The sequence below is a fragment of the Lepisosteus oculatus genome, chromosome 13, assembly GCF_040954835.1.
Source record: "Lepisosteus oculatus isolate fLepOcu1 chromosome 13, fLepOcu1.hap2, whole genome shotgun sequence".
NCBI classification, from domain to species: Eukaryota; Metazoa; Chordata; class Actinopteri; order Semionotiformes; family Lepisosteidae; genus Lepisosteus; species Lepisosteus oculatus.
Genome location: NC_090708.1, coordinates 9,472,231 through 9,712,793, shown reverse-complemented (window position 1 = coordinate 9,712,793; position 240,563 = coordinate 9,472,231). Strand labels below are relative to the sequence as shown.

General features: G+C 36.9%; 5 protein-coding genes across 10 annotated transcripts; 3 read left to right on the top strand and 2 right to left on the bottom strand.

The window, feature by feature from the left end:
- The first annotated feature begins 8,366 nt into the window (after positions 1-8,366).
- tprg1 (tumor protein p63 regulated 1) lies at positions 8,367-43,345 on the top strand. Of its 2 annotated transcripts, none has more exons than XM_069197822.1 (6): positions 8,367-8,525; positions 9,576-9,779; positions 12,164-12,255; positions 18,056-18,232; positions 27,993-28,146; positions 40,810-43,345. In XM_069197822.1, the coding sequence occupies exons 2-6, from the start codon at positions 9,582-9,584 to the stop codon at positions 40,810-40,812; spliced, it is 624 nt and encodes a 207-aa protein (XP_069053923.1). In that variant the 5' UTR covers positions 8,367-8,525; positions 9,576-9,581; the 3' UTR covers positions 40,813-43,345. The 2 variants fall into 2 exon arrangements, with proteins under 2 accessions (XP_069053923.1, XP_069053922.1); XM_069197821.1 differs by lacking the exon at positions 40,810-43,345 and adding an exon at positions 30,604-31,775 and having other exon boundaries at positions 8,369-8,525.
- A 15,790-nt stretch (positions 43,346-59,135) lies between these two features.
- tp63 (tumor protein p63) lies at positions 59,136-129,131 on the top strand. Of its 5 annotated transcripts, none has more exons than XM_015361316.2 (14): positions 59,136-59,329; positions 71,080-71,214; positions 72,674-72,809; positions 102,883-103,140; positions 116,818-117,004; positions 117,493-117,608; positions 118,677-118,786; positions 118,980-119,104; positions 119,268-119,350; positions 119,478-119,602; positions 125,310-125,464; positions 125,838-125,985; positions 126,282-126,375; positions 126,483-129,131. In XM_015361316.2, the coding sequence occupies exons 1-14, from the start codon at positions 59,268-59,270 to the stop codon at positions 126,777-126,779; spliced, it is 2,031 nt and encodes a 676-aa protein (XP_015216802.1). In that variant the 5' UTR covers positions 59,136-59,267; the 3' UTR covers positions 126,780-129,131. The 5 variants fall into 5 exon arrangements, with proteins under 5 accessions (XP_015216802.1, XP_006637710.2, XP_015216799.1 ...); XM_006637647.3 differs by having other exon boundaries at positions 118,980-119,116; XM_015361313.2 differs by having other exon boundaries at positions 118,980-119,116; positions 125,256-125,464.
- A 409-nt stretch (positions 129,132-129,540) lies between these two features.
- p3h2 (prolyl 3-hydroxylase 2) lies at positions 129,541-199,261 on the bottom strand. The gene is made up of 15 exons (XM_006637731.3): positions 198,449-199,261; positions 151,747-151,899; positions 150,042-150,231; positions 143,929-144,060; positions 141,684-141,811; positions 140,063-140,152; positions 138,846-138,886; positions 137,248-137,339; positions 136,976-137,103; positions 136,176-136,271; positions 134,478-134,628; positions 133,967-134,084; positions 132,356-132,431; positions 131,874-132,014; positions 129,541-131,262 (listed from the first exon to the last, which is right to left on the bottom strand). Exons 1-15 carry the CDS (start codon positions 198,872-198,874, stop codon positions 131,173-131,175), a joined length of 2,052 nt encoding a protein of 683 aa, XP_006637794.2. The 5' UTR covers positions 198,875-199,261; the 3' UTR covers positions 129,541-131,172.
- Positions 199,262-211,035: 11,774 nt separating this feature from the next.
- LOC102698502 (claudin-1-like) lies at positions 211,036-217,329 on the bottom strand. Its single transcript, XM_006637646.3, has 4 exons — positions 216,848-217,329; positions 214,580-214,744; positions 213,685-213,769; positions 211,036-212,987 (listed from the first exon to the last, which is right to left on the bottom strand). The coding sequence occupies exons 1-4, from the start codon at positions 217,068-217,070 to the stop codon at positions 212,825-212,827; spliced, it is 636 nt and encodes a 211-aa protein (XP_006637709.1). The 5' UTR covers positions 217,071-217,329; the 3' UTR covers positions 211,036-212,824.
- Positions 217,330-223,446: 6,117 nt separating this feature from the next.
- On the top strand, positions 223,447-230,252 carry LOC102698301 (claudin-16). The gene is made up of 5 exons (XM_006637645.3): positions 223,447-223,733; positions 225,919-226,021; positions 226,698-226,862; positions 227,092-227,283; positions 228,706-230,252. Exons 1-5 carry the CDS (start codon positions 223,620-223,622, stop codon positions 228,855-228,857), a joined length of 726 nt encoding a protein of 241 aa, XP_006637708.2. The 5' UTR covers positions 223,447-223,619; the 3' UTR covers positions 228,858-230,252.
- The last annotated feature ends 10,311 nt before the right edge of the window (positions 230,253-240,563 follow it).

Genomic DNA, 240,563 nt, shown 5'->3' with positions numbered 1-240,563 from the left:
GTGAGTGTTCTGGCGCACTATGGCTGCCGTCGCATCATCCAGGTGGGGCTGCACACTGGTGGTGGTGGAGGGGAGTCCCCATTACCTGTAAAGCGCTTTGAGTGGAGTGTCCAGAAAAGCGCTATATACTGTAAGTGTAAGCAATTATTATTATTACCTCTCTTCAGAATTGATGACTCATTGCATGAACTGTGATGCTTTGTTTCCATCTGTCCAGTTTCAGAACAATTAGTAATGCTTCATAAACAGGCCTCCTGAATGCTTACTTTTTACATTTTAAAGAAAATGCAAAAGACTATAAGAGCATTTTAGTGACGTAAAATGTGTAAATTCACCTGTGACCCATTTTTGGGCTCAAAAAGCTTATTGAATCTTCAGAAATAACTCAGAGATGAGCTTTATAATGAGTGCGTAAGGATGTGGCCTATAAGGAAAGGCTGAACAGAACAAAATGGATTAAGGGAGAACTAATAAAGTTTTTAAAATCTTTAAAGAGATACGAAAGGACATTACCATTTAACAATGATATCAGAGAATAAGACTTCATTTTCAGGATAGCATTGAAAAAAATCTTAAATTGGTATGTGGAACAAAAGTACTGTAAATCTTTTCAGGTTTGATGGATGGAATGTGTTCAGTAATACAGTATCATTAGAATAGAACTAATGGCTAGTTATAATTTACTTCAACTGACTAGCCCATGAAAAGCTCTTGATTATCAGATGTAATTCATAACCATTTCAACCGTGATAAGGTAATAGTTCATGTGAAAGCAAATTACAACAAGGCTGAATTTGAAATTGAGTAATGTACAATAGCAGCATAGAGTAAAGGAGTACTCAGGATATCCAGGTGTTATTCCTGTGTTTTTACTTTGACATGCATCATTACGTGAGTGCATGTAAATTAATTTGATTAAGTATAGTGCAAAATGATGTTTGACTAACATTTGTTTTTCAGATGTTGTCAGAAATCTTGCGCTGCACACGTAATTCTTGGTATTCTCTTCAGATTATCATTGCAGTTCCCTGCCAATTTTCTTGTGTATTTTGAAATGTTAACATACAGACAGATTTAAAGATTAACCTGAAATGTTTAGCCCTTGTGAAGGATGTTTGTGATGAGTGTAACAGACTAAAAAAACAAGCTTATAAAAGTGGATAATGATATGTATAATTTTGGAAAGCCTTCTGTACTGTATTTATCCCTAAAAGGAGAAAAACTCATGAGAAAGAAAAATTGTATTTCTGGTATAGTGTAAATGAGATCCTTCACTGTATCACTGGAAAATTTAGGGGTGATTTCCTTTAGTACAATGAAATAGTAACCCAGACATTTTCCTTGTTTAAATTTAATCTGTGGCTATTTTCATGCACAAACTATGGGTAAACACTGCCATCTGGTGATAAAAAATATAATCCTACTGACACCATGACTTTCTTCTTGTTTTAAATTGTTCTTAAATGTCAACTTCAGGCTGTCACACTACACAATTTGCTACGGCCTCTTACTTTTGTTTCACACTTTAGTGAGTAGCAAATATTAAGATGAAGGTTCCCTACTAAACATTAAATTAGGATTTGACCATTGAACTTTCTTTCCTTACGTGCGCTTAACAAATATGGGATCTAACATGTAGTAGTCAGAACTATTAGCGGTTTTTCAAACAGCAAGTCTTTGTTGTACTCTAAGTATCGTAGAAAGAGTGACCTGAACAAGCAGTGACTGATGTTGTTGTTGTTGTTGTTGTTGTTAACTCTAGCTCTCTCTGCCAATCTGTCTATTTAATTAGATCTTTGGCTCTATATAATATAGTTGTTTTATTATAGTGGCACCTTTTCAATATACATGATACATTTTAAGGGCTACATGGTGGTACAGTGGTTAGCAATGCTTAAAAGTTAACTTAAAACTTAAAATCACCCTATATGACTGAGTCCATATTTTCTTTTTGAATAGTCTTCCATAGTTTTAGGGTTTAGCAACAAAAGGCTGTGTCCCCCAAAGAGTGTAAGATCACATAATAAACCATAAAAAGCTAAGCATAGTTTGCAAAGATGAAAGTGCATTAACAAGACATAAGCTAGTTATTTGGGGGACCAAGCCATGTGCAGCCTTGAATGTAATCATGAATTTAAAATCAACTCTATACCTGAGAAGAAACCAGTGCATAGACTATAAGACAGGAGTGATGTGATGAATATATAGATATAAGATCACTTTATATACAATTTTGTGCATTAGAATTTGTCTTTTCCCATATCCCAGCTTGCTCTCCATGAGACACACAGGCACACAGACGGGGAGAGAAAAGCTTGGGTTTTAGAGCACAGGGTCAGCCATTAATACGGCTCCCCTGGAGCAGATATGAATTCAAAGTCTATAGCATCAGCATGCCACAGTGGCAATCACTGTAAAATCCTGTCTCAGAAGAATGAGTGCTAGAAAACATATACTGTACTCAGAGTTCTCAGAACTGTCTTTTTAAATAGACCTTCAAGCCAGCAGGCTGTCTGCATTGAAGGTTCAACAATAAATGCAGCACATCAGCCAAGAGATCTACAGTATGGCAAAGATTTGACCTATGTATATCCAAGAGCAAAATAGGGAAAATCTTTTAAGGTGAATTTACCTCAGTCAGCTAGAAAAAATACTCAAATAGAGATCAAACCCGAGCAAAACAACATCTGCTGGTCAGGTGCTTCATGTTAAGCAGAGGATTGGAATAAGCCCAAAATAATTCTCTGGGTTAGCTGCTAAAATACAATATGGAATTTTCTTTACAATTTTTTTAATATCAGGAGGTAACCGAATCCTTGATGATCAAATGAATTCCTTTATTTTTCCTAAGGAATATTTTAATGTCTTATTGTGCTGCATGTCAAAATACTAATATGAAGCAAATATAAACAAAGGTTTACTGATGACTTAAGCTGTATTCTGTGTTTAGTTATTCTGATGGATTCCTAGAATGATAATTTGTGCTTCCAATGCTTTCATTAGGCATGTAATAAACTGCCGTAATTGCAGTTATCTGAATACACCATGATTTAAATACAGTTCTATGGTATTACATAAGCAGTCATTGTTGCTTTAACTGTCAAGTGTATATGTTTTTTTACAAACACTGCTTTATTACCGTTACCTGAAGTTTAAAAATATTATAAATAAAATTAAATTGTAAAATAATATTTGTAAATAAATCTCCAATAAACAGTATATATTCAATGTCTCATTTAGTAAAATTATCCTCTCAGTGTATGACAAAGGTATTTATAACCTGGATGTTACCAGCTTAAAATCATGCTATGTTACTTGATCACAACGTCTACAGTATGTGGGCTCCCAGTACACACACATGTGGCAGGGGCTGACAGGCTGGGTAAAACACATACTGTATCGGAGTATCAATGAGAGTGCAGGCATCAGGCACAGGATTTGCTGCAGTGAAATCACAATTTTCATTTTTCCGAGTTGGTGTCTATCCATGGTGTTAGAAAGCTTGAGATCTCCAAGCAGACCACACTTTTGTGGAAAGTAGCAACAGGAGCGTTACCAGAGCATAAAGGCACAAACCTCCAGATTCAGAGACAGTTTGTTCCCACAAGCTGTCAGATTACTGAACTCTGCATCTACTGTACCACTGGCTCACACTGGTGTTTTTTTTCTAAGATGTATGTTATTTAACTTGTTGTTGTTGCTGCCACTGTTCTGTGTTTATGTTTTTGGTGTTTCCTTAATGTCTTTGTATTGGAGCATACATGCAAATAAGGCATTTTATTGCACTTGTGCATATCACAATAAACTGAACTAAACTATATATCAATTACACAGAAAGGAACATTATGTGTCTAATTTGCTGTTGCTGTTCTAACATAAGGCTTTGTGCTTGTGCTAAGTTCAGAAATAGCATTCTGCAACATGCTTAATGTAAATACTGTATGTGCTAAGCCTAAGGTGACCAGCCATAGCTATTTGATTTAATGTACTTAGCTTTAAGTTCATATGTACAGTATCTGAACTGAAAAAAATAAAGTGGTGACACGTTGTAATGCAATAGACACATGATCTACAGTAAGTTTATTGTACAAGAATGATAGAGCTTTCTAGTACTTTGTTTGATGTTTCATTAAATAAACTATACAGTGCATGAACGCTCATACATTTGTGTTTACTATAATAATTGTTACATTTGAGAACACAGTCAGCCTATTTTCGACACCAAATACTGTGGTAGGTTCATTTTTGTTTTGGTTTCTGAGAGACTGTATTTACATGGTAGCCAAATTATTTGCAGCTTCCTTATGCTATAAACATGACACATTGTAATGAGAGGAGACATTACTGGAAATTTCCACTGTGGCAGCACCACAGTTACAAACTTACATTAGGCACAACATGCGGATGTTGGAAACGGTGAAATCTAGACAGGGGTGATGCAATGGTGTAATTATGGAGCTTTTGTGTATTTTGAGTATTTGTGTATTTGAGAAAAGACCTTCTCAAATGCTTTTTTTTCTGCCTTTAGGTTAAAAACCCTTAGTAGATTAACTGTATGTACTCTTTCTCGTTTGGTCACCAAGGTTTCCTGTAGTTACGGAAAGGCATATTGTTATGAATGTTTGAGACTGTATTTGCTAAAGGCTAAAGCCAAGCTATAAAAAACTCCTAACTTCTTTAATGTGAACTTGCCGTTTGGCAGAACGATAGGGGCCAGTGCAATGAGGGTGTATCAAAAAAAGACATTCTTAGGAAAGCCATCAGCAAACATATTCTGCTGACATTAAGTGTGTTGCTGTTTGAAGACGTCCCTGTCACAATTAAGCATAATTAATGTAGCTTCACACCTGACATCGTCATAATGATAGGCTGCTAGAAGTGATTCAAACGTTCAGCATTCGTTGGTGTATCTACTGATTAATGCATTTGTTAAACCAAGACTTTTCTTTTGAAATTGTGAAATGGTTTTACAATGTGTAGGAGAAATATGAAGGGCCTGGTTGTGGTTTGAAGCTTGGTTTTATAGCACAATTAAACTTTCTTTGAGGGAATAGGATTATATGTGGATTTACCTTTTACATCCTTGTGCTTTGTCAACACCATCCCTTCTTATAAAATCAGACACAGGCCTGTGCATCACATTCAAAGAGATTAGTTCAAATGGGCAGTTGTTTTCTATGGTTTCAACAGCTTTTTGGAAATACCTCAAATCTACTTTGACTTCCTGTTCAAGAATAACTCTCTTAAAGGATATTTTTTCTAAGACGGCTAAGGCATGCAATGATACTTCAATGAAAACAGTGTGGCATTAAACATCTTTTTTAAAGTATTAACACAATAAAACACTGACAGAGAAAGATTTTATGTTGCACTGTGCTGAAGTCATTCACAGAAGTATAATATGTAATATGCAAGTACTGTATGTGTCATACACAGAGATTCTGTATATAATGAGGCAAGTTGGCATATCTGAAATACAATCACTGTGAGAGGAAAGATACTTTTTTAGTGGGAACATGTAGTCTATAAAAGCCTGAAGGAATAAACCAGACCTATTCAGGGAGTGCAACATTCTGCAATACAGGCAGTTTAGTACAGCTGAATTGTTCCCCACCCTGGTCTTGAAGTACCCCAGTGTATTATGATTTTAATTTTAATTGAGCTTTTTGGACTTTTTAACAGTTTTTAACTGTGTTTCAGAGCCACCCAATTATTTAAACTTACCCATTTATTTAAACTTCATGTTTAGTATTGAAAGCAATTTGGCTTTCATAAATTTTGGGTGTGTATTATAGGAACATTAATTACAATGTGTTGCCCATAATTAACAATGAGGAGCAATTCAGGTTTACTGGACAGGGCAAACTGAGGATTATTCTTTTTACTAATTTTCCTGGCAATAATATATCAAAATATATCCTGGCACAATATTTGTAAGACCAAAGACTAAGGGTAGACCAGATTCGAAGGTCTAATCAAACTTATAATTCAATTAATGAATTTAAGAAACCCAAATATTTTAAATTTCAGTTGGAATGAAAAACTGAAAAGTCCATACCAGAGTTGGGAAACAGCGACATACTGTAAAAACTGATGTCTACTGGTTTCAGGGTTTTTTTTAGGAAGTAAGGAATCAACAGCTCTCAGTCTCAGTGGACATTGTCTGAAGAAAAGAGGCATTCAAGTACAATTTACCCAGCAAAACACTATAAGTGTTGTCCTGTCAATTTGATTAAAGAAAGCCAAAATCTTCTCTCACCGTGGTTTGAATAAAGCTATTCACACCATAATCAAACACAAACTAAATAATTTTTAAGGTACAATTGTGGTCAGCTTACTGGTACTTATTTGGCAAGATGAGGGTGTTACCATGACAACACTCTCTATTATCGAATTCTCTGGCTATTGGCTATGTGTCTGGGAGTAGGGGGATACCTGAGAGACAGCAATCAAATCCTGGATAAGGAGTATAGCCTGGGCCTGCTTAGTTGGCAAAGCTGTAGAGTCTACTGTCCAACTTTTAATACCTGATCTAAACTGTCCACCCTTTCAGCATTATATCATACAAGAGTCAATGACTGTGCTGGGTTAAGACAGAATCACAGCTGTATTACAATGTAATTTTTTGTGTGCAGATTTTTTTTTCTGATTGAAATGCATATTTACCAAGTGGCTTCTAGCAGAACAAAAAACAGTTCAAAATCTGCAAGGTCAACAAACTGCTCAAATCCAATTATACCATTTTAAATCTTTTATACTACTTCCTATACAATGTAAAATAATTTTAAAGAATACACCACTACAAGACATGGGTTAAAATATAAGGAATGATTTTGAGGAAATAGGTTTTGAAAGCTGAACTGTGACATTATCTTGTTTACAGTAAATAACTGACTTGCACTTTCATGTCAAATCATCTTGCTCAAAATAGATTACAATACTGTATGTCTTAATTATAAGATTATTTTATAAATTAATATAAGTGTGGTTTCCCATTTCAGGAAAAATAAGAAACACACATTTCAAGAAAAATAAGATCTGAGATAAATTAAATAAGACAAGTATTGTACAGACAAAATATCCAGTTTGGTAGTCATCCACCTAAATGTACAGTATAATTAATACATTCTATAGAAAAGCAATGCCAATATTTAAGTAGTCATAGACAGTTTTACCCTAAGACATGTAATGATTCTTTTCCCCAGACAAATATTATTGATCTAATTCATGCTATGCATCTTCATTGAAATTTAATCCCAATAAAATGAACTCATGTCTGATTTTTTTATGTATTCGACAGAAGTATCACCTGGGTCACATTGACTCATCATCCTTTCTGACCATCCCCTCAGACAGAATTTCACCTAGAACATGATGGTTCAGCACATCATCCCTAAATGACCATACTGTATAACAATAAGGTTCCCTTATTGCTCTTGCAACTGTCTAGGATGAACCTAAGGCAAAAAAAATGTGTTGCTTACATTTCACACTGAAATCAAATTATTTGATCAACAGAGACAAGAAGAGGAAGTTCGGGTCACATGCAGTATCTAGAGCTGGATCATAAACAAGATGCAAATTATTCTAACTGTAAGCTTTTAGCAGGCGTTAAGGCAAAGCTTGCACTAGAAATATAAAAATGACAAGTAGAGGCTAAGTGCGTGCTGAACAGCAGAAAGAATGAAAATACATTCAGCAGTTTTTCAGCATGAACTTAACCTCGACCTTTGCAGCTCCCAATTCAAACCTCAAAGAAAAATTACTCTTTCTTAATAAATACTGTATAAGCCATATGAGTATGATACTACACAATTTTCAAATGTCATTATATAATGAAATACTGTATATTGGTAATGGAAATGTTTTCCCAGTGTAATAAAAACATTATAATTTAAAAGACAGCCTTAAGAAACTATTGCAATATCAGTTCCTGTTTGTATTTTGCTAGGAAGAGAATGATTCATTACACCTTTTGTAGTCGTGACCACACCAGCCCTCAAGAATGTTCCGAAGGCCTAATTTATTGGTGGTCTTGTTTGTGTGTGCAGAGATGTCAGCACTGCACGCTGTGTTACTTTATTATTAGATCCTCTTCCTATCTGTCATGGGGCTCAAATCCATTTTAATGTCAGCTCTCTGGAGCTCCTGTATCTTTTAAATCTGTTTGTATTATTTATTAATTTCTGCAGACGTTTGATAAAAATACGTAGTCTATCAATAAATGGGTGGGGAAATGAAGAGAACAGTATCTGAAAAACGAATCCATCAATATCTCAACAGCTGCGAAGCACAGGCTGCTTTTGTATCCAAAAGCTTTGCTTCCGTGGTTTATGTAACACACCTCTCACTAAAACACTTCTATTGTCATTGCGAAGTATAGTACAGTATCCAGGCAAGGTACCTGCTACATAAAAAACAAGGAAATCACGTGATAAAGCACACTTGTCAGTTAAGGATTTTATGTAGTGCATTTCTTTGCTTTACTTGCTAATTAAAATTATTTTTAATTATTTATTGTAGTGGTAAGTATGATGTTTCATTTAAAAGTGTAAATATAATTCGCAAGAGGTGGTTTTTACTGTCTGTTTGCAATTTTACTGTTTGTTCTCCTTCCGCGTTTGAGAAAGTGACTGTACAATTGATTGTTTTTAACGGTTGAGCTTCTTTTTACAAAACCGTAGTTTAAGAGCAGTGTTATTTAAAGCAATATTGCAACGAACGCGTTCATGTAGTTTCGATTTACACTGTCGTATAATTAAGGGGCAGGTTTCCTCAAAGTTGCTTACTGATACGTGGAAGCGAGTGGATGCTATTCCTCTTTTCGTTTTCTCACAGTTAAAAGTATTATTAACATTATACTTCTCGTTGTTGCTATTATTTATTAAACGACTTTTAACTGAGATCATATGATTACAATGTGATATAATTCACGGATTTTAATGATATTTTGATATGCGTATGTTTATTTGACTATCCACAACTGAAATCTACTGTAATTGTTTTAATGTATTTGGAATAAGTATCAGTATATTCCGAATTGCCAAGGGCTGTCATGGTGTGCTGTCAGTGTTTCCTGATTAAATGTACATTTAATTGAGACAGTAGCAGCTATACAGTATGTCTCACACAAGCTTTTTTTTCATTCTGTGTTGGCCCTTTCTGTCTGAATTAATTTACTTAAAAAGTCTTTCGTAAATGAAATCATATTTTCTCACAGCTCTGAAGCCTCTGTTTTCGGTAGTTCATTTTGTTAACATAGTGTTCGATGAAGTTGTTAGGTGCCATAAATTCAGGCCCTTGTCATTAAGTAGCAACATTAGAATTGCAATTTTAATATATATGTTGAACAGGTATTCTTTTGTGCATGTTTTATTGCACCACATCAGTAGTTTTCTTTTTTGTTCTATGTACTTTATCTCTGATGGCAGAAGTCTGCTTCCCTATTTGTTACACTTCCTTCTATGTTTTACTAGACAAACAGATTTAAGGGTGACTAAAAAATGTAACAATATTGACAGGCAAATGTAAAGTATATGAATCCATCTCCACTTAGTATTGTTTTTCTACTTTAGGGCATAATGTCTGTTGAGGCGGAGGCTGGATTCAAAGCAGTTGAGCTCGGAGCCACCCAAGACCCAGAGCAGGACAAACCTGACGCCCAACTGCCAGTGACCACAGAGAAGAGTGAAGACCCACACCTCAGCAGTGGGGTGAAGCCGGGGGACAAGATAAACATGCTGGAGCAGTACAAGCTGAGAAGATTTTTTGTCCTGAGGGTAATGTGATTTAACAAAAAACAACAACTCATGTGATTGCAATTATTCCTTCATTTTGTTGTCCTACGAGTAATTAGTAACAAAGAGATCCAGCTCTGAGTGAGATCCTGGAGGCTCATAGAAGCTATGAGTAAAAACAGATTGTTACAAATTGAGCACACTGTGGAGGTTTTCGGATGTGAAGCTCTTAAACCGTTATTACATATTTAGGTTTCATAGCAGGATTTCACCCCCTTCCCTGGCGAGTATTTGGCAAGTCCTGTTACATCCTGCATGAACTTAAACATTGCCTTTGTTGAATTAATCTGAAGTTTTCACACGTGTGAGGGTGGTGTTAAAATTAAATGATAAACTGGGCTAAGACTCTTTATCAAAAGTACCAAACATTAGCTTGTTTGATAAAACCTACAGCTAACTAACAATGCCTTGAGTGTTTCCTTGAACTCAATTGCATATGAAACATATACATATAAGTGGCAAACCTTACTGTAGTTTAACCTTTGCCTAATTGTTGTATTTTTATTTTTAGAATATTTGAAACTTATCTCCGATGATTTTGCCTTTCTTCGGTCCGTCCTTACTGTAAGGCTGGAAAAACTAGCTTTCCCTTCCTTAATAGTAGGAATCCACAGGTATACTAAAAAGTATGTGAACCATACTACCAGTTTAAGATCTGAATATGTACGATAGGCTTAGATGCATCTCTTAGATGCATAGATCACCTTAAATTACATTATTCCTGATTTAAAACATGTGCTAGTTGCTACTCTCTATTTCATTATAAATGCTGCCTCCTGTATGTTCTTTCCCAGTTTATTTATGAAGGAAGACAAGCAAAATATTAAAACTGTTTTAGTATCTCAATTTATAGTTACTCAGGGGTGTCGTTATTTATGTGCAAGTTCAAGACTGCTTTTTTCCATTAAAGCTGTAATAAGACAGCCAAGGATTGAACACCCCATCTTTTAGACTTCCTGTCTGTAATAAATATGATTGGGTTTAATCAGATACAAAGCAAGTGGATTTCCTGCAAGGCTGTGCAATACTAACTTAATTAGTCTGGGATCCAATTTATTGACATGTCAACACCTTGTCAGCCGGAGCAGTGCAAATTTATAACAGTGTACAGATACCAAGAAAAAAAGGATACTAAATGACACAAGTGGTCCTTCAGTGAATATTAGAGTAACATCAGTTCCATTGCATGCAATATTTTAAAAACAGCTATATTAATTTGTAAAGCGCACACTGAGGGCTGTAGGCATTTTGTATCTAATTTTAAATCAAGATTTGTGTCCATTTTGGATGGTAATCACCATGTAAACTGTCACAGTGATGGAAAAATGAAATGTGGTTGCGCAAGAAGTATAATTTTATTGAAAAACTAATACTCCTTAGAGAAATGCACATTTCATGTATGAAAACAGGCATGGAAGGCCTTGATCGAGAGAGAACAGGAAAAATAATAATGAATCATTCACTTAAAGATTCCTGAACAATATTTAAATTGTCTTTGTTAACAGTATAGCCCTTGCATCATACTGTACATACATGACAATCCAAACATGGTTTTATTCAGGCATTCAGGTCTCAGTGGCAGCATTTGACTTCATACATGATAACACTGTTCCTGGGACCAGTTAAGGCTGAAATACATTATTGAATCTGTTTAAAGCTATTTTGCCTGTTTCTTCTGAATAAGGATTGTATCTAGAATTGTATACATGTTGGTCCCTGAACAAAGAAAGAATCTGAATAAAAAGTGAAAAATTCTCCTGACAGACCTAAAAAGAAAAACAAATATGAAAAAATACATCTCTTTTCCACAAATCTAATAATAAAGTGCCTTTAGTGCCAAATACCTGATACATCTTAGAATAGGAATACAGAGGAAAAGATGGAGTGTAGGCTGTAAATCATCCTCTCCTGTCTTGTCTGTCCTGGTATATTCTTTCTCTCTCTAACTTTCCATTGCTTTTTTAAAAAATAGCATTGATGACTTGGACAGCGTGGGAAATTTCTGAGGAGATTCCAGTCAATAGTAAATATATAACATTCTGTAGTTCACACTTTATTCGAAAAAATATTTTTGAAGTTGTAAGACAGTTTGTTTGTGGAACTGCATGATAAAATTAATTATACTGTATTTCTTTGAAGGCTCTGACCCCTGCATTTATATAAGCCTCACTATTACAGGAGAATTTTGTGAGAAAACTGTACAAGATTCAGAAGAGACTAAAACAGTTTTTGGCCTGATATTTAATTTGTGTTGCTTTTTTTTACTTAAAACAAAACAGCCCACACTATTTCAAATACCCAGTCCAGGTACATCAGGATTGTCTCTTTTAATGAATTTAATGAATGAAGTTTTTTTTCCTTCCCAGCCTGGTGCCCTTGATCAAGCAATTGAGGATATAAAGTCACTGGTTGACAAGCACCAGGATGGCAGTATTCAGAGTGTCTGGCTCATGGCAGAGTGAGTTTTTCTTCTTAGTAATTCAAAAAGTTTAAAATATATATTTTTAATTATGTCAAACTCTAAGCTCTTACACAATGGACCTAGAGTTCACATATTTTTGTTCTCCCTTGAAAATTTTGAACTGTCATCCATAATTTGCAATATTGCCTTTAGTCAAGATTTTCTTTCAGTAAGAGGTTTTTATATGGTTGAAAGACAGTGTGCTCTACCGGAAAGGTATTACGGTAATGCATTAAAAAAATACTAAACAAAACGTTGTGGGATAGAAAACACTATGTATTGAACCAAAATGTAGGATGTGCTAACGTAATGCACACATTGGCAATATTCAGAATTGTTTTCTCTGCTTATTTTAATGATTGATTTCTACTGCTCATTATTTGCTTCATAACACATTATGCTTCAAAGTGCTAGGTGAAAGGAGATATATCTTATACACAGGCTAAGTCACATAACTAGAGAAATTATGTTCTAATAACAAGTTCATCAGTACAGAAATCAAATGGAAATCACATGCTTATTGGAGGTATGAACAATCTGCAGTAGTATAAAAGAAAAAAATTACAGGACACCTTTAAGATATTGTACATGCACAGTGTTGTTAGGTAGAAGACAGGCAACATGATTTTTGTTTCCTGTGAAAACACTGAGGAGAGTTGCTTCCTTTCAAAAGTCTTAAAGCTTTAAAGAAACATCTGGAAGCTTTAAGTACATAAGAACATAAGATGTGTTAATAATGGGAGGAGACCCATCTATCTTGCATGGTTTACATTAGTTAATTGATCCAATTGTAATCCTTCTAGAAGGAACAATGTGGCTGGGTACCCTGTTCCAGACTTCCACAATTCTTTGCTAACAGAATCCAATCTTAAATCTAAACAGTTTCAGTTCATTTCAATATTCATCTGAATGTTGTATGGAAGAAACATTATAGCTGGTAATATTGCTTCTTCATCCTGAAGATGTTAATTGTGTTATTTTATATGGATCATAAACTGCGGACTCATGAATCATCTTGTCATTTTCATGTAAATATGAACTTGGCAGACTTATTATTTTTAATATGTCCTGTGTTTTATATGGAGTGTTTTTTTTAACCTGAAAGAAACAGACATACTCTAAGTGAAGTTCCTCTTGTTGGTTGTACAGTGTGGTTTGTATGTCAGTAACTTTGAGCTGTGAACCTGTGACATTTATTGTCATGGCTGTCCTTGCCAAAACATTGTGGTTGCAGTTTAGAGTTTGCTGTTTGTCACATCTAAACTAAAAACTTTGGAAATAACAAATAGAAGTGTTGAGCTTTGAATTCCACAATGGCAACAAATACAATTTTAGTCGCCACCACTTTAGCTGAAAGCTATTTTTATGAGCACACTGCACGTTAGCACCATAATAACTTTGAGAAAGTGTTGGCACTTTGGAGAATGTGACAGACCCTACCCTCAACATAGGCAATCCAAAGGGTTTTTATGCACAAAAAATGCACAATGGTCATAAGAGGTGAACTCCAGCAGACTTTATTATAGACCTTTATGAGTTCTTGTAACAAAAGAATGGCATTCATATAGTGTATTGATATACAGTATATGAATGGCATTCATATAGTGTATTGATATACAGTATATGCACATTGTAAAGCGGCCTCTACTGGCAAACTGTCTGTAACTGCAGCCCTTTCTTATACAAAGAACATGTCAGTTGTTCATACTGTAGGATTATTATTTTTACAACTCATCAGTATATTTTGTTTCATGAAGCTTAAAAATGACATTGAAATGAATCCTGAAACACAGATAGAGGATACAAGTGGAATCTGCATGGAAATTCTTTTAAACAGGAATATGGAACAAGCTAACCAGTTATGTTGTTGAAGCTGATGTCCTAACGTCTTTCAAGAAACAGCTGAATGAGACCACTGGATCCATTAATTACTAACTTACAAACAGGCCAGGTGGGCTGAATAGCCTCCTCTCCTTTTGTAACTTTTCTTGTATTATTAACAAATCGATATTTTGAGTCAGCATTGTAGCATTGACAACTGACCTCTTTGTATTCTCAGTGTAAAAAATACCTGTTGCAGCTGCTCTTGAATTGTTGGGTAATTCTGTAATCTAGGAGTAACCTATAAGCCTTGTGTTGGCTTGTTATGAGTTACGTAGTAGTGCTAAACAAATAATTGACCAGTTTCTTAAAAGCCTAGGTTGATAGGCATTTTATCATTTTAAATTAACTTATACAAACCTATATGTTTCATTAATAAGTTCTGTATTAGGCATGCTTTAGTCAACGACTAGCACTCTTTAGCTGTGTTTTATTAAAAAAATATTACATGCAAGCATTTCCAAATACATTTTAGATTTATGTTATGAGTCTGTTCTTTATGTGTAATGTACTAACTTATTGTACATACAGTACACAATATATGAACATTTTTTCAGTTACAAATGCCTAATATATGCTTTACAAGTATCACAAAAAGGACCTACTGTATATTAGATCTTAAAATCAGTTTTACGTTCAAGTAATTAACTTTTTTTATTTAATAATCAACATATATATATATCATAATAATCACTAAACATTCAAATAAAAAAAACATGACCAAATTATATAATTATGCAGTCAGACAAGTCATTTTACTGTTGTCTTGTTTTAGAATTAATCTAATATCAACTCATATAAACCACAGAAAGTATTGCCATTGTTGCCTCTTGGAACCTTGATCCAGTTTTTGCCAGGTGACCTTTGGGTAAATTAAGAGAGACTATTCTTTGCAAAAAAACTACAGTAAGGCCTATAACCAGACATCTGATTTGTCACATGCAGACTGGTTGACCACTAAGCAGTCCTCCCTGGTCAAGGTCAGGTCATTCTGTTTGTGAGATCAAAGTCAGTGAAGCATTGCCTCTGGAGCCATTGTGCCTGTTTGGTATCCACACTGCCTTAAGGCTTCAGAGCAGTCAAAGCAGTTCATTTTCTGGAGCAAATGTGTTGAAACATACCCTAGCATGAAATGGATCCCCCCCACCAACTTAAAAGAATCCATAAAAACATTCATTAGCTGTAAAATAGAGAGGTGGTGTGTAAAAACAAATAAAACAAGCTATGACTCAAGGTCTCATGGGATCAATTAAAAAGACAAATTGCACACAGAAACTAACAGAGAAGCTGTTGAAAAAAGGAATTCACTTTTACTTAAGAGAGTATCTCTTTTGTGCGTCTTTGTCCCTAAACAGCCTGTAAATGCTATTAGTATACCTGTCGGCCTAAGTTAATGTGTGTTCATCCTGGTAACAGTTTTTCTGGAAGCAAAAATAGACATTGAGACATTTCTGGGCTTTGGTCATGTTACTAGCCAACTGTGACTTGGATTCCCCAGGTAGGGTTAGGGTTAGCCAGGCCGAGTTCTCTCAGCTACCAGTAAACCAGGGACCTCTGAAACATCCTGGGTGTCTGCAGACTCACGGTTATATCAGTGAGGGACGCGCCTCTTTTCTAAATCAGCGCTGAATCTCCTGTTCATCATATCAATAAACATTGATGGCTGTGTGAACCATTAGCTTGTGTGTAGCTTGGAAGTGCACAGCCTCCAATTCATGTAGGTCTTATACTATAAGTTATAGTCACTTAAAAAAGCAAAAACTTTACATCTCATTTTTATTACAATATATTCACATTATATCCTGTGATGCTTGTATAGAAGAATTTAGAATAATCTATTTATTTGCAAATTAAGGTGTTATTTAGAAAACCTTTTAATCTCTATTAAGTAGAACTATCAGTTGTTCATAGACTTGTCTTCACTCATATACAGTACTGTAACTCTATCAGTAGAGGGATGTGAACTGTATGTTCCTTCCTCTAACCTGGCTAGAGCCATCCATTGCACATTTCTGACAGACTGCAAGGTTACAAGCACCTGTTTGGCCACAGTGGTCACCCAGGCCATTACCAGCTGTGCCAGTGCAATTGTATTCAGCTTTAGTACCTTGGCAATTCCAGTTACAGATGGCTGTTGAAATTGCTGAGGAACAGGTGAGGTCTGGACCACAGGGCTCACTCCACATTCCAAACAGGATAATTGAACAATCTCAAAATATTTTCTTTTTGCCTTGTGGATTATGGATTTGTACGGCTAAGCTTTCCTGCTGCCCACCTGTGTACAACATGGCACAGGGAACCTTTGTCTGCCATTAATAAAGAGAGAGAAGTCGGGCATAAGATCTTAAGATTGCTGTTCCCCAAGGCAAGTAGTAAACTTGTACTGATCCATCTGCATATTCATAGATCAATCACAAATGTTGAAAAGTACATCGATGGTGTATTTTAGGAAAACAAATGAAGAAGAAGAGACATAAGCATCGGTTGCCTTTTTTAACTTTTTTGCAATTGTAATCTTTTACAGCTTATTGACCTCTTGTTTTCTTTTGAATTTCACCATGTTTTGTCATTGTTCATTATTTTAAGAATGGAAGAGACAAGAGCAATCTAACCCTAGTTATTGTTCAAGCACTTAATTTGTGTATTTTATCATTTATTTCCTTTTACAATAATGTAGAATTCACATTTCCAGGTAGGGTTGTCAAGTTAGACAGTCAAAAGTGGTAACTCAAAGGCTATCAGGTCCCATATAGGACCCACATATTCATGTGGTTTGGCACCAAAGCAAATGAATAGAAGAAATTGCTTAAAAAATGTATAAGGGCTAAAGCAGCAATTGGGTAAGCACACCCTTCACCTAACTTGTGGCCTAAATACTGACTCCACCTTGGTGTGCTTTTGTTATACGAATTTTTACTTGGCTGTATGAGAAAAGGTTTTCTGTAATGCTGTTAAAGGAAGGTGGAGTCGTAAATTGTTGTGTTTGGCTAAACACTGCTAAACCCAGAGGGCCTTCAATTCCAGAACACCCCTCCACTAAGATATGCTACAGGGAGTGTTACTTGGCTTCTGTGTTGTTACATTGGAAAACAAATCATTTGAAAGGAAGAAATTAAACAAAACAATAATCTTCTATTGAACTTCTTTTTGCTGTCATTAAAAACTCAGAATCTACAGTCAATGATTGTCAAAGTGTTGGTCTGTTTATCTGTTCTGGTAAGATTCATACTCTGTTCAGGTAAAACAAAATACTGTATGTGAAAAGGTGCTCTTAATATTTTGTTATAAAACCCTTTAGTTATACTGTACTAACACAGTTTGTGCTGAGTAAAGCTATGATAGTTAGGTACACCTTGGATTTAAAAATGTTTGCCACAAAATGGTATTGCTGTATAATTGTAACAATTGTTAAACATAAGTGTTTCTTTATATTGAATTAGAAGTGTATAAACCAGCCTGTATCAATTTAATGTGTAGCAGAAAAGAGGTGGATGGTGCATTTGTTATAAATGTTTAAGTGGAATAAGTGTGGAGTAATCACTGTAAATATGGTCACATTTACTGTATATTAAGGTGCTGCTCAATAATATTTTAATACCATGATACAGTATTTAGTATATGGTTAATAAAGTTTAAATATGTTTCAGTGACTACTCAATACCATATAGTCTTCATAAATGGTTATCTTACTACTATATTTTAATATTCTCTCCATACTTTTTTATGAACACTTCTCTTTTTTCTTAACAATCTATATTAATAAAGTAAAACATAAAGTGTCTAAAAAATTCTAAGCAGCACTTTAATTATGTAAAGTTTTACTACAATCTGGGCCACACAGGTAACACAAGTTCTTGTGTTTGAGATGAATTGAAGTTAATTTTCATTTCACATACTGTAATTCTTTAAAATATAGGGTCGATCATTGGAACAATGAGAAGGAGCGTATCGTGCTGATCACGGATAATTCTCTGCTCATCTGCAAGTACGATTTCATGATGTTGAACTGTGAGCAGATGCAGAGGGTCCCACTGAACTTCATTGATCGCGTCTGCCACGGGGAATTCACCTTTCCCCAAAGGTCACTCATGTCGTAAGTATTCTTCCCATACTGAAGGCGTGTGGTGTGGTGATGTATTAAAAAAGAAAGACATGAACAGTACGGTAGGACACATAATGTTTCTGTGTTGATGCCGCCTTAAATCGCAAATGCCTAAAGGAATTTAAATGAAGAGGTTTGTGACGAAACTCACAGGCGGTTTACAGAGATAATATGTCAGCAGAGGGCAATAAATAATTTGAAAAGAATGGGACTTCTGTTCCAGGGTAAATAAAATGTGGTCTCTCATTCAGTTTAATTGCTATGATTATGAAAAGTAACCCACAAAAGAAGCAAGGGAGGAGTCCTGTGTCATTTTAGAAAAATTCACCGGTAACTGATTACATTTAGTACAGAGGGTAAAATAGAAAATATTCTGCAACCACAGAAGGTATTTTATTTTTTAGAAAAATGTAAAGCAGTATTTTCTTAACCACTTCATCCAGTAGAGGGTTGGCATGGATGGATGAGCCCAGTAAGCATCAGGCACAAGGTAGGATATACACTGGAAAGGGTGCCAGTTCATCACAGGACACAAACAGTCACACTCATCTGAGGGCCAATTTTTGCACAAGCCAGTTAACCTACCAGCATGTCTCTGGGCTGTGGGAGGAAACCAGAATATCCAGAGGAAACCCACGCAAAAATAGGAAGAACATACAAGCCTGAGATGTGAGGCAATTGAAATTGAAGCCAGGGCCCCAGGGTTGTGAGGCAGCAGTGCTATCCATTGTGCCACTGTGCCGCTCAGTGGAGCAGGTACCATATGATACAAACTTAAGGTTATAAACATGAGAAGGCCACTCAGCCCATCTAGCTTTTTTGCAGTTTGAACCTTATTGATCTAAGAATCTCATCAAGCTGTATCTCGAAGGAAGACAAGTTATCAGCTTCAGTCACATGCCTGGGTAGCCTGTTACATAATCCCACAACCATTTTGGTAAAGAAGTACCTGCACTTCCTCTTCTCAGTTTTAAGTGCACTTCAGAGTAGTTTCCTCTTGCATACTGTGGTTCGTGTTTCAGTTTTCATTCTTTATAAGTCGGTTGGGTTGACTTTTTCAGTGCCTCTAAGGATTCCTCATAGTGTTCTTCATTCAAGACTAAAAAAGTTTAAGTAACTTTTAGCCTGTCAGTGTAGCAAATACAGTTTTTTTGTCATTTCCCAACAGTTGTGAAGTGTGTCGTCTTTCTAATAAGCACACCTGAAGCCAAAACTTGTGAGAAAATCAGCGGTGAAACTAAGATTACTATTATCATTTACCTGAAGATTAATCCTTTAACACAACTGAGATTTAGGATGAATATCCATGAAGTCTAGATATGAAGATAGAAATGACTTTGTTTACTCTATCTTGAATGTTTGATGGAAAAGGTAGCATCACACATTATATTGAAAAAATGGCTGAGAATAATACTTTCATAAAATAATTTATATAATCAGGAATGCCAAATGCATTTAATTGCATTTATTTTCCTTAAACCAACCTTCATTTCCAATGCAGCAAGGGTATGAATATATTCAGCTATAACTGTAGGGAGATTTTTCATTTATGTACTTTTATTGTTTTAATCCACTGTGTGGCTCTCACCATCAAATGTGAGCCAGTTAGCAGCTCTATTTAAATGCATTGTGACTCAAGTTTGCTACCAAAAACATGCAGTTCAGAAACAGAAGACCTTTAAAATCTTGATCTTCTCCATTTTGAAACATTGAAAATAAGCTCACCTTTATTATTTTTAAGCATTTTGTCTTGAAATCAAATACAAGAAATCATGTTCATTTGCAGGGGGTTTGCATAATAGAATATTGAGTGACTTTTACCCCTCATGTTTTATTACTAAAGTGCTTTATTAAACAAAAAGCAAGTAGACTTGACTTTTGAATACAGTACATCTCCCTGTGTTCTCTTTAAAAAATCTGTTGGCTGCATGAAAGGAGCCTGTGACCAAACGCCTGTTTTTGGAATATAAGTGTTTCTTGCCAAGTGTCTCACAGACTCCAGGTGTGTACAAGTTAAGATAATGTGCTGCTGGCTGTTTCAGTGCTGTCAAGATACACAAAAAACAACGGTTTGTTTCTTTTTTCTGAACGAACGTCAGTAGTTTCCTCATGCTTTATCAGGGAAGCGTGTGATAGTGGTGACAGATCACTGTTCTTTTTCTGGGGCTGGCAAAGCAAGAACCTGCAGCAAGTATGTTTTTGACTTTATAAATAAGCATCTTTCTACACAAAGAAACTGAGATTGAAAAGTTTATCCAAGTTCTTCATTGTTGACAGTGTAGTGGAGTTTTGTATTTTACTTCCATATGTGTTTACATACTAAATGTTCCTCATTGACAATTTAAGTTTTGCACCAAGTAGTTTTAGGTTCTTCTGCAGCCTCATGGTCTTTCTTCCGGCTCACATCTGTCAGTGAGGTCTCAGAAAATTATCCCTGTGGTGTGTCTGAAGAGAAAGTAACAGTTTCAAAATGTTTTTTTTCCTGTTTCAATCTGTCTAGACAATGTAATTACTGTGCTACCCAGTGAATTATTAAAATAAATATTTTTCAGTTTGAAGCGCCTGTTGCCCACATTTTAGGATTCCTTTCCCCCTAAAAGGACCTACATCTTTCTTCTTTAGTGATGTGTAAAAAATATGTTTATCAGGCTGAGACAGAATCATAATGATATGTAGATTGAAAGGGAATGTGCTGTGCCTTTGTATATAAAGGTAGTAAAACAGTAAACAGGAGTGGCGCCATGACACAGATCTTGAAAACACTTCTGCTCCTGCAGCAAGTTACTGTATTCGATTTTTAAATAACATCATCCTAGTGGTAATTAGTATCCATGCATCTGAGAATTAAGGAATCATCACTGAGCCTTTAAAATGCTCAAGGTCATCATATCTTGCTTGATTTTAATATAAGGTTTTGTCAGATTAATTAGGTCATTAATCAGCAGTAGGTGGCCTGTGAACTTAATCAGCAAGTTAGTTTTAACAGCAGGAGGTGCTGTTGACCATTTTAACAGCAGATTCAGTTTGCAACTAAGAACACTGTGATGCTATTTAGGGAGTAATGAGTGTCCACACCTTATATACATGTAAATAAAGTATTTAAAATATATCTTTAAGTTTAATTCAGATATATTTAATTAGTAAAAATATCTTAAAGCATTGTTAATGCACTGTTCATACTGTATATCTAGTGAATAGCGTTCACCAAAAAACAACAAACAATACTGGTTCCTATTTTGGTGCATTTTCAATGGCTTTCAGTGTGTGATATATATAATCTAACCTTATCTAACCCAATCTAACCAAATGCTTGTTTGACTTTTTTGTTTTGTTATATAAAACTATTTTCTGAGCTATGCACACAACAGGCATTCACTTATGAATGATGTAATTTAAAAAATATTGTAAAAGGCTAGTAAAACAAAGAATGAGAAAAAACAGATCTTACATATTGTTAAACACTGTGAATCACCTCACACACCTGTTTGGGAGCACTGAAGTGCGGTTGTCAGCCACCGGCAGAATTCTCTCTCTGTCTAAATGTTTGTCTGAATATACTCACAGGGTTCTACAACACAAGTTAACCCTTTGTGTTGAAAAACTCTGTTGTTAAGTATAGTTTTGAGAATGATATACTGTATGGATTGAGAAGCGATTGTGTAACAGACATTATGACTGCAGTCGGCCGTCTTAAGTGATGTGGGGTTGGTGAAAAACTTTTCACATTTAGTTTTGAATGGTTTTGTTTGAATGTCCATTCTTATTGCCCTGTATAGTAAGGAAATAGCTTTCACACACACATATATACAATATACTATATACATCTCTTCAGATTAAAACGATTTCTGCACTAAACTGTTTTTTGAAAAAATAAACTGTAATGAATTGAAAGGAAAACTTACATGCAAATGCTTTCTGTTTTAATCCCCAAAAGGCATTGGAAATACAGTAGCTCAACAATGTTGTCAACAATGATGTTACAAAAAGTTTCTACATTTAACATAATAATTCACACTATCTACATTATCTAATCATTTAATTGTATTTGTTGTTTATCCTTTTTATATACTGTATTATATACCATCCTCTGTTATTTATAGTGTGAAAAGTATTCATAATTTATTGTGAACTAAAGAACATGGGAGAAGTATTTAACTGTTAAAATGTAAAATTAGAATTTGCTTCACCTGCAGTTTTGGAAAATTAACTCTGAACTGTGTGTCTTTTTTTCCACAAAAAAACATGCAGAAACATAAGGAAAAATGTCTTACACATACAGTAAAATGTATTAAGAAGTCTTAATAAGCGAAAATCCTGGGATATGCTTTTAAAGGAGCAATACATCAAAACAGCCGAAAGATTTTATTTCAATTCCTGCTTAGTAGATGTTGTTTCTTATGGATGCCAGTTCATTAATCAGTGGCTGATGGACTGAAGATGAAAATCTTTGCTTTATAAGCCTGTGTCTTTTGCTAGATCCATCAGAGGCATAACTGATGAGCGCAACTTCACTGAACCAAGACCACATTTGTTTGATGTTTTTTTGTTCTGTTAGAGTCCATTAGTATGGTATGAAGCAACAAAAATGACAAATGGAACATTGGCTGTTTAGACAGCTTCCTTATATTTTTTTAAATACAGATGTGCACTTTTACATGTGCAGCAGCTCCCCTAATCAGCCATGACACATATTCAGAAAAACAATAGTTTTTTTTTCTTTTTTAATTGTGCAACCCATAATGGTTCATTCATCCCCTAAGGTGTGGGAGAGAGAACTAAGAAATACAACCTGGTCACACCTGCTTCCATCCTTTTTTTTAAAGAAGCCATTACTCCATAACTCTCAAGGTCATTACCTCAAGGGCTGGAGCTAGAAAATGCTGAGGAGAAGAGAGGGGTGTTAGCAGGCTCTTGTTATAGCATAGTATTGAGCAATCAGGAGTTTTGTTTATTGGCTTGCAGACAATGTGGGACATGCGCCATGACAGCTGAAGCCTGCTCAGATATTTATCTTGTTTGTTGACTTACGAGTGCACAGCTTTCACAGTGGCATAAGAATTTCTGTCTGTCCTTACTGAAGAAGTGTGTGCATTTTCCTTTTTTTAAGGTTGGGGAAGGAGGCAGGGTGGTGGTGGGGCATGTGTTTGTGTTTGGAGGTGGGCTTTCAACTGTTTTACATTTTTTGCTTTAGAATCCCACAGCTGGCTAAACTTTTTTTTTATTACAAAGTTTACAGAGTGATTCTTTGCCTTGTTAGTGACAGATTTGATTGATTATTTTTTATATTGTTGCAGTTGTGCTCTTTCCCTCTTTCTCCATCGATCCTTCCCTGTCCTTCTCCTTCATTCTGTATCTCTCTTTCTCTCCTGTCTTTTTCCACTTTCTCTCACTGTGTAAATAGTGAAAGTCCAAGCACCAGCCCTATGTACATGATTAGTGCTTTCAGGATGTTTGGGTGTATGAACTAGGCCTGCCTTGCCTGTCCAGGCTGGTTTGCCCATAGCGATAGCTTACTTGTGGAATTTTGTGGTTTTGATACAATGGAAATCACTGGGCGTTCAGACAGAAAGGATGTGTACTGTATATAAACACCTTCCCCTAGCATGCTTTCCTGAGGTGAAATAAGACCTTTCGATATCTGAAGCCTACATTTTTGTGTGTATGTATTATATATATAATTATGTATGTTTGTCAGTGAGGTCCCCTTTTGTCTTGTCGTTTCTCAGTACAAAAGGTTTGTAATGAAGGAGTGCTCACTCTCCCATTGTCGTCTTGAAAACGGTTGTGCAAAGAGAGTTGGAAATTGCGACATTATAAATAACACTCCTCCCTACGTTTGAGATATATGGTTAGGAATTATTTATAACACAAGCTCGGCAGGATGTGCTCTTGTCTGGTCACAACAGGGTCTTGAGTTTTTGATAGTTCAGATCGCCTTCTCCTATAATTTAAATGATCTAAACATTAAATGGTGGTCTTTGGCTTATTTACTAAGTTCAGGGAAACTGAGAACTGGGAGCGAGTCCTGCTTCTGCTTTTTATGTGATATTAATGACAAATAAAAGCAGAATACAGTGTATATCATATATACAGTATTGACAAAACTGCCTAAACAGCAAGCGCTGAAAAGCTCTTTTCCCAAGTGTTTATTTTGAAAATTATTGCATTTCAGGTTTTTAAATGTTTATTAAGATGCAGACATAACCAAGGCAACCAGGTAACATAATTACCTGCTGTACCATAAATTGCCCATATGAAAATGATGTCTTGTCACTAATTTAAAAACCTAGTGTACATATCATTATCATACCAGAAAACATTCTGCACAGATCATTATGATTTCAGCTCACAGACAAGTGAAAAATGACCATTTTACTGTTACCTTTTTAAGGCCCTTGTTTAATGTGATGTTTTCAGTAGTAAAAGACTATGCCGGAGGAGGAGGGTGGGGATGGGACTGCTGTGCTCAACATTCTTTAAACCTCTTAATCCTTCTCTTTAAACAAGCAGTCACAGACAAAAGCATGTGATCAGTTAAAATCCCACGAAAAAAACTAAACTAAGAAAAAAACCCACAAAAAAGTGACTTCTAACATTTTATGAATACATATCTGTAAATAAGTTGTATTGATAATAAATTGTTTTAAATTTGTTTTGGTTTATGTCATTTGTAGATCTACATTTGGCGATGCATTCCCATATTTATACATTTTAAATCGAATGCCTTTACGCTGCTCTAACCAGGTCATGATGCTCAATTGTCATGCGATTATTTCTAACCTCTCTGCCTCTTGCTCTTGGTGATGGGGTCCACAGCACAACCTCTCATCCTTGTCATGATCCCTTGGCAATGAGTAACGTAGGGCCAACACTGACAGAGTGAAATATCTTCTATCCACTAAGAATAGAAGATATTTCACTAAGGAAATATCCACTAAGGAAAGTCTGGTCTCGTCATATACTGTAGACTTCAGTAACTCACATTAGGGTATGTTTTAGATATTTTTGCCCAGCAAGTACAACACAAAGACTTGGCTTTTAGTAGAAAAAAACGTATGAAATAAAAAACAAAGCTTGCCCAATCTGTTATTTTTCAGCGTGCACCGTACAAAATAAAACTATGAAGAAAGCCCTCGTTTGTTCCAGGGCTTACAATTGCAATTGCAAAATGAGTTTAGGGGCTCTTCTTCCTTTATTGATATTTTGTATTGAACTTCTTTTCAACAAACATAAGTAACAGACAAGGATTTGATTCATTGCTAAAAACACACACAAGAAATGAAATGCAAACTCTAAAATGCTTCCTCAGAAATAATGGTTAGTTATTTATGAAAAGTCTGACTTTTTGCACTTTTACTGCATGAATATTTCTGTGAACTAATTGCTGACCAGTTACATTATGAAATGCTGAAGTTCTCATTTCCTACTTGTATTTGATATATGAAATCATGCTGGTTTTAGCTATTTTAACTCAATTTTTCATACTGTGTGTATTGACGTTGCTTACTAGCTTAATCACACTGGGCCCTATATACACATAAGCATCTAAGTGCTGAGGCAATAGTGAAGAGTACCTACAGGTAAGAGAGTACCTACAGTAAGTGTTTTGAATATAGGGTGTACTGTCTTAAAAGGGTATTAAAAACCAAGGAAAGGGTTTGGCTTTATTTGTTGGTTTTTCCATTATTATTTTCTTATAATACAAAATTGCCTGAAGCAACTTTTAATTGTTGTTTACTTTGATTTTAAAAGAGGTGCTTGTTTTCAGCTTTTTTATTGAAAACCTTTAATGAAATTGGCAATGAATGTTGTTTTTATGATTATAAACTACTTCACTCCATATTGTAAATAAGGGATTTTTCTGTTTTTTCATGTAATACACTAGTATAAAATTATAGTAGTATATTCTTATTTAGGACTAATTTAATTAGTGCACTACACAGTGTACTCGACACTGCTGTGAAACACTTTATCATGTATATCTGCGGATCAGGGTATAGAGTTTAAGAACCCTGTCCAAGCAGAGTTTATGCTTATCCAAGCAGAGTTTATTTAATCTGTAAATTCAGTTTTAGAAGACTTGCATAGTTATCAAATTTAGTAGTTCTGTTTGTGCAAAAAGTGAGCCATTCCTAAATGCTAATAGGAACTTAGTACACTAGAGTTTAGTATGAATTAAGAAAATCAAAATCAGAAGAGCAATTGCAAACATTCAGATTTACAGTAGAAGTGTATAAACCTGTTATTTCTCATTAATCATTGTATTGACTTATTCATTTTTGTATGCAATTGTAAATAGTAAATTTACTATTTCTACTAAAACATTGTTTTTTGATTTAGTATTATGCTGATTTATTTAACTTTTATTACAATTAACATTTATTTGAAGAAGAAAAAACACACACACACAAACTAAAACAATGTTATTTAGTAAACTTAATCCAGTACCCAGAGACTAGGTATAATGAAACACCTCAAGTATTTGAATGTTGAAATGCAAATTTACTTTTTTCTGTTTATGGGCAAGTTTAAACTTAGTAAAAATGAGTACACTTCCAGTTTTCTGGAAATTGGATCTGTAAGGGGGGGTGGGGGTTGCAGTAGGGTTTGTGTGATGGAGAGGGATCTGATTCAACTAATCCAAATAAGATTTGAACCTTTGACTTTGTAGCCCTGAGGGGACTACAGAGGCAATGCATCCACACCCTGAAAGTGAAAAGAAGAATCCCCATTTCTCAGTAGCCTTTAAGTTTAACAGACCACTGTCAACGGGCAAGGGGTGCAGCAAATTATCAGCAAATCTGGCACAACCCATCCAGCCTGCTGCTTTTCTGGAAAAGCTACCAGGTATAGGATACAGTTTTGGAGAACACTGGCAAACATTCATGCCTTGTGGATAAAGTATAGTCAAATTTACAAACTTAGTGCTAAGCAGCGATGGACAAACTGTAAATAGTGCATTGTATAAGAGCTCTTTGTAATGGAATGATGCCAGTGGAATTTCAGTTACTGAATATGTTGTGTTTAAAAGCTTGCTCTTGGTGCCAAGCTATGAATTTTCCTCTGAGGCTTACTTAAACTTAAATTGTAAAAAGAAAATGTGCCCAAAGGTGTTTTTTTTCTCTTAATCTTATTTATTAAAAAAGGCGGGGGGGGGGGGGGGGGGGTTGGAGTTGCATATTTGTACAATTGACAAACTTGAAATTGCCTTCAAGGGTAGTAATTAAACATGGAATCATCTTTTAAAATTGAGGCAAAGGTAAGTATTAATCCATCCATAAGCAGTCTTTAACTAACTTCTAAACTACTCAAGTTAACAGACCAAACACTTTTGCAGATTTTGTTGATAAAGGAGTATTTTACTTTTTTATTTTTAATGACATTTGTATGGAATTATAAGATGGGTGTGTCAACTATTAAGTTCTGTCTCATGGAAACCTCTTTTAATCTGGAGAGCTGTAAAAATGTGTCCATCTTTTGTCTGAATTTGAGTTCATTGGCAAATAGCTGTGACACTACTATAGTTTTGTTAAGTAATCAAAGAGTACTCTTTTTACAGCTCATGGTAATTACTTATGATCAGTGACCCTTATTAATACTGCTAATAAATTCAAGAAGACTTATTTGGTAGCACATTCAATGTGAAAGATCTAATACAAAAGGGAATAACTAGTGAAATCTCATTTCATTCATTCATTTCTTCTCTTACTTTTTCTGAATGACTTCACACTCTTTCTTCCCACCTGTGCAGGAGAGAGGGGGAGGGACTGCGGGTTTACTGGGACAGACTGAGGGAGCCTACATTCACCTCTCGCTGGAACCCCTTCACTACTGACTACCCCTTCTGCACCTTCACTTCCCATCCAGTGAAGGACGCGAGTGAGAAATTTGCAGCCATATGTGAAGTAAGTGTATTGGATGCATCAGACGTACCAGATGAATCAGACGTACTTTTAGCTTTTTCAAAGAATGCTCTTTTAAGTGATTTGCAATGGAATATATTGCACACTATACAGTATATCTGCAAAAAAAGTTAAGGAATCAGATACTGTACAGGTAGAAGGTGACAGACTGAACCCTATGTGATTCTGGGGAAGAGCAGAGGGTGGAAAGCATCCTGTTATTTTTTTCTAAAACAACAAAGTGAACAGGTGTTAGTAAAAAAATGTCCAAAGCTATTCACACTTAATCCTTTAACGCAGTCCATCTATCCATTGGTGTCCATCCTGGTGCTGGAGGGCTGATGTGTCTGTAGGTTTTCTAGGTCTCTTTGTAGCGCCAGTATTTGAAGAGCTGGGAGAAGTAGTTAATATGGTCCTACTAAGCCAATAATAAGCTGCTTTAGGTGAAGAATAGAGTTGAAATGAAAACCAATAAATACAGTGGTTCACCATGACCAGGATTGGACACCTCTACTTTAATGAGTAAAGCTTGTTCTCAGTTAGTCTTTTTCAACTCTACTTATTTCTCCTGAGGCTGAATTGAGCACCGTAGTGACTGATTGCCTAACTAAAGAAAATGAGGCGTGTGTCTACATTTTCGTGGTTGTTAATTAGCCAATTAAGTAGCTCAAGGAAACCAGCGCTCCAGCCACAAGGGATAAGGATGTGGCAGCCTTGGACTGTTTCAGGCGTTTACTGTACATATCATCAAGGCCTTCTTGATTCTTCCAGAAATACATTTCCACCTCTAATTATTAATTATGTAATGTTAATAGATTAACTGATTTTAGCATATCACGGGAGGTTGTGATTTATCTGTCAAATGCCGGAGCTCACTTGCCATATTTGTACAGCTAGTTACTGTAAGTCCTGAGTACAAATGTCTAAAGCTGTGACAGGATTAATGTGGTGTGAAAAGTGTCTTTCTGAGCTTGCCCATACAAAAGTGGTGTATGTATCCAGTGCATAACATACTACAACAATTTACAGCACAGATCACAATCCAGTCGATGTTTTTACAGCAGGGTGGACTGTGAGAATGCAGTCATTCATATAAAGAAATCACAGCCCAAAACTACAGAATTAACATCATTTCACCCCACCTAATATTAATTATGAATCTGGAGCTGCAGTTTCATTTGTGAAGTACAGTATATCAGTATTTTTAATCAGTATGTTTACGATTGAAAATGATGTAGGTGTTTATTCTTGATTGCATAATGATTCTTTAATTTTAAAACAGCTCAAATAAATACAGATATAAACTATTCTTTTATTCTAGTAACTTGTATAATGCTAGCTGTACCAGCATCCATGCATTTCATAATACAGATATTTCAGCTACAAATATATAAAAGTTCAGAATAAACCCTGCAATCCTATTAAAACCCCTTTTAATACCTTGGTAATGTTTTACTCTTTGGTACTGTTTGTAGATGAGAACAAATTAAAATGTGTATTATTCTATATGTATTTTAATAATTGGATTTTAAAAGTAAATTATCATTTATTTGTTTTATATTTTAATCTAGAATTATTAAAGTACCAGAATGCCATACCTTAGTGGGTGATCTGTGTGGTAGGAGTATTGGTGTCAGTTATTACTGTCAAGTGAACTGTTTAATTTGGTAGTGGCCAAAGGTAGTGATGACTGATACTTCTTGGAATTCGTTTCTTAAGGATTGAAATTAAATCATGTAAGAATCATCAATATAACCAGGAAGTGAGTTATGCTGCCTCACCCTTTTCTCTTTGAAGAACAAATACAAGTGATTAAACAAACCTATATTTTACATGAACAAAGCTAACATATTTTCATAGAATTTTGGCTCAAAATGTAGGTTTAAATTTTGGGTAGGGCCACTCAAATGTTGTGTAGAAATGTTCCATTCATACAGTTCTGCATAGATGGGCAAGATAATACAGTAAGTATATGTGAAATTTCTAATTAAGAAAAATCACAGAGTGGTTAATACAGAATGGGGTGACAAATTTCAAATATACATTTTATATTTATTTAATTATAATATTCATTTGTTGAATTCTATGATTTAATATGTTACAGTATATAAAACTAGTATTGATTAAAGTTGGAGTGTATTTTAATAAAAAATAACAAGATTTATTACAATGCAGGATTCATTATTTACTTTTTCATTTCCTTATTAAATCAGATTATGGTTCTAGTTAAGAAAATCCACTGAGTGCTTCATCTTTCCATTTAATGCTTTTGTTTTACTTCTTTCAAAATGGTCATTTTTTATCATATTTTAAAACAACCTGCAGAGAACTGAAGGAAAAATTGGTCTGGCAGCAGGGCATTTGCCTTTGCCACAGAAGGAGTCAAATATCATAATGTCTTGCACCTAAACCAACCTTCTGATGGTGCCCCTGCATCTTTCCAATGTGCTAATCCCACAGCTACAGCATTTCAGAGAGCAGCTGGTCCAGGCAGCTCAGAAGGCTCATGAATGGAAGCCAGTCCCAGGAAAAGCCAACGGAGTTCTAGTGCTAAATCAGTCCATCCTCATCGAGACCTATGTGGGGCTCATGTCCTTCATTGGGAACCAGAATAAGCTGGGCTACTGCTTGGCTCGGGGCAACATCGGCTTCTAGGTATCCTGTTTTGATGCTTTTCCTCTCTTTTGTAAACAGCGTGTCCTGGGGTGACTATGATTCCTGTTTCTATCAGTGGGTTACTGTAAAAAAAAGTCACTAAAATACACTATAGTTTAATGCATTAACACAGTTGGTAGATGATGTTTTAAATTACAGTTTAAATATTGTAATGACTTATCAGTTCCAAACAAGCACCTGCTTGCAGTCATGACTAAAAAAAGCCACCAGAGATTCAACCAGCAACAGAAAGAATGGTGTTCACCTCTACACTGAGTCTGATGCAATGGAAGATGAAAAGCACCCAGGACTTGTACTGTGAGGCAATGCTATACACCATTGAACACTTACACGTATATACATACAGTATGCATTGGATACTAATGCAATACACTGGATCTCATACCTGGATTTATGAGATATAAACTAATTTTGTACTGTACCAAACCCACACCACATGAAGAACTTAAACAATGTTAGCAATTTTGTTCTGTGGTTTCCCAAAATAATATGTACAGTTATTGTGGCTCAAGGTCATAATTTTTACAGTGTAAGATCTTGAGTCAAGCAGGACAGGTTGCATCTCATTTAAGTAAAATAGCTTTACATCAGAATACTGTACTTCAGGTAGATTTGCCAATGCTTATAAAATTCAACTAAATAATAAAAAACTACCATGAAGGGGCACTTTATAAATTACATCATTAATCATTACTGATTGTACGTATCTCTGAGAAGATAGCATAGACTTATTAATGAGTTTAATTTACAAATAACATTTTTCCATACTTCTGTTTTTTAAAGGAATGTGGATACAGTACATTTGTTGCCGTATTTATCATTTTTAATATTTAATAATGACTTTCAAGCTTTAAACACGTAACATATAAGATGTTTGTATGTTTGTATGATCTTGATGGACTTACAATGTGAAAAAAACATTCAGTATGCCAATAAAGACAGCATTGAATAAGTAATGTATTTTGCATGAACTTTTCATTAGTCACATTTCTTCCATGTGCAGTCTTCTCACAGCTACTTCACATGTCAATCTGCGCTTTGAAAGCCAGAATACCATGGAAGTATATTGTCATTTCTGTGGAACAGTTTGTAGAGTGTGATTACTGTAATGTGGAGCACTGGAAATTCCCAGAATTATCACCTTTCTGATTTAGTTCAGTTTGTAATTTGTTGTAGAATTGCTGCACTGGTGCTGAGGTGTTTTTTATCCATGCAGTTTCAAATAGTGAATGTTTCTGTATTTGTCTTTACTTCAAAGAAGATCTGAGGAATATTATTTCAATAGTATAATATAAAACAAATATGTCTGCCCACTCAAATAACTCATTTTCCTTTTATTGTATTTTATATACTAGAGAAATATACTGTTTTATATACTATACATTTTGTGTTTGTTTTGTTAACCATTTTTTGCCTTGATTTATTATTTATCCCCACAATCAAGAATAGCACATTATAAGCAGAGGAAAGAGGGATGTCTTCAGTAAATACAGAAGGAGTACGTTTGTAATATACAGTAGGTCCTGTCCAGCAGTGATTATACAGTAGCTGGCATTATGTGTACGGGGTAGTGATCTCAGGCTTACAACAGCATACAGTACTTCTGATTAGATATTAGAATGCATCTCGCTATACCAGTGTGATCATTGACAATACTATATGCTGTTCCAGTTTTGATAAAGATCTGTCTGTACAGCAAAATATGCAAACATTCCCACCTCTAAGGAACTAGAAGTATAGTTTCTAATTTAGTTTCATGGTAGAGCAACCCACAGAACTCTTTTCATATTCATTTTGTTTTCTCTGTCTGTTCTATTGAAGCCAAAGATTGATTGTTAAAACTGAGTGAGTGATTCTCATTAATGTAAGTAGATATCCTTACATTCGTTTTAATCCATACAATTCTATTTTCCCAGCTTAGTAACAATTTATGTGCCATCTATAATAAAACACATCATTGCAGCACAAGTATGGCAGCAGTGTAAAGTAATGGTTAAGACTTTCAACCAAAGGTTTGTGGGTTCAGCTGCTGGGTGGGACTCTGTTGTTTGACCTCTGAGTAGGGTACTTAAATCAGATTGCTCCAGTAAAGCTAAAATGTTTAAAATGTTTTTTTTCTTCAGAGTGCGAGGTATTGTTTTATTATACTTAACCAATTCATTTTTATTTTAAAATTAATGTGGGTATCACAGCTATGTCACATGTTAATAAGTACTTTAAAGGCCAGAATAGCATGGAATTTTAACTTTATATTTAAATCATAAATAATCTTATGACTCTCTCTGGCTCTTATTAAGCGTTTACAGGTTAAAAATGGTACATGAATTGTACATGAGGTTGTATGCCAATTGGAATATTCAGAAAGGAAAATATCACCATCTGAACAGTACTTTTCTGTTATTAATTGTGTTGTGTTTTGGCTAAAGAAGTTATTTAAGTTGCCAACTCACAAGTTTACAGTGGAAAGGTACAATTATTAGCACTGAACCATAATTGAATCAGGGGTCCAGACCCTAGGATTAGCAGAAATGCTTCAGCAATATAGATTGCACAGATAGCACAAAGTGCATTGCCAAATCAGGTTACCAATAGTGCAGCTGACATGTTCAATATCTATTTAAAAGACAAGCTATTTTTTAAAGGAGGGTTTAAAATTGTTAATGACTGAAAAGAGTACCTTGGCTTTTTTGGTTTAATTTTCCATTGTGTTGTTGAATACTTGCAGGCTCGTACTTGTGTCAACAGCTCATTCAATGAAAATTCAGAAGACATTTGTGTGTATCGTGTTCTGACATAGTGTAGCACAAAATGTGATATCTTACTGTTAATGCCAAGTCTTATTTGTTCATGTCGACGTTTATTCCCAAAAGATCCCATAAACAAGACCACGTGACAACTGTTTATTGTGAAGCCCGCAGAACATAATGTGATTTTAATAGTTAAAAACATTTTCTTTATTACACTAGGTATTGTAAATATAGTGGTAGGTTATCAAAGAAGATTAATTTAATTCTTTAAGTCAAATCATTCAATGCTATACCTGGCTCCTGTTAGTCTTCAGAGTTTGAGTGTTTGGGACTTGGAGTTTACTGTGAGGTTAATGCAATTCAGTGAGTCAGTGTCATCCAATACCTGTTGTAGAACCACATTTTTATATTTAAAAGCAGCTTTAAAAGTAGTTTTTTTAAAAGCTATTTACAGGAAAAATAAAAAAGATGACTAAATTATTGAGCCCAGTGGAACTCCAGACTTAATGAACCCTACTTCAGAACTGAAACCCCGAAGAGAGACAACGTGTCAATGATCATAAAGGTAAGAGTTGAAGCATGTAAGAGCAATGTCTGAAACTCCAAACAGTCTCAAGATAAGAAAGTAAGATGTCATGATTAGCAGTCTCAAAAGCAGGGACTAGATGAAGAATAAGAATAAATAAAGAACCGAAGGAGATCAAGTGTAGTTACTTTGCTGTGAAATCAGATGAGAAGGGTATAAAGAGGTTATTTGCAATGAGATGGTTGTTTAGTTGAATTGTAACAGCACATTCTAAAGTTTTTATTAGAAAATTAAGTAAAAACTAGTTTGGATACATGTCAGGGATTTAGGTTGTCCAGACCCATATTTGTTTTTTAGGCACAGGATTAGCTACAGCCATTTTAAAGGCCATTGGTATTCCAGTGCTCAAGGAGCATGTTGAGGATGAAAGGAGAAAAGGGCAGAAATGCAGGATTAAAAATAAAACAGTAGGGAAGGGATTAAATAGGTTAATTAATTAGGCAATTAAATAGGTTCCTGAAAATCCCTTTCTATTAAATAGTTAACTTTAAACTGGACTATATTGCTCCTGGTCTTCTGACAAACCAGGGTACTTTCAGGTTAAGTCCTAATAATTGCCCACTGCTGCTGGATTTGTGCTTTTATACAACATGCTTTTTCTGTCTCCTTGAAGGTTAAGTAGATACCATGTGCAAAATTTTGAAATTACATTTCAAAATGTATGTCTTCATGTGGGTTTAAATATCTCATAGTAGAATAAGTACAACTGTTTCTCTGTTCTGCATTTTCTGACCATTCCACTCAATGACTTGTTCTAAAGGATAGCTGTTGGATCTCAAAGGAGAGGATTTGCATAGCAGGAGAAACCACACAGTTGGCAGCTTTCTTTAACAATCTGCACTAATATTTTGTCTTGACTACAGGACCTTTCTGATGGATCTGATTTTGAAACAATTATCGAGGGCTGTCATTGAATGTAATGAATATTATTACATGCCTTTTTTCACACCAGAATTAACTGAATGATTTAGATTGTTTTTTGTTCACCAGCACCTACTGTGAGGGTTCTTCCTAATATTCAATCTATAACACAGTTATTCAGTCCTACTGGTTTGTTGGAAACAGTTAAAATAAGGGTTATATTTGTATATGACATTGTTTATTTGCTGATTGAAATAAATGTGAGCTCAAAATTTAAAATAAAATGAAAATCGATAACTAACTTGCTCTACCATTGGGTTTTCCAGGGGTAGTTAGAAATGATTGCTTGGGAGAGCTTAAGCATTTTTTTCTTGCAAATTAGAAAATTTATTTTAATTACAATTATTTGACAATTACAGTTTAAAAAACTAGTTTTCAGTTGCTTAATCCCAACAACTAACAAAAACAGCACTGAAGAGTAGCTTTAAGAACATATTTCTTCTCCTATTTAGTAATTTTTTTGTGTTCTCACAAAGTGGTGATTTATCAATGAAACATTTTATAGTTGTTTTTAATGCATGTGTAAACTTATGTGTTCATTTTGTGTCAGTCTAACACAGGGCTTCCCAGTTCAGGTCCACCTTACCTCTGTGTTTCCCAGGTTTTGTTTCATCTTGGTTCTTGATTATTTAAATTCGAGCTTTAACTAGTTATTGATTCATTAGAAGTTTTTAAATCATTCTCAGCTCTGTAACTGTAAGAGATTTAAATTTACGTATCAATGTTTAAGTAGCTTGAAAACTGCAAACCTTTTGAAACTGAGCACAGTTATACAGATATACTCACATTATAAGCGCAATCAAAAGGTTCAATCACGCAACTTGAATCAAAACCAGCTGATACCAGAATAACATACCAGGTTTGAAAGACCGGCTTTAATACATTGCAGGACACACAGCCACCCAAAATCATGCAGCTCTACCCAAGAGTAGTATTCAGCAGCATTTACATGTGGGTGTGTTCTTCCTCCAACATTACAGACAAACACACGTGACTAGAAGACAAATATTGTTCTTTTATGGTGGTTAAGAATTAAAATAAGAACATCTTCGAGAAATAAAGAGAAATTGCTTCCCTTAGGCTTGTGTATCATCTTCTCAGTCAAGTTTATTTTTTTTCTGTTGATGGATTCTTCTTATTCTTTTGCCACCCTCATTAATTGTATTGTGTAGTGCCTCAGTGTTTCATTCCCATGGAGGGCCTAATTGCATGTTTTCAGTAATTACATGAAGGTATCTGTTAATAACTCTGAACATTTCCCATGATGAAGAGTGGTGCACATTTGCTACTCGCACGGGAAGCGCAAAGAAAGTGGATTAAAATGCGCTGTAAAGTGTTTAGACCCCATAAAAATAAAACACTCTGGTTTCTTGATGCTTCCCGTTTGAAAAAAAAGTACATTACGGGACAATTAAGAAACACAGCTCTAGGTGCTCAGGGTGAAATGGGATCTATGACACCTCCATCTACTTTGCCCCAGACACACCTTTCCTGTCCAGTATAAGGATTGGATATCTCTGGATTGAATACTAATGTGCTCCAACACTACCTCACAATGGGTTGCAAACAACATGATATGTTCCAGAATTCATTTAACCTAAAAATATCAATGAAGGTAAAGTGGAATTAACCAATACTGATAGTGTATAATGTGATGCTTTGTAAATGATTAAAGACACTTGGCTTCCCATCCTGATTCATCATATTCAAGGTGTGGTGTATTTTTTAGTCACTGATTGGCCCGTCATGGTTTATACCTTATATAGTGATCTTTGTGAAAATGAACCGCCTTTAATGTTTGAAGAACGAGACACACTATTTTTTCAGAAGATATAAAAAAGCCGTATTTTATTTTACTCCTTTCTTTCTCTCTCATTTCTCAATTTTACCTGTATACCTTAATAAAGTCTTGGGGCAATACTTCCCTCATTGCATTTAAATAAGTACATACAAAATGAATTACACCTTTGTAATTTAAATAAGGCACTTGCTGTTTTTGTCCAAACATGTTGTAAAACGTTTTTCAAAGTATTATTTTGCTTCAAGGCAAAGCAATGAAAACTTCATGCTGTGTTAAGACTTACATCAGTTCCACTGAAGGAGAGGTTCCTAAATTCATTATTTGTATTGTACAGAATCCTCAAAGGCTATCAAATGTTAATGATGGTTATACAGTCTTCATCTGAAAAGTACTGTATTTTTAAAGTTTTTAGAATGCATCTCCACCTGTTTAAATTCAGATGACCTGAAGTTGCGATAAGAAAGATAAGAAAATATGTTATATTGATATGATATATGATATATTTCATATGTTATATGAAAATATAGCTTTGTAGCTATGAAGCTATCAGAATATGATAGCATGCTATCTGCCCTTCACTTCAAATGTGTCAAAATCATATCTTGCTTTTTTTCTGATCATTTGTTAAAGTTGTGCAATCCGTTGTCCTGAACAATATTTTGTGTGATTGAAGATATTAATATATCTTCTTAAAGTGAAGATAAAGAATGTTGTAAAGGCTGTCGAAAGTGTTCGGAATATATTTTCCTGAAACGTGATTCATCTCACATAGATAAACTTTCTTGGGACTGTATAAAATCAATCAACAGGGCAGTGTCAGTGGCATAGGGAAAGTTGCTGCCGGAGTTAAATTACAACATTTATTGTCCTAAACACTGAGAGTGAGGGGCATGTAGTTTTCACTAACATCAACTCCTGGCCCAAGCACACTGGAGCTGCAAAACATCCAACTATACAGTTCCAGGGGCCAGAACTATTAAGTTTAACATGGGCATTATGCAAAACTGTAACAATTCTGGTTCTGGCAACATGAACCTAGGACTTAAATTGAAAACAACTATTAAAGAGAGTATTTCCTCTATATCTTGCATGCTTGACATCTGTAAATAGGAGAATTCAAACTTAAAATCAAAATAATGTTCCCACTCATTTAATGATTTTGTAAACTGAAGTGTGATGAGATGATACTCGTTAGCAGCAAGCTGGCATGACTGGTGATATTGACAAGACCGTGGACAACTGATGAGGTTCTATTAACTGAAAAGCACAATGCGAAGCTGTTCAGGAAATTGAATAGGAGTTATTTTAGTAAAACTGATGATATTGTGTGAAGCCATAAGCTCTCCCTGCCCTTTTCCCATTTTCCTATGCAGTCAAGTGAACTTAATTGCACTGAAGATATGCGGCACAAACATTTTGATGTATAATTATGTCCGTTACTGAAAACAAAGCACTTGTGTGCCAGTCTAAAAATTTAAAGCATTGCCTCAAGGTGAAAAATAAGGCACATCTTATAAACACATAGTAATTATTGCTGACATGCTATATAGACACCTGCCAACATACAGCAATATTCATTAAAAAATACAGCTGTGCAACCCTTGTTTTCCTGATAGTCAGAAGTGTTTTTGAATAGAAAGCAGAAAGTTAGATAATGTTCTTTTAGTGCTGATAAAATAATGTCCAGTACCTATATTTACTGCAAAATTAAATTGTATATACTGTATATTTGTCATTTAGCTAAATTCAAACAACATTATATGAGTGGGGTTCATGACACTCTAATTACAAGAAAGGGTACTTGTGCAAAATTGTTTACTTTGAAAAAAAGGGTTAATTTGAAATACTTTTTAGTGGCTTGGAAAACCATATGTCAAGTGTACAAATATTCTAAATACGTATGTGGATTCCTGTTTTTTTACATTACTTGGTTTAACACACCATTTGGACAGCCTGTGTTCTTCAGGACTTCTTCTTATTAGATGCCATTTTTGTTGTTTTACAATATTTTATTGTTTTTTTTATCATCTAAGCTACATACGGTACCATACCTTCACAGGTACTGTCCATCCAGAATAACCAATAAGGGAAAGAGCAACCATGGGTATTTGCTGTAGAAAATAAATTGGAGGCTCTTACATACTGGAAGTAAAATTTTTCTCTTGGTTCTTGACCAGTAGCACATTATGGGTCCTGTTTGTCAGTTGTTCTTGTGGTTGTCCAGTTCCTGTAATTTATCACTGTCTATATTCCAACCACTATGTCTTCTGTCTCACAGAATGGGTAAGCTTACTTGCTGACCAGTATGGCAACCATAGTATTAAGTACATTTTTAAAACAAACATCTTTCATTAAAAATATATACTGTATTTATAGTTAGGATATGAAAAGAATCAGTTTAGAATACTATAAAGATTATGTATCATACAGTGAATTCAATTTTTTGTTGTTGTTTTTATTTTCCAGAAAAAGAGCTGCCTTCAAGAAACGAGCAACTCTGTGTAATATGATTCCAGAAAACGTAATCTCTGAAAAAAGTCAAATGTAATCTTTGAATATAGTTTGTAACATACCCTGGTTACACAATTGCCAAAAGGTGCTGAAAGATATAAATCATGGTAGCTTATCTCCCTAATCAGTCACAGAGGCAATTAAATGAATCCCTGGTGATGTCTGTCATTATGAATTGCATTTTGGCTTATGTTTTTATGCAAACCTCTCAGAAAAGAGGCAGTCCTAGCCAAATGTAATGTTTGTTGAATTGTGAATGTATCCAAGTTACAGAGCATTTTTTTCTGTTTTTGCTACTTGTAATACTGTATGTAGTGTTTATTATAGACTTGAATTATCAAATATTTTTAAAACATATATTAGAATATATAAAACATTTTCTGTTTTAAACTGAAAACTACTGCTAAAATGTATGTTACAGCACATTTGTTTTTTTCATATTCTCTATTTTTGAAAATATTTTGCAAATTGCACCCACCCATTTTGCATGCTCCAAACACACCTCATTTCACACAGACGCTAATGGAAAATTAATGTTTACAACCGTAGCTAAAGCAGTACAGGGTAGCTAAAAATGAGTTCATTTTGTAATACAGTGTTCTCTGCAATACTGAGCTCTGAAGAAAATTCCAGTGCCTGAAACTAGCATTTAGTCAACAGACTGCTTCTTTAAGCTTTAAAATGCTTCTGACCCTGTATGACACTAAATCAGCTGGGGATGCTTTAGGCAAGTAACATAAGACAAATTCTCTAAGAGGACATCTCTATGTGGCATTGAATCAATGTATCTCTGAGCTTAGTGTTCAGGGAAACCATCGTCCATCCAGATAACTAGTCTAAGCCAAAATGGTCACAAGGTGGTGGATTGTGGTTACTGTCAGGTCATCAGTCACGTGACTTGCGTTTTTTCCAGTGTCTTTCCTGCTTGTTTGTATAGTAAACACACCACACCTGTTGAAGGAATGTGGGTTGCCTCTCTGAGACTTTTCCAGCGGCATTGCTCGCATTTTCAGAACTTCTTTCTCACTTCTCTAACTCCCTCTCGTGCTCTCTCTCTCCCCCTCTCTCCTCTCCATCTGTTCCTTGCACAGCTGTATCTGTCTGGAGTGCCGGCCTGCTCTCTGACATGAGATGGTGATAGGGATACTCTTGTTTTTATTTATTCCACCCCTCCTTCCCCCTTGTCTTTGCCTTCTTCAGCTGTCACTGTTGTGTCTGGAGCGTTGCGTTGAACTTGGAAGGGTAAGGGATACTTGGAAAATCCTCAAAATTGTTAGCACTCTCAGCAATGAAGTGTGGAACACACCCTGGATTCTTTTCATGGAAAACAATAGCTATGGAGAAAACGTCTACAGCATGGTCTTATTTATTTTGTTAAGTTATTCTTAAATAAGTGTGCTAAAATTGCCTCTTTTTTTTTGCAGTGATGTGCGATACCGAAAGAACTTTAAATTCCTCCCCAAAAGCTGCAACAGGACATCTGGAGGACTTTAAAAAGAGGATAAAGTATGTAGATAATGTAAAACGTGAAGCATTACCAAACAGAACAAAATGGACAGAATTGCCTCCTCTCATTTGTACCAGTGATGATTTTTATGACATCAATGGTTTTATGTACAGACCTTAAGAACATAAATAGTTAATAGCTAATAAAAATGTTGCAGTCTGTTTGCTTTCAGTAGTGTATCACTATACTGTATCTATACTGTGATCTTAATTGTTCTTATACCACTAATACTACTCCAATGACAATCTTAGAAAGCTAGAGAAAAATAAGTTATCACTTGAATCTGTATCTCTGGGTAACCTATGAAAGCATACTAACAGGTAAACACATGTCAAGTATTTGCATATTAGAAAGGCTAAAATATAAATCATCTTGTTTACAGCTTTCTACATGGTTCCATTTCTTGCCTTTTGTGTGCCTTCAACTTCAGGTCAGATTGTACAGCTTTTTCATTAGCGTCATTTAATGTTGATCAACTGTCCATTTATATTTAGCATGATGTCTTAAGTTTTACAAATTCACAGGTCCCAGAAAAGCATACAGAAGTATCAAATGAAAAAGAGTTAATAACCCTATTCTCTGAAGTTAATATTTAAGTTAATTTTACAAAAGATAATTTTTTCGTTTTCAATTTACCAAAATATAAAGGTGTACAGTACATCATCCATGATACAGCCCCTTTATTATTCATCAATACACGGAAATGAGCAAATTAGGATGACCGCACTGATTGTATTTCAGGATTTGGCTATATTTAAAGAGTTAAGGGAAGATTGTGTATGGAGTTATTAGGGCTCTGGATGTGTACCTGTAAGTTTTATGGTTCCAAATCCCTGCTGTTGTATCATTAAGTAAGATGCATGACTTACAATAGGTCCTTGTAATAAGGAGTCCAGCTCTATAAATAGGTACAAATGTAAGTTACTTTGGATAAATGTGTCAACCAATTTAAAATAGGATGTATTTTCTAATTTAGATATCTTGTATAGAGAAAAATAAGACATTGTAGTGAGAGACCACAGGGCACAATATAAAAGTAGTGGAACTGGATGAATATCAATTTGATCAGATATCAGATGACCACGGAGGTTGTTATGCACTGAGATTATATAGATGGCTCTGGATAAAAGACAAGCCTTCTGTGCTTTTTTAGTACATCCGGAAGTTCACCAAAGCTCCTCAAAAAATAAATTAAGCCTCTTGAATATAAACAGTTGTCTCTAAGCACTAACACAAATCCATTGAAAACCTAACAGGAAGCATCACAGTTTGGTGTGAGAAGTGCATTTCCCAACTACTGCACCCTTAAAAGCTTCCATTTTCAGACTGTTTTAGAGTTTTTCTCTCTTTTCTCTAAGAATGTTATGTGATATTTTGATGACTAAAGTGCACAGCAATGCATTTCTGATTAAAAAAACAAATACTGAGAAGGCAAGGTTTTTCTTATCTACTTTTTCTTAATATTGTACATTAGAATTGTGCACTGACAAGTTTTGTGCTTTGTTTTTGGGTGGCAGTGTAGCGTTTGCCATTCAAATTAAAGAAAAAACTTGGCCAAGCTGACTGGAAGGATATACTGCGTAGAATGAAAGCAATTTAGAAGTGCAGGCTGAAGCACAAAAACAAAGAATTGTTTCCTGCTCTTATTTATTTTCTTTCTCATTCCCTTATTTTCCAATAGGGCAACAGTTTTGGTTAAAATTCTCACTGGACACATGTGATAGTATTGTGTCACTGCAAAATAACCATTCATTTGCACATTTAATGTGGAAGTTTGTAATAAGTGAACTGTGAAGAAAAGGCACAATGTACAATAAATGTTACATGAGACCATTTGTTTCTATACCAAATAGTTATGAAGAAAACTCTGTGTGCTTTTCCTGAGAAATAATTTACTAAGTAACTTCACTGTATCTTAAAGACCTTAATTGAAGTGACAATGTACTGTAAGTGTGGTGTTATTTACAACAGTCCCTAAAAAGTTTAACTCTTTTTTATAATGTGTCTTTGGTATAAAATTAGCCAACAATATGAAAGTATGAGTTGCTCTGCTTTTCCAGTATTACAGGACATTAGCCTTTAGCCTTTATAAGACATTAGTCTTTTGTTCTCTCCTTCCTTAGCAAAGGCTAGGTCTTTCATTTTTTTACCAGGAGCAAAAATTGCTAGGAGGCAAAGCTTTGAAACTGGATCTTTGAAGTGGGAATTTGCGAAACATTTGAAATGGCATGTTAGTAAGAGATTTTATTTGGCACAGACCGTTTATCCCTATGAGTCATTAGTAAACGGTGATTTAAAGCTTGACAAAAACTACTGACTTCAGCATTATAAAAGGGTGACGCAAACACTTCTGTGGAAAACCATCTTTCCTAGAGAATGTACTAGTTTGGTGTCTGCATGGTTTTCTCTTCAAATTAATCTTTAGGATCAACAAATAAAATTATATTGCATACCTTTTTACATGTGTATGAGATTTAGTGTTCCAGATCTTGGTTCAGATCTTTGTTGACAGTTGCCATCCTTATAAAGACACCATTGTAATTTCACACCTATTGGAACACATACCATACTGCTCTTAGAGTGTAGGTTACTTCCATCCTGAAGCAACTCTCTCCCAGAAACATGGAACAAAGACTGTATCAAGAAGATAGCTTTATTGTGCTCTTCAGACCTATATTTGGGTGTGGGCACTCTTTAAAAAACTGATGTAAGAACCACGAAATTCAGAAGCACCTCATTTAAAAGATCATTATCAGGTTAGGGAATGCTGCTAATATTGCTCAGCCATTCTCCAGTTATAACTGGAGAATAGCAGTCCAGTCCTGTTGTTTAGTTGTCTCTCTTGAAGGTCAACCTGTTGCGGATCTGACATACACATTCTATATTAAAGTTCCTTGTTAGTTTAGATAATCTATTATTCTCCTGCAATTATTAGAATATAGCTTCAGAATACAGGGAGTTTGACAGCTATGCTGTTCATGATTCTGTGTTCTCTCTCATGAACAGTTTAATCATTTTCATATACATTCTACAAAACTCCAACAGAGTCACTGAAGAGGTTTTTAAAACTTTAAAGTTGACTTCAAAAAGCATTATAGGTCACATGTTCTGTAAAGTTTTTATCTGTTTGCACTGATCACATACTGTATAGAGGGTGACGTTTCTACAGCATAAAAGTTAAATTAGTTACTTCATTATGGAGTCACAAATGTGTTGTCATACTTGTGCAACAACACATCATCTGGGACATTTTGTCCTCAGTAGAGTGAGGGAGAAGTTGTCAGAAGTTATCTTCTGAAGCTTTTGAAATTGCAAACTCATGTACATATTGGTAAACGTATTATCTCAGGATGGAACCAATTATAAGAGTACACTGAATTATGTGAATAAACAAGATCACTTAAGCTGAGATTTAGAGTTGTTTTCATAAACCTAGACTTGAGCTGTAAGATGCATTTTTTTCATATTCAAGATTCTATAGTTCACTTGTCTGAAATAGGTTTGTAGGACAATTATAAAATTTGTATCTCAGGATACCTTGGCCACAAAAACAACATTTTTATTTTTTTTTTATTAGTGTTGAGTTTGTTGCATCAATTGTTAAGCACAGCAGAAACAAAACTGTAATACTTGCAACACATGTCAAAAAACATTTTTTTTAGTCGGGGTAGCTTGATGAGATCAACTTCTGTTTTGAATTAGAAAATGTCTCTAATTCAGTCATCAAGTCTTTTACATATTCTCAGGGCTTCCATTTTAAAATAAAATATCCTTTTCAAACCTAGAGACCCTTGTAGCTATTCCTGGGTTCAATCAATCTTTATTTTGGATCTTTAATATTTGAAGCCTTATCATATAATTTCGCTTTATGACAAATTATTTCAACGGTAGGAAACTTGCAACATGTACAGTATCTGAGGCCCTGAATGTTCTTGTCAGATAGGGCTACAGGAGAGGCCCTAGGATTTAAATAATATAGTACCAGGCAGACAGGTTGACACCAGACTTGTAAGTGGAAATCTGTAACTAGATACCTACCCAGACAATCTCATTTTAACCCCTCATCAACAAATGTGTGGTAAAAACAATTAAAAGATTCATTCTGCAGGGCTGTGCCACAGTCACTGATGTCCAAACGTGTAGTCTATGCAAAACCAGAATTCACCACTAAAGATGTATTTGCTATCGAGTCCACCTGAGGTATTGCTCTAAAACATTCATAGCACAAAGACATTGGTCCTTGAATAAGTGGGATGTAAAGTATGAGTTCATTTGTTTTTCTGTTCTTGATTTTTCATCAACTTTGACCTTCAAGCAGTTAAATCTAATCCTTCTTCCAATGAATTCTCTCACTAAAGCGGTCATTTACAATAAAGCTTATGCAATAAAGTTACTGTGAGTGTATCATGGTCAGTCTTGAATATTCAATTAATCAAAACTACTCTAAAAACATTTCCTCCATTAGACACAGTCTGTATACTTTATTTTTTAAAATATATGTTTAAAAACACGGACAGCACCCCGTGTCCGATTTGAACCCAGGGACAAGCACTGCGAGGCAGCCATGCTACCCTGATCAGTACACATAACAACAATAATTGTTTAAGCAGATAAAGTCAAAAAACAAAAGTTGCTATTGCAGTATGTGACAACAGGGGGCGATACCTACCAACATCTTAAAGCCGATGCTCATAGAGGCAGCGGAAAACGCCACTACAGAGTAAAGAAGTGAGGATGTTTTCTTAGTGCTTTTTCCCCCACCAATCCCAATTTATTTATCCTAAAATTATTTGTATATCTAAAAAAGACTTTGATCTTTGTTAATAACCCTCCTTTTCCAAGAAAGAGTAACAGGATATTCTCCTTAAAGGAGTATATAAAGGAAAATATTTTTTTTTCTAAGAGAGATTTCCAGTGTTGTTATGATGAAACGGCAGTAATTATAGTTCTGATAAGAATTTTAAACAAACGAACTGTTACTTTAGGGTCAATATCAGTATATTTGATATTCTGTTAGACCTGTTTATATCTACTGTACTTTAAATCAAATTCTCACGTTGTTTCCCTGTATACCATAAGCATTAATTATATTTACTTTTCCTGTAGCAGGGGGATTTTGATTAGAGAAAAACAGTAAATTAACTGAGGCATCCCACTGATATACTATAATATTCCTATCTATATTACTGTAGACCACTGAACAATGTATTTTTCACTCAAGTAAGACCATTTAAACCCTAGATGAGCATAGTGACAATGTGGTTATAGCTAATTCTGAATTTTCTTTTGCTATGGGATTGTAGAGCATGTTTCCATCTACATAACAACAGAAGAGTGTAGACATATCACAGCCAATCACATTGCGTATCACATTGGGAAACCACAGTATTACAGATCAATCATTATTATTTGGACCCATGGGTGTTCTTTTCTATTCTTGAAAGTACCATGTTATATATTTACACTCTGGATGTAGAAATAGTTACTTTAGTCTCACCTTAAGTACAAGCCATACTTTGTGGTTGTCATAGCAGCAAAACAGTGTATCCAATATTTGTAACTTAAAACCACATTTCAACTGACAGTTCATTACACATGGATGAAATCTTTAAAGGCATATTTGTGCACTCTTACAGTACTTAGAGTATGGACTTTACAACGAAGTCTGGAATAATGGCCACAGGGATGTGTTGTGTGTTTTAGTACTAATCAAGAGCTGAGAGAGATCTTGGCCAAACCCTGTTTGTCCCCTGGTTTGATATCTGAAAAGAATGTGATGGCCTGGCTCTCTGGAACATTCTAGCCCTGATCTGATTAAACCCCACAATACTGTCGCTTGGCCACTGTGTACCCAGCAGCCCTTTGCAACTTGCAAATACTTTCTTGAGATGGATGGCACGCCACGAGCAGATGTATGGGAGAAGGAGATAAATCCGAGCGCAAGGAGATGTCAGTTCAGTGACAGCTGGGGGTACAGTTTCACCAGATGTCCAGGATTTTAACCTTCGAGAGACGTGAGCAGGCAGAGCACAAAACAGGGACGACGAAGGCTTTATAGTATAAGTGCACAACAAATATTTTCACAGAGAGGAGCTTATAGGAGGCGTAAACTAGAATTTCACATGCCGGTCTTGTTCATCTGAAACAATTTGCCCGAGATGATTTATAACAAAAAATAATCTCACTAATTTGGGAATAATGTTGAAAGACACTCCTATACTACTGGGCTCATTTAAAAAAAAAATACCTTCATGTTTGAGAACTTTTTTTTTAATTTGATTGATTTGTATCATAGCCTTGCATGAGGCCATACCATGTACTTCACGAGAATTTGTTTGAAATGCATTATTTATAATAAGGATTTTATTTTATTTTTGCAGGATTTTATTAAATGTCTTCATTATTTTTAATCCTATTTTTAAAGATTGTGTTTAAAATCTGGATTTTACATTAATTAAATAAATGGTTAAAATAAAAAAAATCATGTTCAACACTTATTCACTACTATGCACGCTGGAGGTCAAAACTGCATTCTGTTGGCTGAAAAAAGGGAGATAACATGAGAAATTGTATAAAATGAAATTGTATCCTGTAGCAATAGGCTGACACTGAGGGCTGAGCGAGGTGAATTCTGCCCTGGGAACCTTAACTGTTGTCAGCTGGCTTGTTGCCTCCGGAACTGAACGTTATCAGCAAAAGCTGTTTGCATTCCAGGTTCAATGTGTGAAAAACAGTAGATGGCTTGGCATTGCTTATACCTTGGAAGGTGCATGTACTGCCTTCATCTCACTCATGCTGGTCTGAGATTAAAGGCTAAAAAACAATTTGCACTTCTACTATTTTACAGGGGGATTAAAGATGGAAATCATTACAATTTATCCATGCTGGCAATATTTCAGGGGTGATAACAGGTTTGAGATTAAGTGAACCTAATTACAAGACTTCTAACTGATTGCTCCTAATCACATGGACACAATCAAACCCCAATTGCCTTCAAGATTTTCACATAGGATTGTTTTAACTCTGCCTTGGACGTTGACTGAAAACCTATGAGAACAGACTGGAATTTTGCCTCTGTCTGACAAGCTCTATGGCAATATTAGCCCAGTTCTTAAGAGTTCCCTGCAGTTCACGATAACATAACAGAGAGCACAGTGATACAAGCTTCAGCTGGACTGGCAGAAAGTGACTGACATTGGTGACCTTCTCATGCTGCCTAATCTACTCTGTAGTTTCACAATAACTGCCTTGAAACCCTCCAGCAAAATAAAATCTATTCTAATCCCTTCAGCGAAGATAAGCCTACAAGTGTATAATTCTGGAATACAGCTCCTTTTAGAAAGCTGCTTTTTCTACAACAGTCATTATCAAGAAGAGCAAATATATCCTAGAGGCTGTGGATGCTGATACGTCCTAAGAAATTATTTAAAAAACTAAAGACTGATACGAGAAAACTGATGTGTTACAGAAACAAAATGGCATCCTTGTATTTATATTATTTTTTATGTTTAAAGTGACCAAATTAAAAGACATTAACCTCTTGATCCTCTTAAAATCAACGACTTTTTCAGATACATTTATTTTGAGTACTTTCGATTCTTTGAGGTGAGCAATGAATTTAATTCATGGTTAGAGGTCATAAACAGAAGAAGAATGCAAGCATATGAAATAGAAGAGAAGGTTCTTGTTTTCAAATATGGGATTAAGAAGGGTCTTATATGAAACCATTTTCTTCCACCTGTGATCCTCTTTTGCCTGTAATAGTTGAGCATTATAGTACTTTTGATCTCTTTTAATTAATAGAAATCTTAAATCAAGACATTATCATACACAAGATGAGTGAATCCTATTAAGCATCATTTTCAAATGATCTAAGCACACTCTCCAAAATGTACTGTAACCTAAGTATGTAAAAATATTTGCTTCAATAATTTAAAGTTTTTGAAGCTGCCAGACTGTGGGTACTGCTGAATATTGCTTTATTTTTCAATATTTTGTAATGAAACATAGTGAAGTTTAAGTGTTGGGTTCTATAAAAGGTAAAATGCTTATCCGTGCAGCCATCTAAGGAGAATGATTTTGTGCATTTCTTAAGAATTAGAAAGGCGGTCAGAGGTTAATGTCCCAAGGCAGTCTAATGAAGGGTGTGTGGTTTTAGCTGTGAAGTAAACTGTCTTTCTCACAGAGGCTCATCTCAAGTCACTAAACGATAGTCTGCTGTAAACCCAGCTTGGGAAGATTCATGATGCCTTAGGGTTAAAAAACTGGTTGAGCAACTAGGTTATTTTTCTGTTTCTGCTTTGTTTTTTCAAAATTGGTCTGTTTTTTTGATCCAATCTGTTTTTTTCCTGTAGCAATAAAAGGAACAAAGTTTGGGTCAAAGTAAAGGAAGTATGGAAGAGAATATGTAAGAATTATAGTCTTTGAATGGTGATAGATTTTAGAAACAAAAACCTCATGATTACATATTCCTTTGAAATCTGAACAGTCTGGAATGCAGGTCCACATTTTGCAAGGCGAGCTGAAAGTTGAGCTGTTTCTTTTTTCAATCTGCACATCAAATCAAAAACAAGAATTGCTAAGGGATAGCAGATCTTTAAATATTTCTATTGCAGCATTTTTATTGAGATCACTAGAGGAATGTATTGATAATTGTATTAATAAATAATTTATTAATACATTAAAATGCTGCATACAGCTCTGTTTCCAAAAGAACTGATGACCTAATTTCATTGTTTTGCTTCACGTGCTTCAGTCAGATGCCTACTGCTTAGTAAAGAGGTCAGTTTATCCTTCAAGCATGTTTCTCATATGCTTTTACAGTAGCTTTAAGTATATTACAACTGTTACTCCTTAGAGTATGATTAAGCTACACTGAAATCAATACACAGTAAAAAGTGTAAGCAAAATTATATTAAAAACATTTCAGATCCGTTCTCTACTAATTCAAATACATTTTGAAATGGCTTCCAGTGTTTATTATATTAAGCGATTTCAAGTTACTATAGTTTCTTTCAGTTTACACACGCTATTAAGATTTGTTTATTTGTCCAAATGGCTTATTGTTATAATATTATCAACTGTATTTTCAACTATATCATCACAGTGTCTATGTATGTGTTATTTTTAGTTGTAACTAAATTGTTAAGTTGCGTACATATAAGTACTGCTAATCAATTATGAATTAGTATCGAACTACGCTATTTTGATTTTGATTATTTTTCTGGTGTGTAACAAGCACTATACAATTCAAATGAAAAGAAAACTGATATCTTTAAGTTATCTTCTGATATTCAAAGACATTTTCCCTGCAAATTATAATCCAGGTAACAGTTTTCCCAAAGAAAGACAAATTTGTGAAAACCTGAAAATAACTGAAATACGCACGAGACCTTTTTGTTTGGCATCAGTCTTCATTACAGGAAGAAAGGGTAATGGAAGAGATTATAGGGAGTATATGGCTTTCTTTCAGCAAGTGTAGGTATCTCCTCCACTTATGGACTAGTGTCAAAGCACAATACACAGACACTCAGTCGTCTTTTTTGGGCCCCTCCTAGCTAGCAAGCCTATCCTGCCCATTGCTGCAATAAAGGCCAGCTCAGCAGTTGTTCCATGATGTCTGCTTGGCTCCAGGATGACCTCAGGTCATCTGAGAAGGAACTACAATACATGGAGCATGATGCTCGGCGTCAGGAATGTGTCGAAAGCAAAACAAAATGGATTACTTGTGCTAACTTCATTTTACACGGCCAGTCCTGGCAGCTGCTTAATTGATTGACAAGTGATGTTATCGGCCTGGAACCTGGGTCCACCGAACACCACCGCCCCCACTCACCCTGGCTCAGCTTTCATCTGTAGCTATCGCTGTGTGAATTCTTTAAGACAGCCCAATTAGAAAAACAGATTACAGGGCCTGTGGAGCTAATTGAGCACAGCCTTCCACTTAGAGATTAAAAAGGTCAATTATATGATTTGAACATGCTGGTGTTCTGTAAATATTAAATTATCATTAAAAGCTAAGCATTGCCCCTCTGTGTTGACGATGACTCATACGGGAAGATTAACAGAAAGAAATCCGTGCCATTTAAGCAAGTCTCTTTAGCCCGTCTACTGCTAATACCATACTTGCACATTTGGAAAATGGGTCTTAATAGACACCTAAGGGTCCAATGAGTCATATACCTTTTGGTATGTGCCTACCATGCTAAAATAACTTTCAAAGAATCAAACTCATTTCCTGCACCAGGTTTGACTTGGGGAGAAACCTTCACAACATATATATGGTTAGATGACCCCAAAAATGAAAATTGAGCTGTTTTATGCAGTAAAGTGAATAGTATGGAATCATATCTGAAACCTTTTATATGTGAAAGAAGGTTTTGAGTAAAATATAAGATCAGGCAATCGAAAATAAACTTGAATAGTGCAGCGTTTTTGCTTTTCTTTTTGTTTAAGATCCATTTTGGCCATTCCTGACCTTTTAAGCTCTGTGCAGGTATTGATGTCAGGTACTGTACACCAATGTTTAGTCTTCTCCACAGATATTCTCAGAAACCTTCAGCTCTACTGGAGAGGATTTTAACCCTGAGTCCTGACGCTATTTACGTTATTCTTTGGCAGCAGTGGTGATGAATCACAAGGATTTTTCCCCTCTTTTGTAATGTACAGTAGATGTTATGATGGTATTGTCCTGAAACTTGAATCTGTCTAAGCCTGAAAGACCTTTAAAAAAAGCTTGTAAAATGTCTGCTTGCATTTAAGCATCCCTCAATATTTACTACACGCTTTATTTTTAAAAGTGTATCCAATGACAAAAGATACTTTAGAATCTTTCTTAGATTACGAGGGGAGGGGGGTTAGCTCATGGATACAGGATAAAATGTCTGTGGACAGCTTCTAAACATCATTATGTGTCATGCATGCGTGTATTTTAATAGGTCGACTGGCAGACCAATCAGGCTTGTCTTTCTGTTTCCCAGATACCAGTCTCCTAGTAGCTAAACACAAGTCCGTGAGTTTTACATCATGGACTATTTTTCAAAAAGTTACAGAAAGATATCATTACCTAAGAGCACTGCTGAGACAGCCCTTTCTAATCCACTGGCACCTGTTGTTTTAAAAGGTTTGCATCCAATACACAGTTAAACTCTGGGCTCATAGAACACTTTCATCCTTTTTATTGTACATTATAATTAAAGTCCTGGCTAGGAAGGAAGATGTTTCCTCAGAATGCTTAACAGATGATGGCCACTTCTGTGAAAAAAGTCCATAGGGACAGAATCTGAAAAAAATTACACGGATATAATAGAAAACCTTTTATTCATTTTTTCCACGTAGGAAAAAAAAGTGAGGCAGGACTCTATTTCCAAAACTTCCAGAAAATGTCTGTTGGAACAATACCATATTCTAATTGAACAACATACTATTGAGGACATATTACTCAATTGAAATGTTTTTTAGAAATGTAATAAAAAGTCAGTCTTTGATGACAAAATTAAATCTCGTTGTATTGTGATACCTCTGTATTTTGATGAGCAATGGTTTCTGACTCAGTCCATGTATAATATGCTGTAGTATGTCAACTCAGTACTTTCAATGTGTATAATATCTTAACCCACTTGAAATGAAATATTTTTTTCATAAAGGTCAGCTTTGATGATGAACACATGGGCCATTATTCAGTGAATATCCAGTGACAACCGTTTCAAAAGTTTGTAAAGGGGACTCGTTGTAAATGCACATTGCAGACATCCAATGGAAAATTGAAAAAACTACATAAAACAAAGTAAAAGTTGCATAAGAGAGATTAAAACTGCATTAGAGAGATAATACACACAGACAGTTTTAAAAACAATTACAACACAGCATTCAAAATTGTTATTAAATCAAATTCATTTGATTTTATAACAAGCTGTTTGAAAACTAGTTTGTCTCTAACATATCTATTGTGAGGACCCGTGATTTCTCCTGAAATTGAAATCTGTAAATTAAGGTTTTGTATTTTCTGATAATGATTAATGTTTTTTTTCTCTCTCTCATTTGTTCTTGGAAACCGGTTTGTGGAAGAAAAGAATAAATCAAGGTTTTTGTTCTCCTTATTTGCCAAAAGAGATGATTGCCTCACACTTGTAATTCTTATTTACCAACGATTCAACTATTCTTGTATATTTAAGGATTTTTGTACCCTGAAGAAAGAGGAAAAACACTCTAGAGTAACATGTTGAAACCAGAATAGTACTTCTGCCTATTGTTTTTCATTTCTTCTGTGATTTCATTATCCCTGGCACTTCTGGGAATCCTGCCTGTATAATGCCGAGCAATTTGAAAGCTAGAAGCACTTACGTTTTTTTTGCAATTGCCATTTTATTTTGAAATAAAGATTTTTTAAAGATTGAATTTTGTATGCTGCACAGATTTTATATGGAGCCTCAAAATCTCATTTATTGCTGAATGCATTTAATTCAACAAAGCCCGTGTCTGGCTTGAGAGCTAGAGGTTAGCTTTTTTTCTTCAGTGTTTAGTTCATTTTGTGTTCTGGAGCAATTTTGAAAAAGACCAAAATGGTGGTTATACTATGTTCTTATCTCTCCTTGCCATTACCTGGGTGTGAGAAATTACAGCAAGCACTCACTTTTGTGCTGAATAGACATCTTTTCCACAGACAACATTCTGTGCTGTAATATGCAGTATGATCTGCTTGACATTCATGTCACCATCAAAAGATTAACTTTCAAACCTAAACTTTTGGAGGTTTGGCTGTTAACCGAAAATGGACACAAGGCAACAAAATGAAACATTTTGGGGCTCCATCTGGAATGAAATGGTTTGCACAAAGGTAGCATCACGTGGTAGATGCATGACGCAAAAATGCTGGTTCTCACCAAAAGTTGTTAAACTGGACTCCTGCTTTTTTTTTTGGCACACAGCCCTTGTGTCATTAGAGCCACACTGCTGCCAACGTCAGTACTCTAGAAATTAGTTTTCCCATGGGTCCGAAAGACTACAAAGGATGTAAAAAAGTCAGTGTGGCTGAGGTTTTATTTATTTTTTAAATATAGGTTTAAAATGCCTGTGGGGAGGTTTGGTGCAGTAAACAAAGGACATTGCTATAGCAAGCAAGTGTAAATCAAGAAGACATTCGGATTATGGAGTATTTGTGGAAAATCTGTTCCTAACAAATTATTATCCATAAATGGCCCTGTGAAACAGAATAAGAAAATACTCTTAATTAGAAACAAATGACATGTCACTCACAAAGGAGGGAAAGGTGAAACCCTACTAATAGAGGAGTGGATCCATTCCTAGTTGGATAAAAGACCAAACAAAAACTGTAGTATAAAAACCAGTGTTTTTATCTGGGGGATTTTATATTTACTGCAGATTAATAAAAAAACTGATTGAAACAAAACGGAGTGAAATATGTCCCTCTTAACATGTATTTTAAAATATGCCTTCTAACATTTTCCAAAGAACAAGACACATGCTAACAAAGAATGCAGGAAGTCTGTGGTGAAATGTGATGTATACAGTAGATGTAATAGAATACTGTAGTAGCAGCAGTATAATGCAATGAGGTATCTACAATTCGAAGTCAAACTTTTGTAGTATAGGAAAACATTGTTAATCTGTTGAAATTATTATTAAGAAGAATAAGAATACCATGTATGTTTATGTTAAACTGCCTCTGCACTGCTGTTTTGATAGCAAACCTTTTCCAGAACTCAGCTATCCGTTATTTGCATTTTTACATAATCTTTTAAGATTGTTTTTCACTGCCTGAAGCATGCTGTTTTAACTGACAGAAAACTGAATGAACTGGAACTTTAACTGTTACCAAGCATTTTGACATTGTCTTTTTGATAAGATGTTACTTCACCTTCAAAATGGTGTATTTTAAATTATTTGCAACTATACTAATTATGTTATCGGAAATTGTGCCAATTGAAAATTGACTGATTATTTTAATATATCAACTTATGCAGCTTGATAAATTATTTGCACCAATATGTCATAATCAATTATTTCAAAATAAGTGCAAAATAATAATTAATTTAATTTATTTTGGATCTATTACAAGACTTTTACTTATCTCCTGTGATTATTACATGCACCAGCACAGCACAATTTTGTGCAGAAATATTTGACTAATATAATATAAATCTAAAAGAATACATACCATAAGACTGACTATTCGCACTTGTTACAAAAACAGGCTTAGTTATCAAACTGTTATCAAAGTCAAAAGATATCATCAAGTAAATGAATACTAGGCATTTAAAAAAAAGTACTCTTTTTATAATGTTCTGTGTATCATCATTTGACCAGTTAAAGACTCTAAATTAAAGGTTTATTGTAATATTCTGTGATCATATAGCTGTGCTGGGCTATAATTAATTAATGGTGTTAAGGAAACAACTACAATAGAAACTGAAGAACACCTTATGAAAATTGTTAGACACTTGTTTTTCAGAAACCAAAGTGAAGATAAATGAATTTCCCTTTCAGAAAAACTCCACCTACTTTGTTAAAAAGCAAGAATAATAATAAGAATAACAAATACTTCCTGTTTTTTGGGGGATGGTACGGTAGTACTTCCTCAAACAATCCATGTCCATTCTACATTACAGTACATATAAATTATTTAATTGGGCTTCATTAATTAGTATTAGGTTATGAAATTTAATGAATCATTAGCAAAATCTTAAAGCTTAATTCTGAATGAAGGAGACAAGAATGAAGGAAATTCTAATGTTTGCATCCTGTCTGTTAAGAATGAATTAACTGACTCAATTTTTATTCATCTTCACTTACGTGTTATCTGCACCCAGAATGTTGTAGGTGATTTCAAGAACAGTATTATCTCAAATTTAAAATACCTTCTGAGTTGAAATGGTTTGATGTTTTCAGATCTCATTTACAGTGTCCTGGAACTCGAGATCCAGTGTTGCCTCACTGCGATGGCGCAGCCCAACCAACCATGATGGGTTTTTCATCTTGTTACCTTGACAGCAAGTCTCAGCCTGGCAATGGAAAAAAAAAGCAGGCACAAAATCGGCAAAGGTGAGACAGGTCAAACTGAGCATTTACTTTCATGACCCATAACCTCTGAAGCTATGATGGTGAGTGAATTAACCCATTGGGCTACCTAACCCTGTAAGCCATAAAGAAATGAATCTGTAAACACAGCACTTCCCTACTGGGATGTTGATTCATCTGCATTTCTTTTGCATTAGTCACCTTCCATAGTGTATATAATGGCATCACCTCACAACACAACAAGAGCATACAGAAAGACCAAATGTATGCTTGTTAATTGAACTTTGTCATTAATATCACTAGCTGTAGATGGGCATACGTCAGCGACTGCTTTATCAGCTGCCTTACCACCTGCTGAATGGCATTTTATAAGTCAACTTGGGCCATTAATACCCCCCCAGAAAAAAGTCCCTTTAATGCACATAGAAAGATCAAGGAATAAAACTGAATTAGAGGGGATAAGGGGTACAGTTACAAGAATTGGGGTCACTGCTTCTAATTTGTAAAACATACCAGCTGCTGATACAAATGTACAGTAGATTTAATTTGCTTAACGCAGTTCAAAGGAGGCAACAAAATTCAATGATTGAAGCTGTGTTCGTATATTCAACACATTAGAGACAAGTGTTTTTAAAAAAAGAAAACTGATCAGTAACTGATGGTAGAGCAAGTTTTATCTGCAGAAATAATCACCTTTTCTTGTTGTGTACCCAGGGTATTATGCAAAGTAGCGATGTTTGGCATTAATTTATGTAATATAGTACTGTTTACAGGTTTTTTTATTAAGTCCTGAAAGCAACCTTGAATAGTCTGATTGCAATCTGCCCTTTTCCAGCATTTTGCTGAAGAGGGCCTAAAAAGGTGAAAGCATGGTTTTCTGGGTTATTGCTAATCCAGTACAAACCACTCAATGAGGGCATATAGTAGAACCACATGTATTGTAATGCAGATGCAGTGGCAGAATCACGGTTCCTTGGGAGGCTTGTTTATTTGTGTATTTTATTTGGTTTATAAAGTCAAAAGTGACATTTACTAGTGAATGCAGCCAAGAACCCACACTAATTAAAATGTGTCATTCACATTTTAAAGCAATTTTCATCAAATGCAGGACCTTTTTAATTGAGACTATGGCAAAGTGAACCAGGTCATACTCAATGAAAATATGCTACCACCCTTTTTATTTTCCATATGTGCAAGTGGAAAGCAAGTTTTACTCATTATCCTCTTAAATAATGTATAAATGTACTCTTTATCTTACATTCTTACATTCACCTGGTATTTTAATTAGTAAAGTACTACAGGAATGAGTAGTAGGAGGACTGTTCTTCACTTACATCAGTGATCTAGATTCTGTCATTTTCATTTATCAATGAGTATCTTGCAACTACTGTATATACCAATTTCATCTTGAAGGATCCGAAAGCACCTTATGTAGGAGGGGTCCAGTTAACCTCTTCTCAAGTGTACCATCCACCTGGAAGACAGGCAGCAGCCATTCAGCAGCACCACTACGCAGGTGATAAGGTGGACATGTAAGACTCCGCAACCAAGCAAACAAGCTAGATTAGCCAAATAATCTCCTGTATCAATATGTACAAAGAAAGGTTCATGTCTATCTTTTGACTTTCTAGGAACACTGAAAGTTCTGAGTCAAAATCATACAGTAGCTCTAAAACAGAATGCTTATATTCAAAATATGTTTTAAAATGCTATGGGTGCTTACCCTACAGTAGCTGTATTTTGAGGAAATAAACTGATTCAGGAGATGTGATGTAATGAACTGCTACTGGGTGTATGAGACAGAACGGTACCTTGTAAACTGTGCTGTTTTAGTTGGACTTGTTTCAGGGCTGTAGTTTTGAACAAGGTTTTACAATTTGCAGATGTTAGAAACTGTCTGGGTGTGGGCAGAGTGTGTCAGTTTAAAATAACTTTCCATTGCTTTGGCATGGAGAGTGGGGGTGGGGGGTGAATTTTCCATATGCCACCTTTCTTCTAAATTCCCTCTTTAAAAAAATCCTCTGCTGGGGTTGGTGTGAGCTCATTAATTTGGCATCTTTTGCTGACATCATCAGCTCCCACGTGCATTGTGGGTAGGTGAGTAGAGGGTCATCAACCTTTCTCATTTTTTTTTGTTAAAGATACAACTCTTCAGCACTTGAACTGCATTGCCTGGATACACTGCTTCTATTTTTTATCACCCTCTTTCCTGACCCCAGTTTATTTTAAGACTCTGATTCATGAGCCATTCATTCTTTCAAAACCACAAAACCACTCTAACTTTACAAGCTGTACTATTTGGGTCGGGGAGAAAGAGTGATAGTTGTGTGTGCTGATGGAGTTTTGTGTGTGTGTGTGGGGGGGTCAGTACCTGCTTGGGATGAGAATCTTGTTTATTTAGACTACAGCAGGGTTTGAACATGGGGAATAGAAAACAGCTAATTGTTTCCCAGGCTCTATTAAAAAAACTGAAACCATGGAGGAAAACAACATGGTCCTTTTCTAAATGAATAACAAGCATGATGGGGGAAAATAATGTGTATGATCTCTATTGATCTGCTGATCTATTCATTAGCAGCCCAGTTACCAATGATAAAAATGAAGAAAATTACCACGATAATCAACTACATAAAGATCACACCTCACCACAGCTGAATCTCAAAGATGGATCTTGAAATGTGACAAATGGAATCTCCCCCTTAATTCAATTCGGTGTACAGTTGAAGGTGCAAGTCAGAATTAAACTGTGGTCTTGAAAAAGATACAGCAAAGGTCTCCTTAGGGACAGGATGAGAGTGTGGCTGGCTGTGTTTATTGCCAGGGTGGTAAATGACAACACAGATGCTTGTGTTGCTGCAGTTACAGCGTGATGCAATCTCCAGGCCAACCAAGAAAGAAGCTGGTGTGTGTGTGTGTGTGTGTGTGAGAGAGAGTGGGGCGTGGGGGTGCCTGGGACAGTGGGGGAGCTGGGTGGAAATTTCAGAACGAGGCAACAGAACAAATGGCATGGATGAGTTTCCATGACTGTCCAGAAAGGCAGGGAATGTTCAATGTGCATAACCCAGCAACTCCGCGTTTCTGTGATACCCAAGCAACGTGCTGCTGGGATTGGTTAAACTCATGACATGAGCCCCACCCATTTACTCATGTGGGGGGAAAAAAAGCCAAAATCAAAACAACTTCCACACTTTACCCTCTCCTTTGCACTTGACCTTCCAGCACTTTAGCCTGCTACTTTATTGTGTTTGTTTTTCTATTTATTACTTTATTTATTTTGTCTATTATTTTTGTTTTTTTTCTCAGTTTGGAAGATCACGGCAGGCAGCCTTGAAGCACAGAATGAATTTCGAACATTCGCCCTATGCAACCTTACAGTACTGTCCTGAACATGCTTTTCAGCGGTAAGTAAGTCATTTAATTTATGCAAATGCTGCGGACACAAAAATAGCCCTTTGGCATCTGCCAACATTTTATATCTTTCAGCTCATGCCTGAGAAAAAAGGAACTCAAGATCACTGTTCAGTAGGGTCTCATGCTTTTAAACAATTGACAAATTTGAGGAACTTGCCTGTACTTTACTGTGTTACAATAAGTGCTACCAGGATGATAACATAAGAGCATTTGCAGAGTCAAAATGGAATCAAGTATGGTATTCAGGCATTCAACAAGAATATTTTGTTGAAAATAAATAACTCATGTTGATAGACATACATACACATGTTGCACCTACATAATGTATATGCATAGTTATTTAGATTTCATGTTCATTTTTATTCCAGAAATGAGACCGTGGTTGGTTTGAAAGTGTGAACACTTAAGCAGCTGTGTCTGAATGTACAGCTGTTGCTTATGTCTGATATTTATAGGTGTGGCGTACCCGTGGCAACAATGTGAGAGTATCATAGAATCAGGTTTAATGGAGCTTGATGACATTTTAACCTTTGCAGAACTGTTTTCTTTTAGGGGGCTGAAGCATTACATTAGTGTAGGCTTTAAAGATGTCTGGATCTTTTGAAAGTTATTAGGGAAACAATTCTGTAATAAAAATAATAACTTAAAATGTCAACACATTAGCCCAGAGTGGTACTTCCTTTTTATTTGTCTGTTTTTCTATTCCTAGAAAATATAAGATGTATTTTTAATTTATTACCAACCAAACAAACAGTCCCTTTTATTTTATGATCTTTCAATAATGTTTGCAGGTACAGAGCAGTCCTATTTTTTACTTTAAATATTGAAAGAAAAAGGATGTTTATTAATAATTCATATTTAATAACAAGAACAGATACATTCAATTTTAGAATAGTTTTATGGTGCTTGTTTCTGAGATTACAAATGACAAAATTGCATACAGTTTAGGGAAGAACTATTCAGATTAATTTTAGTACAAAATACATCTACAAATTGTATTAATTGCAGTAATACAACATGCCTAATTTGAAACTAATGAGTACATTAAAGACTCAGTTAAATGCAAAATGATTAAATTAACAAAAGAAAAAAAACTGTTATTCAAACACTAATTTGTTCAATCTTAATACCACACCCTGCAATGCTGATAGTTTTTATTTTGTATTACTTCTGTAAATGTAGTACAGCATTTTAATTAAAATTAATTTAGTTTGTTTTTTTTCCACTTGATTAAAATTATAGTGATTCATGTTCAGACCTGAAAAAATCATTCGTCAAAGAATTTAAAAATCCACACAGCTGTGAAGACATACTGTATATGTATGGATATTATCACATTAGTGATACTTTAGATATACTTTAGATAATTAGATTTACTTTAGATAAATCTGGTTAAAGACCATCAATCATCTCTAATGTTTTTTCTTGCATTTTCGAAATGTCTCCACCTTGTAATAAATGTCTAAATAACATAATGGTCATTTGGGAAAAAACATAACATTTGGTGTAGCAGAGCATAATAATACAGTATATACTGTATACTGTAGTATGTAGCCACTACAGTTTCTGTTTATACTATAGCTCCTTCAATAATGTTATGCAGAGGCAAATACTTACTCAGTCTACTATAGACTTAGCACAACCTGTATTCAAGAATTAAGTCTGACTTTCATCCCCTAATACAATAGAGGATAGTAGAATCTAAAATGAACCTGCTTTCTTAATAAAGAATGAGGAGTCCTTTCGGAGTCATTTGCTGTACAAAATGAAGTGAGATTGGCCCATTGCTTAAACAAACTCTGAAACAGTGAACTGGAAATAGCATTTAATTCACACTTCATGGTTGTTGAAAAAGCAGATGTAGTAAGCCTTCGGGATTATCTACTTCAGCTGCTATGGATAGTGTCCCTCCCAAAAATGTTGTAAATCTCATTTAAGTTGACCTTAAGTGTTACAGAGATTGCCTGCCTTGTGCAGTAACCTGATACCTGAACCCTACCTTACTGCAAAGGTGAATTGTTAAAAGAGGCTTAGTCTTTTTCCCTGTCTTTCAAGTGGACTATCACCAAAGAGCATCTTCTTTGTTCCATGTGAACTGCACAAAATAAACCAGGTAGAAATTGCATTGTATGTATTTTTAAATATTGTCTTAATCCAAGTGATGAAGGGAAGTAGAGCAAGGTACCGCCCACTCCAAGAAAGGAATTCCTTTATAATGCTGAACAACTTTAAATCTTCCGTCTACTACAGCCTGTTTCTTTTCAACTTAAACTCTCCTTTGCTGCTCATCAAACTTTAAATAAGACTGATTTTTGTCCCTCTTTTAACTCTTTTTCAAAATTACCATGATGTATGACTAAACAACCGTGAAGGGTTTAAAACCAGAGGAAGACCACACACAAAACAGTTATTGACACTTCATAAATGTTTGATTTAGCTACCCTTTGCACTCCCTGTGACGGCTGAAGAGGTGGTCTTCGATTCTGCCTGGGTGTTTGCATTAGTGCAAGGTGCCTGTCTCAGGGAAGGAATCCTTTTCCTCCTGTCTGTGTTGTTTTAGTATGGAATCCACCTGCTTTCATGTGGTCTTTTGTTCCATCTCTGAAAGAAAAATATCAGGGTTGTGGCAGCCTAGGTAATTCTGAAAATATAAAGAAACAGCATTCAGATTCCTATTCTTTGGTCAGTAAGAACAAAGCTGCCCTAATAAATATGTAGAGAAATCTTATTTTAAAAAAGATCGTAAAAGTATGACTTTTAAAATTGTATTTGTGAATGCTGTAGAGAGAATGGACGGGAACGTCTTGTTACAAGATCTTCATATTTTTGGGCGGCAAAACAAGATTGCTGTTATTGCCAGCATGAATTGACTTTGTCCTTTGACCTCTGTCGTGCAAGCAGTGTAAACACCTGCACATCTTAAATATCAAAAACCTAAAACTGTAATAAGTGCAGTTAATACACTGTTATTAAAGGCTTAAAATTGTGTAGGAACAACATCTTTGGATACAGTGACATAAAAAGGAATAGAAAAAAGTGCATTTATTTTGGTCTTGATTTAGTTTAAAAAGGTATCTAATCTTTTGTCTGCTAACGTAAAGTCCCTTGAGAAAATTTCAGTATTGATATACTGAAACACCAGGAAACTGACTTCATGTTGATCTCATAACTAACTGAAGTGGTTAACCATTTGAAAATTGTGGGGCTATTTGGAAAAATCCCCCTGTACTATACCTAATAGTTTTTAGATCCTTTATCTTATACATGATTTAGCAGACTGTGAATAGCACAGTAAGAAAAGAGGTAGTTGATTGTCTATATAAAAAAAATCCAAATTAGTTATTTAAAAATATTTTAAGACTACTATTGTCCCGCCTTTATTTTTTTTCAGAATGGGTAGATAAAAAAGAAATATTTAACCAGGCCCTGGTTCAAAGGAAAATGACCTCAAGTGCAAACGATAATGATTTATTAATACTATTTATAAAGAATGTAGCAGATATCTAATTGTAGGGCTGGCTGCTATCTTTGCATTCTCATCTGTGAATCTGAAAAACTAATCAGAGACACCAGAAATCCTGCTCATCTTAAACCTCTGGCCCTTTCAGGATAGTCTCTGGTGTCTGCTCAGTTAAGTGGTTGCTAACTCCCCTAGGCAGTCTAAGAAACTTGCATGGTGATCAGACTCTTGGTAACATGAAAGAACGTCTCCTCAGCACACTGAATTCTAAGCTTCCATTGGTTTTGTGAGTGTCCCAAACATTTCTAAACACAGTTTTGCTCACGATACCCACTGATATAATTTTCTGTTCTATTGCTTTCTGCTTCAATGATCGCCAACATTTTGGTTTTATTTCTACCATTTATGGAAAGTCTAGTAAGGTAAAAACTGACTAAAGGTGAATTGTTCAGTGAGACAAGAAACAGTAGACTCACAACAGCAATCTCACAAAAATTCCAACAAAATCTGTTTTTTGGAACTATAGTGTTTCGCATTTTTTTTCACTTTTCTATGTAACTGCATTTACAAAGCACTAAATATTTAGGTTAAGGTATACATCACTGAAACCTGCATGTGCACCTGGATAGTGACTCACACTGTGATCGTCTTACTGGTTGACTCATAGCATCCTACACATACCGTACATTATCATTATATCGAACAGTAAAAGTTCATAGCTTCCTGGTATCCAGGAAATAAAGTAAAACGTTTTTTTTTCCAAGGCTGCAAATGTGTTCCTTCTTATTTAAGAGAACTGGAACATCACAATGAGGTGGTCATAGCAGAATTTGGAATTTTAATGAGCTCACTAGTAACATTTATAGGATTTAATGTGTTGTTCTTACTGTTGTGGTGCTGTATGCTGGGCATTAAAGGACCATCATTTCCATGTAACACGCTTGTAGTAAATCAAGTGTGATGTGAATCTTATAAAAAGCACAGATGCTTCTTGTTCTGGGTCCCAAAGCTTTTTGTAGCACCATGATGTAGGGCCATTGGCCAGACTCCCTGAATGCATAATTGTTTTTGGCTTTAGACCAGATCTGTGGATTTTGGTTGACGTCTTCCTCTGTCAGATTTCCTCATTAGACAGAACTCTTCCCATCCTGGGGTGCTGATGTCATTATATTGGGCTGTCAATCCTCCTATCCAGTCTACACTAATGTATTTAGAGTATGCATGTACTGCATGACCTGGGATAACAGCCACTCAGCACCTGCTAGGAAACCATATAATCCAAATGTTCTCAGCAGGATGTAATGTTTTCAATATTAAAATATAAAACATATAAACAAGCCAAGCACTCAATACCCTTGAAAGTTTAATTTTCTCTAAGTGAGAGCCTGAACCTTGCAAATCTCCCCACTCCATGAGAACAACCACCCCACAAGTGAAAATTAACATTTAAGTTCATATTAATGGTAATAAACATTCCCTGAATCCAAACCTTGTATGGTTTTGTTTCAATCTCTCTTATAGGAATGTACATAGATCTAGTCAGTCAGTTTCACAATAATGAAAGTGTGCGTTAAGAAGGGATTCCAGAGAATATGGATAGGATTGCTTGCATCAGCTTATTTAATAAAACAGAGCTAATTAACACTATATAAGCATTCAATTTCTATATTTAAATGAAGAAAAAAACCCTTTATAAGTTAATTAATAAAAGAACAGTCACTAGCAAGATAAAGGTACAAAAAGAATGTGAAGCAGACTGTTTAGCTGTCTTGAGAAATACTGCACTGTTGTAAACATACTTATAGCAATGACTGAGCAGAGAACAGAATACAACAGAAACAATCCCCACTCCCAGACAGGGCCCTGTTATTTCTTCATCTGTGTTCATTTAAAGGCAGTCTTTTTGAGAGGGGCTTTCCTCCCCTGAAGGTACGACGTCTCTAAACAGAAATCTGAAGCAACAGAAAACAGATCTAAAGAGAGAAACAAAAGAGGGTCTTTATGTACAAAGAAGGTTGAAAGCTTGGAAATGGAAAATAACTAATACTTTGAGTGCTGTGTCAATGACAATTTCATTTTCCAATATTCTCACGTACACCCAGATGTTGCCACATTTTCTGCATTTACACAAATCATTGTAAGTCTGACATCTTTGCTTCCTAAAAAAATATTTATACATACGGTGTATAGAAGTATTTGCCCTCCTGTCTTTTCTGGGCAATGTGTTTTAACACCTACATTATTTCCTATTAAATATTCCTTGACTTTTAAAAGTTCCTTGACGTCTAAGTCCTAGATATGACTTGCTCATTAACAGCACTATATTGAAAGTAAAGTTGTGGTCATAAAAATGGGGCATTTAAAGAAAGAAATCTGAAGAAACCACTGAAGCAATGCTTATGAAAATCAAAACAAAGTAGTACAGCAGAATCGTTTTGAATTCCCATACTGAAGGGAAAAAAATTTGTAAACGATGGAAAACTATCTTGAACATCGACATGAGAACAGTTTGGATGAGAGGTACTGTTTGATCTCATGTACTGTATGCGACACATGTAATAATGGAGTATCCTAATGAAGGTACTGCACTTCTTAGAAATCTATTGCACTAATTTCTGACTTTTTTTAGGTTGTGAAATCTAAAGATTAAGCTGGTTTTCTGGCTCCTAACCACTTATGGCAAGGGCAATACTGGTAACAATCACATGTAGAATTAGACAAAAGAAATGTTAGGGTCCTTAAAACTGAACTGCTGATTATACCCATACTCGAGTCCTCTTTTCCATAATATATCTGGATAGCGTTAGCGTTTTACTGAATGTTAAATCTGTGTATTCCCACAACCAATATAATCTAATATATATTTTAACATTCTCACTTGTATGCAATGCTGAGTTTAGATTTCAGCACAATTTGCAATTGCTGTTCCCTTCTGTTGAAATCAGAGATGCTTGGAGTATGCTGCCAGAAAACCTACAGCATATTTTCTAAAGCAGAAAATGAATTTTAAAAAAAGCACAAGATTCTATAATTAACTTCATACACCAGTTAGGCTTTGCTTTTTTGCAGTTTGAATTTATTTTGGGGGGATTCGGAGAATGGATAAAGAAAAGTGAGTCAGAGTTGCTATCCAAGAGTCATTCCTAATTTTTGGAAGAATTTGTACCTCAAGATACAGGCACCGTTCCCTGGGAATAGGGTTTTTCTTTGAAGAAAACTGGATCATTTCTACAGCTGTCTGGGGTAATCTTTGATTAAAGCACCAGCAGCAGTTTACAAAACATGGGGTTAACCATGTGCCTAGAAGCATTGCAAACAGGCCTTTAATTTTCAATAGGAGCTCTGAACATGCTGGGTGCAGCCTTAACATAATTATCAACACAGGGATTAATCCTTAAAGTCTGTTGCAGGTGCTCCTATGCACAGTGTTTTCAAAATAGAAAAGAAGCATTTTGTTTTCTCTCTTGTAGTCCATTCTTGGGTACGAATGAAGGCTAATGGGGAAAGGGAACACGCATTTCTTTGTTCCTTCGCCTGTGACTAGGAGCACAAGCTTTGTGATTTTTTTTCCCAGTTTCTTTTGGGAATAAATCTTCTACTGTACTAACAATGGCAGGCAGACTTTTGTTTACAAAATGCTGGCATGGAGTTGTTTTTTTGGTTAAAGGGAAGAGGTGGGTTATTGCAGTCTTTCAAAGTCCAGTCTTTTCAAACCTACTCAAGCAGCACTAAACAAAGCAAACAGAAAGTGCTGATGAGTGAGGGAATGGGCAGGTTGCTGTGGAGTTAGATTGGTAAACAGTATATGAGAACGTGGTGTGTGTTTTATTGTTGATAATCATAATAATTACATATCTATGGCACTTTTAATCCCAAAGGATCCCAAAGCATTTTACATATAGGAGAGGACTTACTTCGTACATTATTAAAGTGCAGCACCTATTATGTGTCAGTAGTCCTACTAAACAGTACACCATATCCAATGGAGGACGTAGATCTTAATTCACTGAGAAAACTGAAGGGAATTCAGCCAGGATACAGTGCCATGAGACCAATAGGTCATTTAGGCACTACAATGATTAGTTAATATTTGTAATTAATAACATTAATAAATAATAATTAACAATTAACTACAAAATTGAATTACAATAAGTCACTAGGACTTTTAATTGTTTTACTTTTTATATCACACTTTCTCGAATGCTGCTTTTTATGTCATGCAGGTCACTACCGGATGACTTTCACCAGTAATAGTGACTCATATTGAAAGATGCCTCTTTAAGATAAAACATGAGGTTAACCATGTGCCTAGAAATACCCGTTTTAGGTCCTTTTTGTGTCTTCCATATTGAGGTAACCACAAGTTCTTGTATTTATTTGCTGGATTTTTTTGTATTTATTTTATCGCCAGAAACTGAAACAGTGGTCTTAAATTGGAGTAACATTCGGTATATTGACGTAGTAATTGTCAACTGTCAAATGATTTTCAAAGCTGAAAACCTTTTTAACTAGTTTACGGTGAATTTACATATTATGTGTAAAACTTTATAGATGTGATTTTATAAATAGGCCACCCCTGTGTGAATTCTCATCTTGCTCCTGCTTGGCATCTACAGAATTACCTTCACTTACCTCATTTTGGAAGATTATAATATAAGCTTCCACTACAGCATTCCTAAACCTATCTACACAACCCTACCTGCACTGCTAAACCTCAGACAAAAGGTTAAGCATGGTGGATATCTAATATCATATAAATTCCACCCAGAAGGTACTGCTGTATGCTAAACAACAGAACCTTCATGCTTTTGCCATTCATTAATCTAGGTACAGCCCAGTGGATGCCTGTGTAAAGGCACAATGCAGTTGCAGGTGTACAGCTGTAAGATCTTGTGTGTGTCCTGGATGTCCAGTGAACAAACCTCAGCTTAAACTGGTTGTGAATTGTTGATGAGTGACACTGCCTGTAATGCAAATGCGTTTGGCATCAGAATACAACACTCTGTGCCAAATGACTATCCATATATCTGTGTAAAGTACACACAGAGGTAAAAGACTTTTAAGTCTTTTTGACAGTCGTGGCAGCACAGTGTGTTTCTCCTAGCAATGCAATTCGAGCGTTCACTCTTTGCCACACCCTTCTGGCTTATGAAAAGGATCTTCTGTGCCTTCCGTGAAATGTTTAATTTTTTTACAGACTTTTTTGGGGAAAAGGGGGGGTTCATGAAACCTTTCTTTGAATTGCACCATTGTAGCACTCACAGATGATGAATATTATTTCTGCTTTTTTATTTACGATTACAAAAATCTACAGATCCTAAAGTTCCCTATCACATTTAAGTAACACTGTTTTTTCTTATTTAAAAAGTTATCAACAATGAATAATTTCATTCATTCTGCAAAGCTGAGAACAATGGATTCAATAAGGCAAAAAATCAATATATGGAGTTTTAGTATAGTATTTTTCTGCCGTCAGAAATCCAATTAAAATATATGTTTTTGTTTCTCCAAAATGCAGTTCACTCTGGACTGGTGGGGGTTATTTCTATTAATCGGGTGCGTAAGTGAAAATTGATTGAATTGATTTTTGGCCAAGTTACTGTCCTGTTGTTGGAATTAAAAAAAAATAGTGCAGTACAGCACTGGGGATAGGAAGGGTGACATATGAATACTGTAATACTGTATTGGCAGCTGATTTGAGTTAGATTTCTGAAGAAGAAATTAGATGAAATTATGTAGAATAAAACGGTAAGATTAAGTCACACATTTTGGAAATGCCCAAACATGACTGTTTTCCTGCTATGATTATAAACAATAAAAAATGTATTTTGATTACTTTTAAATTATATATATTTTAAATTTGGGATATGTTTAATCAAAGTGAATTTTGATTTTTTTAAGGCATGTGGAGATGAACCAGTGGGTGGTTATAATAAGATAGAATACCTACATTTACATTTACAAACATGGGTCATATACAATTATTTTGTATGCTCAGATTATGATTACCATAAACAAACTACTGTACCATCACAAATTAATCAACAAAGTGATTTTGGGATGATCAGCACTAGGACAGATGACTAGACATTTTGGACTACAGTAAGAACTGTAGCAATTTGTGTATTTACTTTATCATGGTGATAGGGGGCACTACCACACAGGAACGTATTGTTTTTAAAACAATAATTCCTGTTTACCTGCTTATAGGGGGAATTATTTATCTTTTTTCAAATTAAATTCCTGACGGCTGTTTGCCTGTTTAGAGGGAAATTATCAAAATTCTAGCCTGATTGTTTTGTGAAATCCCCTAATTCAGCCACTATCACATATCTGCATAGGAAACATGAAAGACATCTGCCTCATATAAGTTACAGTCAATGTCACAAGAGATTTGTAAATCTATCCTTGTTTCTGGATTGTGCAATGATTTTAAACAAAGGCTCATTTCTTTAACCTGGACAGTCTGTAATTATTTGTTACATGTACTTCCAGCAGGAAACCAACAGGAATTGTTGAACCAATATACTGTAATACTCTTCCATCTGCTAGGTGAGAATCTGCTCATTTCTCTATGATGTAAATTAAAGAAAAATACAAAAGTTAAAAAAATGGGCCTTGGAGATAAAGCAGATTATTAAAAGGAAATCTTTCCATTCCACATTTTATTTTGTTTAGTTTTTTTCCTAACAAACCGAAGAGGGAGAGGGTTGAAATCCAGCTTATGGTTGTGCTAAGATTTGCTGCGCTTCATTAAAAGTGTTTGCGTTGGGGGATCAGGTATTAATATCCTACTGTGCAGAATGTAGGGGAATTCCGGCTCTGTGCTCTGTGCCAGCGTCTGTTTCTGGGCCTCTTCCAGCCCCCACCCTCTTAGTTCTGTACAGCTGTACACATACCAATAACTGCAAATCACTGCAGAGCTATCATATAGCGTAGGGGAATTCCACACCACGCAGATGGCAGCATGTGCAGCAGTAAATGATGAACAATGGCTCCTGCCATAGACTTGCATCTGACAGATTTCCATACAAAAGTGTGCGTTTTCCTTGTGTGATAATGTGCATCAGTGGGCACCAGCGGTTAATTTAAATCACAGTTAAACTTTGAATTCTCAACAAAAATTAAAATTAGATATAGGTTGAAACACATCAGTTAGGTACAGTTTGTACGGTAGCTTCTGCTTGCATGTCATCATTTGAGACACAGTGCACATTTATTGTTCTGGAAACATCCCATTAAATCCAAATACAGTACATATCAATTCCACTCTTATACCTTCTTTTAAAAGTGCTATATCCATCCATAAGAATACAGTGAAATAGGAAGTAAGAATATGTTATAGTTTATACTAAACAAGTTTTTTTCAGGCCTTTTCTACTAAATATTGCCAAAGTATAAACATGCTTTTGTGAAATATTTTTTAGGTTCTTCTAAGCTGAGGTTGCAGGTGTTCAAATATTTATTGAACCTGCTATATGAATACTGTGCACACTTTGTTTACTTTAGTAGTCTCTAAATTTTCTCTTGGAGATTTTATATGTACAGTCTTGTTCAGAATTAATAAGCACCTTTGTGAATTATTATTGTGAATTGTGAATGCTGGGTAATAACGTAATAATGTTTTTGTTAAAAGACAAGTAATATTTTCTTGGTTTATATACCAAGTTGGCTTATATGCTTCTAAGAATATTAGAGATATTAGAATGAGTCTACTGCTCATGATAGGGTAATGCATAACTGTATTAAAGGAACAGGTAAAGGTTTATTCCATGCTCAGAGAAAAATAAAAGAGCCACAATGTTTCGGCTGTGAAGTCTTCTTAAGGTGTCAGACCACCTTCTTCAAGTGACACCTGAAGAAAGCTCCACAGCCTTTTATCACATTGCTAAGTGATAAATGACAAGAAGGGAATTACTGTAACTGAAGAGGGTTAAGATACAACTTCTCTTCTTCCAAGGCAAACCTTTTAATCTATAGACTATCAGTCTCCAAATTGCCTAACTTAAGATTTCAAAGTGATAATAGTTCTACAAATCTAGAAAATACTTTCATGTCTTTAATTACAGCCTAGTTACCCTTAGATGCTTGAAGGTGTTAAATCATTATGCTTAATACAGTACATTCAAATTTGGAGGGAAAGTAAATAAAATTTATTGTATATAATATAATTCTAACGAAAGAAGCCTGGGGTCATACTTTTGAATGTACATTTGTACTAATAATTGATCCACTGGGGATTTTTAATGGGAACATTATTTTTATTTTGTGTATTTCTAGATTGAGAGATCCATCAACTTGCTTTTCGTGGACAGAGAGTTCATTCCTTACCTCCATGTCTCAGTCCTCATCTTCTCAGGCCACTGATATACTCAGCCAGGATGTCTTCAACCAGCTACTGGAAATGCTGGACCAGTGAGTATATACATGAGCTATGAACCAAGGAACTGTTCTTAGGCATTCAAAGGGTGACGATTTAAGTGAGTTATGCTTTCAACGCTGTTATACACTAGGATGGTTTCTGAAAAAATACCCACACAAGCCCAAAATTCACCTTTATGTTTCTATGTTTCTTTACATTGTTAAGGAGAAATATTTTTGGCTTCTTTCAACATTTAAAGGGACTCAGAAAAATTCTCCTGTGTCAGATGAAATCAGCTTTAATAATAGCTTGTATTATTATTATTTTCATCCCAAAGGATCCCAAAGAGCTTCATAAATACAGTAGGAAAGAATCTACTTCATCCACCCCTGCAATGTAGTATTCACCTGAATAGTGTATGGCAGCCATTACAAGCCAGCCACCACACTACAGAAGTGAGAAATTACTTTTCAAGTTGAAAAAAGGTAGGAAATTACAGAGACCAGATTATGAAAGCCCACAGAGGAATTCAGCAAGAGGAATTCTGGGTTAAGCCTCCTAACTCATACAGACAGTGCTACAGTATGGTGTCTTTAATGTCCAAGTAGTCATGACCTTGGTTTAATGTGTCATCCAAAGAACGGCACCTCCTATAACATAGCATTTCCATGTCACCAAACGGGGTCATTGGAAAAGTTGCCACCTTGTGGTCCAAGTGGTGTTGTCTGAGGCTGCCCGGTGTTCCTCCCATCTAAATTCTGACCAGGCCCAACATTACTTAGCTTCTGAGATCTACAACGTGGTAAGGCTGCTGACAGTATTGACTGGAGTCCTAAACTCATTACTTTTGGCAATGGTTTCTAAGCATTCTACAGAAAAGCTTCAGTTATAGGAAGTGAATTAGAAAGGTATGACAGTAATAGATTCCCCCTCCCAACCCCACAGGCCTTTTCAATCACACCTAATACTTTCTCTGTATACTTCCTGCCAACTACTTTGCATGGATTTGTTAGAATTAGTGTTGGAAAAACATTCTTTTTTACATTTTTATAAATGTATCTGAAAACAAAGTAATAGCCTTTCAGAAATTACAGATGAGAGAAATGAGAAGGACTTATTCCAGTGAGGACGGTGTAGATACACATGAACTTACCTTGTCTGAGTGATTTCCTTATAGGAGTTAGTGGAACACAGTGCAGACTGTGTATGGATGCCTTTCCAAACTACAACCCTCCTCTACGTACAGTATGGTTGACAGTTTGGGTCAGGACTGCCTCTTAATATCTGAACAAATATCTTATTTTCTTGAGTAAACACAAAAGCACAAAGTGTTGTATCAGATGTCATGATGAAATGTACTCTAAACAGAACACTAAACTGAACACTCTCTGAGGTGTGTGACCAGAATATGAGATAGTAGGAACATCATATCCCAGATATTCTTGTTTATCAATTGTGTGCATTTGTGATTTATTGTTTTGTTTTATTTGTCATAAATCTTTTTTTTTCCAGATCTGCATTTCATACAGTTCAGCCAATTGAGCTAGACTTCTCTGAGAGCCCAGTGCATGGTGCTGCTGGCAATACCATCCAGATCAGCATGGACTGCATCACCATGCGTGACCGCAATACACAGGACCCCTGTGGGGTGAGTAGCAGGAACATTGCTTGGGAGTTGTCTTATACCTCCTACACACAGAAAACATCAGTAGTGAGAGGGAGGTGGCCAAAGGTTTCTTGGTCTTTTTCCTGAATCCTATTTACAGTTAAACATGGAATAATACTGTATTACTGCAGTTTTGATGATCTAAACACAGCCAAAGATAATAAGCATACTTCAAAACTACATTATAAAACCACTTGTGTGCCTAAATTGAACTTGTACAACATATACAAAAATTCCACCAGCTGAGCATGGTGAAATTATAGAGGAGCTTCTTCATTTCACTGTTACAAACCATATATAGTATAATCTAACAGAAAGTCAAGGAACAATCTATATGATAATCATAATGCAGCAGTAGCTTTAATGAAATTGTCATGGCTATTCCACTGTTAGTTGGCATTTTAATCCATTTTTCTTTCCTTCCGTTCTAAGCCAAGCTATTCAGCTATGTTCAATTCTTATACTGTTGTTAAAACTTAGAAATTCTTTCTTATGACACAAATTAGAGAGAAACTGCAAGTAGTCACTTGAGGAGAAACATTTGTTGGACAACGTTTTTGTAATTGGAACTATTATATTGTTTTGCATGCAGAACCAGACAGCTGCTAATGAGTTCACTTCTGACCTGATATTGTATGTATATCAGGTGAACAGACCTGTAGGTTTATCAGAAAATACTAGTAGTAATAACCCCAGAACATAAAATCTCATCATATGCTGTAGATTCAGTTTTTGCATAAAACAATGTAAACAAAAGAAAGACAAAGATCGTATTATTTGAGAATTTGATCCATAAATCGCTGCAACATATATCATACCATCTCACCATTCATTCACTCACCCCCACTGAAGTATTCCTCAACTGTTTTCAGTCTCCTGTCTCCTCTCTATTTTTGGATTACATGTACATCAGTTAAAGGAATTGAATGTGATCTTGAATTTGTGAAAGTACTCTGACAACTAGAAACTGAAATCAGTGTCCAATTATTCAGACAAGGACTAGTGCGTCTTGACAGAGTTGACTTGGATCAAGTGTTCTGTATATACACTTGCAGAAAAAAACTGTACACAACCCACTGCATATACAGTACCATGTCCCAGTTTGTAGTTAAAAAGACATTGAAATACATCCAGTATGGTTTCTGGTACTTCAAGTTATTTTAAAAAAAGTTTACAGTATCCATCCATTCAACAACATTTTTACTGAACTGTATATCATATTTCACTAGTGTTATATAGGAGCAAAAATTATCCTCTAGGCATTTCACTGTAAAGGTAAAAACAAAAAAGCAATATCATGAGATACTGATGTAATTGCACAACCAAACATGCATACTTGATGTTGCTGAAATCAGTTTTTTTCTACCATCATTGATACAGTTTCAGATATGCAGTGCCTTGCAGAAGTATTCAGACTCTTGTACAGTTTTCACACTTTTTTGTTGCTTTAGAGCCTGTAGTCTGTGCTCTTTAAGTATCAATTAATAGGTGTTACATACACAACCTTCTGCTCTATTTACCCACATTCAAAGCAAAAAATTAAAGAGAAGTAAATATATAATTTATATAATATATATAAAAGAATAATAGAAAAGTCATGATTGGGTAAGTATTTAAACCTTTTGCTGTGGCAAACTTAAATTAATTAAATGTAGATGCACAAAATGACTACATCTTAGAGAGATGATCTAGTTCAGTAAGCCACTGAACTGCATCTAGTTCAGTGGCTTACTGTATGTCGTCAGTGTGCAACAATAGTGCTGTGCATTATTTCAGTACAAGAAATACACCTATATCTGCATGGTCAGCCAGTTGCGTAAATTCAAGCAAAAATTCAACCATGAAGACCAAGTAGCTTTCAACATAACTCAGAGATAAAGTTGCTAAAAGCACAGGACAGGATAAGGGTATAAAAACATTTCAAAGTCTCTGAAAATCTCTTTCAGCACAGAGAAGTCAATCATGAAGACGTAGAAGGCATCTCATCCACTGCCTAAATCGGGCTCTCCTTCCAATCTGAACTGCCAGGCTAAGGGAACTCAGTTAGGGATGTCTCTCTGAAGCCATCAGACTCTTTGAAAGGGTCAAAGAGTTCTGTGGCTCAGAGAAAATGGGAGGAAAGGTCCATGAGTCAACATAATCCCTTTGACTCCATAAAGTAGGTTTGCATTGACCTGAAAAAAAAAACCTTCTCAAATCCCACATGAGGTTTGCAACAAAGCACATGCTTCTTACTGCAAAAGTGTGGCAAAAGGGTTTGTGGTCAGACAAAAGAAAAATTGGAACCATTTGATATAAATGCAAAGCATAACATCAGACAAAAACCCAACATAATGCATCACTCAGTCTGCACAATCCTTGCTGTCAAACATGGTGGTGGGAACCTTATATTAGTTCTGCTTCTCATCACCAGTGACTAGAAAGCTCAAGACTCAAGACTTACAGTATGGGAACAGAGAAGAGGCAAAGTACTGACATATCTTAGAGTAAAACCTGCTTCAGACTTAAAACTATGCAGACAATTCACCATTCACAGGACAGTGACCCAAAGCACAATACCAAGATTGTACTGTACTGTAGTAGCTCAAGAATAAGAAATTGAATATCCTTGTTTGGTAAAATCAAAGTTCTGACTTGAATGCTATTGGAAATTTGTGGAAATGATTAAAAATAGCTGTTCATAACAGATCCTCATGAGAGAGCTGATGCAAATCTGCTAAGAAGAATGGGCAAAAATTGCATTAAGCAGGTAGAGACTTACCCAAAAATACTTTTGGCTATAATTACTGCAAAAGATGCTTCCACCAAATATTGAGCTCATGGGTCTGTATACTTATGCACTTAACATATTTCATTTTTTCATCTTCAGTTTATTGCTGTCATTTACGGCAACCTATTCTACCCTTAATGTCTCTAGGTTGAGCTTTCAGATTTTTAATAAATTATTAGAATTGAAATAAATATGTATGCTTCATTTTGTAATTTCACAGAATGGGAGACCATAGGAGGTCCCATTGCTTCAGACTGCTCATAATGGTTAATAAATGGACAATATTTGAATCAGGCTTCTTCAATGGTATCATTGCCAGATACATACAGTAGATGTATTTAATACTTCACACAAAATAGTGAAAACCACACTCAGGTAGTGAGTTAAAAGATGAATGTGTAAGATATGCACTCTTGAGCATACAAAATTTCCCATTTCCTGTGGGAAAATAATCTTGTTCTTTTAAATCTTTTACAAGTTCATTTGAGCAAAAAATTCCAAAAAAGACGTGAGAATTAACCATTTCTTCGAGTTGGAACTTTCTTTGTTTACAACAGCCTATTATACAAACTTAACACCATGCAGCACTGACATATAGTACTCTATACAACATCTTTGAACGCATAGAGATCAAGGAATTATTTCAAATGATCACTAGCAGAATTTCAGGCAACAAATATGACTGATAGCAACATTTTTAAGGGTTAGGGTTGAAATCATTTCACAAGTGGGGATTTCCTTTAGCAGCAAGTTTTAGACCAATGGTAAGTCCCTATAGGTAAGATGCCAGTGGGAACATCCGTACTGCTCTGTAACATTGATGGGGTTTCCCTCGTTGTGCACTTTAGTGGGGTAGACAGGTGCTGCAAAAGATCACCCTTGTTAGCTGGGTTTTACACCGGTAAGATCTCAAATGTAGTAACTCAGAAACATTTTCATAAACCGGAAGAAATATTGCTTATGGAGAGAAATTTTGTACACAATACAGCCTCATTTCTAAGAGGACGAAGGATGTTAAGGGAATTACTACTGCCTGTCAAAGACTGGAATAGGCAGTTGGTAGAAAAAGAGGCCAGTGTTAACATTTTTTGTTAATTAGTTGAACTGAGGAACCAACTGTAACCTGCACAATTTCTTCTGTCGACAATCTGTGAGACTGACATTGCACTTTATCCTGGTGTTTGTGTTTTGCCAATGGGAAGGAGAAACCAACTTACATCAAATGAGATGGGATTTTTTTAATGTAAGTTTACATTTTTAAAAAGGTGTTTTCAATAGAAATCCTATTACAGCACCCGATGTTTACAAATGTTTTAGAATTTGTGTTTTTAATATAGATAGTTCCTCTAAAAGTTTTTTTATGCATGCAGTATAAATTCCTTCATTTTCAGAGATTACACAGTCATGACATTTATTGTTCCACTGACCTGATTGTGAAGAATTTTGCATGTGTTGCAGAAAAAGAAAACCTTTTTTTATTTCATTGCGTCTTTAGTTATCGGTTTGATGCAGTGAGAGCATAAATATCACTTGTACCTTACATGTTTCTGGCTCTAGGGCAGTAGATAACACAGGATTGACGTTACCTTGTTGTATCGGCAGTAGTTTGCCTCTTATGAAAAAATTGTACAGTTGTTTCATAGAAATGTCCCAATTCTACATTTCTACAATGTAGTAGTCAGCTAGGGGTGATTTTAAAAAAGGACAAAAAGCATTAAGAACTATCACATGGTGGCCTTGGTCAAAGAAAAAAAATATTTAATGCATCATTGTTCAGACAATGGTGTTCAGACCTCCTCTGGAAACGGTAACAACTACCGGCATTTTCTCTTGTGTTGCTGGGGTTTGGCTAATGTTTATTCAGTGTTTTAAGAGTTTAGTTACATTTAACAAACAAACAAAACAGTTTGATTTAACTAATAAAACTTACTATATGTTTTTTTTCATTGAAAAGGTGCACAATTATGCTGAAGAAAGGCTTTTATGCAGGACCTTTGTCCTTAATGTTTGGAACTTTTAAGGCCGATTTCTATAGAGACTATGAAATGCCAATATTCATAAACCTAGAGACAACTGAGATGTACTTTAGGCAAGATTCGTTTAGGTTTCATGTAATTAATAATGGCTTAATCTTTATTAATTTTTATTATTTTTTCTCATTTTAATATATATTTTTTACTACTATAGATACTTGTATATATATATATGTTTATATATATGTTTGTAAGGCTATGGATTTTGTTGCAACAACAATGAAATCAGCTATTAAAATCTGAAATAAGGGGCATTATCATTTTAAGACCTTATACTGTAATTCCCCCTCAAGTTTATCTCATAGAAGATGGATGGATGTCTGTTCTTGTTTTTTAGATGAAGATAACGCTAATCAAGTTTAAGTGCCGATGACTTAGTGAATTTGCTCTTACGTGAGCATATTGAAATTTTCACGTAAAAAATTAGTAATGTCCGAACGACGCTAAAATACAGCTTAAAAGGCAAGGACCATTGACGTTAGCGAGATGTGAAACGCTCTCGCCCTCCGGGTCCCTGTGTCAGTACACCATCCACCCTCACCCATCCACAGCATTAGTAATACGCTTTGGAGTACGGTGGCAATCGGCAGTGAATACCATTATTTGAGAGCTCTGTGTTGGCAGCCAGGGCAGTCTGCCTATCATCATACTGTGATTATAAATGAAAGCCATCCTTTGAATAAAGTCCTCAGTGGGCATTGCCTCATTTTTTTTTATTTCAAATGTAGGTGTGTCTCTTTTATGGCTCATTAGAATACAGCTTGCAGTTTAGCGCCAGGGGGGACATGTTTGTATTGTGTAGGGTTTATGTTTAATCTGAAATATCTATTCTTGTTTTTTTATAGCTGCAGGGCAGCAATTTAGTGCAGCACCTGCCGCCCTGTTGAGATTTCAGCACTCGTCTGTCAGTAGGTGTCTCCTTGCAGAGAGGGCGGAGAGTGGCTCGGGGTAGAATAACACGCTGGAATGTGGCAGAAACAGTGGTAGAAGAAACATAATATCCTCGCGAAACAGCTGATTTTTTTTTCAGAGAGGATAGAGAACGAATCAGCTGAGCATTGAGGCCAAAGAACTGAGCACTTAGCACAGTTTGCTTTAATTCAGAAGTTTTATCTATATTCGTTGCTAAAACGCCGTTTGGTAATTGATTTAATTACTTACGTCTCTGTGCCTGAAATCGTTCTGTCCGCCAATTGCTGCACTTAGTGAATGTAAGTTTAAAGAACCCGCTACCCTTTTACACTGTTGTGTTTATGACGCGCCTTTGGTGTACATTTTCATTCATATTTTAATTCATCACGCATTTTAGTCTTTAAAAATATGTACCCGTCAATATAAACCTTGTTCAAAAGTACGCAACATTTCCTTCAAACAACACAGTATGGATAAAAACAATAAATATACATATTTTTGCCAAGCTAAACTGGAGAGCGAGAGGGCTGCTGCCTATTGGCTCATTATAATTGAAGCTCAGCCTTTCTGATGTGTATGAGCAGCAGCCTTGTCGTCGGCCATCCTGTTGTGGGATGCTTGGTCCGAGATTAAGGACATTTTCACCTTTTTTTATTCTCAGATGTATTCTTAGGAGGCCCGTATGCAAATTGAAATAAAAGTGCACAGACTATGATTCTAAAATTCAAATAGTCTGAGAAGTGCGCTGTTTATAACAGACGACGGCAAGAAAGTTAGTTGCCTACATGATTCCCATGCGGTACTGGAAAAGATATTAAAAGTACAGTACTGTACGACGTGTTTTGCATAGTGCTTTAAAACCACGTATCGATTCCATTCCCGGTTCCATGGCTCATATGAGCCAAAGTAATTACTAAAATATCTAAATGAATAACAGTAGTAAAGTCCTCTTCTATGTATTCATTGATCTACTGCGATGTAACAGGCACTGCACCTTTGATTCAAATAATATATACAGGAATAATATAACATGAAAGGAAAAATATATTTTGCTCAAGGTGTTGTGCATACAGCTGTAATATATTTTACGAGAACGACAAACACACATAAATCATCATTCTGCAGAGTCACTGTGTTCTGTAGTTTGCTTCACATTGCAAGACATATTTGATGATTTACAAATGAAAACTGGATGATGTAATTCTGTCCATATATGCAAAAAGTAATCTGTTTGATTGATGTGTTCTTGATTTTTTTGTCACATCCCATTGCATAGGAGAATTAGCGGAGCAGAACATAAGATTACTGTGAGTAAGAGGGTTAGAGGGATTTTGTGATATTTCCACCTGGTCTTATTCATTAAATATACATATTTCACACATACAAGCAAAGAGGCTGCCACAGACTGATCAATGACAAAAGCTGTGCTGGAAAAACAGTCTTCACTAACGCACTGTAAGTAGCCACAAATATCTCCCATCTTTGGAAATAACCATGAAGTATTTACAGTAGATGCTTTTGCTCTTCTTAATAACCTGTTATACATTGATTCAGTATATAAGGAGAGGAGTCTTTGCTGTAATTGACAGCATTATGTTGATCAGCATGTCAAATCTTCAAGGCACATACTGTATAAAGTATTATTTTTATTGTAAAAACTAGTTAATCCACACCATACTTAATCATCCCACAAGGTTCTTAGTCGTTAATATGACATGCTAACCACTTATGTGTGATTAAGCATTGAAATATATATCTTGAAGTAGGGGGTACCTTCAAGAAATCTTAGACATACAGTACAAAGGCAAGGGAAATTTATTTTCTTTTTGGAATAAAAAAAAACGGAATTGAGCTGGTATTGCCTATATACATTGGTTGCTTCACCTTTCACAGCTTTGTTAGTTCAGTGAGCTGGAAAAAGTGATTTTTGTGTCGGAGAGAAAGGCGGAGCTGCCTTCCATTAAAATGGGCGATGACAGCCCTGCTCTGGAAATGTGATGAAGGTCACACTTCCACACTTTTCAGAGGGGAGCACTGCATTCCTGAAGATGAATTGTTATAGAGCTACCTTTCTTTTAAATTCTGAATTCTCATCTTGGCTACAGTAATCTGTTCTCCTCCTTTCTGTCATTACTATGGGCTATAATTTCAGGATGAAAACTGCTATATAAATGCAAGGAAGTGTAATAACATGTATAGCACTTTTACACCCACACAGGATCCTGTTCATGTTGCTTTGTGCCTGAATTTAGATTAGTGTTCTCTGTAAATCAGTTCCTGACCTAAAATGCTTTAAAATACGATTAATATTAAATTTGATTTAAATTGTATTTATGACAGTGAGTGCTTTGGTACTTACTTAACTTTTAAAAAACCAGTTTGTGCGGAAGCACATGAAAAAAAAACACTGAATGGAGTTAATCATACTCCACCCATATGTCCTAAGACTTTCAGTACTGCTGAGATGAAGCATGGAGCTTGGTGTTGATCCCCACCAGTTAGCCTGCAGCAAGTTTAGAGTAGCACTTTCAGACTATAGTTCGGCAGCAAAATATTATTAGGCCTGAATCTTTGTTTTACTTGCTCTGAAGTGAAAACATTCATAAATCACTGAGAGTGCTGATCAAGTGAACAGAAGAATAACAGAAATGGATCATTCCTAATCTGCATGCATTTGAATGTGCCTTGACTATTATAAATGGCATAATGGTGGGAGACAAGCCCCTATCTCTTGCTAACCATTTTTTCCTTTAAGATTTCACAGGTAAAGAACTTGTGTCCGGAAAAATGTTTGTTCTGCTTGCACTGATCTTGCAGCCTGGTTCATTTGAAAAGTCGTCACAGACCTACTTCTCAATAGAAGCCAGGGGGCCTCCTTTTTGTTTGGCCCGTATCTCCGTGTTTCAGTGTTGTGAGAAGTGTCATCCTGCGTTGTAAGACAATATCTGTCCTTGTTTTTACAGTTGAAAACGTTGTTCACAGGGACAAAAAAGATTTATTTCCTCCTGAGCAAGTGTGTGGCAGGGACGAGTGTGAACGCTCTGTAGAGGGGAAAAGAAAACCTTCAATAAGAAGAAAAGAGATACTGCCTCTAAAGTGCTCAGTATTTAAAAACGGAACATTTGTGGCAGAAAAATAAATGCAAATCTTTTTCAATCACATTTGAAAATCACTTTTTTCAAAGCCATTGTTGATTGCAGTGTGAGAAGCTATTAATGACTTAGTAATTGTTTGGACTGGGAAGAGTAATGGGTACTTGATTGGTGTGGAAGCATCTTCAATGGGGGATTATTGCTGTTGAAATATACAAGGAAACGAAACAGACTTACTTCATTTAACTGCAGAGTTTATTGAGGTGAGATGGCTGGTCTATAAAGGATGCACTTCTAGGTTTTAATGTCAATTATCCAATAAAACAGCTGCCCTGGCTTCAGTTTTTGTTAGGGATTGTCTACCTCCCTTTCCTGTACAGGTGTTTGTTTAACAAAACGTGTTTATTAGTTCAGGCAACAGAAACACATTGTGAAACTTCAAAAATGGACTTTTTCTTTAAAAAATGTCATCCTCATTTGTGCTTTTCATTGTAAAAAAGATGAACAAACAGGGCTTTTTTAAGCACCTCCAGATTAATTTTGAAAGAATGGCGGTATTACAATGTAATTAGAGAATGTTAAACTTGGTAACTAGTTTTTGTTCTGACTTCTGCGAATGCTGTTGTTGCCAAACAGGTATCAGTATTCTCTTGTGCTGCTTCTTGTGTGTGTGTGTGTTTTTGGAAGGTATGAACAATTCCTATTGTCTGCTGTATGTATTTAGTGATCATTTTTTTTATTTTCCCATATTCGAATGAATAATTTATGAGTCATTTTATTACCTCAGCTCACACTCAAATAAGAAGAATGTGATGAATAATGAGTGTTTTCTGATGTTGCCACAAAGTTTGGATGGTATTGTGGTCATGCCAAGCCCTGAGGAGAGAGAACCTGTTCTCACTGAGTGTCTGTTGAAAGAGGTTTGCTTGGTCATTAGGTTAGGTTAGACAGGTCATACTGATGCGAGAGCCTCTCCACAGGTTATATCTCTTTAAACAGATGACCCACTGAATATGTATTTTTCTTTTCTTAGAACTTGTGTTTTTTTGTGTCAACATTGCTAAAAATGTGTCCTCTGTTCCTCTATTTCAGTTATTCAGTTCCTCAGAGCTATCTCAGTGCTGGCATCACAGACATTGACAGCAGTTAGAAGATTTTGTCTTGAATGTAAAAGACAAAATCAACAATGCAAAAATCTAACAGATATGTGCTTTAATTCAATGAAATCTTGCAAGATCTCTAAGGCTCCAGAGCTACGATCTCTGAGGCTACCAATCTTCTGCAAAGATTTTAAAGGTTGCTTATTAAACAGCCATTAAAATCTGAGTTACTATAGTTTGTTAAAAAGAATCAGATTCAAATATGTATTTAACAATATATAAACTTTACAGTACACAGTATGTACATTTTAGTTGTGCTTTCTATTCTGTGGATTAAACCTTTGTTCAGAACATATGAAACGTGCTAAGGTATGCTATCAAAATCCTGATTTGATTTAAACATTTTTCCCAAATGTTTAAAAATAATAATTAGCAATCCACTAAATTTTAATGTCTATTTTTCTTTATTGTCTGGTAAATGTCTCATTTATGCTGTCAGCCATTATTGCTTCATTCCTACCCCACAATTTTGCTCAGAGGAAATGAGTTCCAGTGATGACTACTGTACATGTATAGCTGAGGAAACCACAACAGTCTCAGTTTTAAAACTAGTACGATACTTCTTAGTAGCCTTTTTTAGATGGTTTGCAGTGTTATTAGAAAATGTAGCCTTATTTATGGAAGTCCAAATTTTTAATTGGTACATAAATACAGTGAATGACTTCCCTTTGCTCCTTATTTATGTGTTTCTTGTGTTATTTCTTTAAAATTATCTTCCTTTCATAGAATCATTCTTAAATATATGTGTGTTTGCTGTGTAGTAACATTCAAAATAAGTACTTTAAGTTATTTTAATGTGTTGAATGTGTTCAAACCAGCCCAACGTGCCTTGCTAGTGCTACATATTTAGACTACTTCAACCTCCGTTGAATACTGTCCAACTCGTGATTTTCAAAATTAACAGCATGGCATATCTCAAAATTGTTTTAACAGTCCACTTTTGTAAACACCATTGAATCTCAGGCACAAGGTTAGAATCTGATTAAATTTAAATGTTCCAAAAACTGCCATTGGAAAATGAGTCTTGAAAGTGAATGGACAGGGAAACAAAAAAGATTTGCACTATACATCTTCTCCCCTGAGGATAAACATTTTTTTTGCAATGATTACAAAGTTTGTAAAACAGTGTGCTTTAATATTTTAGATATGAGGTTGATCTAATGTTTTGAAAATGCCTTCAAAACCCAGGATTTGCTCATGTAATCATAGTTCTATTAAGCAACGTACAACTTTTTTTTCAGAATTCCATCAAATAAGGTTCATTGTGCTACTGTTGGGAAGGGTGGGAGTTCTTTAAATACACAAAAGAAAATCAAAAGAATGGAAACCTTTTTTTTGCACATGCAAAGTACCAGCCTCTCAAGTGCAGCCTTCATTTGTAGAGAAGTTGCTAAATTGCCGCGTTGTCCAATCGATGTGTCACCTGTGGCATTTGGGGCCTGATTTTCTCACAGTGCTGTCAGATGCCCTGCAGCAACTTCAGATCTGTAGTTTGCTCTGGGAAAACAGTCGACATAAATTAATCATGGCAGTTTACAGTATGTGATTTTTCTTCTCTTGACTTACAGTTTCATTAGTAGTATACAAGATCGTGTAAACCTACTGCATGGACTTTCTCACTTTGTATTTATTATTAAATCAGTCAATCACTCATTAACTCGGTCAGTCAATGTTTTCATTGTTAATACAGACCATGACAAGCTTTTCTCACAAGTCCTTTTAAAGTATTCAGTAGCAGGTGTCGTTAAAGGTTGGTAGGCAGCATCACATCACACCATACTAGTTGTCAATAAACACCAGTTTGCTTCTGAAAAAGTACTTCTAGTTCCTGCTCATGTCTGTCAATACACATGGAAGCTCTTATGGCAGATGACAAGTGACTCCTAAGCATGAGTAGCTTGTTATGTGATACTATACTAATCTAGTCTTTTTATCAAAGGTATTGGGAGCCTAAAGGACAAACAAATTCTTTTGTGTGAGATGGAGGCCAAGAAGCCTCAGAGTTAGTCCTGCCGACCAGACAGCAGACTGAAAACATAAGCCCACCACCAGCAAATGAAGAAGCAACACAATCTGAAGATACTTGAATTAAACTTGAATGACGACAATGTGTAAAAGGTTTTATACAATTGCAACGATAAATAAAATTGCTAGGGTTAAATGCTTTGCACAGATAGTGTGCTGTTCCATCAGGAAAATGCTGTAGTGCTTTTGAGACTTATATTCCTAGATTCTTGAATCCATTTGTTGTCTAGTGTAAAATATATGACATCGGGAAATCTCTCATACAGTAAGTCATAATGTGTGTTGATTTGACAGTGCAATCAAATCTACACAGTCTAAAAATATTAGCAGTGGGTTTCCTTATGATCAGTACATTTGTAAACTTCCCTTGGGCTTTAAATGAGTTGATTGTTAGGATTTGCAGTTATTGAGATTTTTGGTCAGTCTGCTCAGGGTGATGTTGCATACTTCCAGCTTTCAGAATTGTTTTTTATGTTATTACAGAGATTTAGAAAACCAAGTTGTTTTTCTTATGAAACAAACAAGTAACTGGTATGTCTTGATTTACATGCTCATCCTGAATTGCAACAGATCTAGAGCATATGGTGTTACAAATTCAGTGAATTTGGATGTATGCCCAGAAATATTTAAATAAACTTATTTAAATAAGTCTTAGTTAAGTGTGTTGCACAGACCAAATTTCAGGTTCTGCCTAGCACACAATGTGAGCAAAAGTCCCATCTTCCATATATCTACTTCTGCCTGATTCAGGTTTATCACCAGTGGCTCTCTACAGTATGCAGATTAAGACATTTATGGAAAACTGTGAGCCAGGTGACACTTGACTTGTGCAGCGCAAAGATGTAAGAATCAGGCATCACATATTCCATGGTCACTCACTAGACATGTTTTGAGAAATACCATGTGTACCATGTGTACATTCTGGGACTCTGGTACAGTTCTGTAGCCAGTAGGCTGAATTTCTTCACACCAGGATGCTTTTAATATCAGCCCATGAGGTATCACTGGCAGAAATATAAGGTGTGCTTTTAATTTTTCAATTTTTTCAATGTGACTGTGTAGTGATCAGGATAAAGGGAAAGAAAACCCTTTCGGCTTTAGCTGTATTTCCTGAAAATAAGAGCATGGCTGATGTTTTTTCTTTAATCTAGATTACATGTATCTTCAAACAGTAATGGTTTAGTTATGGAGTACAAATATATTTTAGATGATATGTAGTTAATATTTAACCAGGTTTTCTTTTCAACAAAATAGAGTGTGACTGCTATTATCCCATTTACATTTAAGAAAGTGAATTTTTTTTTTGCATTACATGAAGAGATCAGAAAGGTGTTGTATTCATATTAGTCTCTACAGCTTTTTTTTACAGTGAACTCTGTTAAGTTTGGACTGATGTTTGAACGGAAGCAAAATAGCATACAATGTCCAGTGGCTCAACTTGTAGCTGATGATTATTCACAATTAACGCCTAGTGCAGTAGTGCCCTTCTACAGAGTGGGATTACAGTATATGCATTAAAGTGGTCTATGTGTTCATAACATTACTGGCTAGTCTGTATGTCTAAGCAGATTCAGTTTGAAAAGGGGATTCTGGTATTGCAAAGAAGAAGACAGACAGACGGTAAAGATCCAGCATTTGAAGGACTATAGCCTCTGGGGCTGGGATGGGTGTGGTAAGTGTTTGAAGCCCGTGACTGCTGACCCCAGGATATCCCGGCTTAATGGCAGTATTTCAATGGGTGAAGCCTGAGGGCATGAGCAGTAGGTCTGCTAATGCATTATGGCTGCCGTGTCTCAGCCAGGTGACAGTGGTGGATGGTGGGTTCCCTCCTCTATGCGAATTACATTGGGGTCCTTCAGGTTGATAAGCGCTGTGCAAATGCAAACAGATAAGATTCCCATAGGGAGATACTGTATCCTCTGGACGTATTCTGCAACTACCGGTCTTCTTCATCTACATAAGTGGCCCTTGACAGAGTTCCACAGCTGTATAAAGATATTTATTACATATTACACTGAAAGTTAATTTGTAGGACTTTACAGCTTAATTCAAAATTGTATGCTGGCAATGAGTCACTGAACAACTGAACAACTATGTTTTATTTTTAGCTACAAATATTACTCTTCTGTATACAAACTTCAGTTTGCTTCTCTACATGATTGCTCATGTGTTCAGATGGAGGATCTGTTATCTTATACTGTAGCAAAGCCTTCTGTATTGCCAGATGAAATGTATTGTAAGACAAGTGTTTTTGATTCTGACAACCTGTTTTGCACTTTATGAAGCATCAGATATGGTATCAGTGGTCAGAAGTGCTCAACAGAATTCTTTTTAGTGCCAATCCCATCACACATGCAGATCAGGGTAACCAGCCATAAAAACAAACGGAAGCATGACATAATATAAAGTTTCCAGATTATATATTAACAGGATGTTTATTCCCAGTCTGAAAGAAATGATACAATCACAAATCAGATCAAAAGCTATTCTTATGTAGAATGTATGTGCCTTGCTTAGTTACAAAATAGCACTATAGACTTAGTTTTAATCTTTTATTTGTATACAGTATACTTTAGGTATTTGTGCAGTTATGTACAATAGCCAAAAAATGTGTTCTTAAACTTGTTAAATTGCAGCAAAATATTTATCATGACAATTAAAGGGTAACTTAATAGCATTTTTCAATACAAATCTACTTTTCAGAATAGTAAATTCAATTTCTATCATATTCAGTTAAATTTATTTCTAGTTAGGGGGGTAACATTAGATATTATAGATTTTGTCTCACAGCTTTTGTGTACTTGGTTTGATTCAAGGCAGGAGCTTCTCTTGCAGTATTAGTTTTCTCCAGGTTCTGTCTAGATGTTAATTGGCTATACTAGATTGTCCCTTACTCCACAGCCCAGTGATGGGCTGGCATCCCTTCTCTGGGTAAGAGCTGTCTGGTGCCCTCAGTATGGATTTGTATCCTATGTTTGGTGTAGGCTCTAAGCTGTCTTGACCCTTATCAGGAAAAGTGGTTTTGGGATAACGGGTGCATAGGTTAGTTCAATCTCTAAAGGCATCAATGCATCATTTTCAAATTGATTCACACCTTTATTTATTGTGATCCTCCTCCTGGATTTGATAACCTTGAGGGGTCACTTTCTTGAGCCTTTTAAGTACGTTCTTAAACTACTCGGGAGGGATATTTGACCTTTACTCCATGGAGAACCTCTTCATACACAATCTTCCAAAGATGGCCTGTGCTTGTGATCTGCAATCTTAAGTTCACATAAACTTACTGCATTCAATTAATATAATTGCTGCAATAATGCTAGAGACTGTGATGTACACTCATGAACACATATTTTTATGTTTTCTTAGCCATCTGGGTTTGGGGTTCTTTGCAGATTTCAAATTATTATCTTATAGTCTGTTTAGACCAAGTTTGAGTTTCTTTGAAGAAGGTAGCATTTTAAAGCCAAAAAAAACATGGTAAACATTGGAATCCCAAGGTTCTAACCTTTGGGACTAACTAGGAAACCAGGACAGAAACAACCCTAAAGCATAACAGATCCATTCTGAATGACATTCCAGACATTCCTTGATGACATTGTTTTCAACATGAGCGCCATCGTTCTTGGCTAATCATACCACTGTTCATTCTGTCTTGTGTTTCATCCAACCACATCTTTTGGTCTCATTTGATTTTGCCGGTTAGCTGGTATTTGGTAAAATCATGTCTCTTCCTTTTATGTCGCCATTGACCTTTGTCGCAGACTTTCACCACTTTTGCCACTGATTTTCAAAATCAACCTCAAATGGTAGTCCTGGAGCCGTTGAATCTTTTGAAGACTCACAGCTGTTGCCCTTGGGTGAGCAGTCTCTCAAACCACTTCTCTGATTGCACATTTCAGTACCGCGTTCTCCTTTTTCTGGTCGGTTACCAGTCATCCAATTAGCTGCGAGATCTTGATGATGGACCACAGTTGAACATTTACAATTAATATCATGAATATCTTCAATGGTGCTCTTCGTGTTTATAATATAAGCCTGATGTGTTGCATTTTCTTTGCAAAATCAACTTTTTAATTACAGTTCACCAAGGGTATGAGACAGTCTGGAGGTTTGTGTACATGTGTGAGTGCCTACTTGTATTTATTTGCTTGTGTTTATATTTGTATAGTAATGTTTCCATGCCCTTTAATCACTTTACCATAAGAAATGGCCCAGGAATATTATCCTTCGGTTTATTGAATCTACAGCAGATCTGTACCTCTATAAGATCTATATTAATATCAGGTATCATAACATGCTTCCTTTCACCTGTGCCAAACTGTAGTGATAGTAAACATCAGGAAACTGAAAAGAAGGTTTCCTGTGCAGTAGCTGTGCTTGGGTGCATTGCAGCCTCTCAGTGCAGTCTTCCCTTGGTGTCTCTCTCCTGGGGAGAAGGGAGCCTATGAGACAGTCTGAGATTTGATAAGAGGGGTGGATTGATTGCTGTTTGCACTCTTTCTTTCTTGTGTCTTAGCTTTCATTAGAAAGCCCCAGGGGGGCTGGCAGGGAGTGGGACTTTTCAGCCTGAAAGAGCCCCTCTGCCTGGGGAGCTGGCGTGTGGTTGCATTCTTCCAGGGTCGCAGGTCAGGTGGGGAGAGAGTGTTTCCCTGTTAAAGGAACACTCGTTTGAAGGGCGGGAACAGGTTAGTGTCTCAAAGCTGCCTTCCACAGGGCTCATTCCAATTTATTATTGCTTTATAACAGGTCTTCAGTCGCTTCATAACACCTGGTAGTTTCTCAACACTCCAGGCTCATACACACTAACTTAAATGCCTTCAAGCATACAAGTTCTTTTATACTGAGCCACTGTTTTAGGCAAGTGGTGTAACTCCTCTGTCTTAGTTGAGTAAAAATATAGAATTTGGCTAATATGAACCTACATAACCTCAAGCCCTCACATCAGCGTTATCTTTACAAACTAATCTCAGCCTTCAAGCTTCAATACCCCTTTTTATGTACGCGCACAGTACTGTTTGAGTTTTCCGTTTCTACAGATTCCTACAGAAGTCAATGTCATCAAATTGTAATGCATGTTATTTTTATTAGATAGTTTGGAAGTAGCGGCAGTAGTTTTTTTGGACCTGTGGGACATTTTTATTAAGCTTTTAACAGTTACCAGCAAGGTCTTCATGTTTTTATAGCACTGTTAATAGATGTGCAGACATATTTCAGTAAGTCCCCAAATTAGTAAATGAAGTTAATTCGTTGGAATCCTATTTTTCTGCATTATCTTTCTGAATCTGAACTAGTCTCTTCTGTGTGTTCTGTTACTTGTTAAAGATGCATTTGTGATGAATTTGATCATTATGTGGTGCTGTATAATTAAGCCATAACATTTAAATACAGATGGTTGTACAGTATGTCAACTGTACTTAAAGTAAAAAATCTAAAGTGAGTTTAGTATTGAGGAAAATAGCAGTAATTTATTAATTATCTGGTGCAGTTTCATTCTTTAGCAATGTAGTACTTTATACTTTATTTCCAAGGACTGTAATAATGCAGTTTATTTGTAAATGAAGTCTTCATTTTTTTCTTTTTAAATTTTCTTTTACCCCATCAAATGTAATTGGATGTGTAGCTGCAGTACAGCATCTATCAGAGGCTGTTTTGTTTAGGATTTTGTTGTAAGTCCTCTAAAAGGTTTGTGGTCGACATTACACCCTCAGGAGAGTTGATGTTTTTGCTAGGAGCAATATATAAGAGATTGAAGTCATTTTTGCAAAGTTTCCCATACCTTTCTTCCATTATCTGGAGCTTTGTGTCAATAATACACTTTGTTACTAGTGTTCTACAGTATTTAAAATAATGTGGTTGATGTTGTCATAGTTGTTACATCAGATAAAATAACATAAGTATGAAACAGGCCTTAATCACTAAGCAGCTGTAAATGTGTAGTTTAAGTTTATATTTAACTGTTGCAGTTGAATGTATTGAACATGCTGCTAACTGTTTTCACAGGTCAGGGAGTTTAAATCTTATTAATGAGAGAGATGACACTGCAGATACAATTAATCTTTAGAACTAAGCTAAAAAGGGTGACAGTAGTGGTGCCAAATCAAGTGAGGTGGCTTTGTCTGCAGCTTTAAGCTGCTGCCTGATTTACAGTGCCATTACTATTTAGAATGAGAGAAAAGTTTGCAATGAACAAAATATTATCGAAGCTCAAGCATGAAATTAATAAATGAGGCAGTGCGCAGGTAGCTATTGATGTTTTAAAATATGCTCAATATTTTTAATCCTTAATAGATTATGTTTGGAATATTAAATAAGAGGTTTCTTTTTATAATCTAAAGCTTCATAGAAAAACTAAGGAATGCCAGTGCTTGTGGTTGTCCTTATTACTTAAATTAAATTCATTCGCTTATAATGTGTTCAGATTTTTACAGAAATCATTTAATTGGAATAATAAAGTATGTCATTCACCTGCATTCGAATGAATAACCTATAACATTGCAGTTGTGCAAAGCTTTTATTTTCATTTCCACTTTTAAGCATCAGTGCTTTTCTCTCTGTTAGATAACGAGAAAAGAAAACCTGAATTACAGAAAACAAAGTGGGGGAATCAGGAATAAGCACGGATGGTAAGGTTACAAATACAGAACATCTACAGCTTTCCGCTCCTGAAGGAGCCACTGCTTAATTCATATGCATCGCAGAGAATGAGGAGATAAGGGCTCAACTGCAGGAGACGTTTTTTGGGAAGACATTTCAGGCTCCCTTGAGAAAGGGTGAGGTCAGACTGAGAAGAGGCTCAGGTGAGGAGATTGGACAGGTAGAGTGGAACTAGACCCTCCCCTTTTCACTCCTCGAGTATATATGTCAAACCCCTGGAATTCTATAGAGACTTTGCTAGTTCCTTTGCACCTCCATAGATAACATAACTTCAAGCGTAGGGAAAAAGAGGTACAGAATCCTGGAGCCAGAGGAGCAAACAGCAGCTGCACTGCTCAACCTCAGCGCAAACATGTTGTACCTGGAAACCAATGCCCCATCACAGTACAATGAGGTAAGAGCGCAGGTTTAAGAGAGATGCCAGTGGGAGAAGCTTGATTATGTCCCGTGGGAATGGTCTGGTCCTAGAGATGGAGTTTGTCCCTCTCCTGCAGCCGGAAGAAACGTGAGGACAAGAGGCCTCGAGGGGATGTTAACGTGGACAGGCGACCTCTTGCAGCTTCTTGGTGGCCAAGTAGTTTATAAATGTATAACCTTTTTTTTTTTAGGATACAGGGACATTTCTGTAAAGAAGCGTATCTGCAGCCAAGCTGTGTGTAAACAGTCTCTCTGTGCTATAGTAGTATATACTGTGTGTGTATAATGTATATGTACAGTTATTCACCCTACATCATACTGCTACAAAAAGCATACATTCTGTTACTTTGATAATATGATAACATAAAAATTGTAAGTTATATATTTCTATATAGTGTTTTATATATAATTAAATATATACTATACTGTTACTTATGGCTTATTAGTGCCTTGTATCGCACTTTGAACAGACGTCTTGTGTGATTTTATCCTCACTTTTGTTATTGTTGAAACAGTGGCGTGTTTTTAGGACAGTGCATAAGGAATGGGAAAATGTAAACACCTGGGATGTTTTGGAGGAGAATTGTTGTTTACGATACTGCTGTCTCCTCCGGCCTCTGTCATTAGCTCAGATAGAGACAATCTTGGATAGTATCAGACCTATTGACAACAAACAGCCGAGATAAGACCATTCTGAAACAATCCATCACTCCAGGGCAAATTCATTTGGCTTAGATCAGTTGAAGTCCCATTACATTGAAAAGGTTTAGAATGGTGGAAAAGAACATTAACAAAACCATGCGTTATTTAGCGTCTCATTTATGATCAATCTTTCATTTGCAAATAGTTTCGCCTTATATGGTTTTATATATATGATACTGTTAGCAAATCAGATCTGTATGGATGTGTAGTTTATTTTGCACTTAAATTTAGAGTTATTCACTCCTGGATGTTTTGGAGTACAATCTAAAACGAGAGCAAGAACAAACAGTTCAATTAAAATCTTAAGAATGTAAAAAAACATAAAAAGCAGAGTCATGGATTATTTTATTCATATTGCATACCTCATAATGCAGCCTGGAAACTTTAAACTAGTGTATTAGGCAATGGAAACACCAGAGAAAAGCCACTCACACAACATATTACAGAACATCATACACTTAGACGAGGATTAAGATTCTGGAGCACTAATCAGGAGATACCATCAATTTAGTGACAGGAAAGTAAATCAGTAAGTGAATCAGTGGCTTTGTTTTTATGTTTAATATATACATATCCTTAGACAAGTGTGAGGGCTTCAGCAGCAATTGAAAAACTAACCTTAATATCAGAAATGAGCTTTGATCTTGTTTGCGTAGAAAAAAATCTTTAACACTATTGTCTGATTAGATTTTAATTTTTTGTCTGCTGTCTCTGCCTGGGCTGAGTTTTCTTTCTTTTTGTCTGGATTTTTCCAGTTCCTTCGAAATTCTGCCAGTTTGCAAAATCACTTTTTTACGAGATGATGTTATATAATCAGGTGATGATAATTGTGACACTTGATATGGCATTTGCTTTGAAATAGTCTTCACAGTATTGCAAAACTGAATTGGAGTTGCACAATATAGTGCTTTAGATAATAACATGTGTATTATTTTGATGTAATGCTGGGAGTAGCTCTGCTACCTCTCTCTTGACCGAATAGCATGCGGTATTATTACTGGCTACAAAAATATGCGCTATGCAAAATACATGCAAAGAAATACATACAGTAGCACTCTCACCTGCTAACTTTTCATTTCATAGTGTGAAATAACTATACATACCGTATACGCTTGTATTTATAAGAATGCATATATACAGTACTTTATGGATAATAATTTTTTTCCTTAACTTTGCGATTTCATTTTTATTTTATTTTTTATCCATTTCTCTGTAACTTCATGACACCTGTATATATGTATATAAAGCAGGTATTTCCAAGTTAAAAAAAGTATAAGGCAGAACTTGGGTCCATAACAGACTATGGGTTTCTAGGAACCCTGATTGCCCTAATTTCTCTTCAAACCTTATATTATTTATGTTTTTTGTAAGCTTAAATACCGATTTCAAATGCTGTCAATGGCCTCACCTAGGGAGGGAACTGCAGAACGTTTCTACCAGTTCAAGTTTTGCTCGTTTTGTTTTACTCAAAAGAAAACAAGCTGGTTTTATCGGCAAGATTCCCGTAAATGCCTCAGGTTAAATGGGTTTATTAAAATGTGTTGTCTTTCTGGTCTGTAAAAAATACCGTCTTGTTTTTAACTTTCGTTCAAATGAAAAACATATGAATAAAAATGGTGTAAAACAGGTCCTGTGATCAAAACATCTTCCCCCTTGTAAGCTGCAGTCTAATGTTGTTGATAATGCTCTATCACAGAAAATGAAGTTAAGAATGTAAAGGACCACACAACTGGAATGGCATTTTCATTGATTTCGTACAAATGCAAAACAGTACTGTAAATCTCAGCCCAAATTTTGTTGAATTTAATTATAAATGCAGTAGTACTTAATAACCCAAGGTGATAAAAGTTCCATCTTAATCAAGTACAAGACTTAATTTCTAGAGTCATTTAAGCTGTATCCAAGAATTTATAAGAATGTATATTTCAGTGGTCAAAAATTGAATTTAATAAGAAACTGAAATTTGCAATGGTAGAGCAGACAATAAAGACATATATTAACATAACTAAAATGTTATCATGCTCTGCCTTTTCATAATTTTATCTCATTATACATAATTAATCTTTGGCAAGAATCCAAGTACAGTTCCTTTACCCTGGGAAAATTATTTTTAAGTTTCTAATTACTGCCCTCAGTGATTTCCAGGACAATAGCTGTTGTGCCTTAAAAATTAACACCAGAGGATCTGGGTTCTGGAAGGGTGTGTGAAGATTGTTAGACACATATAGGTCTTTTCTTTTTAAAGTCTGTGAAAATGAGTATGAAGAGTAGGCTGCCTTTCATGAACTACCAAAAATTGTTGACTACAGTAATTGATATCCACTTACTGGTCCGAGGTACAATGTACATGACAGCTTTAAGAATTGTAGAATCTGTTTCTAATATTTAAAAACTAGCTAGAAAGCCTGTTATTTTCCATCTAGTTATCTACAAGCTTAATTAATTTCTTTTCACTATACGTTTGTTTAGTAGGAGGAATATGGATGTGCCCAACTAAAAAAACTAATGTTCTCTGTCTTTCTTTCATCAGGCAAAAAAAATCGTATGTGCCTAAGCTAAGAATTACATTTCATATTTTAACATGAATTTAAAACACTTTAATTCATGTAATTCCAAAGTGAATAATTTTATAGAAAAATTACAAATTACTCTCCTCAATGGAAGTTCATTATGAATTTGTGGCTGTGGTTTCAAAACACATTTACCTCATAGCAGATTTCTGTCAAAAGGCTCAGTTTGTCGAATCACACACAGGCAGAACTAAACTTGAAATGCTTCCTACATTTTTAAACTGATCTTTAACTCCAATAACTCCAATATCCAATAACTCTGCTCTAATTTCCTCATTTTTTCATCTTGGGGTTTATTTTTTTTCCCATTCAGCATAAAGCAGTTGATAAAATGCAAATAAGATACATGAAATAGAAATTGAATTTTAAAATGTGCTCTTGAACAGTGATGCAATTTCTCATAATTTATATTGACTTACATTTGTTTCCAATTTATAATCTGCTTTTAATTTAGAGATGAAATAACATTATAATTATTGAAGATTTAGGCTAATTAATGGAGCTGTCTTCATTTTAACACACCATGACTAAATAGCTTAACTTTTAAGTTTACAGGACCGCATAGTTTACTGGATATTGCATAAATGTGTCTTTGCTTTGAGGGCAGATTCATTTCATAGCCCTGCCTGACGCAAATAAAGAAATTAAGGAGCTTCTCTTTTCCTGCATTTGTTTATAAAGGGTCAAATTTTATCTCTCTCATGGGGAGCATTTCATCCATTAGAACATAACCCTCTAACCCATTATGTTTAGTATTTTTCCTTAATTGGTTTAAATGGGTGCTGGTGCTCACCTGAAATAACCTGATATGCCTTTCTCACAAGGCGAATGGAACCTCGTTTTGTAGTTTGCTTCTCATCCTGTTGACAATTCCGACTGCTACACAAGCACTTACAGCTCAGCCCAGGTGATACAAGAGCAAGGAATGACAGCTCCTTTATCCCTTAGGGTACTCATTTACTTATGGTGACTTCTTCGGAGAAGACCCAGCTTTCAAATTTTGTGTAGCAAGGAAAAACCAATGCTTGCAGCTTTGTATTGCTTGACAAATGTAACAGATAAATGGAAAAAGTGAATGGTCTTGCTTTACTTGAAAGGCCTTAAACGTGATTTCAGTGTAGTCAGTAAATCCCTTACATTGATTTCCATGAGTAGTTTAAAGGAGGTGTATGTTTTCTGAGATGTAGGAAACAGACTCCAGCAGACTCATTCTTCCCCGTTTAGAGGGAAGCTGCAGGAAAAGAGTGGAATATTCCAGTAGCTCTCCCTGATCATCTCGATAAAACAACACATAATTGTGTAAGGGTCTGTACGTCTTTCTACAACAAGGTGATGCAATTTATCCACTGACAAAAAGTTAGCTATGAAAGAATCAGTTGCACATTTCTAATCTTTCTGGATTGTAAGATACACATACAGTTTATAGGATACAGTGCTAGGCAGCATGTATTTTTCTGGTGTCTGCTATACAGTATGTGCACTTGAAGTGTCTGTGTCAGTGCTGGGTGTAGCCAGCACTTTTTCAGTGCTGGACAGTAGGTTTTCACCACACTGTCCCTGAGAACCAGCTGAATTGGGTTTTGTCATTTGTTACCACCCCGATTTAGATTGATTGGATTGTCATGCCAAAGTCAGAAAGACCTCTGTGTCTTTCAGTTTTAAAACTTAAACTTTCTCTGTTAATTATCAAGGAGAAAGATGTTGCTTTTTAAAGATATGTTAGGATGATTACTTAAATGTTTTTTTCTATGGCATATTTCATTTAATGTATATGCTACATGTGGGGAGATTCGATTAAGTAAGGAGGAATTACTCATGCCTTTTGTCAATAAACCAACAAATATCAGAAGCTTGCAGTAGGTATTGATTGAAAGAAGAGAGACAGAGCCAACTGGCCTCTTGTTTATAATCTTTATTTAGCAGTAATTACAAGACCTAAGACAGCATCAAGACAAAACGTTAAAATGAAAACGTTTAATTTTCTGCTTTTACTTTAAACTATTGTTTATTAATATAATGTAATTATAAGAATTAAGTGTGATGTAAGTCTTACAACTTCTCAAGGGGTAAGATGTTACTGGCACATTGATCAGACGAGGACATTTATGTGTCTTGAATAACCTTCATAACCTTTGCTTGGTTAATTAAAGGTTGCTTGGTCCATCAAGGGCTGTGATTTACAACTCTTCAACTAAGCAGCCTACTGAGGGGTCTTTGCTTAAAGGCAGCTATAAACAGAAGTATTTTTAAGAGGAGTTAAAGTAGTTATTAAATTACTACTGTATTGCAGTGTAATAAGATATGTGTTAAAGGAATGGAAATAAATTCCTATTATGCAAAAAAATCAGTAATTTAAACTTCTAGTTACTGTCCTTTGATAAAGACATTGTAAAAGTCACATTAGACTTATTTTTTAAATTGAACTCTTCCCCTGTGGCTCAAATGTACCTGTTGTGTTTTGAAAAATCTTGGATCAGAGGATGTTTAAAAGTTCGATCAGTTTTCAGGCATTAAAATAACGTGGAATTTATATTTTTAAGGTTGGGGGAAGTAATTGGAAGAAATGTATTTAACTCCAATGAGGTTCTTATTAACAAATCCATGATAATGTCATTTATCTTCTGATAAAAATGTGGATTTTGCTTATCAACAATATGCTTATTCTTTGTGACCTGTCATAAGCACTTCAGTACTTTTTAAGAATTTAAGTAGAGGATAAAAAATGAAAGGGCACTGTTCTTCTCAACACATCATGTTTGGAATCAGCTGTTTGAAAACATACATTGCTTTATTTAGTTTACATGTGTAGCTGGGGGATCAGTGACTAACTGGAGGAAGTTATTCTGATTACAGGACCTGTAGTGCTGGAATTGCCAGTAGTTATGGATAGTTATTCTTTGTTGTTGTTTTTGTATTATGTAAAAATATTTTGGAGTTCTTTACCTATTACAGATAAACATTTCTAAATAATTACAGAGCTGTCCACCACAACATCATGTCAGATTACACAGATCATGTTGTTTTATATGAGCCTGATATTGTCACTGTACCTCAGTGAGCATCCAATGTTCTACACTATTATCCAAATGCAGTGTTTTCAATGGCTTGGAGCTACAGTTTGGATAGCATTGCCTTGCACATGATCCTTGGTTCAGGACTTTGTAGGCTGTATTGAAAAGCAAGAGGAATCTTGCAATCTTTCTTCATGAAGCAGCTCTGCACAGTATGTCTCAAACTGCTATAAAATTGCCATGTTTCATGTTATCTTGTTTTTCTTACAATTTGTATTGATGGGATACAATAGATTTCAATTTGTTTACCCCCCTAATAATAGCTTTTCTTTTGGCATAAATTATCGATAATTATATCAGTAAATTAATGATAATTATTTATTATTTTGACTGCATTACATGCTTTGACTCAACTGGTTTACGGAAGAGTTCTACTGTAGGTGTTGGGCATAGAGAAATGCATTTTGCAGTCTTCTAAAAATCTAGAATGTTCTAGAATGTTCATTGAGCCTGTGAGATCCTATATCGTCTGAATACAGTTGTGCTTTAGAGTCCAGCATTGTGTGTGCAGCTCTCTGGGTTAGCCTCACAGCAACAGCGTGGCAGGTGAAAGACATAAAAAAAGCAATTTCATCCCACAGAACAATGAGGTGACCCCAGAACAAAATCTTGAAAAAGCCCCTCTAAATCCCCACCCACCTTGCACCAAAATAGATGGTGTACTTTTGCATGCATGCACAACTGAAACAACAGTTCTATTTTCATGTATGATTAATCTACTAGCCCGCTTTGAGAATCCTTTTAGCTCTTGCTTAAGTAAGATATTACCTTCCATCTTCTCCACATCCGACTCAGAAAATAAAGGAGTTCTACTGCCTTTCCACTGCAAAGTGTTCTATTGTCCCTTAATTGCTCCATTGTATAAGAGCGCGTGCCCTGAAAAACCTTCCCCTTCTGTAAGAGCAGACTGGAGGGTTTAGTAATGTAGGGATTTTTTTTTTAAATCCTCCCTCATGGTGCACACACATATCGCCCTACACCTGCCTCCACTTTGCATTGTTCAAAGCCAGGCCTTTCAGAGTCTTGGTGTCATTGTTCAGAGGCCGTGCTGGCTCGTGGCTCACACACACAGTGACCCTTATCTGCAAACAACACAAAGCTATCCCCTCCGGCGCTGGAGGAGAGGTGTAGTGAGACACTGGACTGCCGCTCTCAGGTGTATGTTTGTGTGTGTTGGTGTCACCTGGCACAGACAGCACCTGCTGATGGGCGGGGACTGGACAGCTGCTGGCCGTCATGCCTGAAATAAAAAAGTCTAAAGAGATTAATAGCCGTCTAAAGAGCCACAGAGACATGGCACCTAGTCCAGGAATGTTTGGTTATAAATGGAATGGAATGAAATGAATGGCCACCAGAGCAGTCAGGGTGCTGCTGGCGGATACCCAAATGCTTCCCTGCTCTCCCTAAGTGACTGCCATTTTAGTTTGCAGCTCCCCTTCCATTGCGCAGGACCGAGCGATTGAACAGTAGTCGGCACACAGATTGGACAAAAAAGTCCTTGTCTCTCAGCACCGAAGCTTTCTCAAATGCTTGTGTAATTGGGCTCTTTGAGTTCACGTAAAGATATTACTGAGACAAATCAGTTAATTTATCCATCAGATTCTTCAGATATGTTGGAGCAAGGTGTACCTGTGTGTGCTTATTAAAGATGATTTAAATGCACATAAAAGTACGGACAAGACATTTATTTTTAGGTTGTTACTGCTCTGTTCTGACCTTCGCTTTTGACATTGTGTTAGCAAAATATGTCTCGTGATCCAGGGTTATAGGTTAAAAAGTGAGTTTAAAATGTTGTGCAAGCTGAAAAACACCAGATGTTGGTTACTTTTGAGTTTTCATTAGGAAGTTTGTTGAAGACTGAAAAGCAGCTTTTCAACTTGTATGTACTTACATACAGTATACAATATATATCTCTCTCATTACATCATAAGTCTAAAAACTACATGTTGTATAAAATATATAATATTATATAAATTGTAAAAATCTAAAGAATAAAATATATATAATATTTGAATATAATACTCAAAGCCAGTAGACAAAGCATAGCTAGGGATTATTAGAGGAAATAAAAACTAATTAAATGAGATTTTAGAATTGGACAGCATATAGCGGTCTTACCAAATTTAGGGGGAAAGTTATATAACTATTCACTTGTTTATGCTCCATCAACTTACCTCGGAAATGAAATCAAGTCTCTAAAGTACAGTTTTGAATCTTAGAAATGGTTGTATAAATGTTGGCAGAATGTCTTTCCCATAAGAAAGAAAGAAATTAATCTAAAGTTTCAGACATGAAGCCTCTTAGAAAAAAAAACAGGTTTCACCAGAGCAATGAGATCATTGGATTTGCTTGTTTAATAAACCTCTTTAAAGCCATTGAAAACGGTTGACTGTGTTTGACAGGTCCAGTTGTCATTTTCAGAAATGTGAGCAGACCTTAACAGGACGTCTTACGTTTTTCACTACGTCTGCTATCTTCCTTCTCATTCTGTGGGCGTTTCCAAACAGTTTGCTAGTCCATCCGCCAGGATAGTCCTCTGAAACATGAGTGATATAAAAACATTTTGCATTCCTTTCAAATGGTGTATCGTATTCTTCATCTTATTCATACGCATCAGAATTAGTGTGAAAACCACCCCCAGTTTCATTAACTACATACGGCTAGTAGAACTTAAAGAAAATAGTGAATTCAGGTTATTGTTCTATACAATAGATGTTGTGCAGTTGTTTACTGTAAAAATCACCTTTTTGATTACACACAGAATCACTTATGGCTGGCAGGTGTATCTGGTTCATATTTGGGGTTCAGTCTGTTGTATCTGTTAATTACCCGTTTTATTAAAATGACATAATGGTTGTAATTAATTTTGATCTACAGAACTGAACTCCCTGGGGCTCTTTTTTTCCCCCTTAAAGTTTTATTTCTAAGTGAAAGCACAAAGCAAAAACAAGCAGAGCTTCTTCAGTGACGCAGTAAAAAGAGATGTATTTTCCACTGAACTAAGCAGGCAAGTTGATCAACCAGTTTTTTAACTAAAATATAAACAATCTGTGTACTCCAATATGAAAACGTTTAAGTAATCTGTATTACATTGAAGCAAAAGTGATGCATTTCATTAAATGGAGGCCAAATGGGAAGACTCTTTTCTCCATTGTGCCATTGTTTCACTCAACTAAACTCTCAGTTTTTTAACACATACATTAGACTTTTTTATCACAGACCAGGAAAGGATAATATACCTGATTTTGACGCATGTTCTCTTAATGCAGGGATCCTTAACCCTCGTCTTGGAGAATTCCCATTTTTATCTTTTAGAGATGACAATTAAATAGTCCATTTCTAAAGACGTGGACGTGGATCCATTAAACATGCAGTTTGTTAAATTAAGCAATTTAGAGATCATTTGAACAATCATTGCCAAGGAGGACTGTCTCCTTAACTGAACAAAATGCTTGCTTAAATGATCACGTATTTACAAATGTGTTACCGATAACAAGAAGCATACAAAATTGAGTGGCATAAAACTTGCTTGATTGGGGCACTCTAGGAGTGGAGATCCCTGTCTTAGTAAATGACTGAATCAATCCTCATACCAATCCCATTTACTTACCACAAAGGACAAAAACTGTGTGCATTACCATGTCAAATAAATGGCATGCTCACGTACAGTACTAGAAACTTAGTGGTTCTCAAATGTAGTTTTATGGCAGATAAATACTGCACATATATGAAGCTTTTACTATGCTTGCTGTTTTTATATTGTCATTCTTTCCTTTTCAGAACACCCCCGCTGTCAGTAACATCTACTAAACAAGCACTGGCTTCTACTTTAATAACACTCTGCCACACATTGTTCTGAGGGTTGCCCGTTTGTAATATGTTTTCCGTCTGCATCAGAAGATAAGGAAATGTCTAACACAATGCTGACTGCTCATGATTCTGCTGATTACAAACAAGTCTCGTCTCTCTTACATGTGTAAAGCAGACTGCAGAGTATGATTGTGTGATTTTTCTATGAATAAACTGAATAATACACCATTATTTCAATGTACTGTAAAAATGTTCCCTAAGGATATGATATTGGTTATAGCAGAGAGTTGTTTGTGGATTTTGGTTAAAGTAAAGTGAGGAATTACTTTAACCAAATATTTAAGGATGGACACCAACTTCAATGGATTGGAAGTGTGTCTACTCCTAAACCTGTTGATACCAAGTGTTTGGTCATCACATATTATCCCCTTATGGTGTGCGGTGTATCACTGACGACTGTTCTAGCACACGCATTTTTTTTTGTCATTTCTGCAGATTGTAACTACTTAATATAATTAGATTTGACAGCCCTTCTGTACCACCATTTGTGCTTGAGTCAATTTAAATAACATAGACAGGGAGAATTCAAAGAGAATTTTGAGAAATAGAGTTACAGTACCTTGCAATTAAAGATGCTTGAGTGTGGAATTTCCTAAGCCCCTGTTTCATCAAATGTGTCAAATTCACATGTCCAGAGAATGAATTAAACCTCAAATCAAGCAGTCAAGGAACCAGTAGATACATATTAGAATACATTGGCAACATTCTCGCCATTGTTTGAGTCCTTGATATTTTTTTTTTCTCTTGTGTAACTCTACACACTGTTTCCTTGTCTCCAGTCACAGTACACCAACCTGGGGCTCCTGAACAGCATGGACCAGCAGATGCAGAGCGGTGGATCGTCCTCCACCAGCCCCTATAACAACGAGCATGCTCAGAACAACGTCACCGCCCCGTCGCCGTACGCCCAGCCCAGCTCCACATTTGATGCCCTCTCCCCATCGCCTGCCATCCCCTCGAACACAGACTACCCAGGGCCACACACCTTCGATGTGTCCTTCCAGCAGTCCAGCACCGCGAAGTCAGCCACCTGGACAGTGAGTGCCTCTCCTTTTTCCGTACGCAGTATGTTAGTCGGGAGGGTGCTCACATCCTCCATGCTCATGCACTCTTCATTCATCTGTGAGATCAAATTGCTTAGCAATTACTTGTGAAGAGGTTTACAGAAAGTTCTAGACAGCATTCATGAAACATGTCGGATTATATACAGTGCGTGCATGAGCATCTGACTGTCTTTAGCAACAATCGTCTTGGTCTCAAGTGCTGGTGGACACATTGTAACACCGTTGCCGTGACATTTTTGCTTTTTGCTTGGCTTCCAGCAGAGTTTGCAGCTGTGAACCAAGTTTTAAACAAAAGCTGGAGAGGTGGTCAAACCCGAATTTTGCCCACTTCTTCCTACCTATGTATAAATGTCATGCTTCTTCCTCCTTACTTACACATGTCCCCCCCCCCCCACTCTATTTTCATCCCTGCAGCCGATCCTTTAATTAAAAAGGTGAGGGGATTCCAAATCATGCCTCGTTTCCACCTTAATTGAAGATTGACTGAGCCAATAGTTTGGAATTTAAGATTAACCCTTTACAGGTAGTCTTACTGAAGATGTATGGTAGTAAATGTTTTTTGGTCGGGATCGACACTTTAAAAAACCTGGACCAAGTAATAGGTAATAAGGTTTGTAGGACTCTTCCTCTCCAGTGACCTCTGTGCACCGGAGTGTCCACTCTGAAAGTGTAAGTAGTAGTTGGCATATGTTTGCATTAGCTTTCTTCAAGTTGACATGGAGGCCTTATGCTCAATTCCGAAGATGGAACATGATATTAAAATGCAATTAGAAAAAGAATATACCCTATTGGCTTTCACTACTTTGGCCCAGTGTTAGCCTAAAGGTGGAGATATTTTAATTGCTTGAAAAAAAAAGTTTTCCATATTATAAAGCAGTATTCTATATATTAATGTATCCTTTAACAGGGTATAATTAGATCAGCATATTATACTACATCTAAATGGTGAGTCATGAAGTTTACACTTTTTACATTAAGAAACATTTTTGTTGTTGTTTTTCTACATTACTGACATTCATAGCCAATTTCCTCCACCAGTAGTATTGAAAATGTAACACAAATAATGGTCACCAAAAGATATGTATAGTAAAAATATTTCTGCAATGTAGATATACTACAAAATCCCTAAGGAAACAAAGGGAAAATTTGGCACACTTTTCTTTTTAATGTTTTTCCTTTTTTTTTAGAAATTAATATTTAAACATTACAATGTGCTACTTATCTTACTTCTAGGAAAAGCGTGTGTGGCAAGAGCAATAGGCTTATTGCATAAATCACAGCACTGAAATAATGCGCCTTTAAGTAAACAGGTGGATTACAGAAGGAAGTTTTGGGGCAGTATTGCAGTCATTGGTTGCACTCAGTGTGGGATAGTGACAGTTGCCCAATTCCCACACTGACTTTCTCATCCTTTCATTTTCACATCCAAAAAAAAAAGTGTCTGTCAAATGCGCAATTGTTTTGTGAGAACTTTACTAGGGTGTGAGCACCACACCTACTGTAAGTACTGTCAGAGCTGTACTGTCCCATGCTCCGTCTATTAAGACCCTGTCTGTGTGATTTAAAAATGATAGATTATTGCTGAATAATCCATGAGACTGTATTATTAAGGTGGGTGTGCTTATTGCATAGAGTGATAGCTTTTCTATTTAACATACCGAGTTATTGCAATTAAGAATTTGATAATATTCAGCAGTTTTTAGCTCTGTGCAGGGAGTCCATTCATTCAAGAAAGCTTGTAGTTCTTGGCAAATATAAAGGAAAATCTGTGTGCAGCAGTCCCATTGTGACTTGGGATTTAGCGGCATATTGATTTGAATGACAGAGGTGAGGCATGTAGGTGGTGCCTACTAGCCAGTAGGTGGTGCAACACATAGGTATTGGGTAACCATATCATGACCCACATTACAGAACTGGGTCAAAGAATCAGTGACGCAAATAGTTCCACTGTTCAAGCCAGCCTTGTTAGTGTTAACAGCAAGCTTCATGGTAGACACTTTTTTACATGTGTAGGACTGCAGTAACTTTGTCCATATCATGCCATTCACTGCATATCTCTAGAAATGAACAAAACTGACATTAATTTGATAATATGCTGTGTTTATCCTAATCTGTATCTTGCAATATTAATTCAACTTATTTCTTAAGCAGATAATTTTACCAAGGTCTTTTTATTTAGAAGCCATGATTACAAAAAAAAACTATTAATTCTAAGTGGCTAAAATAGGACTTGCAGCCAAAAAACTAATGTTGCAGGTGAGCTATCTGGATGTGATGTTGGTTTAGCAAGAACAATTTTTTAATTAATTACCATACAGGTATATATATATATTAGATTGTAAAGTATTTTTAACAAGAAGTGTTTTAAAATATTCCCTGGACAAAAGGGTATACTAAGCGAATAAATAATAACAATAACAAAATCTATATAAAGGGACTCCTAAGTGGATTCAGAAATAACCTTTATGCTCTTAATCAAAGCAGGACTGAAGTCAGCCCTATAATCCTTTTTAGAGTCTCTGTATCTCCTGCTGGATGGCTGAGGCCCACTTGTGATGTCATCATCATGGCTTTGATGATGAAAGACCCATAGAGCTCTTAGTGTTCTTCTGAGAGGACCGTGGGATTGGTAGCTGGAATTAATGTTATGCCTGCCGTTCTGTCTGATGATTGTTTTCTGGAGATGAACCTAATCCTCTACCTACACCTTAACATTTTCCTTTCTCAAACTGTGGGCTGACAAGTCTCAAGAACCTTTTGTCAAATTTCCTAGGAATTTTGGTTTAGTTTCCAATTAGCACAAGTTTTATTTCCCTAAAAAAGACATTCAGGTTCTCAATCTCCTGTCTCAAATTCATGGAGCACCAACATTTCTTCTTTCCTTTGGTTTGAAGACTTCTGTTAAAAATAAGACTTCATAGTTTTGCCAACGCAAAATATATTTTGTTCTAAGCCCTTTCATAAGTGCATGCATAATCCAGCTAAATCTTAAATTTGGATTTAAGAAAAATCTGTTGACTTGATTATCTTCAGTCATTGCTTGCTTTGATTATTAATGCATCGGATTTTTTAGTAATCATCAAAAGGTCCCAGGGAATGCTCAGGGAATTTTCAGCAAAATGTTTTCTTTTGTACAGTAGGTTAGGCTTACTAGTATTTAAAGTCCAACATTTGTAATGTCTGAATGTTGTTTTTTTGTGAAACTACCTTTCCTCCCAGCCAAGCAGTTAAATTGAAAAGAAATAGAAAAGCCAATGTTTTCTGTGTCTCGGGGGGCTTGGGAGGAAGACAGCGAAGGATTAGCTTTTTTAAAGCAGCAGACTTCACGAACACTAAGGCAGAGGCTGACAAAAATAATACCTCTCTGAAAATTGTACTGGTTTACCTGCATCCTGCATTTCTCTGCCAAGCCTTGGAGTTCTGAATGGGTTAAGCTCAGGAACAAGTCTTGGATTCTGCTGCGGGCAAAGAGGGTGGAACGGTGAGTTTGGAGATGAGTGTTCTTGCTAAAAGCAAGATGCAGCTTGCCAAAGAACACCTGCAACCATCCCATTCCGCACGAGATGGGGCTGAGACTTGTTTGTGTGAAGAAGCCTGTTCCAACTTGTCTGTCACAGCAAATTGAGCCTTAAATCCAGGCTGTGAGAGAAGGAGGGTGGGGGGGAGCCAGAACCGAAGATTTACTGATAGGAAAATGTTTTCTGGGTAATGCTTTTGTAAAGCAAGATTTCAAACAGGTTTATTATGAGGCTGAAATGTTCAAACAATCTTAGATTACCTGTACCATGCCTCTCGATTGGCAGCACTTTGAATAGCAGAAGTGAAAGATTTGACTAATTCAAAAGGAAGTGATTTCTTTTTTCTTTTAAAAGCATTAAACTGTCACTGTGGAAATCTGGAGTTGTGAAAACTGTGTTTTTCAACATTATTGGTGTATTTGGAGATCTTTTAATTGGTGTTAAAATAAATTATTTTGTTCGTGAAAAAATAATGTTGCCTTTAAAGCTCTTTGGTGCTATCTGGACCCTAATATTGCTTTTTTTAATGCATTTTTTCCAGCAAAGGTGTGCTGGGTGAATTGATTTGGTTTTGTTGCTATTATGTGGGAAAGAGGACCAATGTGTATTTTATGTGAAGGAAACACCTGAACAACTGTAAGACAAAGATTAGAATCTGGCATAGTTCACAGTAGCTCTTTCAAGAACTAAGGGTTAGAATCCATCATAATGAAGCAGAAACCTGCCACTTCTAATTACAAAGTTTTAAGTTGTGACCTGAGCAAAGAAAAGAGTACTTCTTCCAGCAAGAGGTAATTTTAAACTCAAGTATCAAGTATCAAGTTTTATTAGAAAATATTCTGTTGACTCAAAAAGTGACAATGTAAATGTCATTTACATGTGAACATTTCCGTTCAAATTCTAGCAATTTAGGTTGTAATTTAAAGTACTTTGTAAACAGGTCCATGTTCACTTTGGTGGACGCTGTGCACAGTATAATTTACAGTTTTAATTTATTAACTCTACGAACTACATGCAGGTCCTGCAACAGAAACACTGTCAACAATGAAGGGAAATTGCCTTTGGATTGGCAATTGGATTGCCCTAGTTCATTGTCACAATTGTCATGCTCTCTCAATTGTAAACAAACTGGAATGCATCCATAATTTAATGGCGGACTTCAGGTGTAGTACAGTAGATGTGGAAATGCCCAGTTTAGAAAAATAGTGTATTTTGCACTCAGACTCTGAAGTGCAGTCCTTTATTTGAACATGCATGAAATCATAGTTTTCATTTCTGCTGTATATTGGTCATTGTCATTTTTTGATACGGCTTTGATTAATGCTTCCTTATCTCCCTTGAAAATTCCTTGTCTGACTGTTCTTGTTCTATATCTTGGGTCCGTCTTTTCAGGATTTAATTGTGGGATCATTCCATTGTGAAAAGGGAGCCACTCCTCAAACTATCAGCAAGAAACTAACTACGGTACAAAGCGAAACCTTGATATTTATCAATGGTAGAGAGGAAATAGTGGTGAATCTGTTGCACCTTTCCTGTAAGTGCCATAGGTTCAGGAAGCAGTTTCTGTTTTTTGTTTTTCCTTTAAGTGAAATGTTGTTAACCCAAGAACACGAGTATTTGACTCATAAATGCTTCAACTTTTTCCATGGTAAGAGGCAGGTGTGCTTTGTTACTAGGGGGAAAAAACACATTTTTGTTAGATTAAACAGGTTTAGGAGAAGCTACAGACATGACAATACTTGTCAGGTATGAACAAGACAAGACCAGAGGCGCCAAATGAGCTTGGTTAAAGCCATGGATGCTGTCAGGACTTGCCTGGGCCCTGCAGCCCGCAGCATTTGTCTGGAGAGAAGGAGCTCGGCAACTCGTTCCAGATTTCCACAAGAACAGACCTGCTACAGCTTGTGCTGAGGGGGGGGGGGCTAGTGTTTGAGGTAAACAGGAAAATTACTCATCTTAATGATGTGTTTTACTGCCTTAGATTTTAGTTATCTGCGCATTTGGAGCATAGTGTCCTCAAATGGGTGGTTTCGCAAAACATTTTGGAAATATAGTCGAAGGGAAAGGTTCTATTCAGGCTGATATTTAATTGGATTTCGGCATTAATGATAAAGCTGGCCAAATGGGATTTAGAATTATAGAATCTTCACTCCACGTGAAACTTTTTTTTGTCCTTTTTTGCAGTAACAGAACAATAATACCATGGGAAAAGTTTTTCGTATTGCTTATATTGCCAAGTCACATGTAAAATCTTACATCTGTCCTAAACAATGTGCTGCAGTTTGTTGGGGGTGATTACAGATGAGGTTTATTTGCACACAGTATTGAAAAAACACATAAAAAGTATTTGTTTAATTAATTTACTAATTAATTAGCAAAGAATTATTAATCCCGAAGTTTGTTTTGTAATTAAATAGTCAAATGCCTCAGCAAATCAAATCTTTTCTGTTATATATAGGCTTACTCCTTTTATATAATTAAACTACATACTTTTTCTAGTACTGACATCTCAGGAGTAGATTCAAACAATTAGGCTCCAGGCAGTTAAGACAGTCACACAGACATGGGTAAGAGAACCGTTAGGGAACAGGAAATGAATCCTAAAGGAAGAAGTTTAAATGAATCTGTAACAACAGTGGAAAACATCTAGGCAAGAAAAGACAAAATGGCTGAACTACAGAGCAATAAGTCTTACTTCTACTACATATAATGATCTGAAAACAATTATTAGAACTAAATGAGAGGATCGCCTTTATGGAAATAGGATACTAAGGGATAGTCGAGATTTGGATCAGCACTTGGGTGTATTTGGACTGAGAACTGGTAATACTCAATGAGGAGTGGAGACAGAAGTAAATGCACAAACTGGGTGATGTACTATAAGACATATAGTAGGACAACCACTCTTCATAATTTATATTAGTAATGTCAATTCTGGTAAAGTCAATAAACTAGTTAGTTTTTAATTATACCAAAATAGGAGGAAGAGAAAAATATATCAGCAGCCAATTAAACTAAAAAAAGATTTAGTCATACAGTAAGCCAACACTTGGCAAGCACCTGGCAGAGAATTAATTACAGATTTCAAACACATAAAACAAATTCAAAATGGAGCTTGAAGAGACTATTTATGAAAAAAAAATCTCAACAAAAACAAGTAAGCAACAAATGGCCTCACCTCATCTGTAACCTTGTGTTATGTTCTTACGATCACAGCCACCCATGGATTTAGAATATTAATCACTTGAATAAAATGGTAGAACCCTAATGTCTGTGTCTTCTCTCCTGTCATGGATGGAGTGAGCCCTGCATGCATAACAGGGCTTATTTGGTTCTTTACCCAGTTGAGGTGATGGAATACGGTAGGAAACTTGATAACCATGAATTCTCTAGGGACTTGAAATCAACCTTTTGATGCAGCAGAAATTCAGCAGGCTTTGGAAGATGCTCCATGTGGCTCAGGGCTGGGGTTTGTCTGACAGGCATGTTGTATTCAATGAAAATCCTTATGGCCCACAACAATCAATCCCAACATCAATCCAAACAATGCCAAGGATTTAAATAAGGTGTTAGTCATTAATGCCTTTTGCTGCCAGGAAGTGCTGTCTTCTGCAGGCTCTCTGTAACAGTGCTTGAAAAGTGTACTGTGGGATAGTGTAAGGAAGCCCTGTTTGGTTCTGTGTGGAGAGGTCCCTGACAGAGAGTATTAGAATCCCAGAGCAGCTGGCTGATTTACCTCCTCAACAATATAATGTACAACAGAACACCACAAAATCTCTAAATGCTTGGTATTTTATAAACTCTTCCAGCTTTAATATTGAATCTGTAAAATGGAAACAAATCCACATTAGCCTAAAGCAACGGAGGAAGAAAATCAATTGTTTTTTGTGGAAAATAATTAATTATTTGGCCAATAATACATTGTCATCCACCTGACCCAAGAAAGATGTTAACTGCATCGACTACCAATAGTATTAAGAAATATTGGCTCATTAAGTGTTGTACAGGTACTCCCACATGAGGTGCTTGTTTTTTTTTAAATACTGTATGCCAATTCTTTTATTTTCTGTTTTCATTTAATTTTGATTTTATTGACTGAAAATTGTATTTATTGCACCAAACAGTTATTCACAACATCCAAGGTCTTAAGAAAGAAATTAGTCATAATTATATTTCCTGCAAATAAGTGCTGTCTTCTGTGGGTTTTGTGTTATAGTATTGTGAGATATTAATGATCCAAGTTTCACTATCCATTGTGCTATTAGGAAGTATACAGAAAAGATCCAACTAAAGTGGAGTAATTAGAACATTAGTTAAGCAGTGAAATTGGGATTTTTGTTTTAAATAGTGTAGTTTCTGCAAATGTTTTGGTGAAACAATATAATTTTCAGTAACACTGTATTTTACTCTTTTTCTGGTACTGCATGTAATTAGTATTTTGCAAGAAAATGTGTCTCTTGATTTAATACTTTGTATAATATTTTTTACAAAGCTTGCAATTCTCTAGGTTGTATTTTTGGCTTATATTTCCACATGTACCCACAGTATCTGGGTGGTGATTCAAATATGAAGTCTAAAGTGCTTGTTTGACAGAAAAAGGTACAGTGAAGATTTATTTTAAGTGAAGAAATCTGCTTTATGTGTTTCTATCATTTTAATGGAACTTCAGTTTGTTGCAACATCATGTTTCATTCCTAAAATAATAAAAACACCTTAAAACTGTCATATAATTTATGAACTTACATAAAACATAAAACATAAAAGTGTTGCAGATGTAAGCTGATTAAGTTAAACAAAGGAGAGAAGTTAAAAAACGTTTCCCTCGTCCACTGATAAAAGCAAACAATAGATTTTTATTAAAAAATATTAATGTGAGATGAGCAGGAAAGGAAGGAACAAAATAGCTCATGCTGTCTTGTGTTCTTTGAGAATATTGTCTGCGTTTTGACAGATAATGAAGTTAAAGCACAGGGAAGATAATTATATGTTAGGGCTTCAGGCCCACCCATTGTGGTCACCAAATCCACATTTTTTTTGCTTCTTCCAACTTTGCTTCTTTCCCTTAAAAGAAAACAGAGTGAGGGAATACTTGTGCTTTCACAATTTGTGGCTTCGGGGCTAGGATGCCTTAAATACTGAGAGAGCATTGTGTGCGTGTGTGTCTCTGTGTGTGCGCGCAAGCTTGCATTAGAATTTTCTCTAGATCTGTGTAAATTGAACTGTTTGTCTAGAGGTGAAGGTGGAGGAGGCAATGTCAGCATTCTTGATGAGCTCAGGCAGTGTGGCTGGAACGTGGCCCGAAACCTCAAGGCGGGACACTAGTCTCAGTCACCATTAGCTCTTGCGTGTGTGCTGCATCTGCAGGTCCACACACAGGAATTGCCTAGGTAGTCCATCATCTAGCTCTTCTGAAGCATGGCCCTGATTTTTATTTTCTCCTGCCTTCGCTTCTGTCCCTTTCCATTCTTGTTTACCCTTAGTTGTGTTGATGTTTTGGGTTCCTACATACTGTTGGTTGGGCATATTTTTGATTCATGTGCAGTGTTCCCATTACTTTTAATGATATCATTTTGTGAATGCTACCAGTTTTATCATCTACTGTAGCTGTGTCCATTTCCTACTCATAAGATGCTGTGACTTTAGATTAGGGTCTGCATTTAATGGTAGGCTGCAGCCTGTTCGATTCATTCCTAACACAGCATTAGAGATATAACGATAAACAATGACAGCAGTACAATGGTTTTTAATTACTGTAACTCATTCTGACTGTTTAGCTGTCTCAGAAGAACCTCTTGAATGGTTCAATACCTCTCGTTGTTTTTTTTAACAAAACAATCATTTCAATGTTAAACCTCCTTAATCGTCTTCTGAATTAAACTTTTTCCAGAGTGTTCTCGGCAGTACAAAACCAGTGCGCTGTTTCTTTAAAGTGAAAAATTACACCTCCGAGGCAGAAATATTTTGCTGCTATGAGTCTCACTGGGTGCAGCTGCTTGTGCCGTAGAGTATTAGGAGTGTTTAAGGATGTTTGAGCCCTGGGGGTACTGAAAATTACTGTGACACATTCTTTGTGTTTTCTTTCTTTTTCTCCTTTTATTTTTTTTAATTTTTGTGGTTTAGCTTGTGTAAATGTTCCCATCCTGTCGCGTGGTGTCTGATACGGAACACAGCGTCTCTCAGCCCACCTGCTTTGCCTCAGGTCTTGTATTACTGTGCACAAGATTGGTTTTCTCTCTGGGTTAATTTACCTCTTTGTCATAAGGGTTCAGGGTGTAAGTGTGAGTGTTTAAGTCTTGGAACGAGAGGGCAATTCTTAGGACCTGCAGATTTCAACACATGTATAGTAAAAGACAAGGAAGCTTTAGTTTTCTTGGTTTTAGTGAATTTGTGAATTTAATGCAACACTGAAAGAACTTATTTACAGCTGCTTAGGGTCACAGTAAAGCTTGACCAAATGTGAAAATAAGATAATATCTTAGATAACATTATTGTACTACAGTATGTGACTTTACGTGCTTTGTCCACCAGATTTTACAGCCAATTAAAAGTAAAGCGTTACTCAATGACAAGGATAGACAATTCTTGTATTTTTTGGAAACATGTACTCTTTTGTACTGTTTTATATTGGGGTTTTCTTTGTAAAATGATGTATTGTATCATGCAGTGCACAAGGCGAAGCTCATTATTGGGAGGGGCTGCAATTCAAATAGGTGTTGCCTGGCGTTTCTGAACAGGCTGGTGAGAGCAAATTAGCCATACAGCATGATGTTCTGTGCCACACCTTGCCACTCCAGGGTAATCCCCAGTGAAACAGCACACAGTGAGGTTGGGCAGAGACCAGTCTGGCTGAACAGACTTCTATGGCATTCCTATTGATCATCTAGGGAGGGGCCACAGGACAGCTACTGAACCCTAGCCAACAATAATTAAAGGCTACTGCAGTAGCCTCCTTACAGTAGGTGGTACTGAGAGATCTGCAACTTTACAATTTCACATGCATTCACTATTGATGTGACATGTTCCGAGATGATTAAAATTTAAAGCAGAAGATGTAAATCAGGTCAGAAAAGATAGACTACTTTTGCACCACAACATACTTAGAATGAAAAAAAGACCAGGCAAATCTTTATCTGTGGTTTTCATTTCCATTCCATTTAAGTTTAGGAAAAAGTCCCAAAATAGTTTTTTTTTTCTTTTTCATGGAATGATTTATCTTTCTAGCTCATTTACTCTTGCAATACACACTCATTTTCTTCTCTTTTTGTGTACAGGCTTACTGTAAATACATGTGAACTGTGTGTGTTAAAATATCAGCACCGACAAATTCACACTTTGGTGAACTCCTTCAGTTGTTTTAGGCTTCAATCACTGAAAATGCTTTGAAAATCCCGAGGAAAAGGGCAGGTGTTCCAGTTACAAGTTTTTGGCACAAATGTGTGTTGGTTTTAGAAGGGAAGAGGGAGGTAAAGATTGGCATTGTGAAAATATTATTGCCAAGTTTGTGTAACTTTATAACTCAACTGAGGCAGGTGGTGGGAAGGGCTCCATTCATTGGAACATTTCATAAGAAAGTTAATAGAAATGGAATTTAATGTGCCATTGTTCTAGGAAATAGCCTCTAGCAATGTTCACAATCTCTTTTTTTTGATGAATCTCAAAAGAATGTTTTCTCCACTTTTTTCCCACCTGTATTGTAAGTACAAGCTTAAACGCTTAAAGATACGATGAAGTACATTCCCAAAAAAGGTAGCAAAACCCTCTTTCACTTAACATCATTTGAAAACATTTAAGACTTAAGGAGCATTTACACAACAAGATAAAAGATCTTTATAAAAAAACTGACATTTTTAAGTGGATTCAGTTGATACTTTCCTTTGCTTTTGAAAATATGTTCTATATCATAAGGTACTGTAGGAATGAAGATAGGAAACTTAATCATACAAATGATATTATTTTTGTCCGTAAAACTACATATTAAATGCAGTTTCAGTTTGTTTCATAAACTTTTTTTTTCACGTTCAGGTGTTTAGCACCAATGAAGCAAGATGAGCCAAATGTCTAATCGTTAAGGACCCTTCTTGTACTCTTTGAGAGTTGCACAAATCTTTATTTACTATTAATTTACTATTTTTTTCCTGGAATTCATCAAGTGAGTAGTAATCACAGATAAGAATTGAAGGCTACTATATTTTCCATACATTGCATATTATGAGTTAATGTTATGTAGGCTCCTTCTACAGATATTCTTGTGTGGGTACGTCAACTTGTGGCCTATGTGGCTCTCTGGTTCACAGACAGTGACATCCAGTACTACTCAATCATGTCCTCTGATGAAAGCGGTGATTCCTGTGGTTGATGACATAGTTTCAAGAATGAGCTTAGTCAGTCAGAGACAATAAAATGGTTGGTGGAGTACACGTCACATCTCTGACCTTCTCCTCTTACGATAACACCTAGATTAATAAGCATTTAAATTGCAACACTGTCTGCCATTGTACCACTTTTCGTCATTATAGTTTAGGACTCCTGCTGTGAAAAAAAATAAATTGTAACTTGAAGTAACAGTGAGCAATCGGATACCTTTATTTACTCTTCCTAAAAACATTTTGCAATCTCTGGTTTGCAATCATGAAAACATAAAAGGTTGAGAGACACCCTGCTCCTAGATGGGATGCTATAGAATCTGTTTTCTTTGACTCTTAATACCTTACCAGGATAATGACCATAAATAGTTAGGTCATTAACTGTTTTATTCTCACAATCAATTGCCAAATCAATTACCAAATCCTTGTTTTTTTGCTTGAAGGAATTGACTGTAACAGTGTGCAAAGTTGCCAACTGCTCATTGAAATCTCCCCTCAGCGTTTGCAGTTTCTATGATAGCTGTATTATGTAGTCAGCACTATTTGCTTTTATCCTAATGTCTATTAAGTCAAAAACTAGAGCCATTTTTTTACAAGGAAGCATATAAGCACACTAGTGGGGTTTTAAAAAAACTGAGCTAGATGGATCACACCATCAAAAAAATCATTTGTGTGTTTTTTGTAAACAAATATTCCAAGATGAAGTTTGTTTCTCATAATTTAGTTTTAACAATCTGGGCTGATCTGTGTTTTTTTTGTAAATAGTAGGTTTGGTGGTAATATATAATTCACTGGAATGCACAGGGAATTAAGTCCTGTAGGTTTTATAGGAGCTGGTTTGCGTTTTTCCTTGGAAGTGCCTGCAGATTTGGCATGCAGACGTCAGTGATTCAGGGTGCGTCTCCCCCTCCTCCAGCTGTTCTGACACAGTCTTTAATGATGACATTCTCCTGTGGAAACATTAATTACAGGACAGACGTTAAATGGCACCAGAAGGAAAATTCTCTAGGGAAAAAATACCTGCCTTCTTTTAAGTTCTGAGGTTTCCCATGTGTTAAATTTCTTCTAATGGAAAAAGCCTCACGCATTGTGTATCTCGCAGAACTTTCTCTCTTGAACACTTATGCTCTTCTTGCACCTGAAGAAGAAGATGGGGTGGAATAGGTAATTTTTAAATGAGAAAAGTAAGAGGAGTCGAATATAAAAACAAACTGAAATTCAGTGTTGCTCTGGTCAGGTGTTTTTATTGGATTTATTTCTTGGAGGCCTTAAGGAAGAAAAGCTCCTTTCCTCCAGCTAGCACTAGCTGTCCTTTAAGGAGCAGTGGGCCTTGTAGTACTGTATGTCAAAAGCTAAACAGTCCATGCCTTTCCTACGTGGCTTGTTGGAAATCTGAGATCGTGAATGAGTTTGGAGAGGATCTCCGAATCTATTTGTTCACGGTTTTCACCTTCCAAACCTTGCGTGGAATTCTGCTCTCAGATTTTTGGAGTCCATTTCCCACTTGCCCCTTCTCATTATCACCCTTGCTTGTGTTCTCACAACACAAGGAATATTCTTATATTCCCACTTTTTCTTCCAGCTAAAACATTTGTTACCCTCTTTTATAGTTTTCAGGGGGGAGTTAACCTCTAGAGTTAAACTTCTTTTTTGGGCAGCTTCCTCGTTCTCTCAGTTTTTGTTACTGTATCTTTAGTCTGTACAGTATGTTATTTTATGTTCTTTTATTCTGTTTTAGAGACTTAGGTCTTTTCTTTTTCCATCCACAGTACTCCACAGAACTGAAGAAGCTTTACTGCCAGATTGCCAAGACGTGCCCCATCCAGATCAAAGTGATGACGCCTCCTCCACAAGGGGCAGTCATACGGGCCATGCCAGTCTACAAGAAGGCCGAGCACGTCACTGAGGTGGTCAAGCGGTGCCCCAATCACGAGCTCAGCCGAGAGTTCAATGACGGTAAAAAGGCATTCTCACAGCAGCCGAGAAAAACTGGAAGAGCATTCAGTTCTAACTTCCATTCTCTGTGTAGAGCCCTTCCTTTCCTTAACCCTGACATTCTGTTTTTAGATTTCTACTCTTGCTACTGGTTTTCAGACACTTTCAAATGCGTCTTACAGATTAATTTTAACACTTGAATATATAACGTCTTCTTTTCATGCACAACTCAAGTCATTTGGCCTGAATGTAAAAACATATAACTCATCTGAAATACGCAAAAGTTATAGGTCAGTCTAAAATTCAATTTGTGTTTTTTTCTATGTTAACTTATACTGTACAACAATCATTGTGTGTTTCTGGCAAATGAACTCTCCTTCTGAGGTCACAGCCACAATGTTTGTAATGCTTTATCTGTCTCATCAAGTGCTATTTGGAATAGTAAGCTTGCTTACTTCAGTTAAAGCTCTGCATCTTTTAACTTTGCTTTGCCTTTGTTAATTCTGCAGGTCAGATAGCTCCACCTAGCCACCTTATTCGTGTGGAGGGGAACAGCCATGCCCAGTATGTTGAGGACTCAATGACAGGTCGCCAAAGTGTTCTGGTGCCTTATGAACCGCCCCAGGTAAATATTCTGTACTATCTGCTATCTAACGCTGTCACCTGTAAGTCATCTTCAGTCTACATAGCTTCCTGTCTTCCAGGCCACAGTACAACTCATTGTTATAACTATTGTGGCATATTTAAGCCTAGTCACTCCACAAAGTCTGGCTGAACTCTATGACCCTTACAACCCTTCCAGTCCTAAAAAAAATCCTGATATTGTCTTACCTGTGAGGCACTTGAATGAAGGATCTTTTCCTTGGGGTGCAGGTTTTTCCAACACATTTGAAATTTGGTGTGTACAGTAGACCATGTCTAAATAAAATCTTAAAACTATTCTGATCTTCCGTTTATAATAATAATAATAATAATAATAATAATAATAATAATTGCTTACACTTATATAGCGCTTTTCTGGACACTCCACTCAAAGCGCTTTACAGGTAATGGGGACTCCCCTCCACCACCACCAATGTGCAGCATCCACCTGGATGATGCGATGGCAGCCATAGTGCGCCAGAACGCTCACCACACATCAGCTATCAGTGGGGAGGAGAGCAGAGTAATGTAGCCAATTCATAGAGGGGGATTATTAGGAGGCTATGATTAGTAAGGGCCAATTGGAAATTTGGCCAGGACACCGGGGTTACACCCCTACTCTTTTCGAGAAGAGCCCTGGGATTTTTAATGACCACAGAGAGTCAGGACCTCGGTTTTACGTCTCATCCGAAGGACGGCGCCTGTTTACAGTATAGTGTCCCCATCACTATACTGGGGCATTAGGACCCACATGGACCACAGGGTGAGCGCCCCCTGCTGGCCCCACTAACACCTCTTCCAGCAGCAATGCATTACGTTTATGGGACGTAATGCATAAAAAACAGCCTTCAGAAAGCTCACCTCATTCTCAAAAGAAAGAAACCTGTTGTTTTATAACAGAATCTCCAGATTCTCAAATTCAAATATAATGCTAATACAGTATAATATAAAAAGTGAAAATAAAAGACCGTGCAGCTCATTTACATCAGCGTAATCATGTGTTGTTAAGTTTCATCTGTTGTGTAACTTCACCTTTGTCTTTCTCACACAGGTGGGCACTGAGTTCACCACCATCCTGTACAACTTCATGTGCAACAGCAGCTGTGTCGGAGGGATGAATCGCCGCCCCATTCTCATCATCGTCACACTGGAAACCAGAGAGTAAGCCTGAACGTCTCTTGACAGTGGGGTTCAAGAAGCCAGTTCAGACGGAGCACCAATCTCCCGATCAGTTCTGATGACGGAGGATCTACTGTATTTCTGATTAACTGCGCTTGATCGCATGTGTTGCTCAAGGTAATAGTGGGAAAGCAGGTTCCTTACTGACGTTTTTTGCTTTTCACACTGACTCCAGTGGTCAGGTTCTCGGTCGGCGCTGCTTTGAGGCCCGGATCTGCGCCTGCCCTGGGAGAGACCGCAAGGCAGATGAAGACAGCATCCGCAAACAGCAGGTCACAGATGGCACAAAGAGCAGTGATGGTACGAAACGCCGTAAGTAGCTGGCGGGGCTTGTGCAGGGTAGCCTGTTCTGCATGCTGCACATTAATATCTCCAAGCTTTAGGTTTAGCTTTCTGTCAGTGCCTCTGCTTGTTCAAGCCTTGTTGTTTTATAACCTACTTAATTTGGTTCCCTTTTTTGTAGCTTTCCGCCAAGCATCACATGGGATTCAGATGACATCCATCAAGAAGCGAAGACCTACAGACGACGAGTTATTTTGTCTGCCTGTAAGTGCACCAGGATGTTCAGCATTGTTGCGGTGATGTTGAGGGCATGATATTACTGTACTGTACTGTCTGAGACTGGTTAATGTAAATAGATGGTTGATTTCTTTTTTCTTTTCTTTTTTTGTAGATAAAAGGGCGTGAAATCTATGAGATTTTGTTGAAAATTAAGGAGTCTTTGGAGCTCATGCAGTTTCTACCACAGCATACAATTGAGACATACAGACAACAGCAGCAGAATCTGATCCAGAAACAGTGAGTACAACACTGGTGCAAAAAAAAATGACTCCATCAATAGTTGTTTGCTGAAATGCTTTGCTTCTATACTGTTAGCTTTGAGTCTTGATTTATCATTTTTTTAAGCTCTTTGTCTAGAAGAGCATAAGATTAAAATGAGCTTTAAGAGTTGCAAAGTAAATCTTGGGAAAGAGAAGCAGAAATTGCCCAATTCCAGCCTCAGCTTGTTTAAATTTCTGTGTCTGATACCTGTTGAAATTGCTAAGCTGTTTCATTGCTGAGATGAATTTATCTGTGATATGGCTAAGCTAAAATTCATTGAAGGGAAAAAATAATCCATTAGTTCATAGGGCTTTTTTTCAACCAATGCATGCAGGACCCATTAACCTTACAGCCACTTAGAAAAGGGTTTAGCTTGAGATTTCTGTTTCACCTTTTCTCCTTTACTTGTGTGCTGTGCTTGCTGAATGGGGGAAGATATTATCTTTGCATTATGACTTTAAAAGCTTGTAAGTTACATTTAGCAACTGCAGTAAAGTTGGAGCTGTATGTTGCCTTGTTTTGAGTACTTAAAAAACTGAGTTTGAACAGCAAAGAACAGCAAGAGAGTAAGAACAACAGTAACAAAAGTTCCACACATACTGTACCAGCCCATTTAAAAGTAGTGTGGTTTATGAGAAAAAGGTTTTGCAATGCTGATGCATGAGCCTTTTAAAAAAATTCTGTTGCATATGCCAGTTGTAGTTGGTCATGCTGCTGATCTTGTTATGCAATACTGACTCATTTTAATCCATCAGTCGTGTCTTTTTTGTGGTGTTAATTTTACTGACACAAAAGGAAAAAAACATACTGTACCATGCATGGAATTGAAAACACATTTCCTTTGCTACTGGAAATTGGCAAATTCTGCTCAAGGCCAACAATGGTGTATCTAAGTGGTATTTACCATCAGAAAACAGACGGTACAGCACATAGCCATGCAAACCAGACAATTTTAACAACCAGCGTCTGCTCTGTGTCCACTTACAGGTTTACACAACAGTTTAAGTTACACAATCATTGCTTTAACCCTAGTCATTCATATGCGTTACTTATCACTTTCATAGACACACACAATCTTTGCTATGGCATAAGATCCTGGAAGCAAAATGAGAATAAAAGAGAGATATGAAAATTATAGCTTTGATTTGCTGGCAGAGACGCCCTTTAGTAATTATTGCTTTCATTATCGTTTCTCATTAAGAAACTGACAGCTGCCTGACACTGATGTAATATGCTTACATTGTAGTCAAATCACAAGATAAAGAGGTATTCACATTTTCATCGTAGCATAAGAGGTCTCCCTGAGGTGCGACTGTTAGTGGAAGCTTCATGCAATACCACGTTTCTTTCACAATCTCCTGATGAACTTGGGTCTTGCTTTGAAAGGAACAGAAAACATCTCGATATGCAGTGCAGCACAGTCAGTTCTTTTGGGTGTCTTATTCTCCAGGTAATGCAAGAGTGTTGATTACATCACTGTCTAGGCTTTTGCAAATGACTAGTTAAAATGGGTTGGGTAACTATTATTTTAAATGCTTTGTCACGATTTGTTTTGTTTTGTTTTTTTTGACAACCACATCCTTTTCACATCGTGATTTACAGTGGAAAATACAGTATCTTATAACAGGACAAGGTCAGAACAGAGGTGAATTTCAGAACTTACTGACACTGTTATCCTTCTGGTTTAAAGAAAATATCAAGCCTTCTTTTTGATAAAAGCTGATAGGACATTTAAAATTGGCTGTGCATGAAATGGTTTATTTTGCAGTGTGTTTTTGTAAGTTGTTGCTAATACTGTATAGGTGATAGACATACAGTACAGTACTTGGGGTCAGCAAACAGCCCCACACAGGCTTCCTGTGGACACGTTTTCTAAATCATCTCCTGATTGCAGTCTTTAATCGCATGTTCTATGATTTCTCTTTTTTCTGCGTTGCTTTCTCTCCCACCTTGCCAGTTCTTTTCAGTAGCATATCTTTACGATCATGGATCCCTTACTTCAGTCAGGTGTTGCTTACTGTGTAACAAAATAAAAGGCATTTTGTCGTTCAAAAATAAATTGAGTTTTGTCTCTTTTTTTTTCAATCTTTCATTGTCCCTGGGACCCAGCAGAATTTTGAAGCCTGTTGCTTGCTAGAAGCTTAGATGTTTAGTTGGAACTACATTTGTCTTTCCTACAAAAATGGAAAAGTGCAGGATTGTTAAGGCCACAGCTCTCCCCGGGAAATCCGTCTAAATTTTGATGGATCGACTTATGGCACACTGTTAAGCAGTGACACCCTGTGGTGACTTGCCTAATTGCAGGACCCCTCCATAAAAAGTGTTTTCCTTTAGCCTCAGAAAAGGGACATTGAAAAAATTGGAATTACACTCATTAATATTTTGCCGTGATTAGACTATGCTCGGGAATTATGTGGAGTGAAAATACTAAGCAACACGTTTGTACCTCTGTTGTGACTTTTGATGGTTCAAGGTAATGCTAAATAATTGGAAATCTGTGGACTGTTCCCAGAATCCTTATAAGCTTTTGTTGTCGCTTAGACAACTTTAACTTCCGCTTGGCATCTTACCTAAATGCCCTTTCTTTGGCTCTGTCTGTGATGCAGCACAATGCGATAATTCTGCAGTTGCAGTGCAAAGTCTTAGTTCTGGCTAAAACGAACGGAACAAACGCCACGCATTGCTACATTCATGGAGCCTGTAAATCATTGCAATAAATAATACGTTGCCTCATTAATTTACAATTGTGCAGAATTTCCATAATGAAATCGGAAGAATAGTAGACAGTTTATTTCGCTCTAGAGACAATGCAAGACATGATAATGTCCGTCACAGCTCTCGGGATTCTGTTCTTATTTCTTTTTTCTCTCTGGTTCCTTTCTACAGTCTGCTTAAAGCCCGCCTTCGAACTGAGCTTTTGGAGCCAATAAGTGACCAGAAGAAACAATCCAGCACAGACTGAGAACCGCTCAAACATTCCTCACCTACTGTAGTCACAGACAGGACAGGCGCACCTAAGAAAGCCTTTTAAAACAGATAGACGGTTTGCCGTTAAAGAGGCTGAATCACGTGTGCCCTTTGTCACGTTATGGATAATGTACAAAAGCAGCTTTCTTGTAAAGAAAAAATATATCTCGCAACACCACTCTACGTGAATTCAAAGGACTTTTAGGTGTATGTTGCTTGTGATACAACGTATTGTACCTACAGTTCGGCTTGGATCCAGTTAGGGCGTTTTATGGGAAAGCAGACATCATTAGGGATCCGTTTCATTCTCGTCAGTCTCTCCCTTTTTATTTTGGATACGAACGTTTTAAAACACACATCTTGCCTGTGTAAATGTTGCTATGTTGTTTCTTTGACAAAGCCCCTCGATATCTTTAGTATTTATAGGATCTGATTAGATTTCTGCATGCGATCAATTTTAGAAACTAAAGCAATCTGATTCAAGGTGTTCAAATTAAGGTCTCATCTGCAGAACAAAATAAAATATGTAGACAGTATTTCGTCCACATTTTTTTTAGTTTCCATACAAAGTTAAGAAATACGTTAATCAAAATACCCTTTCCACCTGCATGATTTAGTTTTTCAGCTTTTGTTTTTGCATTTGAAAGTTAAACTTGATGACTTGATGGTATGACCCGCTTGTATTGCACAAAACACGTTGCACATGTACAGTAGCAGCCTCTGAGAAAGATTTCCTAAAAATCTGGGAATCATTTATTGAAATTAATTAGCTAAAAGCTGGTCGGGAACCAAGCAGTTAGTATTTTTCTACTGGATTTGTTAAACTTGTCATGTTTATGGACATCTTTTTCCAATGCTTGCTTTGAAAGTGGGGGCTTTCGTTTTTATTGCGGTGTTTTTGATTAATTAGAGCTGGACTCGTATTGCCTCAGTCTTTTCTTGGAGCTGTATAAAATCAATGTAAAATAATGTCAGTGCTGGTCATGTTGTAAAGGTGTCAGCTGATTTTTTACTGCTGGACAGTTTTCGTTGGTTTTGTGCATTTTCTTTTCCAAAGAAAAACAGTATTTTCGGTTTTTAAGAGGACAAAGAATACAGTAATGTGCAATAATGTACAGAGCAAAGTGTTTTAAGAATTTGTTCTGTTTGAAACAGATCATTTTGTCATTTGTGGCTCTTGCACTGTTGTCTGTCATTTCTCAATAAAATGTTTCCTTTTTTCTGCTTTTGGCTCCTTTTCTCTCACTTGCTTTCTTTTTGCATCTATAAACTTCATCAGTTCATTCTGGGAAGCACTTCGCATATCTCTCTGTCAAACTGTGCTGCTTCACTTACTCACTTCACTACAGAGCATACACATAATTAGCATAGGATCAATGTCTGGTATCCTTTACAGATTCTTTAATATTAATACCGCCTATTACAGAACCAAAACTATTGTAACTACTTTTGTATATTTTTGGATTGTGGCCACAAATATGTTTATTTATAAAACAGGTTATACAGTATAGTAAAAATGTACAGTTATGCCAGTAAAATAAATGAAAATGGCTGGGAAGACAGTTGTGCGTGACCCATTACTACATACATTTTGTATGCGTATCACAATGAATTGGGCATTCCTATTCTTCTTCATAAGATATACTTCTGTTTACCAAAGCATAGCTCAAAATATATCATTATATATTCCACTATCATTTGGGGGAAATGTCAACCCCGAAGAGCTACAGTAAGTGGCTATCTGTATTGATTTAGGTTTATGTTCTATAGCCATCTTCTTAAAATCCCTGTTAGTCTGCCCTGTGTCTCAGATGGGCTTGCAGTAGACCCTAGCCAGTTGTATTTGTAAATGAGAACTTTTCTCACAAACTGAATACAGCTGATGACGATTCATTGAGAAAGCTGTTTTCTGAAGAATTAATACAGTATAACTCAGCAACAGAGTTACACTGGACTGAACTAGAACAAAGATGCTCTGAAACAATGTACTGAATACAGTATGTTTAAACCAAGTGTTCTTCCCCCTGATTTTGTTATGCTCAGATAACCAGATGTCTGTTAGAAAGTATTCAAAACAATTTTGACATTGCAATTACGCTTTATTGTGAACTTTGCATTATAAATCAATAAGCATAATTAAAAATGCCCTTCTTAATTATGATTGAAGCAAATAATGTCCTGTAGGCAGATTAATAGAAGTTCATGTAGGTAGCTGCATCAGCATGCGTAGGCTGCAAATGAACAAGAGAAGGTTTATTCCCTGCTGAAAAAAGAAGAGAAACAATGTTTCTGCTGTGGAGCCTTCACACCTTAGCCTTGACACCTGAAGAAGGCTCCACAGGCGAAAATGTTGTATCTCTTTTCTTTTCAGTATGGAATAAACCTTTATTTGTTCCTTTGCCGATTAATAGAAAAATCAAAACAAAAAATGTTAACGTGCGTCTTAGGTGAAATGTAGAGAAATGTTTTATGTAGATATTCAGTATGCAACAAACCTGTCCATTGACTTGATTGATTGATCATTTTTTCCTTAGAGAATTACTTCTGCTCTTGTGAAGTGCAAAGCCCTTCTCTGATATTTATTCTCTGAACAAAAGATGTGTGTTGTTGGCACTGTGACACTGTGGGATGTGACTAACGAAAGGGCTTTGTGTTGTTGAAGATTCGGTGTCTTGGACGATGAGAGTAACGGCATGTATCCTTTTCCGTGCCCCAGGAGCTCCATGCAATCCCAGCCTTCCTTCGGCTCCAGCTCTCCCCCTCTCAGCAAGGGGCCTAGCATGAACAAACTGCCCTCTGTCAGTCAGCTCATGAACCCCCAGCAGCGCAACTCCCTTACCCCCTCCAGCATGTCTGGAGGCCTCACTGACAGTAAGTGTGTCCTCCTGTTCAATGTTAACCTGCAGGCTATCACATGGCGGCAAGACAGTCGCAACACTAGGCTTCAATACATGTCGCAGCATGCCAGTGTGTATCACGAGAACTGCAAGACTGTCTCCTGTAATGTGTAGTACAGATTCAGTTATTCTTGTAAATGCCTTCAAATCCCCCTACAATATTTAATCTAAACAAAGGCTGGGACATGCAGGAGTGATGAACGTCATGCTACCACCGGAATCATCCTATTCCTCGCCTTAAAAAAGCAACAAAAGAAAGAAGTTTGTGGGTTGTTTTTTTTTTGTTGTTGAACACGATGGCCGTTTTGTGATGGATGGGTGCTGACAAGAGCTTTTGATCTTTACAGTGACGCCAATAATGGGCACGCACATGCCCATGGGCAGTGACATGAGCACGCTGAGCCCAACACACACACTGCAGCCACAGCTGCCTATGGTGCCCTCCTCCCACTGCACACCTCCACCACCCTACCCCACGGACAGCAGCATTTCCAGGTGAGCCAGCTGCTGTGCTGGTGGGCTTGTACTGCCCCTTAGCTGTGCTGTCTGTGGTGCTCCGTGTGGAGCAGCATCGCATCGGACGCACTGGTTTTAATAGAGTGCAAGCCCTTGTGACACTTAATTATGAACTAGAAAAGTAACAAATCTGTAGTGTGGTTAACTACAGTCCACATCGTTTGAGGTGTGAACTTGAAAAAAAAAAACGTTGTCCGTTATCTCAAATTCGAAGACTGGAGGGTCTTCACCCGCTGTTCAAAATTCATTGGGTGTTTTTATTAATGTGTTTTCAGTTTCCTTGTGAGACTTGGGTGCTCTGCTTGCCTCGAATATTTCACCGCTCAAGGACTGACCAACATTTACCAGATTGAGAATTACAACATGGAGGTAATGCCCTTGGACTCCCCGACTCCAAATCGCTTCTAAAAAGAAACCCGTTTTGTAGGAGGGTTTGGAAGGGAAGCTAATTGGCTTTTTTTAATCATTATTTTCAGGACCTGTCCCGGCTCAAGATCCCCACCGAGTTTCAGCACATCATCTGGAAGGGGATCCTGGACCACCGGCAGTCGATGGAGTTTTCCCCGCCTCCCCACATCCTGCGCACCACGAGCGGGTCCTCCACCGTCAGCGTGGGCTCGTCGGAGGCCCGGGGAGAGCGGGTCATCGACGCCGTGCGCTTCACTCTGCGCCAGACCATCTCCTTCCCTCCCCGCGACGACTGGCCCGACTTCTCCTTCGACATGGATGCCCGCCGGAACAAGCAGCAGCGCATTAAGGAGGAGGGCGAGTAGGAACACCTGTACTCTAGTCCCCCTTCACCCTTCCAACGCAAAACTGTGACAGGACGTTCCGCTTTCGTAGTGCTTTGGCTCTTCTTTAATACCCTTTCTTTTAAAGAAAAAAAAGACAAAAAAAGATGCACTTATTTTTTTTGTTTATATTTTGTTACAGTGTCATATCCAGACCTTGATTTATGGTTAGCTGGGTGAAAGGTGGGTGGTGCTTGTAAGTGCATTACTTTTTTATCTCTTTGACAGAGCACTTAACAATACCGTTCATACCGGGTACATATATTTTTTTTTAATTTCTTGCTTCTAAACTATCCAGTGTTCAGCTTGTCCCGTAGTTCAGTTAACAAAGTTTAGCATTGAGTGAGGCTTTTTTTCTTCTTTTATTAGGGCCATAGCAAAATGCGTGTTTCATATTTAGGTTTAAGGTTAACTTTACTGCGCGGTATCCCAGATACTGACTGATTTGTTTAAACATACAGTAGTTCGTGCTTTACAGTGGTCTGGTAAACTCTTCTCTTATTGTAAAGCAAAATGTTACTAAACACAGGCGTTAGCCAAACATGATTGTATAATTTTGAAGTTTTTTTAACGTTGTTCTTCCAAAATACTGCCAAAAGTGTTATCTTTAGAATTATCCTTTTTGACTATGGCAAAGAGTGTCATTATACAAAGTATTCTTTAATATACAGTAGGTATTGTATTACCCATTTCACTTCTATAATGACTGTAAATGAGAGATTTTTTTTTTGAAGTATTGAATTATGGTCACTAACAGTATATTGGACCAGGTGTAGATTTAACTTTCAGGTGGGACTTTTTGTCCAGAAAAGATTAGCAAAAGATTACGGTTCACATCAGATACGTGAAGCGACAAAACACCATATGGGATTCATTTAGTGTATCAAACGTTTAGTGTGCACCGATGTACAATAGTTCATATAAAACTGCTGGAATGTTCGAACATCACAATTAAGGCATAGTAAACTTTCTAAATGTGGACCGAGAGACTGTCTATCAGATATTTTGCTGCCTCTGAGGCACAATAAGGTTGTCGGTGACCAGATAGCACTAGGATGTATTTGTTCAAAGCTGTTATAGGCAACTGCATTTTTTGTGAGTGGTGCTGAATGTGAAAAGTTGTGGTGTTTGAATAATTCTCTGTTTTATATAAGCTGCGAAAGTAGACAGTTGTCTTAATGTAAATAATGCCCAAACAATCTTAGAATTGTATATACATATTTTGTATAAAAAGAGTTTGTTTAAAGTGGAAAAAGGGGTTGTCCCAAATACAGTAGTTTTTTTTTTTAGAGTGAGTCTTTACTTTTCTACTGTATTCTGATGGGACAATTGAAGCCATGTAGTGTTCTTCTTAGTCCCTATGGGTTCTGTTTATGTGACCTAAACAGCTATAAATCTCTCCAGTCCTGCAGCTTAAGACATCTTTATGAAACAGTCCAGCTGTATTTTCTGAATGACTGATCAACAGAAAACAGTTGAGATGTCAGACAACATTTATCTCAGAATACTACCATTATAAGCCTTATTATTGCTGCTTAGAGTATTAAGACAGAACCTTTAGGTTATAGTAACCTAATCCTAAACTTATTACACACTGTGCAGTATAGGCAAAATCTTATGAAATGTAGTGTTCTCTCTACAGCGTGTACTGAAGACACTACATGACATTAGATTTTGCTTCTATTTGAAAGGTAACAGCTTCATTCATTGTTGAGGTCTTGTTTGTTATTCTGTCATTTCAATGTATATTACGAAATTCAGAGTCCTATATTTCAATCAAAACATTCCAAGATATTTTAACAGAATTTAAATAATTATTCTAATCTGAAAAGTCATTTTTTTTGACAAACTGAATGCTTTTACATAAGAAGAGGTTGTATATAATTACTTAACACTCCTTTATGGGTATGGGCTGGTTACATCAAAGATTTTCATTGACAAGCTGCAGGTTTTGTTCATACATGTGGAGGCTATCCTAAAAAAATTGGCAAGTGATGGACTTTTCTGAGGCTGGATCATTATCAAATGGTCTATAAGGGGTTATACATTTCAAGTTACTGTATGGTTACATTATGTTAACATTGTTGTAAAAGTTCATCTGATATTCTGAGTTAAAAAAGAATAGTTCTGTCTTTAAAACAATGCTCAGAACCACAATGTTCTGTTAGAAAATTACTATATCCAAATTATTGAAAGTAAAAGATAAACTTTTCTAGAACGTTTTTTACACATTGGGAAACATTCCTCTTGTAAAGTTTTTTGTATATATGTCACAAGTTATAGATTTATAAACGCATTCTTAATTTTGATATAAACAAAAAATAAAATAAACCAACTTGACTTGTGTATCTTTATTTGTTCTGTATTCTAGCTAGGGTGTCTTGTCCTTAAGGTGGCAGCCTGTTAATTCTTATGGGGCAAAAGAAAAATGTAGAATTTCATGTAGAAATTAGATTTTCCACAGCACATGTTCCAGACCAGGGAGGGACAGATCTAGTGCGTTAGCACTGGATTCCTGCAGGTATTACAGGTCGTTTTCAAGCATAAACTTGTAAAGATCTAAAGCTTGACTTTGTAGGCAGGTCATTTGTTCAGTTCAGTACAATCAAAAGTGAAGTAAACAACTTGAACATCGAGAGGATTCCTCTGCGTATCCCCAGAATGATTTAATACTTACAGGGATCTTTAAGGGCGCTGTAGCGCACTAACCCATCAATTTGGAAAAACAAAATTGGAAAAGAAATGCATGAAAAAGAAAAGTTTATTTTTTTAAAATCCATCTACAGTTTAACAATAATTTAATTAAATAATGTAGAAGGAACACCATCACTGATATGCAGCAGAATTCTTATTTACATAGGCATTACAAGGAAAGTGAAAACAACTGGGTTGCTCAGCACGCTCTCCAAATTCCACTTTGTAATAGCAATACAACTCAACAAATACTCAAAAGGTGCAGTGGATGTTTAAATAATAAAACAGTACAGTTGGCATTAGCACACTTCAAAGTGTCCACTGGACCCAATACAATGGTGCCAGTCAACATGGCTTCTTGGAAAATAAACAATTTCTGTCTGCCACCTCAAATTTAAAATTTCTTGAAACAGAAATAAATAAAAGATCTTTTAAATGTTAACAATCATAGTGGCAGCTTATGATTACTAACGCGCAGCCAGGCATCTTTAGAATGTTTATGATGGTGTTTTGGCTTAAAACAAAGTTCAAACATACTGTTTTACAAAGGGGGGCATTTTTATCATCTAGCATGGCACGAAGGCTTTGTTAGGAGAACAGTCCAAAATAGAAGCCACCCTTTTAAGTCTTCTGAATACAAAACTCAAAATCATATTTTGTGGAAAAGTGATTAGAATGTCTTCTGCCTATCTTTTTACGTAATACTTAATTCAGTCTGAGAATCTGTGAATTTAACAGATTCTCAGATTTTTTTCCTTCACTCAGAAGATAGCAGAGGTAATGTTTTGGTTAAACTTCACTAGCAGTGTTTGTTGGCCTTAATGGGACAGAGAGAATTCTCCTCCTGAATTGTATAGATCATTTAGATTAAATATGGCACATTAAAGAATTTAGTTTTGAGGTTGATCCAAAATAAGAGAGTCAATAGAAACAATTCTACTTTATTTGCATACACTGCTGAATTAATGGCTGGTGTATGCAAATGAAGTAGAATTCTGAAACAAAATTTCATGATCTAATACCAACTGAATTTTTAAATACACAAACAGACCCAAACTCACCTGGAAAAACATTGGATACACAAACTCAAACTTCTTTGGAGCACCACTGCACAATAAATTGGCACATAAATGATTACATCCAAACAGGCTTAAATAATGGCATTTCCAAAATAACTAAGAATTCCACTATACAAAATCTATAAATAAATAGAAAAACTGAGAAAAAATAAACCTCTAAACAAATTTCAGTGAGCATGAAAAATGCGCTTGAGATCTGAATGGGACATAAGATTAATAATTTAAATTGCAGACCAGTCTTTGCTTTCAAATAAGACAAATCATGAACAGCAAACCTTTAATCTTCTACAGCTTTTCAGAAAATGAAAGCTGAAAGGCTTTTTTTCACATCAGCTAGTTTGACCTCCAATAGTGTTTGGCGAATTTGTGCCTGGATGACTACTTAGGGTAAAAATATGCACAGATCTGGGAGACTCTAATCACAGAAAGCAGACTCGAGTACTGGTATGAGGAGCACACAGATTGTCTCCGCGATTTCACACACGTCCACACAAACTGGAAAACTGGCACTTCAGACACAGTACAAAAATAAAAACATTCTGTAAAGATCAATGCAATTAAATAAATAGATAACATTATGCTCCGTGACCTCCACGTTCTCCTCACAGTTCGTCCCGGGGGTTTATTTGAAGTTCTTTATTCAACTTGTCGCTGTCTAAGGAGTGGATCACCTCGTCAGCCTGCAGCCTTTCCTGTACACGGACGAGAACCCTTTGTTAGAGGAATGCAATGCTCCAATGATAAAGAACACTTTATTACTGTGCATCAAACACTTCCATGGAATGGGATCAGCCACAAATTGGGAGCAGTTTACATTGCTGCTTCAAGAGGACAAAGCCAAATATACTGCTCCATTAACAGGATTGTTTTCACAAGAAAATTCAACATCTAAACCTGGCGGAAAGTACTCCTTTAGTCTTAGATTAGTGGGCTATTAGTACACAGCAACTAGCTACACCCAAGGGTCTCATAAAGGCACTCAAATAAAACAACAATAATAGTCATTTAATTCTTTCAGGTGGGTAGCTGTGTCAGCATGCGTAGGCTGTAAAGGAACAAGTAATAGGTTTATTCCATACTGAAAAGAGAAGAATGAGAACACAACGTTTCGGCTGTGGAGCCTTCTTCGGGTGTCAAGAAGAAGGCTCCACACCCGAAGAAGGCTCCATAGCCGAAACGTTGTGTTCTCATTCTTCTCTTTTCAGCATGGAATAAACCTATGACTTGTTCCATAGTAGTTGCATGTTACATTTAAGGGTTTCTACAAGGAGATAAAAGGACAAGGTGGGAGTCACCAGCTCACCATCTCTCTGTATAGAGGATCCAGAGTAAACCACAGTGCCACTGCACACCTCTGTCCACTGGTTACTGCTTTCACACCGTGAGGATTCTCCCCTCCAGACGAGAAGCCCACCATTCGCCCACACCTGGGCTTCACGGAGGCCTAAGCATGAAAATGAAATGGAAAGATCTGTAAACTGGATGAACGTCACAAACGCCAAGATAACAATAAAACCCACTGGTATAATACGTCAGTTAAAATACACGAATAAAATGGAGAAATTACATCATCTAAAGGGCTTTAGGAAACCACTAGAATATAGTGTGTCAGTTCAAGATGCCATCTTGTAGTACTTCGCTTCCAGTCTACTAATCAGCAGTTTCAGATCCGGTGCTAGTGCACCCTTCTGTTAAATCCTGTACTATACAAAATTGTAATGATTATTGTGATTATATATATATTTTAACACCAAGCATCAGTAAGAACAGAAAAAATTCACTTACTGTCACTGTTTTTGCATCCATTTCAGTGAAAATAAACTCCCCTCCATCAAAATCTCCATTTAGGTATAAAAGGGCACTAAGGGAACAAAATTAAACAAGACACTCTCAGTTCAATTTTATGTAAGCCACCTTAACAAACGTCTGTAGGCGACAGGTTGAGTAAAAGCTGAGTTTAGAGAAAGTGCAAAAAGCTACAAATACATTGTGTTTATGTTGTGATGTATCTGTAGTTTTCCTCATAACAACAGAAGGAAAATATAGCCTTATAACTAAAACCTGGTATGAGGTGCAGCAAAGATCAAGCGACGTCTGGGACACACAGAGAACACACGACACGGAGCTGTTCAGACCAGATGGACCACCCAGGGAGCTGGGATGGACACCAAATGATGTAAGGGATCCAAAAGAAAGGGCGTTGTAGTCCAGGGGGAGTGACCCGGGACGCAAGACAAGCTGACACATAGCGAGCCTGAAGCAGGACTGCCCAGGGATATGGATACTGTCCCGCAGAGGTACAGCGAGGGGCGGGTTTAGCGACAGGTGCAACAAAAGTCATGCGACCTCCGCGACGCAGTGCATCAAAGGTCACATAACCTCTGGAATGCGGCACAGCAGAGGTCATGAGATTCCTGGGATGCAGGAGAGTTCATACAACCTCTGGGACATGGTCATACAAGGGCAGCAAGGGTCACGTGACATCTAGTACAAGGCAAAACAACGGTCATGCAGCGCTTCAAAGGTCATGCGATCTCTAGGATGCAGCAGATGTACTGTAGAGCAACCACTGGGATGTGGCACTGCATGGGTCACACAGCCTTTGGAAAGCAGCACAGCTAAGGTCGTGTGACCTCTGAGTTGCAGAAGAGGTAACGCAACATCTAGGATGCAGCAGACATCACACAACCGCTGGGTGTTAGTGCAGCAAAGGTCGTGTGACCTTGGGGAGGTAAACGAGGTCACGCAACCACTAGCTTGAGGAGCAAAGGTTACATGACCTCCAGGACGCGGCAGAGGGTTAGTGTTATGGTCAGGGTTAGAGGGACAGCCTCTTTTTCCAGTTTGTTAGCATCAACATAACAACAAATATCTTCAGTTTGAAATTATCTGTTAATAAAAATATATTTTGGAGCTTGACTTGCATGAACAAAAAAAGTCTCAAATATCTGTAGACTTCTGTGGGCTTCTGTGATTTTTTTGTACTTCAGAAAACAATATGAAATGAATAAGTCAAATACCATATTATTAAAAATCATAAAAACCAGTAGTAGTGAAAGGACTAGACCAGAGGGTCAGGAGTTACAGTCCCAGGCTACATGTCAAAGCCATGCTGTATAAATGAGTACTTTTCAGGACATCGTTACAAAAGAGCATTTGTTCTCAATTGACTAACCACTGTTAAACGAAAGGTTAAAAAAACAGATTCAAAAAGACCGCCAAGGCAATTTATTTAAAAAAAATCCTGTTCTGCAACTCTTATCTGCCTAAAGCAGATTTACTACTTTAAAGTAATGCCAATTGTAACATTTCTTTTACAGTTTTTTTGTTTGTTAGCTGATACAGCCATAACAGTGCAAGCAATATATTTGCTGTACTTTGGAAAAATGTGCTCACCTGTAATCCCTGTAGGTATACGCAGGTGGCTCTTTCCAGCACTCATGTGCCTCAGGGTCCAGAAGGCAGTTATCTGCGTGGATGGGATGGCTCAGATCGTTCCGGTGGTCTTGTTGGCCTTAAAAATAAAAACAACAAGTTCTGAATTCAGCAATCTAAATGGAAAAATGAACAGATCTTCACATGATGTCCCCTTATATTTAAATCTTCCAAACGTTTCACCCCAAAATGATCCTGAAGAACCAATGTAAATTGTGCAGGACTCCTTGGAGTTTGCTTACAAGATGCACTGATTGCAGGGAGCTGAACCTTAATATTAGGAATGCACTGTGAAAAAAATAAACCAACTAAACCTGTATCTTCCTTTCCAGTACACATTTGATCAATCTTTGCTTTGCTTCAGAGATCTGATGGGATCAGGCTAAAACATGCAACTACACTGTGCCCTGTAATAGCAGATGTTTCAAAATTGCAAAGCACTACTGCAACAACAATCCAACATGCACCATACCTTTAACAGCAGTCCTGCAGACAAGGTGAGTATAAGAGAAGTACAGTGTTGTGTTCAGCATGAAATAGGACTCGATGATTTTCCTAGCCTTTTCGCTAGTTTCGTAAAACAAACGGGCACTTTTCAGTGGGACTCGTCCCTCGTAGCCATACTGCAAACAAAGCATAAAAATCATCAAAGACCCCGAGCATAATAAATATATAAAATACAGATGTTTTGTTAAGGCAACATGGTGGTTAGCATATCTTCCCTGGGTTCAAATCCTGGAGTGCTATCTGCGTGGAGTGTGTGTGTTCTCTCCATGTTCACGTGGGTTTCCTCTGGGTGTTCCAGTTTCCACCTACAGTATGCTCCAAAGACATACTGTACTGGGAGGCTAATTGGTTTCAGGAGAATATTAAACCTGGTGTGGGTGTGTGTGTGTGTCTTTGTCACGTCCCTGTGCCCATTTTTGCCAGGATAGGCTCCAGCTTTACCCTGCATTGGATAAAGCAGTCCGAAAATGGATGGACAGATATATTAGTTCCTGAATACAAGTGGAGACACAATACTGGCTTATTACAGGGCATCTATAGTGGATAACACTGACTGTGCTGAGCATTCACTGTTTACCTTTTTTGTCTCGATATGTAAAAAATGCAAAAGTAAAGTCTGTACAAGAGCCACTCATCAAAACATCCTGGTTTCAGCAGGATTAAGCAGACTAGAAAGCGTGCGACTACGAATGGGGTTAAGTACAGTACCTCAGTCACGATATAACAGCAGTGCCTGCAGCAGAGAATTGAACCCACAACTTAACAATGGCTTACTTACTATGCTACACTATGCCCTCACTATATAGGTATACCTTCATGTGTATATATATACACTACACATGAGGGACTTTGTCACAGTCTCATCCTTCAAATGTTTAGGGGCATAGATGGAATGCAGCAATAATGAAATGGTGAAATGGTGTTTATTATGAGGAACAATGTGAAAAACAAAGTGAAAGATACAAACTAGCCAAGGGAAAAAACACAAAATTATAGTACATTATAGTACAAAATTAAAGTATATTGATTGATTGATTGATTGAAAAAAAAAGATTGTTGTAAGCAGTTCCTATTCTACACCGCTACCAACCTGCTCCTATCTCTCTTCTCCTATCTTGAGGAGCTCCTTTTCTAGGTAAAACTCCTCCCCCTAGAATATTCCATTACACAGCAAAAAAAGAATTCTCCAAAATAATAATTAGAATTCTGATATACACATTTATCCAGTGAGTACCCAATTAAACAATGAACATCCTATTAACAAACATAAAATGTCATTACTCCTTTTATGTACATTGATATTTTAAAGAAAATACTACCCCCTGGTATCTAATGGTATCCTCTTATAAATCGCATGCGCAACCTTGAAATAGGCACACCCACAGAGCAAGCAAAGCTATCTCCGGAATTCCAGACTAAAGTTTTTTTTTTAATGTTTGAAACCAGACGTATTGCCTTTGTTTAGATAGTGAAATGTTTGCGTACTGTATGTGTATGTGTGTGTACATGTGGATACCTACTGAGTGCCAGGTGATCTGGAAACGGAGTCTCCAGTCACAGACCTGCATAACTCCTTGTGTCAATTATATTCTGTTCCATCACCCGGTTTACCTACAGTATCTGCTTATTAAATTAGTTGCTGAGAGAAAATGAGAAAACTTGCCTGCAAAGCTTTGAGGACTGTGGCTCCCTCAAATTTCTCATTTGGAGTGTGAGGTGACATCTTCCCTCTGTACCCATCTCCTGCTATGACAATTGTCTGTGAAATATATATTAAAAATGAAAACAATGGAACTAGTACAGGATTAATGGTACTGTATGCAAATATATAAAGATTAAGCAACATTGAACCAAAATCCCAAATGCTGTAGTTAATGATGCCTTTTTGCTTCTCAGAGGATTGTTTCCTCTATGAAAAGGAAACCTAACAATTGCAATTTGAATTGAAGAATAGATTTAATTCACATCATAAGTGGACAAATGGATGAAACACAAATACAAGTCTCAGATTAAACATGATACATATTGAGAAGCATTAACAATGCAAGAAATGCTATTGGTTACAATACTCATTTGTTGCAGTTTGAAATGCTTCTCACTATAGCACAATACTGGACAATGTAAGGTCAGTTGCATTCTTTCCTATATTTATATACTGTATGTACATGTACAGTATAACAGACAAATCACACAAAATAAACAAAGAATATAGACAATACACAATGCACAGAGAGTATCATTGTTATTGCATCTCTATGTATTGACATAGATACCATGTTTTGTGGAGTCCCTCCAGAGGGACAACATGCAAAGTTCCTACATACAGTAGGGCAAGAGCACAACAATACACTTACATGCACATATTATGAAAAACAAAGTTGTGGAGCAGTGTAGCATTACAAATGGCAACTAGGGATTCCTATCATCTGGAATATATACAGTATGTCAAACAACAATGCTTACGTTGGCCACATTTCTGAGTTCCAAACACTCCTCCTCCGTAATGACACTGTCAAACAGGACTCGCTGGCTGCCATTGAGCATCTCTGAGTTCAGGACTAACTTCACTTCATCGTACAGTAAAGGTCCACCTGAAGAGAGTGAGAGGGTGAAATAGAAAATAAGAACCCAAGTAAACATAAGTCATATTCCCTGTAGTTCTTCTTCTGCTTACATTATATTGAAGATAAACAAGATTCAATAGAATTCAAGAGTTTAAGAGTAGACAGCGGTACCTTCTCTCAGCTCACGTGCAATTCCTGAGGTAGTGTTCTTCTTCTCTGTTATGGGGACATAGTCTAGCCACCCATCCGTGCCTGAAGGAACCCTTGAAAGTCGGAAGAAAACTATTTGAGATTAATAATTGCTTCAATAAAGTTTACTAAGGTTAATAACATAGAGTCAAAGCCCATCAACAAATCTACATACTGTATAAAAGGCAGTGTGACTCATTCCTAACACTTACTATGTTTCCAACCATACACCTAAACCTAAGTGCAGCTCCACTTTTAACCCTTACTCTAGTTTCAATTTACACATTCATCCCATTTTGCTTCTTGCAAAACCCATTAGAAAAATGCAGGCTGAGTCAGCGAGGGGAAATCAGTGGACCACTACTTTTAAATGGGAGGATCCTGTGAGCCAGCTCTTATTGCGCAGTCATATTGTAATTTCACAAAAAGGAACTAATCATTTAATTGCTTTCATATAGGAAAAGATTAACATCACATTGCTGCCACAAAACCCGCCTTACAGAGTGAAGATTGTGCACAACGTTACTTGGGCAACAGTAAAGCGAGGAGTGCAACAGAGCTCCTTTTCTCTTTTTGTAAACATAGTGAAACTTCGAATCTGATGTCACATTCACATCAAATAAGATTAACTTGCTGAGAACTACTCCCCTTTAACCTTGCAGCTGTTGGCCTTGAAGGCATCATCAAAATAGTTCAGCACCTCCTCGTATGTGCCTCTCTGACTTTTAGAATTGCTTATACTGTATGTGTACGCATTTAAACTAATATGGCCTACAGTGTAAGCAATATAACACACATACTGAATAATTTGTTAAATGTACAGTACTGTTAACATAACTTAAAGTACCAGTCTTCACTTTAATTTAAATGTCAATAATGTTGATTAGGTTGTAAGGTATTTTAAGTGGAGGGATGAAGGAAGCAGAACAAATTAAGCTCCGTTGCTGCAACTCGCAACTAATCCCGACATAATTGCCTCAGTTCCCATGTATACCACACCCCACCCTCTCCTCCTCGCTTGTTTTTGCATCCCCCCTCCACATTTGCAGCTACTCCTTGGTCTCCTTTTTACCAAGCATGGGAGTCCTGGCCTCCCTGTCCTACAGCCAGGAGGTTGGCCCTCAGCCAGGCAGATTAAACCAAAGGTTTCACTAAATCCAAAAAACAATTCATCTGTCACACAATCCTCGGCTGCTGTCATTCCTAGCGAAGAGCTAGCTTTAAAAAAACTTGGGAGAATATGCTGTAACAAATTTCTACCAGCAGGTGTCAGCGAAGTCTAAGCCATATTATACAAGCCTCTCAAATGATATGTGAAATTACCCTGCGTGAAAACTGTTTTGTAAAAGCAAATGACAGACATTCACAACTTATCGTGTTAAGTTTAAACTCCTTCATCTGTTGGTATCGAAACAACTTCCATGATTTTAAGTGAACCTAGAGGTGTGGTGTCTGCTAAGGCTATAGAAGTGACCTTGTCCACAGATATGTTATATCAATGCACAGTACATTCTTAAATCTTCTAAAATACTAAGCACATGTTCAACAGGAATGAGGAGGAAAAAAGGCTTTTCTATTACCTGTTCACATCCTCTCTTCCCCCTGTGCTGCTCCAGTAATTCTGTGCAGAAATAACAAATGTAGAAAACAGACTTTGAAGACTCTAATCTCTTCCTTTAGTTTTTCTTTCTGCTATTACATTATATCATGTAACTACATAACATTAATTATTACATCAATCATATACATTTTATATGGTATAACCTAAACACTAAATATAACCAAATCAATGAACAGAAACTTGGTCATCACATTAAAACAAAAAATAATAACATTGCACATAAAGACGCATTCTCATTTTTTAAAGACAAATGCCTAAATATGGCACCTTTAAATTGAAGGAGGGAATGTTTGTAAATACCTGGGATAATTTCAACAACATAGATAATTGGCCCTTACTAATCATGGCCTCCTAATAATCCCCCTCTATGAATTGGCTACATTACTCTGCTCTCCTCCCCACTGATTGATGGTGTGTGGTGAGCGTTCTGGCGCACTATGGCTGCCGTCGCATCATCCAGGTGGGGACTACACATTGGTGGTGGTGGAGGGGAGTCCCTATTACCTGTAAAGCGCTTTGAGTGGAGTGTCCAGAAAAGCGCTATATAAGTGTAAGCAATTATTATTATTATTATTATAAGAAAAAAAGACTAAGACCTATCTCAAAGACTGCAGAAATTGGCAAGGTTTTCCCAGACTTGGCTGAAGCTATACCTGTTATTTCCACAAGGAGGTGCTACTTGCCAAAGATGAATTTCTCCATACTTGGCCTGACATTCTGCCACCTGTTTCATTCATTTTGCTCCTTTTCAGTTCATGCCAACTGTTCTTTCAGAGCTGCCTAATTTGGGCTAAGTCAAGGCTATTCTGGATACTCACGTTATACTGCCACACAGTTGGAGTTATCAGAGATGAGGTCATTGAGAGTGTTGAGGCCCTGTGGTGCATTTTCTGTAGCATATCTCTAAAATTACTTGAAATGTCAGACGACTGCAATTAAATATTTCACATAACTCTGCAACTCCTGCTGCTGTTTGATTCTAATGAGATATGTTAATCTCTATGTTTCTGGCACCGTGCAATCTTCAAACACAACTCTTAAATTCCTCATTTTAATGAGTCTGTGTTCCCACTGGGCTTAAATCTTTCTATTGCAATCCTGGGCAACGCAGGTGAAGACATCCTGAACTTCAGCGAATGACATTTACCACAGTATTGTATGATAATCGCGACGTACCGGCTCTGTATATTCAACACCGAGATTTGCAGTGCCCACAGTGAGAAGTTCTGCTTCCTTCTGGTGACGGCTGATGTACCTTTCAGCCTCCTGTGGAAACACAAGACACTGGTATCTGCTCTGGTATCTTGGTGACAACAATGTCGGAGTAACCACAGCCTGTAGAAGTGCAATTTACTTTTTCTTGCCATTGCTTCACAAAATCCATTTTTTTTCATCCTGCAAAATTAATAATATGCAGGCACATACTAATTAATTCCTGTTCCTGCTCCCACACCACCACTCACTGTAAGTCGAAAGTCAAACCAACGAGCTAATGAAGGGTACAGTGTCCAAGTATGTGTATTGCAAAAGTATTTTATTAAATGGAGCTGGCATTCATTACACTGTAGCTGTAACTGGAGCTACTGTGTACACAGTGCAACGAGTATGGAACAGAAGGAATGGCTTATTGGATGCAATCTGCAGTAAAGGGAACGAGAAATTATTAAGAATGTTATGACATCTGAGTACTCAGTAGCATTTGCAACCACCAAAATTCTCATTCTAACCATAATGCAAACAGCTTCAAATTGTTTCCGTAAGTTCTACAGAATTTCAATGTGCATTTCAGATTTTTAAAAATATTTTTTTAAAAATGAGCATTCCACATCTAAGTCTCCAAAAACTAGCCAAGAACATTGAGACATTGAGACATTGAGAAGGCAGTGGCCTTGCTTGGGCAGGATAACGGCATAAAACTGGACAAAAGAAGCATGACCAATCATGTAATTAAGACATACAAGTCTATTTCCAAATTTCTTTCAGCACTGTTAATTACCAATGCCTCCTTGCAAATCTGTCTCCATGCAAACCTGAAGGAAATGCATGCCTTCCACGAGTTTCTAAACAGACCCTTATAAAATTAAGAGTTCTGTCATTAGGTACAGTATATGAATTTGTTGCTATTCTTTCTCATTTTTTGTGTGTGCAAAACTGATAATGTCTTACTTTTATTATAATTTTATTTACCCCTTTAACAGACGCTTTAATCTAAAACGAGTCATGGTAATGAGGAAGGAAACGTCTATATATAAAAATGCTGCTGTGGAATGATTTACAATTGGACCTTGGTCTTATGTCTTTCCTAAAGAAAGATGCATGAGGTTAAGCATCATGCTCAGAGTAACACATAGAGAATCATTGGCATAGCTAGGGCTTGAACTTGGAACCTCCTGATAACAAGCCTTGTTCCTCTGCCACTGGATAACCAAGCTTCTTTCATAGTTTCTGAAATCCTGCTGACTGCACGATCACTGGAGTTTAACTTGACCGACATATGCTGTGCAATAACATCAGATTGGATTTTGAGAAAAAACCTCACCAAACTCACTAAAAGAAGATTAAGATGCATTAATAAGACAAAAAATGCAGTTGATATCACAAGGGAAAACAGTAGAATACTCATGTTTACATTCAGTAGGCCATGCTATTTAGTCCAGTGTGCAGAATCATGGCTTTTGGTTGTAATCAGTAATGTAGGATTAGTGCACTTCTATAACAATGGGTTTAGCCAGTAAGGTACAAGGAAGAAGGTCATAAAACACCCATTCACACCAGGGTGTACTTTCTCTTTCCATACCCGTCTGGGCTTTCGTTCTTCACCCAGAACCTCCTTGTAAAACTCCATGTTTTCAGTCATGAACTCATCCCCCTTGTGAAATAGAAGGTAGGTCTCGGCACATTCCAAAGCTTCAGAGATTTTGTCCACTAGAAAAAGACAGGAATACCACCCCAGTCAGCTCTTTTGCACAATGATGCTGTTTTGGTTTTTTTTTAGCAGCAGAAGAACTGTAAAATCACTTGCTTACTTCCTTTTCAAACACACCCCCGTGTCTGATTTGATTTCATCCCTGCTCTTTCTTCATCCCAGCTTCCCAGACTTCAGGGAATCTGAAGCTGGGAATCCCATGAAAGCCATGTGCCATATTCTTTAATTAAAATTAATAGCACAGGCATTGAACGAGGAATAGAATCCATTTTCATAATTAAAGGTTTACGATGAATATAAAACAACCTTTGAAATAAAACACTGTACCTTTATATTCAGAATAACATTCCAAACTTATGACCAATATACAGAGAACAGAGTAAATTTGCTGAGATAGTGGAAACATCTAAATACGAAAAGCAATTTTTTTAATAGTGATCCTATTTCCAAGCGGCGCTTATTTTTCTAGATTTTTGAACAGGAGCTGGCAGGGGCTTGAAAGGATTTGGCTACGTGAGTGTCCCTGCACACATGTAACCCCCATACCTCTTTATGGCCTTGTAAAATAACTCAACTCCCCATATTATTTCCTGACTATAGTGCTCTGGAAATACTTACGCAATTATAATATCTCCATACTTTCCTAGGTCGTAAACAATGAAAGCTGTATGCCCATAAAAATGTCATTAATAGTTTGTTTTAAAAATACTTTTTCACAGAAGATTTAGCTCATGTTAAATCATTAATTATCTTATAAATAATTATCTTATTAAAAAAAAGGGCGGTGCAGTGGCTCTGTGGCTAAAGATCTGCGCCTGTGGCTGAAAAGTTGCCAGTTCGTATCCCCCGGCCGGCAGAGGAATCCTACTCTGTTGGGCCCCTGAGCAAGGCCCTTAACCCCAACAGGGGCGCCATATAAATGGCTGACCCTGCGCTCTGACCCCAAGCTTCTCTCCCTGTCTGTGTGTCTCATGGAGAGAAAGCTGGGGTATGTGAAAAGACAAATTCCTAATCCAGGAAATTGTATATGGCCAATAAAGTGATCTTATTTTATGAGAAGGGGCTTGTCATGGTATTTATGAAAACTTCAAGGAAACCCTGCAATAAATTCTTTGAACCTGGGGTTGTAGATGGAAAGGTAAAGGCTGCAGGCCAGCCAAGTGGTTCAACCAGTAAAGATATTCGTTCTGAGGACAGGTTGAGCCTTACAGTGTATACATCACAGGTTCGAGGCAGGGCCAGGATTCAAAAGACACACCACTCCTCTGGTCAGTGGTGAATCACATGTAAGACACTGCGGAGTTCATAGCATGTCAAATGGCGATGATGGCATTTCAGAGAAGCACTTCCACAGATCCTTATTCTTACCCTTCAGCACAGAAGGGGAAGCCATAATGCCAAGGTATAAAATAATTGGAGATTTCAAAATTAAAGCAATTATAAAATGCAATGGTGAGTTTTCTTTTTTTTTAAATGTACAAGTTAAGAAATGCTGCAGGTAGTTCAATCTATGGATGTGGTGGCCTGTTACATCAATGAAATCATCAGAGCTTTCAGTAGAAATAAACTGACAACATCTGAGAAGGTGTAAATTCTCCCAGAACAAAATAGTAGTAAACTGCTCCTGACACAAAGCTGGGTAAATACTGACCTGCACTTCCTATGGACACAAAGGACAAATCAGCTGACAATGTCTTATGTACTGTATTTGGGGAGTACAGCTCTTTGTGTTCAAATAAAAATAAAGGCAATGTCTAATGCAAGGAACAGAGTGACACCTACAGTATTAAGAGAGCTTTAGAGTGACAGTAGAGGGGAACTGAGTGAGTAAAGAACTGTGTTTTTCTGCTTGTTTGAATTATGTCTGTCTTTCTCCAACAGAAAAGAAGTAAAAGCATTTATTCGGGAGCAGAGCTGCTCCAGATTCAAACCAATAATTTTATTACTACAAGAATGGTGGAACTGGCAACAGAAGTTGATTCTTTATCACCAGCTGACAGTTATACACGTCAAGGTGTGTCCCAAGTACTGAAAGTGTTTTGGTCTTCTAACATTTTTTAAAAGTATGTTTTATTAACAAATGAGTGAAGCAGCAGAACCAGAGACGCTCAGTTACCTTTGAAGTAGGCGAACTGGAGATAGTCATAGTGCAGAGGCAGGTAGTTTTCCATGGGTGACAGCCGGCCTGGTCGTGTGGCCAGCTCTCTCACACACTCGTGCTCACAAGCCAAGACCTGCGTATAGTGATCTGAAACAGGAGAGAGAGATCCTTCTCAGTCTGTGAAAGCCTCGCGAAGTCTTTCAAATTCCGCTCTTATTAATGGATAGCAATCTGCCATCACAGACAGCAAATTATACTCGGGAAAGCCGATTGGTTATCTCCTAGACCTTTTACTCAGACAGCAGTTACTCTGAAATCTATATAGGCAATGGCTATTTTTACCATTTGAAAAAACGAATAAAAGTCAGTTTCTGTCCTGTTACTTTTAACAAATTGTTTTGGGCTTTGGACTACTGTTTATGTACTTATCCGCATATAATGCTACTGTAAATACAGAAGGGAATGGAAAACACATATATCAAAATAAGCATTTTAACCATCACCCTAAAGAAATAAACAAAGGTATTTTTCCTAATATTGTAAGTAGGTTACATACAGTGCAGTACATATCCCCTGAAAAACGTCTTAGCTGACATAATGTTTCTGTGACTTTGGAAATGACAGATAAAGAAAATTTGGACATTTACTTATAGCAAGTTAATAGTACTACCAGGCTGCATACTGTACATTAAAGAATCCTGCAACAAAATGCAAGATCCAAAGATGTCAGAAATTTAACTTATATCTTTAAATACAAAACTGTACTTCTCATATGACTCTTAAATGATGTATGTCACTGGTCTGTCCAGTGTCCTCTTACAACCTACAAAGTGTCAGGTAAAGTATAATAACTATCTATAGTAATGACTATAGTATGTCATTACAGCCTTTCTGTAATCATACTATTAACTGCCTGTGTTTTTAAAAAGAGAAACTACATACTCTCTCCCTCAGATGAGATTAGAAAAATAAAAAGATTAATAAATTTTATGGCAGAGTGGTAATTTGATTAGCTCCAGTTTAGTTCCATATTACTACCAAAACTACTTAACTACCAAAGTACACACACACACGCACACACGCACACACGCACGCAAAATTACTCAACGTGTTCTACTCCATATACTTAATCTATAGCAGCCTTAATTGGGAAACTGTCAGGAATACTGTGAAATACAGATAGGTCTGTTTCAATACTGTAGACACAAAATAGTTTATTCTTTAATTCAGATCAGGGTTAAAATTACATTCCTTCAGTGTCTGGGAGTGGAGCCACTTCAGAATATTTTTCACTCTATAAGGCATTGAGGTTGTGACATAACCAAATTTTAATGTCCTTGCCGCAGAACAACTAACAACTGCCTGCTTTCTAAGAAAAAGCAAAGCCAATAAATCATTTGCAAATCTTTGTTTCACACAGGTTCATAAATCAAGGCTTTACAGAAACATAATACTTTGGTCAAAAACAAAAACAGAAGAAGGAAAAAATGTAAAAGTGGAGCTTACTTTTGTCTAATTAAACATCCCTTAAAAAGTTCTGTACAGTACCCCTTCCTCCTAACAAAATTTTAGCTATATTTCCAACCCTCCACAGCTGGTACATTCCTATGAAGTGAAGTCTTGCTCCCAATTCAGTATATATGGGGGAAATTAAAAGGCTTTGCTTTCTATAATCCCTCTGTTAAATGGTCCCTAAGCTCAATATTGGCAAAAACCTCATGTGAATGTGATCATCTGATTTTCTATGAATAAAGATCCCAGAAGTGAATAAAGAAATGACAAAACACATTGAAGGCAACCTTTCTTCAAAAATGCCTTTCTCTAAAATGAAAAAAAAAAACTTTATATGCCACAATCAGTAAATTAGTGAACCAAATGAAGTCACTAGAAAGACTACACAGAATCTCAATAGCATACTAAAAGACTGGACTAGCTAATGAGTTATTTGTAGTCACTATCCGTATAAAAATAATATTAAGTTATATATTTAAAGAACAATGATGATGGAGCTGCTTTTATAGAAATGATGTCTTCATAGAAATGTAATTGCTGTGCCGTGTTATTTCCAGGGTTTTGAGCAACCTTTGATTTTATAAAGTATTGAATAGCCCATAAACTCTAGACATTCCCTCTGAGAGATAATACTTCAGAAAAGACAAATGGCCTAAATCTAGTGATTTAGTGATGTAGTCACCAAGTATGAAACATAAAACCTGAGAGGAGCAAGGACGGATGTGCCAACCAACACTAAATAAACTCGACGAATTTATGAACACAGGTCTGCATTTTATGAATACCAAATTTTACAGATGAAAAGAACTACAAGGTGTAAGCCCTGATTGTCATTCATCATTTTCTTGTAGCCTTGACTGAGTTTCAGCACCGGCTCCAATTCACACTGCTCACACGAGACTCTGGACAGTCTGGAAACTCGAAGCAACCTTCATGTTGCAGGCTGCCAAACACTGACCTTGCCTGCTGTCTGGTTCACACACTTCACACAAGTGTACTATCCATTTACTGCAGGGGTCAGCGATCTTCACACAGATGACTAAACATATAAATCATACAGGGTTTTTAAGATCTCTCTTTCACAGTGTACAACATTTCAGGAACAATGAGCACATCCAGGAGCCAGGAGCCAGGAACAAGCAGAGGAACATTCAAATCTTAATCCTAACAATGCCTGGAAAGAGTTAAAGGCATTGCACCACTCTAATCAGGTTCAATCACAGATGCTGTCAGGATTTACAGTACCCTGTTTCTATCCAGAAATGTTCGGAGAGTGTAATGTGACAGAGAACTTTTGGGTGGACATGCGGTTAAACAGCATGGTCAGGGGCTTCCTCTTGGCATAATGTTTTCTTCACTTCTCCTTCCACTTTTATCCACTTTTATTTTTAGTGATCTCTTGTTTTTTTTAATTTGTTGTACTCTCTTGTTTCTTCGAAATTAATAAAAAATTATAAAAAGGATAAACAAGAAATAGCACTCTGGGGCTTCTAATTAGCAAAGCAACTTTAATTCGTGGACGTGCATGAAGATGACCTGATTTCACAGTTTTTGCATGTCTTTCTTTCTCAGTTGATGGGGTATATAGAGGATACAGAGGAAAGTTAATTTTGCAGAAAGTTAAAAAATTCCCCTAAAACGAATGAACACTTATGATGGGTAAGAAAAATCAGCATCTGGAATTTAAAAAGCATCAATGCCTTTGGTTGCAAAGCTAATTTGCATATTAATATCCACTTTTAGCTTTTTTCTAAAAAAGAGTATTTCATTTGTTTTTGTTTTTTCATTTTTAAGCAAAAGTGTTTTTCATCTTCCTTGTTTTGAAAGGGACAGTCATGCAAGGTGAAGTAACACCAGAATATGTGTAATGGAAAAACAATATGTGAAGGAATAGCTGGATGCTCAATACAGTGAGAAGCGAGAAGAGAAACAGAATCTGCTTCTGAATGGAAGTCTTTGATTTGAGATTCTGGACCTGTTGTTGCTCAGCTTCCTAAAATGGAAAGAAATCATGGAGGCAATTTGTCCAAGAGGACTGTGAAGATACTTATCTAGCTCAATTTCCTCAGGCACGTCAGTAATTAGACTGGGCTGACTGAACAACAGTGCTTCTATTCTGACAGGTTTATGTTGAGTGCAGCACAGAGGTGCTTTCTGCGACATAAAAAATCTAACAATTTAAGACAGCTGTTATAATAGCACTCACTGAGATCTTAACACCAGTTCTAATCAGATTTTGCATCAGACAGTGGAGAACCTTTTCTTTTCTTGGGGGAAAAAAGCAAGAAAGTGAAAACTGTATAGATTATCATACACTACTAAGGGTTCCGCACAAAAAAGGTAGGAGAATTTAACACATTTTAGCCTCACTCCAGATCATACTGCGACTCCTCCATCTCTACGTCCGCTGTTTTTTGACAAGCTCTTGGAGGTGGTTTAGGATGTGGATTCATTTTAAAAAGTTCTGGATAAGATGGAAACTGAGATGCAGTTCCTGACAGCAACAATTCCACTTTCCTCTGCCAAAATAAGCAGCACAGCTATTTTTCAATGACTGCATTAACAGCCATGACTGCATGAGCAGCTGTCACAGCCTCTATACTTTTATGACATATTTGGATCATCCTCTATTCATTCAGACTACAAAAGAGCCACAAACGCTTCTCTCATTATATCCAACGTATACCCCAAAACATGCATTTAAAGCTGTCATTTTCTACTTTCCTGGCATATGCCTTCACTGTTATCCCTCTCTCACACCAATGCCTCTTGGTCTTTCTGTGACTTCATGCAATGTCTTACAATGTGTCATGTATGAAATAAAACTGTTAGATTTATTGAAATATCAACCATTGGAATTGTAGTCAGGAAAAATAAATTCAACTTCATGATTTTCCCAAGGCAATACAAAGCACTAAAGATATCCTGGGGGAGAATATTTACAGTATTTTTAGATAAACAGCACATTTCAGTTGCCTTTTCCTCTGCTCTTAATTTAATAAGGGTTCGCTAACCATAATATTTTTTTATTTTGATTTCTTCCATCATCTGATTTTTCATGCTCTCCTAGGAAGTGGCAACATTCTTCATAAAAAGCCTTGACCAAACTCAAAAGAGAAATCAACTTTAAATTTGATACAAAATCTTCAGACTAAGTAGCTCCCAAATCCTTGTGAAGGATTAAAAAGTGTAAAGGTGCTTAAGCAATTTGTAATGAAACAGAGCTAGAATTCATTCATGCCAAAAGATACAATTCTCTGCTGCATCTTTTCCATCTAAAGTGATTCTGAAAGTGTTTTAATGTGGGAAGAAGATAACTAGGTATGCGTCACAGTGTTTTTAGAACTAGCACAGACAGGGTTCTACAAGGTGCTGTCTCAGCCCCACAAAAGAAAATAATAAGAAGCTCACATCCCTAACCAAACAATCAGATTAGTCTCTCACAACCCAAAGGCTTCCAGCGTATTGGTTTTCCAGAAGGGAGCATGCTGTATGTTTTCGTTGGGCTGCACAGCATATTAGATCCATATGGCAAGCCTTAGTAAATGACGGGAACTCTCAGCTTTAGTCAAAATAGGCACTGTAGGAGGTACCAGTGAAGAGGCATTATGCTAAAGGACTGTGGACCCGATGAAGTGATACACTTACCCAGTGCGGTGAAAAAGCTTAGATTTCACATAATATGACTGTTTAACACTCAAGACAGAACAGATTCTCAAATGAGTTTCCAAATATGTTTCCAAGAGCAGTGCAATTAGAGGCCTTCTTGCTGAACTGCCGGGTGAGGAACAGATCGTAAGGTGCTGCCTCACTAATAACCACTCCTGCAGAGGAACAGGCTGGTCAAGTTTGACCAGCTCAAGTGTCAAACAGCTTTGTTATATGAAAGGTACAGTAGCAGGTGGAACTGCGGAACAAAAGTCCAGATTCCTCTATGATGCAGGTGTGTCTCCCAGAAAAAAAGAGTGAGACAGCCTGTTCTTAGAAATCAAAAGCATTCATTTATGTGAAGTAAAGGAGTGATATGGATGAGCTGTTTAATTGATGTGATGCACCTGGCAGAGAGACCGGCCACCTGCCCACAAGCACAAGGTGAGCCTCTCATTTTGCACGGAAAAAGCCAGGGAGCTCCTACAAAGGCGTTGACTGAGCAGGGGGGGGGGCAAGAGAACCTACACAAGGCGGTAGCTTGTGCTCTGAACATGAGCACACAGGAGTGCAGCAGTGGATGAGATGACTAAGAGAACACAAGTGGAAACTATATGGAACCTGTCAACCTGTTGATTGTGAGGTTATGAATTTGACTCTGATGAAGGTGATACTCTGGCTTCTTTCAAGAAATGTCTGGGTGTAATCCTCCAATCAGTTAGCTACTAACTACTAAATAGGGGGGATGGGCCAAGTGGCTTTGTCTCATTCGTAACTCTTCTAATGTTCTTCTGTTCTTGGTCTTCTCCTAAACCTCTGTTTGAAACTGAACGCTATAGATTTCTATCAGAAACAATGTCTTCTTGCACCACACCCAAAGAAAAGCAAGTATTTAAAACAGCGACAATGTGCTTTTGTCATCTTCCTTTTAAAACAGGAATAAAGGAGCAGAGCAGTGGGAACCTTACCTGAAATTGCTCTGTAAAGGCTTGGGCGGTACTCCAAGTACTCATATTCCTCGAATTTTTGAGGTCCCTCACACAGTGCCCTGCACTCCACGTCAGCCTTGTAGTATTCCACCAGTGCCTCTTCGAAGAACTCAATTGCCTTCTCATAGTTCCCATCATCATAGTGTTTCACTCCCGTTGTGAAGGCTTGCTGCAATCGAAGGGGGAAAACACATGCTCTTTGAAGACAAAAGCACAGAGTTCAATGGGTCATAGTGATTTAGTCAGAATCAAACTTAAGTGGCACATTCCTGAAAGCCCTGAGACCAGGATTTATTTGTTAATGTCCAACATTCTGGTTAACAGTCCTTGGCCAGATCCTCATTAGCTCCGGTTTTCACCATAGAATATACTGTAGCGAATCATTTGGGGCTGATTGGACTCCAAAGAATGTAGCAACACTCTAAAGCAGTTGTCCAGTGATGCAACAAAATGCATCCTATTTCTGTGGATAGCTATATTTCACGAGGAATGACAGCAGCCGAAAGCTTGGGAGAAATTAGAATCGTTCATTGTGATGTGGAGATTTGGCGTAACCCGCTTGGCTGAGGGCCGACCTCCCGGCCGTTGGACGGGGAGGATAGGACCCCCATGCGACCAATGGGGCAGCTGCAAAGGTGGAGAGGGGGTGGAGGAGGGATGCAGAAAACGAACGAGGAAGAGGAGAGGGTGACGTTTGATATTTATGGAGACCGGTTGCTTACGTCGGGATTAGTGAGAATTGCAGCAGCTGTGTCGAATGAGCGCGGCTGCCTTCATTCCTCCCGAACTTTCATTAAAAACTCCATTAAAATAAACCACGATATTACATTAGAGGGCATGCTAATATTGGGATTGATCGGGACTGTATGATTGAGTGCCTTTTCTTTTCTTTGTTCATAGACAGTATATCTTTGACATGGGACAGTTATGACAAATCAGACATAGGCAAGAAAAAAATTCTGCTTGCTTCTGGAAACCTTTCAGTTTGAACTTAGAGATATCACTAATAATTCTTACTTATGCACAACATTGACAGCACAAAGCCACAGAAAGATGTGGATAACGGGAAAACACGTGTGCATGTGTGCTGAATTTCAACAGCACAAGAGTTGAAACCCAAAGAGCGTGTTATCAGTTGTGCCATAATGCTGACAGATGCTCGGTTTGCATCTTTCTTTCATTGGAATGTTATCCAAAATCTCTTCCCAAGATGATATCAATAACACAAATTTACTTTGTTGTCTAAAAAAAATCTCAAGTCGTCTCAGGAAAGAAAAAAATGTATTACTGGTTGGATTTCAAAAACTTGGTGCTTTAGGAATAGGGACTGTTCTGGGGCTTGTGATAAACCCAAAATGTACGCACTCTCAGAGCCAGAGAGCCTGCTGTTCTTAATCACCAGTGTTTCAAGCTTATGGATACAAGCACATTGTGGATTCCCTCCAGAATTTCTACCACATTTCAATATCAAAATACAATGGCTAAACCTGTCAAAAGAACAATTTAAAGTACTGTACAGTACCATTGCAGTTTAAAACACCTTTGTGTATGATGACTTCTATCATAAGATTTAAATTTAGTATGCTATATAAACAGCACATTAAAACAGTTGTTTCTACAGTACATACAGTACCCCAAGCTTTGTTGTATCTCCACAGAAAAAGTATACAAAAAGTCCACTAACCTGATGTGGCCGTGCTTCCCTGTCTTGGAAATAGCTCTCTTCAACTCCCTCCAGCAGCTTATAGTTTTCCAGGTTCTGCCACATCTCCACATGCTCCAGATTTGCTTGAAAGTAAGTGTGGGCTGCTTCTGCTGCCTTGTCTAACTGGTTCAGCTGAGGGACACAGAGGGAGAGACAGAGAAAACAGACACAGGTTATACCGACTGGCAGAAGAAAACACTTCTGTCCGCAGTTTGAAAATGACCATTAAAAACGAGTCACCTGATGCCACAGGAGCCTATCACTTGCAGTAAACATGGTTTCTTAACAAAAATGAGAGCTTTGGACTTTGGAGATCCTACTGAAATAAATATGTTTCTGTGATCACCACACGGGACACTGAGTTCTGCCTGACAATGTCTTTTGTGTTATTTTTTAGCTTGATTGTGAAGCAATCCCAGACAGAAACAAGGATGAGTCCACAGCAGAAGCTGTCAATTTCACAGGGTCACATCAGTCACTCTAATGAGAAAAAATGGAGACCAGATGTCATTTTATCCTTCCTTTCGATAATAACGGCAGCACGATGCATAAATAACAATGTTCTGAGGCATTAGAACAGCCAGGGAGGCTGCAAAAGAAGGCCAAGTGAGCATAAAGAACTATTTAGTTGATTTAAAAATATCAGCAATATTTCAATTCAGTGCAAACTTTATTGTCCCCTAGGGGAAATTTGTTTTTTTATACACAGGCTTTTGAAATTTATATTACAAGTTGTACATTCTTAACACTGGAACACCACCCAAGAAGCCTCATGTAATCACAATGCTCCTTTCTTCTGGAAACATCTTAGAAACCTGAGAAAATATCAGATTTAAAAACAGAAATTTATGTTGTTTTATAATTATATATCAATTGTGGCAGTATCAGTATTAACATTGTGTTGTTACTTTGACACTGATTGGATTCAGGAATAACAAAGATATTTTAAAAACTACGTAGTAGAATGGTGCCCATTGCACAGCATTCGTTTCTAATCATCAGAGGATAAAAGTTGTAACCATGTAACCTGGCATGTGGTGCATTTCCCAGTAGAGTAGTGAATGCACGTCCATCAATATCTTGAAAGGTTGACAGATTTTGAATTAATGTCATGACTTTAAGAAGTACAGAATACTTAGCAAATGTTTGTTAGGCTTGATTAACTGTTTCACAGGCATGCTAGAATTTTATCACATTAGTGTGGAGTCAGAATCATACCAGGATGTGCTTCAGTTCATTTGAACACCAGACATACTGTATGCAGACCCACACAGAAAAAACACTACTGTATGCAAGAATTAAATTGTCAATTGAAAAACAAACTCAATTAAGAACAAATGCGTCAAGCTTTTTACAGACGTTGTACTATAAAAACAGTACACCTTAATTTTGACAAAATGAGGAAACAATGGAAAAGATTTTAACGCTGGCTTTAGCTTACACTTAGCTGTCAACCTTAGAAAAACATATTGATTTAAACTATGAAGAACATTCTGAATATCAAAAGACTGGAAAACAATGTATTTTACCACAGAAATATACTTGTATTGTATCTAATGCATTGTGATCTGTTCACATATTTTGATGTTTTTTTTAAACCAACCAACAGTGAATGTCTGTCTCACCAAGATCTCTTGGACTCAGTGGGTAATCTCCTAGTTAAAGCAAGCAGATTAAAGAATGAATGGATGTAGTTTTGATATGGATATTCTGTAGCAATTTGGTTTTAATACCATTTTCTGGATTACTGCTGAGAAGAACTTATTGCTTACCATTATATAGATTATTTGTTCTAATATATTTATTATTTATTATAAATAATACATTTGACACTAGTTTATTACAATAGTTAATCAATTAATAGTGATTTATCCAGTAGTATTTTGCAATATTACATTATCAGAGATGCAAAGTTACATTTTTACCATGATTTCCATCAGAGCTAGAATACATTGTAGAACATAGAAACAAGTCACAGAATGCACTGCAAACTTTGCAAGACTCATTTGAACAATGAAAACAGAAAACTCCTTTACCTAGAGAATAAAGCAACCTTAATGCAAAATATTTAAATGCACAAGATATGCGTTAATTGGTAAGAATGTGGAAAAACATTGAGCACAAAGTCTGAAAAAAACAAAAAAAAAGTGCAAACATTCAAATGCAAACTCAACCTGGTAAGTGATTTGGTCTCTGTTTTAAACATTTGAAATAAAATGAATTCTTTCAGTGCTTTATAGATCATATCTCAGCATTTCAGGATAATGGATAAAATTCACAAAGTGCATTCTGCCAGCAATTCCTTCTTCAAAATGGCATTAAGTTATGCAAGGACAGAGTCTGAATAAGATACTTGTCAGTGCCAAGATAACCTTTGCTTACTGACAGCTTGACGATATATATGAAAAACATGTGGCACTGGAGACGCATACATTCTTAATCTTTTTTATAAACGTTGCCTTCATTTCAGAAATTGTTGCATGATGCAAGAACCAGGATATGCCTTGGCTTACTCTGACCAGATTAGTATTTCTTTTTTGCTTCCATTTTTTTTTTTTTTTTTTTGTGGGTGCAGGACTGCTAGGACCTGGCTTCATTCCTCGGCTTCATTTTTGCAGTGGAGCCAAGTTTTTCCATCCTTTCATCTCTGCCAGAGGACCAGAAAATGAAATGTGCGGGGACATGCTTGGTTACCTCCTGGTAAAAGGTGCCGGCTGACATCTGGTTCATCCCCCCCCCTCCTCGTCCTCCTCCCTGGCTCAGGAAAGCTGTGGCATTGCAGCATACTTGTGTCCTGTCCAAGTGCTGACTTCTTCACTTTCCTGATGCAACAAATTCCTTTTTTCATACCCAAACCCATACGGTTAAGGAAACAAGACTGCTTAGTTACGTGAGGAGCCCAGCCAGGTAGAAAGCAGGCTCTGTAGCTTTTTTTCCTGTGGCAATGCTGCATCATTTTCATGACTCCTATCTTTTCTAGGTTTTGGAGTTGTGTTAAAGTTCCAGGAGATGCTCTAGATACAGTATATAGGCTCTATAGGCTGCAGGTCATGTAGAGTCCTTAGTTGAGTAAATCCTTCAGAACCTCCTCCCCCCCTTAGTCTCCCTCTCTGTCTTGTCAACAAGACCTCTGCCCCCACATGGTAAACAGGAAAGCCATTTCCTTTCTGCTACAGGAACACGACCCCATATATACAATACATACATTTTCCCCAAATTAGCTCTCCCATTTCATTGGGAATTTCCACCGGGGAATTTCATAAACTATTGGACCAGTGCTGCACTGTCCAATAAAAACGGAGCTCAGCTGGTAAGCATTTAAAATCCCCACATGTACTTTCAGTATCTGCAAGTCTCAACTTCACCTACACATGACGTGACTGTGGATTACCAGTATGTGAGAAGTGCGAATCACATTTTATAAATTCAGCTTCCCTAGGCTGAAAACTAAAATGCTGCTGACAGAGAAGACTACCCATTCCTAATATCATTATATTTATTACAGACATCTTAATAGTTTTTGGTAATGACAGCTCTACTCGCTGTCCCTGTAAAACTAGATGGATCATCAGGTTTGTGCCACACACAGAGCTTCAGAAGTTCTTTTAAGACAAATGACTAGCAAAGAACTACATGAATGGAAAACCTATAAACAACTCACATTTTAACAAAAAGGCCCAAATCTCTGATACTATCTCTTTTTCACAGTATGTATAAAACAAGGTATTACATTTGATCTTTTTTTATATTTGGACATGTCAGATAAGGCATACACATTGTTTCCTGTAAAGAAGTTACTTTTTTACTTGCCACATCTGTTCCTCCTACACTGTAAGCAGTCTCGCTTTGCTTGACTTCATCTCCTTGAGTCACAATGCCTAGACTATTTACTACTTTCTTAAATTAAGAACTCAGAAGAAAAAATACCTTTCTTTTGAACAGCCAGCAAAGCACAAGTCTGCAAGTCTGTGACGGAGCTCATTAACTCCAGGGGTTTGATGATTCCTTATTTTAATGCTGGGAGACACAACCAGGAAAACTGCCTATGGTTAACTTTAATTCCCATGAACAAACCCACATAATTAAGTGTCTGTTAATTTGCCAGCATAACAGAGAAAACCTGCTAAATTTTTTTCTTGAATTCTCTTCTTTTCACTCCTACTCTGATCCTTCAAATAATTAAACAACATTGTCATTTCAAATTACAAGTAATTAATTTAAGAAATCTAAAAGCAGACACAGCTGTTATTTACTGTTGCCAAAAGTTCAGTGGAACTGACAAAAGCATCAAGTTAAATAAAACAAGAGCAGACTTGGATGCAGCCCTGAACTAATGTAAATGGCATTGTTAACCTCTGAGAAGTAGACTCCATGCAGAGTCCCTCTTGAGACAGATACTAATGAGTAAGAAGATTCAGCCCATCATCAACTTAACTAATTTCCCACAACCTAAAATCGACTGCAACCGGAGTTGCCTTTCAGAAAGAGGACAGAAATAATGAATAAACCACTGCAAAGAATATACAAAGTTCATATTATCACAGTATGTACAGTTTTTAGCCATGCCATTAATCCCCATGATCACATGAGTGTTCCCTTTGGGCTCAGTGAATTTCCACAGCTGTTTTCCAGAAGCCATAGCAACAACCCTTCAATAAACACCAGAGGAAGTTTGACCCAGTGACCTGTTTCTTTAAGAAACTGAAGATGCACCCTTATAAGGACAAAAGGAAGATCTGTCATAGTTTCTTCACGACTTCGTGATCAGAGCAGATATAAAAAAGGAATTCAAGAAGAACCCTAATTTATTAGTAGTTTAATCACTGATACTGATACCGAGCTGCTCAAATTTCAGCAGAGTATGCATTTCCTCCTAAGGATTCCGTCTTGAGAATTTAAAAAACAAAGAAAAAAAATTCAATCAGAATAAATGGAAGAATCTTCCAAAACATTTAGCAAAATGTAATGTTTAGATGTTTAAAATCTTATCTGGGGAGAAAACTAAACATAAAAATGGTGGTAAAATGTATTGTAAGGTATTTAAAAGCCTGTAGGTCCACTTTAAGAAAGTTAAAAGCCTGTAAATGTCACTTAAATAAAGGCATACAGCATTTATTCATCAAATCACAAACTGTTGAAATATAGTAGTATAATAATAATATTACACTAACAAATCTGTAAGCCTCACTCTAATTACTGCTAAGTTCAACACATTCTTTTAACATTCAGAAAATGTTAAATAATTCCATCTGCAGTTTACTGAAATATTTACATTTAGCATGAATTAGTTTAACACGGTTTTTCACATGATGAGAGAGAAAATGTCTAGAGTCTAGAGTTAGTCTTTATAAAAGCATTACATTTAAAAGATCTATTCATTCCAATTTTTGTAAATAGTAACAGGCTAGTTAATGTGTTCTTCTGCACTGTTAATCTTCCAACATGTTGCATAAATATTTTCTAAGGGAGAAAATATAGGCTTTACTGAGTAAAAATGAACCTACTGTACACTGCATGACCTGTAAGATCAAGGAGGATTGATTCCACTCTGGTCAATCTTGAAAGTGGATTCATCTGAACCTGAAAAGCACAGTCTGCATACTAGAGCAGTGTAAATACTTTGACCTTTTGCCAGGGATGCAAAGCAGTATGTAGGTCAGCACATACAGTACTGCACCTAGTCATGATGAAAGGACAAATATTTCAATGTTAAATCAATACCAGAACCTGACCACTTGGAGAGACTGTGGCTCTCTTTTCTTCTGTAGACTCTGGACAGCATTCAAAGCAGTTAAGAAGCCCAAAGCTCTTAGCTAGGTTGAAAGGACCGTAGAAACTGCCAAGTCAGTGGAAATTCCTATCCGAAATTCCTTGAACTTCAAGTAAAAAAACCCCATCAAAGTTAAAAGTCAAAGAGAAGAGTACAGAGATCTCTGGTGGCTCATCTGGAGAACAAGTGCTTTGAAGTGCAATCTGAGGCCTACAATCCAGAAGTGGGCATTCTGAATCTACACTGTGTCATTTGTCAGCTGTGGCTGGCCTAGACTGCCAATGCTGAGCCTTGACTGATATAGCGTTGCTGGGATTGGCCTATGACTGAGATAGTAGGCATAATCCTGTCTGACCACACAAATCCAACACTGCAAATGACCAGGAACCTAAGGGTGTAGTCTGTGTGAGCATCACTGCTGCCAATACACTGACTGAGACTTTGGTTTTTATTTAATATGCTTAGTTTATTTCCAGTATTAGCTTTTCCTTCGGGTTTGGCTTTATAGCATCAAAACAGGTTGAGTTAATAATCAATATATTAACGTACTGTATACAAAATGATGCTTTTACAGTCAGTGCAAGTGTGATGCTTAAAATAGCCAACATGACCACACAGCAAAACTAGAATATTGCCCAAATCTAAACAACCTGTACATGGGTGTATGGAATAGTAAAAGACTGGAACTGTAAGTTCAGACCCGTTTAGTTTTCTTATTTAAAAGGACCTCTTTTGCTTCTACGCTGTCGTTATCCCTGAAAAACCTCAGTACATATACTGTAGATAACTGTCACGAAGACAGCGCAGTGCAGTCATTCTGCTGATGTGCAGGTTCTTTCTGGATTTTCATGCTACTGTACAGAATGCCTTCTGAAAGTGATTACATACTGTAGAGCAGTCATATTGTCATGGCAGACCTGGGATGGTTTGGTGACACTCTACCTTCCAACATTTCTGGACCTTCACTGACCCAGCTGCCTGGATTCTTCCTTCACAGACATTTTGCGTATAACAATAGTATAACAGTATAACAATATACTGTTTAGCAATCAGGCGATGTTCATTTCTCAAGAAGGGCATGGTTGTGTCTTCACTCACACAGCCTTCACTCAGCAGCCAGAATCCTGACCAGGTCTAGTACAAGTGTTCACATTACTCCTATCCTGGAGTCCTTGCACTGGCTTCCGGTCAAATTCCGCGTAGACTTTAAAATCCTCATGCTCACCTACAAGGCTTTACATGGCTTGGCACCTCAATACCTGTCTGAACTTTTATCGCCCTACTCCCCACCTCGCAACCTCCGCTCTTCAAATTCTGCCCTCCTTACTGTCCCCCAAGCCCGTCTACATTGTATGGGCGACAGGGCCTTCTCCTGCTATGCCCCCAAGCTCTGGAACTCTTTACCCAAGGATATTAGAGAGTCACCTTCTCTAAACTCCTTCAAATCCAGACTCAAAACTTTCTTCTTCAGTAAAGCCTTTACTTAACTGGTTCCATTCTTCACCCCTCTGCTCTTCTTAATACCATCTTCCACGGTCTCCTCTATTGTTATTGTTGTATTGTTGTAATTATAATTGTGTCCTGTCTTGTGAAATTTTCTTATTTATTGTTGTAGTCTTCTTATTTATTGTTATTGTCATCCTGTAAAGCGCTTTGAGAAGCCACCTTTAAAGGCGCTATATAAAATAAAGTTTATTATTATTATTATTATTCACTCACAATTAAATACTCACATTGATCAAAATAATATTTTGTTATGACTATTTGTACGGAAGACTACTGGGCATATGAATATAATATGAAATATAAAAAGGTAGCCACACTTTGTATAAATTTAAATTCAAAGTTAATAAAATGAAGTACATTTTCATAACCGATTTCTCAATATAATTTAAATGCAATTATTCTCTGGAGAACATGATCCCCTAGGCTAACCATTCTAAGTGCTATGTTGTAGACACAGTGTACATCATTGCTTCTATAATGTATCACCTATTTTGATTAATGTTGCCTGACGCCTCAAGCAAGAATAATTCAGTTTGAAAAATCGTACAGTTCACCACTAGAGCCCCTTCAAAATTGTTTTGACAAGTCCAGAATGTCTGGCAAAATTAAAGACTACAACATAAAACTAAAAATGTATTAACATGGTTTGGAGAATATACACAATATGTGACCAAAATGTTTATTTATGATTGTGACAAATTAGGTGTTTATTGCAGCGATTCAAGTAGTAAACAAAAGTACATTTTGTGAATTGTTTATAAAATGTTAGACTTGTCCAAACAGTCTGGTTCTCTCTGCTTGTTGACTCCCATGCTCTGCATATATTATGAAAACATATCTCATGAATTGTTTTCAATTTAAAAAAATCCAAACTAAAGCAGATATATTTTAGTGTCTGGAGTAATTTTGTGCAATGCATGCTGTATGATGGGAATTTCTTTTTTAAGATGGGAACTTATATCAAGCAAAGATGTGGAACACAGGGTCTCCATTCTTGAAACTGTAGAGATCCCATCTGGTTATTCTTAACAGCCCACATCTTTCTGAAGATTGGGAACACTTGTAAGTAATTGATTAATTGTATAAACTGGTGCGGCTCATGCAAACTCAGGTGCTTGAGGGCTGGAGAGCACTCAGATCTTGGTTCTAAATGATCTCTCTCAAACATAACTGAACACATCACCCGTTTAATTGATCACAGTGCTTTTTTCCCCAAGTCTTCAAAAATTGGTGATTTAATGATCACCTATACAACCCAGAATCAAAACCTGAGAATAGGGCTTTAACCTATTAACCTTAGTCAGCAGTCTAGTAAAAGAAAAAGAGCTGAAAAGTCCAAAATGACAATTAAAATACAAATCCATGATGGTGTTAAGGTTTTTTTTTTTTATTGGTTTGCTTAACTTTTCTAGGGTTCATCTTTTGTTCTTTTGTGATTTGAGATCATTTGTGATTCTAGCATCATGGCAGTTTTCTACTTACTGTATCAGTGAACCAAAATGATTGTGATGGTTCTGTGCTAGAACTCTCTGGATCTTTCCTTGGAGTAGAATCAAGCTAAAGCTCACACAACTTCATCAGAAGCTGGAGTAAAAGACTTGGCTGGTCTGTCGGTTCAGGAAAGCTCAGTCTGTGGCAGAATGGGAGAACAGCCAGGAACGTGACCAGCCTCTAGCAGTGTGAGCATTGCAGTAAAGAGGAGAAGTCAGATGCTTGAAGTCTGCAACATGACAGTGTTCCATTCATCAAAGCAGTTCCAGATGAAAGCAGAATGATTTTAGAGCATAACTGCTTCAGTGGAATTAGACCGATATAGACTGACACTAAGACGGTGGTTTGGTTAATGAGCATTAAGCTTAGGAAATGTAAGGGTTTTATTTTGTGACGTGATCATTTTTACATCGATATGATGAGGCTAAACCAGATACTAGCACATGCAAAATTACCGTGTGGGCACAAGACGTGGATGGTACAGGAGGAGGCTCATTTCAGAAAGTTACAGTAATACTTTTACAGTATTGTAGTCATAGCAGTGTTTTAAACTTAACATTGAACAAAAATAAGGAATGTAAGATGGCAGAAAAGGTTCCACTTCTTGTTATAAAGTGCAGGGGATTGGAACAGTTTGAAATTTATTCTGAAACTTTTATTTATTCTACGTGTCACGCAGCCAGGGGTGAAAATTTTGACCTTCCATAATACTGCTTTACACCAGTGTGTTTAATAAAACAGTACTCCAAATATTAATCTTTGGCTTATCTCCAGGAAACAATATGTTAAGTCCAGAAGTTGAATCAATGAAAGATGTGATTAAGAAATAGATTGTTGCACGGCTATATTTTACAAGCAATGGTCATTAATTATAATAAATATGCTTTTCCTGATGACTGTAAATTTCCCCTCCTTGCTCTATTTCAAGGGACTGGGGAGCTACAGTTATAAGCAGAGTTTAGACCTGTTGATGTTTCCCTGCTACTTCTTTCAGATGTGTAGAAACACTGTGTTTTCTCTACTGCATTTTCTCACATGGACTGTCAGAGTGATTGTCACACACATGCTTTCTCAGGGGGATGTGGAGTTTTCGAGTCATGTTTCTTCATGATGTCATTCAGAATGGAATGCCATCCTCCCACAGTGGAAACCCTACTCTGCCACTGATAGCTCAACACACTGGCCTGTTCTGTCTATCCCTCAGCTCAAGATTGTTAGCACTCATTGAAACCACACGTATTGATTTAATAAGGTAATGTCTGAGTTTTGCGTTTCCTGAAAGCCATACAAAGTCCTTTTTATTTACTTAACCCACATCAGGACCTGTTTGGGCTGGATGGGGGTGGGGGAAACACCATCTAAATTAGACATCACTGGTTGCCTACAAAGCATTGTACAAAGTAGAATAAAAATACAGCATGATTCAACTAATGCTAAGCAGTGCTACAGTCCACTTCTGATAGATACACTACTGTGATCATGGCTAGTGTCTATGTAGGTCGCATATACATACTGTATACCGTTAGTTCCTGTCTTCTGTGTTCAACTAGAAATCCTTGAGCTTCCATTTCCAGTGTTTTCACATGGAGTTCTGCAGCTCTACCAGTACATGTGAGTAATCTAAAAGCTCTGTGAACGTCTACATCATGAAAATCCTAGCAATTCAGTGAACGTGAACTCTGTTCAAACTCTGTGAACGTCTACATGGTGAAAATCTTAGCAATTCAGTTTATAGTAAACCTCTGATCGTCCTTGGGGGGTTCCAATAAGATTTATTAAATGACTAAGGAAACACTATAGAAGGAGAATCACCAGTTACTGATCTGGTACAGCAATACACCCAAAGCTCATTAAGCTTCCATCTTGTGTATTTATATAAATACTGTATGTTGTCATAACAGAAGCACCTTCATACTGTATTCTCTGGTGCAGAGAAGGACACACTTCTCATCAAAAACAAAAGACGTGCAATGTCTCACAGTAGCCGTAGTGGAAAAATGTGGAACATTCCTTAAACCTTAAACCTTCCGAAAGCGTGCATTTCGCCACAATTTTATTTTAAGATGCTGAATTCAAATGCCAACTGCTTCCACTTGCATAAAGAATCCCTTATATGTGGCTGAAACCCTCCAATTAGTTATTCAGTTCATAAATGTTCACAATGTTTCTCCTGCCTTCTTCTACGCCATGTGATTTTTGGCTGGATGCACTGAGCTATACATAGCTTAGCTTTAAGTCTCATATTCCAGTTGTTCTTCCATCAACCAACACGTACAGTATTAACTTTGCTCTGAATTATACCCTTAAGCTGTGACTTTAAAGACATGCTGTCACTAGAATGTCAAGAAAAAGTTATTTTATAACTCAATATAAGTTTGCTGCGAGCGTGTTTAATTGGTGCTGAGTGAGGAGATTTGGTACTTTATAATACAGAAAAGCAGTATAATTTTGCATCATTGTAAATAATGATGGAGAGAACATAAGAAAGGTTACAAATTATATAACATACATACATACAGTACATATACAATACTGTAGCATGACTTAATGGAACCTAAATTGATTTAATAATAAATTGCTATTTCACATTAAAATACTGATCAACCTATACATGGATGAATGAGGCCAATGTTTAACAATAAACCTGTAAACACATGCATGTGGGCAAATGTGGTCTTTAAAAATAAGTGTCAAATATAAAGCAGGAAAATCACTGGACTTGACTGTAGTGGCACAATAACATTTTGTTCTCACACAACACGCCCTTAAAAATGTTACAAAGGAGGTATTACACTTACTGTGGCCACACAACACGACCATTCATAAGCTAGACCATGTTCTACCCTCCAGCTCTTCCCTGGAGAAATGTAAAATGTGTTTGTTAAACTCAACGTTGAAATGGATCCGCAGCTTTTCTTTGAGGACCTCTGTGCGGTTTGTTCGAAAATAAGCACTGCATATCTTTCACCTTGATCTTTTACCTGTTTTTTCCTGTTCACTAAAAATAGTGGTTATTATCTTTTGTACTACGAATCTTTGGCAAACTGACCCTCCTAGAGATAGCAGCATCTGTCTAGAGGAATTCTTCGAAATGCCCTTCAGAAATCAAAACAGAGGCTGGAGCCTTCGCACAAAGGCTGAAAAATAAACCAACAGCTTTTTAATATTTTTATTAGTATTCAGATTACCAGCATTTTGCCCATAAATTCAACATTACACCTTGTAATGCATGCTTGGATGAAAGATGCAATATTTACAAAGTTTTCCCCTATTTATTTTTAAGTCACAGACCTCCCTCTAGACAGTAACTGCTGCCTTTTAAGCAACTTCTATGAGCTACTTAAGAGGAAAGCATGCAACACCGCCTGCTTTGTACTATAGATACTTTTTTCATCCGTCCATCTTCTAACCATTTTATCCAATAATGGGTCACGGGAGAGCCAGAGCCTATCCCAGCAAGCTACAGACACCAGTCATGATGCACCCTGGACAGCACGCCAGCCCCCTTCAGGGCTGATACTTTTTTCAAATATAACATTTAAGTGTCACAATTTGATGATTTAGACAAAGATTTGGATTTTCAGGCTGAAATTATGTTTGCCACAAGATGAAAATAACAAAAGATAAACAGTTCAAAGTCACACGAAGGCCAATTAGTTTATTGGAAAAATAAAAGAAGAGACATACCAGTTCAGGAATGAAGAATCAGTGCCGCCTGCCACTTTGTTCCCATTACAAGAGAAAAGAGAAACAAATTCATGTCTTGTTTATACTGCTGATTATTACAGAATTTATGGCTTTTTCACTGTCAAAAGGAACTGGCCAGGCTGTGAGCATAAAACTGTCCCACCAATGAGACACCAATCCATTCCCGAGCCATAGTAATTACTTTTTTGTATTTACTCTGCAGATCCTTTCAAAAAAAGGTGGTGTTAACTGTTTCCCCTGCTCTCCTCCTCCCTGATAGCTGGTGTGTGGGGAGCATACTAGTGCATTATGGTGCTACTGAACCATCCAAGTGGGAGCTGCACCCACCCAGGTGGTGGTGGTGGAGGGGAGTCCCCATTACCTGTAAAGCATTTTGAGTGGAGTGTCCAGAAAAGCGCTATGTAATTATAAGGCATTATTTTTATAGTATAGTACACAGTGTCTAAAATATTTTTAAACATGAGAGTGTTATTTGAAATGACATGGAATTCAGAAATAAATGGGAAAGTATTTATGCCCACCCTTAAGAGAGGACAAAGCTGAATTAGCAGAATTTGAGTAATCCAAATTCCAGCTTGCAGGCTTATCAGGCTGAAGCTAGTCCCAGTTTTGTAGCATAACTGAAGACTGAGAGAACTGTATGTCGCTCTGCCCTGGAACACAGGGTCAAAATCAGCAACACTGGAACTCATGTGCACAGCTGGATGGACTCAAGTAACTGGTAAAAAAACACATTGTTCATAGATAAAACATTAGAGAACTGTATACTGCAAGGACTTGAGCCCACAGCCTTCAAGGTACAACTCCAGAGCCCCAAACACTTACTCCATTATCCCCATTTTTCATAGAGTACTTGGTGGATATAAGTAAAAGGCACGTATAAAGTAAGTGCATGAGAAAAAATAACAGATCAAAGCATTCCGATGTGAGACAATTAGATTTGCTCTACAAAGCAATTAAGCTGATTCCACTGCAAACAGGCCGGACAGAGTTCGGAATGGATTATTAGCACTCTTGTTTTGTTTCGGATAGTTGTACTTTTCCACTGGAAATGCTTTCTATCAAAGAAAGGGCTCAGGTCAGGAAATGAAAACAACATACTGTACCCCACTGTTAGGCCACACGGATCGGTCGGTAGATATTATTTACCTTCAACCCAATGATCTAAAACTCCTTCACATCCGTGGGAGAATCTCAAGGTCAGGATGTGTTTCAGAAACAAACAAATTACAGATTTTAGTTTTCTGCTTCTAGGCAAATATTCACTGGTTCAGAGCCTTCTAAATCAAAAACAAGGACCCTACAAAGCTTTATTGTGCCAAAAATGTATTCAGTTCTTGTACACATCCAACCGACTTCTGAGTTATCATAACCCTTTAAAGTCTGTGTTTTTGAAGGTGCTGCTGGTGAGAAGAGCTCAGGAGTCTAAAGGAGTCTTCTTAGAAGAAGAGTGTAAGAGCAAAAAAAACTTTGTTATTTTTGGATGAGCGGCGTGCCTAGTTTTGACAGTAGCCTGGCAGGCAGTATTTGGCAGTCACCCGACTCTTATAAAAGGAGCTTAGAGCAGGCCACAGTTGACTTTAAAAACACAGGAAGTTTTTTTTCTCAGTAAAAGGTGCCCTGAAAAGGGAGATCTCCCACAAAGCACAACAAAAACATGAAAATGGTATAAAATTAGACAACATCCCCAAGGTATCCCATAAGGAGGCAATCAATTGAGAGGACAGCTGAAGGATTTTGCTTTTTTGTTTGGCTTTGGTTATCAAGAAGAGATACTGATTGGTTTACAGGATCTGATTATTTTTAAACACCTCTTTGTGCGAGATGGGGAATTTATACACTGGAGTTTATTATTATTATTAAAAGATTAAAGTATTATCAAAGAAAGAGTTCAAATATAGGCCCATAAACCTCTGAGAAAAAATGAATACTTTAAATAAAATATTTTAAAGTGAACATTTTAAAACACATTCAACAACAATTGTGTTAGTTGACCAAACTGAGCCACTGGACTGCTTCGGTGCTTGGGTGAGGTCTTTGAAGACCTAAAACATCTTTGTTAACTCATAGATAACTTTACTTTCATATTTGAGCAAGAATACACTCAAAATATAAATAAAAATGAGTTTAGGGGCTATATACTGTAGCTGAAGGAACATTGGCTAGTTCTGTACTTACACCTTCATAAATTACTCTCTTCGGATAAATACAGTATAAATATTACCTTGTTATTTAAAGGTCTTACATTTTCTGTGCCTTGCATAGCTTCCCGTCTCCAGCCCACATATTAAATCACAGCCTGACAAACATAACAGTGACAAAAGTCTCCTAGGAGTAACTGAGAGCAATATGAGAGAAGATACCATGGAGAATTATATTCTTGTTAATTGGGATCAATCAGCATGATGCAACAAGTACAAGCCCTCCAACAGGCTTTGAGAAAACTTCAATTTGGAAGCAGATTTTCTTTCACTGAGTAGAACAGTAAATCATGTACGAACAAATAACAAGAGAGGATTAAGCAGAATAATAAGATATACTGTACAAAATATGAGAAGACTGAAAACAGGAAAAAATGTATTAAAGAAACATGCCTCATTTACATTGAGTGGGAAGTATAAATAAAAACAACCTTTCTTAAATAGCAAAATATTTTAAAGCTTCAAGAAAGGCTAAAAGGCTAAAAGAGGGATTTTCTAATGTCTTACTAAGCCAAGACTCTTTCCCTTAAATCCTCATTTGGCCTCTGGAAAAAACATTTAATTTACCATTTTGCTGTAACCATTTAATAGACTCTCGTCATTGAGGGAGAGAAAAAAGGTCCTTTGAATTGATTCCAAAAAAGAAGAAAATTCTAAAACATACATATGCAATCCAGAGGTTACCAGAAAAACTAATGAGATGCGTAATATTCTCGGAGGGCTTTGGGTGGTGACAGCATGATTCCTCTAGGAGAACTGCTGTCCAAGGACTTTCCAAACATCAAGAATTTGAAAGCGTGCTGTGGCAAGACTAGCCAACAGAGGAGTGCCCTGCTAATAGCACTTAAAACAGCAGTCATGTCTAGTCTCTGGGCATAAAAACTTCCCACGCTATCTTCTGAACAGCAGGAGATGTCATCCCTTATGTATGTCTGCCAAGAACTAGCCCCAAAGTCAGGACGTTGTGTGTGCAGTGAGGAGTTAAGATCACACAGGCCACATTCACCTATATCAGGAATACGTAAGTAAGCAAAGAGAATAAAAGAGATAATAGTTTACGCATTCCATGCAAGACGATTCAATGCTATAAATTCTTCCTGACCTCCAGGTTGCATCTCCTGTCATATCATGTATTCAAGTCTGATTCAATATGAGTGGACTGCTAGCTAAATTATCTAACAAAACTCGCGAGTGCTTCTATATCATTGTCCTATCTGAGCACATACTGTACAGTAACTGAAGCCAGTGCAAATGTCCGTCTGATCTTCTCCATGTAACTCTTGAAGTTGTGAGCATTCAGACCTAATGAGTTGAAGTGATGTTTCTGCGAATGAGGTGACAAAGTTGAAACAATGAGCAAAAGGATGGAAGCAATTGTGAAACAAAGTTTCACATCATATAAAAATAGCATTCTGAAGAATACATTTTACTCTATCACAATGTTAAGTAAATGTTTTAAAAACTCAAAATGGGAGTCCAAATGTGAAGGTGGAAAGAAAAAAAAATTATATATTTTTTTTTATTAAGATGTGTGCTCTCTCTCTCTGTGTTAATAAATGCAAAGCTTTTAGACAGTGGGTGTCACAGACAATGAAGTGCTTCCCTGACAGATTATCAGCAGGCGGCACACAACTTTACAGTGAGTAGTAGCCGGGATTCCTGGGATGCCTGAGCAGTGAAAACATCAGAATTGAGATCAAGAGCCCTAAGGGGCTTTGCTTATTTTCCTTTACATTGGAAATACAAAGGTTTTGACTTAAAATGTGGGGTCAGGAAATGGGGGAGGGTTAGTAGGAACACCTCCCCCTCTCTCTCCCCATCACACACAGCGGCTCATGCTTTCAACGGACTTACTTGTACTCAGAAACCACGAATAAGGGTAGGCCGTTTGGCCCATTGTGTTTTCTTGGGTCTATTTCTTTATAATCCCCTAGCGAGCACTGGTTGCTATGGGGACAAACCCCTGGAGTATGAAATCCTTCTGAATCTCGTCTTGGAAAGGTACTATTTAGAGTGGCAAATCAGACCCAACCTGCATGTCCTTAAGAAGTGGGAAGAAAACCCAGTGAAAATGCACACAGGCCCACGAACCTAGAACCTTGGAGTTGTGAGACAGCAGCACGTACTATCAAGCCACTATTTTGTGTCCTAAAGGCCATTTGATATGACTCCTTGTTTTTCAATACTTTAGAGATAAACAGTACATGCTGTTTTGACAAATCCCACATAGTAGTGCACCAATCCATTTTCTATACCGTAGGTCTTAGTTTTAATAAAATTTAGAATTGCTAATTCTTTCATTCAGTCTGAAATGACTGATATGTTTGGGGGGAGCGGATCACAGCAAAAAGGTGCATTAAAAACAAATTGTCATTGTATAAATAAAGTAAAGAACCTCTTAAATTCTAATTTAAATGAGAATCCATTTACCATTTTCTAACAGCTTCTTCCAATTAAGGGTTGTGGGGCAGTCAGAGCACAAGGGATACACCCTGGACAAGATGCTAGTCCATCGCAGGGAAGACAGACACACACACTCGCACCAGGAACTATTTTTACAGAAACCAATCAACCTAGCCATATGTCTGTGGACTGTGGGACAACACCGGAGAGCCCAGGAGGAACCCGTGCAAACACAGGACAACATACAAACTCACAGAGAGCACCACAGGTCCCGAATTGAACCCAAGCCCCCAGCATGTGAGACAGCAATGCTACAGTACCTACAGCGCCACTGTGCCACCCTTAAAGGAGAACATACTGTACAGCTAAAACTAAACAGAAATAGAGGAGGAAAACTGTGTAATGGGTGAGATCACTACTTTATATTCAGGGGAACCCCTTGCAAGAATGCAAGCTTCCTTTCTTTGACAGGTAAAAATTTCTTTATTGCTGTAGCAGACAGTAAAAAGACAAAGTGTAGGGTAATCCTAAAACATAACCGCTGCTCCACCTTGGAAGTTAAACATATGTGTGACTTTGGAATAAGTTAAGACATCTATGTTTCTGACATCATTCTCCCAGCCTCTGCCCCAGGGGCCTCCTGATAACACTTTAAGTTGTGCAATTACATCACCACAAAAAAGGCACATGTCTTGTCCAGACAGCACACCAGTCAATCTGGAGTTTATTTTCGTCTCCCTGAAGCACATCTGATTGCCTGATGCAGGTTTAAGAGGCACCATAATCAACATGTCCCGCATAATTAATGAGTCCAAAAAGTGATCGCCCAGTTCAGACATAGAAAGCAGTACATAAAAAAAGAGATTATTTCTTCTTTTTATATCTTCAAAGAAAGCACTTAATTGTCAGGCAGGCCCATAAAACGCCTCTCAACATAAACTGGAGGGTTGCACAGTACGGTATTTATGGACCTAGACCACTTTAACTCAGCACAGCCTTGTAATTAACACTATCCTAAACCAAGCCACTACTAGAAGTGCTCTATTTTTTTCAGATTCACAAAGCCCTAAAAATGTTTTCCGATTACATACTTCGACTGTCCTTATAACTTTATTAGCAAGAACAAATATTCTGATTTATACAGAGGAGTAAATGCTAGAGTTGGATTTTTTTTGCAGGAATGTGGTGCCCATTAAAAAGCAGCATTTCATTGAAGGCTACAATTGCAGTTTGTATAGCGCCCAGGAGGTCTGAAAAGATTTATAACTGTACGTTCTTGGCATGAAATTTGAAATTGTTGTCCAAAAATCAGTCCTTCCAAAATGAGGCTTCCAGCTGAAACGTTATAGAATAGAATCAATGTTCCATTGTTCAATTTGTAAAACAGAAGGACAGAAGGATTAACTGAAATTATGATGAATTACTTTCAGGGTGAGATAAAAATCTCACATCAAAAAGCATGCCCTTGTGCTTTACTTACTTTGGTTGTAATTTCACCACAACCATGTCTTTTTTGTTCTACTATGGAAATGTGCCCTGTGAATTTTGTCTTTTTTTACTGCTTTGTGTGCTACGTGTCATGCACACAATATGGACTTGGAACACAAGCTTTTGAACATGAATTCTCAAGACTGAGAAAAGTAGCATGAAAAAGTATAGGTGTGTTGCTGACATTTTTTAACATAAGTGAATTTGGCTCTAGTTTGTGCTTTTCCATTTGGTTTGCATTGCCCATTCTACAGAGATGATAACTCCCCTGCTGTGATTGCTCAGAAAAACAAATTGAGTTGCAAAGCTGCTAAAGCATGGATTTCTATACCTACTGTACACAAAACAGTTTTATCTGGTTTTCAGTCTCATTCGAATCTCATTTGAAAGCTTCATGGGACACGCCCTGAAGTTGAAATCAACATCTAAGTACCATAGTCTAGGCAATGGCCTACACTGTGTCTGGAGTAAGTCTGAAGTGATGAATAACTTTTATCATCTAGCAGACTGAGATACTGTGAAACAGCAATACATCTTTCTTCTCCAGACAGCATCCCACATCCCCCTAATACGATAACTTGGCACGGACTGATCTTGTGTTGTCACCTTTTTAAAAAGTTTGAAAAATATTCACATGAAACCAATGGAATTAGGTACATCATTTAGAATGAAAAAAAAAACATATATGCATGGGATATCCAAGTTCCTTATAGAAATGCATATGAAAATATACTTATGTTTGGTAAAACATGAAAAAACTAAGCTACAATATGATTTGATTTCTATATTTTTTTATCGGCTTAATTTTTACTGTTGTACTCAAGTGCCATACCTAGCACTTGAAAGTTATATACCCAACACCAACTTTCTTTCACAGACACTTTTCAGAGTTTCTTTTCTGAGACAGAGGGTCAAAACATGTTCCAGTAGCTTGGACAAACACTAATTAAGGCACTTAAGAGGCGTGATGTGAAAAACAAGCTCCACTGGGGGGACTCACCAGGCTGGTAACTCACCTGACAGCCTGTCTGTAAGGACAGGGCTCCATCTCATTTTGATAAGAGATCAGCCAGTGAACTGCTGCAGAGGCAAAGATGGGTTGGAGGAATGGATATAAAAACTTATCATAACATCACTTTATTAGCCCTATGCAATTTCTTGCATTAGGAATTCGTCTTTTTGCTTACCCAGCTTGCTCTCCATGAGACACAGACACAGACAGGGAGAGAAGCTTGGGCTCAGAGCGCAGGGTCAGCCATTGTACAGCAACCCTGGAGCAGTTGGGGTTAAGGGCCTTGCTCGGGGGCCCAACGGAGTAGGATTCCTCTGTCAGCTGCGGGATTTGAACCAGCAACCTTCCAGATCCTTAGCCACAGAGCCACCGGTCCACCTCCAATCATGCAAACTGATAAGCAAGAAGAGTGATATTTCCACTCAGGTAGGAAAAAGCACACAAGATTAGAGTTGCACTTCCTCCCCAAGTTTGGTTTTAACTCCATTTACACCTCTTCCAGTGCATTTGTTAAACACTAAAAACTCTAAGCCAATAAACTCATTTTCTAAAGAAAATGTCTGTAGGAACTGAGTTGTGTAAATGCAGCCTTTTCATGAACAGGTTGTATTGAATAATACTGAAAAACAACTACAGACTATACCATGAAAGTTGAATGTGATGTTAAAATTTATTAGAGCTGGCAATGATATTTGAATTTCCATTCTAACAAATCAATAGTGTACTGGATGAGAAAAAACAAAAGAACACTTGAAATCCCTTCATGGGCCTGTGTGTGAGCACTCACTCAATCTTGCACAATGGATGGTAGGGACAGGAAGTCCAGGCGATTTTTCAAATTTCTGGAAAGAAACCTACTTTCAACTTCTCCTACTCAAATAGAGGGATCACATACTGTACATTCAAGCAGATGAGGTATTAACCTGGCTAAGACCCTCTCCCCAGGATAAAGGAATGAGACACTTAATCAGGCCAAGTAGGTATGGAAAACAGCTCAATCATTCCGAAAGAAGCCAGATCCCTGAACCCAGATCCCAGGCCTGAAATGATGAAAGTCAATGAGATTTTTTCCCCCCATTATGTTCCAATTCTTCTTAAAGTAATTATATAAACTATCTAAAAACAGCTGCTAGTGCCATTTTCATCCCTTTTTCACAACTATTTTGTTCAGCAAATGGAATTGTTTTATTTTTAATAAAACAACAAGTGTCCCATAACCACTGCTTTATAGGATAAAGAAAAGGAGCACTAATATTTTCAAAGAGTGCTCTGACAAAATCACTGAAAATTGACTTGACTTTTGTAGTTCCTCAATATATACAGTACATATAGTTGCCAAAGACAGGCCATTAAATCTCCAATTTTTAACAATTCAGTTGTGATCACAAACAGGCAATGTGTTCATATACCGTATGAGACAATATTTGATGATAAAGATCTAACATAACTTAACAAATTTAACTAATAAAATTTTAGAGGACTAAATTCAGTCCCCTCAAGGACTAAAGTTTTCTTAATTGAACGGAATACTTGATTGATTCTTTAATTGCTTGGCAGACTGACTGCACGGTGGCTCTGCAAGACAGGAGCGTAAGACCCCTTCTTTAGACTGTTTCAATCAGAAGTAAAATGTACAGTACACCACACAAAACCACAAGTTTGTTGGAAGAGTGCAGGGAAAGGCATATTCTTTTAGTAAATGATGGAATGTTTGGTGGAAAAGTGTTTGACTTTTTTGTAGGCTGCAATTTTGAACAATTACAACAATATCGATCTAGCAGGAAACTGTGCATTACAGCACTAAAGAAAAGCACGACTGATGTAATACATTTGCAAAGAAGATCGTGCATTGTTTCCTGTATGCTTTATGTACTGTATACTACTGAATTGTGATTTGCTGACAAGAGATTAAACAGATTAGCAACAATAAACATTCAGCGATATATTGACCAGTATTAATCATTCGTCTGACAGTGAATATCACATTCTAATCTAATGCAAGTGGCAGAACATATAGCAAAGTTACTGCAATATTCTGAATCTTTCTAAAATGTCATATTTACTGTATCTGAAAAAGCAACCACATATACTGTACAAACTGACAAATTACTCTTTTAAAACTATTTAAAATTCCAAAATTCTATATGAATTAATACTATGATCCCCTATGAGTTCCATTATGTGTTATCAAGACACCTACAGTATATGGCAAAAATGCTGTACATGCACTGAGAGCCGCCCCATTCATTTTAAATACACCAAGCTGTTCTGTCTTATCACTTTGACACATTTCAAAGGACACTTAACCATCATTTCTTTCCAGCTGAGCAAGCAGAAACTTAAGAAAACTAAATACTGCCCCAATCCTCTATAATATGATAGCTTTTAAAATGATCTTAAATGATTTGTTTTTGTTTTATTTGGCCATTTATTCAGGGGTACACAGCATTCAAGATAACTTCTGAAGGCAGGTTTTTTTCAGAACAATAAATATACTTTTCTGTTTTATTTCATCTCAATGCACATTTCTGATATCATCCTTTTCTGAAGGTGTTGTTCCATCCTCCCGTTTTACATTTTGATGCTTATCAAAAAGTTTCAAAATGGGGAAATGGAAAATAAAAAGGTATTTGCTGTCCTTTAAAGCAAAAATGGCACGATACTGTACGGAATTAGATCATCAATCTAAATTAGCTGAATGTCCACCAGAAGAACTGCATCAAGTGATCTTTTTTCACATTAAGTAAATGTGAAATAAAGTACTGGCCTTTTGAAAGTACCCATCCAAGGAGGTTTAAAAAAAAGTGAAAAATTAGTGGCATTCCATGATTTAAGAAGAAAAACATCAACCTGAATCCCAAGAGAGCAGCAAATCATTGGGATTAACTGGTATAACAGAGATAGTGGGAGATGACTGAAGCAGATCTAAAATGTAATGATAATATATTGAACAGACAGAAGTAAACCGAAATTTGCTGAGACTGCGACAGAGAAATATGCCAGATCGCAGGTGAGCAGTGATAATGGATTGCAGTTTATTTTCAAGATGAAGGCAATTGTTTCCTTCTAGCAGTTTCTCTTGCATACTTCAAAGTCTGGGACTGAAAGAGACAGCCTGATGCCTAATGACTTCTCCGTCTGCATTCAGACGTAACCATTCAGTGCTAGCCAGAAGCAGGAAGACAGGAACAGTCACCCCCATGCTGCCTTCCCCAAGCTGAAACAAACAAATTCCTTGTCAAATCAATTTTCCAGATGCTACAAGGCAAACCACCACTTGACTGGGGCTTGACCTGCAACTGTGGATATTGTTCACATTCAGTTTGTCTTCAAGTAGATGTTCTGAGTCTCCCATCCCCAACATAGAAAGATGTGATGTCTGGAAAAACACTGCACACTGGCATCACAAGGTAACTAAGAAGATAACGGCTTTCTGAATGTTTTTTTAGGCTGGTAACTCTGACTGGTTAATGCAAGCAGCCACATGCCTACTATGCACAGTACTCCTCAGAGGGTATTTGTTTTCAAACACAAATTCTAGGAAAGCCTTCTATGGCAAATCCAAATGCCAGGGGCATTATGCAGAGTTTTACAGTGATAAATTGATGGAAAAAATGATCATTTGCAGGTAAATACACAAAGGAATGCATTTAAGATCTAGTTTTCGTCCCCTGCGCAGAGGATAATACAATTGAAAACAATCACTGATGACATTATTCAAAATTCAAAGGATTCATAAGGATTACAATCATCTGAGATGTACAATCTGAGATTACAATCATCAGCCTATGAAGTGATATACAGCTCTTTAGATGGACGGAATTTTGAAAATACAGTAAATGTCCGATATAAAACTACTTTGGTCAAGTATATACTAGCTTTAAACCCACATCCCTCTGATCGAGAATCTTAACATCTGCTCTGTGCTATACTCCAAATCACTACTGTAATCAAAACATTAAGTTGTACCCAACACACCAGGTAATTGTAGGTGTTGTCTCCTTGCGAAATTCAGTGACAGTACTGAAGCATTTTTTAAAAAGTCAGATCACAGGGATGCTTTTAATTGGAGAGTCATGCAGTACTTAAACATCATCTTCCCTGGGATTATATGAACTCCAGGTAGAAGTGTAACAAGCAGAAGGTCAGGCAGCTGAATTACAAAATTTACTAAATTACTGTAAATATCTGTGACCCTCATCAAGAGATCTCTTTCGTAATGTATTCATGTTGCACTACCCCAGGGTCTGCTTAAGGTAACAATGTACAGTAACTCATACTGTAGGCTTTGAAACCTTTACTTCATAAACTGATGCCGATCAGAAACTGAGAAACTGTCCCATATTAAACTTATAAGTTTATCTTCAAAACTGCTTCGTGAAGGTGTCTGATAGGAATTAACTTAGCTAGCTGCCAGAAAATTTTGCCTGAAGGATACTCAAATCATAGTTAATTTTCAGGACATGCTTTATGGGTGAAAACAACGGAGAAATCCCTTTGGAAAAAATATTTCAATCATAACATTTTTATTGCTCTTCCTACATTTTGTGTGGGAGTGCCAAATTTCTTTACTTTTTAATGATTTTTAACACTATTTCAATCCATTTTCAATCTTTTTTTATAGTTTCCATTGTATTTTCTGATTTTTTTTCAATTGCAACATTAAGGCATTCCTCAACACCTATTTTCATGAAGTTATTAAATATTGAAATAATTATTAAGTTGACTAATTATAAAGTAAGATCCATATACAGTATTGTTATTATAACATATAATACTTAAAAGTTTTTTTTGTTCTTTATCTACAGTATTGTATACTACATGATTAGGTCAATGTTGGACAAATAGAAATGTTTTTCTATACATGGTAAAACATTATACAACAGTAGCATTTTTATTGTAAGTTATAGATACTGTAGATCCATGTATATGTAAATCTATGTATATCTCACATGTTTTAAGTCCACTGACAGTCCAAAATGAATGAATGAATCACTACACTTTCTGAGTTTAAATAACTGACTGGACAAAAAAAGGAGCAGCCACTCCTCTTGATAAAGAAAATCAAATATATTCCAACACAATATACCTCAAATGCATCTCCTTATTACCATATTTATTAATAAAACATTTTATCCCATTCAATAAGCACTGCCAAGCCAATTATCTGATCGTGCTTTTGGAGGTTTGTAGACACCAACTCATTTTCGCTTCTTCTGTTTAAAAGCCTTTGAAAGTATCCTTCCTCTGCTACAGCTGCCTTCAATCCTACATTTTTTTTATCGCCCAGGCACCCTTGTTGCACAACTGTATATTATCTGAAAAAACACACATTCTCTTTTGGATGAGAAGTGTTCCATTCCTAATGCATGCCTTAATTTCCTAATCACCCTGGTCTACGAGCTCTGAAACAGTTCACTTCAGTAATTGTGTAAAACAAGTGTTAAAATAAATCACTCTACTTTTTATCAAGACATATTAGGTAAGTACACATTTAGTGCAAATTGATTTCTAATTTTCTCCTGGTAAATGTTTTCTTTTCCATGGAAAAAAACTTTTCAAATCATATGGTAGCGGTTGGCTGACGTTGAGCTGAAAGTAAAATTACTCGTGATTTATGATTTAAGATGAATACTAACAGATTTCTGTGCCTACAATCCAACAGACTAGAAACACTTCATGAATTGCAGTGGTTCGAGTTGGGAGCCATGTCAGGGTGTTTTGGCTGCTAATAGAAAAGTACAGGTTAATTCCATGCTAAAAAGTGGAAAGAAAACACATGATTGATTGTGCAACTGTTTTGTCATTTTGGCTCCTAAGTATGAGAGCCACAACTATAGCAGTCTCGTCTAAAATTTAAACAATCAGCATTTATTTATGTACTGTATATTCCACTGTTTTTTATGCACAGCTCCTTGGGAGAAAACGCCTTACATGTATCCTGCAAACAACTGTACATTACATTTACTGTAAATCTATGGCTGCTACATCCAAAATCATACACTTTACTCCGACAACGGTTAAGAGTAAGTGTAAGCTTTCAGAAGCAAGCCCTGCATTGTGCTGGCCTTAAAGAAGACTGCTACAGTTGTGGCTCTCATACTTAGCAGCCAAAATTACAAAGCAATAAAATGTGGTAAACTGTTAAGCCAAATGTGGAACTCTTCACTACTCTGTTCTTGTCCTTTCTTGATGGAGGTTAGCGTGTGGTTTAGAATGGAAATGGACAACATTATACCCACAGTGTACAGCTCTTGTAGCTCTGGAAAGACTTTTTTTTAATACAGTACATTTCACTTATTTTTATTCACTTTCTTGAAACTGCGAAACTGAAATACATTTCTTGCAGCCAACGAGGTCTTCGTGAAACTTAGTTTATAACCAAAGAGTTCTGAGAAATGTTTTTATCCATTCAACTCCCAACTTTTATTTTTTGTAATGGAAGAAAAAATGGGTGATTTTCCCAAATGTTGCCAACCATCTTCCACAAGCTGTTCCATTGGCCTTAGGCACTCCAATCTGTCTTAGAAACATCCTAATTTGTAAATGCAAGAGTATGCATTGCAATAGTGAGTTAGAACAGTCAGATAAAAGAGGTTAGAATGAGGAACATCAGTCAGATAAAAGGGATTAACTCCTGAAGGAGGCCAAACAGCTGAAACATCGTTTTTTCTTTCTATAGTATGTACATGTCAGTGTGGAATAACCTTGACTTGCTATGATCAGATAAAAGACCAGTTTCTTTAAATACTTTCCAGGGCATTTTATATAATTGTTTTTTTTTAATTGAAAGAAGGATGTGATCGACTTCATTTTCATTAAAAAAGCAGTTTGCTAGCACGCCACATAAAAGCACCAACAGAGAATCAACATGATTCACCTAATGTACTGTAATTTAAAACAACCAAGAATGAAATTATACTGCTAATGGATTGAGTAAAAATATAAAGTGGACTGTATTGTACCCTTAATCTGACCAATTTTGTTTGTGTTATGAGAGAAGATAAAGCAGCAAAATGAGAGAGGTTATAACAAACATTTTTTTTTAATAAACTACAAAATATCTTTTTAGGTCCCTTCTTATAATGGCAGTCTTGAATCAGGCAAATCTGGACACTCTACCTCTACTGACTATTTGACCTCAGAATCGACCCGCACCTGCCTCCCTGGCAGTGAAAACAAATTAGGCCCAGAGAGCCGACTGAACAGGCAAGGCTTGGTGTTGTCCCTTTGCCTGGCTCAAGTATTTCCTCAGTCTGTGGAATTGGCTGAGAGTGCAGTTCTCAGCATACAGAACCCATGCTGGAAATCTCATCATTTTAATGGCAGTGAACTAACATCTCAGCGATGTGCCGATAAAAAAGACCCTATGGTAAAACTCAGGCTCTGAAATGACAAAGAAGGCATTAGGTTTCCTGAGGCCACAAGGAGAAAAGATTAGGGTGGGCCTATAACCCTAATATCATTGCATTTTAGTTTCCGTCTCCTACTTTCTGCAGCTTTTTAACCTCCAGGAATTACATACTATATAATGTTCAACAGGAGGGATAATTCCGAGTACAACTTATTAGAGAGGAGCTGACAAGTAACAATCCTATAAATGTCTGTAGCTATCACTTTAACCTTAGATTTAGCACCCAGGAAATAAGCTTGTCAAAGCAAGCTATAGTAATAACATAATACATACCTTTCAGTATGTGGCCTAAGGACAAGAAAAGATGTTTGTTTTTGTTAATTGGGATTTCAAAATACATGACAGCCTTAAGTACTTAAGCTTACAATAAAATATATAATATATTATATATATTTTTAAATAATATATTTTTAAAGTATTTTCTTTTATTAGTACTGTTACTAATCATCTTTATATTGTACTATAGGGCCACAAATGACGTATTGTTTATCTGCGTTTTAAAGCAAAGAAAGGAAAAAATGTTAGAAACACAAGCATACACGTTTTAATACAAGAGATGAAACAGAATGAAAACATACTGTAGAGCAGAAACAAAATTAAGACAGGATTTAAAAGTGCTGTCTGCTTAGCAAGATCTACTGTGTCCTGGGAGATCCTTACTGAGTTTGAAATAAGAAAGAACGCACAGTGTCTCAGGGCTGACAGACTTTGACCACAGTGGAAAAGACATGTAGGTGTACAGGGAATTAACAGTTAGTCAGGAGTCAAAAGTATCAAACCCTCAGAGATGAGCAGCAGTATTTATTTCTGAAATCTACGGGGAGCCAGACAAGGAGAGAGATTGTCGTGCTTTTAGTTAAGATCCAAGTAGCTGAGCAGTCTTAAATATACTGCAGGTTAAGAACAGCTGCTGATTTATAATAATGAGCCTTTAAAAAAATATGCTTGCGTTACCTTCTCTGCATCAGCTTGATAGAGACATGAACAGATATTAGCATTATTTAAAAAGATGAAAAAAGACACCTTTACAACACTGCGAACATTAGCTTCAAATGCTACATTTCGTTCATGACACCAGGATTTCTGATTTGACAAGGAGAGATTCTAGCACCATCAATAGTTAAAATAAAGCTGATACATTTGAGGAGTTGATAGAGAGCAAATCAGAATAAATTTGGTTTTGTCTGACTTCATCCCAACATAAATCTGAGTGTCGTCAGCAGAGAAATGAAAACCGAGACCATACCTACTGTATCAATCTATCTCAATGGTAAATATACATATTAAATAAATGGGTTTAAGATAGGTTTTAGTTGTATGTTTCAATACTATACATTAATCTGAACCCAGATTGTATTTTTTATATAGTTTATTTGCTGACAAGTGTTCTTGCAACTCAACAACTCCCCTCTCAAGAATCATTGCCAAATATAATTAGATATTTGAGTAGATTGAAGTATTAAATTAGATTTTTTTAGCAGAGGAAGTATAACCATAAGTTCAATGGCCAACAATTCCAAATTTTAAGGATTCATTGATTATATGCATTACAATGGGACAGAGAAATGCATAATTTAAACAAGAGCAAAATCCTGACTGGAACAACCGCGATCCAGGACCCTTGCAGGGATCTCCACCAGCGCGGGTCACTCTCTGCAGGGCAGCAGATTGTGATACAAACTGAAAAACCAAACCCAGCCTAGGAAGCTTGCATTAAAATAAGGACATCAGACTTAAAACTGAGCTGCTGAAAAAGGTGAACAAAAACAATTGGTAAACTGAAATAATGCAAAGCTAAAATGCAAAACTTAAGACCACTACAAGAGCAACTACAAGACCAAAGATGTTGAAGTCAAACTTTGTTTTGTACAGACATTAAGAACTAAGCTGGTCATTCTTCCTGTAATACTAAGTAACGATTGAACAGTGAAAACCTAGGGAGATCATTAAAACCAGGATTCCAGATTTTTTTAGCAGTACTTGCTAAGGAAACGTTTTCATTTGTACTGGTTTCAAACTTCCAATGGCTTCCAATTGTCCTTTTCTCAGCTGAATATGCTGACACCAACTACAAAAACAAAAATCAATTGAAAAGGAAGATAGAAAAAATTCCCTCTTCTGCTAAGTGTTTCTTCTGTCTTCATACAGTAGTTGTAGGTTGCTACTTTACATTTAAACAGGCAGAGTTTTTGAATTTACTGCCTGCTCATAATCATCCTATCTGGCTATAGTTGCAGTTTATAGGTCCAAAATGCTCCACCCCAATCACCGACACTACAAAATAGTGGTGGATGATGGTTATTCCATCTGCAACCAAGCAAAGCGTTTCTTATAGTCATGTGAATAGAGAGACTTTTGGACACACAAACTGAGAGATGTGGAGAAGGCTCATTCAGATATGGAAAATAACAAAAAGTTCAAATGAATAACAGTAATAAGATCCCCTACCTCCAAAGACACTAGAAGATAAAAAGTCCCTTTTCACAGCTGGTTAGTGTACAGTATGTTAGTGCTATACACACAGCACACTGGCTCTATTGTCTATAGTTTTTATTCTCCAGCAGCTTGCTTCACTGAGGTTCACTGTGATCCATTCTGTGGTGACTAATACTTTCTACTTTGGGCCAGGCCATTCCATTACGAGGTACAGTATCTCTGTCATGGTTCACATCACTGACACAGTACCTTGAATGGACAAAAGAGTATTAGCAGCTTTAACAAGAAGTCACGAAACCACTGTTTTCTTATGGAACACATCAGATTAATTAACTGATGCACGCATTTAAATCAAGGTTAAACAATACAAAGACCTGACTAATCAGTAGAGGATGAAGCAGGTGTTTGGCTAACCTTTTGATTCCTCTGTATATTGAAATACTGTCAGGAACTATCATGAAGCAGTGATATTCTTTGCATACTAGAGTGTGTTGGATGCATGAGTACTGAAAGCCGTTTCGTAACATTTGTATCCCCATATTCTAGTTTTTATTGTTTACAGATACAGATTTTTTTTACCTGGTGAGAAGGAACGTTCATACACATGTTGTCTTGATTAAACATATAGTATGACACACATGTTGCATGTTTTTTTCAGAATTTGTATACTGTACCTTGTATGGAAATACCCTTTCACATGTGCCCAATGATGTACAGCAAGTAGCAGTTCTACTACTGTCACGTTATACAGTCTGGATTAATGGGTTGATTTAAATACTCGCTACTGGTAAAACAATCAAGTTAAAACCATTGTGTAAGATGAAATTGTACACCAAAACTGCTCAGATGTTTTGATGGATATTTCAATAGCAGCCAATTAAACATGTGATATGTGCAAGCTTTTTATTTCTATAGCCCATTTAGAAAAAAGGGCTAAAGAACGTACTGTATTCTTCAGAGGTGGCTTGCATATTTGCAGCTGTGTTTGTTTGCTGCTGACCTTCTGCCTGGTCCACCATTGTGGGAGAGTTACATCCTTTCTCCTTTTATGTCAAAGTATCCATCTAGTCTGAGATTACTCAATTTTGCCATCTTGGCCCATAAAAACTCTTTTACACTGGAAATATGCATGGAGTTGCCACATATTCACTGGACTTCACTCCAGTCGGACCACAGCCTCCACTCCTATTTGTTTATGTTTCCCTATTGCTTAGCAACTGTGCGGCCCATAGGTGAAGAAACCACATAATAAAACCTAGCTGTAATTAACAGAGATTCTGCTGAGCCACTAAACTTGACTTAATTTGAAAAATTACACATGCAGCACAAGAATGCATTGTATGATTAACCTGAAACTGAGAAGTATTTTGTTAAATGTACAGTATGCAAGCTTTCTCTCATTGTAATACAATCAACAGTATTTAGACTGCATCTGATCTGACAATGTCAACGCATACATTATGCATAATGCATTAATACATACAGAGAAATATAGCAGGTCATCAAAAAAGAAAATGCTTTAAGAAAGAACGAAAGTTTTTTGTGGTATTTTGTGATTTTAAAGAGCATGCTGTCATACACTTCATTATCCAATATCATTTAGTATGAACTCAGCTCCTGTTTAGTTTGGCCAGAACATACAGTAGCTCACTTGAGATTTTATTCTCATAATCATGTGAGACATCCGAGTTACATCTGAGTTATTGAACACAGGGTCATTAGAAGCAATTGGTGAAGAGCTGTCAGAAAACACAGCAGAATAATATTATCTTGAATGTTCATAAATAAAAGCCTTTAAATAACTAAACCCCACAAAACTAAATCACTGCACATGCAGAATAATTTCAGTGGTGTCTTTATACTGTATAAATTAAGAATGCAGATCTTAGACCTGAATGTAGAATGTTGTTATGTTTGAGAATCACATCTGTTCTAGGATGGAATGTATCTGCCTTGAAATGTTTATACAACACTGGAACCTTTACACTCCAGTTAAGAAAATGTACAGGACTTTAATAGGAATTTTTTTAATCTCTTTGTTATTTTTGGCAATGTTTGTGTAATAAATACCAATGTTGAAATCAGTAAAGCCATCATATGAATAATTTACAATTTACTAATTTACTCAGTGTCTTAAATATTCAGCCATATTTTTCAGCACTCTTTATAAGAAACTGCCAAAAGCTAGGGACCTCATGCACACTACACAATAAATAATTACTCACAGACTACAGACTGTCAACACTGTATATTACAGTCCTCCAGTCTTTTATACAAAAGGAGAAGTCAAAAGTGAATCTGCATTGCAAAAGCGAAATCAAAACGTAACCAACAAACATGAAAACTTTTAAAGTAAACTTTATCAGACGTCTTTGCTGCACAGACTGTTTTTGGAGCTTAAGTGTTAGTCCCAACAAATTGTGGTGTGTACTCACACGTGGTGGTGTTTAACAAAAATGTAATTACTGTACATCTAGGAAAGTTACAAGCTATAGTAAAATGAAGAGACATGCAAAACTTACAAGCAATTTAAAACACAAGACCTGTGATAAATATTTTAAATTTGGCACTATCCCATGGAAGGTAGATAATTTAACATAATTTTATTTGACACCGATGACTACTGAAAAATGACTGTGTTTAATACACTCTCGCGTACATACCTTTGAATTTACAGTTCATACGCTACAAATCCTTCTGGAATATCTCACCCAACTGCTCATAACACCGGCTTTAGGAAGTGGCTAGCATTTATTAACATTATTGCATTATTGAAATCGTAATCATTGACATGCACATACAGGGAAAATGGAGTTTTAAATAAGAAATGTGATGATCAGATGATGATTCAATTTTAAGGAACCTCTTATGCGAACAGACAGCCAAGACACTGAGCAACCAGAGACTGGTTTTACCCACACTGGTGCAGTATAGCCATGTCTAGAGCAATCTTGTGTGTTGTTGTCTGATATACAGTACTGTATATGCAATATGTATACATATACTGTACATGGTATCCAGGCCCTTGCAAGCTGAAACAGCAGTGCAGGAATACCCACTTCGGAGTTCCAGCAATAAATTAGTTTGTTTTACTTGGGAACCCCTTCAGTTTGTGGCCAAGTATAAACTTCCATTAATCAGAGCGATCTCCTGGAGCCACACCAATGCGTAAAACTCAGCCAGGCACTTAAAGAAAAAATGTGAAGCAGCAAAAAAAAAAAACCTTGGCTTATTGAGGGAAACATAAAAGATAAAACACCCCAGTGAGTGATGACCTTTGAATTTCGTATTCATTTAAAAACATGCTCCACTCTACTCAGTATTTCTATTGAACATCTGTGGTTGGATGGGCAGAAGGGGACCAGGGGTCCTGTCTTTGTGGACTTTGTAGGTTCTCCCATGTTTGTGGGGGTTTCCTCTGGTTTCCTCCCACAGACTAAAGGCATGCTGGTAGGTTAATTGGCTTCAGGGAAAATAGGCCCTGGTGTGAGTGTGTGAGTGTCTGTGTGTGTCTGCCCTGCAATGGACTGGTGCCCCATCCAGCGTGTACCCTCTTTTCACCCAGTGCTTTCCGGGTAAGGATCTTGCTTTCCCACAATCCTGTTCCAGATACAGCGGTTAGAAAACGGATCAATGGATCAATGCTCGGTCCAATCTGAGCAGGCCGAATGCTGAACTGCCTCAGTCTGAGCATATTTTGTGTTGTTAAACAAAAGCCTCTTGTCTCTCATTTGATCCCCTTGTGATTCTGGTCCTGTTGTGGCAAGGTCCACGTGGGACAGAAAAGAAAATAGAAAACGAACAGATTGAATTATTGCGCTAACAGAAGCAAGCTATCGCACGCCTGTGCCCTCTTTTTACTCGGTTTTAAGGGAGTCTGCTACTTTCACTAAACCATCTGTCAGCTATTCCCTTCCCACCACCTTTCCTATCTAGCCGATAATAGATGATAAAAGCTGCACCAGGACCAGCAATTCAAAGCAATTAAGACACCCAACTTGACCACACAAAAGCTATCTGCACGGGTTGGCTAACTTATATTTGTTGACCGTGTAACCCATTAAAAAAAAACCACTAATCATCTCCCACTAACAACTATAAAATAAACAAAAACAGTAAGTACAGTAGCTGCAACAACCTGAAAGCTAAATGAAGATTTGTCTTGCAGCAGTCTCCCTCTTTAGTGAGGAGTGAGGTCTTATCAGATTCTCAGTTTTGTTTGTGTTTTCTTCAACAGAGTAACACCTTTTTGTACTAGACCTAGTGTTGCTAAAAGCACTCAGTAAACGTTTAAAGGATATAGTGAGGCTCTAAGTGTACAGTATATTACAAGAGATTATACAATTGGTATTTACAATACAATTCCTATCCTTGTGTCACTTTCTGTAATTGTATTGTAATTAGCAAATGTATAATTTACTGTATTGTAATCTTAACCTAATCCCTATAAATTTCTGTCCTTCTACTCCTCTATCCCTCTTAACGAGCTCGCGGATAAAGCATTTCATTCCGTGTCAAGGGCAATGGCCATACCCCATCTTGAGAGACACTCCATCTTTGATTCAAGGGCTTCGACTACAGCATAGTCTGCACATTGCTGGTCCCCGAACTTTTTCCTAACTGGAAAGTGTAAGAATCCTGATCATGACTTGGTCTGGATTTAGTTTTTGGGACTTGTCTTGTTTCCACATACAGTAGCAAAGGACAACAAAAGAGTGAGAATGCAGCTTTCTGACTTCCAGGTTCACGAGTATCTATCACCATAGTGATTTGATAACCACATATTTATATGCCAATATCTCATTTAAAAATATCCGAACACGACTTGGTTATCTGATAAATGTAATTAGGACACAACTCCAGGTAACTTTTCACTCAGCGAAACGATCTTCAGCGCCATCAAAGAATTAACAGAAATGTATGTTTTTAAATAAGACCAGGAAATCATATGAAAGCGATTATCCCAGCTAGACAGGAGGGATTGTACCTGATTAAAAAAAAAACAATTGTTGTAATTTCCAAAGAAGAGAACAAATTTTAGAGACATCCTGGTAGATTAAGTGGGTTCGTTGCACAGCAAGACAAGGTAAAATTACTACCATGCATGACAGAGACGCACGTCAAAGGGTTGTGGCAACAGCACAGAGGATTATAGGATGTGATTTGCCATCAATTGGCGAGATTCACAGATTCACAACATCCGCTGTCGCAAGAAAGCCCCATCGATCATTCAGGATCCCGCTCACAAACTGTTCTCCCCCTGTGCTCTGGCCAAGCGGTCCGGCATTATTAGAGCACGGATCGCTAGACTCAAGAACAGCTTCTACCCCACTGCAGTGCGCATCCACAACAACTAACTGCAGGGCCTCAGACTCAATACACATCTACACCTACACTTTGCACTTTTAGCATGGTCTACCATGTTTTTTTTCCTCACTACTACATATTTATTGTATCACAAAAAAAAGTATTATTCCTGTTGTTATCATTTATTATGTTATGTAATGCACGGCCTACATTGTGGGGTGTCTGTTGTACTGTTTATGTCCCAGGGGATCAGTGCAAATAAGAAATCTAATGTACACGTACATATGGCAATAAACTCCTCTACTCTACTCTAAACATTTGTAGCCATGCTGGGGGCCTTGAGGAACAGACCTTCAACAGCACAGCAAGTGGAAAATGAAGCAGAGATGAATGAAGCTCTCGGAGGGATAGTACTGGGAAGGATTGGAAAGCAAGGCAAAGCGCTTTGAGGGGGAAATGGAGGTCAGCAGATGCACAGCCAAGAACATGCTCTGCCAGAGAAAGAGAGGAGGCCTGTCTATCATCACATGCTCATATCATCCATCGTGCGAGAGCTATCTGTTGAGCCAATTTATAACTCTTTTCCTGCAGAAGGTCTGCCAAACTCTCCCAATTGAAGACAGAACCTTCACTGCAGAGAATCAAACTGAAAATGAAGTATAAACCTCTGTAAACACAAATGCTGGTGAAGTCATCATCAACTCCCATTTTTGCCTGTGTTATCATTATCCATAATTAATTTGAATATAAACTTCTAACTGCATGCCAAAGCAGTTGCAGAATAATGAATTTATTTACGAAGAGATAATGAACCCTAATGATTAAAATAAATGCTTGAGACATGTTGGAGACAGCCAAATCATCACAAAGTCACAAAGGTCACAAAGAAACAGAGACAATAACTGCAAACTGACTTCAAAAACATACTGTATAGTTCAGTACAAGAGAGAGTAGTGTTCCTTCCATGCAGTTAGTACTACTTTGTGTAAGAATCTGATGACTGCATGAAACCTAGTGTTTTAAAAAGCAGTTTTTGTTTGAATGATCTAAATCTGAAGCCAAATGAATGCTTTAAAATAAATTTATAACAGAAAATTGTTTTTTTCTTTTTAAAAAAATTAATTAAGAGAACAGAATTAAGTATTTTAAGGCCCTGTTAATGAAAAGCCAATGTGTTGAAATGTGACTATGATTACAGTGTAATAAATAATTCATGGAGGCCTGTTGTTTTTTTAAATGCTAATTGTGTCTGACTAACTGGACAACTGGAACGCATTCTCTCCATTCCTCTGAATGAATCTCCATGTCATGAATGTCACTTTTTAGAAATATCACAGATATAAACTTTTTTTTATACCTCCAGCTAAGCCACCAGCCTTCATTAACAACTGACGCTAATTGTAATGCACAGAAATTGAGTGCAGTATGCAGGAATTTCAAACAGATTTGCAGATATTGAAGATCTTTTTTAACTATTCCAAGGTCAGTGGTAGATCCTCAAGACTTCCCTGGCACCTCTACCTCAGAGTAATCAAAAATACTGAAAGGTCCTTCACCTGGTGCAACAGGCTTCAAGGAAAAGAATTGACAGGGCAGATTAATGGGACACTATTTGCAGGCACACTTGTGCAAATATTCATTTCAAGGATATGGCAAAGAGTTGACTGCATTTTATGTAAGGATAAATCAGAATAGTGGTAGCTCAGAGAGTTTTGCATGCCAGCCATCAATCAGATTTTATGACTTTGGCTCCAGCATTTTATGACCATGGTAATACTGTTCGCTTTACAAACTCCAGAAGAGATCATTCTCATGCATCACAGAAAAACACCAAAGTATAACAAACATAACAATAATGAAAAACAAATCAGGGAGCACTACATTTAAAGAACAATGTGTCTTACTATGGAATTTAAATTAAAGGACAATAAAAGCACCAAAATATCATAATGTTTGGAACAATTTGAAACTTGCATGTGAGTGAGTTGTGCAATAAATCAACAGCTCTGCATTCCAGAGAAAATGCCCTATTGAGTGAAAACATACTAATCTAATGTGGAGGCACATTGTGATTTTATAGGCCTGGTTGGTAACATTTGACAGTTAACTTTAATATATTTTAAAATGACAATGGAGGACCTTATCATAAATTCCCTCTCCCGTCTTTCCAAGCTTTATTTCCTAAAGCATATACAGTACAGGCACATAATGTTTCTATGTACAGTAATCTCATTTTAGGCAGACGAATATTCTGTTTTTGGGTGAGCTGGATTAGCAGACAAGAGGACACCCTTTAATTTAATCAAAGAAGGATGTCCAGCAGGTACATTATAAACTGTCTTAGCCATTAAGGGCTTGATCTCAACTTTGTGGCTGTATAGAAGCAACACAGGTAATCAAAGGCACAGTGTTTATTTGCACGGAGATCTAAAGTGCAGACTGCTGCTATCACGATGATGTCTGATGTCAGACTTGCCAAATAGGACTTCCCATTATGACATTTCCTTTTTTAGTCCACTTGATATAAACTATTCTATTGAAATGTAATAAAAGATTTGAGACAGAATGGACATTTTTAAATGCACATCTTCTATCATAGAAAGCACACTAAAACATCCCAGACAAAATAACTCCAGTTAAAGCTTTTAATACTTTTTGAACTACATAAGAACATTTACAAACAACATTCAATCCATATGGAATAATTATGAATTCTACCATACTTGGAAATAAGCTCAGAAAGGTAGAAACTCAGATCAAGAAGAATAAAACTAATTCAACCAGAGGTCCACATGGGATGACGTGTATAATCAGATTTACAGTGCAATTACAAACTCTGATTGTTTTAGATCCAGAGAAGTAAGTCATTTTTGATCCCAGATTAAACAAAAACTGTTCTGCCGCTTCTGTGAAAAACATGTACTGTATATATGACATACAGGTGACCAGATGTTAAACACAAAAATTGTCTCCAACATATTCTTACCCAAGGAAATGCTCAGCCCTAAACAATTTCAACAATATAGCAGGAACGGATACATTGTTAAAGATTTTTTTGGGGAAGTCCACAGACGGAAACTGGACACCTCTTCCTGCCTCCCACCAAGCACAATAATACAGTATTCCTGCGTTCCAGTTCCCAACATGCTTTGTCCTTGAGAATCAAAGCCAAAGAGCTATGAACAAGCTTAGAGAGAGAACACAGGGATCAAACAGCTTCTGAAATTGCTGCTGTAATCTGTAAAATGCAAGGCTTCCAGACAGAGTGTAGTTCAGTCCAAATAAATAAAAAAGAGATACAGAAAGGAGCATGCCGGAGATCTAGTTGCATAAACTGTGGTTTATGACACAGCTACCTAAAAGAGTGTGTGCTGTGCTGCTGCAGGGGTCTGTTTAGAGTACAGCTTCTGTGAGAGACCCAGCTTCTCTCGTCTTCCCCCAGCAGTGCTCTGGTTTGTGGTCAAGAACAGGAAACCATCATAATCTGGCCCAGCTCTAGCCAGCTCTCACCCTCCTGTGACAGGCCTGGGAGCTTCAAACTCCTCAATGTGAGACCATATGCAGCAGAAAAGTAAAACAAGAACTGCAAGCAGTTTTGATGGCTTCCAGGAATGTTCCATTGTTCTTGATATGGAGGACAACACCTTCTCCTGCGTGGGTTATTAAACTTGGGTGTGCTTCTTAAGCAAAAGGAAGAGTCTAAAATCAATTTTTAGACTTGGACATAATACAGTATATCCAGATTTGCAAACACATATTTGTCTACATTCTAATAGGCAGTTATGGACTGAATTTCTTAATGCATATTACAAAGTACAGTAAAATTCAAATGGCTGCGTTTCCAGAAACATTTCAAAAATGATCTTGTTTAAAATCTTTCATCTTCCAGCATCGAAAGTGCAACGACACTTGATTTTCCATATGATTGCACAATGGCTGCAAATAATTATGGGGGGGGGAGATACAATTCATTCAAAAAAAACACAATTTATAAAAGAGATCTGGGATATCGAAATGGTGTTCCAACTCTCAGCAGACGGTCGTTTGTCAAACAAAACAGATGCTCACTTGGCAGCTGCCTTTACTTTTTCCACTAAAGCTATATAGCTTTTCCTTAGCCTGCCAGATATACCCAGGAGTTTATAACTTACTAGCTCATATAATACCAGAGCTGATTAGGATACTGAATACCTACTGGAACAACAAAATAGCTTACTTGGAATTTTTGTTTTCTGATTTATAACACAATGCATCCATTTAACTGCTCACCACTTACTGTTTCCTCTGGTTCCAACAATTTTAGGTATGCAGATTTCAAGAGCACAACACAAAACAGAACCTTTTCAGATTATCATGTCAAAAATGAGAAATGAGAAAAAAAATAGGTTGTTATAATGCAAAATATTTCCTACATTAACACGTCTTCACATCCTTAATTTGTAATTTTGAGCCTTATACAAGTCATGCAAGAAAAACAGTTTAAAAGAGGCAGTGCTGCATTGCCTGTATGAATATACACATTTTCACAGTTAAAATTGAATTCACAAGATTTTTAATGTTGTTTGACAGTTGACAACACACAAACCTCTCCCTAAAATTAACTGTGTTTAATGTGAAAAGCTGTGTGAAATACAAAAGGCCACAGTTATAGCATAGAAGAGTTTCATTTTTCTACTGCAGTTTAGAACTGCGAAGACAAAAATAAAAACAACACACATCTCAAAATCCAGAGTCTCCGAGATGTGATTAGTTTCTCGAGCATTTAAACCAGAACACTATTCAAAGCTCTTTTCTTAAAATGGTACAAAATAAGAGTTTTCACAGGGTAATGATGAAAAAAGTCTCTTCTTGCTGCCACCTACTGCCAATCTTAACCAAGAAACATTCAGTATATTCCAGACACAATTCTCCGCTCCTCATCTGAGTCTACCTCTCATTTGCCTGTAACTATACCCTTAAATTTCAATACAGTCCCCTTCTTGTGAGCAAAATTCAGTTTGCAAAAGCCCAGAAATTCAAAAACAACCTGTGGCTGCATCGGAATTTCATTATATAAATACAACCATACAACTTTCTGGTCCACACTACTGTTGTAATGACAATACCTACCCCACTTTATTGCATCTTTTAAAAATTGCTTCAAGAAAAGACAATTCCGAAAGCCTGGTAAGAGTGAGCACAAACTTCCTGAAGCCTGGATGCAAACTGTTTTGTTCCGTATTTTAATGATGCTGATGTGACATGCAAATAATTGATCAGAAACTACAGTTTTCCTTTTCTCACAATGTAATTGTTGCAAAATGTCAACAACATAGAACTCCAACTTCATACAGATCTGGAATTAAATAACTCATAACACTCTTGTGCTCACTACTTAAGGTCATTGACCTGAGCTCGAAAACTAAACAAATGCTATTAGACTTCACCTTTTGGAAGAAACATCTCATCCACGATTAAGCAGCAAAGAAAATATATAACATATCATTACTAGGTTGAACAGAGAAATCCATACAAAACTCTGATGAAAAAAATTCAGATAAATGGAAAAGTCTTCCATTTCCACCCATCCTTGAACATTCCTGATCATTATCCCATACAGTGTAGGATACAAAACTGGAAACAGATACCACTGCTGACTGGAGTCCATTATAGTAGACTGATTGAATTTGTACAATCCCTAAAAAAAGACAGATGGTAGAATTCAGTTAGTACTGAAAACTGAGCACCTCCAAACTATGCAATCTGCTTTACCCAAAACAATACATTTGAAGTGATTAGATACTGGCATTTGAATGAACATCATTCTGCAGGTCTTATTATTAACTCTAGCAAATGCCGGGGAGTCCTTGGTACAAATTCACATCGCATAAAAGCTGCTTCTTTTAATTGCTGTATTTCAGAAGGAGGGCAGCGCATCAACAAATCGATTAGGAAGATCAATGAGAGTATCAACTTCCAAGCACTGCCTATGACTCTTTACTATCTGAAGAGCATTCTTAAGTTTAAAGCATGACAGTTTGTGTCCAGTATGACACAAACTAATGTTTAATCATGACATTAGAAAGCATGTAACAAAAAAAAATATATTTTTTATAATTTCATAGTAAAAACTGCACTCATGGTTACATTAATGTACATGTAAGAGGATAAGGATGGGATTGGGCTAGTTAACTTTAAAATCAAACACCATGTGAATTTTTAAAAAATACTTTCACCTCTTTTTATTTAGGTTTTTATTGTGTCTTGTACAAAAACGTGGTTTATTTTAAGTGGGGTCACATAGTTTTCAGTGACTAATGCAGTGCTTGTGATCAGTCATTCCTTGCTATTTGTCTGGGATGGACTGTCTCTCTGTCAGCTCTTTTGATCATGCTGCTGTTTGACCAGGGAGTTAGGATGCCCCAGTAATGGAGGCTATCTGGATTCTGTCCAGTTGTCACATAATATGGCCCTTTCACAACCTCATAAGGTGCTTTTCTTAAGGAAAGCAAGCAAGCCACAACAGGAAAACAAAATATTTGCCCAAATAAATGACTTGCAAGTCTGAGTCAGAAGGCATCAGCCAGCCTCCCTGGACAGTTTGTGTCTGTGGGTTTTTCTGTCAAGTCCCAGTTGTATGGTGGTGGTGGAGGGGTGGGGATTGGCATGATTAAAGTTGGGCGTTCATTGGAATGTAAACTAGTAGAAGATATGTTCACAAATAGTTCCCACTTGATTGCTTTTTTCCATTTTATGAAACGTACAGAATGTTTTTGATCTCCTGCTTAATAATGATTAAAACCGCAATGAAGACATATTTAATTTTTGGCCAAGCCTGCTAATCTTTGATTGAATACCAATCTCATTCAGGTTAAAGAGATCAACAGCAGGTCTTCCTAATGGTTTTCAATGATAGGAAGCTCTGACAACATGCCAAGTTACCCATAAACACATTTAAATTAGCAGTAACAAGCTACGTCTAGCTGCTGACAGGTTAAGGCTTATATGATCTTTTGTTTTAAAAAGAAACCTTTTGCATTGATGAGCAATCTCTGAATAATTTGACCAACGCCTTGTTTAAGGAGACATCCCTCAGTTTCAGTGTCTTGGTATGTGTGTCCTTACTTTGCAAAGGTGTGTCAGGATAAGAAGAGGCCCACAAGGTTGATTCCACTGCCTCCTACTTAGGATTGATCAGAAACTTAAACTTCCATAGCACACAGGGATATTTGTTTTAATTATATACCTTTTGAGGAGTCAAAAGTAAAGTACAGTGAAAAGGTTTTAGCTTATCGGTACTGTACATATAAATATGGAAAAACAAGAAATGTGTGTTGAAAGTATAACATTGAACATAAAAAATGCCATAAAATTATAAAACACAAAGCAGATGATAAGTACAGTATGAGCTAAAACCTTTTTACACTGATATTTAATAAAACAACTTTAAACTGTCTGTGGTCAACTGATTATCCTTAAATTTTGAAAGTTCATTAATTACAATGTGGAAAACTGAAAATAAATTCAGTCCAACATGGATTAGTTTGAGAAAAACAAATAGAAGCAAGTGAATTCAAAGTACAGAACTGATGGAAAAGAAAAGGGCAACTGACAATACCCTAATTCTGCTCACTCGTGTGTCTACCAGACAACGGCTCAAATACACTGACAAAGGGTGTTCAAACAGTTTTGTGTATTCAACATTTAGATGTATTATTCATCAAAGTAAGACATAATAATCATACCTCACCCAGTTGCAACCCATTCAACACCGTCAAACTCACCTGTTCATAATTTTCTAAAACACTTCAAAGCAGCCACCCTCAATTGCAGTCAAGATAAAAAAACAAGTAGGTTTGAATGAGTTGAATGATTGGCAACCAACCTGTAGAGGACATGATTAGCAGGTCCCACCTTTATGATGAGATTGAATATGATCTTAAAATTATATGAACAGCATTCGCAAATGCATTTGTACCCATGTTTGGTAAACAGTAAAGGTACCGGTACAGATATCAGCAGAGCTGGTCTCATTACATGAGTTCTGATGTAACTTCACCTTGCACCACTGTCCCTTATAAAACAAGAATGACACCCATTCATTTTCTAACTGCTTTTTCTAATTCATGGTCACAGAGGAGCTGGAGCCTATCCCAGCAAGCAACAGGCACAAGACGGTACAAACTGGACAGGACCAGTGCATCGCTGGGCAGATTCCTCACAGACACTCACACCTATGGCCAATGTTCCCAGAAGCAAATCAACCTACCACTATGTTTCTGGAGTGTTAGGGGAAACCAGAGCACCTGGAAGAAACCCACATGAACTTGGGATTAACATACAAATCCACACAGATAGCAGCCAAGGTCTGTGAGGCAGCGGTGATAACCACTGTGCCACTGTGTCACCCAGTCCAATACCCACCAAAGAAAATACCTTGTATATCAAGACTGGACAAATTTGTGGCCTCAGGGCACAGAAGGTGATCTGGTTTACAATCTACCTCTCATCTTAATTTCTTCACTGAAATAATTGGCTAAGATGGGACATTGCCTGCATTTTAAGTCTTAATCAGGTGCGGACCGCATCACCATCATCATCATCATAAGCTTCCCTCACCAGCTTCCCAGCAGTAACATTACTGGGTGTTGAGCAAGCATAGTGTACAACATCCGGTCTGGCCCCATCATTCCATCTTGCACCACAAATCCATAAAAACCATCAAATTATAAAATGTGATCAGCATCATAACATTAGTTATGCTTTATAGTATCACTGTCTGTTAGTACTTCCAAACAAACAAATTTGAAAAAAGAAAAAATGCTATAAACATTTTTTTCCATCGTCCTGGAGTCTGTCATAAAGTGTAGCTGCAAAGAGCATTTTTGAAGTATCTACAGTACAATGTCCACAGAGTCCACTAAAGGATTGTAGACCACAGGAAGGCAAGCCTGATCTTTGAGAGCGTCTGCCAACAGGGAAGAAAAATACAAAAAAAAATGTTTCAATGAGGGAAAAGTGGGCAGTCAAAACATTTGAAAGTACCTGCCAAGAGTGTGGCACCAGGAAATTCTAAATAGTGCTGCCATGTCAAGCAAACATCAGATTCCCTAGTGGTGAAAACAAGAAGGACCATCCCTCTCTTTTTTTTCGAGCATACGGCAGGATCTCTCCCCAAAACATTCATTCAGAGTTTAGATGAACAAAGGTGAATGCCTAAAGTCATGCTGTTCACAAACGCCTCACATTATACATGAAACCCTACTTATTTGCTGCTTTAAAAATATCTCAGGTTGTTAGTGCACTTCATGACTGCGGTTGAAATTTCCTCCCTTGCTTTAGCACCACTGTCAACATAAATTCTGTTTATTTTAGCCATGTAATGTCTATTTGCCATAGTTTCCATAACTGGTTTACTCGCCAGACAGTAGATATGTTTGAGCTGGACTGCTTGCTCGAATTGCCCAAGGTGTTTTTTCACATATAGTGAAATAGGTGTTAAAAACACTGTACCTGGTGATGCTGTCGAACACTTTTTAAGGTTTCAAAGTATTTACCTTTTCAACTTACAAGTGTTATTATTTTTTTTTATTCTAAAAGAGCTTTTGGTGGGTTTTTTTAATGAATAAGGATGATTGTTTTGATGGAAAGCCTTTTTAAAACAAACACAAGAAAAGCAAATTTATGCACATGTATTTTCTTGTTATTTTTCAGAAGAGCTGAGTGACTAATTTAAGTCTAATTTATTTTGCTGTGTTTTTTTCTCTCTGGCATTCATTGAAGCACCCCTCTCCCACTGCCACCACCAATGCAGTAACCACTGGTTTAGCAGTGATGGGCTCTAACACTTCATCCACATGGCAGGGTGATTTGTCCTCAAACCCAAGCAGATTAAAGCCAAAATGTCAGTAAAGCCCTTTCCCACATCACAGGGACTGGTCTGTATCTTCTGAACAGTTGGTGGCTCACAAAATCCTCCACTTGAAGAACAGAAACGACTTTCATGATAAACGTCTTTGGCTACATTGGCTACTGGACAAAGTCAGGAAACACAAGGGCATGAGGCTTATCAATGAAATATTACAACAGTGACTACGTGGCCTGTTAGAAAAAGAAAAATCATACTGTTTGAAATATTAAATGAGGAACAACCGAGTTACAGTATATCCATAACCTATTTTGTAAACCACAGCTGTATTATATCAATGTGTTAATTGCACAGGGAACCTCTTTGGGGTGCTTCCTATCAGTATACAGTACTGCATAGACAATGAAATACTGACTGGGCCTGGGAACACACATCATGTGTGGTTAACTGGTACAGTATATCTGTTATATTTAGACCAATGATATTCACTCCTAGTTCTAGAGTACCACAATTTTTCTGGTTCGTTCCACACTGGACTTTCAATTACTTTATTTAAACAAACTGTTCTTATCAATATTACTATTTTTTTCCTGTTTTTTCTTTTCCTGTGGGAGATTAGAAATTACGTCTAAAACCCGTTGGATTACAGTTCTCCAGCACCAGGAGTACTGGTCTGATTTAGACCACGTTTCAGTCCAATTGCTACATCCAACAATGTTATAGCCATTTCTATAATGCTAGAACAATTTGAAGACTTACTGTAGGTCCAGTATATGTGTGCCAAAATTCATAATTCAGAACAGGTTTGGTGCAATACCTATGAAAGCACTGAAGAAAAATTACGTCAAGGACTTTATGCTAAATGGCAGTATAACTAGCCAGTATAAACAGGGTTATTAGATTTAAGTATTTAAGCTATGTTATTGCTGTATCCTTGCATATTCACAGTGTTATGTTATGTACAGTATTTACTCAGATTTTATGTCAGATCCTACAAAACTCTAAATGTTAGAGCTGCTGTTGGATTCATAGAGAAATATAAACAGCCAACACACTTTATTCATAGAAGACAATAAAAGGAAGGACAGACATCTAAGAAACATTTCTAAGGGGCCATAGGTGACAAAGACAAAAACGAATTTTGCAATCTGAAGACAATAAAGGAATAAAGCGAGATTTTTATTAATCCACCATTCTTTAAACACTAGCGACATATATACTGATACTCATGCTCTGAATTCAAAACAATGCGTAAAATAAATATACAATTTCCTTAAGCCATAAATTCTGACTGTGTAACTAATAACTGATATGTTGTTATTAACTCCGTAAGCCCAATATCATGTAGGCTCTTAAGGGCATTTCAAATGATGATATATAGTACTGAAAAAATAAAGCATACGTTTGGTTATCACCTCAATACATACATATAACACACCAGTATTAGGAATAACACACATTACCATTTACATAATTTTTTACTCACTCTCTCTCTCTCTGCGGTTTACAGTGAGCAAGAAAAAAAAAGTTTGAAGAACACGCAACTATGTTTTACTGTCTAGACTGCAGCATTCTCCGTAGAGTACGACTGAACAATTCTAATACTTCACTTAACGTTAGGATCTGTGAAATATACAGTACATCTGCTTTAGTTTAGTAAACCGGTAAAAGAGAAGTTAAATGTGGTATTCTATTACTAAAACTTTTCAAACCGAAATACCATGTACAAAATCTTCATATGCTTTACAAATCTTTAGATAAAATACTTTTTTTTACACTCAATGAACAAAACTAAATCTCACTCTATTGAGACGTTTTTAATATTCTCACAAGCGCATTTGTGAGAATATTCCGCGGCTACTGGATGTGTTTCAGGTTGTCAATAAACAAAACTAAATCTAACTACAGTATATTGAGACGTTTTTAGTGGTCTCACAAGTGCATTTAAATCCAGCGGTTACTGGACGTGTTTCAGGTTGTCAAAGTCCAGTGTACGATGACGCTATTCTGCTAAGACAAAAGTGCACCTGACCAGGTGTTTAGACAAGGCATAGTGGGGAGCGTTGCTCGAGGGTGCTAACTATTCGGATTTTCTTACCTTATAGTAAGCTAGCTGAAGAAAGTTATACGGTGTCCTCCTGTTGAAATCTTGAATGACATCTTCGCTTGCCATGTGCATGGACTGGGACCCGGTTTTCCTCTCGATGCAGTCATTCAGGCAAGCAGCCCTTCTAAGCACCGAATCGAAGAACTGCAGGTCCGAGTCGGATCCATCTAAAGGGTGCTGATCCTTGCATTTCAGCCTGCATCGGACTTTGGTGTGGCGAAGTTCAGAGTAACTACGGAGCGCTTTCTCCATGTAGTACACCACACTTTCATAGTCACTGCTATAGAAGGCTTCAACACCACTGTCATACAGGCGATCGAAAGGTTCCAGTAAGGCTGTAGCTGAGATTGGTGAAACAGCCTGGAGCAAAACTGATACCCCAGCGAAAATGCTGTACTGGAATAACGTTAAATCCATCTTCTGCTAAGACTACCGTTGTCGCTGCGCTCGCACTTGCAGCACGAAATCCCTATAAACCCTGTGTGTCAAAGCACGCCAGGATGATTAGCGGAGTCCAGAGAGAAGGATGCGAGTCAATTGAGGGAAAAAAGCGTGAAACACTATACTAAACCATTCAGCTACTGCGGTGTCTTAAAGGGGTAGCTGAGGCAACTTCAGTTCACCCACGGCTCCCAACGTTTCTTGTAGTAATGAGCAAGAACTGTCACTGTTTTCTGATAATGGGTACCCCGGTCTATTTAAGATAATCAAATGGGCTGTACATTTTTAAACAAGACGTAATCACCTGTGATGTGAGAAGCAACCTAGTCTACACGTGATTTGTTAGGGCACAAGACTGCAGTGTCAGAAGTCACGTCATACTACAGTATATAAACTGACAATGATACATTTTACATTTTGAAGGATTATTGCATTATAATATGCCTATGGAGCAATTAGCTATCTACATTATCTCTAACATGAGCCATCCCCGCAGTCAAACATTTTTCTAGCTGGAAGGTACTTTATATAATTTAATTACAATTACACTATGCTCAATTCTTATCACTGACTGAGCGGAAAATTCCGAAGAACTATCGCCACCCCCACAGATGCCCCCCTCCTCTTACTCCCAACCAGCTGACAGCTGAGATTCCAGGTCAAACTGGGAACTGCTGTCTGCTGGACAGCATTGCCAGTCACTGAGAAGTCTAGAAAATTGTATCCTTAGAAAAAAGAATCAGGAACCCCTACAGTGTTGGGAATGTGCAACAGATTAAGCTTTGGAACACGTGACAATACTCTTGGGCCAAAGACCTTACTTAATCAGAGATGATCATTTTAACAGCTATGGTAACAATCTGCGGAAACTATTGACGATCGAAGTATTAATTTCCAAGAGATGTGAAGGGATTTGGGGGAGATTTTTTTTGGATTTGGAACCATACAGCCACGTCAACACTTTTTTACAGAAAATGAGACATGGCGGTTTAACACGTTCTACCATTGTTTACACTAATTTATGGTATTTTAAACTCGATCGGTATTTTTGTTTGTAAATGTACTTCCTTCTCTAATGTACAAGAGCCGTTTTATCTAACTCTTTCGACATTTAATTTTTATTAAATAATGTGTTTAATTAATGTTTAATTAAATGATTGGAGACAAGTAAAAATTAATGATGTGCATACTCAGTCCATGTTACAAAGGTTATAAACACTGCTTTTAGCATTTTGAGTCCAGTTATTAACCAAGTTAAAAGTACAGTTAAAACGTTTGCTACTTTTAAAGAAAAAGCCTTTTTCTTACTTAATAAACTAATAATAATCTTAGTAACCAGTCAAAATCTTCTAACCTGTCAAAGATTCATGTTGTAACATAATTCCCCTTTATTTACTTGAAGATCCTTGATCCAAAACCATCTTTGGAAACGGACCACCAAAATGATTCTCCACCACCTTTTCCCAGACGTTTAGTTTCAAACATCAGACAAAGTTTACCTTGCTGAAGTTTTTTTTCTTTAGTTTTTGTTCCTTTACTTGTTGTTATGAAACCGATTTGAACTGCTGGGCTTCTGGTGTACCTGTCTACAGTATATGTCCTGTGAAGTTGTTTCCAGTCCAGGCCTGTCTGGTACTATACAGTATGTCAATGTTTTTTGTCTGTTGCTGCTTTGCGTTTTTCTGTTTATCTGAAGAAATGCTCCTAGGAATGAACATACAATGTTCTTTGCTGGTATATAAAAGTGAAAAATGTACAGTACCCATTATACATATTGTTATTGCAAGTGGACTCGAACTATTTGGGTGATATGACAGAGGAAACCAGTGTCCCCCTGGCCTTTTACAATCATGGCCTCCTAATTATCCCCATCTATAAATTGGCTTCATTATTCTGTTCTCTTCCCCATTTATAACTGATATATGGTGAGCACACTGGCACACTCTGGCAACCTTCACATTATCCACACTGGTGGTGTTGGAGGGGAGTCCCCATTACCTGTAAAGCCCTTTGAGCGGAGTGTCCAGAAACGTGCTACATAAGTGTAAGGAATTCTTGCTCTTGCTCTAATGCATGGCATAATGGTACAACTGTGAATAAATATGAGGTAAGGGACTACTGTAGTTGTGAAAATTGCTTGTACTTATATTGCACTTTTCATGCCAAAGGATCGTTTGGCTGGGCCCTCCTTCCTCTATCACAGAAGTGCAGCCCGCACTTGTGTGATGCATGACAGCCACTATACACCAGGCCAATTGCTTTCACCTGTTGAACAAGCAGAGTCTTGGTGTTTTAATAACCAAGCAACCAGGACCCCAGTTTATCATCTCATCCAGAGGATGCCACAGTGAGCCTAGTTATCATATTGCAGCACTTGGCTAGAAATTCTGGTCCCAAGGGTAAAGTGTCACCTGTCACCAAGATCACTTATAGCCACAACCTGCTGTTCCAGAAACAGAACTGACCAGGCCTTCCTTGCTTAGCTACAGACATCCAGCAACATCAGGCTACAAGGTATTAACACAACTGGTGCTATTGGATACCAATTACTGTATATTCTAAGATTGTTTACTGGGGATGGTTTCTGGCCTCCAACAATATCTCATATTGAGTACAAAGCCATGATATACTGTAAATCACATTGGGCAGAACAAATTGTGAGGTGTGGTTTTGATATAGACAGGGTCCTAGGCGAGGAGCTTGCCATGGAATGAGGATTTATTTCGATATAATTTCTGTAGGTTGACTCTGCTGCAGTAGAACCAATAAAAATAGTTATTGGTCTAATAGGACCAAACAACACAAAAAAGCGTGTTTGCAAAGTAAAAATATTTTTTTATTTAGATTATTTTGGGCTTGATGTGTAAAGGTAAAACAAGAAATGTAGGAAAAAAAAGTATGATGTACAATTATATGTCTTCTTTGGTTTTCTGTGATGGATTATAGTGTTGAATTATACTAGACACAAAATGCACACAGGTAATAAACCATATAGTCCAGTGAGAGAACTGAGAACATTGTAAAAGTCCAATGTCTACACAGTGAAGCTCAGCTATGTCAGAAAAGAGAAGAGATGGCACATACTGAGACTGAAACAGGTGAAACCAAGAGGATCAAGTTTTATTAGGAAGCTACAAAAATCAAGAGTTCCAAGCTGTGGAGTGAAAATAGACACTTAAAAAAGTTCTATTATACTGGGTCTCTGCAAGCGCTTATCTGGCTGCATTAAAATTAAATTGACATATTTCTGTATATTTAAGTTCAGGATTAAATATCTTTTTGTTTCCATATCTGTGTGGGCCTCCTATCTTATTTTCGGCAATCAGATTTATGTCTCTGATTTTTTATAGGTTCACGCACTGGTCCTGAACTCTGTAGTGCACTAACATCTGCACTTCTAAATCTTTAATAGTGTGTACTGCAGTTAAAAAAAATACAGCCAAATGTAATGAAACCATAGTAAATTGTAGTTTTCACAACCTGTCGAGGGCAGCACAGTCACATTTCTGTTTCACTTAATAAAACAAAGAGATATACAACAGGTTCTAAGTGAACAGTACTGAACTTCTGCTATATTATTGGAAAGAAAATCCTCTTTTATGTAACTGCAGAAACCTGGTGACTCAGGCATAACCTAAAGTGACTGAAGAGGCTTTCTCTTACAGTTGCAGCCAGATGTGATGATTTTGACTTGAGAAGATACACAAGGCGGCAATGGGAGGGCACACACCAGAATACCTAGTGTAGACCTGAGATGGAACAAATGATGTGAGTGGAATTACTGGGGTTAGGGTAGGTACTGTAACTGACATTGCTCAGACAAAGGTAAATACTCACTATCAATATGCTAGCATTCAATCTTAATTTGCTATTTTCAATTAAGCAGCCAAAAGCCTGAGAGCCCCTCTCTAGAGTTAGGTTGTGTGACCCACAGAGAGTGAACAGTACATAGCCCCAGTATCCTACATAATCTGCTGCAAATACTTTGCTTGGGCTGACTTCCTGCAAAGACCTTCTATCAGTTGTTGCTGTAGAGTTCCCTTTTACTGGTATCACTTGGAGTCCAGATTGGCAGGAAGCATACTTTTGTGACACATAAATAAGTAAATTCAAAAGAAAGAAAAGTTGTTTAAAACCAGATAATTGTTTTCCATATTGTCTCCAGAAACATCTACAGCGAAATGTACCTCATCACTCTTACAGTTGGTCTCCATCTAGTGTCTGGAAACAGGCATCATGACAAGAACCTTCAGAATCTGTTCAATATACTGTAATTAGTATACTTAAAACTGACATCCTTAAAAATATCTTAATTGCATGCATCACAATAAACCATGGTGTAAAAGTCCATTAGTGTTAGACAGTAACTGATTACATACACTAATGGACCACAGAACACTTTGCTGTACTGTATTCTATATTGTTTTTCCAGAGAAAATAGAATCAGCATTCAAAAGCAGTATGAAAAATTATATTTTGTTGGAATAGTTGTAATAATTTCCAGTCTTGCAAAAGAAGAAACTAGGAGTCTTGCAGAACATCCATACTAGCTTATATAGCGTGGAAACACAACGCAATAGTAAAATCCATCTGTGCATTTGTTGTGGAGATGTTGAGTTTCACTGCCCTCTAGTGGATATTATTATTAATAATAATTCCGTACACTTTTATTGCGCTTTTCTGGACATTCCACTCAAAGCGCTTTACAGGTAAAGGCTCATCCACCATCAGCAATGTGCAGCCCCCACCTGGATGATGCGACGGCAGCCATAGTGCACCTGATGGCTCACCACACACCTGCTCTCTGTAGGGAGGAGAACAGCGTGATGAAGCCAGTTCGTAGATGGGGATTATTAGGAGGCCATGATTGATAAAGGCCAATCGGAAATTTTGGCAGGACGCTGGGGTAACACCCCTACTCTTTTCGAGAAAGTCACTGGGAGTTTTAATGACCACAGTGATTCGGGACCTGTTATAACGTCTAATCAGATAGATGGCACCTTTTTACAGTATAGTGTCCCCATCACTATACTGGGGCATTAGGACCCACACAGACCGGAGGGTGAGCACCCCCTGCTGGCCTCACTAGCACCTCATGCATCACCTGCAGGGTGATATGGCTGCTGGCTAGTAATTAGTGTATGTAATCCGTGCTGATTTAGCTGTGTTTTATACTATTATGTGTTCCCATCACCAGGTAAATCATGTAAATTACATATACTACGTAATATTACAATATGTTGTTGTAACAATATATTTTTTCAGATTTCGCAAAAAAATACATTCATGTATGGCATGGATTATACACGTGTAGCTAAAACATGTATAATTAAGGTCGGGCTGTCTATAGACATAAAATTGATTTTTACGACTAAACTGATTTATTTAAGGTTTGGGAGAGCACAGAATTGTACCTTATGTTTTGGAAATTGTTACCTGCTTCATCATTGGAGCTCTGTGTTATTAGCCCTGCTGTCTTACATTACATTACAACAGAAACCTAAAAGAACTGTTTTGTTGTGCTAAGAGTGTTTTAATAACAACGGGTCTGATGGATTTTTTTTTTTTTTTTTGTAGGGGTTTTACAAAACTTGATCCTACAGTAAATCTGAATTTGTGTACCATTATGTACTTACTTGATTTCACCATAAGAGAGCGCTCTTTAACAAAGAAAATAATATTTTTTAATTGACATAATTTTCCAGCAATCTAAAATAGCAGCACTCTTCTGCTAAACAAAAAACAATGCGGATGACTGTAGAAGAATTATCATACAAACATTTGCAAAAAGAATTGCCGGCACTAATCTTCAAAATACTTTCTTAAATCAATTTGAAATAATAATAATTCCTTGCAATAATAATTCCTTTATGTAGCACTATTCCATCACTTGAAGTGCAACATCTGTTTGGATCATGTATAGCAACAGCAGTCCCACAACACAGCAGAAAAGACAGAGAGGTGATATATTACGCCACCAATAGAACTAGGGATAGAACAGATTGAGCATGCCCAGAGTGCAATTCAACTAGGATACCAGGGTTAACACCCCTACTCCTCTGGGCACTGTCATGGGATCCTTAATAACCAAGCAGGGCCTTGGTTTGACCTCCTACATTACAATGTGAGGCTATTACACTGTATGAGTATGCTGTACTTATGTGAGTAGTGTGCACTTTAAAGGAACAGAACGGCAGCTGATTATTAAGGAACAGGTCAATGTTTATTCCATGCCGAAAGGAAAAGAAACAAGACACAACGTTTCGTCTGTTGAGCCTTCTTCAGGTGTCAGGCTTCTCTTTTCTTTTCCTTTCATCACAGAATAAACCTTTTCCTATTCCTTTGCAGCCTATGCATGCTGATGCAGCTACTGTACCTACTTGAACGTCTTCAGCTGATTATTGGACTTTCCTGGATTCACTAGGAATGACAACAGCCAGGAATGAGCCCTGTAAAAGTATGGAGTATTTAAAGAGACAGTTATTTGGAAACTACTTGGCTGAGGGTTAACCTTCTGGCCATAGGACGAAGAGATAAGAACCCCCAGGAAGAGCGAGGAGTGACCAAGGGGCAGCTGCAGAGGTGGAGATGGGTGGGGGAGGGATGCAAAAGTGTGAGGGAGAGGAGGAGATGATGTACAGTATTTATGATGTCTGAGTGAGGAAATGACATCATAATCAATGATGAATTATAGACAGCCGAGGATTGTTGAACTTTGCCATTGTCAACCCTCCCGAACTTTCATTATAAACTCCATTAATGAAAATGCCTGCTTAGATTACAGAAGAAGTCTAAGAAATTGTGAAATAACTCTATGCTGTGGTTTGATTGCTGGCGGCAGCTTTCAAACCCTGTTAGAACCAAAGCTATACAGTATATACAATGCAATGCTTGAGCAATTAAATATTAACAAGGAAAATGACAAGTATTAACAATGTAGTTCAGGTGGGTACTGTAGCTACATCAGCATGCGTAGGCTGAAAAGGAACAAGTAAAGATCCATTCCATGCTGAAAAGGGAAGAAAGAAAACAACGTTTCGGCTATGGAGCATTCTTGGGGTGTCTTCTTAAACAAGAACAGCCGAAACGTTGTGTTTTCTTGCTTCTCTTTTCAGCATGGAATACACCTATTACTTGTTCCTTTGCAAGTATTGACAATGTTGCTTATTGCTTAGTATTATTCAGCTCAAACAGGACTTTTTCTTTCTTCTCCTTTATAACCATGATGAACGATTTATCACCTGTTTAATCAAGAAAATGTAGTTATAACAACCAATAAACATTTAGACTATTTCAAATTGAGCTTCATTTTAGATATTTTATTTCATAATTTATATATTTGTGTGATCTACCCATGCTTATGTGGGTTTCCTCCCACAGCCCAAAGACATGATGAATGAACAATTGGCCCTGGTGTGTGTGTGTGTGTGTGTGTGTTATTTGTCTGTCTGTGTGCAATTAGAAAATGGATGGATGTTGCCAATGATTCTCTTTTTCTGTAACATTTTCCAATAGGGTAAGAACTGTAAAAGCATTTTACTTTAAAACACTTAAGACAATTACACATACTGAATAACTGGCTTTCTGCTCTAAATTAGAAGACACTCTTAGCTAGACACTCATCTCAGACATGTAGCTGCAGGTAAGAAGGGGTTCAAGGAATCTCCTTCTTCATGGCCACACCTGTAGTTTTAAACATGCCTTGCAGCCCTGTTAGGACTTGTCTCCAAAGCAACCCATTCTTTCTAGTCTTATTCCTACAAAGGTCTTAACATGGATACAACATTACACAATGAATAAAGTAAGGTAAGCCTATACATGAGACCTCAAGTCCATAAATAGCTTCCATATGGGTACATCTTTATTACTGAGAAAAAAAGAACAGCATTCATGCCATTGATAGAATGCAAAAACATTTACATGATAAGGGGTTGGAAATCAGAGCAGCCTGACAGTTTTTTTGTCACATTTTGAAGCATGTTTCAACTGGAATACTGTAATCTGCATCAACAGGCCAATCTCAAGCTACCTGTACCCTGCAGCACAAAAATTCATGAAACTTAAAAATGATCATTCATTCACCAAGGCTTGGAGAATCCCACTACCTTTGAAATGGAAACTTTTTCCTTGTGTAGTAAAGACCATTCTCCGTATCAGTTCACCTTGAACATATTAGGCTGGATGATTAACCTAAGCAGTGCCAAAATGACCTTTTATCTTCTAAAGATGATGAGCATAGTTCCTGCAAATACTTACTGAAGTACAGTTCTGAATGCAAAAAAATAAAACAGATGCATCACAACTTTTTCATACAGCTTTTTAGACAATTAACCATAGTTATCTTAATGGTTTTCTAGTATGTACAGTACTGTAGGTCTGGAGTCACTTAGTTTGTGTTGTCTTAAGAAACTGATGGCCATATTCCCAAAAAAGGTTTATTTTATTTTTGAGTCCCAGAGTCCCAGCTATGATGTGTTTACTACTAAAAAAACATCAGATACGATAAATAAAACTAAACGATTCTGCAAAATATATGCTACATGATTTACACCTCTCACGTTTCATTTTTCTCTCTTATTCACTTTATTCTTGGTTTTGCTCTCTGGTATGCTCAAACAGATACCCTAACCCAAGAAAAGAAAATGGACACTGCTGAACTGAACTACGTATTTAGACTCTCAGAAAAATTAAAAGAAGTTTTATGCGGTACCCTTTCTGTGTGTAACAGCACATTCTCTTCAGCCTTTTACAATAATAATCCTTTTGTTTTGTTGCTTTCTGCAATTGTTTCTTGCCTTCTAAAGTGAGTTAAATGAAGCTACTGTGTGCTTTAAATTACAGGGGGGAATCCAGATAGCAATGTTCAAGCCCCACTCTGGTTAATGCAAGTACCAGGCTTGTCATTCACATGTTGTTTACAGTACAAACTGTAAGATCCTACTGCTACACCATTTTTCTCCCATTGACTTGGAATTTAAAAGAAACACTAAAAATGTGTGCATCGTATCTGATATACTGTATATACTGTACAGTAGCAGACTCTTGGTTTTATACTTGTTGAAAATTAGCTTAGGCTAAAGCTACAGTAGATACATTTTAGTTCAGGTGGGTAGCTGCATCAGCATGTGTAGGCTGCAAAGGAACAAGTAATAGGTTTATTCCATGCTGAAAAGAGAAGAAGGAAAACACAACGTTTCGGCTGTGGAGACGTTTTCAGACACCCCAAGAAGGCTCCACAGCCAAAATGTGTTTTCTTTCTTCTCTTTGCAGCGTGGAATAAACCTTTACTTGTTCCTTTGCAGCCTACGCATGTTGACACATCTACATTACCCCCCTGAACTACTTTGTCAATTACTTGTACATTTTAGTTAAGCCTGGCAAATCACTTAGGAAGCTGCCCCTATATGCTGGACAACAACACTTTCAATGAAGATAGTGACATTCACATTTACCGAGTGCTGATCTGCAAAAAGGGATTCATCAGGCAATATGAGTTCATGGCCTTTCATTACAACATCCTGTAAAGTTGGTGGTGGTGGAGGGGAGTCCCCATTACCTGTAAAGTGTTTTGAGTGGAGTGTCCAGAAAAGCGCTATATAAGTGTAAGCAATTATTATTAATTAATTATTATTAAAGCACCAAAATTCTACTGTATGTACACAAAATAGGTTTTAAAAAAAAAGTGTTGCAGGAAATAGGGTAGGACTTTGAGTTTTGAAGATATGCAATCTCATCTCTTACCAATGTGTTTAGTGTGCTAATTAGTGCAGGAAATAGGAACGGAATTTAATTCAGGCTGATAAAAGATAAGCAATAGATATGGCCCGTAAGTATTGCATTTATTGAGTGCTCCAGGCAGCAAATAATTTTCTCTTTTTGTTTGTTTAAATATAACTTGAGTAAATTAGCATAAACTTAAAAGCCACAGTATTTGCCATAGAAGCAAAAGTACAGTAGTAACTTGTGACTGAGATGTTGCAGAATGTCTCAACTCACCATGTTTTCAACTACCTCTTTATTGTATTTTATGAGTTCAAAAGAAACAATTCACCTAATTTGATTAATAAATTAAAAATTAAATAATTTTGTTTCCTTTGCTTCTCTCTCTTTGCATTTATTGTAATGTTCCTTTATGTTGGCTTTACCACACAATCTAAAAATTTCACTTGTACTGTGTTACCAGAGGCACTTCTCTCAGACCTCTTTGCCAACACACAGAAAACCGATTCATTAGCTTTCATTTTTCACAGCCCATACAAGCTTGGTGTTTAGTCTTAAACAATCTTCAGGTTTATTTATTAGAAATGACAGCTTTTGAGCATCTGAAACAGTTTAATAATACCATGTTGTCAGCCAACTCCAAAATATTGAAAAATAGAACAATTTGAATGATAATATGCTATTAGATCCTTAAAAACACATGACTCTGTATGGCTAAAATGTTTGTGTGGGTCATTACCTCATTCAAGCTTCTCGTCTAAACAATTACACAGCCCAAACTGGCAAACTGTAAGACCTGTAATTCAGGCAAGTTGCATAAACAGAGGGAGGAAGAGCATAATGAACTGTGTTTTTCTGCAAGTGATTTTTCAAATTTTTCATGACATATTCATTAATTTGATTTGATATACTGGTAACATAATTGACTGCATATATTTTGTTATTTGATTTCAAAATATTAACCTTTCGTGTCTAATCAATATGATTTCTTTCACAAAAGCTTCAAAAGGATGAGTGTAGTATTGATTGCACATTCAGTTTTAGCAAAAAAAGTTTATTTTTAATTCTTATCTTTGCAGGGAAACATCTGATCAGTAAAAAACAAATAGGTTTTAAAAGAAACCTAGACTAGAGATAATTATAATCATACAATTTTAAGAAACTGAAATAAAATCCTTCTTTTTTGTGAATGAAATATTTTTTCTTCTTTATACAAAAGAAACAAACAAAAAACACCAAACAGGTTCTCTGCTCAGCTTATGAAAAATTATATAAAAAAATAACCATGAAGAAGAGAATGACTCCTGAATGATCACATCTTGATAGTCTGGAGACAAAGTTATAAAGACAGAACAAAATCTTCTTAAAATAAGTATAAGCCTTCGGGAGAGTGGTGCACTTCATGTTTCAAGAATAGTTTGGGGTGTAATCACCTTTGCTTTGTTTTAATGTGTAACAACTAATTTCATTTTCTTTAAGAGTATGTAAGACTTCTGGAAACGATGGCCTGAATTGTGACTGTGTGTGTGCCCAATACAAGGGACTGACATCATCCAGGGTGCACCCATTGCTTGCTGGGATAGGCTCTGGCTCCCCCGCAACTTAGATCTGGAAGACGTAGTTAGGAAATGGACGGATGGTTAGAGTATGCTAAGGAAAACAGCTCACACACTCCCATGAAATCGCATTAGAGGTCTTCGATATCATTTACATGTAACTCATCCTGACACCAATGCTGTTAACACAAAACCTGAAATTACAAAATCCGGAACAAAACACTGTTGTCACAATGCATTTCCAATATAACCAATGACATAAAGAGCTATTTTTACTTCTGCTTGGAATGTGTATTCTGAAACTCTCGAGCCTGAGCAACCGAAGGTGGTGTATACTGCTGATATGAGAAACACACTGTAGAGACTGGGGACTTGAGGAAAGATATAACAAAGGTATGACCTGTGAATGCTTTTGGGAGCTCCTTGTTTTTCTCATCTGAAACAGGCAATGTCTATTGCCATTTCTAATGGCAATTTTTATAGTAGGTAATCTGTTTCGGAAAGAGACAGACCCAAAACTAGGCATGTTAGATCAAGACAATGCTTTTCATTTCCGAAATGCAGGCATATTATGAAAGATCTGATTAGTGGTGCAGAACTACCCTCTGTGGGATTGACTAAACACCTCTAAGTCAGAAAACTCCCCCCTATCAAGCCTCTTTACTTGCCCCACCCCCCAATATGACATGCCCTAAGGCCTCTAACTTGAAGCACCCAAGAATGTGCACAGCAAGAATGCCAAAGCTTATGTACACAGGGAGAAATGTGCTTTCTGTCACTTTTATTTCACAGTGACATTTGTACCTGGCATACAATGAAACCAAATGGTTTTAAGAAAAAGATACAAAGAAATCATGCAAATGCAGTGTTTTGTGTTTATTTAAAAAGTCAAATAAAAAAATCGGCATTTTTTTTTCGTTTCCAGTTTTCTCAAACTTCAGAGTAAAAACCAAAGATGCTGTACAAGACCGACATACACGAGAACAGTTTTAAGTGCTGCCTCAGCTTAGCAAGTCTAAAGTACAAAACCAGAACTACGCAGCTTTTGTCATTCACACAGGGAAGCATATGGATTCATTCTCATACAGTACAGTACATGCACACCAATGGCTTAACAATGCATGACATTTTTATAATATAGCCTGCAAGTTTACATGGAATGTCATTATTTACATACATTAAATATGAAATGTTTTTGAGTGAATAAAATGGGTGATTTCTTTCATCCCTATGCAATCACTTACATACAAGAACAACAACACAGGAAAACAGAGCTGAGATTTATAGCAAAAATCAGATGACTCATGACCGAGATTAAAAACAGCCCATTGTCTGTAATTTATGTGCTTTAAATTACAGTTTCACACTAGCAAGGCTGTTAATTTAACCCAAGTCTGTGCTTGAAGGGAAAAATCTGAATCACGTCTGTAGTTTCAACAGACAGTAAAAAAAAAACATTCTAATGTTAAGGTATGACATTTGACAAAATTTTATAAATTATTTAAACCCAGGATGTGATTAAGAAATGTTATAGATTATTAGTTTGGGTTTTTTTATTGTACTTTAAAACATTTACTTTTCATGAACCAATTAACTGACCATAAGAAACACAATAAATAATGGACATTTTTACAGTGTATTCAACCTGTTTTTAATACATTCAGTCCATTACCTATGTCTTGAACATCTACATAACCAAGTCATAAAGGAATCTGTTCCCTAACATTTAATCTTTGTTCATCAACATTTGATTTCTAATACTGAATTTATCAGAACTCTATAAATTTGCGCTACATGGAATATAATTCTTTTTGATTGGCTAATCATGTTCTTGTGCATCTCTGAAATATTTGTGAGGGGTTAGTTATTTATGGAGAAAGAAAGTTGTTGCATCATTAGTTATCCATTTACAGTATATTGTACCTTGCACGTGTCAAAGCAAAACAGAAAGAGCTTCTATTCTAAAATAAGTGAAACAGTCCAGTTTAAAATATTTTGTCTTGTAAAGTCATCTCTTTGGTTTCAAGAGGAGATTTTGAGTGAAGCAATTGAAATGTCAGGACCTTTAGTTCCAGATAAGAATTAAAGTTACAATGTATTGCAGGGGTGCCCCACCCTGATCCTGGATAGCCACAAACCACTAAATTTAAGCGTCACCCTTAAATCATAAATTTTCCAACACGTGGAACAATTTTGTTTAATTGTTTTAAGCAGGTGATTTGTTTGGACTACAGCTCTCTAGGACCAGGGCTGGTCATTCCTGTTCCAAGGAAAGATAATGTAAAGCAATACTCACCACATGTTACATTTTACATGTATGTTTCATATATTATATATGTATATATATAATATATATTTCTACATAAATTATATATATATAACACCAGTGTAGTTTTTTTACTAAGTCAGCTTTGGTAAAAGGGATAATTTGCTGACTACCCCATTTAAAGTTAATATAAAAAATCTATCCTATATTGACATTGTACATGAATTCATGTGTACAGTTATGAAAGACTTAAAAAAAAGGTTCCCTTTAGATGTGTACAGTGCTCCTGGATTTGCAGTAGGGATCATGTCCCAGGGGCTGAAGGCTGAGCTGCTCAGATGTGCCTGTGTCCTGAGGCAGACCCACACTGAGTTGGTCTGGCCTCTACACATAATCCCTGCCTCCTGAGGCCGCGGTCCGAGATTTGGGGTAATTTGGGGTCTGTCCTGCGCCCCTCCCTGAGCACGAGCAGCAGAGGAAAGCCCCTCCCAAGATGCAGAGGGCGGCAGCACCCCAGCCTATAAACACGGCTTTGCCAAATTCGTACCTGAAATCAGAATACACTGCATTGTAGCTTTTTTCTCCAACGTAATCCAACAGCATTCTTCACAGTGAAGCTGAAAACATTTTGATGACTTACAGTCTTACTAACTATTTATACCCTTTTCTAAGTCAGACAACATATACTGTTAAATAGATTGTATTTAGACTACTAACTGCTTTGTATGAACACTCAAATATATATAATAACAATATATAATACAAGCAATTATTTTTTTAACTTAAAGATCCAAAGCAATAGTAATGATCAATCAACAAGGCTGAATGTTCTGTCAGTTACTGTATAACATAACGTTCTATGATCAAAAACGGACTGGTATGGAAAATAGCATTAGCTAAGTAATGAATTAAAAAAAACATTATATAGTATATTTGTAGATTTAAATTTAAGTATAGTAGATATTCTGTTGGTAAATTGTTATTAGAAAAATATTGTTTATTTTTTTTTATTAAAACTGTTTTAAACTAGGGAGGAATGACTGGTAAAGTACATTTTGTAGCTGTCACATATCAATTATTTTTAGACCCTGAGGCTACCAATTTGTTGGTTTAAAGGAAACCGGTTTGGTAACCGGGACAAACTCAATGCCTTTGGTTAATAAGAAAATGATAAGACTCGGATCTAGGTCTAAAGGAATCCCCTGTTGCAGAACCACACACTTATCCCTCATTTTATACCGTACCTGCTGTTGGTAGGAGTGAAAGGGTTGTAGAAGTCCTGTGCAATTCTATTAGCATACCAAGATGTTGCCACAAGAGCACAAAGACCTGCAGAAAGAATGGAAAAAGACCATATATATTAATCCTGCTGTATTGTGATGTATACTACATCATTAGAGCAGTAGAAAGAAAATATAATTATTTTCAATGAATAAGGTATTACACCGATACACATAAGAGCTGATGACATGTAAATGCAAATCCTTTTCAGTCACTACTATGTAAAGCTGTTCTGGGTTTATTTTTGTTTCATTAGTTGTCTCAATCATGTTGCTACCTGCCTCTCTTAAAATTCACCTCCGATGAGACACTGTTGCCCAGGTCAGCAACATTTCATTTGTGAAACAGCATGCCACTTTGATTTTTGTAAATTGCATATACCTACTATTTACAGATACAGTAACTATTACATAAATGTAATCATTTCATAGTCTAAGATATCACATTCTTGTTGCCATAATTCCGTGACCATGGTATTTTTTCCATTTATTATAATCACACTATCAGACAGGATAACACACGCCTCACACACTCTGTACAGATGACATTACAAACAGGATCCCACTTAATTCCTTGTCTTACTCACTGTAATTGTGGCTGGTGAGTTTTCCCCGTGAAACAGCAATTTTCTGAAGCCCATCATTACATGTAATCGTTAACGCGCGTGTGTCAGATAAGTAAAATTAGACCTGTAGGTCCGGGTGAACGGCAAGTGTCGATACTCTTAAGTGCGACTCGGTTTTTAAAGTACTTGCAACTGCCATCATCATAGCTTCAGCATGGATTAGATCTTCATGAGGAGAACGGCCACGACTGTCAACTCAAACTGAAATCTGAAGAAAGCAAGCGGTCTCCCACCTGCGAGAATGAAGATGGATCCTCCTATGACAGCAATACGGCTCTTCTTCTGCTTGTCGTCGGCAAAGCAGGTGGTGCACTTCATCCCCAGCGAGGCTATCAACATGGCGACCGCAGACAAGAGTATACCAGCAATCATCAACGCCCGCGTGGCCTGGACAGAGGCTGCAAAACCCGTTACAATCATGCTATTACATCACGGCTGCTGGGAGGCAGGGATAGAAAGGGAGATTGTCTGAACTCTGAAGTGCCCAAAACTACCAGATACTCCCTGACGTCCATGTTTTCTAGCCTTCTTATTCAAAACTGATGCAGCTCTACTCCGTACTGTGGGGGCACCTCTACTTCATTCTTTTAATCTGTGTCAGAAGGGGGCGTCTCTAGAACCAAGGGGCAATTGGAACTAGATTCATTATGATGTCTTATGCTGCTTCAAAAATTAAGGAAAATAAAAAAAACATCCATCCCTCTGTTTATTGGTTTTCTTGATTTCTTGTTTCCTATAAGTGCAATGTATCGGTGCTTTAGATTCCTGTCTTAGCAATGGTTTTAAAAACAGGAGGTATTGGTGAGTTACGAAAGTTTCCCTGTCAGATGTTGCATTATTTATGTGGGCTTCTTTGTGTGAGCGTCAAGCAAGAAAAAAAGACGGCACACAGCCCTCCCCCAGAAACCCCGTCAATCTTGAGACTCCTGTTCTGACTTGAATGGAAGAAAAGCGAGACAGAGATCAGTGGTGTAGAGGAGGATGTTACCTGTACAGCTCGGTTTTAAGGTGGACACATGCACTGGGGTGGGGTAACCCTCAATGAACACCCACAAAAGACCACAAAAAGCAGTGAAATAAATGATCTGCTGTATCATTCAACGAATACATAAAGACAGAATTAATAGAATATTTTGTATTTCACAGGTATTCCAAGTATTGTAAAGGATATTAACCACTAACCACTCTTTTATGGCAGTAACTTGAAGGTATAGCACCTTATGGAACAGACAAAACTGACTAACAAAGTATAATGAAGACATTCTTTAAATTTGCTTAACATAATTACTAGGGAGACTAGCCTTATTTATTGCTTTCAAACACAACTAACATTTTTCGTGTGCATGCAAGGACATATGTGCTTAGTTGATGTTTTTCCTGACAGTTCATTTCGTGCTGTCAGTCAACGGAAAGTGGCTTTCTATTGTCGTTTTTCTCGAGTGAATGAACTGATAAATTAATGCACAGGGCAGAAGAATAGCTGTATATGCATTACAGAAATGTTTTTATTCTTGCATGTTAATGTAGATCCCTGTACACGATATAATTCCTGTTCTTTTTTTTCGGTTACAAACATAAACCAGGTTTTAATTTAAAAATGAGATTTTGATAATCTAAATAGATTAGACTAGAGCTCATTCACAGCTCTTGGATCATGGATTGTTTTACGGATTGGAGCGTTTTCTGCGTTGAAATTTGTGCGATCTCTCCATGGTGGTGTGAGGGTTCTCCGGGTGCTCCGTTTCCTCCCACTATCTAAATATACTCTATGCAAGTTAATTGCTGTCTCTGTCCTTAAGTGTGCGTTTTGCATTGAATTGGCGTACCGTTGCGCATTGTGCTTACAGGATATGGGCCATATGCCCCTAACACTTAAGAGAATAAGCGCCTTTGTGATAATGAATGTATATAATTTATTATTACAAGGGCTCGTTTAAAATCATTACACTCATATGTTAGTATGTCTTAAATTGAATTGTCTAAATCAATTCAGCAGTTCAAATATTTTTCACAACATCGCACGACAGGCTTAAACGTTTGCATTACATACAAATAAAGTTTTTTTTAGGTTGAAGTGCTTTCCTTTATGTTTATCATATAAGATCAGACAGCTGTTGGTTTTGCATAAAACTTTTGCATGCTTGCATTTAGCAAAGAGCTGCTTAATATTTAAAATACTGAAAACCTGATAAAATATGTATTTAAAGGTAATTTAGGGGCATTTGATACGAGGATGGAAAATTACAAATCAAGGAAAGCCATAATTAACCGTTTCTCTCATTGTTAAATTATTAACTACAGAAACCTAGAATACGATCCCTAGCATCATCTTAATTTATGAAACGAGTTATTCGTATTTCTAACTCTTCTCTGATTTTTTCCAGAAATTCTGACCCTAACCCTCCTTATCTGGTCCCGATATATTTCGCTCATTCTTTCAGGTACTGCTAAAGTGCTCGGCTGATCCCGCTCGCTTTGTCGTTGCTCTTTTCAATACTTACACGGCAGCTGCAGAAGCGAGTCGAATACTTTGCACTGAACTTGCCCGGTGCTCTGAGACACGCACGACATCCACAGCCCCTCGTAGATGGCTTGCGCCGTCACAATGTTATCTCCGGCGTACGACGATGCCTTCCACTCAGGCATGGCAGTGGATGCTATCAGAGCAATAAAGCCTATAAAAGCCAGGGCATACCCAAGTAGCTGTATCCCTGCGTTTGCCATTTCTAAATAACTGTGCTGTCCAAATAATAATGATAATATTTTTTTTAAAGGATTTTCTTCTTTAGGAAAAAAAAAGTTACTATAAGACAGTAAGTCCGCTAATGAAGCTCTTGCTACGAAAATTCAGACCGCTTCTTGAAGCTCAAGTTGCTGTGGAGATAAATCAAACTCTTGATCAAGAAGACATCCCGCAGAAGCCTGGAACTTGTTGCTATCTCTGTCGAATTCACCCGAATGAGCTCGCTCCACCTCGAACCCGAACTTTAAATTCGGAGAGAGCGCTCGGTAGCCCCCTCTGCTGGTCTCCGCGCCGCAACACAGGAACTTGATAAAGTCAACTACAAACTGGTACAGTACTTTGCACCTACTGTAGCCCTGAACGTCCACTTTACTCACCTTTTAATTCAAGATACATCTGTTAAAAAGTGGTTAAAGAATAAAAAAAGAAAATTCAGAAGTGTTTCTCGTTTGCTAAATTGCTAATTGAAACGTATTTTTATTTTACACCCATAGAGGATAACAGCAAGGTATTATTTTCGAACACACCCATTTACAGTAACATGTCATGTGTTTTCCTGACTGTGTGGTTAGTCGATGTGTTTTTTATGAGTAACCGTTATTTCGTAAATATTATCACTCGACGGAGTGTTGTTTTTATTAGCTTTCTGCAAAACAGACTTTTGTTTACAAAGCGCTACAAAAACGCACCAGCCCGTTAGGGATGCTGCTTCGTAGCTCTTGGGACCTGGGTACAGCTCTGGCTTGGAACACCAATCTGTGTGGAGTTTGCACGTTTCCACTGTTTCTGCCACGTGAGGATTATATTGTCTGTTCGGAATTGACACTTTCGGGAAGTAGTTCAAGACAATTTCATAGCTGGGGGCAGGTTATGTTCCCAATAATGGCCATAGGACTTTTCTCGTTACAGAAACAGGTGGTGCTAGCCTCTTTGTCATTACTCATATAATGTGTACCTTATTTAATCTGCATGATTGTAACAATAATAATAATAATAATAATAATAATAATAATAATAATAATAATAATAATAATAATAATAATTATTATTATTATTATTATTATTATTATTATTATTATTATTATTATTATTATTATAGTGGGGTCATTTTTATCTGCATTTACTTTTTTTTTGTTCTCATATGTACAGATTTTGTGATTCTTATTTGATTCATATTTTATAGATTTTTAATTGTAAAAAAAGCAAACCAAGATAAGAACAGACTAGTACATATCCACAGCCCCCACCTCCCACTCCTGCATGGCACCCACTCCAAGTTGCAATCTAAGGGACCCAGGGGCAAGAGTCAGACAGCTGTGAGAAACAAGGATTATTCCTTTGCTGTGCTGGTTGCAGAAGTCCAAGCATCTGTCTTCCCCTCCACCACTGTAGCGCCATGAAACTGAGCACTACAGAGCTCCATATAGATGATATCAAGACAGGACAAGATCCAGAGTTGTCAGGGAAGGTTTAAGCAAGCTTCCAAAACACTGTCCCAACATTTTTTTAGCTGCAGTAAGGCCAGTCAATAAAACCTGTACCAGCTTCTGAGCGAGTTCAAGATCAGAATTATTATTTTGCACAAGTGCACAGGAAGAGACAAGAATAGATTGATTTACAATAATACTCCCAAAACCCCAGTAACTAGGACTGGAAGGTATAAGTGGACAGTAAAAGAGATTAGGTTTGTCTGAAAACTGAAGTCAAATCTCTTCATAAAGAATTACAGGACTTGAAATAAAATTAAAAAGCTACGTTGATGACAAAATTTCCTTGGAGAAGCATTCAAGAAGAAACAGTTTGAGATTCCCAGACAAATACACTGCCGATAAGCAGGATGTTTTATATGGGCATTAATTTCAATTTTGCTCTTTTACTGTTGATAAAATTGTGAATTATTTCATGTTAACTTGATTATAATACAGTGCATGGCCTAACACTTAATCGGATGAGCTCAAAATCAAATACAAAGAATGAAAAGTGAGCAAATGGATTTAATAGATTTGGCAATGATTAGGAAGCTTATTGGATACACTGAGAGCTGGGCTGAACTGGTGTTTACTGACATAAGGAAGGCAGAAGGAGTCAAAGAAAAAACAATTCCTGATTCATAAGCAGGCAAAGGCACATACAGTAGGGATGACATCAGCAGCAGAATCAAGATTCTTATTGTTGTTGCAGCCACAGCAAAATGTCCAAATCGGTCAATTAGAGCTTTAAACATAATTGTGATGTTTCCTGTGGCTCTCCTTGCACTATAATCCTTTCTGCAGGATGAGTTAATGGGATTGTTTACTGTTAAGAATCAAGCCCCACATGTACCTGAAACAAGACTTAACCACTGTATCCACTGAACAATGAGGTTCACGTGGAGCAATAAGATAAGAACAAGAAATGGGAATCTGACCAAAGACCACTGCAGGATTTCAAAACAGAACCTCTCCACAATTTCTTCTTCCAATTATAAATGTATTAGAAATTCACTTTTCAATCAAGGTCAGGGCAAGCTGCCCTGCGCGCCAAGAGTACCAGGGTACTGTTAGTTCCTCTGGTACTAGAAGAATACTACCAGTACTACTGATAAGATAAAGAATCTTCCCAAGGAAAGTCCAGTACAATTTGAACCGACAGGACTATTACTGTAATTGATGATGAAAACACATCTCTTACTGAACTAAACTCGGTGTCTCTGTACTAACAGCAGGAATGTGTAGGAAAGTTGTTTCCCACCTAGTAACATGAAAAACTGGCTTCCGTCTTTGTATGCTCACCAGAGGGAGTTAATTATTGTTCTGAATAGAACTGTCTTGAAAGACCCCAGAAAAAAAGTACATATTAATTTCATTAAAGCAAAGCAAAGTATATTAATTTCATTAAAGCAAAACCTAAAAAAGAAATCTAAAAAAAACCCAAGAATATGTAAAAAATAATAATAACTTTGCGAGAAAATTATCCAAGTTCATTTTTGTAATTTGTAACAGAATGTTTGTACATTGCAAAGTTTGTAAACCTACAACGGTTCTATGATTTAACAGTCTCCTATTCTCACTTTTCCACACCAGCGGCTGTTTTCAGTAATGTTGATTCTGATACTACTGATTATTTTCAATAGTTTGTTGATTCTGTGTCTGGGCCTGTGTCACATTAACTCTCTGCAGGTAGTTACTCCTTTGGCTGATTAATATGTTCTGAAGTTTTTTTCCTGGCCTGCTCTCCCTCCCTCTTGCTGAAATAAAAAAGACAAGAACATTGCCTACACCTTTTATTTGCGATGCTGATAACATTTTTTGGCACCACTTGCCCTTTTTATGTACAGTAGCTGTTAAAGTGGAATCTGTTAATGTAAGGCATCTAAAACAACCAAGAAATGTTAAATCCCCCATTTGGGAGGAGGATGTGTTATACATAATACATTTTTCATTCCACAGAAAAAATCACCCTGTTGTTTCCCTCTAGAAAAGTAAACACTGTGGCACTATTTAAACACACCGCAGTGCTGACTAGTGTGCTCCTGTAATGTTGTTATTATCAGGTACAAAACAACAGCAAAATTCATTGCCTTGATCATTATTTGTACTGTGAGTCTGGTATAGAAGTGTATGTTTTGTACTTTTCACTTTTCTTCTGAAAGGTGAAGGAACTGCTTTCTAAGAACTGATCACTTTTCTAGGTGGGAAAATCAACGCATATATACACTACCTTAAGCAAGATCTTGTCAAAGAAACTCATTTTTTCCAGTCCTGAGACATGTTTGGACTTGATCAAATAGGCGCTCTGTTCCATTTTGATCTCAGTTAAGGTTTCAGTGTTTCATAACAGCAGAAAGGAGTAACTCAAGAATGCAGTATATAGCAGTAACCGACTGGGGCTGTGTTTATATTAATTTCATTAAAGCAAAACCTAAAAAAGAAATCTAAAAAAACCCCAAGTTGTACACAATACAAATCCAAAGACATAACAAATACAAAACATTACATTTGAACCAAAAAGGTGCACAGAGAATGTATGTAATCTGATCCAAAAGCAAACTTCATAGCTGGAGGCTCTAAAATAACTGAAAGACATTCCAAATTCTGTTCATGTCTTTTAAAATATTCCTTAGTTGATACACGTTTCTTTTTTCATTCGCCTTGAGAATCTAGAAAAAGAAATCTAGATTCACACATACAGAAGAGAGTAGTAATGAATGAGATTACCTAGTTACCTAGTAGTCTGCACGGAAGGTCTTTGATTGAAAATCTACAGTCTCTTGAGGTACTGAACTAAACAAGGGCAGCATTACTGGAGACATATTCAACTGTTTCAAGCAAAAATTCTTAAAATGGCCCATCCATCTATTATCAAAAAGGCAATATCTGTACAAGGAGGGATTGTGTCATGAATCCATGAATCATCACCAGTCTATCTCAAGGCTTCCTTTAACTAATATTTCTGATTGGTCCAATCCTGGTTGTATACTGTAATGCAGAATACTGCTATAATGCAGTATAGTAATTATATTAAGATGAGTTAAGAGCTATTGCTGTCGACTCTGGGTCCTGAAGTTTAAGTGTCCTTAAGGTGTTCACCTCTAAACAGCTGGGTGTTTTTTCAGAAGAAAGCAACTGTGTGTCTTTGTGAATAAAGCTTCTCTTTAATTAGGAAAAATAGATAATCAGATCCATCATCCACCAGAAATTATTTTGAATATATGAACCTTAGAGAGCATAGTAGCACCTAATAATTTCCATATGATTCCCCACTTTTCATTCTTTTACCAAATAAAAAAAAATGAAGATACTGGGTGTTGATAGTGCGTATCTGTGATAAAAATTATGCAATCTTTTCTTTAATACAATTCAGCCCAAGCAGAGTGTGTCTTTGAAAAGCTAGTTTTTCACACATTAAAACCACTAGAACAGAGAGTTCTTCAGCCACTCACACACTCACTCGTAATCCAGGTTGACTAACTGGGGAGGAATTTAAAGATGAGAGATACAGTAAACAAACCCCTGTTTTGCATAACATGATATCCTAAAAGAGTAAAGACCCGGAAGCGACATTTTAGTCCCATTCAGGAAATTTTGATTCAATTAAGACACTGAGAGATCAGGGTGCAGTGACAGTCAGAAATACCTGTATTTCTTCAGAACCAGGAGGGATTATCACTCACATAGAGTACATCATAATGAAAACTCTTTTCAGAATAAGACTAGAATATTAGCCTTAAAAAAACAAAGGTAACAAATTAAGAAAAATTTAATAAGGTAATAAGAGGACCTTTGTCAATGGTGTTGTGACCTCTGTACCACTAAAGAAACACTGTCTCTAACACATACTCGACAGAACATACAGCAGGGTATTGTATGTTTCAAAGGGTTACCAACACTTTAAGCTCACATGTGACAAACAAGCCACAAAAAGTCATTTTTGGACAACAGCATGACCAACTGAACCCCAATAGTCAACAGTGCTCCACCTCTCCCCACTGCCATTCAATCCCTTGAGAAATGCCCTTGTTCTGGCAACCCACTGAAGCTAAGCAGGTGTGTGCCTGGCCAGTGCCTGGACGGGAGACCTCCTGAGAAAGCTAAGGCTACCACTGGAAGAGGAGTTAGTGGGACCGGTAGGGGACACTCACTCTGCAGTCTATGTTGGTCAGTGCAAGTATAGTAAAGGGAAGCCTAAACTGTAAAAAGGTACTGTCTTTCGGATGAGATGTAAGACAGAGATCCTGTCTCTCTGTGGTCATTTAAAATCCCAGAGAGTTTTTCAAAAAGAGTAGGAGTGTCCTGGCCAATTTTCTCCCTAGCCTTTATCAATCTTGGCCTACTAATAATCCTCATCTACTGTATAAATTTGCTTCTTTACTGTGTTCTCCTCCCCACTGGTGGTGAGCCTACGTCGCACTATTCAGATGGGTCCTACACATTGGAAGGGAGTCCCCATTACCTGTACAGTGGAGGGTTCAGAGAAGCGCAAGTTTAATAATTATTATTAGAAATATTGCCCAGACTTGAATAATGGATGTCTGGACAATAAGACCTGCTGAAACTTGTGTTCTAGTCATTGATTTTGCTGGTTAAGCTACCAAAAAATAGAAATATTTGATGAACTACCCTTTGGTGAAAAGAACTGAAACAACTGTGTAAAAGCACTTAACTCATTACAATGTCCTGTTCTGTCTGCCCAAGCAATGGTGTTAATTTGAAAATGCTGTTTCCAAGAAACTACTACCCAGACTGTTAAGTCATCACACTTTCACACTCATTTAACTGAACTAGCATTAATTAGCATGACATATTGATGCAGCCGCCTAGCCAACAGTACTGTAGGTGCCTGAGAACCAGCTGAATGGGGTTGAGCCCAGGTGACCTTGAGCTACCTGTGCTCTCTGGATTGAACTGTGGCAGCACACTTTCCCAGTAGCATGGCAAGAAGTACTACCTCCTTGCAGAGCGAGAGGGATCCACAGAATCTGGTCTAGGTTCGTGTGTCAGTGCCAGTGCTGTTCAGTTCTACATCCCTCAGATGAAGAATCCTCCTACAGCATGAGGGCCTTTCTGGAACTCCTGGCCTTTTTCTTGGCCTTGGTCTCGACAGCTTTCCTGATTGTGGCGACTTGGTCCGATTGCTGGATGGTGGATGCCGACCTCAGTCTGGAGGTAGGAGGGTGTAGAAGGGGAACAGAGTTAGTATGTTGTTAACAGCACAGAAGTACATGGGGTTAGAGCAGGGGGCAGTGTTTCTTAATCTATTCATTGCTGCAGACCTCTTTGCTAAAGGTCACTCAAGATAAAAAACCCTAACCGTAATTTCAAAACAAACCATATTTACATATCAATTTTTTCATAAACTAACCTAGTTTATGATCTAAACTAACCGTAATTAATCTATTACTTGTTCCTTTGCAGCCTACGCATGCTGACACAGCTACCCACCTGAACTAGTGTTATTTGTAAGAGATCAAATTCAGAGCCAATCCAAATCTAAGAGAATTGATTGTATAACCTACTAGTTTGGGTGTGAAATGTTTCCCTTTGGTTTTCGGGATCCCTGGGATAGTCTTTGTAGATGCCCAGGTGACTCTAGAGTGCTGTTTGAGAATAACTGAGTTATCTATGAGTATGGACTATCTACCTCTGAAAGCAAACATTTTAATAGGAAAAATGTTTCAAACATATGAAATCATTCTCTCTAGAGAAGAAGTAAATATACAGATTGACTGCTGCTAAATCTTTATACAAATAGGTTATTTTGTGTAAAACAGTTTTACTTTTCCCATCTGGAATTTGTGATAAAAAGTTACAGGATTGGAAGTATGCTCCTGTGGTGAATTGGCATCCCATTCATGGTCAATTCTGGGCTGGATTAATGTGATTGAAAACTGATGGATTAGAATTAGAATGTTTCTCAATAATGTCCAGATTTCTTAATGTTTGTGTTTTTTGCCCATATGGTTTTCTTATTTAATCAAAAATCACAGCTTCACCTATGGATGTTAATACAAATCTCACTGCTACCAGATGTTATAAACATAATGATGTACCCCAAATTATGAAAGCCACAATGGTATTTGTAAAGCACACAGCCAAAGCTTTAGAAGGTTGCATACACCAACCAAAAATCTAACAAAGATTTATTCAAGAGGTGCTCACTGCCACTGACAGTAATTTCAACTACAACTCAAATATTGTCCAAAGATGACCCTAAAAATCACATAGGTGTCTTTGTAAAAGTTGGCTGGGTTTGATTTAACTGTAATAATAGAGCTGGAATGGCCCATTCATAGTTTTAATACTCCGCTCTTTGCATGCTTTTGAAAGTTTCAGTTAGGGACAAGTTGAAATCATTGAAACAAGGAACTAAGTGGAGTATAAGAGTGAGCGTACCTTGTGACTTCTTAATAAAGTGTTTCAGATAATAAGTCTCACTCCATTGCTACATGAGCAGCCTTTATGCAAATGCAAGTAGCCTTTCTCACCAACAAATCGTGAGTGTGAATTTTAAATGCAGAGAACCAATGCTCTGGGCTATATAGACTTGTCTAGCATGTTCGTCTCTGTTACCTGGTGAATGATTAAAAGAAAGAATATTATTAACAAAACAGGGTAGAAGGTACTGTAGATAACAGTTTAATACAAAAGCTGGATTTGCAGTATTTAACTGTAATCAGGATGTTAAGAAGTAAAAATGTCTGGGAATTAAACCAATAATTAACCTCATTTGGAAGTCAATTACAATCAAATACTGAGTTTAGCCATTCTAAATGAAACAAAAGCACTAAAAATCCAAAGTGCTTTCTATAATAAACTGTTCTGTTTCTGCTAAACATGGATGAAGTGACTACAGTCCATTGTCAGATGAAGAAATAGGAAGATCTACAGTATATTTTTACAACAAATCTTCAGTAAATTGACAGTTACACTTCAAGACATCATATCTGTTGTTTTTATTTTGGACTTTTTCGTTTACTACTCTTATTTTAATCCTACCTGGAGTTTTCAAAAGAAACAGTAGCGCATATGCTTGTGTAATAAACCAAGTCTTAACGATATGTTTTTATCTACAGTATATGATAGAATATATATCCAATGCTTAAAATAATTTTCTTTGAGAAGGTAGGTGTGTTTAAAATTGCTTTTCTCTTTTTCACAGCTAAAGGGCTAATATACAGTATAAACTCTATACAGTAGTCCAGAGTTTCTTTAAAAGGCAAATTTGTTCCCTGCAAAAGTACAGTGGATACAGTAATCAGTTTCTGTTGCAGCTCTATCCAGAATCGTGTCGAGAATATGAAACAGTTCTGCGGTTAAAATTGCCTTTTTCTATCCTGTTCTCTATGTACAGTTCAGTGACTCCTGCAGGGGACTGTGGTGGGAGTGTGTGACTCATAACTTTGAAGGTGTTACTACCTGCGAGGATTATGACTCCATATATGCTGAACATTCTTGTGAGTTTCCCATACAAATGCAGCCATCCAAAACATTGCTAAATAAAGATTCATGAAACCTGATTCATATTCTATAATGGTATGCTTAGCTATCGATACTCAAACTAATTTCTAATGTACAAACCCATCTAACACAATCCTTCAATGGTGAATTAAAGTGAGAAAGGCTTTTTTCTGTTACACAGACGTGTGTATACTGTACTTTGCACATCCCTCTAATCAAGCTCCATACTTATTCAATCCCAGTTCTCCAGTTCATCTTTCAGCTCACTTGCAAAAGAAGTGCATTAGCTCAATAAGCCATGATTGCCATGTGGCACATTTCAGTACTGACACAGCTATGATACAGTTGTATGTGTAGTATATGTGTATAGTCCAGCTACTACACAGCCGTTTGAATGAGCTACTCAAAACATACGAGCACAAAAGTTCCACAAACCCCCAAAATACACAAAGAAGAGCCATTTCACAGTTTCTAAAATGGAGAGCGCTTCTCCAGATTACAGGAAGAACTGAGGTTTGAGTGACACAGCTGTAGATAGGGAGTGTTGAAGAATAATGACAAACTGAGAAGACAAAGGAAATTCATAATGTAACAAAAAATGGTAAAAGTACTATTAAATGCTCATAAGAATCCACAGGACTATGTAGCGAGCCTACTGTTGTTGTTTTCCAGTGAGGCTGGTGGCAACTCGGACCCTGATAATAATAGCAGACATCCTGGCTGGATTTGGCTTCATTTTCCTCCTTCTTGGGCTGGACTGCATAAAGTTCCTGAAGAATGAGCCGGACATCAAACTGCGCATCTGCTATGTAGCAGGATTTACACTGCTGCTTGGGGGTACAGTACTGTACATGGAGCCCATGGCAGGTCTTGTGGCTCACACTTTTATTATCAGTGAGGGCTGCTTGCAGATTTCAGTAACCCAAGAAGTCTGACCACATCTACTAGTTCCAGAATAATAGAGTTTAAAAAAAAGGTGCTGTCGATCATGTGGATGTGCCGTAGACTCAATAAGCAGCACTTACTTCATTGTCAATGCCTTGCACTCATGTGTTACTCTTCTCAGCTGTTCCAGGTATGACTGCCTCAGTGTGGTATGCTGTCAGTATATACGTGGAGCGCTCAACCTTGTTTTTCCAAAATGTGTTCCTGGGGATTCAGTACCAGCTGGGATGGTCCTGTTGGCTGGGCATGGCGGGTGCAATGGGCTGTGCTCTTGCTGGGACAATGCTCACATGCTGCATGTACTTCTTCAAAGGTAACTCCGCCATTCTGGAGCTTATCGATGGATCACAATGTTTCTCCATTTGGTATCTTACAGTGCTTAATAAGCATTCACTTTCACAGATGAATGTTCCTTATCTGGGCAATGAAAAATGTCCTGGTCAGAAAGAAACTGTAATTAAATTACAATACCAATAAATGCATATTCTGTAAGGACTGTAATGGATAATACTTAAATAATGCTGAAAACCTAAATTGTACAGTGCGTAACCTGCATTTTTACTACCTTTTAACTGGTTTCTGTTTTAATCATCCAGGAATAACGGAGATCTGTGAAGGTGCAGTTTAATAGAGTTGTATCTTTATTCTTTTCTCTTACTGTATTTAGGAGTAAAAAAAGAACAATTAGAAAGAAGAGAGATTAATATATAAGGGCCATTCATTCATTTTAATATTTCTCTTTGATGGTCAATTCAATTAATCAACTGAAACGTGCTTTCAATGTGAGTACTGTGGAATGAGAATGAATGAAAACTAATCTATGCATCTTGCATAATCAACCTAATCAATCTTAAGCAATCAGTACAATAAACCGTTTTCCCCTAGGATCTATTAGCTCATTTTTGGACCTTTTCCACTCTGTTGAAAATGTGAAAAGCTAAAGACAAAGAACAATAATATTCACAGAACGGGGGCTTTTCAAAACACCATTTAGCCGTGAAGAATAAGTTGAGCACTTTATGACTTAAGAACTTTTCATTGGAAAATGATTTACTCCACTTGAATACTCTGAAAGTCAATCTGCTTTTAAAAGTGGGATTAGCGACTTGATCAAACTTCCAACTGTAATGTTAGCCTATAGCTGCATTCTTTCTTTGAAGCTATAGAAGATGAGCTATGAACAGGAATGTAGCAGGAATGTAATGTTTTCAGACTTGGCTGGTCTGACTAAGATTGTCAGAATTTTAAATTGAACCAATAACAGTTATTTTAAGTTCTGTGAGCAGATTTGGGGATATAACTATAAAATTGTGACATTTTAAATTCAGCATTGCAAAATGAGTTATCTTTTGCTCTATACGCAGACCTTTGACTCAGAGCTTCTAATACATGGGAAGCATTAACAGGGGATGAAGTGGAGGTGGAGAAACATTCAAGTCTGGGCTTGATGCTTGTATTGTTATGACTCAGTGTGCAGGAAAATGATCACTGATGGACTGAATGTCCTGCCCCAGTCACCAGCTTTTCTTATGTTGTTAAAATATTCTAAATATTACCTTGCTTTTTAAAATGCAATATAAATGTGATTATTGAGTTCCTCATAATTCCCTAAGAATGAATCCAAGTCAATGTTTTCACATTACAATTCAAGTGCAGTGTGGAAAAAACTCACCTCTGATTCAGTCATAACATGAACCCTAAAATAGTTTTTCTTTTGCTCCTACATATTCTTCAGATGTTGGATCAAGACAAAATGTATCTGCGTACAACTACCACTCAAGAACAAGGAGCAGAGACAGGACCAAGTCTAGAAAGTCGTCAACTACAACGTACTCCTACACTAAAACTGAAACCGCCAAGATGTATGCAATAGACACCAGAGTATAAAGCTGGAAGAATCATGCCCAGGCCTGCGTGCCCTGATACTCTGAGAGCGCTTCCAAAAATATTGCGCTCAGTGTGCATCTTCGTCAACACGCTTGATGCTTCAAACGAGAGACGAGCGAGTTCATCTGCTTGGACAACGGCGCCACCGTGTGGAATTTCTAGGTTGTGTTTTATTCTCCAATGTCAACGTAAAATCGTGATGGCTTTTATTTCATTGCGATTCCAATTTGAATGTTTGAATTGTGTTAATTTGTTTCTTAATGTTTCGAAATACTGATGCATAAATGTAGCTTCAGGAATGCAAAAAAAAACATTTTAAGATGCAGTTCTTAAAATAACAGTTGTTTACAGTATGTTGAACATCACAGAGACAATAGTGCTAAGAGGTGTGCTGCTGTCTCGATAATATTTCAATATTTTAAATTACCTATTTGGTGTGTTGTTGAGGATCTTTTTTTTGGAGAATTTGGAAATGCAGAATGACAACAGACATGTCTAACCTATCATCAAATTCCTAAACATTTTCTCAAAGCTCCCATACTAGTGCCTTTAAGACAAGCTGCTTAAAAAGAAAAGGTTAGTATGTCAAAGTCAATTTGTGTTCAGACTACCAGAAAAATCCAGATTAATCTCTGATGCAGGACAAGGGAGCATGAAAGAGAGACAAAACCTCAACATGAAGAACAGGTGAAAAACAAGACATTCCCTGACATAAAATCACATTAATATTATACACAGATATTGAAGTAAAAGAATATTTTATTAAATAACATTTTAGAATAGATTAATCAATGACACAATAAATACAAATATTTAGTCTGTAGAGATTAACATGCTTAAACTTCACTCAATGTGTTCAGAGAAGCTGAAAACCGTATTAAACAGTAACATTTTCCACAAAAACTTTGTATTTTTTCCTTTTTGTTGCCAAAAGTGCTTTGTTCTGAATATATGATGTACATTATCCTGATTTGGTGAAGAAATATATTACTAAAAACAAGTTTTCTGTTGAAAGGGTGAACATTAACCCCAAATTTGAAAACATAAGGTGTTTGTGAAACCAGAGCTCACAGCTCTTGGGTTATGGGTTTGATTCTGGGAATGTTTCTGTGTGGATTCTGTATATTCTCCCTTCATTCCTGTGGGTTTTCTCCAGGTGCTCCAGCTTCAATTCCCAAAACACATTAGAAGAGCTAATTGGCATCTCTAAATTGCTCCTGTGTGTGACAAGCCTTAAACTAATCCTTACCAAGAATAAAGGGCTGATAATTTATTGTTGGGTGTATTTTGTAAGCATCAAAAGAGTTACAGCCTGATATGTGCCAGAACAACCATTGCATGATAACTGTAATGAGATATGATACAAATCTCCAACCTAGCTTCTGTAAAGCCCCATCCCAGCAGGTATTATAATAATCATTAATTCACACATTTTTAAAGAACAAAAATTTGCATCTCTGGGTGATACAATTTCCCTTAACTGAACCAATTTATTTGATTAATTGGTCAATAATTTACAAGTGTTTCTGGAAAGCTAATTCAGGGTGATGTTTCAAACTTCTGGAATTTGACCTTTTCAGGACCTCAGTCGGAGACCCCTGATATAAAGAATTACATTATACAAAACAGTCATGACGTAAAACATTATGGTGCTTCTTCTATTTCAGAAAACAAAATGTTGCCAAACAAATAAATATATTATAACTATATGATTTTATTTATGAGCACTTTTCAAGAAACTTAAGGTGATGTATTGTACAACAGCACACACTCTCAGTAAAGTATTAACAGAAGTAAAAATATAGAAAACTGAAAAGCACAAAGATGTTTCTAAATTATCCCATAAAACTAAGGGAAAACAGAATTTTACATTAAAACCTTCAGCAGCATGAAGGCTTAATTAACTTATTATCAAAACATCTTTAAGATAACCTGGAGATACTGTAGGGCATTCGATGTCTTGTACTGTATGCATGAGCAAAATTACCTTAAAGTCCACTCTAACCTGGTTCACAGGAATGCAGTGCTCTGCTCAGAGAACATGAGTAATGTTATGACAAACAGTTCTTTTGGCCCATGAACAGCTGAATTCTGGAATTAGTGGAGCTTACTTAATATCTTAGAAGATATCTCAGTAAACAAGGTATTACAGGAGTATAATCTTCATGTAATACATGTTTCAGAATGAGGTAGGCAACCAAGAGTCTTAACTCCAGTTGACATAGAATGTGTCATCCAATTTTATTATGTTTTTCAAACCAAGGCTCCTTTTATTTTATACATAAAGGGATATACTTTTTTGGGGAGTGTGTACAAACACTAAAATGGGAAAAAAAGGAAAAACAGACCTCAAGAATGGGAAGGTCCTCAGTGCAGTTGGTCTGCCTTGTGTAGCCATGTGTGAATTGATTACCCTGATTAAAATTGCTAAAGGTTAATGTCTTACAAGAGCATGGCTTCTAGTGCTGCACACCTGTCACCATGACAGGGGGGACCCTGTTTCTCCTTCAGTCTGTGGGGTTTAAATTACAAACTAATGTGTACAGAAAATAGCACAACTGTGTGTTTCATGCTGGTGCAGTTTATAAAATACAAGCAAACAATATGCTTGTATTATGTGAATGTGTATGTGTTTTGGTAAAACAGAATGGCAGTTCTGTTAATATGCAGCAACTGTTAAAATCCCTCCAATTTTATTATAAAAAGTAGTATTAATATTGCCTTTTTTCTTTATTATATTTGTTGAGTGCTTTTCTTTTTATTTTGTAAAACCATTGTCAAGCAAGGTAACGTTCAGTGGTGACAGGGCAAAACCAGAACAGTAACTTTAGCAGTTAAAGGCTAATTTTAAAACTGCCTTAACACCCAAACAGTAATAATGACTCGGGAGAATGACTCATCAAAAAAAAAATGTCATTTTATCTGGGAACAGAGAAAACCGTATCAGTAACAGCAAAGCAGCACATAGGAGAATCAGGTCAGGTCTAAAAAAAATAAAAAGGCACTTGTGATGCTTTTGATGACAAAATTCTGAAAATCACCAGTGTATTTACTTCTACACACTGTCCATAGGGGTAGCTATGCAGATTTGCATAGCAATATTCTGTAGGAGCAGGACGTACAGTATGCTCATCATTGCATGTACTGTAAACACATTATAATACTAAAAGCATAAAGGACAGACAGCGAAATTCCTTCTTTCTATATTTTCACAAACACGGTTGTGTAAACAGCTGTTGGAATTCAAACAGATTGACAACACTTACCCTGCAGATCCCACAAAATTGGATGTACAGTATCAGAGGAAACATCCAGGACAGGTCCTCTGATGTGGAATATGATCTTCGCCACCTAGTGTCCAACCCTCCAACTGCAGCTTGTCTTTCTCTAAAGGGAAAATCTCTAACATAAGACACAGTTAAGAAATATGTTTTACAGTATACAGTACTTCTTTCGTTTTGAAGAATGATAGCAACTATAATTTTTATCAAGTACCATCACTCATTACCTAACTGTAGGATACATTTGTATTTACAGTATATGTGCAAATGCAAAGTATTTAAAGATAAAACAATACTGTTGAAGTAGCTGTGAAATAAATGCATACTTTGGACAAAACTGATTTGGGTTACCAATCAATGTATCATTTTCATCCAATATCTTTCCTATGCTTTACCCATCTACAGAATAAGGAATTCATAAGAATGTTAGAATTGAGCAACTTGGTTAACTAAAAATATGGAGCCTTCAAGTTACTCTGGTTAGTAGAGTTAATTTTTCTAATAAACGCTGCACTTGTGCATTAAGTGCAGAGGCAGGTACACAGGTGCAAAAAACAATTGAAAAAGGGAAATAGGAAAATGACTTTGTGACCAAAGACATCCTCTTAAAGGTATCACTTCTGTGAGCCAAATGTGCTTTCTGTTTGAAATAAATCAGATCCAGAATAAGCTTTTTGAATGTTCTGCTCATTTTTCATGGGTAAAGACGGCCAACAGCTTCCAAAAGCCACCTCTTGATGGTCTTCCTGCTCTAAACAGCTTACAACTGGTTTAAAAAGGAAAGACGAAACCAGTTTGATGTCATTCCTGCGTGAAGGAAAGTGCCTTGAGCAAAACTGTCTATTTTTGAACCTGGAAGTGAGAATGCGTGTTTGTTCACCCTCAGAAGGAAGCTAGGAGCACAGCCCACACACCAAAACCAAACTTGTGTAGACCCCCCTATATGCAAGTGGAGAGTAATCCATATTAAAACATTAAGTACTACAAGATTGATAGCAACTAGTGTCAATCCTTCCTACCAGTAGTAACAGAGAATGACTCATGTAATCACCTTTCTCTGGGAGGATCTTGGCTTTCTTTTGTTTTCTGTATAAGAGTTGATAGCTCATAAATCATGAAGCCCAGATAATGCAAAACTGACTCACAAACAAGGAATGCAGCTCGATCCTGGCAGTAAGTGTCAAGTAAAATATACAAGTCTAAAACTCACACAACATACTATACTTCATCATTGTTTTGTTATATGTAAACATTGTCTAACATTTGATTTTATGAGATAAGAGAGCTATGCTAATGTGGACTGCGTTAATACTGTACAGCAGGATTTATTCCTCTAAATTGTCTACTTTTGTTCAGGCCAATTCCATGTTTTAGAGATTTAGATTACATTTGTAATAGAATTCCAGAGGTCATTCAAGTGTGTGAGTAAAAGTTTAAAAGTGTTCTAGAATTGTAAACCTACATCATTATTCAATATCTGCCAAAATCTAAATTGTATATCTACATATATTTCTAATGTGTAAGTCATATACTGCTAATAAATCTAATATGGAAAATAATACTTATGAAACATTACTGTGCATTAACAAAGTATGACTTGTAAAGATGAAATTCTGAGCAAGGCATACAGTATATATAAAACAAAAATAATATTATGTTTCAGTGTTTACATAGTGTATATTCAAATTAATACCTTTAAATGCAAACAGTATTTGTAATTTTACATATTACACAATGTGCATTTAAATGCATTTAGTCTATGCTAAACATACTATATGTTTGTTTAGTCAAATACTTTTAAATGTATAAAGAAGTGGCCTCTCAGATCCCAGTCTTGTTGTGAGAACCTTTAAGGTTTGCATCTCATAGTTTGTTTCTAAGATGCAGGGCAAGATAATTTGCCCCTTGATTGTTATGGATTTGGTAGCATTATCAAAAATGTAATATATTGGTGAATTATAAAATGAATATAATTACTCATAATATTTTTTAGAATTGCCGGGACACCGTACGGTATAAAGCAGTTAATTATTGATACAATTCACACATATCAGTTCTTGAAACCCGGCCAACACAATCGTGCCATTTAAAGTTTTAAGATATATGCTTTTCCAAAGATCTGTCCTTGCATTTATTTTTTATCCTCCTTATAAGAAAGCCCATAATTTATATAATTACGTCTGCTTTGAAGGCAAAGATCTTCATTGTAGTTTCACTGTAAAATTGAAAAATGTACTTTCTAATTGCCCATTCACCAACAATGTCTTAAAACCTAAAGCCTATGTGGTCTGTACAGTATACAGTATATATTTAGTTCTCTCATTCGGTTTAGTCTGCTTGAACTACCTAAAAAACACACAAGTTCTTCCTGTTTTTCTTTTTTTTTGCAGAAGGAAATTGCCTCTTTCTTATCACTTCACAAAATCAGATCATTCCATTCAGTTCCTTCAGCCAGAGGAGGCTGGATTCTGAGTGCCTCTACTGCAGTGGAGAATGCAGGCTGAGTCACCTGCAGGTCATTTTGAAGCAGAAAGATGATTAAGTGATTGTGTGTGAAGCTGATAAATTGCAGGTGTAGAAGACCAGATACCTGCTTGGGTCTGGAACTCAGGATACAGTCCCCAGTGAGAATTATCTCTTAAGAAAGAACCACTGCAGAACTAGTGATAACCTTGATCTCTTAGATAAAACCTAAACATAAATGAGAACAGAAAGGAAAACAACAGAGAATGAATTCCTTGAAGCAGGGTTTTTCTAATTGGGACTGTTCATTTTAATGTCTGTGATTATCTTCAGCTGTAAAGACTCTGGAGAAATTACTTTACTAGCAATATTTCATACTTAACCTGAAAAATTCACTGAGGCTTTTAAATAACTAAACCAGAGATGATTAAATTAAATCATTATTTGTGTATTATTTATTACTTTCTGATGAAACAGATATACAGTAGGACAGCATGTCTAATTCTGGCCCTGATGTGCTGGGATATCTGCAGGTTTCTATTGTAGATGAGGTCTTAACGATTTGTCTCAGCTTGTTATTAGTTAATTGGACCAATTTATTATTACCTCTCAGTTCTTTGCATAGCAGCTGCCCAAGGCCAGGAATTCACATTCCAGATTTGAGCAAATGGGAGAAAGCACATTTGATCTTCACCCCTGAGCTTTAGTGTGAGAAAAATAAATCACAAACTGGAAGGAAGCATATAAAAGTGAGAATTACAGGTGGACATTCAGAAACAGTCTTGTGATGTCATCTTTTATCTTCAATTCATTCAATATACAGTAGTTCTGCCATCAAGCTGAGGATATGGAAGATTGATCTGAAGCCTGTTGCAATTAACCTGTTTTTGTTTCAAACCACAAAGTGTGAAGTTTAAGACATTTTCAGAGTTATGTAAAATAACACAAACGTTACTTGGCCCACTCACTGCTAGAGCAATCCCTGGTCTTGGGCAGCTTTATGCCCAACAACTCTTCCTCTAGAGCTGAGGTTCCCCTACAGTACATCTCCCAGCTGCTGGAGTTCTGCAGATATTCCCCCACTTGGTAATAGAGTTCACTGTGATCTACGCATGCATTTACATCTTGACTTGGATAAGATGCAGTTGCCTGCTTGAGCCTGTACAGTCAGCCATCAGCCAGGAGGACACCCAGCTGCTCTGAGTGCTGCTCTGGCTCAACTCCATCTGAACATGATGTTCAAACATCTCTTGGAGTCTGACGTCCCTGCTGCTCTCCAATCCAGCTCTCTCACACAGTCTTATTTGTCTTACAAGCTGCTCTCCTGCTTCCTACTAGCCGATGGAGTGTAATCTCAGTTTAGCTGTCACACTGCCACTGGGACAATGAGAAAGCATTTAAACTCAAAACTATCTCTAGGTTAGGACCCTGCTGCGAGTGACTCCCATCTGCCCTTGAGCAGATCCCTCCAGAGAGGCACTACCTGTAGTGCTTTCTACCTGTAGGGGTGCTTAGCAAGTTCAGGACTAGTTCACTTGCTGCTACTAGGCTTCCCTGATATGTTCTCCACTCCAGTATCCTGCAGGCTGACTACACACGTAGATGGGATGACTACAGCTCACTTAACATTTGCCTCTGGATGCATAAATTAAGACTTGCTCATTATCAGACTTCTGCTAATTAAGTCTTAAATAATCAATACCTTAATTATATCAAGTTATTAATTAAGTCAATTAAGCTATGTAAGTCTATTATAAATGAATTATTTCTTATTATCAGACTCCTGCTATGGTTAGCTAAGCACACTGAAATTTCCTCTGTTGTAAAAGCATCAGGACGACACCTGACATCTATAGTGTAAGTCCACAGTGATAATTTGGCGGGACTTGTTCTGACAAGTCGTTTTCTACACCCTGAAGATCTGTGGCCTGAGTCTCGCCAGCTCCTTGAATCTTCCACTCCTGGTAGTTGCTCTTTTGAATCCCTCTTGTACTTTCTGTCCTTCTGATCAAGCTGAAGGACTCATCTCACAGACATCCAGCTCACCCAGTGAGAACATTAGAGTACTGAAGAACATTTTTTCTCTCTCTTCAGTCAATTGGGGTATTTTTTGAGTGCAACGCAACTACAAAAAAGGGATTTTAGTTAAAGCATTTGATAAAAATTAAAATTATTTCTTTCCTACCCACTTTTCAGTGTGTGGTGGTGCAGTACCAGCAGGTAAAACTCTGTACCCTGGACAAGAATGTTCAAAAGCCAATATCTCTTTATGGTGACCAGGGACACCAAGCTGTGCCATCCCTTGTATGAGACACTAAACCAAGGTCATGACTACTTGTTCATAAGAGTGTAATTAGGGGTGTTAGTGTCCTGACTCAATTCCACTCTGGGCTTGAACAATCTGGGCTTCCTATAGCTCCCAATTAATTCATCTGGTGAAATTAATTCTCACTTCTCTGCCTGATCTGCTGTGCACTGAGGCTGCCTGTGCAGAACGGCGGCTACACTTCATTGATGGAAACAAATGGTACCTTCATATAACAAACACTGAAAGGTTGTTTGGTATGAAAAGCACTAAATAAATTCAATTGTTATTATTCGTTATAATTAATCATTCTCAATCTAGAAATGAGTTAACATAATATTACATGCAACTCAATTATCATTTTAAATATAAAAATGTATTATTACATTTTTCCCCATTAATGTTGAATGCAAAGTCAAAGCATTTTTCGATGGTTGCCTCTCATTAATACTAATCTATTTTCTAAGGAGTTTAAGTGTTCAGAGCTTGAAACTGTATTGCACATGCCTGTTCTAACTCCTTATACCGGTTTTTCCTGAAGATTCGCCCCAGGCTTATCAGTAAAAGGGTAAAAAAAAAGAAAATGAAATTAATTTGAGGCAAGCAGCTGGCACGGAGAACGGGGCTAAAGACTTATTTTCTCACTTCGCGACAATGTGGAAATGCTGAAAGTTTGTCCGGGACGACATTTCAACAATTCAAAAGTAATTTTCATCTTTAAAATATCCAACGAAATATCCGAAAGACGTACGGACTATATCGTTGGGTGTGTATGTTGTTTTTCCCGACGTTGTGAGCCTTTTCAGGTTAAGAGGCAGTGAGTACGTATCTCACAACCTGTCTCGTGCCCAGGTAAGAGAAGTAATGCCTGCTTCTGGGATATACAGTATACTGTACTTCGAAATACGTTTTTTTCCCGTTGTTTTGTATTAGAAATGAACAAAACAAAGAAATAATTGCATTTTTTATTTACATTTACGGGGTGAAGAGCTCTTATACACGGCTAGGTACCTATTATTTGGATCGAATACACGGCAAAGGTATTCCTTGCCCTTTTCCAGCAGTATTACAAGAATCATCACAATTCATAAAAGTACTATGATGTTAAATATACAGAAAGTCATTGAAATCACAACATATTATATTGGTGCCATTATTCAATTTTGGTGTTCATAATGTCTATCAGGAGGAAAATATATAAATAAAACTAGCAAAGTGGCTATTTAGGAATGCTACAAAGATTGGTAGATCTTCCTTTACTTGGCGCTGTTATGTAATATTGTAATTATAAAAACGACGAAAGATAATCTATTATGTGAATCAATTCCAAACACACAGAATTAGCATTTGGACCCTGGGTTCTAATTAGCTGATGCTAAATTCACTTTTCCTATTAAGGAAAATACGGTGAGAATAAATGATAGCTGCAAAACAAACGCGATTTCAGACTTGAATTTTTTTTTCTGATTGACCGGTGCAGTAAATCGCATTCGCTCTCCACAATACAGCCGTGCACTGAAAGTAGATACCAGAATAAGGTACTTTGACATGATGTAAAAACAGAATGACCGCGCTTTTCAGACGATTTCTCACCAAAATAAAACTTTTGACCCACGTTTCTTCGCATTAAAATTACGAAATAACTCTTCACCAGACCGCTGCGCGTTACCTTGTTTAAAATGGCTAGTGGTTGAGGAATAACCACTGTTGACGAATTTGGTGATATATTAATTTATTTTGTGGAATAGAAGCAAGAAGTATTAACAACAATTTGAAAAAATTGTAACCGAATACCTTATTTACATATGGTGGGGCTTTGCATGTATTGCTTAACCTTAAATGTGTTATGGATGACTGATGCTCTTCATTCTAGATTTTTATTCTGACGATTTTATCCAATGGCACTACGGGCGCTGCTTTTATACGGCTGGATATTTTACTGGAACAATCTGAGTCAAGTACAGTACAGTACCTTGGTCAGAATACAACACCACAAACCAACCTGGGATCTGAACCAAACACATTCCAGTTTCATGTCCATAGTGCTTTACAAAAATAACTCCCAAATGAAGAAAAAAATATATTTTAAAGGGTAGTATATTCATACGGTATATATTTATTGTAAACTTATAGTACAAACTATTATACAGTATATACTTCCTGAATGATGTTATGTTTTTTTAAAGCAAACTATATTTGAAATGGAGTCAATGCAGTGCAGCAGAGGTGGCCAAACTGGTTTGCAGAGACACAACCCAGCATCTCCTACTTGTCGTGCTTTAATAATCAATTTGGAAAAAAAATGGAAAAATAAATTTGATCAGTTGTGGCCAACTTTGAGAACTACCGTGTGTTCATATCTTAATGATCTATGCAATTCCAGCAACTACCTGCTTAAGTGGTGAAAATGAAATTGTTCCAGTTGTTTAAGAGTGAGTGACCTGTAGTGCCAGCAGGATTGTAACTCTCAGGACTGGGGTGGGTGACCCCCAGAAGTTAACATTTAGATGTTTTTGTTTCAGTAAAGAATCTTAATAGTGATGTCCAATCAGAATTACAGTAACTGCACAGCACTGCTTCATCAGTCAAGCTAAAAGATAGGCACAATAAGATCTGACCTTTACTTGATTTTACAGGGGATATAGAAAAGAATACAGATGCATGAACAGATTCAGAGTTTGATTTTTTTTAAGTCGCCCACAGCCGAGCAGTAGAAAAGGTCAATTTCTGCAGGTTTGCTTATACTGTATGATCATTCACAAAAAAAACTATGACTCACATCAGTCTACTGTAATCTTCTTCTGTTCAACAGAGGACATAAGATTGTGTCGAGTAAATGGCATCTCTAGTTTTCTTGCCATTATTTCAAATTTGAAAGCTTCTTCCCAGTCTCTAGCAATGGTACACTGTACACTACTTCAGATTAATTGTGAACAGTAGCAAACTCTAATGGACACAGTCTGAAGAACACATACAGTATTTTATCTTCAAGGGAGTTGTGGTGGAACAGATTGAATACATTCTGTGTTTTCTAGACTTGCCTTCAATGGAGGCCTTCAAGAACACCTTAAATGTCAATGACCTTGTGGTAAAGATCTATGTTTTCCTGCATCACTCCTTCTCCTGGAATTCAGCTTCCCAGACAAGGTTTGTTGTTGTTCTCTCTACTGTATCTACTGTAACTACTGTATCTCCCAAGATGATAAACTATTCCAGCAACAATAGGCTTGAAAAAGATTTCTCTACAATTATGCCAGGAACTTTGAGGTAGATGACAGTTATTATGCCTTTTTCACACAATAATGATCTGTGGAAGAACGCTGGTGTAAGCTCCTTCAGATTTTAACAACTCTCTCCGATGTTATTTTTACAGGAGTAAGTCAATATACCAATAATCTGAACAGCAAGCGCCACAGGTTACACCGAGAAACATATACAGTACCATATACAGTAGATGGTATATGGCAAGTATAAATTTAAATTTGATTAATACACAGATGCTGTGTCAGATTTCCAAATAATATGTAATAATAGCAATAATAATCCAAATTCAGTGTACAGTATGTTATCCTTAAAGGTATCTCACAGCCTAGACTAACTGTACTTGGTATGATAGCAATTTAATTTAGAAAAAAAATAGCAATGAGGCACTTTTTG

What these genes read in the sequence shown, in the direction of transcription:
- LOC102698502 (XM_006637646.3), bottom strand. Translation starts at nt 217,070, where the DNA reads ATGGCAAACGCAGGGATACAGCTACTTGGGTATGCCCTGGCTTTTATA. An exon ending in CTCGCTTCTGCAGCTGCCGT is followed by an intron (nt 214,745 to 216,847) that starts GTAAGTATTGAA and finishes CGGGTTTTGCAG; the next exon opens with CCTCTGTCCAGGCCACGCGG. An exon ending in ATCCATCTTCATTCTCGCAG is followed by an intron (nt 213,770 to 214,579) that starts GTGGGAGACCGC and finishes TTCTTTCTGCAG; the next exon opens with GTCTTTGTGCTCTTGTGGCA.
- p3h2 (XM_006637731.3), bottom strand. Translation starts at nt 198,874, where the DNA reads ATGGATTTAACGTTATTCCAGTACAGCATTTTCGCTGGGGTATCAGTT. An exon ending in CCTTTACAGAGCAATTTCAG is followed by an intron (nt 144,061 to 150,041) that starts GTAAGGTTCCCA and finishes CTCCTGTTTCAG; the next exon opens with ATCACTATACGCAGGTCTTG. An exon ending in AAGAACGAAAGCCCAGACGG is followed by an intron (nt 140,153 to 141,683) that starts GTATGGAAAGAG and finishes GTGTTTCCACAG; the next exon opens with GAGGCTGAAAGGTACATCAG.
- tprg1 (XM_069197821.1), top strand. Translation starts at nt 9,582, where the DNA reads ATGTCTGTTGAGGCGGAGGCTGGATTCAAAGCAGTTGAGCTCGGAGCC. An exon ending in AGTGTCTGGCTCATGGCAGA is followed by an intron (nt 12,256 to 18,055) that starts GTGAGTTTTTCT and finishes TTTAAAATATAG; the next exon opens with GGTCGATCATTGGAACAATG. An exon ending in AATTTGCAGCCATATGTGAA is followed by an intron (nt 28,147 to 30,603) that starts GTAAGTGTATTG and finishes CTAATCCCACAG; the next exon opens with CTACAGCATTTCAGAGAGCA.
- tp63 (XM_015361313.2), top strand. Translation starts at nt 59,268, where the DNA reads ATGAATTTCGAACATTCGCCCTATGCAACCTTACAGTACTGTCCTGAA. An exon ending in CGAAGTCAGCCACCTGGACA is followed by an intron (nt 103,141 to 116,817) that starts GTGAGTGCCTCT and finishes TTCCATCCACAG; the next exon opens with TACTCCACAGAACTGAAGAA. An exon ending in CAGTGATGGTACGAAACGCC is followed by an intron (nt 119,117 to 119,267) that starts GTAAGTAGCTGG and finishes CCTTTTTTGTAG; the next exon opens with CTTTCCGCCAAGCATCACAT.
- LOC102698301 (XM_006637645.3), top strand. Translation starts at nt 223,620, where the DNA reads ATGAGGGCCTTTCTGGAACTCCTGGCCTTTTTCTTGGCCTTGGTCTCG. An exon ending in CATATATGCTGAACATTCTT is followed by an intron (nt 226,022 to 226,697) that starts GTGAGTTTCCCA and finishes GTTGTTTTCCAG; the next exon opens with TGAGGCTGGTGGCAACTCGG. An exon ending in ATTTACACTGCTGCTTGGGG is followed by an intron (nt 226,863 to 227,091) that starts GTACAGTACTGT and finishes TACTCTTCTCAG; the next exon opens with CTGTTCCAGGTATGACTGCC.